Source organism: Bufo bufo, chromosome 3, assembly GCF_905171765.1.
Source record: "Bufo bufo chromosome 3, aBufBuf1.1, whole genome shotgun sequence".
Classification (NCBI taxonomy): Eukaryota; Metazoa; Chordata; class Amphibia; order Anura; family Bufonidae; genus Bufo; species Bufo bufo.
The window spans coordinates 71,962,058-72,250,415 of NC_053391.1; the positions used below are offsets into that span (position 1 = coordinate 71,962,058).

The 288,358-nt window shown below is 44.0% G+C and overlaps 1 protein-coding gene across 3 annotated transcripts; it reads right to left on the reverse strand.

The window, feature by feature from the left end:
- Window positions 1-2,908: 2,908 nt before the first annotated feature.
- GBE1 (1,4-alpha-glucan branching enzyme 1) lies at window positions 2,909-238,388 on the reverse strand. 3 transcript variants are annotated; one of them, XM_040423242.1, is made up of 17 exons: window positions 238,314-238,388; window positions 234,994-235,113; window positions 190,238-190,407; window positions 167,738-167,853; window positions 148,561-148,686; window positions 147,089-147,224; window positions 135,989-136,079; window positions 132,889-133,098; window positions 78,688-78,803; window positions 70,603-70,730; window positions 60,786-60,884; window positions 60,536-60,646; window positions 51,155-51,326; window positions 24,731-24,915; window positions 20,515-20,645; window positions 8,418-8,535; window positions 2,909-3,728 (listed from the first exon to the last, which is right to left on the reverse strand). In XM_040423242.1, the coding sequence occupies exons 2-17, from the start codon at window positions 235,098-235,100 to the stop codon at window positions 3,675-3,677; spliced, it is 2,070 nt and encodes a 689-aa protein (XP_040279176.1). In that variant the 5' UTR covers window positions 235,101-235,113; window positions 238,314-238,388; the 3' UTR covers window positions 2,909-3,674. The 3 variants fall into 3 exon arrangements, with proteins under 3 accessions (XP_040279176.1, XP_040279175.1, XP_040279177.1); XM_040423241.1 differs by having other exon boundaries at window positions 234,994-235,116; window positions 238,314-238,383; XM_040423243.1 differs by lacking the exon at window positions 238,314-238,388 and adding an exon at window positions 238,260-238,282 and having other exon boundaries at window positions 234,994-235,116.
- Between the last annotated feature and the right edge of the window lie 49,970 nt (window positions 238,389-288,358).

The window sequence follows — 288,358 nt, forward strand, 5'->3', positions numbered from 1 at the left end:
AAATAAAGAACCAAAAAATCTTTAAAACCATGAAAAAGCAAAAACCAAGACATCTTGAAAAATATAGGAAACGGAAGTACCAAACTAAAACTATGCAGTTATATATCCCTTTTTCCAAGTATGTACCCTCCAAAAAACATTAAAAAAATTATATTAACTAATATTTTGCTATCGTGTCTAGTGCAGTGTGCCATTCCTCAGAAGCTGGGTGTGCTAAAATAATGTATGTGGGCATTCCTTAGAGGGTTGGCTACCTTCTGATTATTGTTGACCAATGTGTTTGTGAGATGACTATGTGGCACCTACTAATGTAGCATTTGTTGAAATTCTGTAAACAAGGGAGAATATCTTATGAAAACAGTACAGAATTTTAAAAAAAGTCTTCAGTGCTGTCCACACAGAGGTCCTGTCCATGATACCCTGCACCCACCATCTGTACTTGTTCTGTTGGGAGTTTAGTGCAGGGCAGTGTGAATGGAGGAGACCTCACAATGAGGTGATCTGCCTAGTCCCACCAGCGGCCATCTTATGGACAAGACCTCTGTGTGGACAGCACAAAGACTTTGTAAATAATGGGGCATACATTATAAAATATAGAAATGATGCAGAATTTATACAAGGGTAATATCAGTAAGTGCCATATACAATGTAATCCTCTCACAAACACATTGGTCAACAGTAACCAGAAAGTGGCCAACCCCTTTAAGTTCCTTTCCAAACTCAATTTCTTGGGAGGAGCTATTCAATCCCAATGCTCCAACTACTTAGCAAAAGTAGCAACGTGCACAGCAAACTCACATTCCTATCATTTACCAATAGAAGTAAAGGTACTAAAAGGTGACAGTACTGGCTATAGCCAAGTAAAGCAATTTATCCTTGAAAGGACACGTGTCAGCAGATTGGTACCTATGGAACTGTCTGACCTGTTACATGTGCGCTCTGTAGCTGAAGGCATCTGTGTTGGTCCCATGTTCATATGTGCCTGCATTGTTGAGAAAAATGAAGTTTTAACATATGCAAATGAGCCTTTAGGAGCAACGGGCGCGTCGTCATTACACCTAAAGGCTCTACTCTCTCTGCAACTGCCGCGCCCTCTGTACTTGGATTGACAGGACCAGGCAGTGGAAACGTGATCACGCCTGGCCCTGTCAATCAAAGAGGACAGGGTGTGACAGTTGCAGAGAGAGCAGAGCCTCTGGGTGTAATGGCAACACCCCCCATTTCTACTAGATGGTCATTTGCATATATTAAAATCGAACATTCCTGACCCTACTTACCTCTGGAGTGTCGTGACAACCCCATAAATATTAAATAGTTGGCTTTTTTTCTGCTGAATTGGCTATTTTAGTTGACATTCATCTAATGGAAGCATGGCCAACCTGAGGTTCTCCAAAACTACAACTCCCAGCATGCCCAGACTGCCTACAGTGATCAGCCTACAGCAGGGCATGGTGGGAGTTGTAGTTTTACAAGAGAGCCGCAGGTTGGCCATCCCTGATCTAATGTGTACGGCCACTGAAGAAAAATCTCAGACAGACTGGTTACTGTGGACATGCAGTCCGACAACTCTACTTAAAAGGATGCTGCCTTATTAACACTGGCGTGCAAACTCCACCAGTGCAAGCTGTGCCAGACTAACCCAGTGTCAGGCCTGGTGTTGTTTTCTAACTTTTTCTACTTCCATTAAGTGGAAGTCATGAGGCAAGTTCTACATAATAACGTAGTACCCGCAGAAGCTCTATGTCCTTCTATCAAGTATAATGGGAGTAGATCCCTCTTAACTGTGTTGAAGTGCTGAGCGGGCTCCCTGAAGTGGGAGAAAAACATTAGCCTACAAGGAGCACTTGCACCCATTGAATTGGCTGTACTAAATCACATCTCTCATTAAAAGAAGTGCACTAGGGAATATGTAGATCCTTCAATGTGTTGTACAGACGGTGAAGGAGAATCGCTGAAACTGATGCAAAGGAAAAGTGAAGCAGCTGCCCATAGCATGATCCAATGTCAGAAATTTAAGAGGCCCCTTTGAAAATGAAGGAAACAATCTGATTGATTGATATAAGTGATGCATCTATTCTACTTTTCATTGCAAAACTTTTGCTAAAACTGCATTATCTCCTACAACAGTGACTGGCAGAAAAAAATGATTAAGGGTACTTTTATGTAGGTTTTTCAAGATTTTAAATTTTTTTTGCAGGACATAAAATCTTTTTTTTTTTTTACTACTAGGCTTTTGTTTTGATTTCTTATTGCCTTCGTCGTGAGACCCGCCGACCATCTATCCGCCAACAGCAGCTGTCGGGCATATTGGATTTCAACACACCTTTTGTGCTCAAGGAAGATAAGCCACTGACAGAGCATTCGGGAGGAGGCTTAAAGGGGATGTCTCACTTCAGCAAGTGGCATTTATCATGTAGAGAAAGGGGATACAAGGCGCTTACTAATGTATTGTGATTGTCCATATTGCTTCCTTTGCTGGGTTTATTCATTCTTCCATCACATTATACACTTCTCGTTTCCATGGCTACGACCACCCTGCAATCCAGCAGCAGTGGGCATGCCTGCACACTATAAAGAAAAAAATGATGGGACCACGGAAGTGAGCACGGCCACCGATGCTGGATTGCAGGATGGTCGTAACCATGGAAATGAGCAGTCTATAATGTGATGGAAAAAGGAATCAAGCCAGAAATGGAAGCAATATGGACAATCACATTACATTAGTAAGTCTCTTGTATTAACTTTCTCTACACCAGGGATGCTCAACCTGCGGCCCTCCAGTTGTTGTAAAACTACAACTCCCACCATGCCCTTCTGTAGGCTGATAGCTGTAGGCTGTCCGGGAATTATGGGATTTGTAGTTTTGCAAAAGCTGGAGGGCCGCAGGTTGAGCATGCTGGCTCTACACGATACATGGCATTTGCTGAAGTGGGAGAACCCCTTAAGTGCCCCTTTACATGGCACACTGTAGCAAGAGATTGCCGGGAAGGAAGCGTTCCTTCTCAACCATCGCTGGCTTGTCAGTGGAGGTGACCGCTGTGATGCCCTCCACAGTATGGGGAGGAGTGATCGCTAATGCCATCGCCCATGCCCATACTATGCAGAACTCATGCATGTTTGGTTTCTCAGGTAAGGAGGAATAATTGTTGGAAAAAAGGAGTGTTTAAGCTGACATAACTAAGGTGTATGGCCACCCTAAAATCTTGATTATCAAAGAACAGAATAGTAGTGCAGACTGCGCTATTTTTCCAAGTTATACAACACAATAGGTGGTCTAAACTATGACAAAAAAAAATTATATTACTACGGGTCACAATAAATTAACTGTAGTTTGTAGTGCAACCAAATAGAAATGTCACTATTACACACAGATACAGTATAGTAATAGTAGGAAATGTATTGCTTCACAGAAACACAGGCCTAGGATGGAACATTTACAATGTACAGCTAACGCGTTTCATAATACAGTGAATTAGAAATGCGCCAGGCATTTGCTGCCGTCTGGCTCCATCTAGGTGTACATGAGGCGACAGAATGCCGTGTTCAATCTAGTTATCCATTAGACTATTGTGAATAACCTTGAGCACATTCAATAATACTACGCATTGTGTGAATTGTTCTACTTCTAAACAGCCTGCGCTCACACAGAAGAGATAAAGATGCATCTTCAGGCCTTAATGGTTGTCAACATTACGAAGAACAAGCGCCACTCTGCATGGAATGTAAACCTGAAATACAGGAAAACAATTCAGGAGAGAGAAAAAAATAAAATAATAATAATCAAAATCAAAACGTGTTGTCAGAAGAGACTATCCAAATAGTATGAGATCTTCTCTGTGCAGACAAGCCCAGAGCAGCTCGGAGACTGTTACGTGAAGTGGTGAATGTTAACCACTAGAGTGCAGCAAGTCATTTGCAACCAGAAGCCTCTCTTAAAGCGAGTTTTCATCAATAACACTTGAAGGTGCATTCACGTCTATTAGAATTCTTTCGCCGCTGAAACCCGTTTTGGAGCAACAAATGAGTGGAGTGCAATAACATGGGGTCTGAAATGTCTGTTCATTTATAAAGATTACGAAAAACACATTCTTTTCAAAAGTGAATTGTATAAAATGTACTGCAAGTTGTCACGAATCTAAAAACAAAAAATATACTAAAACTTAAATTGTTCTACTGATTTAAAAAAATGGAATGCTTGTGTAAACCAATAACCCTTTCGGCTTAAAGAGAAGCCGGTACTCTCCTGACAGCTCTGTTTTAGTAAATAACTGTATTCCTCATAAAATAATTATTTTGGAGCATCTTTTCTTTAACATTTGTGTTGTGTTACTGGGTTTCACCATCCCCCTGGTAAAAAGCATGTGTCCAGCACGGCCTGCCTGCGAGCACTGGAGGGTATCGTCCATTTGTAAAAGAGTAACAGCACAACGTAAAAATGCTCCTAGGCTGATATTTTTTGGAGAATATAAGTATTTACTAAAACAGACACCTCATGCGAGCACACAGGTCCTCTTTAATCCCTTAGGGCTCATTCAGAAGGCCGTATGCTGTCCGCAAAAATGCGGATCCGTTTTTTTTGCCGACAGTTCTCAACCAGCTACGAAAACCATGAGATGGTACAATCCCTTTAACAATGGTATATATTGTATTATACTTGACTGAAAAATATTAAAAGCAGACAGACATAATATCAGATAAAAGGTGGCAATCATGTACATGAAGAAACTGCATACTGTGGTAATCACAAATGTACATAGTATCACCACTAGGTGCCAGATAACAGCTACTAGAGGATACATGACCATATGAAGCCATATCTACACAAAAGACTACACAGACATAACGATACTGGCAATGGTGGGGATGGAAAAGTACAAAAGATGAATATAGACCACTATGCAGTTTCCATTGTACTGTTCTGTTAGATAAAGTAGACCAGCATATCCCAGGTCATTGGCCATCTTCACATGAAATTGAATTCTCTCGGTGCACAAAAGGCCTGAAAAAAACTGGCCAAAGTCCAATGTGAATAATGTCCAGCACTTCAAGAATTAAAAATCTGGGGGGACATTTATCAAGACCATCTTTTTTTTCGCCAGTTTTGATTCCCCTGTGCCTCCAGAGGATGCGACAAAGTTATGTAGAGGCGCATGGAGCTCATAGTTTTGTCGCATTCTCCTGCTATCCATACAGCAGTCTAAAATCTAGGAGGCTGGTGTAAATTTCTCTCTTTATTCATGCCAGATAAATGTGCCAGGCTTGCTGTGCCACTCACCCCCCCACCATCGCCTCTCCCCCCGTTCTTGCCACTTGTTAAAAGTGTCGAGGAAGAAGAAAAGTTGCAAAAATGGCATACAACAAAATCTGCAACTTTAATACGCCAATAAATCCCTTAATAAATGTCCCCTTAGTCTATATAATCCAAAGGTAGCAGTGAAAATTATATTGTGACTGGAATCTTTAAAGGGGTTTTCTGACTTTTTTATACTGATCGGTCGGGGTCCGACACCTGGGACCCCTGCTAGTCGGCTGTTTGACAAGGCATCGGCGCTTGTGTGAGCACCATGGCTTTGTCGCAGGTCACCAAGCAAAGCTTCATACATTGTATAGTGTCTGTGCTTGGTATCGCGCTCAGCCCCATTCACCTAGGCCATGTGACCAATGATCATGATGTCATTGTCCTAGAAAAAACTGAGAGAAGGCCCCGGCAAGACCCGGGACCCCCACCAATCAGATCCTGAGGATAGGTCATCAGTATAAAAAGCTCAAAAAAAACTTTTAACTTTAGATAATAAATATTGAAGGGCACATTTCTTAAGTCTTACATTTAGACCTTTTTCTACGCCTAGAACAGGCATAGAAAAAGGTAAAGGAGATGGGCCTGCCAGCCGTACCCTTCCCCACCCACACCCACAATCCTAGCACTGGCGTGAGCAGGGAATAGCCGCAGATAGCGGTGCTAACCGTTGTGCCGCCATCTGTGCTTCGGAATAGTAAATGACCCCTGAATTTTTAATAGGAGAAAAAAAAAAGAACTGCTGGATTCGGCACATAACTGAACGGAGTTGAACAGATCCTATTGATTATAATGGGTTCAGTTCGGTTCTCATTTGCTATATATATATATATATTTTTTTTTTTGTAGACAAAAATGTACTGTGTGAAGGTTGGTTTCGCCCACTGTATTTATTATCTAAAGTTAAAAGGGTTTTTTGAGATTTTTATACTGATAACCTATCCTCAGGATCTGATTGGTGGGGGTCCCGTGTCTTGCCGGGGCCTTCTCTGTTTTTTCTAGGACAATGACATCATGATCATTGGTCACATGGCCTAGGTGAATGGGGCCGAGCGCGATACCAAGCACAGACACTATACAATGTATGAAGCTGTGCTTAGTGACCTGCGACAAAGCCATGGTGCTCACACAAGCGCCGATGCCTTGTCAAACAGCCGATTAGCGGGGGTCCCAGGTGTCGGACCTCGACCGATCAGTATAAAAAAAAGTCAGAAAACCTGTTTAAAGACTCCAGTCACAATATAATTTTCACAGCTAGCTTTGGATTATAAAAAGACTAAGGGGACATTTATTAAGGGATTTATTGGCGTATTAAAGTTGCAGATTTTTTTGTATGCCATTTTTGCAACTTTTCTTCTTCCTCTACACTTTTAACAAGTGGCAAGAACGAGGGGAGAAGCGATGGTGGGGAGGGAGTGGCACAGCAAGCCTGGCACATTTATCTGGCATGAATAAAAGAGAGAAATTTACACCAGCCTCCTAGATTTCAGACTGTTGTATGGATAGCAGGAGAATGCGACAAAACTATAAGCTCCATGCGCCTCTACATAACTTTGTCGCATCCTCTGGAGGCACAGGGGAATCAAAACTGGCGGAAAAAAAACATGGTCTTGATAAATGTCCCCCCCAGATTTTTTATTCTTGAAGTGCTGGACATTATTCACAGTTTTTTACAGGCCTTTTGTGCACCGAGAGAAGTCAATTTCATGTGAAGATGGCCAATGACCTGGGATATTCTGGTCTACTTTATCTAACAGAACAGTACAATGGAAACTGCATAGTGGTCTATATTCATCTTTTGTACTTTTCCATCCCCACATTAGCAGTATCGTTATATCTGTGTAGTCTTTTGTGTAGATATGGCTTCATATGGTCATTTATCCTCTAGTAGCTGTTATCTGGCACGTAGTGGCGATACTATGTACATTTGTGATTACCACAGTATGCATGTCACCGCCAGCTCTCTGAGAAGGTCTGACAGACATTCTTCTATACCTCTTGCATGATGTTCTTTGTTTTGGTTTCACTTTGTCATCTCCTTTCCTTCTCCCAGCTGTTACCTATTTACACTAATTGCCTCCCTTTATATTCCCTCCCATACTGCCTCACTTTGCGGTTTATACTACTTTCTGGATTGAAGTGTTCACTGCTGAAGACTTCTGTTACTGCTTGTTCAGATAAGTCCTTTCATGTTTTGTGTTTCCTTGCTGGCTTGATTCTAGGTGACCCTGACTCCCTCCGTATTAAGTGCAGGGAGCCGGTGGTCGTGTCCCCTCACTATTATAGGGTTTTCAGGTGTCACAGTCTAGGTACGAGGGCATGCAATCATCTACCTCTGAGACCCTTGTATGTGCTTAGCAGTTAGGGTGAGCTCTTAGGGTTTTATAGGGGTCACCTTTATGCTCCTTAGTTTGGGATCAAGCCAGTCGGATGTTTATCCATAACTTCCAGCTATCTGCAACATCATCCGTGACATTGCAGTTTCTTCATGTAAATGATTGCCACCTTTTATCTGATATTTTGTCTGTCTGCTTTTAATATTTTTCAGTAAAGTATAATACTATATTATACCATTACACTTGTGGTGTGTGTGTGTGTGTGTGTGACTTGTAGGTGTTAAAGGGATTGTCCCAGCTCATGGTTTCCGTAGCGGGTTGAGACTAAGCTGGGCTTACGGAAACAGCCAAGTGGGCCAACGCTCCAATGTTTCTGTAACTCCTATTGTAGTGAACGATGCTTCTGTAACTCCCAGAGATGGGACAACCGTTTTATTAAAGAATAGATCAGACTCTGTTACCTGCATTCACAAGAGGAGCCGCCTATTGTGTATACAGGCCAATACACGATAGTCCAAGTTTTCATGTAACCCTTACCTCTATTATACGTAAACTTTTTCCTATAATGTGCAAGCATGACCACCGCTGATGGATTACAGGATGGTCATAACCATGGAAACGAGTAGTGTATAATGTCATGGAAAAAAGAATCAAGCCAGCAAAGGAGGCAATATGGACAATAACAATACATTAGTAAGTGCCTTGTATTAACTTTCTCTTCATGATAAATGCCATCTGCTGGAGTGGGACAACCCCTTTAAAACTTTGCTTTAAGTCATACTTACCAAGATAGAATACTGTTGGTTATTATAAGGAAAATTTTCAGTAAAGAATTCTGTCTTGTGATCAATTCTTTGATGTCCTCCATACTCTTCGGAATCAGTGTCCAACACTATCATATACTTGGATTCAATTCATTAAGGAAAATACTTATTTAAAACAATAAAAGTAAAGATGTCAACCATCAACAAAGTTCTCAAAGTTAGAAAAACAAAACAAAAACAAAAAAAACACAGTAACAGGGAATATTACTTTACAGGCGCTGTCAGAAATGGTAATAATACAGAGAAAGGGAATACAAGGGGATTAAAGGGGTTTATTGTACATGATATCTACAAAGCTAACTCTTAAAAAGTTGTGACATTGTATAAAATGTAAATAAGAACAGAAGGAAATATCTCAGACCCATATTTTATTCACATCAGATCATAGAACAGAGATCAGATGTTGAAGCTGAGACATTTTACCATTTCATGGGGAAAAAATTAACTTATTTAGAACTTGATAGCAGCAATGCATCTCAAAAAAGTTGGGACGGAGCCATGTCTACCATCGTGTAGCATACACTAACAGCAGTCTGTAAACATCTGGGAAGTGAGGAGACCAATTGCTCGAATTTTGGGAGAGGAATGTTGCCCCATTCTTGTCTGATGTAGGATTATAGCTGCTCAACAGTCCTAGGTCTTCTTTGCCATATTTTTATTTCACTATAAATGTTTTCTACTATATGAAAGGTCTGAACTGCACGCAGGACAGTTCAGCACCTGGACTTTTCTTCTGAGAACCCATGCTGTTGTGATAGATGCAGTATGTGATTTAGCATTGTCTTACTGAAATATGCAAGGACTTCCCTGAAAGAGACGCTGTTTGGATGGGAGCATATGTTGTATTAAAACCTCTATCAGCATTGATAGTGCCTTTCCAGATGTGTAAGCTGTCTACCCCATAGGCACTAATGCAACCTCCTACCATCAGAGATTAAGGCTTTTTAACTGTGCGCAGATAATAAGCTGGATGGTCTCTCTCCTCGAGTCCACAGGACACAGTGTCCGTGGTTTCCGAAAAGAGCTTCAAATTTTGATCCCAGTAATGTGGACGTATAATACATTTGGGTCACGTATTTGTGTATCCGGCCTAAGCATGTAAACAGGAATGCATTTTGCAAGAATTATGGTTGCAAAGATCTGCCTCTAAACCTTGAAAATTGCCTGCTAGTTGTGCAGCTTTTTTCACCGTTTCAGTTTATTGGTCCTGCACCACAATTATGAACCAAAGACGATCAACTAAAACGAGTCTTAATTAGACAACAAATATTCGTTGAAGTCTTTGGAATGGCTTTGGCCATTATAAAAGGAAAGTTCTCGTTCTTCAGTTTCATTAAGCTTCCAGTTTATTACATCTTCGATGTCTGTCCATCGTACTGTACGGCAGAAATGAAACCATTCTTACCAAACAATAGTAAAGCTGGAAGTGTGGCTTTATCTATAAGGTTAATTACTTATTAAATTACTTTGCCTATAAAGAGATTTAAAACATAAATACCCAAACAAAGTAATGTATAATATGCCATGAATGCATAATGAAACATAAAACTGCACAATAAAGGAATGCAAATGATACTAAACAGATCAATTGGCTTTTTAACTCAATTAAATGAGAACCATGGAATATCCAGAATAGTTTAACGTTTATGTACGATATTAACTGGCCTAGTAAAAATGCAATTTGCTTCTTACAAAAAAAAAAAAGTTTGCAACCTAATGCAGAGAGATTCATCAATGCTCTCTCCATAATAATAGGATAACCTTGCTTGGTTAGTGGAATACCAGACAGTAGTAAAAGCAAATTCAGTTGCATTCTATTAAAGACTAGAAATTTTTACACCTTCACCTCTTACCACATTTATTGTACACATTTTTGAACACATTCTTGATTGTTTTTCTCGAACACAAAAGAAAACGGATCTGGTGCCCATTGACTTACAATGGTTTTGGTGGCGGATCCGTCATGGCTATTTTAGACATAATACAACCGGATCCATTAATAACGGATGCAGCTGGTTGTATTATCCTGACGGAGGCATTTTTGCTGATCCATGATGGATGCAGGAAAAATGCAGGTGTGAAAGTAGACTTATCCTTAAACTAACACTTTTATCTAGAGAAACATTTCCAACTTTCCTACTCCACCCTCAGTGATAAATCTCGAGAGAAACTTTACAAAACTGTAGTGAGTGGTGTAAGGCTCCATTCACACGTCTGCAAATGGGTCCGCATCAGTTCCGCAATTTTGCGGAACGGGTGCGGACCCATTAATTTTCTATAGGGACGGAATGGATGTGGACAGCTCACAGTGTGCTGTCAGCATCAGCATTTGCGGAGCGCGGCTCCGATCTTCAGGTCCGCAGCTCCGCAAAAGATAGAACGTGTCCTATTCTTGTCCGCAGCTTGCGGACAAGAATAGGCATTTATATAGGGGTGCCGGGCGGGTGTGTTGCGGATCCGCAATTTGCGGGTCCGCAACACACCACGGACGTGTGAATGGAGCCTAAGAATGCAAAAAGCCACAAAATTTTGCGCAAGCCAGTGCAAAAAAGTTGCAAAATTTAGTGTGATCATTTAAATTTAGCATCAGTGCAAAAAGTCGCAAAAGCGACTTTATGACGCCAGAATTCTGGAGTAAAGGTATGATAAATCAGGACCTCTGTGTTTATGAAATAAAATTATAAATTGACTTTATAAACACAAATCAAAATCATACTCCATCTCTCTGGTAGCTCCTGCTGCAGTTTTTACAGATTCATTGCTACCTTCAACATTCTTGGAACAGTATCAACTTCTGGCATAAATGACATTAATATTATGCTTATTTGTATCTGCACTTACAGTGGCTCTGTCACCATTACATGTTGTCTTTATATAATTCAAAATAACATGTAATGGTGACAGAGGTGAAAGACATTTATAGAGAGTTGCATCAGAAAGAACATGCCCTCAGAGAAAGGACACACACCGTGAGCTGTGATACAAAGAGAGCTGCAGACGAAAGAGCACAATTGGTGTACTAAATGGGGAGAGAAGGTTCTGGCTCCATGTGAGGTACAGACAAATTGCTGAGATTTTTTTTTTAAATATATGCAAATAAGTGTCTAAGGCTCAGCTCTCTCTGCAACTGCTGTGCCCTTTGATTGACAGGGACAAGCAGTGAAAACATCATCACGGCTGTCTGGCCCTGTCAATCATAGTGCAAAGGCCACAGCAGCTGCAGAGGGAGTGCAAAGCCTCTAGGTTTAATGGTAACGCCACCATTGCTCCTAGAGGCTCATTTTCATGTATTAAAACATCATTTTTCTAAGCAATGCGGACACATGAACTTGGGACTAACACAGATGCCTTCAGCTGCCAAGGGCACATGCAACAGGTCAGCCAATTTCACAAATACAAATCTGCTCAGAGAGGCCCTCTAATGGAGTCCTTTAACATGATGTGGGGAGGATTCATCACTAGACATTTGGAAGTGAAGAAACCTAGAACAGCATATGAGACTTTCCTGGAATGAGGCACATTTTTAGGATTTCAGGTGTGGGAGATTATTATTATATGCAATAGAGAGCGAGAGAGAGAGATAGGGAGATTTTTTTTTGTATATACACTTCTCTCAAAAAGTTAGGGATATTTGGCTTTCGGGTGAAGTTTATGGAAAATGTAAAAAGTTCACGCTACGGTGATATTATAACTAGTGTTGATCGAGCACCAAAGTGCTCGGGTGCTCGAGTAGAACACTTTGGGATGCTCAGGTGCTCTACAAATCACCCGAGCACAATGGAAGATAAAATAGATTTTAGAGGAAAAATTGTTGGGAAACATTATTTCCTGTATATTTACTTGTATATAAAATGCAAATGCTGCCAAAAATTACAAGGAAGAGGCACTCGGATACAACCTGTATATCACATAATGGAGGGCCTCATTCACATTGTGGTACAATTGTTCAGGTAGTGGGACTCCTACACTCAAAGACTATGCACTAAGTGAAAGGGCTGCCAGAAACTACAAGGAACCGGCACTCCAATACATCCTTTATTACACATAAAGGAGGGCATCATACACACCCTTGAAAAATTATGATTGATTGCCTGCTGGTGACCCTCAAAAACATTAGGCGCAAGGGCCTGCTGGTGACCCTTTAAAACATTAGGGGCGAGGACCTTCTGCTGATCTGACCATCTAAAACATTAGCGGTGAGGGTCTGCTGCTGAGCTGACCATCTAAAACTTTATGGGTGAGGGCCTGCTGGTGACCCTCTAAAACATTAGGGGCGAGGGTCTGCAGGTGAGCTGACCCTCTAAAACATTAGGAGCGAGGGCAGCCTAATAAGTATGTTGATATGATGGAAGAGGAGGACGAGAAAAGGAAGATTGAACCATATACCCTTTTTTGTGGTGGAAGGGGTGCATGGGTATACAGTGTATTTAATACACCATAAAAGCCACATTTAAAGTGCCATTATGTTCAGTCGCTTTCATCTGGTGGAATAGAGAAGTCAGGGGCAATCCAGGCCTCGTTCATTTTGATAAGAGTTGACCTGTCAGCATTTTCAGTTGACAGGCGGATGCGCTTATCAGTTATTATGCCCCCAGGAGCACTAAATAGCCGCTCTGACAACAGGGCAAGCCAGCACCTCCAAGGCGTAGAGCGCCAGTTTGTGTCATGTGTCCAGCTTGGACAACCAATAGTTGTCCAATAGACGATGACACGGTCTGCTACATACTCCTTGTGACACTAGGCCGCGCATTAGGGTGAGGGTGCTGTCGGGGTGTCAAGGAACTTCCTCTGTTGGAACTGCTGTGTGTTCCCCTCCTCGGTTGCCCAAGGAACTACGTACTCTTCTGCCAGCGTTGTCAGCTGAAAATTTTTGGAGCAATTTTTCCACAAGGACCTTCTGGCATTGCACCATTTTGCTAGTCCTCTCCACCACAGGAATGAGAGATGAGAAGTTCTCTTTGTAGCGGGGGTTGAGAAGGGTGAACAACCAGTAATCAGTGTTGGCCAAAATGGGCTTAACGCGAGGGTCACGGGAAAGGCAGCACAACATAAAGTCAGCCATGTGTGCCAGAGTCCCAACAGACAAGACTTTGCTGTCCTCATCAGGAGGATGACACTCAATCTCCTCATTCTCTTCTTCCTCTTCGGCCTATCCACGCTAAACAGATGGAATAAACCTGCTATGGGTACTACCCTCTGTAGCGGAGGCAACCGTCTCCAGCTAATCCTCCTCCTCCAATTTGTGCTGAGAAGACGACCTGAGGGTGGTCTGGCTATCACCCTGTGTACTGTCTTCCCCCATTTCCACCTCTTCCACATGCAAAGCGTTCGCCCTCATTGCGAGCAGCAAGCGTTTCAGTAGACACAGAAGTGGGATGTTTACGCTGATAATAGCGGCATCGCCACTCACCAACTGTGTTGATTCCTCAAAGTTGCATAAAACCTCACAGAGGTCAGACATCCATGCCTACTCATCGCTTGTGAAGAGCGGAAGCTAACTGGAAAGGCGATGACCATGTTGCAGCTGGTATTCCACTACTGACCTCTTTTGCTTACAAAGCCTGGCCAACATGTGGAACATGGAGTTCCAGCACGTGCTCACGTCGCACAACAGTCGGTGATCTGGCAATTGCAAGTGCTGCTGCAGCGTTGCCAGACTGGCAGCATCTGTAGATGACTTTCATAAATGGGCACACACGCGGCGCACCTTCACCAGTAGCTCAGGCAAATTGGGGTAGGTTTTGAGATATCGCTGAACCACTGGGCTAGGCATGGTATGTGTCTCAATAACTTGTCATGTGGCCTTGTGCATCAATGACAGCTTGACAACGACGTCTCATGCTGTTCACAAGTCGACTTATTGTCTGCTGGAGCACTCAGGTCATGGTTCTGGGGTACAGAGTTACGAGCCTCTACACGGAGACTCAGCTGATATCATAGGTTTTCAATGGGATTCAGGTCTGAAGAAAGTGTAGGCCACTCCATTTTAGGTTCCCCAGTCTCCAGCAGCCATTGCCTAATAATGTGACCTCGATGAGCTGTCACATTGTCCTCCATGAAGATGAAATTAGGCCTGTGTTGCTCATGCAGAGGCACAATGACTGGATTAATGATGCTATTCAAGTAGTATGGGCTTGTCACTGTACCATTCACAAAGTGTAGGGCAGTTCTGTATTGACTAGACACACCTGCCCACACTAACACCACCAAGACCACTTGATGCATAGAAGTCTATTTGACATCTCCAACATTGTTGGCAGCCATCATTTCTACTGAGCTCAACTTTCATCAGTGAACAGCACTGAGGCCCAGTGCTCCCTGGTCCATGCAAGACGATGCTGGTCTTCTAGCACACAGACCATGCTGATGTAAACGGTTTCAAATGGTCTGACGTAACACTTGGGTGCCTCTCACCTCCCTTAAAAGTGCCTGGAGTTCTGTGGCATTCATCATCCATTCCACAGGGCATTGTTCACAATGAAGCAGTCATCAGTGTGGGATGTGGCCAAAGGATGTCCATTTCTATGCCTTTATGTGACTCTTCCAGTCTCGCTGTATCTCTGTTGCAATCTGCTGATGACACTCAGACACTCTAGGCTCAGTGGCCACTTCTGTCTGAGAACATCCTGTTTGAAACCTCGCAATGGTGAGGTACTGTTGATGTCATCTTGGTCTCATGATGTCAAAAAAGTGAACAGAATGATGAGGAGGATTGTTTAAATACTAATTCTAATTGAACCAGGAAATTTATTGGGCGATTCATGGATCAAACACCTATTGTGAATTTTGCCGTTAACCTCCTTGTTAGAGAAAAGCAAGTTGTGCAAAAAGTACTGAAACACTGAACCGTTGCATTCAAAAGTTTAGACAAGGTCACATTAAGTTCACCTGTAAAGGTTAGAGTGCATTTTAAGTTCATCCTGAAATTTCATCCACAAGCCAAATATCCCTAACTTTTTGTGAGTAGTTTAAATTGTTTATTTATTATTTTAGTATCTAATTCCAACACTGAATTTGGAAGGGTCATGTATTTTGTCAATTATGGGTTTTCTATATGATTAGGTGTTTTCACATCTGATGCATATTACAAAATGTAGTATTAGCACAGTCATGAAATTATGGATTTATTACTTATTATCTTAAGGGCTATGTACACCAATTTTTTTACTGCATTGTACTAACTTTGAGCGAAAATCTTTTTTTAATTGGTCTTTATTAACAATATGGCATTCTTTTTTTGTGTACAGAGCTGACATGCTGTAGCAGAAGCCTGTAGATTTTTTGTCTTTTTTGTCATCTGGGGAGCAGACAGATTTCTTACCTCTGCTCTCTCACATTATAAACACTCATTAAAGCTCGATCTTTATCTTACTGATAAGAATGTGGCTTAAATAAGTGTTTATGACCTCTTAGTAGTTTAGAGATAAGTGTTATTAGATGACGGCACAAAGTGAAAGCAAAGTTAGAAAAACAGGTAAACCTTTGTGACATAATGGCTCAATATTTTTAATAAAGGCCAATTGAAAATATGATTTTTAACCAAAAATGAGTAAAATGTAAACAAACAAAAATTGGCTCCAAAGTTGCACCTAGCCTTTAAGTATTCTGAATTGGGCTATTATTTATAATACATTTTTTAGTCACAAACTCACAGCATAATAATGATTTACAATGCTCTGTGTTCCTGTCTGACCTTGGCTATACTGAACTGTACTGACAGCCAGTGGCATACATAGAGAAGTAAGGGCCCCACAGCAAGGATCAAACCAGGCCCACCACACAGGACAGAAGGGTCTCTGCCTAAATCCTTTTCAATGACCCTTGGGCCATTTTTCCACTGCCTCATTTGCTAAAAGTTGTTCCTTTACAGGGTAAAGTCCTGACCAAGTTTTCACCTCCAGTAGAAGAGGAGATAATCCCAACTAAGAATGGGCCCTTTCTTGCCCTGGGCCCCATAGCATGTTGCATGGTCTGCCACTATGGTAGTTACGCCCCTACTGAGAGCATTACGTGAATCCAATTCATTACAGCCGGGGTCAGGCCGGAATACTATAAATCATTATAATGCATGAGTTTTTGTCACAGGAGCAGCGTTTAGTCCAGGATATACTGCTGACACATGCAGTGTATTTCACAGACTCAATACACTTGTGTGAAATTGGCCTATCACAGATCATCTCCTAGTGACCTTCATTGAAAAACAGACTGCGTTTTGTCGGTAAATTGACATTCAACAAAAAACAAAAACACTGCAAACACAGGGCTCCAGATGGCGACCAAAATGGTCTCCAATGCGACTTAGAATTTACAAATGGCGACAAGACTTTTTAGTCTTGTCGACATTTGCGACTAGTAGGGGGTGTTGGAGGGGATGGGGGGGCGCACTGTGCTACCAATGAAGAGAACTGACCTGGTAATACAAATACAGGAGGCGGGTGCCGGAATCAAATAGCCGGCACCCAACCTCTATGACAGGGAGGTGCGGTACCTGAGGGGTTAACTGCAGCGGATCGCAGCGCCCTGTCAGAGGTCGGGAGCCGGCTATTTGATTCGGGCACCCGCCTCCTGTATTTGTATTAGCAGGTCAATTCTCTTCATTGGTGGTGCAGTGCGCCCCCCAACACCCCAGTATAATAAACATTGGTGGCGCAGTGCGCCCCCCCAGTATAATAAACATTGGTGGCGCAGTGAGCCCCCCCCCAGTATAATAAACATTGGTGGCGCAGTGCCAATGAGGGTTAAATTTTTTTTATAAAAATTAACTCACCTCCTCCAATTGATTGCGTAGCTGCCGGTCTCCTATTCTTTCTTCAAGACCTGCGGTGATGTCACTGAGCTCATCACATGGTCCATTACCATGGTGATGGATCATGTGATGGACCATGTGATGAGCGCAGTGACGTCACCACAGGTCCTTTTCCTCACAGATGAAGACAGAAGAGAAGCCGGGCTGCACGAGTAGAATAAGGCGAGTTAAATTATTATTATTTTTTTTAACCCTCCAGCGCTTTTTTACTTAGCATTCTGTTTTAAGAATGCTATTATTTTCCCTTATAACCATGTTATAAGGGAAAATAATTACATCTACACAACCTTGAACCCAAACCTGAACTTCAGTGAAGAAGTTCGGGTCTGGGTACCACAGTCAGTTTTTTTATCACGTGCGTGCAAAACACATTGCACCCGCGCGATAAAAACTGAGCAACGGAACACAATCGCAGTCAAACCTGACTGCAAATGCGTACCTACCTGCGCGGGTTTGCCGTAATGCACCCGGGACGCAACCGGAGCCTACTTTCACACTTGTGGCAGTGTGATCCGGCAAGCAGTTCCGTCGTCGGAACTGCCCACCGTCTCCGCAGATCTGGATGTGACTGAAAGCATTTGTGAGACGCATCCGGATGTGGAACCATCTCACAAATGCATTGCAAAAACGAATCCGCCTCTCCACTTGTCAGGCGGACAGACGGATCCGTCTTGTATCTTTTTACACATTTTTAACGGTCTGCGCATGCGCAGACCGGAAGGACGGATTCGGTATTTTGAATGCCGGATCTGGCACTAATACATTCCTATGGGGAAAAATGCCGGATCCTGCATGTCTTCAGTTTTTTTCACCGGAGATAAAACCGTAGCATGCTGCGGTTTTCTCTTTTGCTGATCAGTCAAAACGACTGAACTGAAGACATCCTGATGCATCCTGAACGGATTACTCTCCATTCAGAATGCATGGGGATATGCCTGATCAGTTCTTTTCCGGTATAGAGCCCGGGTGACGGAGCTCTATGCCGGAAAAGAAAAACGCTAGTGTGAAAGTACCCTAAAATATTAAGTTTAAATCTCCCCTTTCCCAATTTTACATATAAAATATATAAACAATAAATAAATAAAAACATATTACATTTCTGCGTCCGAAAAGTCAAAACTATTAAATTATTATTAAAAAATATCTCCTATGCGGTGAGGGCCGTAACAGAAATAAATAAATAAAAACCATGCGATTCGCCATTTTTTTGTCATTTTGTCACCCAAAAAAATAGGATAGGACTGTTCTATTATGGGCCGAACGTTTCATAAAATGCTAAATGCACGCAGCTTATTTTGGTGTTTTTTTTTTTTCCCCGTGGTATTGAGTATCTCAATACTTTTTTTATGGTGACGAAAGCGAATCTAAATTTTGGTATCGAAACAACCCTACGCCGATCTGATCGGCGTAGCGTTGTCACGATACAAAAATTTTGATTCGGTTTCGATTAGGCAACTAAAAATTTAGTTTGGCTCCTAAATTTTGTGGTCTGGGCAAGGGGTGGCTAAAATGGCGCATTTCAGTTTAAAAAAGTCGCATTTTAGTGTTATTAGTGTTAAAATGTCATAAATAGAGAGAAATAGGCGGATAATCAAACTTATATTTAAAAAAAGGTCAAATTTTACAAGTGGTGTGTGCCTCTTGATATATGAGGTTAAACAAATCACCACTTTTGATTTGTAGCCTTAGTATTTTTTTGGCCCAAATTACACCATTCTTCATAAATGTCCCCCAAAATGTTACTTGAAAAAAATGTGAAGTTCTAATACAGATACACAACATCTTTCCTTGCCATTATGGTCATTAGGAGCCATATGAATATGCTTCATTGCAGTCCATGGTTGGCTAACTATAATGTAATGACTATATCCTCAGTCCGCACATACCAATGACTCGCTCAGAATGACCTTAAACGCTCATTAGAAGATCCAGGTCTTAGGTTGAGAAATGTCAAGGAGGGCTTCATTTACATTTTAATGTACAGCCTCCAGTGCCATCTGAACAACATGTCTAAAGTTGTGGATAATAAGTACGGAAGCTTAATCTTTCATATACCGTATGTTCGCATTCATTTAGTTCACGCAAATAGCTTTCATTTGCATCAAAGTACTGTATAATTTTACATCTCCTGGCTAATTGACTGTATTTGAACCAGTGCATACTTTCACAAATTGAAAATAAATGAGAATAAAGTGGCCTTGGGGGTAAAGTGAATAACCTAAATCCCTCATCTTAAAATTCTGTATCAGAAGTCAATTTTGCTCAGATATGAAGGTAATTGGGCAGGATAATGTTTTTTTTTTTTCTTGTTTTTAATTCAATGCCATCAAGCATTTTAAGATCAAAAGCCTTGTCATATCGAGTTATTGGCTCTATGACCTAGAAATCACTTTGTAACACAAACTCTCGTATCCTTCGCCGCTATTAATCAACCTCTATGAACGCAAAATTGCCAGTGCTTCTCAATGCTTCTAAGTCTATAGGAAGCTCAAAGTAGATGATACGATTTAGAGGAGTTTTTTAGGATTTAGTAAAACACGGACGCTTTCTTCCAAAACCAGCACCATACTTGTCCAGAGGTTGTGTGTTATACTGCCTCTTATCCTCATTCACTTCCGTTAGGTAGAGCTGCAATACAACAGATCTGGAAGAAGCATGTTCTTCTAAACCTGTACAACCACTTTAAAAGCAAAGCAAGAGGACAGTATCCCCTAAAGAGAGCCTACCCCTAAAGAGAGCCTACCGTTTAGATGTTCTCTAACTAACCACTGACTACTCTAGTACTCTTATAAAAAAAAAAAAAAAAAAAACATAACGAAGAATAATGAAGAGTTATAATCTAAAAATCTTCTTGTCATTACGGAACATTTAGTACTGCCTGTAAGTATAGAAGTATATACTTGAGTTGCCATGTAATGTGATTTTATTCTTATACAGATGTGTCCTTTTAATACTACTTTTGTGCAATGACTTCTCCTGCCGGACTCGAGCATCTCATGGGACCTTTACAAAAAGCTGCATCAATCCACTGATGTACCGATCAGTTTAGAAGGCCCATGTGGACAGGGTGAGGCAGAGGACATGAAAAGCTTCTCGGTAGACACTAGATGACACTGTCCTCTTGCATAGATGCTGCACATGACATTTCTCCTCTGATTGGTTTCTACTCCTCAGCTACATCTTTGCTTATAGAATTTTCTCAGCAACTACATCCTGCAATATTCACAAGAATTGAAAATTCAAAAAGGATATTTTCCAGGTATATTTGCTGCTATTCTGTATCCAGTGAAGCTCTTGGAGGGATGGAAATTAAAGATGAAAAGAAGATTTGCCCGCTCAAATACAATAATTTTATCACCTTCATGCTTTGCGCTGACATAGGCCTAAGTGGAAAAAAAATATCATTACAACATCAAACACAAACCCCAGATCCTCATAAATTTAACAGCCTCAACGAAGTACTAATTAAATCAATACCGTACCATACCTAAGGTATATCTCAATCGCCAGTCTCACAAGAGAGCTTTACTTAGGCGCCATGATGTCTCTATCAAACCATAATCGGTTGTGTAATCAAAAGGGGTTAAAACTCGGTTCGGCGCTACACCTTACACAATGAAACGTGTTAAAAATATGAAGATCTTGACAGCTTAGTGTAATGACAAATGAAAAAAAAAAACAGATCAACAACACTGGTCAATGGACAAATGTAGATGTGTACTCCTATTACAAAGGACCACCTTTTATTTAAAGGAATTCTGTCACCGTGAAAATGCTGTACAATCTGTGCATCATATCATAGAGCAGGAGAAGCTGAGCAGATTGATACATACTGTATTTTTATGGGAAAACATTAAGTATAACTTGTCATTTATGAAATTAAAAGGGTTTTCCGAGACTTATATACTGATGACATATCCTCTGATCAGCTGATCAGTGACCCTGTCGATCAGCTGTTTGAGAAGACATCTGCGCTCCTGTGAGCATCGCAACGTACATTGTATATCGGCTGTGCTTGGTATCTCGCTCAGTCCCATTCACTTGTATCGGGGAGAGCTGCGCCTAGACCACGTGACTAACGAACATGACGTCAAAGGGGAAAGTCATGAGAAGGACGTGGCGCTACTGCGAGCGCCGCTGCCTTCTTGAACAGCTGAACGGCGGGGGTCCTGGGTGTCAGACCCCCACCGGTCAGATACTGATGAGCTATCAAGAAGACAGGTCATCAGTATATACGGTTAGGTCTATAAATATTGGGACATCAACACATTTCTAACATTTTTGGCTCTATACACCACCACAATGGATTTGAAATGAAACAAACAAGATGTGCTTTAACTGCAGACTGTCAGGTGGTGCTCAAGTTTACAGTGTAGAACATTTATGCCTCACTTCAGGCTCCGATTGCACAGCGTGCAAACCACTCGTGTCTTGTCGTCAGCACATTGTCTGAAGAACTGCCACACCAGGGAACTCCTTGGAGCTGGCTTTGGTGTGCTCAGTCCCTGGGTGCGGTGGGCAGTAGCAGACGTACTGGCTAGGGGGCGGTCACTCTGCTTTTGCACACTGCTCCCTCTTTTGCTGTGCGGCTGGCGCTATGTGACCAACACCTTTTCCTCCAAATTGCACACGTCAAACACATGACCTTGATTCCATGTGGGGTCTAGAACCTCATCATCCTCCACATCATCTTGCAACCACTCTTCACCCCTGCCCTCCTTGCCGGACTGCACACTGCAGAAAGCCGCAGCAGTTGGCACCTGTGTTTCGTCATCATCAGAGATGTGCTGCGGTGGTCCTCTCATGTCCTCATCCTGAAACATAAGTGGTTGGGCATCAGTGCACTCAATCTCTTCCACTTATGTGGCACGGCTAGGTGGATGGCCCACAGAAACACCGCCAGCAGAGTCATCAAAAAGCATAAGAGACTGCTGCATGACTTGGGGCTCAGACTGCTTGGCTGATTTGCAAGGGGGTGAGGTGAAAGACAGATGCCCATGGGCTGCAGGTGCCAACTCTGCACTATCAGCAGGTGAACGGGTGGGAGACAATATGATCGAACTGGAGGCACTGTCAGCCACCCAAACCGCCTCTACTTGTTCCGGCTTCACCATTCATACACTGGTATTCGGCCTACAAAATAACGCTGAACATTCTGTCTCCTACGTGCACCTGAGGGAGGTGTTTAATTTGGGCGTGTAGCTGTCACAGATCGACTACATCCTCTCCCTGCAAAAGGAGCTCCACCAACACCAGTAGCACCACAACCAGGGCCATGTCCCTTAAATGGGTATATGTCACCCACCGAACAGACAGATTAACTATTATATTTTTATGTCAGTGGTACAAAGATGGTGCATTGCACTCACAAAAGATCGCTGTAGGTCAGCGGGCCCCAACCGCCAGGCCGCGCCCCAGGACCGGGCCCTGGAAGATTGTTTGCCGGGCCACAGAGGAGAGAGGAGCGTAGACCCCAGGCACATGCGCGCCCGACGCATACATCAGAGTGGCCAGAGTCAGTCGAGAAGGAGGGAATCCCTCCCTCCCATGACGCGGCCGCCGCAGAGCCCAATAAAATGAGCAGACCAACGCTGCCCGCACCACTGCCACCAATGAATGTGTGGCTAATATTAAAGTAGGAGGAGAGTATACCGCTGCGCCGTCTCAGCCAATGTGCTCGGCGAATGGCAGCAGCGGTAGCCTCCTCCTGAGTCTTGTGTTCTCCAGTCCCCAGCCATTAGTGCTCTGAAAAGCAGCCGGCGCAGGTACCCGGCCCACACACTGCAAGATTATTAGCCTGCCTCAACATAAAGGCAGGCAAAAAACATGTATCAGGCAGCCAGCAAGGTTTGGGGTTAAAGTGACTCCGTGATTAACCGCAATGTTGCCAGTAGCCATAATTTGAGAAGATGGGGTCACCCATTATTAATCCGAGGTACATGGTGCTATTACATTAGTACCATGTACCTCACATTAAAAGTAAGTGGCCCCAAGCACCTCATCAAATAATGGGCAACATTGGGTTAACCATTGATGTGAGGTACACATGATGAGGTTACTTACTATTAATGTGAGGCACATGCAGGTCCAAATTGATAAAACAATGTACCTCATATTAACAGCAAGTTACTCCAGCATGTACCTGATGCCATTAACCCCACTGTTATATAGTGTTATATATTTTAATATGCACCTTGTGTTTTGTTATGCGCGTAAATCAGTCACCGGCGACCAGCACCCACCTAAGCCCCTCCCACCCCCTAAGCCCTGCCCCAGAACCCCCACTCGCACCCCGGTCCCTGGGAAAATGGTCTTGCATGACACTGGTCCTTGGTGCAAAAAAGGTTGGGGACCACTGCTCGAAGAAATGCTATCCGAGGGCATTCTCCAATAAATGTATTAATTATATTGTAGAGGGGCTGTACATTAAAATATCAATAATTAAGAGGGCAGTATACAGCTACAGATGGATCCGGATAGATTGGAGGCTTGGGCAGAGAAGTGGCAGATGAGGTTTAACACTGACAAATGTAAGGTTATGCACATGGGTAGGATTAATGCAAGTCACCCGTACATACTAAATGGTAAAACGCTGAGAAACACTGACTTGGAAAAGGACTTAGGAATTTTAGTGGACAGCAAACTAAACTGTAGAAAACAGTGTCAGGCAGCTGCTGCCAAGGCCAATAAGATAATGGGTTCCATCAAAAGCGGCATAGATGCCCGTGATGAGAACATAGTCCTACCACTTTACAAATCACTGGTCAGACCACACATGGAGTACTGTGTACAGCTCTGGGCTCCTGTAAACAAGGCAGCCATAGCAGAGCTGGAGAGGGTTCAAAAGTTGACTGAGGGGAGATCTAATAACCATGTATAAATATATCAGGGGTCAGTACAGAGATCTCTCTCATCATCTATTTATCCCCAGGACTGTGACGAGGGGACATCCTCTGCGTCTGGAGGAAAGAAGGTTTGTACAAAAACATAGAAGAGGATTCTTTACGGTAAGAGCAGTGAGACTATGGAACTCTCTGCCTGAGGAGGTGGTGGGCATAACATTTTCAATAGATGGTTCAGCAAAAACGGAACGGATACGGAAGACATATGGATGCATTTCCGTATGTGTTCCGTTTGGTGGACCCATTGACTTGAATGGAGCCATGGAACGTGATTTGTGGCCAAATATAGGACATGTTCTATCTTTGAACGGAACAGAAAAACGGAAATATGGAAAAGGAATGCTTACGGAACAGATTCCGTTTTTAATGTGGAACCATTGAAATGAATGGTTCCGTATACGGACCGTATAAGGAACACAAAAAAACGGCCCGTACACTCGCAAAGAAAACGTTCGTGTGAACTAGGCCTAAATCAACTTTTAAGGATAATAGGCTGAACTGGATGGATAAATGTATGTCTTTTTTTCAGCCTTACAAACTATGTTACTACTCTGTGCAGTGCTTACCGGAGGTGATGACAGCCAGCCAATCTTCCCCTCTAATCTATTCATGTCTCGGTCAAAAGCATAAAGAAATCTGTAGCGCAAAAACTGATCATCAATCAGATGAAACTGTCTCCTGGCATAATGATAACTTTCATTATTTCCTTTTCTTGGGAAATCCAACCATTCTGGATGACCAAATTCATTACCTACGAATAAAACACAATGAAGATGAATTAATGTAGAAACACAATATAAAATGTGTGGTTTGCAATCAGTACAACCTTCTTATTGTTAACCGGTTTCCCCAGGACTTTGATGCTGAAGACCTCTCCCTAGAATTAGGTTATCATTACCCCACTGACCATTGAAAAGGTTATTGCCATGACAGAAAGTCGTGGCATATCACTATGATATATTATTGCTTTCTGATGGGTGGGGGTCCGAATTGCCAGCACCCTTCACGATCCAGAGATTGAAAAGGGTTGCAGTATTGTACACCCTTCAAAACTGAGTTCCCAGCCAACCGCATTTACAGTGCTCCAGACTAAAAAAAAATACCTAGTAGCCATTGGCTCCTGAACTGAAAAATGTAGGAGCCAAATTAAATTTTTAGTAGCCAAATCGAAACCGAATCAAAATTTTGTTATCGTGACAACGCTACGCCGATCAGATCGGCGTAGGGTTGTTTTAAGACCAAAATTTTGATTCGCTTTTGTCACCATAAAAAAGTGTTGCGATACTCAATACCACACTAAAAAATAATAAGCTGTGTGCATTTCTCATTTTATGAAACTTTCGGCCCATAATAGAACAGTCCTATGCTATTTTTTGGGGTGACAAGGTGACTAAAAAATGGCGAATCGCATGGTTTTTATTTGTTTATTTCTGTTACGGCGCTCACCGCATAGGAGATATTTTTTAATAGTTTGGACTTTTCGGACGCAGCGTTATGTAATATGTTTATTTATTTATTGTTTATATATTTTATATGTAAAATTGGGAAAGGGGGGATTTAAACTTAATATTTTAGGGTACTTTCACACTAGCGTTTTTCTTTTCCAGCATAGAGTTCTGTCACAGGGGCTCTATACCGGAAAAGAACTGATCAGGCATAGCCCCATGCATTCTGAATGGAGAGCATTCCGTTCAGGATGCAGTAGGATGTCCTTAGTTCAGTCATTTTGACTGATCAGGCAAAAGATAAAACCGTAGCATGCTACGGTTTTATCTCCGGCGAAAAAAACGGAAGACTTGCCTGAATGCCGGATCCGGCATTTTTCCCCATAGGAATGTATTAGTGCCAGACCGGTAAAAATGTGTAAAAAGATACAAGACGGATCCGTCTGTCCGCATGACAAGCGGAGAGATGGATTCGTTCTTGCAATGCATTTGTGAGATGGATATGCATCCGGATGCGTCTCACAAATGCTTTCAGTCACATCCAGTCACGACGAAACTACCCGCCGGATTACACTGCTGCAAGTGTGAAAGTAGCCTTAGTGTTTTTATTTTTTTTACTATTAGCCCCCTTAGAGTCTGGTACCCTTGTCCTATTCACCCTTAGGCCCCTTTCACATGGGCAAGATTTCTGCGCGGGTGCAATGCGTGAGGTGAACGCATTGCACCCGCACTGAATCCGGACCCATTCACTTCTATGGGGCTGTGCACATGAGCGGTGATTTTCACGCATCACTTGTGCGTTGCGTGAAAATCGCAGCATGTTGTGCGTTTTTCACGCAACGCAGGCCCCAAGCAAGTGCGGATGCGGTGCGATTTTCACGCATGGTTGCTAGGATGAAAGTCTATTCACTGTGTTATTTTCCCTTATAACATGGTTATAAGGGAAAATAATAGCATTCTTTAATACAGAATGCTTAGTAGAAGGTCAATTGAGGGTTAAAAAAAAAGAAACAAAATTAACTCACCTCCTCCAATTGATCGCGTAGCTGCCAGTCTCCTGTTCTTTCTTCAGGACCTGTCAAAGGACCTGTGGTGACATCACTGTGCTCATCACATGGTACATCACATGATTCATCACCATGGTAACAGACCATGTAATGAGCTCAGTGACGTCACGTCCTTTGACAGGTCCTGAAGAAAGAACAGGAGACCGGCAGCTACGCGATCAATCGGAGGAGGTGAGTTAATTTTTATTTTTTTAACCCTCATTGGCACTGCGCCACCAATGTTTATTATACTGGGGTGTAGGGTGGGGCGCACTGCACCACCAATGTTTATTATACTTGGGTGTTGGGGGGGGGGGGCGCACTGCGCCACCCATGAAGATAACTGACCTGTTAATACAAATACAGGAGGCGGGTGCCGGAATCAAATAGCCGCACCCGACCTCTATGACAGGGAGCAGTTCGATCTATGATCGGCGGCAGTTAACCCCTCAGGTACCGCACCTGAAGGGTTAACTGCCGCTGATTGCAGCTCCCTGTCATAGAGGTCTGGTGCCGGCTATTTGATTTCGGCACCCGCCTCCTGTATTTGTATTAACAGGTCAGTTATCTTCATTGGTGGCGCAGTGGCCACAGCCCCTCCCCTCCTCCTCCCGTCTCTCTTCTTATTGGCGGCGGCGGCAGCACAGGGGGAGGGAGAGACTCCTTCTCCACTGCGCTGCTGAGAAGAACATCGGCGGCGGGGTAGAGATCTATCATCTCCTGTGCCCGTCGTTGTATTCAACCTCAGAGCTGCCGCGGCAGGTCTAGTCGCAAATGGCGACAAGACTAAAAAGTCTTGTCGCCATTTGTCAATTCTAAGTCGCATTGGCGACCATTTTGGTTGCCATCTGGAACACTGATTTAGATTTAAAGGGAATGGTCCATGCTGCCTTCCCTGCACAATGTGTTGAAGAAGTGAAGGGTGTACAATGCTAAAGCAGCACACATCCCCTTAAATCTCTGGATCATGAGGGCCTGTCAGTAGGGCCCTCCCCCATCAGAAAGTGATAGTAACCCTAGTGACAAAAACTACGAGGAGATGTAGCACTAAAGCACCTAGCAATATGTAACATTAGCACTGGAAGAAAAAGAACCAATCCATTTTGTGGAGTGCTAAGTCTGTATGGACATCCTCCATGCTGTTCCTCTCATTAGGACAGTAAAACTCTGGAGACTTGCAGAGCACAGTTGCGGTTTGCCAACAACTGGTGAGCTTGGTTGGGGACATCCACGGTCCACGCACTGAAAACTTCATTTTTATACAATGTCCTAGATTGAGAAATGTATATATATATATATATATATATATATATATATATATATATATTTTTTTTTTTTTATTTTTTTTTTCCAACTCTGATGCAGGAAAAGAACATGCACATTGATGGAAACATACAAATCACTGCTAATGCATACACCGAATCATACCAATGCCAATTTCACACTGCATTTTGCAGTGTCAGTCGGTGATATACTTTGGAAGCATTTCCCGACATATATCTGATGGATGCCACTGTATAGGCATACGGAGTAATCTTTTGCACATAGGTTCACATGTTTTAAAGAAAAAAAAATACCTTAACTTATGCCATATCATTCTTTACTGCATGTTTCATTGAAGCAGACTGGGCTACAGAAAAAAAAAAGAGTGTACTAACGTATACAGTACCAGCCAGATGTGGCAAAAAGGACACATTTGGGGTTTGTTGGGTAAATGACAGCCTATGGATATGTTTGAGGAGTGTGTATCCTGGAACATGCAGAAAATGGATACACCAAAAGCGTGAAAACAGCCTAAGAGACAGAGTTCAAAAGCCGACAACAAGCAGTCAGTAGAGCTTAAGGAGAAGTTGTCCGCTTTTTCATATTTATGATCTATCCTCAGGCAGGCTAGGTAAACAATACCAGATCGGGCAACTCCAGGACCCCCCCACTAATCAGCTGCCTGAAGAGAACATAGCGCTCATGTTTGTCTGTACTTCATGATAGTGGTAAATTTAAGTCAATATTTTTTATTTATTTTTTAAAATCCCAAATTTACCCAAATTTTTTAAAAATACGCAACTTTCAAAATTTTAATTTCTCTGCTTTCAAAACAGATAGCGATACCTCATATAATAGTTATTACTTTACATTTCCCATATGTCTACTTTATGTTTGGATCATTTTGTTAATGCCATTTTATTTTTTGGGGACGTTAGAAGACTTCGAAGTTTAGAAGCAAATTTTTGAGAATATTTCCAAAACCCACTTTATTAAGGACTAGTTCAGTTATGAAGTCACTGTGGGGCTTACATAATAAAAACCACCCATAAATTATCCCATTTTAGAAACTACACCCCTCAAGGTATTCAAAACTGATTTTACAAACTTTGTTAACCCTTTAGGTTTTCCACAAGAATAAAAGGAAAACGTAGATGAAATTTCAGAATTTCACTTTTTTGGCAGATTTTAATCTATTTTTTTCCAGTAACAAAGCAATGGTTAACAGCCAAACAAAACTCTATATTTATTACCCTGATTCTGTAGTTTACAGAATGTGGTCGTGAACTGATGTATGGACACACGGCAGGGCGCAGAAGGAAAGGAACGCCATATGGTTTTTGGTGGGCAGATCTCACTGGAATAATTTTAAGTTGCCATGTCACATTTAAGCGCCCCTAGAGTAGAAACTCCAAAAAAGTGACCTCATTTTGGAAACCTCGATAAGGGGGCAGTTTTGTTGGTACTATTTTAGGGTACATATGATTTTTAGTTGCTCTATATTACACTTTTTGTAAGGCAGGGTAACAAGAAATAGCTGTTTTGGCACTGTTTTATTTTTTGTTTTTTTACAATGTTCATCTGACAGATTAGCTTATGTGCTATTTTTATAGAGCAGGTGGTTACGGACGTGACAACACCAAATATGAAAGTTTTACATAATAAAGCATTTTTGAAAATATTCTGAAAGCCATAGTTTTTATTTTTTTGGGCGACTGTCTTAGGTCGGGACTAATTTTTTTCGGGATGAGATGACCGTTTGATTAGTACTACTGTGGGGTGCGTATGACTTTTTGATCACTTGATATTACACTTTTTGTAATGTAAGGTGACAAAAAATGGCTTTTTTTACAGTTTTTTTTTATTATGGTGTTCAGCTGGGGGGTTAGGTCATGTGATATTTTTATACAGCAGATCGTTACGGACGTGGCAATACCTAATTTGTCTACTTACATTTTTTTCTCTTTTAACACAATAGAAGCATTTTTGAACAAAAAAAATAATCATGTTTTAGTGTCTCCATATTCTGAGAGCCATAGTTTTATTTTTTATTTTTAGGGCGATTGTCTTAGGAGCTCATTTTTTACGGGATGAGATGAGAGTTTGATTGGTACTATTTTGGGGTGCATAGGACTTTTTGATCGCTTGGTATTACACTTTTTGTTATGTAAGGTAACAACAAATAGCTTTTTTGACACCATTTTTATTTTTCTATGGCGTTCAGGTGAGGGGCTGGATCATGTGATATTTTTATAGAGCCGGTGTTATGGATGCAGGCCCTATAGAAGTGAATGGGGCTGAGTGAAAATCGCAAGCATCACGATTTTCACGCATGGTTGCTAAGACTTTTTAGTCCGGCGGCCACTCAACGTGAACTGCCATGCTGCATCGGAGCTCCGCCCCCATTATAGTCAATACTAATAGCGGCAGGACGGATCCGACAGGGTGAACAGCATGTCGGATCCGTCCTGCCTCTAGTGTGAAAGTACCCTAAGGGATTAAAAGAAGTCAGGAAGACAAAAAACAAAACAAAAACACACTACGAAATGACTGCAAAAAAGTACCAAAACATGCAGGTGCAAACAAAACTAAAAATGCAAAATATGCTGACCACACTGCTGTCTCACAGTACATAGGCAGATGAAACTTTTTCCCCTCGAAATATAAGTGTTACCCAGATTTGGAAATTTCAACTTTACTCATACTCCAAGCACATAAGCAATGTAACAATAGGAAAAAATAAATAAAAATGCAAAAGATAATTAAGTAACTCCACAGAGAAATACAAAAGCTTTTATCCTCATACTTCCTCTGTAAACAGCAACATGTGAAGCATGGATAATGTGGAGGTAAGTATGAGGACATACCACTGAGATTTGTGTTCCTGTAATTAATTTTAAGTTCTTTCTTCTAAAACTATAAAATGACAAAGAAACTGTGAGAACAATTAATGGGATTTAAAACAATAGGGTGCTAATGAATAACAAAACAAAAAAAATCTAAAAAGGTATGTCTACTTTATTCTTGCAGGGGATGATGTTTGGCAGGACATTATTGAGTTTCGCCCAAACTTCGCTGCAAAGTTGGGGTTCGGGACCCGAATTTGACCCCGAACCCCATTTAAGTCAATAGGGATCCAAACTTTGGAGCACAAAAATGGCTCTAAAAAAGTTATAGAAAGGGCTAGAGGGCTGCAAAAGGAAGAAAAATAGGAGTAAGATCAGGACAATTGCCCTGCAAACAAATGTGGATAGGGAAATGAATTAAAATAACAGAATAAAAAATAAAAAGATCTTGAACTAGGAGGTGGAGGACGTGGCAATGTAGGTGGAAGCGGTGGTGCAGGAGGAGGCGGCTACCCAACACTATTTTAGCCACCGCCAAAAGTTATTTAAAAGTCTCCATCTCCACCAGACAGAATGACAGCATTTCAAAGGCCAGGAATTTTGAAATGCTGGCATTTAGGGCCATGGATCGCTGGTGGGTAAGGGGGTACTTCCTCCTTCTCTCCAGTGTTTGGGGGATGGACAGCTGAACGCTTCCATGGGACATTGTGGAGATGCTTGGTGACTGTGACAGACGTGGTGGCGATGCTGCCACATCCTCTGTTTGCGGGGTGGCAGGTACCACTGTCACTCCAGAGGGGGAGGAAGAGGCCGAGACTGCAGCAGAAGAGTGACCAGGAGGAGCCTTAGATATTTTGTGGTTTTTGAGGTGTCTACTCCACTGCAGCTCGTGCTTGGCATTTAGATGCCTGGTCATGCAGGTGGTGCTCAAGTTTAGAACATTTATACCTCGCTTCAGGCTCTGATTGCACCGCGTGCAAACCACTCGCGTTTTGTCATCAGCACATTGTCTGAAGAACTGCCACGCCAAGAAACTACTTGGAGATGGCTTTGGTGTGCTCAGTCCCTGGGTGAGGTGGGCAGTAGCGGGCGTACTGGCTAGGGGACTGCCACTCTGCTTTTGCACACTGCTCCCTCTTTTGCTGTGCCGCTAGTGTTGTGTGACCACCATCTCTTCCTCCGAACTGCAAACGTCACTCGCATGACCTTGATTCCATGAGTGGGGTCTAGGACCTAATCATCCTCCACATCATCTACCACATACTCTTCACCCCTGCCATCTTTGCTAGTCTGCACACTGCAGAAAGCCGCAGCAACTGGCACCTGTGTTTCGTCATCATCAGAGATGTGCTGCGGTGGTCCTCCCATGTCCATATCCTGAAACATAAGTGGTTGGGCATCAGTGCACTCAATCTCTTCCACTTCTGGAGCAGGGCTATGTGGACGGCCCTCGGAAACCCCGCCAGCAGAGTCATCAAAAAGCATAAGAGACTGCTGCATGACTTGGTGCTCAGACTGCTTGGCTGATTTACAAGGGGGTGAGGTGAAAGACTGATGGACATCGGCTGCAGGTGCCAATTCTGCGCTTTCAGCAGGGGACCGGGTGGGAGACAATGTGAACAAACTGGAGGCACTGTCAGCCACCCAATCTACTACCGCCTCTACTTGTTCTGGCCTCACCATTCATACACCGGTATTCGGGGCTACAAAATAACGTTGAACGTCCTGTTGCCTATGTGCACCTGAGGAAGATGTTTCATTTGGGTGTGTAGATGGCACAGATCGACCACGTCCTCTCCCTGCAACAGGAGCTCCACCAGCACCAGCCTCACCACGACCATGGCCACGTCCCATATTTGATGCTCTGCTCATTCTTTGAGGTCACCCACTGAACTAACAGACATATTAATTATATTATTTTCCCTGTCATGTATGCAGTGCAGGTGTACTTCACGCAATAAATGGGTATATGACGTGCACCTAATTAACAGACGGATTAACTATTAGATTTGTGTGTCAGGGGTACAAAGTACAATGTTGCATTGCACCCACAAAAAAAAAAAAAAAATCACTGTAGGTCACCCACAGAATTAACAGCCAGATTTATGATTAGCTTTCTGTCAGGGGTGCAAAGATAGTGTATTGCACCCACAAAAAAATAAATAAATAAAAAAAAAATTATATATTGCACTAATACTGTCCCTCACTTCAGCTGCCTGCTTTCTGTCCCTTCACTACTGAGAGCTGATGGTGCTACACGTGATCCAGCTTATATAGAGGCTGGGTCACATGATAGGCAACCTCCGGCACTCCAGCTGTTGTGAAATGAATAGAAATAAATGGAGCATGCTGGGAGTTGTAGTTTCACAACATCTGGAGTGCCTGAGGTTGCTGATCCCTGTTCTAAAAGATCCCTTCCAGATTTTTGTATAACTTACCAGTAAAATCTCTTTCTCGCTCTTCCTTGGGGGACACAGGAAACCTTGGGTATAGCTCAACTCCCTAGGAGGCGTGACACTAAGTGAAAACTGTTAAGCCCCTCCTCCAGCAGCTATACCCTCAGCCTGGAGCGAGAGACTACCAGTTGCGTGTCCAAGTAGTGAAAGAAAGGCAATGACCAACCATGTAAAACCAAACAAGTCAACTACCCGACAGGGGCAACTAAACCGTAACGGTAAACCAGAACAATGGGTGGGTGCTGTGTCCCCCAAGGAAGAGCGAGAAAGAGATTTTACTGGTAAGTTATACAAAAATCTCGTTTTCTCACCCAATTCCTTGGGGGACACAGGAAACCTTGGGAAGTTCAAGAGCAGTCCAAGAGGGGAGGGACTACAGCCCAAGGCGAAGCCCGATGCCTCTGAGACCAAGAGGCACCTACCGCTCTGGTAGAATAAGCGGTAACACCAAAAGGCGTCTCCTTGCCCATGGCGCGATAAGCCTCGGCAATAGCCATCTTGATGAAGCGGGCAATAGACACCCTGGACACCGCCAACCCCTTGCGTGGACCTTCCGGAACCACAAAGAGAGAGTCCGTGCACCGAAAGGGTCCGGTGACTTCCAGGTAAATCTTCAGGGCCCTAACAACATCCAGACGGTGAAGCTCCCGTTCTCGAGGATGAGAAGGAGACAGACAAAGGGAAGGGAGGACGATATATTCATTGAGGTGAAAAGCGGAGACCACCTTCGGAAGGAAGGAAGGAACCGAACGGAGGACCGCATTATCCTGATAGAAGACCAAAAGGGGCTCCGTGCAAGAGAATGCCGCCAATTCAGACAGCCGTCGCAGGGACGTGATGGCCACAAGGAAAATGAGCTTGCAGGACAAAAGGCGAAGCAAAACCCTCCGCAAGGCCTCGAAGGGGGTAGATTGGAGTGCCGCGAGCACAACATTAAGGTCCCAAGATGGAATGGGAGAGCGATACGGGGGAACAGAGTGAGCGACTCCTTGGATAAAGGTTTTGAGAGGGGCCAGAGGGAGCTGGAAGAGGATGGAAAGCGCCGAGACCTGACCCTTTAACGAGCTGAGACCCAGACCCAGGTCCAGACCAGACTGCAAGAAAGACAAGACAGTGGGAAGAGAAAAACGAAGAGGATGAACATCCAGATTTTCGCAAAAACCCAGGTAAGACCGCCAAGTCGGTAGTAAATCCTGGATGAGGCCGGCTTTCGTGCGCGGATCATGGTACGAACCAAATCCGCCGAAAAACCAAGTCGCATTAAAACTGCGGTCTCAATAGCCATGCCGTTAAAACGTAGCGACCCTAAATGCTGGTGGAAGATCGGCCCTTGAGAGAGGAGGTCTTCTCTTAGAGGCAGCGGCCAAGGCGCGTCTCCCAGGAGCAGCATTAGGTCGCCGTAGCCAATCCGGGGCTATCAGAATCGTAGGCATGCCCTCTGCCGCAATTTTTCTGAGAACCCGTGGCAGAAGAGGGAGGGGCGGAACACGTACAGTAGGGAAAATTCCGTCCCGGAAGAACGAGAGCGTCGGCACCGTACGCCCTCGGGTCCTTGGACCTGGATAGGAAGGTGGGGAGCTTGTGGTTGAACCTGGAGGCAATGAGATCCACCTCTGGACGACCCCAATGGAGGCAAATGGACTCAAACACATCGGGATGCAGAGACCACTCGCCCGGGTCGATCGTCGTCCGGCTGAGGAAGTCCGCCGCCCAGTTGTCCACCCCCGGAATGTAAATCGCCGACAGGGCCGGAACATGAGTTTCCGCCCAGTGGAGGATGCGAGACACTTCTCGCATAGCCGCTGTACTGCGAGTGCCCCCTTGATGATTTATATATGCCACAGCCGTGGCGTTGTCCGACTGGACACGGACGGGATGGCCCCGAAGCAGTGGAGTCCAATACCGGAGCGAAAGGAGAATCGCCCTCAGTTCCAGAATGTTTATCGGCAGTTTGGACTCCGATGGAGACCAAGTGCCCTGGACGGACCGGGGAGGAAACACCCCCCCCCAACCCTGCAGACTGGCATCGGTGATAACCACCAACCAGATCATTGGCAGAAAGAATTTTCCCTGGAGGGGGGTCCGTAACCACCAGAGGAGGGAGTCCCGAGCGTGGGGAGGAAGGTGAAAGGGCCGGTCCAGACTCTCCGGAGACTTGTCCCAGGCAGACAGAATTGCCGTCTGGAAGATGCGGGAGTGATACTGCATGAAAGGAATCGCTTCGAAACAGGACACCATCTGTCCCAATACCCGCATGCTGGACCAGAAGGACGGGCGGTGGTGGAGAAGCAGAGTCCGAACCAAACGGTGAAGGAGCTGACGCTTTTCCAGCGGGAGCCGAACCTCTGCTGCTTCTGTATCCAGAAGCATCCCCAGGAAGACGAGTTGTCTGGATGGGATAAGTAAGGACTTGGGAGGTTGATTATCCAACCGAACCAAGGTTTGCAGCATGAGGTTCACGCTGGTGGACGTCTGAGAAAAGGAGGGTGCCTTGATGAGCAGATCGTCCAAGTAGAGGAGTAGAAAAACGCCCCTGGAGCGGAGCAAGGCCAGGACAGGGGCAAGGATCTTGGTGAACACCCGAGGCGACAAATTGATAATGGTCGTTCCCCACTGCGAAGCGAAGGAAACGCTGGTGACAACGAGCGATCGGGACGTGGAGGTAAGCATCCTGGATGTCGATAGATGACAGAAACTCCCCTCTTTCCAGAGAGGCCACCACAGACCTGAGGGACTCCATCCTGAACCGCCGAAGACGGAGAAAACGGATTAACCGCTTGAGGTCCAATATTGGTCTTACCGAACCTTCTTTTTTGGGGACCACAAAAAGGTTCGAGTAGTACCCCTTGAAACGGTCCCTTAGGGGAACGGGAGTGATCACTCCTTTTTCCAGAAGGGTGTGAATGGCTTCAGAGAAGTTGGCCACACACTGGGGGTCCCTCAGGACACGGGAGCGAAAGAAGCGAACCGGAGGGAGTGACGCAAACACGATTTTGTATCCGGAGGATACAACTTCGAGAGCCCAGGCGTCGGAGACGTGCGCCTGCCAGATGTCCCTGAACAGGAGGAGTCGTCCCCCCACCCGGGTGGGTGGGGGTGCACCTTCAGGCGGGGGTCTGCTTGGCCGAGGGAGGATGAGCAGGCTGGGACTTACGCCAGGAGGGTTGAGTCCGAAAAAAGGGCTACTTACGTCTATCCTGGGAAGAATTAGATGACGGACCGGACGCGGATCGAGAACCGGAGACCCTGCAGGAGGACCTATAGCGAGAGAAACCAGGACGGCCTCGGGTGGCGCTCTTGGTCCTAGGCTGGGGAAGATGGGTGCTCTTTTCCCCCCGTGTCTTCAGAAATGATCTCGTCCAGGCGGGTCCCGAATAAGCGGGAGCCCGCGAAGGGAAGACCAGCAAGTGACCGTTTGGAAGCGGCATCCGCCATCCAAACCTTTAGCCATAGTTCTCTCCTAGCTGAAATGGCCAGAGCAGAGGAACGGGCCATGAGGGCACCTGCATCAAGGGAGGCCTCACAAATGAATATTCCTGCCTGAACAATGAGCTGGGCTAAGGCACGGAGGTCCTGAATGGAGACGTCCGAATCAAGTTCCTGATCCAGCTGGGAAGCCCATTCTGAAACCGCTTTACTGGCCCAGGCAGAAGCAAAGACCGGCCTGAGGGCTGAACCGGAGGTGGTAAAAATGGCCTTCGTAAGGGATTCCATGCGTCGGTCCTCAGCGGACTGGAGCGGGCCACGGGAGGGTCAACCTTAGGCGGAGACGCCCAAGTGGAGATGCAATCCGCCGGGAAGGGATAACAGATATCCAACTTCCTAGGAGGGGTAAAACGGGATCAGGGCGAGACCAAGCCTTAGAGACTACCGACGAGAAGTCGGCATGGAGAGGAAATACTGTGGACGCCTGCTTGGGGCGGAAAAAGGACACACCGGCTTTGTCAGAGCTGGGGGGGTCATCCTGAATTTTAAAGGTGTCACGAATGTTGGTAATGAGATGGCCCACAGCAGAGGCCAGCTGGGACGGTAAAGCAGAGTCCATATCCCAATCTGAATCCACTAATTCTCCCTCTGAGGGCATGTCCTGTGAGGAGGAGGGGCCCGACTGAGACCGTACCCTTGGAGGTGACAGGGATGCATCCGAGCATGACATTCACTCCGCCATGGACCGCTTCTGGGGGTGCCGGGCCCTGGAGGCGTTGCTGGGAGCGAGGGACCCAGACGGGTCGGCCGAAGTAGCGGACCCGGAGGGTACGGCAGGGGGTGTATCAAGCTGCGTGGCAGGTTGTGCATTTGCAAGGCGGCCCACGACATTAGTGAGACTTTCCACGGCCTGGGACAGGGATCTTGCCCATTCAGGAGGATCCAAGAGGACAGGGGGCGGCACAGCAAGTGGCGGATCCTGTATTGGGACCTGGCATGCAGCGCAATGCGGGTCTGATTGCCCCCGTGGAAAGGGTGCACCAAAGGCGGTGCAGGCGTGATACCAGGGCCCGGAGGCCCCTGAGGGATCGGACATGTTGGTTTGAATGGTATGGCTGACCAGGCTAGGGGCTGCTGGCACTAGGAAGGGGTTAGCAGTCCTACCAGACCGAAGACCTCAGGGCTGGGAGCAACAGCAGACAGCAGGGACCGGAGCAGGAGTAGAGGCACGAGTACGATCCCCCCTCAGGGAAGGAGCAGCAGCAGATATTGCTGATCTCCTGAAATGACGGGAGGCGGAGATAGAGAGAAGCGGGAAGCAAAGCTCCGCCCCCCGCTAGCTTCAGTCGCGCGAAATTTAAATAAACATAAGGCCGGAAGTGACGGCCTGCGGCGCAGTAATGGCGCCGAAGTGAGCCGATTATTGCCATCCTTCCCCCCTGTATACTTATGGGAAAAGGGGCGGTATGCGGCGCAGTAAAATGGCCGTGCTGAAAAAAACTTCGCCGCAGAGAGGAAACGGCCGTACCGGCACAAGAGCGATGCCGCGATCTCTGTGCGGCCGTCACGCTGCCGGCCGGCAGATAAAGGGTGCTGGCCGTCCGGCGTAGAGGCAGGCTTAGCCTGCCGGTGCTAATTGGGTGTCGCTGCTGCAGTCCCTGCTTCGGCGATAACAAGGGACGCTATTTCCCCTGTGTCCGGCTCTCCATTGTGCGGCTCAGTATTAACCCTTCAGTGGCCGGAGCTCCCCTGTAGAAGAGCCTGGAGAGCGGGCGGCTGAGCGCAGAAGGAATTGTAGCTTCTCCCCATCCACCCTGTATATCGCCCCACTTCAGGGAGTGGAGCTCCCTGTAGCCCCAGAACATCTGCACCCAGCGTCAGTGAAGGAGGCCTTGGGTGCAGGAAGGAGGGGGGGGGGGGGGGGGGGAATAGCAGGGCTGGAACAGCCACTCTCACTATCCTGATGTCTTCACCCTCTGTCCGTTCCAGCAGGGTCGCCCCTTCAGCTACTGGCACCGCAGTGGCAGGAAGCTGGAGAGGGGCTTGGTGAGCGGGCGACCCTTACGCTGGCGGGATGCAGGGGAGCTGGGCTGCCCTGGTCCTCCTTGTCTTCTGTGGGGGGAGGCAGCAGTGCGGATGACCGGCACTGGTGCAGCTCGACCCCGGGAGAAACAGAGGTGCAGGCGTCTCTGTTGTCCCTGTGAAAAATAGAAATAATAAAAATAATTTTTTTTAAATGAAGGAGAAAAAACAGCCCTGCAGAGCAGGGAGTGTCTTGCCTACTTGGACACTAAGCAAAAACTGGTAGTCTCTCGCTCCAGGCTGAGGGTATAGCTGCTGGAGGAGGGGCTTAACAGTTTTCACTTCGTGTCACGCCTCCTAGGGAGATGAGCTATACCCAAGGTTTCCTGTGTCCCCCAAGGAATTGGGCGAGAAACTACAACTCCCAGAATGCTTCATTCACTTCTATGCGAGTGAATGTTTGCATGCTGAGAGTTGTAGTTTCACAGAAGCTGGAGTGCCAGAGGTTGCTGATCCTTGCAATAAAAAGTCCAAGGTCAGGGTGGGCAGCTCAGGGTCAAAACAGAAATTATAGTGAGATCCAGGAAACAGGCAGAAGTCGGTACATGGGTAGAGGAATGTAATCAACACACCTTTGCAGGAAATTAGAAAACTATAACCTATTGCTCAGGAATTTTCGCACAGGGTACGTTGCCTTAAGTACCACAGGATAGCCAGCTATAGGCTGGGAAAGATTAGGGTGGGCAAGATGGCCCTTTAAGAGTCAAAGGAAGTGTGCGTGCCCTAGTGCAGAGATAGGAAGTCCATTTCAAGGCTGCAGTTTGTGGGAACAAGCAGCGTTACCTTGGCAGCTGGGCCTGTAAGGTAGGAGGAGAAATATGCTGACGGATTTAAGACACTGGAATCCAGGAATGGGGTGGGGAGGAAGAGCAGTGGCCAGAACCACCAGGGAGAGCTAAGCGATGGCAGGCATGGTTCGCCACTGTGACAGTATTGCACCACCTGCTATTTCTACTGCACAGCCTGTGTGTGTCCACCGAGGTAAATGTGCCTAGGTGGACACACATGCTCAGCCTTACCTCTCTCTCTTTCTCTGCTCTTTTGGGCATGCTCTGTGACCGCTGGAGTGGTAAGCAGTCTGCTTCTAAAACTTCAGCTTCTTCTTTGCTTCTCGGAGGGGATAATTAGCAAGAGATAAGAGTGTGAGATTGTATTATGGTAACTGCACTTTGCTTGGCACTTCCTCTGAGAAGCAAGAAATAATGCAGATTCAGAAGCAGCCATACATCCCACCATGGATCTCTCTACATACCTATAGCAGCAGAGATTAAGACAAGACTGAACATGTGTTTCCATCTCAGCACATTTCATTAAAGGGGTTGTATCTTCTTAAACATTGGATAAATATTGCTAGGATATGCCACCACCAACAAGACCCTATGGGACAGACAAAGGTTGCTACACACAAACAGCCCGTGGTGCTATTCACACATTAATCCTGGACTATCTGGGGAGAGAATCTATTTTTTAATAAGCCTAAATAAAAAAAACTAAAATTATAATTATGGGCTGGATTTAACTACAGGGTGCCCACGAAAAAGTAGCCCACCTCCAGCGATAGTATGACAAGATGAATGAGCAAGTGGATTACCCACAAGTCACAAAAGAGGTCACAAAAGATGCTAAAAGCGGTCCCCTTTCACGTCTATGCATATTTGAGCACGTCGGATTATGTTGGCCGATACTGCTTGAAGCTCTGCAACAGTGATGCTGTGGATAGTGCTTCCAGGGTATGTAGATTGTTAGTGTACAATTCGCTCCTCCATAAACAGTTCATGAACCAGTGCCAGTGAGTTCCCCGAGGTGTGGCACGTTGCTTCATCTTATTGGACAAAGCAGGACATTTTTTTCTTCTGGTGTTATACCATGACCTGGATAAATGAGAACCTTCACAGACTTCTGGTGTTCGTTTCAATAAAATCATTTGTTTTCCAAAGATGCCCAGGTAAATGGCGGTATTTACAGGGTGCACTATTCATGTTCCTGACCCTGCTCACCAAATGCCAATTTTCTGGTCTTGAAGTGGTGTTTAGTGAGTAAAATGGGGATTTTCAGCGAACCAGTACCTTGTATTCTAGGAATTTACGTGACCTGATAAATTAAACCAAGCTTCGTCCGTCATGAAGTACAGCAATGGGTCCAAATGCCTGTCAGCAAGTCCAGTAATTTACGCTTTTGTCAGACATCTTCAGGTCCTGGTGATACTGGAGGCAGGCTACTGTTTAGTTGGCCACCCTGTATATTTTTCATGTTTAGAAATTTCCCAATGCATTCTATTAAGTAGACAACTCCTATAAGGTTTTGTAAAATTCTGTAAAACTATATAAAATCACATAAAACAGGGAAAAAGCAATTTCCACTTTTCCTATATGACCTCAATAACCAGTTATGTACGTTTATGATGTGTTTTGTGTCTATTAAGAAGCCATGGGGAAAAAAAAAACTGTACTTAGTTATTACTTCTGCATTTTGCACATCTATTTTTTTGTGTTTTCTTTTTTCTTAAATGTTGTCACACCAACCTCATAAGCATTTACCTTTAGGGATCTCTAATCTGCACTTTGGGAAGAAGTAGCCTGCTAGATCACTAACTGGATTAAAAAAACAGGGATTTATCTTTGTTACATGTAAGAAAATTGACTTTTACCAAGAAGGCAAAACATTCCATACGCTTTTTTTTACCCATAAGCAAATATTAAGCCAGTAAAGTAGAACACATTTGTTTTGCCTGCCGCTTGCCACCAGCCACAAGGTCCCCTTTGTTTAATACAGGCAGAGTTTAATAAGAATTTCCACTTGCTGTGTAAAATGTATCATTTATTTTCAGAATAAATAGTTAACATTCAGAACACTTAACGACAACACATATGCAAATTATGACGGAAAAAATAAAGCTGAGAAATTAGCAGTCAGCGCAGCCTTGAAATAAATGCCTGTGGCTATGGACTCGGCATCGGCAATAAAACAACTTCAATAATGTTAGGTACATGTGTCTTACATTTCAAGGTCAGTCTTTCCATGAAAATAATGACAAAATGGAAATACGGTATGGTTTCATTTTACAAACGTGAAGAGCCTTGTTCCGCCAGTTTAAATACAGCATGCTTTGTATTTTCTAGCTATGTCTTGATGTTCGGGTCTTAAAATGGATTTGTCATGGCCCCTGTGTTGGCAAAATACTAGCAGAATTTAATAGTGTGTATGAAACCAATTCACTGCAAAGAAACAAGGTGCCCGTAACTCCTGTAAATCTTATTTACTGCATTCGGAGTCCCATTGCTTGCTATGAGGGTTGTTAGTTTACCATAACTATTCATTGCGAGTCTCCAAAATTTTGTGTTGTCAAAAGCCTCCTTGTGAACATCTTTAGCAGGTTTGCCCCTTAAGGTGCTGCTACATGTTTAGGTTTTTTTTCAGGCTGTTTTGGAAGCCAAAATCAGGAGTGAATGCTCAAAGAAGAGATAGTACTTAAGAGGTTGTGTAGGGGTTTTATATTGATGACCATCCTCAGGATGGGTCATCAATATCTGATCGGTGGGGGTCCGATACCTAGCACCCCCGCCAATCAGCTGTTTGAAGAGAAGACGGCACTCCATACGAGGGCTGCTTCCAATTTATTAGACTGGCCGTCGTCTCGGAAGTGAGTGTAATTACAAGTACTCCCTCAATTAACTTGTAATTACACTATGTGGCAACTACAAGGGAGACAACGCGTAGGTGATCGACGGGGATGCCAGATATTGATGAGCTACCCTGAGGATATCAATATAAAACCGCTGCACAACTCCTTTAAGGCATATATGACTTCTCATTTTTTTTAATCCACTCCTGGTTTTGGATTCCAAAACTGCATAAAAAAAAACTAAACACGTGGCAGCACCCTAAACAGTTCTCCAAAAATAAATAAATTACCAGTACAATTGGAATTTCACATTTAGTCTCTGCTTCCAACAGTGAATGTGACGGGACAAGTCTACAAGCCACACTCCACAGACCGGTGGTGCACACAGAAGAGGGGAGGCTACTTAGAAAAAATTTATGTAATATTGTGATAAGTGGACAACAATTCTCATAACTGTTATTATCTGTGTATGTTTTTATACCCGTTGTGTGATCCTATATATTTTGATGCTATTCTGTGACTGTACGTGCCGTTCCGTCTGGGCCTGCAGGTGGAATACGCATTACCCTTGGAGGAAATCAGTTTATCACCTGAATGTTAAAAAAACTGGTCCTTTGCAAGTGGTAATGAAGATGGTTCCTGGAAATGCAGACACTAAGACAGCATGGAACCTCCCCAGCGGGGGTCCAGCAGCTTTTCAAATACAGTGCCAGAGGATGAAGAAAATATCTCATAAGAGAACTCATCTCTGGAGCAACTCACGTATTAATAATTGTGATCATCGTAGGGGCTCTAAACATCAGATCCCTGACAGCCAGCATTCCCACACATAACCAGTATCTCACCTTCTGGGACATCCACACCGGTCATGTGTGGTATCAAAATGATCAGCCGGATATAATATACATTATTAAAACATGTTGGGTCCCGAATATTCATTAGTGTGGACGGGAAGCCATGTTTTATTAATATTTCATGTCTGCCAGCTGAGTAAGAGAGATGCACAGGTAATAAGGGCCATCCCAGAAGGCTGGGACAGAATAAGAGGGAGACTCCTCTCAGCTCCACCCTCTGCATAATGGGGATAAAAATTAACTATTGGGAACATATCTTTGACACAATTTGGGGATCCGATCAACATTGGGTTGTGTTCCACTTTACTCCTGTCCCCGGAAAAAACAGAATGGACTCTGACTACACAATTTGTTGAGTAAGAACCTTTCTGCTTTTTATCCTTTTATTTTTTATTACTGTTTTGTCCACGTTTATGTATGTCTTATTTCTTGTAACATTTTGTAACTAAGTACTGTACCCTTTTGGTACATTAAAGCACATCTTTAATGGTTTTGCCTTGTGCCTTGAACGAGCCCAGTAACCTCAATTTTTTAAGCGTATGAGTGCGGTTTGCGTTACCATGTATTTGCTATAAGTGTGGCCTGTGCTACTCTAAGCCTGCTTGCGAGTGGGGTGCTGTGGGGTTTTCTATGAGCCCTTAATTAATCGATGTATTAATTTAAATGTCATAAATGGTGGCAGTGTGTTGGGGTGCATGAGAGGCTGTGTCAGGGTGTGATCGAGGCTCAATCTGAGGCCTGTGTGTAGGGGCGTGAGAGATTGAATGCGTGAAATAGACCGACCCTTGGCAGTCGCACCCGGGTCACGTGAGAGGGGGGTTCCCGTACGTGACAAATATCGATGGGCAAATGTGCCGCAGGATACCATACGGAACTGGTATGTCTCTATGTCCAACCGTATCTCATCTTGTATCAAGGCTAGAGGCGGCCCAACAGGGTACTAGAGCCTCCTTTTAATTGTACAATACATATATCCTCTTACTCTAATATTGCAATCATTTACATAATTATTACATTCACAAATATAAAGTTTTATTTGATTCCAAAAATTCATTCTTGGTGCATTATGGTGTCAATGAGTGTATATCCAGAGGTGTCGCTTGCACAGGGCATCAATAGTGCAAGCCCTGTTTTGTTTAGTATTTTAGGCCTGGTGCCAGTTTTAGACAGTGTATATAAGCCTATCATGTGTTAGGCTTAACCCCTTCACAACATCGGCAGGGTCTTTGAAGATGGTGCCCGCTTCAGAGCTGAGCGAGCAACATAGCTAGCGAGTATCTGCTCCCTACAACGCCTGTGCATGCTCCTGATGAGGTGGCGGACGGTCTCCTGAGGGATCTCCTCCCAGACCTGGACTAAAGCATCTGCCAACTCCTGGACAATCTGTGGTGCAACGTCACATCTGGGACATGATGTCCCAGATGTGCTCAATTGGATTCAGGTCTGGGGAACGGGCGGGCCAGTCTATAGCATCAATGCCTTTGTCTTGCAGGAACTGCTGACACACTCCAGCCACATGAGGTCTAGCATTGTCTTGCATTAGGAGGAACCCAGGGCCAACCGCACCAGCATATGGTCTCACAAGGGGTCTGAGGATCTCATCTCGGTACCTAATGGCAGTCAGGCTACCTCTGGCGAGCACATGGAGGGCTGTGCGGCCCTCCAAAGAAATGCCACCCCACAACATTACTGACCCAATGCCAAACCGGTCATGCTGGAGGATGTTGCAGGCAGCAGAACGTTCTCCACGGTGTCTCCAGACTCTGTCACGTCTGTCACACGTGCTCAGTGTGAACCTGCTTTCATCTGTGAAGAGCACAGAGCGCCAGTGGCGAATTTGCCAATCTTGGTGTTCTCTGACAAATGCCAAACGTCCTGCACGGTGTTGGGCTGCAAGCACAACCCCCACCTGTGGACGTCGGGCCCTCATATCACCCTCATGGAGTCTGTTTCTGACCGTTTGACCAGACACATGCACATTTGTGGCCTGCTGGAGGTCATTTTGCAGGGCTCTGGCAGTGCTCCTCCTGTTCCTCCTTGCACAAAGGCGGAGGTAGCGGTCCTGCTGCTGGGTTGTTGCCCTCCTACGGCCTCCTCCACGTCTCCTGATGTACTGGCCTGTCTCCTGGTAGCGCCTCCATGCTCTGGACACTACGCTGACAGACACAGCAAACCTTCTTGCCACAGCTCGCATTGATGTGCCATCCTGGATAAGCTGCACTACCTCAGCCACTTGTGTGGGTTGTAGACTCCGTCTCATGCTACCACTAGAGTGAAAGCACCGCCAGCATTCAAAAGTGACCAAAACATCAGCCAGGAAGCATAGGAACTGAGAAGTGGTCTGTGGTCACCACCTGCAGAACCACTCCTTTATTGGGGGTGTCTTGCTAATTGCCTATAATTTCCACCTGTTGTCTATCCCATTTGCACAACAGCATGTGAAATTGATTGTCACTCAGTGTTGCTTCCTAAGTTGACAGTTTGATTTCACAGAAGTGTGATTGACTTGGAGTTACATTGTGTTGTTTAAGTGTTCCCTTTATTTTTTTGAGCAGTATATATATATACTGATGAAGGTGCGGTAGCACCGAAACGCGTCACTTATTGCCTGTATATGTGACTGAATAAATACAAGATTTATCTACAGCGAGTACCGGTCTTTTCTGCAAATTCTACATTGGGACGCCATCCCATAGACTTCAAACAGCAGTGCCGACCTGTGATTATTATACTAATATATATATATATATATATATATATATATATATATATATAAAAATTCAAATCCCCGCCCTTTCTCCAAAATCAAAATACTTAATAAAAAAATTCAACATCATGGGCATTGCTGTGTGCAAAAATGCCTGTACTATTAAAATATAAAAAAAACTTATCCCATAGGGTGAATGGCGTAAAGGAAAAAAATAAATAAAAATTGCCGATTTACCCTTTAGGAAATAAAAATAAGAATTGAGGGAATAAAAAAATGGTATAAAAAGTGATAAAAAAAAAAGTCATACAAAAACTACTAATCATCCCTCAAAAAATGAGCCCTCACACATCTCTGGAGACATAACTATAAAAATAAGTTATGGGGGTCAGAATATGAAAAGAAAATATTTTTTTCTAAAGTTTTTTTTTTCCCCAAGTATTAAAACGCAAGAAAAAAAAATTAAACATATGTGGTATCGCCATAATCATACTAACCTGGAGAATGAAGAAAAAAAATAATCAGTTTTACCGCATAGTGAATGCTGTAAAAACCAAACCTGTAAAACTATGGTGGAATTGCATTTTTTTTTCAAATTGTACATTGTATGCAATATTAAATGGTGGGATTAAAAAAATTTGCCTGTTTTTCTTTGCAAAATAGCTCAAGCTCAGTCAGATTGAATGGAGAGCATCTCTGAACAGCATTTTTTAAGTCTTTCCACAGATTCTCAATGGGATTTAGGTCTGGACCATTCTAACACATAGATCTAAACCATTCCATTGAAGCTCTGTCTGTATGTTTAGGGTTGTTAGAAGGTGAACCTCCGCCCCAATCTTTTGCAACCTTTACCCAGTTTTCTTCCAGGATTGCCCTGCATTTAGCTTCATCCATCTTCCCATCAACTCTGACCTGCTTCCCTGTCCCTGCTAAAGAAAAGTATCCCCACAACACAGTTCTGCCACCACCATGTGTGCCGTGTCCCCTACATGGCTTGAGGCAAACTGCAAATGGAACTTCTTATTGCTTGCTTTCAAAAATGGCTTTCTTCTCCCCACTCTTCCATAGGCCAGATTTGTGGAGTAGACGACTAATCGTTGTCCTGTGGGTAGATTCTCCTACATGAGCTGTGGATCTCTGCATGTCCTCCAGAGTGACTATGGACCTCTTGGCTCCTTCTCTTATTTGTGCTCTCCTTGCCTGAGCTGTCAATTTAGGTGGATGGCCATGTCTTGGTAGGTTTGCAGTTGTGCCACAATCCTTCCATTTTCGGATAATGGATTGAACAGTGCTCCGTGAGATGTTCAGCGCTTGGGATATTTTTTCTATAATATTTTCAAAAAATCTGTTTATCCCTGACTTTTCTGTTGTGCTCCTTGGTTTTCATGATGCTGTTTGATCACTAATGTTCTTTAACAAATCTCTGAGGCCTTCACAGAACAGCTGTAGTTATACTGAGAATACACTACACCTAGGTGGACTCTTTACTAACTAGATGACTTCTGAGGGCAATTGGCCACACTGGATTTTATTTAGGGGTATCAGAGTACAGGGAGCTAAATATAAATGTATGCTACTCTTTTCAGATTTTAACCCCTTAAGGACACAGCCTTATTTCACCTTAAGGACCAGGCCATTTTTTGCAAATTTGACCAGTGTCACTTTAAGTGGTGATAACTTTAAAACGCTTTGACTTATCCAGGCCATTCTGAGATAGTTTTTTCGTCACATATTGTACTTCATGACACTGGTAAAATGAAGTCCAAAAAAATTATTATTTTTTGCATAAAAAAATACCTAATTTACCAAAAATTTGGAAAAATTAGCAAAAATCTAAGTTTCAGTTTCTCTACTTCTGTAATACATAGTAATACCCCCAAAAATTGTGATGACTTACCATTCCCCATATGTCTACTTCATGTTTGAATTATTTTGGGAATGATATTTTATTTTTTGGGGATGTTACAAGGCTTAGAAGTTTAGAAGCAAATCTTGAAATTTTTCAGAAATTTACAAAAACCCAATTTTTAGGGACCACTACAGCTCTGAAGTCACTTTGCGAGGCTTACATAATAGAAACCACCCAAAAATGACCCCATTTTATAAACTACACCCCTCAAGGTATTCAAAACTGATTTGACAAACTTCGTTAACCCTTTAGGTGTTGCACAAGAGTTATTGGCAAATGGGGATAAAATTTGAGAATTTCATTTTTTTGCCTAATTTTCCATTTTAACCCATTTTTTCCACTAACAAAGCAAGGGTTAACAGCCAAACAAGACTGTATCTTTATTGCCCTGACTCTGCCATTTACAGAAACACCCAATATGTGGCCGTAAACTACTGTACGGCCACACAGCGGGGCGTAGAGTGAAAGGTGCGCCGTTTGATTTTTGGAAGGCAGATTTTGCTGGACTGTTTTTTTGACACCATGTCCCATTTGAAGCCCCCTGATGCACCCCTAGAGTAGAAACTCCATAAAAGTGACCCCATCTAAGAAACTACACCCCTCAAGGTATTCAAAACTGATTTTACAAACGTTGTTAACCCTTTAGGTGTTGCACAAGATTTAATGGAAAATAGAGATACAATTTCAAAATTTCACTTTTTTGGCAGATTTTCCATTTTAACATTTTTTTTCCAGTTACAAAGCAAGGGTTAACAGCCAAACAAAACTCATTATTTATGGCCCTGATTCTGTAGTTTACAGAAACACCCCACATGTGGTTGTAAACTGCTGTACGGGCACACGGCAGGGCGCAGAAGGAAAGGAATGCCATACGGTTTTTGGAAGGCAGATTTTGCTGGACTGGTTTTTTGACACCATGTCCCATTTGAAGCCCCCCTGATGCACCCCTAGAGTAGAAACTCCAGAAAAGTGACCCTATTTTAGAAACTACGGGATAGGGTGGCAGTTTTGTTGGTACTAGTTTAGGGTGCATATGATTTTTGGTTGCTCTATATTACACTTTTTGTGCGGCAAGGTAACAAGAAATAGCTTTTTTTGGCACCGTTTTTTTTTGTTATTTACAACATTCATCTGACAGGTTAGATCATGTGGTAATTTCATAGAGCAGGTTGTCACGGACGCGGCGATACCTAATATGTATTCAATTTTTTTAATTTATGTAAGTTTTACCCAATGATTTCATTTTTAAAACAAAAAAAAGTTTTAGTGTCTCCATAGTCTAAGAGCCATAGTTTTTTCAGTTTTTGGGCGATTATCTTAAGTAGGGTCTCATTTTTTGCGGGATGAGATGACGGTTTGATTTGCACTATTTTGGGGTGCATATGACTTTTTGATCGCTTGCTATTACACTTTTTGTGACGTAAGATGACAAAAAAAGGCTTTTTTTACACGGTTTTTATTTTTATTTTTTTACGGTGGTCACCTGAGGGGTTAGGTCATGTGATATTTTTATAGAGTCGGTCGATACGGACGCGGCGATACCTAATATGTATACTTTTTTTTTTATTTATGTAAGTTTTACACAATGATTTCATTTTTGAAACAAAAAAAATGATGTTTTAGTGTTTCCATAGTCTAAGAGCCATAGTTTTTTCAGTTTTTGGGCGATTATCTTAAGTAGGGTCTCATTTTTTGCGGGATGAGATGATGGTTTGATTGTTACAATTTTGGCGTACATGCGACTTTTTTGATCACTTTTATTACCTTTTTTTGGGAAGTAAGGTGGGCAAAATTTCAATTTCATCATAGTTTTTTATTTTTTATTTTTATGGCGTTCACCGTTCGGGTAAAGTAACATGACCGTTTTATAGATCAGGTCGTTACGGACGCGGCGATACCAAACATGTGTAGGGAATTTAATTTTTTTAATCAGTGATAAATGTGTTTTTTGATTTTAACTTTTTTTTTCACCCAGACCCACTTGGTTCTTGAAGATCCAGTGGGTCTGATGTCTGTATAATACAGTACAGTACAATATATAGGGTACTGCACTGTATTTTACTTACACTGAACAGATCTATGCTTTCAGCACAGACCTGTTCAGCACCATGGACAGCAGGACGCCTGAGACGGCGTCCTGTTGCCATGGGAACCTTCCCCGTCTGCCACAACTTCGCAGACGGGGAAGGGTGAGGACGGGGCTGGCGGGGGGCTGTATCCCTCTCCATCGGGGGGCTGCAAAGGCACAGCAGCCCCCCGATCGGAGAGGGAGCTCCCTCTTACTGTTAACTTTTTCCATACAGCGGTCCGTACGGACCGCTGTATGGAAAGGGTTAAACGGCTGACATCGCATCACCGATGTCAGCCGTTTATACCAGGGTGCCAGCAATGTGCTGGCACCCTGGTATACCCACTGTACACCAACGATTATTCAATGGGAGGCGGGCGGGGGATCGCGATCCCGCCTGCCGCACCGCCCGCCTCCCGCACCGCCCCCACCTCCCGCAACACCCCCCCTGCACCTCCTACCGGGCTAAAATCTTTCAGAGGTGCAGGAGGGGTTGATAAATATATATTTTCGCCACACTAAAGTTTCTGATCGCCGCGGTCAGGGACCGCGGGGATCAGAAATCGCAACAAACCGCAGGTCTGAATTGACCTGCGGCTTGTTGCGATCGCGGACATGGGGGGGTCACGGGACCCCCCCGCGCATTTAGCCGAGGTGCCTGCTCAATGATTTAAGCAGGCACCTTGTTCCGATCACAGCCAGCCGGGCGGCAGTGATCGGAACAACACATGACGTACCGGTACGTCATGTGTCCTTAAGGACTCGGGAAACATGCCGTACCGATACGTCATGTGTCCTTAAGGGGTTAAGTTATAAAAAAAAATTAAAACCATGTATCATTTTGTTTTGACTTCACACATACTTGCTACTTTGGGTTGGTCTATCACATAAAATCCCAATAAAATAAATTTAAGTTTGTGGGTGTAACGTGATAAAATCTGAAAATGTGCAGTATGAATACATTTTCAAGGAACTATAGTTTGTAAGTCTGAAAAAAAGATATAAGTCCATCCTATTCACCATATTATTCTGCAAAGTTGACCCAGTAGAAAGCAAAAAAGAACCCATGAGGTAGAAGTTAGTTTTCCAATTTTTTTTTTTGTGAGAATAATTATTTCCCGCCTCTTATCAGGCAATCAAAATAACTACCTGGATCAACAACCAAGTGATTGGGGTGGGGGCAAAACACATGACTCAGGGCTTGTTCCCTCAATCTTTCTGGCTTTAGCTACTATAACATAAACCCCTTCACATAACTTCACCTACCCATAAAATTGAGGTATCCTTCTCCTCCAAGAGCGTGCGTTATCAGTCGGATCATTTTATGAAGCTGAATTCCACGGTCAATAACAGGAGTTAACGGAGACGCCACGCTCATGTTTGAGTACATCTCAGCATCCATTAACCAGAAAGCCAATGTCTTATCTCCAACTAGTGCCTAGAAAGTCAAATAAGAAATGAATACGGTATTTGCATATAATTCAACGTAATCATGAATCAGTCAGGTTTACTACCATTAAAAGCGTTATTGAAAATGTATCTCCTTACGTGGTGTGTTGCATCTTATATGTCATATGTAAGAAAATCATTTATATTAAAACTGGACAACTCATATCTGTATACTTTACTGGGAATGTAAGCTACTGTAAAGTCCTTTACCGTGATTTAGGACTGAAGCAAGGAGCAGCTATTTTGGTGGAAAGGACTCCACTATGTATAACAATAGAACATTTCTGTGACTGACAACCAGTTCCATTCATCTCAAGGGAGCTTGCAAAAATCATGGTGCTTGCTGCCAAAAGATCCCCTTTCAGATGAATGCAAGTGATTTTCAGTTGCAGAAAGTTTCTGCAACAAAATCTGACATGTGTGAAGGCACTCTAATACTTAAAGGGGTTATCCAACCCCTGAAATGCACCGCCATATGCCCGAGCCATGGGGGCTTCAGAAGTGATGTGGGTGCCAGGGAGCCAGGTAAGTACATTGTGTGTGAGGGGCCCGGGCATATGGGGGGACATTTCAGGGGTCGGATAATGCCCCTAAAATTTCTCCTGAAGAAGCTGCCCACAGCTTCAAACGGTGATAATAACTGGGAGTTTCTGAAGCTGGGCCTGTCGTTTCCCCACTGGGGAATTGTCTGAATTTCATAAAACATTTTACTGGATACCTACTTATATTTTGAAAGACCAGTCACTTCTAAAAAAAAATCTGAACATTTTGTAAGCTGCTTCCTAGAATTCTTTTATGACAGCTGAAAAATTAATTTTTCTTTATTATACCTTATAGCAAGTAATCCCTTACAAAAAGTTAATATCTGCCGTATGAAAAGTCAATGAGGCAAGAAATAGCATGAACAGATCAGTGGACTGGGAGATTGCATCTGCCACATATGCCAGACTTTGCACCATACTCTTGGTAATGGTGGAGTCTATGAGCTGGGACCACATAATCTCCATATCAATGGGCCTTGCTCAAAATATTGAAATAAAGGACCCAAGCATGGTGTATTAGCCCTACTCCCCCATCAAGCTGCTGTGTGCTCTCCACAACAATTCCAGTGATCCTGCCCCTCTAGGCCAGGCTCTGTGCATTATCACTAGATTATCACAGAATATGGCTTCCATTTAGTGAGTTTAACAGCATGCACCCATTCCAATTGGTAAGCACAATTATTATTATAGAGAGAGGTAGAGAGGTGCCAGGCTGTGTTTCTGGTGAAATATGTAGGAGTTAAGACATTAAGCATGGAGGGTATTTTTGTTAGGGTAGGGACTAGGTTCTGTGACCGGATCTAGGGTCACCTTTTTCAGGCGGTTCATTCCACCATCCTCTTGTTTCATGACATAGGCTGGGGCTGCACGGCGATCTTGGCTGCGACACAACCATAGATCATTGTGCAGCAGTTTAGCGCAACTTGCTGCAACCCCAGAATCACAATTTTAGGCTCGTGGTAACTTGCAAGCTGCGATGTGACCCCATTCAGTTCAATGGCTGCATTGCTACAGAGCAGTTTTTAGTCATGTAAAGGGTGTCATGGCCAAGATCACCATGTAGACTCAACACCTCCCAAACTAGAGTAAGCTGTGAATAGTGTAAGTGGTGCAGAGTCTGATGTAATTTTGTTCTTCATACTCACTTGTATTCCTATGCTGTGCTCTGATGAACGAGCAGTAAAATACATTTAGAGCTGGAATGCCCAACTTGCGGCCCTCCAGCTGTTCTAAAACTACAACTCCCGGCGTGCCCGGACAGCCTACAGCTATCAGGTTACAGCAGGGCATGGTGGGAGCTGTAGTTTTTCAACAGCTGGAGGGTCGCAGGTTGAGCATCCCTGATTAAGAGGACTCCTCCTCGAGTCCTCTCCATTATATGTGTGAGCACAGGAGTACTCAATGCATTTTCCTGCTTGTTTATCGGAGAACAGTGGGTAGGGGGCAGTCTCGGGGGCTGCTTTAGCTGCTCATATCATCAGGAGCTTTTAGAAATTGGGTCGGGAGTGAAAGCATTGAAACCTGTTTTTACTTTTTACATTCAGCTGCATTCACTGCCAGCCTGATTTCTAGCAGCTATATATTCCGATGTAGTGGAGATAATGATGTTTCTGGTCTTATTTGAAAGCTTGGAATGTCAGTTTTCAAACAAGACCTATATCTGTAGCTGCTATCAATTATGTGTTAGGAGGGATTAAAGCAGCCCTCCACTCTTCAGTCTGGAAGAGAAAGGGGGAGGGGATTGGAGAGATGACAGCCTGCAGGAGGGGGAAAAAAACATTAAAAAAATTATAAATTTGACATTATCATATTTGTAGTGAATAAAGTTATCATGTTATTTAGACCACACAGTGAACACCGTGAATAAATTCCACAAATTAATATTAAAATTGCCATTTCTCTTTTCTTTCCTCCTAAAAATAATGTTATTTAATACACTATATGTACCCCAAAATGGTTCCTGAAAAAACTACAACTGATCTCACAAAATCAAGAACATTTTTTAGATAATTTTTTTTTAATAGTTATGGCTGCTAAAACACACAGGGGGGAAATGTTACTGGCCCTTAAAGGTGTTCTGCAGCCAGCACAAATTGATGACCTATCCTCAGGATAGGCCATTAATATCTGATCGGTGGAGGTCCGACTGCCAGTGCCGATTAGCGGTTTAAAGAGGAGGTGGCACTCGTGTGAGCTCTATGACCTCTGGATTAGACCATGCATCTCGGAAGTTCTGGCGATGCAGTGTGATCAAAAGTGCTCGTTTCATTCACCTGAAGGGAACAAGCACTTGTAATTACACTGCGCTACCACTGCAAGGGAGACAATGTGCAGTGTAGTCTTGAAGAGGCGTATGACCATCGCGTCCCCTTCAAACATCTGATCGGCTGGGGTGCCAGGAGTCGGATTCCCCGCCAATCTGATATTGATGACCTATTCAGAGTATAGGTCATCAATATGTACTGGCTGCACAACCCCTTTAACGCTAAAATTAGTTATGTTACTAAGGAGTTAAAAATGAAATTGTGTCCCCTGAGGTGTGTGACAACAATATTTACTTCAGACACATTTTTTAAATGTGACTGTTAGGAGGTTAAAATACATTGCAATTAGCCAGGATAGGTCGTTATAGGGTTATTACTGCCAGAGACCCTAACTCTCCAGGAATCATACGTTTAGTCCTGTTTGCCTGGACCCCTAGCCCCAGCATCACCTTTAATATTCCTTTTGTTTACTGTATATCCAGTTAAAATTATATTTTAACTCAGTATCTCACCCTATTAGAATAATTGTGGATTATATCATAGTTGAGTGGATGATAACCTGTATAGGTAGATAATAGAGTCTTATCCATCACTAGTGCTGTGAGTAATCTAATCATCTATGGAATCCAGTCCACCTCGATCGTCACATTAGAGAAGTTTTGCTTTGCTTTGAATTCCACTCGGCCTGTATGTCGGCTCATCCCTCGTTAAATATGCATAGGGTGTAGCAATAAACAAACTTTTAGACAGTGTTCCGTCATTAATTGTTCACTCAGTAGGGGAGGAAAGAACGGAGCTTAAATGGCTCATTATGCAGTTTGATAATTATAAAAGTTTTCCTTCTACACCGTGCACATTGTCATTGCCTGAAAGCCACAGGTTCTTGTAATTAGCACAGCACCAAATATTAGCTGGCAGATAGAATGGGAAGAATGTACAGTATTAATATCTGGACGATAGCCAGCAACTTCCAGACTGGGGAGAAACGGAATTTAATTCAGGAGCTTTATTCAAGGACCTAGATGCAGCTGGAGTGCAGCCAGGAACAGGTTAAAATGGATATGACTTGGAACTTAAGATGCACAACTACTTTAGAATTACCTATCCCATGTGAGCAATTAGATCGCCAAGGACATCACAGAAATTTGTAAGTATGCTTTAAAATGCTTTCTGCGCAAATATGACTGTATTTTACATCATTCCTAAATAAGAAATGCAGGACAGAAAGGAATCAATTATTTAAATGCAAAAGCAATGCCCTGTGAGTTCATCGGTAACAAGAGAAAAGCTGCAATAGCTGAAGTCTGTCGGAGCATTTAAACTAGGGAGACATTTAAAGGGGTATTCCAGTTGTTAAAAGTTATCCTCTATCCACAGGATAGGGGATGACTATTAGGTTGTGGGGGCCCTAACACTGGGATCCCCCACTAATCACGAGAATGTGAAACCTGTATCCTTTGGAGCATTCTGAAATAAACGGACGGGTTGGTCAGGCATGCACATTGGCGCTCAATTCATCTCTATGGGATTTCCGGAAATAGCCGTCCTCAGCTGTCTCCAGAACTCTCCTACACATGAATGGAGGGGCAGGTTGCATGCCCTGCATTCTGCTGCATTGATTTTGAGGGGCTCTGGGGGCACTCGTTTTCGTGATCAGTGGGGGTCCCAGCAGTAGGATCCCTACCGATTAATAGCTAACAATTATTGTGTGTAGGGGATAACTTAAAGGGGTTGTTCGGGTTCAGGGCTGAACCCAGATACAAGCTATTCTTTTACCACATATGAGTGGAGCATCAGAGCATTTCCTTCACAGACTACATCAAGTAGTCGGCATCACAGACTACAACAACTTCTGTGTGGACAACACCGTGCCAGTCATGAAGGTACTGTGTTTTTCTAATGATAAGCCTTGGATTAACCCAGAAATAAAGGCTCTCCTCAAGAAAAAGAAAAGAGCCTTGAATCTGGAAACAAGGAGGAGCTTAAAATTGTGCAGAAGGGGCTGAGAAGGAGAGGGGAAAACCATCTATAGGAAGAAGGTAGAGGACCAGCTGCAGCAGAATAACACACGCAAGGTCTGGAAAAACCTGGAAACCATCTCAGGTCACAAACCGGGTCAAATCCAGACTGAAGGTGACTTGAGGTGGGTTAATGAGTTGAACCTGTTCTTCAATAGGTTTGACCAGATACCCACCCCTCCCCTGACCCAATCCCCCATGCTGCTACAAACACCCCCCCATTTTATTCCCCCACCACTACCATAACTGCCTGTTCACCTCTCAGCAACCTACCACCACTCCCCCGCCTGCTGCCAGTGAAGGATGGCAGCAGGCAAGAGTCCATTACCTGCGCCTAATACTAAAATGGATGGCGCAGGCACGGGATTTGCGGGGCACGGAGGAGACCGATGTCAATGACTGCTGCATCCTAGGTGGATGAAGGAACGTTATCGTAGGTCCTTCCACCCAGCAGCGGTTAGGATTTATAACCACCACTGTTCCCAAAAACCCAGTAGTGATTTTTTAAAGTAAATTCTGTTATGTTTTTCTTGTATTTTTACTATTTTTAATGTGATTGCTGCTGTTATGCCAAAATTTCCCCACTGAGGGACAATAAAGGGATTTTCTTCTTCTTCTTGCTCCCCTTTGCCTGCTTGTTTACTGCTGATGACGTAGTAGGCTTCTCCTCACTATGCTAGGTGGAGACTTGAAGACATGAATGTCTAATCATGCTAAAATGGTTGTCAAAGTTCTATAAATATTGTATTTCTCAATACCTAGTAATCTATTTTTGGTGTGACATATATCAGTATGACACATCATAAGTCACCCCTACTGCCCAGCCACCCTCCGGCGGTATGTTTCTAGAATGCAAGATGATGGTGGTGACTGGCTTTAGTGGTGACGTGTCCACAAGAGACATGTCAAAGCTGAAGCCAGTGGTTGGCTTCAGTGGAGCAGGTGACCATGCCCATGCCGGGGAGGAAATAAGCAAGGCACAGACTGGAAGATGGACATGCAGGAACCAGTGTGCGGGACTCCAGTGATGGGTAGCAGGTAAGTATGACTCTTTCAAAAGTGGAGACGAACTGCGAGCATCGTCTGACACCCGGCACCCCCACAGATCAGCTGTTTGAAGAGAATGCAGGGCTCCTGTGAGTGCTGCATTCCTTTCACTGATTACCTGCTCGCCATCTTGAATGGAAAGGAGTGGAACTACAACAGCTCCTTCCCATTTAAGTCAACGGGACAGCTGAGATGTAAAATGAGCATGCATACAGTGAAGAGAACGCAGAGCTCGCAGGAGCCCTGCGTCTTTTCAAACAGCTGACCAGCAGGGGTGTTAAGTCGGCCCTGCGCTGATCTGACACCGATGACCTATCTTCAGGATAGGTCATCAATATAGGAAACTAGACAACTCCTTTAAGTCTTCATGATGAGTTAAAGGGCTTCTGTCACCCCACTAAAGTCATTATTTTTTTTTTGGGCTAAGTGCGAGCCTCCTCATCTCAGAGCGCCTGCGCCGAATCAACACAGGCGCGCGATTTTTGAAATGCTGACAGGTCCGGCTGGAGGAGGAGATCGCGGCTGGCCCTGTCAATCAACACGACGAGGGGGCGGTTTTTTGCAGCGGCTACCAGCAAGTAGACTCCCTACTTGCTGGTAGAGACCTAATTTACATATTATAAAAGTTTGTTTTTATAAGAAACTGCTGAAGGAAAGTAAGTAAGACCATTATATTTTCATATATCGCAGTATAAGGAATTTAACTAGCCCAAAAAAAAAATATGACTTTAGTGGGGTGACAGAAGCCCTTTAAGTATTCAATTAAATCTTTTCATCAGAGGATTTGGTATTCTGCCAAATATGAGGAAGACAAATAACGTATTGTTTAAAATTACAGTCTGAACTTAATGGTCACAATCTCTGGTCACTGGGTTCGTCAGTTTTATATTTAATCCCAAGAACGTTACACTGAATCCTTGCCTAATGTTAATTTCCTTATTCTTTGTTAGTTTGTTATTGATTTATTAAAAGCAATTAGCGTTTGTATCAGCCACTATCCATTACCCTCTTGTATCATTCATAACACAGCAATGCTTAATAATTCTAAAAACTCTACACCACTGCCTGCCTCTCTGCTTATTGTCTCACCACCCTTTGTCTCCTGAGCCTCACACTACATTCTGATAAAGGAAGATTTTCAAAGCTGGATGCCAAGTTATCAGAAAAAAATACAAAACAAAATATTTCATCTATATTACAGGCAAAATATGTTTTTTGTAGTATAAATTCTATGATGGTTACTCTGCATTATGAGCTTTCAAAGATTACGGAACAGCCACAGATGCCAGCCATGGATACATTAGAACTGATGGGGTATTTCCCCCAAATTTACCACTTTCTTAGCGGTCATGCACACGACCATATTTGTTGTCAGCACGCTATCCATTTTTTAAAATGGATAGTATGCTTACTCAAGCAAGTCAATAGAGCCATGGATACATCTGTTTTTATCATCAACCGGTGTGCAATTTCCACAAAAGTGACTGCAGGTCCTGTTCTTGTCTGGTTTCGTGGATGAGAATAGCTTTTTCTCTCGTCTTCAATTGCCAGCGTTTTCTCTCACGTTGCATGGAAACCGCCCATACGCATTATTCCGTCCTCACTGCACAGAGTGATCAGTAAGGACAGCTGAGTCTCCATGTTGTGTAGGTCTATCTACTGCATTGACTGTGCTTCACTTGGCCGAGCATGCACAGAGGAATAACCACTGGAAGCACCAAATAATGAAGGGGACTGGGAGATACCTGCAGCCAGGAGGAGATGCAAGAACTATAGCTTCCCGGTGGTCCATAGGCTGAGCTGCACGACAGCTCTGTAAAGAAATCTTTGTGAATAGAAGACGAGGATGAAAAAACAAGAGCATGAGGTCACTAGGCTTTGGGCAAAAACAATAAGCTGTGACATAACCCCTGTTTGGGTGGTGATCCCACACAGATTTTTGTGGAAGCTTTTCAGCCAAAGCCAGAAGTCGGTTGGAAGGGAATGAGAAATATAAAAGGAAGGACTTCTACTTCTGCTTCCTGCTGAATCCCCCCTTCTAGCTTTGGCTCAAAACACTGCATAGACAAAAAAAAAAAATCACAGAAAAAACTAAGATAAAAACATCCTGCACGGTGGGATACACAAATCTGCGGATGTCACTGGCCATATTATTGGAGAAAATCACAGAAATAAGATAATAATGCACTTAGTAAAGTAGATGCAAGCATTATATATGGACAAAGTCCTCACTCTGATATGATAACATCTGAGACACTTAGCCAATATATTTTGATCAAAACACATCAGAGTGAGGACTTTCTCCATATATAATGCTTGCATCTACTTTACTAAGTGCATTATTATCTTATTTCTATGATTCTCAAAACACTGCATCAAAAACTGCCAGATAAAGCTGGATGGGAGGCCACCCTAAAGGCGTTGTCAGATGTAGAAAATCTATTTTCAAATACTCTATTAGGGCCTTCTGAGTTAATGGACAATTGTCCTGCAATCAAGACCTTCCCCCTTCAGCATCTCTTCCACTAGAGAACCTGACATATTCGTGCATGTAATGTTGTACTGTGTGATTTATTCTTTGGGGGTGCTGCAGGAAAAAGAAACACTTGCTGTTGGGATCACCTAAAGATTACAGCCGAGGGTCTTGACACAAGGCTACAGGTAGTCTGTTCTCTAGGACATGTTTTCATTAAAATGGTTATGCCGTGGCCAATATAAAAAACGAAAATCAGACAATATATAGTAGATGGTAATCTCTTTGTCAGAAAGCTAGAACCAGACACCAGACCTGTACCTCACACGGATCTAGAGATCTCCCAAATACTCTGCTAGATTTATTTCAAGCTGGCCGTTCAGGCAGTGTGTCCTTTCTGCTGCAGCTCTTCCCCTGTAATTCTTACAGCTTCTAACAGAAGATAGGGCTGGTGGCAGTGGATGGATGGAACAGAGCATGTGTGTCCACCTCAGTAATGTCAATGAGTTGTACGGACAAATAAGGAAAAGAAGAAACAGCAGGTGGCGATAGAGATATATTTTGTTTAATAACTCACGGGCTGTACTAAATTTTTAATTACATTCAGTTACCAATGAATTCAGATCCAGGCGCTGGTTTTAAAAATGTAAACTATTTTTTTATGGCACAACCCCTTTAAATCAAGAGCAGATCTTAAAAGCAGGAAAAGGCAGCGATAAATGATTCAACCAACCTTCAAGTGAATGCAACCTTTACTGCTTGGTAATGTCTGAATAAAAATGCTATGTCATTTTGTATCTAGTTTTTATAACATCTGTATGAAAGGTGACTACATTCAATTACAGATACATTACCTGGTCATGGCTTTCAGCATACGCAATGCACTTTTCGTTATATCTTCTGTTCGTCAGTGTATGAACTATATTCCCTATATTCCATTCTTCGTCCTTGTACTCTTTCAGAATCTGCATTAAATAGAACGTGAACAGATGCTTTTTACAGTAGAAAGCACTCCTTCATATCAATGCTCAATGTTCTAAAACGCGTCAACTGTATAAGAGTTGACTGTTTGGGCCTGGGTAAAGAAATCACATGTTCAATTACCTGAATCCACTTATCGGGCACAGCCATGGCTAGCCGGTAATCAAATCCTCCACCACCTTGTGTTACAGGGCAGCAGAGAGCTGGCATCCCAGAAACATCCTGTTACGGGGGAAAAGAGAACAGACTCATTTAACGTAATAAAATAAAAAATAAAATAAAAAAGACACAAGAGACAAGGAAAGTTTTTCCACACCAAATATTATTCACCTACTTTGAGGTTTGTAAAAAAAGTAACTTTTTATTTCTCATTTTATACAAAACATTTTTGTTTTTTGGCCAAGAAAAATCTAGAATAAATAAATAAAAAAAATCCTTAATGCAGTTTCCCAAGTACTTTTTTTTGTGTACTTATAATCCCTATCATGCCATATTGCCATACATTAGGTTATTAATAATTTTTGTTCAGTAGATTTAGCAAAAAACATACTTTTATGATATGCTAATTACCTTTCTACCAGCAAGTAGGGCGTCTTGCTGGTAGCAGCCGCAGAAAACCGCCCCCTCCTCCTGTTGATTGACAGGGCCAGCCGCGATCTCCTCCTCCGGCCAGCCCTGTCAGCATTTCAAAAATCGCGCGCCTGTGTTGATTCGGCGCAGGCGCTCTGAGATAAGGAGGCTCGCCTCCTCAGCACTCCCTCAGTGCGCCTGCGCCGATGACGTCTTCTCTTTTGGTGACAGGGCTGGCCGGAGGAGGAGATCGCGGCTGGCCCTGTCAATTAACAGAAGGAGGGGGCGGTTTTCTGCGGCTGCTACCAGCAAGTAGACGCCCTACTTGCTGGTAGAAAGGTAATTAGCATATCATAAAAGTAAGTTTTTTGCTAAATATACTGAACGAAAATTATTAATAACATAATGTATGGCAATATGGCAGGATAGGGATTAGAAGTACACAAAAAAAAAAAAAAAAAGAGTTTAGTGGGGTGACAGAAGCCCTTTAAGTAATTGAGTAGACCTTTATATGTGCGACCGTGCCAAGTTGTAAAAGGGTATGTACACCTTTGGGGCCATTTTTATTTATTTATTTATTTATTATTATTGCATTGTACTCCTTTTGAGCTAAAATAATTTTTTTAATTAGTCTGCATTACAAATATGGAGCCCTTTTTTCTGTACAGGGCTGAGATGCTATAATAGAGGGATCTGAATTCTCTCAGCTCTGTCAGCCAGCTATTCTGACCGGCTCCTTATCTCTGCTCTCTGACATTATAAACACTCATTATAGCTCAGTTCTTATCTTACTGATAAGAATGTGGCTTAAATAGGTGTGTATGACCTCTTAGTAAATTGCAAATAAAGGTTATTAGAGGCTCTAAGCGAAAGTCTGATTTACACCGCTAGACAGTTAACTCTTTGTGATAGAATGGCTCAATATTTATGCAATCATAAAAAAAGAAATTCCCTACAAAGACATACATAGCCTGTTGAAAATGTTTGATGCTGTATGTCATGATTGAAGGGGCAAAAGTCCTCCTGTGAACATTGTGAAGGAAAGCAGATTGACGACAGCATCTCCAGAAACGTAATTTATTCAAAGTGGGTCCATATGACACATGTGCAAAGCTCGCAAATAAAGTGCTGCAACGTTTGCCTTTGTCAAGCATACATACAGAGTAAATTACAAGAATATAAATACCATACACAATACCGCCCCTAGGAGGCTTCAACCAATGGTGATCACATATTATAAAGACAAACATCTGTTCCTTAACATCCACCAATAAGGTGTATAATTCATGTGAATGTCCCCTCAATAACCCAATAAAAGAAGATCACTATTGATTACCTAAGTGGAGGTGGTAGCATCCCGAACGCCCGCATCATGCATATCGCCATTAGCTTCCCTCTATTCCAAACGCACATGTCCAAAACTTCCTCTTCTCAGCGTAGTAATACCCAACAGTCACGTGTTCAGTCAGTCATCACCTGACCAGCCGCATCATCAAAGGAGCGATCACCTGACTGGACACATGACCACATCACCTAACTTCTCCGCCCACATGCCTGCAAAGTGTGTCTGACTCACCATGGGGACCAGGTCACGTGTTCTCCACAATCACGTGGCCACAAAAAGCATCTCTATTGCCATGGAAACTAACAAAAATATCAACAAGGGAACTATACCGACATAATCGGTAGATCAACCTTGTATAGTCAAACGCTACAATTAAAGGGCATGTATCTGCAAGTATTTGGTGATATAAAAAAAATAGCGCTATAAAAATCTGCGTTCCAAATTTTTTTTCTGTATGCATGGCGGGCCTTCCGAGTGCTTCTCCTCCAATCTAAAAGAGAAGAAAAATTACAAAACGGTTAAAAACAACCGCCCCGGTAGACCAATTGTCCCGGGGAGGAGGTCGGTATTTAGCACAATTGCTATATTCCTTGATTGCCTACTCCGCGGGTTTCCTATCGCGCCCCGTTCTTACATTAGGGTTACAGGTAATTTTCTGAGTTGAGGGATATCCAATTGCCTAGCCAGTTTTGTTTATTATCCTTTGATGTGGTTTCCCTATATACATCGATTGAGCATGACGATGGACTTAGGTCTGTCGGTGTGGCATTGTCTGGCTCAGGGCTCTCTCCAGAAGGTGCATGGTTTGTTCTCCAACTTTTGGAGGTTGTCCTCAGGATTAATTATTTCCTCTTTGGGGACACCTTCTACCAGCAGAAGCGCAGGACCGTGATGGGGTCCAATGTGGCCCCAACTTATGCTAACATCTATATGGCTGAAGTGGAGGACAGACTTGTGTACCAATCGTCTTTTATGGAGAGGGCCCTGTGCTTGTGGCGTTACATCAACTACAGTCATGTGAAAAAATTAGGACACCCTTTGAAAGCATGTGGTTTTTTGTAACATTTTTAATAAATGGTTATTTCATCTCCGTTTCAACAATACAGAGAGATTAAAGTAATCCGACTAAACAAAGAAAACTGAAGAAAAGTCTTTTCAAGATCTTCTGTAAATGTCATTCTACAAAAATGCCTATTCTAACTGAGGAAAAAGATAGGACACCCTTGCCCCTAATAGCGAGTGTTACCTCCTTTGGCTGAAATAACTGCAGTGAGACGGTTCTTGTAGCCATCTACCAGTCTTCGACATCGGTCTGAGGAAATTTTACCCCACTCCTCAATGCAGAACTTTTTCAGCTGTGAGATGTTTGAGGGGTTTCTTGCACGTACAGCCCTTTTCAAGTCACCCCACAGCATCTCAATGGGATTCAAATCTGGACTTTGACTTGGCCATTCCAGGACTCTCCATTTCTTCTTTTTCAGCCAATCTTTGGTTGATTTACTAGTATGTTTTGGGTCATTGTCATGTTGCATGGTCCAGTTCCGCTTCAGCTTTAATTTTCTAACTGATGGTCTCACATGTTCTTCAAGCACCTCCTGATACACAGTAGAATTCATCGTGGATTCTATGATGGTGAGCTGACCAGGTCCTGCTGCAGCAAAGCAGCCCCAAACCATGACACTTCCACCTCCATGCTTCACAGTTGGTATGAGGTTCTTTTCTTAGAATGCTGTGTTTGGTTTACGCCAAACATGTCCTCTGCTGTTGTGTCCAAATAATTCAATTTTGGACTCATCTGTCCAAAGAACATTATTCCAGAAGTCCTGGTCTTTGTCAACTTTATCGCTGGCAAATGTCAGTCTGGCCTCGATGTTTCTCTTGGAAAGCAAAGGTTTCCTCCTTGCACACCTCCCATGCAAGTTAAACTTGTACAGTCTCTTTCTGATTGTAGAGGCATGTACTTCTACATCAACAGTAGCCAGAGCCTGCTGTAGTTCTCGAGATGACACTTTAGGGTTTTTGGATACCTCTTTTAGCATCTTGCGGTCTGCTCTTGGGGTGAACTTGCTGGGGCGACCAGTCCTGGGCATGTTGGCAGTTGTTTTGAAAGCCCTCCACTTGTAGACTATCTTCCGGACAGTGGAATGGCTGATTTCAAAATCTTTTGAGATCTTTTTAAATCCCTTCCCAGACTCATAGGCTGCTACAATCTTTTTTCTGAAGTCCTCTGACAGCTCTTTTGCTCTCACCATGGTGCTCACTCTCACTTCAACAGTCAGGAGCACACCAAACTAAATGTCTGAGGTTTAAATAGGGCAAGCCTCATTCAACATGCAGAGTAACGATCTACTAATTATGTGCACCTGGTGTGATATACCTGTGTGAGATCTGAGCCAATTTAAGAGGGAATACATGTGAGGGTGTCCTATCTTTTTCCTCAGTTAGAATAGGCATTTTTGTAGAATGACATTTACAGAAGATCTTGAAAAGACTTTTCTTCAGTTTTCTTTGTTTAGTTGGATTACTTTAATCTCTCTGTATTGTTGAAACGGAGATGAAATAACCATTTATTAAAAATGTTACAAAAAACCACATGCTTTCAAAGGGTGTCCTAATTTTTTCACATGACTGTATGTATTTTTGATATGGAGTGGCACACAAGACGAATTAGAGATATTCCATCAACATTTTAATGAGGGTATACCGGGTTTGCAATTCACTAAGACGGCATCGGAAAAAGAGTTGCAATTCTTGGACATGAGAATATATGTGGAGGATGATTGCATCAAGACTGATTTATATCAAAAACCGACAGACAGGAAAAATTTATTGCAGTTTCATAGCAGTCACCCCCGACGTATGGTGGAATCTCTCCTGTTGAGTCAACCTCTTAAGGTAAGGAGAGGGGTTTTGGATGATGAGTTTGACAGCAAAGAGAAAGAAATGTGTGAGAAGTTTACAAACAGAGGATATCCACGTAGATTGCTTCATAGATCTTTAGATAGGGCAAAAGGGGTAGATAGAGAAGACATTTTACAGACAAACCCCAAGAAGAAAAATATAAATAGAATTCCATTTGTGTCCACGTATAGTCAGCATAGTGGCAGAATAGGGATGACACTTAAGAAAGAATGGCATATTTTACAGAAAGGCTTACCCTCCATTACTGAATTTGGAGTTCCTCCATTGATGTCATTTAGGAGGAATAGCAATCTGAGAGATAGACTCGTCAAGACTGACATTGGGAGTGTAGGAGGTGAGGGACAAACGTTTCAAGCTCCGCAAAAAAAGGGCAATTTCCCATGTTTGGGATGCGGTAACTGTGGCAATATGATTAAAGGTAATACTTTTTTACACCCATACATGGATTTGTATACAGAGTTAATGGATACTATACATGAAGATCCAAGGACGTGATCTACATGATACAGTAAGTACATACATGTGGGTCCGCGCTACACTTGAATGAGGAATAATTCACAAACAGAAGGTCTTCCCGGAGATATTACAACTTCACAGATGCATCTCCGATGCACAATCTCGATATCAACCAGCAATTCGATTTTCCTCTAAAAGGAACAGATCATAGTGCAATACCCGAATCTTTTTTTTTTAAGTATAATTTATTTTACTCACAAATAAAAGACTTGATCATAGTATATAAAAATCACTTGCCCGACACTTCGTCTGGGGCTTCACACTCAAATCCACACGAACGCTTATTTAAATAGTCATGATCACATAACCCAAGGGCAACGTATCACTCGCGGCATACAAACGATTCCTCAGTCGCGGATGCTACCACCCCCTCTTAGCTAATCAATAGTGATCTTTTATTGGGTTATTGAGGGGACATGCACATGAATTATACACCTTATTGGAACAGGTGTTTGTCTTTCTAATATGTGATCACCATTGGTTGAAGCCGCCTAGGGGCAGTATTTTTTCTGGTATTTATATTCTTGTGATTTACTCTGTATGTATGCTTGACAAAGGCTACTTGCTAGCCGAAACATTGCCGACTTTATTGGCGATCTTTGCACATGTGTCATATGGACCCACTTTGAATAAATTACGTTTCTGGAGTTGCTGCCATTAATCTGCTTTTCTTCACTGTTCGGATGACCAAAGTGGATCTGAGGTCGTGATGGGCTGATGCATTCCAGTGTATGTCTTCACGGTAGTGAGTGCTGCTCTGAACATTGCCATCACCTGTGAACATTGTGTCCTTTGACTTTCAGTGGCTCTCTCAGTTCTCCTCTGAGAGTCAAGCCTTTGGTCTACGGACCACATATGGAGCTGCATACCTCATGCTTGGCTCTCAGAGGACAGCAGAGCAGAACTCATTTGCATTTTATCTATCTCTGGGGAGGAGTGGTGATGCAGCCGTTACAGCTCCTATATGGGTTTTTACCCAGCTTACCTAGAACTGTGTGGGAAAAAAAATATAAAAACGGTTATGCAGTGGGAGCAGGACGAAATCAAGGTTGGTTGAGGCCCCTTAGTAAAAAAAAAAAAAATGTCATGGAGACTCATCTATAATTGGTGACATTCAGTACTACTCTATTCTTAAAGGGTTTTTTTGAAGATTTTACTACTGACTACCTATCCTCTTGGATAGGTTATCAGGATCTGATCGTGGGGGTCCGACATCCGGGACCTCCACTGATCAGCTGTTTGAGAAGGCACCGGCACTCCCGTGGGCGCTGAGGCCTTCTCCGTGTTTACCAAGTACAGCGTTGTACACTGTACAGTGACGGTGCTTAGCATCGCGCTCAGCCCCATTCACTTCTATGAGGCTGAGCTGAGCATAGGCCACGTGACCGATGAACGGGTCGTCACTGGCCTAGGAAAAGTTGAGAGAAGGCCACGACACTAACAGAAGCACCAGTGCCTTTTCAAACAGCTGATCGGCTGGGGTCCTGGGTGTCAGACAGGTCATACGTATAAAAATTTCAGGATAACCCATTTAAGCTCCATTTCTAGCTCCTAGGCAGCCCCTAGGCAACTGTCCCTTCTTCCCTTGTATAATTCAGCCTGGAGTTTGGTAAGGATCGGAATCAACAAGTTCCGAATGGTCAATCTGACGAGATACGCAGTTCACTGGTCTGTGTAGCAAAAACCCCTGGAGACTGACTACAAGGGATAACATAATGTGTTGCCTTCCTATATCATAGGGTAGACAACCCAGAATAAAATGGTAGTAGCAGTACAGGCCACAATGAGAAGTCCAGCAGGGCTGCCCTGCAGTAAAAGTTACCACTCTGCCTTATCTTGATACCAAATGTGCTTACAGTCCATAGTGATGCATGATACAGCTCTCATACTTAACACAAACATTAAAAACAAATTACTCGGCTCTGTGTGTTGTACAATAATCCCATAATGTAGCCATCATTCATCAATTCTTTGATTGCATTCAGCTTGTGTCTTGGCATAAGAATTCAATAGGAAGCATGCACGGATACATAATTTCCCCCAAAAGACTAGTTTTCAGAAAATTAATATTGCCTGCTTGCACAGCAAGAACATCAAAACACTTTCCTTTTTTTTTCTGTCTTTTGCAAAGCCGTAGCAGTAGGAAACAAGGTTATTTCAATGACCATTGATTTCAGACATTGCATTGTCTCTTACACAGCATGCTAAAATTAAAATATTATGGTCACGAGTAAGAAGGCCGAGCAATATTTTCAAATCTGTGCTTATTGTCTTTCGACGTCAGCCATTTATCAAGGACGGATCCAGAGGGGAAAATAAGTTTCCTACTGGAACAAATATTTCTAAAACATCTTATGCAAGCTTCTAAAGGAATGAAGGGACTAAATGGGGATAAAACAATAATTAAAGGGGTTAGTGATTTGCAAATAGGACTGTAAGAGGATTTCAAGATATGATCTCTTCCTATTATCCCAGTAAATCAGTTTAAGGGCTCATGCACACAAATGTGTATGGCCCGTGCCCGTGGTGTGGACTGCAAAAAGCGGTCAACAATGCATGGGCACCGGCTGTGTGCCCGCCCTTTGCAGATGCAGAGCTATTCACTTGAATGGATCAGTGATACACAAGATTCAGTCCAGACCAACAACATGTTCTATTTTTTGCGGTGTGGAAGCACGGACTGATTTCCCACGGAAAAGCTCCGTAGTGCTTCCATGGGCCTCTGCTCCGTGCATCTACTCCATATCTTGTGGATTATGGACCCATTCAAGTGAATCCATGATACGGAGCGTATGCAGCCGGTGCCCGTATATTTCGGACCCGCTATTTTCGGGCTGCAATACGGGAATGGGCCACACATGTTTGTTTACAGGACTAACCAATGGATCAATGAAATCAGTGGAGGTTTGGCTTCTCCCTCCACCTTGATCAGCAGTGTATCGGAAGTAAACAGTGTATGGAATCGAATTCTAGGTTCTAATCTGACCAAGGACAACATATGAAATTTGTATGTTCTCCATATGTTTGTGTGAGTCTCCTCCAGAGAGTCAGGTTTCCTCCCAGGGCCCAAAAGACATACCGATAGGGAACTTAGATTGTGAGTTCTACTGGGGGACAGCAAGCAATGATAATGTCTGCAAAGCATTGTGGAACAGGTTAGCGCTATATAAGTAAAATAAACATTGATCGTTATGACGGGAATCCACCTGATGGCCAGTCAATGGCATCAATTTCTTTAGCATCCAGTAACTGCCTACACATTTTGGCCAAAGGAGAAGGGTCACTGTCCTGCACCAGGAAGAACCCGTGGCCCACTGCAGCAGCATAAGGTCTGTCAATAGCTCTGAGGATTTCATTCCGATACAGCAGTCAGGGTACCGTTCGCTATCAAGTGGAGGTTTGTAGGACCCTCTAAGGATATGCCTGCTCAGACCCACTGTGAAACAGGTCATGCTTGATGATTTTACAGGCAGTTAAATGTTTTTCATGTCTGTCACATGTTCAGTGTGATCTTGCTCTCATCTGTGAAGACAATGGGACACCTGCCAAATCTAGTGTTCTCTAGTAATGCAATCAAATGCACGGTACTGAGCTGTGAACACAGATCTCGAAAAACAACGTCGGGCCCCATGACATCCTCAAGGAGTCAGTCTGTATGCAGACCAGTAGACCGCTGGAGGTCGTTTTGTAGGGTTCTAGCAGTGCTCCTCCTCGCACAAAGGAGTAGATACTGATCCTGATGCTGGGTTGCTGCCCTTCTGCTCCCCTGTCTAGCTATCCCGATGTGACTGCCCGACTCCTGGTATCATCTTCATACTCTTGAGATTGTGCTGGGAACCACAACAAACCTTCTTGTGATGGCAGATAGATATGCCATGCTGGAGGAGCAAGACTACCTGGTGGTTGTTTTACATTCATGTTTGTTTGGCAATTATTGTTAGGGGTTTAAACAATCATTTTTGAGATTGTTCTTTCAAACCCCAATTCACACAATTACATTGTTCTACGGCAGCATATCCTCTGTTTGCACGGGAAGAAGTGTCGCTGACAATCTGTTTTATGGCGGCATAAAAGATGCAATCACTGACTGCTCGTTTGCCGGGTGATTGCTGAGCATATTTACATGGGGCAATGATGGGAATGGGAATGCTCATTTGGCCATCCATAGTCCTACATAAATGGGTCTTAAAAGCGACTTCTCCATTATATACTTGTATTTCCGGAGTTGCTTTGGTTTTAATTAAAATTCAATTACCAAATACTGTACAATGCCTTCTGAGTTCCAGGTATAATACATCAAAGGCGTGAATGTCACATTTGGGCTCAAACTCAATTATATGTTAAACAATGTAAAATGTCAGATTTGTTTGAGGAAATCCAGCCCTATCTGCCAGTTCTGTGATGGCATTAAACATGTTCTTTTATAGCAAAATGCAATCATTAAAACTGTATTACACAATCCTGTATTGAAATTTGTTTTAGAAGGTTGGCATCTGTACAGGATTATACCAGCACACAACACATCCAAATCAATATTTTCCTCCACAAAACTCTAAAAAAATAAGTGGAAACCACAATGTTAAATACCTCTGCTATTGTAATGCAGTCCGGGTACAGAGAATGGGTCATATGATTTGCTATCATGAGATAGACAAGGGACTCTTCATCCACTTGTAAGCCAAAATATTCATTATAATCGCCAGTAAATCCGCATCCTGAAAAAAATAAAATAAATTTGCAAAAGTAAATCTTATATTCTGGGAATTTCTGGTGACAAGGGAATGTGTCACCAGAAAATGACCTATTGCTTAAAGAGGACCTTTCACTGATTCTTACCCTATGAACTAAGTATACATACATGTGGAGCGGCGCCCGGGGATCTCTCTGCACTTACTATTATCCCCGGGCGCCGCTCCGTTCTCCTGCTATGTCCTCCGGTATCTCCGTTCCCTAAGTTATGGTAGGCGGAGTCTGCCCTAGCGCTGGCCAATCGCATTGCAGAGCTCACAGCCTGGGAGAAAATAACCTCCCAGGCTGTGAGCTCTGCGCTGCGATTGGCCAGCGCTAGGGCAGACTCCGCCTACCATAACTTAGGGACTGGTATCTCCGCCTACTATAACTTAGTGAGCGGAGATACCGGAGGGCATATCAGGAGAACGGAGCGGCGCCCGGGGATAATAGTAAGTGCAGTGAGATCCCCGGGTGCCGCTCCACATGTCTGTATAGTTAGTTCATAGGGTAAGAATCGGTGAAAGGTCCTCTTTAAATCAAGTTTTATGTTAAGCTTTTGTATTTTTTAATTTTCCATGTCACAATCTATATTAAAAAAAAAAAAAACAATGTTACATTTTTCACTTTGGCCACTAAGCATAATATGCTGATAATTCCAGAATTGAACAAATCGCTTTTCAGCAGTCATCTCATTATCATCACAGGTAGGATTATAATGACATGTAACACCTCTGTATAGATAATGGACCCATCGTTCACAATATATGATGGTCACAGTTTATAAACTGCCTCTTCCTGCACAGTGACAACTGTAGCCATTACCGAGCATGCCTAGAAAACTCTAACATAGACATCAATAAATCCGCTCCAGTCTATTGCCCATGTGGCTGCTGTAAAGCATCTCTCTAAATGTTGTTAACAACGGCTGAGGCAAGATGGCTGCCACCGTAGTCTTGCAAAAAATAAAAAATATACAATAAAAAATCAATTTAAAAAAAGTGCGCCATGACTTGGTTTTAATTGGCTGAAACAAATATGGTGACACATTACTTTTAAAGGGCATCTGTCAGCAGATCTGTACCTATGAAATTGGATGAGCTGCTGCATGTGCGCTTTGTAGCTGAAGGCCTTTGTGTTTGTCCCATGTTCATACGTGCCCTCATTGCTGAGAAAATGATGTTTTAATATATGCAAATGAGCCTCTAAAAGCAACTGGGTCGTTGTCCTTACACCTAGAGGCTCAGCTCTCTCTGCAACTGCCGCTCCCTCTCCACTTTGACAGGGCCAAAAAAGTGGGTGACAGAGAGGAGGCTGAGGAAAGTGAGGTAGCTAGCTGGGTAACAGTTAGAAAGCGGGGTAGAGGGAAGAGTGCCAGGGAGGCTAGCCCTGATCTGACACACCCCAACAAGTTTGCACGTTTGGCAGATGAGAGGGATGTCAGTCCAGGGACGGCACTGCCGCAGCCGGACACTTCCTCTGCCAGTCAGGGGAATGTCAGCTCCAGTAAGCAGGGAACCAGGAGAGCAGGGCGGGCCAGACAGGTGCTGGTAGTGGGAGACTCCATTATTAGGGGAACAGATGGGGCAATCTGTCGCAAAGACCGTGATCGCCGAACAGTGTGCCGTCTTCCTGGCGCTAGAGTTCGACACATCACGGATCAGGTTGACAGATTACTGGGAGGGGCTGGAGAAGATCCAGCGGTCATGGTCCATATCGGAACCAATGACAAAGTTAGAGGTAGGTGGAGAGTCCTTAAAAATGATTTCAGGGATTTAGGTCAAAAGCTTAGGGCAAGGACCTCAAAAGGTAGTGTTTTCCGAAATACTGCCTGTACCACGAGCCACACAAGAAAGGCAGCGGGAGATTAGGGAAATTAACAAGTGGCTCAAGAACTGGTGTAGAAAGGAGGGGTTTGGGTTCCTGGAGAACTGGGCCGACATCTCTGTCGGCTACAGGCTCTATCGTAGGGACGGGCTGCACCTCAATGGGGAGGGGGCAGCTGTGCTGGGGAGAAAGATGGCTAGAAGGTTGGAGGAGTGTTTAAACTAGGGACTGGGGGAGGGAAATTACATTATAGGAGGGGAAGATAGTGCAGATAGAGACTAGGGGCAAGGTAGTGGGACTGGGGGAGGAATGGAAGGAGGGACTAGAACAGTTCAGAAGGAAAGGTGTAGGGTAAAAAATATACATAAACCTCTCAAATGTATGTATACTAATGCCAGAAGCCTGACTAATAAAACTGGGGAACTGGAATTAGTGATGTGTGAGGAGGACTATGACATGGGACATGGCTGGATGATAGCTATGACTGGGCAGGTAATGTACAAGGTTACAGTCTGCTTAGAAAGGATCGTCAAAACCGGAGAGGGGGAGGGGTTTGCCTTTATGTAAAGTCCTGTCTAAAGCCCACAGTCCGAGAAGATATAAGTGAGGGACATGAACATGTGGAGTCACTGTGGGTAGAGATACATGGAGCTAAAAACAATAATAAATTACTAATAGTAGTTTACTATAAACCACCTAATATACCAAAGTCCACAGAAAATCCACTACTAAACGAGATAGACGAGGCGGCAAATCATAATGAGGTGGTTATTATGGGGGACTTCAACTACCCAGATATAGACTGGGAAACTGAAACTCGTATATCTCATAAGGGAAACAGGTTCTTGGCAATAACCAAAGACAATTACCTCTCCCAACTGGTTCAGGACCCGACTAGAGGGACGGCCATACTAGACTTAGTATTAACCAATAGGCCTGACAGAACAACAGACATGCAGGTTGGGGGACACCTGGGATATACAGTAGTGACCATAAAGTAATAACCTTCCAATTATCATTCAAAAGAGCATTTCTACAGGGAGGAACAAAAATACCAAACTTCAAAAAAGCAAAATTTAGCCAACTAAGAGAGGCCAAAGGCCTAACCAACTGGGACAAAGTCCTCAAAAATAAAAATACAGCCACAAAATGGGATATCTTTAAAAGCATCCTAAAATCTCATTGTGAGAGGTACATACCGTATGGGGATAAAAGGTTAAGGAACAAAAATAAACCAATGTGGATAAATAGAACTGTAAAGAAAGCAATAAATGACAAAAAGAAAGCATATAAATCACTAAAACAAGAGGGTAGCACGGAAGCACTGAAAAACTATAAGGAAAGAAATCGAATATGTAAAAAACAAATAAAAGCGGCCAAACTAGACACCGAGAGATTAATTGCCAAATAGTGAAACTAACCCTAAAATGTTCTTCAATTATATAAAATGTTAAAAAGTATAAATCTGAAGGTGTCGGTCCTTTAAAGAGTAATGAGGGGGGAGTCGCAGAGAGCGACGAGGAGAAAGCAAAGCTGTTAAATATTTTTTTCTCCAATGTATTCACTGAGGAAAATAAACTGTCAGATGACATGCAGAATGTAAAAATAAATTCCCCATTAAAAGTGTCCTGTCTGACCCAGGAAGAAGTACATCAGCGACTTAAAAAGATTAAAATAGACAAATCGCCAGGACCGGATGGCATACACCCCCGTATCCTAAGGGAATTAAGTAATGTCATAGCCAGACCCTTATTATCCAGAGGAGGGCAACTAAAGTAATAACTGGAATGCGGCAACTACAGTACCCTGAAAGATTATCAAAATTAGGGTTATTCACTTTAGAAAAAAGACTACTGCGGGGAGATCTAATTACTATGTATAAATATATCAGGGGTCAGTACAGAGATCTCTCCCGTCATCTATTTATTCCCAGGACTGTGACTGTGACGAGGGGACATCCTCTGCGTCTGGAGGAAAGAAGGTTTGTACACAAACATAGAAGAGGATTCTTTACGGTAAGAGCAGTGAGACTATGGAGCTCTCTGCCTGAGGAGGTGGTGATGGTGAGTACAATAAAGGAATTCAAGAGGGGCCTGGATGTATTTCTGGAGTGTAATAATATTACAGGCTATAGCTACTAGAGAGGGGTCGTTGATCCAGGGAGTTATTCTGATTGCCTGATTGGAGTCGGGAAGGAATTTTTTATTCCCCTAAAGTGGGGAAAATTGGCTTCTACCTCACAGGTTTTTTTTGCCTTCCTCTGGATCAACTTGTAGGATAACAGGCCGAACTGGATGGACAAATGTCTTTTTTTAGGCCTTATGTACTATGTTACTATGTAAACGTGATCACGGCTGCCTGGCCCTGTCAATCAAAATGCAGAGGGTGCGGCAGATGCAGAGAGAGTAGAGCCTCTAGGTGTAATGACAACACCCCCTTTGCTCCTAGAGGCTCATTTGCATATATTAAAACTTCATTTTTCTCAGCAATGTGGACACATATAAACATGGGACCAACACAGATGCCTTCAGCTGTCAAGTGCACATGTAACAGGTCAGCCAGTGTCATAAGGTGCAAATCTGCTGACAGATGACTTTTAAATGTCTGTTCAGGTTAAATAAATGTGTTTCTTCATGAACAATCTATAGTTATTGGATCCCTTCATCCACAGGTGACATTTTTAAAAACATTAATGAAACCTACAGTCTTTACTTGCCTACCAGGAAGGTGATATGTAGATACCACATATTCTGCCCCTTAGCGGATTACATTATCTTCTGAGATGTTTAGTGTTCCAACCCAACTTTCTATCTGTCCAAAATGTCTATCTAAACATCTGCATCTTGGCCAGCTGACTGGATCCGGACACAGTTCCCAGCACCTATCTGCATGGATATATTCTTGAACAAGGGACAATATCTGGCTCTTCTGGTGTAGTAGTTGCCAGCTGAGGGGTTGACCCACATATAGTGCCAATCAAAACTTTTTTTTTCCCCAAAATGTGCCTTCTCCCCCGCTAACTTATCAAAATCCTATGTATTGCTCTGCTGATAAATTAGTCTGCAGGTGGTCGTAGAATTTGTAGAAACTGATTTTCCCTTGCAGACAGCCTAGAAGTTTCTGACCACTAGTACTAAAGCTGAGATAACGATGTCCATTAATTCATAAAATTAGCACATTTCTTTTTAAGTAATGCTATAATACTTTTCAGCAAAGTAGCAAGAGATTCCTTAAAGGGTTTCTGTCACCCCACAAAACTCATTTTTTTTTTTTTGGATAGTTAGATTCCTTATAGGGCGATATAGGAGAATATAAAATAGTCTTACTTACTTTCATGCGGCCGATTCTTTATAAAACGAAGTTTTATAATATGTAAATGAGGGCTCTACCAGCAAGTAGGGCGTCTACTTGCTGGTAGCTGCTGCAGAAATCCGCCCCCTCGCCGTGTTGATTGACAGGGCCAGCCGTGATCTCCTCCTCCGGCCGGCCCTGTCAGTATTTCAAAAATCGCGCGCCTCTGGTCATTCGGCGCAGGCGCTCTGAGATGAGGAGGCTCGTCTCCTCAGCACTCCCTCAGTGCGCCTGCGCCGATGACGTCTTCTCTTTCGCTGATGTCATCGGCGCAGGCGCACTGAGGGAGTGCTGAGGAGACGAGCTCCTCATCTCAGAGCGCCTGCACCGAATGACCAGAGGCGCGCGATTTTTGAACTACTGACAGGGCCGGCCGGAGGAGGAGATCACGGTTGGCCCTGTCAATCAACACGGGCGAGGGGGCGGATTTCTGCAGCAGCTACCAGCAAGTAGACGCCCTACTTGCTGGTAGAGCCCTCATTTACATATTATAAAACTTCGTTTTATAAAGAATCGGCCGCATGAAAGTAAGTAAGACTATTATATTCTCCTATATCGCCCTATAAGGAATCTAACTATCCAAAAAAAAAAAATGAGTTTTGTGGGGTGACAGAAACCCTTTAAGGACCATCTAATGTAAGATTACAAGTAGAAATCAGAAATGTTAGACATAAGTGGCTACGGGCATTGTAAGTGTTGTACCATTCAGTTAGGAACTATACCTATTTCAAAAGAATATGTGAAAAGAAATGTGAAATGTATGTTAAGTGTTAAACTATTGAAATGGGGCAATCACAATAAACTTTCCAATGCTGGAATGAGTTTTAAAAATATTTTCTTACAGCATGAAGATGTTATCACATTTTAGACCTCATGCACACAGTGGTGTCTGTATATCGATCAGATCCCCAAAATATGGATACCTTCTGTGTGCATTATGCATTTTCCTCAGTCTCAAAAAAAAAAAGCACTATTCTCATCCACAATAAGGACAAGAATAGGACCTGCTCTCAAATTTGCGAAATCGACACGTGGACAAAAATCCGAATGTGTGCATGGCCCCATAAAAGTGAACACACAAGAAAAATATGGTTGTGTGTACGAGCTCTTGGTGCAGGGATGAGTCGGTGCACACATCTTAACTAAGACTGAGCACCTAAGCTCCTAAATAGATATCATAATAGATATCATGTGCTACCACAGGGCATCGGACACCAGCAAGGGAAGTAATACTCCTGCAGGTCTTTGTTTTGGGCACAGGTGGTGAAGGAGGCTATATATTCCTGGATATCTTGAGAAACCGTAGGTCACCAGTAATGTTCGTCAATTAGGCTAGCAGTCTTGCAAAGACCAGAGTGACTTGCGATTTCAGAGTGATGTTCCTAAGCCAGGACCTGCTTTCTCGTGGCCAAAGGGACACAAGTCTAGCCAGACGAAATGTCCTTAAAGGGGTTTTCCAAGACTTTACAACTGATGACCTATCCTCTAGATAGGTCATCAATATCTGATCGGCTGGCTTTTCGACACCCGGAACTCCCGCTGATCAGCTGTTCGAGAAGGCAGCGCAGGCAGGATAGGTCCTCAGTACAAAGCCTTGCAATACCCTTTTAAGCAGAACTCAAGCGACAGAGACAATAATGTTGGTTGAATCGATGATGTGCTGGGGCTTATCTACCCAGCCAGTTGGACTGAACAAATAAGACAGAGGAACTGCCTCTCAACTGTGTGGAAATGCAGAATAAAATCAAACCCAGTAAAAAAAAAAAAAAAAAAAAGCGACCACTGGACCTGGAAAGGGTTGAGACGCTGGCCAGACTGAAGATAGGTCAAGTTCTTGTGGTCTTTGTAAATGATAGGATGGAGGATGCCCTCCAGATGTCTTCAATCTTCAAAAGCCAACTTGATGGCAAGCAATGTTCGAACTTCTGTCCCCACTGGAATAGTGCACTCTGCAGGTGAGATGGACTTGGAAATGAAGCCACAAGTCACCATCTTACTGGAGGAACCCTTTTGGGTGAGGACAGCTCCAGCTCCCACGGAGGACGCATCTTAGCGTCACAAAATGGGAGCTCTTTATTATCCGAAAGCATAAATACAATCAATCAAATGTAACTGTAGCTGCTCCTCCCTCCTCAAGAAACACAGCATGCTCATAACAGTGTCTGCTGTAATTCAAATCAATGTCCCCATAATTTAAATAAAAGGGAATATTAAAGAGGACCTTTCACCTATTCTTACTCTATGAACTAAGTATACAGACATGTGGAGCGGCGCCCGGGGATCTCACTGCACTTACTATTATCCCCAGGCGCCGCTCCGTTCTCCCGCTATGCCCTCCGGTATCTCCGTTCCCTAAGTTATGGTAGGCGGAGTCTGCCCTAGCGCTGGCCAATCGCATTGCAGAGCTCACAGCCTGGGAGAAAATAACCTCACAGGCTGTGAGCTCTGCGCTGCGATTGGCCAGCGCTAGGGCAGACTCCGCCTACCATAACTTAGGGACTGGTATCTCCGCCTACTATAACTTAGGGAACGGAGATACCGGAGGGCATAGCAGGAGAACGGAGCGGCGCCCGGGGATAATAGTAAGTGCAGTGAGATCCCCGGGCGCCGCTCTACATGGCTGTATACTTAGTTCATAGGGTAAGAATAGGTGAAAGGTCCTCTTTAAATACACAAAATGATGAGGAAAAAATGCAGCAGTAAAAAAAGTAAGTGATACATTCTCTTTAATGGGCAACAAAAAACAACACCAAGATAAACACTTACCAATTCCGTGGTGGTGGTAAAGCATAGATGTAACACCATCAAAACGGAAGCCGTCAAAACCATATTCTTCAATCCACCACCGTAAATTAGAGAGCAAAAATCTTAAAACCTCCCAGCTATAAGAAAAAAATATATATTTCATTAGAATATTTGTTTGGAGACACAAAAGCAAGGAAATATAAATTTACCCTATAACAAATATGAATTTCGCACAGAAAATGCAATTTCAAAAACAATCACGCTACAATAGACAATGGGGAATAACAGGAAAAAAAAATGTATCTTCTTGAAAACTAACCTGATTTGCTGTAGGAGAATAATTCTACTCAATATTATTTTTCTCTCTTTGACCCATTTTTCTTTTTTAAGGCCTTGTCCAGCTTTTTGACAGTGTTTTGGGCACCAGTACAATGGCAGACCTGTAGAGGGACACATACCTACCTGCTCCCTGCCGATTGGTTCCGGCTCCTTTGTTCCAACTCTGTGTTCGCTGCGCTCCAGTACCTGCTTGTCGAACTTCCAAAATGTAAGGGGGCCATGTGTGCCACTGCAGCCAATGACTGGACCACAGTGGTGACGTAAGGCAGTGGTACATGTGACCCCCCATATAGTCTGGCAGTTGACAAGTGGGACTGCAGAGCAGCAAACACAGTTCTGGACGAAGGAGAAACCAAGCGGCGGGGAGCAGGTAAGTATGCTTCCCTTCACAGGTCTGGTGGGGTGGGGGGAGGTGTGACCAAAAGACTGTTAAAAAGCGGGGGACAACTTCTTTAAGCCAAAATGGGAACAGAACATGAATAGATCTTGAAGAGGTAAATGGTAATTCAGGCTGCCTAGCATAATTATGGATACAGTATACAGATGTAGCCGAGCTAATATTTACTCTTATAACACATGGCACAGTGTTATCTTGATTATCTCCTGACAAAAGCCATTGAAAAGTTAGGTATTCTTTTCTTGCCATTCTTTACTTAATGGGTTAACCATCAAGTTTAGCTCGGCTGCATCTGTCGGTGATCAGGTATCAGAATACAAGACAGGAAACATCCAATAGTAGAAACACTGCATTGCAGTTTTTTTTTTAAATATATTACTGTTGAAAATTAAAGAAGTGTTCCCACAAAGCTTGTTATCCTCTAAGCTGTTAGAGAGGTACATGATGTAAACTGTAGTGAAGGTAATCTTCCTACCAGCGAGTGTATTTCTGAGTTTTCCCCTCCCTTCTGATCCTCAGCTGTGTCAGGTGACCAGCACCGCACTTTCCAAATAACACAGCATCTTATGTGTGGACAGGAAGTCAGTTTCTCTATGCATTCCTATGGAAGCCTCAATGTCTCATAGGAATAAATAGAGAAGTAACTGACTTCCTGCCCTGTGTCAGTTGAAGGTCAGAGTGTTGGTCATATGACACAGCAGAGGATCAGAAGAGAGGTTATAACTCACAAATACAGTCACTGGTAAGAAGATCACCATTAATACATTAGTGAAAAGGCACAGATTCTATTCTTTTAAAGTGTAGGGTGAAATCCATGGTAAATCCACACCACAATCTGCTTAAAAAAACACATTTCACAAGTGAATTTTGTCACTACAGATGTGTTTTGAAATCCACAGCAGACAAATTCTGCCACATGTTAAAAGGGTTTTCCAAGACTTTAATACTGATGACCTATCGTCTGAATAAAAAAATAATGGCTGCACACACATATAAGCAGTAAAGCTGAGAAATGGGGATCATTCTGAATTCAAGTGGTACTATACCTACTATTGGAATCAATAGAAGCTCTTAGCGCACATTTTGATCAAACTTGTGTCGGGCCCATCCACCACGCGTCAAGGTGGCTTCCTCGGACGGGTCCCTATCACTAATATACCGCCTCTCTTGGACTTATCCAAGTCCACATTATCAGGGCAATGAAGGAACCAGCTTCATTTGTACTTTGCTCAGAAACTCCAGGCAGATGGGCGTGTGCTCAGTCTAAAAGAGGCGCCACCCTCAGATAAATATTACAAGATAAATATTACAAGATAATGTGGACTTGGATAAGTCCAAGAGAGGCGGTATATTAGTGATAGGGACCCGTCCGCGGAAGCCACCTTGACGCGTGGTGGATGGGCCCGACACAAGTTTGATCAAAATGTGCGCTAAGAGCTTCCATTGATTCCAATAGTAGGTATAGTACCACTTGAATTAAGAATGATCCCCATTTCTCAGCTTTACTGCTTATATGTGTGTGCAGCCATTATTTTTATTATTTATTATGTTTGCCTTATGGATGTGCACCCATGACTATGATTATGAATAAGAATATGCCAGTCTAAACTTTCTTGTAATAAGACCTATCCTCTGAATTAGGGCTGCAACGATTACTTAATGTAATCAATGTAATTGACACAAAAAAATCCTCGCTGCAGTTTTCCTGCATCGAGGATTCGTTTTGATCATGTGACGACGGAGCATGAGTGAAGTAAAGCCAGCTATCACTCACCACTCCGTGGCCTCCCGTCGACACTGCGCTGCACTGTCCTGGGCTTGGCGTGCACACATCGTTAGCCTGCGCTGCCTGACGCTGTGTGACGTCAGCTCCCAGTGCATGTAAGACGCTTCCTTCTCCTGCGGACTCCATATTGGTCAGCCGCGCAACCTTACAGGAAAGATAAGTATTACAGAGGGGGGAGGCTGATGGCATGGAGGGGCTGATGGCACTGGGGACATGATGGCATGGAGGGGCTGATGGCATTGGGGGACATGATGGCATGGAGGGGCTGATGGCACTGGGGGACATGATGGCATGGAGGGGCTGATGGCACTGGGAGACATGATGGCATGGAGGGGCTGATGGCACTGGGAGACATGATGGCATGGAGGGGCTGATGGCACTGGGGGACATGATGGCATGGAGGGGCTGATGGCACTGGGGGACATGATGGCATGGAAGGGCTGATGGCACTGGGGGACATGATGGCATGGAGGGGCAGATGGCACTGGGGGACATGATGGCATGGAGGGGCAGATGGCACTGGGGGACATGATGGCATGGAGGGGCAGATGGCACTGGGGGACATGATGGCACTGGGGGACATGATGGCATGGAGGAGCTGATGGCACTGGGGGAGTGGGGGACATGATGGCATGGAGGGGCTTATGGCACAGAGGACTGATGACACTGGAGGGAGCTGATAAAACAGAGAACTGAAGACATGGGGGGCTGATGGCACAGAGGACTGATGGCACTGGGGGGGAGCTGATGGCACAGAGGAATGAATGCACTGGGATGAGCTGAGGGCACAGAGGACTGATGGCACTGGGGGGAGCTGAGGGCATGGAGGGGAGCAGAGGGCATGGAGGGGGCTGATGGCACTGACGGCTGATGGCATAGGGGCCGATGATGGCACGGGGGGGCTGATGAGTTTTTATAAAGGAAAATATTTTTTTAATTAGTTTTTTTTTCTTATTAGAGTACTTGATTAATCTTTAGAAAAATTCATGGAATACTTGATTACTAAAATAATCGATAGCTGCAGCCCTACTCTGAATAGATCATCAGTATCTGATCGGTGGGGGTCCGACATCCGAGAACCCAGTCGATCAGCTGTTTGAAAATGGACCAGCGCTCCTGGGAGCACGTGGCCTTCTCCGTGCTCCCTAAGCAGAGTGCCATACATAGTACAGCAGCTCAGCCCCATTTACATCTATGGAGCTAAACTGCGTCTGTGGCCGATGAACGTGTTGTCAATGACCTAGGGAAAGCAGCAAAAAGACTGGCGTTACTGTGAAAGTCTCTGCCTTTTCTAACAGCTGATCAGCGGGGGTCCCGGGTGTCGGACCCCCACTGATCAGATACTGATGACCATCCAGAGGGCAGGTCATCAGTATTAAAGCCTCAGAAATCCCCTTTAAAGCGAATCTGTAAATATGTTCACGTCTTCATTCAATAGGCTCTCCTATGTAAGGGCTGCATATTACAGGGTCATTTCTTTTTTTCTATTATCCAGAACGGAACAAAAACTATACCATTTGGCTAATTAGAGAGATCAAAGAGGGTTGTTCTCATCCACAAGATATCTATGTATGATTGCTGGAGGCTCCACCACTTGGGACCCCACCAATACTAGAATGGAAAGGCAGCACATATGCTTGACTGCCTTTAATCTCCTCATCACTGAAATTATGCAGTGGTCTTTAGAGAAATGCACAATATGGCTGCCAGTGATAACACTTTATTGTGGAAGAAGCTTGAGAAGAAAGTATCTTCCTGACACTCTTCTTTAAAGGAAATGTGTCACCAAAAAGGTTATCTGCCAGTTAAAACTAGATAATGAGACATATCCTTTTTTTCTAATCTATTTTTATTTTCTGATTGCAGCTTTATTTATCCTATTTCCTGAACAGGATTATGGGGTCATCTTGCCTGAGCTACTTTGAACAGCATTTAGAAAACATTAAAAGGGGTTCCTCAGGAATTAAGAAAATAAAAAAACTTAAATATTACTTTATAATAAATATATTCCCCAATACCTTGTATTAGTTATAATGGCTTGTTTTGGTTAGGGAAAAATCATCAGAGGAAACAAGATGACCGCTGTCCTATTAGCACACACAAAACCAGTCCTAATCACACAGGAGGACAAGTTACGTCACAACACTGAGCTACAGAGCTGTCTCATCCTCCTCAGTACAGTTCAATATGATCTTCAGCTAAATCTCTGTAGGAATGGAGTTCATGAGGAGACATGAAGTACAGAGGAGAATAGGGGTTGTGGCTAATGAGCAGCAGCACTTGTATGCAGTCTCCTTTACCACCGTCTGTCCTTTCCATCCTCTCTGTACTTCATGTCTCCTCATGAGCTCCACTCCTACAGAGATTCGGCTGAAGATCTTATCAGTTGTATTCAGGACCATAATCCCTGACAAGCAGAGCAGAAAGGAGGATGAGGCAGCTCTTTACCTCTGTTCTAAAGTAACTTGTGTGATTAGGACAGGTTTTGTTTGTACTAATAGGACAGCCACCATTTTATTTCCCCTGATGATTGCTCCCCAGACAAAACAAGCCATTATAACTAAAGAAAGTGATTTGGGAATTTATTTAGAATACAGTAATGTTTAAGTATTTTCATTTTTTTAATTCCCAGAGAACCCCTTTAGGAAAATTGATATGCAGGTGAAGCGGTCCAGTCACTTTTTATTTATTTATCCCTACTTCTAACTTCATAGAACTAAATAGCTATATGTCTCTACAGACAGTGGAGGAAATTGAGTGTGTGCATATTGTCTGTGCACATTACACACAATAGCGCTATTTATTAGTGGAATCACTGGGGCAGGTTTCTATGGTGGAGAAGAGCTGGCTGCATGTGACAGAATTGCTGTCCTCCCACAAAAAGAGATAGACAAGAGATGAGACCAAGGATGAAAATTTACAAAAGATAGCAGCATTTTTGTGTATTGACATATATATATATAAAAAAAGATATTTTATTTTTATTTTTTTTAAGGAATACAGCATTAATGGCAGGTTATGCCTCGTATGTCAGAATAGGTGGCCCATAGCAACCACTCATAATTCAAAATGGTCGTTTTGCCAATTGACATCAGGTGGCTGCTATTGCGTGTGGGTTTGACCATCTCAGACACTGATGGCATATCGTTATAATATTCTATAAATATCTCTGGAACAAGGACCCCGAAGTGATACGCTTGTTCAGAATGCTCTGCATTCAATGACATGGGAACTTCGAAAATAGCCAAGCAAGCACACCCAGCTATTTTTGGAAGCGTGCAGTGCGCATGTATGGCCACATCTCCATTCACCGCTATCGGACTGCATGGGCCAGCTCGGAGGATGGCTGTGCCATTTTGGGGGGCCCCATTCTGGAGATAAGTGTGGGTCCTAGAGATGGGAACTGCACCTGACATTGATGGTATATTCTACCGATGTTTTGAGAGGGGAACACCACTTTAAGGCAGTTATGTAGAGGCAAGCAAAGAGATCATCCTGGTCATGAATCTACTTCTTTTCTTTCTTTCTTTTTCAGTCAAAAGCCTCTATGGTAAAGGTAAAAGCCTTGCAGTCAATGAGAAAAATGTCAGCCTTCATCAGCATAATTCTGGAGGAAACAACTATCTACACGTTTATCCTTCTATTTTTTATCCCCCCTTCTTTAAACAGCAAATCTTTGCCTTCCCTCCAGCGACTAACTTCACTTCTCCACTTTGCTCCTATTATTAACCTGAGTTAAATTAATGTTCATTCTGGCATTTCCAACCTTGACAGATTCTCTGAAATTTTTACTTTCATTTCCCAAATGTCATTGTACTTTGTGAGGTGTACTGTGAAACGTGTGGGCATATTGTTGTTTGAAAGACACTTATAAAAAGTAGTGGTTTTATAAGTGTTTCGCCAATCAATGCTGAGCACCATACTGCCATGGGCTTAAAACTAGAGATAACTATTTAAAGTTGGGAAAGTTCAAAGGTAAATCTTTAACAGGCTGTGCGCATAAAAAATATTAAAAAAAAAAAATGAGAAAGGAATATTATGTTTTATACAGTTGATTCTGGTTGCAAAATCTGTTCCCCACCAGCGATCAGCTTCTCTTTCCTAGAATATTAATTAATAAAATGCTAAAAGGCAAGGTGACATTGAGTATAATTGAGCTGCTGTATGCTATAATGTTACAATGCAATGGCTTGTGTTCATAGTGGGGAATATATAATTACCAGCTGACATATTCCTAGCTGTTTACAATGCAGAAATATTGAATGTTATATTAAAACAGAATTCTGGTGCATTGTGATTCTAATCTTATTAGTATGTAGACAGAAATTACACATGTTTTAGATTCATATCATGACTTCAACAAGTCCGTTTTTGAATAGTAACAATTAAAGAGGTTTTCCAGTAGGAATGTGTTCATAGAAAACGTGGTTCCCATGGAAGGATAAATTATGCACTAAAAGGAACACTAAACACAGAAAATGCACAAAAAAAATAAACCCCATCACCTCCTCCATTCTTTTGGTTTTATTCTGTCTCCTACTACAATTAGTGAGAAGAGAAATATATAAAGAAATCTTCTAAAAAGGAAATTCTACCCCCAGAATAGGCTATTAATAGTTGATTGGATGGGGAGGGCAACACCGCCCTCCTCCTCCAGGAGTCGGCATCAAAACTACAAGCTTAGGCTATTTTCACATTTCCGTCGTTGGAACTGCTTGCCGAATCCGCCGATCTGGATGTGACTAAAAGCATTTGTGAGACGCATCCGGATGGATACGTCTCACAAATGCATTGCAAGAACAGAGCCGTCTCTCCGCTTGTCATGCGGACAGATGGATCCGTCTTGTATCTTTTTTCCGAAAATACCGGAAGGACGGATCCGGCATTCCGAATGCACTAATACATTCCTATGGGGAAAAATGCTGTCATTCAGGCAAGCCTTCTGTTTTTTTTCGCCGGAGATAAAACCGTAGCATGCTACGGTTTTATCTTTTGCCTGATCAGTCAAAATGACTGAACTGAAGACATCCTGATGCATCCTGAACGGATTACTCTCCATTCAGAATACATGGGGATATGCCTAATCAGTTATTTTCCGGTATAGAGCCCCTGTGACGGAACTCTATGCCGGAAAAGAAAAACGCTAGTGTGAAAGTACCCTTACACTTTCAGTGCTGCAATAAACAGCTCCGTCCACTATACAATAGATGGAGCTGTTCTGAAATAGATCATTGGAATGGGGGAGGGTGGGGTAATATGTGGAAATTAGATCTTGAGGATAAGGCTACGTCTACACGACGACATTTGTCGCGCGGCATTTGTTATAATGGCAGTCTATGGTGTCGCACTGCAACCTGCAACATGCTGCGATTCGAGATGGATTTTTCTGCGACTGTTGCGTCACAGTCACAGCATGTCGCATGTTGCAGTGCGACACCATAGACTGCCATTATAAAAATTGTCGCGCGACATTGGTGCAACAAAATGTCGCGCGACAAATGTCGTGTAGACGTAGCCTAAGCTATCAATAGTAAAGGAGAGGACAACCCCTTTAATGTGTCTCAGAAGCTCAGCTATCCTCAGGGTCTGACATCCAGCACAACCACCAATCAGCTGTTTGAAGATGAGGCAGTGCTCCATGCAAGCACTGCTTTTGTTTCATTACACTGGCCGTCGTTTTAACTGTGCAGTGTAATGACAAGCACTCGTTGCACATGAGACGATAAGTATGCTGCCTCCTCTTCAAACAGCTGATTGGTGAGGGTGCCGGCCCCCCGCAGATCTGATATTGATGACCTATCCCGACAACAAGTCATCAATATTTATGGCTTGCACAACCCTTTTAAAACTCCCAGCCCCCTGGAGATAGGGATGTCACGATACCAAAATTATTATATTATTGTGATTCTTGATACCACGTGAAAAAAAAAAAAGCTGTGCGCATTCCATATTTTGTGGAACTTCCAGCCCATAATAGAACAATCCAATTTTTTGGAGGGAAAAAGGTGGGGGAAAAAAAGGGCAAATTGCGTGTTTTTTTTTTTTTTCTGTTACGACGTTCCCAGCACAGATATTTTAATATATTTGAATAGTTTGGACTTTTTCGGGCGTGGCGATACCTAATGTGTTAATTTTTTATTGTTTACATATTTTACATGTAAAATAGGTAAAAAGGGTAATTTAAACTTTTAATATTTGGTGTTAGTTTTTTTTTACTTCTTATTTAATAACTATTAGCTACCCTAGGGGGCTAGAACATGGGATTTTTTTATCCCTTGTCCAATTTACCCTAATGGAGCTCTATTAGGGTGAATAGGATTTTACACAGTCGCTTTGTGCACACAGCAGCAGGGAGCTTACCATGGCAGCCAGGAATTGGTTCAGTTGCGCCCTGGCTGCCATGGTAACCGATTGGAGCACCGCGATTTCAATGCTGGGGCTCCGATCGGAAGCTGCCACTGTCACTAATAAATACACTGAAGGTGGGAAGGGTGGGGTGCCAGGTGCCGGCCGTATCAAACAGCTGGCCTCAATGACCGGGCACAGCGCACCTGAGGGGTTACTGTGTTTTCCTGCATATAAGGCCTCATGCACACGACCGTTGTTTTATTCCGTGTCCGTTGTTCCGTTTTCTTTATGATTTTCTGCAGACGCATTGACTTTCAATGGGTCCGTTGAAAACTCGACTAATGCACCGTTTGTCATTCGCGTCCGTGATTCCAGTTAGTCAAAAAAATATAACCTGTCCTATTTTTTTCACGGAAAACGGTTCGCGGACCCATTCAAGTCAATGGGACCGTGAAAAAATGCGGAGATTGTCATCTGCGTCCGCATCCGTTTTTTTCCTATAATTTGCATGGCAAACTTGACTTAGACTTTTTTTTACTTTCCTTCATGTCTGGTGATCCTCCAAAAATAAAGGAAGACACACGGAAACAAAAACGGAAACGGATCACGGAACAACGGAACCCCATTTTGCGGAACGGAACACAACAACAGTCATGTGCATGAGGCCTAAGACTACTTTTTAACACATGAAAATCTTCTCAAAAGTCAGGGGTCGTCTTATACGCCGGGTGTCGTCTTATATGCTGGTATACGGCCTGCTGAAACTTACTTTCTAGTCGGACTGGAGAAGCTGTCCTTGTCCAGCTTCAGGGACAGGCGCCCTCTAGCTGAGCCACCGTGCGCTGCATCCCGGCCAGCCGCTCCTGAAGCAGCCCCCTCTCCCTGTTCTCAGTGGTTTTCTCATGCCGGCAGTATCACATTGTGTACCACCGCTCAGATCGTCTTGAAGACAGGGAGAGCTGACCTACCCAATCCAAGCAGGCTTTGTATGCAGTGTGCACAGAAAATACCGGTACATCGCTTGCCGTGATTGGCTGGTTGTCGTATACTGGGTTGGATTGGCGATTCTGAGGGAAGGCAGGGGGAAGCAGGAGCATCTGCACTTCAGCCAATTCTAATGAAGTTTGGGGTGCATCTTATCTGTGGTGAAAAAACTGAGTCTATCTGGGGAGCAGATACATGTGGTGGTGAATGCAGTACAGCACCAGTATCTGTACTGGTTCATAGAGTACAGCACCAGTACATACAGTACAGTATACAAATGGCTAACAGTCAAGACCTCATCATGTTTCTACCAGCAAGAAGAAAGAAATATGAAGCCAGTTGTAAACTTTGCCATGGAACATAACGTATTTTTCGCCCTATAAGACGCACCGGCCCATAAGACGCACCTAGGTTTTTGGGGAGGAAAATAAGAAAAAAATATATTTTTAACCAAAAGGTGTGCTGTGTGTTTGGTGGGTTCGGAACTAATGGTGGTCTGTGGATGGCACTATTACTGGAGATCTGTGGATGACGGACACTGTTATGGGGGGATCTGTGGTTGACGGACACTTATGGGGGATCTGTGGATGACTGACACTGTTATGGGGGATCTGTGGATGACTGAGACTGTTATGGGGGGGATCTGTGGATGACTGACACTGTTATGGGGGGATCTGTGGATGACTGACACTTATGGGGGATCTGTGGATGACTGACACTGTTATGGGGGGATCTGTGGATGACTGACACTGTTATGGGGGGATCTGTGGATGACTGACACTTATGGGTGGGATCTGTGGCTTGCACTCTTACAGGGGGATCTGTGGATGGCACTGTTACAGGGGGATTTGTGGATGGCACTGTTATATATGTGCCATCCACAGACCCCCCACCCCATAACAGTGCCATCCACAGACCCCCCCAGCCCATAACTGTGCCATCCACAGACCCCCCCCAGCCCATAACTGTGCCATCCACAGACCCCCCCAGCCCATAACTGTGCCATCCACAGGCCCCCCCCAGCCCATAACTGTGCCATCCATAGACCCCCCCAGCCCATAACTGTGCCATCCACAGATGTCCCCCATAAAAATGTCATCCACAGATTTTCCCCCCGCTTCGGTATACTAATATAAGATGTCTTATTCAATTAATAGTTATTAAACATGCCCCCCAACTCCTAATAGTACCTTACATCCTAACAGCTTCTGTACAATGCCGGCAGGCAGGCCGGGCGGCCGGCGCATCCCTCACTGACGTCACTTGCCTGCGCCGCCTGCTTCATTCATAAAGTAGGCGGCGCAGGCACGTGACATCAGGGAGTTACGCTGCCGCCCGCCCGGCCTGCCTGCCTGCATTCTAAATAAGCTGTTAGGATGTAAGGTACTATTAGGAGTGAGGGGGCATGTTTAATAACTATTAATTGAATAAGACATCTTATATTAGTATACCGGAGCGGCGGGGCTGGGCTATACTACACTGACTTCACCGCCCCGCCGCTATTGCCGGCCCCCAGCTCCTCCTCCCAGTCCCTCCCCGAGTCCCCGCTCACTCGTACATCGCAGCTTGCAATGTAAAACTGCAAGCATTTGCCCCATAAGACGCAGGGGCATTTCCCCCCCATTTTGGGGGGAGAAAAAGTGCGTCTTATGGGGCGAAAAATACGGTAATAACTGTGCTGCTGCAAGAGATAATATTGAGTAACAGAAAAGATTGTTCGGGACTGAAAAGCAAATGAAAAAGCATTAAAGAGTATGCCAAGGGGTAAGTGTGCATTAAAGGGGTATTATCATCTCAATGATTAGTCTTAATTTTAATCTTTTGCCCCCATTGAAAACTTTTTCCTCTACATTGCATTAAAAATAACCTGTCATCCTATTTTAAATTTATTTCTTCTATCAGTGTTGTTTATTTGCGCTTCCCATGGATACGGCCACATCTCACCTGCCGCATCCATGGGCCGCGCCTGCGCACTTAATCGTCTGCGATCCTGCGGCCGGCCTCTTCAAGCACTTGTGAACGCGCACGTCTTATCTCTTTCAGGCGGCCGCGCATGCGCAGAATATCCATCGCCTCTGAGATAGAGCCGCGCATGTACGGCCGTCCGAACAGTTCGGGCGAGGCAGCGGAGTGTGCGGACGGACATCGGAGGACCTGGAGAGACTATTTCCTAATAGATAAGTATCATTTCTACTCGCCCCACTAAATCCACCAACGATTACTGAAGATGGAGGCACTTGAGGGGGCAGATGGAGGCACTTTTGGGGCTATATGAGGCATATGGGGGCTGATGGGGGGCTATTTGAGGCAGATGGGGGATATGCTGTATGAGGCAGATGGGGGGCTATGCTGTATGAGGCAGATGGGGGGCTATGCTGTATGAGGCAGATGGGGGGCTATGCTGTATGAGGCAGATGGGGGGCTATGCTGTATGAGGCAGATGGGGGGCTATGCTGTATGAGGCAGATGGGGGGCTATGCTGTATGAGGCAGATGGGGGGCTATGCTGTATGAGGCAGATGGGGGGCTATGCTGTATGAGGCTGATGGGGGGCTATGCTGTATGAGGCTGATGGGGGCTGTACGAGGCTGATGGGGGCTGTACGAGGCTGATGGGGGCTGTACGAGGCTGATGGGGGCTGTACGAGGCTGATGGGGGCTGTACGAGGCTGATGGGAGCTGTACGAGGCTGATGGGAGCTGTACGAGGCTGATGGGAGCTGTACGAGGCTGATGGGGGCTGTACGAGGCTGATGGGGGCTGTACGAGGCTGATGGGGGCTGTTTGATACATATTTGGGGCTGTTTCATGCATATTGGGGCTGTTTGAGGCTTATGGGGACTGTTTGAGGCATATGGGGGGCTGTTTGAGGCATATGGGAGGCTGATGGATGTAGCAGAGCTGAATATGCTGCTGTTCAGCCATAGTTCTAGTGGGGAAGAGAATAGACAGATGTAGCAGAGCTGTATATGTTGCGGGTCAGCATCAATGCTAGGGGAAGAGAGAAACTGATGTAGCAGAGCTGATTATGTTGCGGGTCAGCATCAATGCTAGGGGAAGAGAGTAACTGATGTAGCAGAGCTGTATATGTTGCGGGGCAGCATCAATGCTAGGGGAAGAGAGAAACGGATGTAGCAGAGCTGTATATGTTGCGGGTCAGCATCAATGCTGGTGGAAGAGAGAAAATGATGTAGCAGAGCTGTATATGTTGCGGGTCAGCATCAATGCTAGGGGAAGAGAGAAACTGATGTAGCAGTGCTGTATATGTTGCGGGTCAGCATCAATGCTGGTGGAAGAGAGAAACTGATGTAGCAGAAATGTATATGTTGCGGGTCAGCATCAATGCTGGTGGAAGAGAGAAACTGATGTAGCAGTGCTGTATATGCAGCTGTTCTGACACAGTGTTGAAGAGATAAACAGACAGATGTAGCAGAGCTGTATATGTAACTTTTCAGAGCCAGTACTAGCGGGGGAGTAGAATAAAGATGTAGCAGGGCTGTATAGGAAGCCATTCAGCCAAAGTGATGTTAGGGGACTGGAGAAGACACCTGTAGCTGAGCTGTATATGCATCTATACAGATACATAGTGTAAAGTTTATACACAACTGGAGTACAGCTGTAATGGAAAAATATCTGCATCAGTGCTTGTGAGTGGGGGATGGTCAAGCTTCTGGGCTAATGTATAATATGGAATTATAGTTTTTGATGCATAGAATGGGTTTGTAAAATATCAGACTGAGATTTTGTGTGTAAAACTGCAGAACAGCCACGTGTTACTGTACACTGAGCTCACTTCACATGGCTCTCTGATTCCCCAGCAGGGGGAGGGGCCTCACAGACACTGAAGGCTGCCAGACTGATGAGTCATTCTCTTCACATGAACTAACACAGGACTTAGCTCTAAGTGTGATGTCATAAGGAGGTGTGGCCGACCTTCACTCTAGCTGCCTAAGCCCGCCCAGCCTTAGAGGCAGAAAACCAGGAAGTGAACAGCTAGCTGGCAGCAATTGAGGATGAAGTAGCAAGATGAGAATACCGCTTTAAGAAGAGGCATCCCACATTGGCCAGAACTCGAAAAACATGTAGCAGACATGGTGAATGAGCATCGCCAAAACGTTTGTTTGCACTTCAGTGGGCCAAATCTAACCCAGATCACAGCAACAGATTTAAGTCCACTGTGTCCTGGTGTACTAGATTCTTGGAAAGGCATAATATGGTGCTGAGGCAAAAGACGAAAATTGCACAACAAGTACCTGCAGATCTGGATGCCAAAGAAAATAGCGTTGGAAGAGGGGTAGTCTTATACGGCGAGTATAGCCCAAACCCTATATTTTAACTGGAAAAGTTTTTAACTACGCCAAGTCGTCTTATGTGCCGGAAAATACGGTAATTGGAGTGGTTTGGCACACACCATGTTCACTAAAAGATACTAGTATCGGAAAATAGCAAATTCCGATACTGGATCGATCCAGCCACAAAAGTATTGATTGGGTATCGAAAGTTTCATATCCGATGCAATCCTACCTGGAGATTAACCTATATGTTCACTGCAGGATTTCTACAAGACCCAGTGCTACTGTTCTGTACTTAGTCGGGCTGCACTGGTGAAGTCAGAAATACTACTGCAGCCAATTACTAGCCTTAATGGCCAGTGATTGGCTGCAGCTGTATATGAGACAACACCACTACTCACTGACAGAGGATAGAGCAACAGCACTAGATCTGAAGGGGGTTGGGAAGATGAGATGTTTAACCCCTTCCCGACTTTGACGTACTGTTACGTCATGGGAACCACTGAGTTCCCGCAATTTGACGTAATAGTACGTCATAGTGATCGCGCGGCCACCGGAGCGGTGCGCGCGCGCGATCACTGCAGGGGCCGGCAGTCCGTGGTAGCCGGGCCCCTGCTGTATCCGCGACATAGAAGAGGTTTGTGTCAGGTGAACGATCGCATCGAGTCCCCGCACTGCTGTGGCGGGGACCCGATGCGACACAAGGCAGCCCGATGCCGTGCAGAGGCTGCCCAATGCCTTGCACGGCATCGGAAACTGCCTTCTACGGGAGCCGAGGAGATCCACTCCTAGGCAACCTGTTAGTGTATGACTCAATGTCATACACTAACAGGCAATGCATTACAATACAGATGTATTGTAATGCATTGCAGAGGGGATCAGACCCCCAAAAGTGAATGTCACAAATAAAGTAAAGAAAAAAAGTAAAAAAAAAAGGGGTTTTTAATAAAATTAATAAAGTAATAAAATTAATAAAGTAAAAAAGAAAAAAAAACGCCCATTTCCCCTTATTTGGTAATAAAAAACAGAACCCCCCCCACATATTAGGTATCGCCGCATCCGTAATGACTGCCTCTATAAATATATCACATGATCCACCCTGTCCAATGAACACCATAATTTTTTTTAAAAAACATTGTAAAAAAAAAAGCAATTTTTGTCACCTTACATCACAAAAAGTGCAACACCAAGCGATCAAAAAGGCGTATGCCCCCCAAAATGGTATCAATAAAACAGTCACCTCATCACGTAAAAAATTAGCCCAAAAAATAAAAAACTATAGCTCTCAGAACATGGACACTAAAAGATCATTTTTTTTGTTTCAAAGCTGCTATTATTGTGCTAAAGTTAAATACATTAAAAAAATATACATATTAGGTATCGCCACGTCCGTAACAAACAGCTCCATAAAAATATTACATGACCTAACCACTCAGATGAACACCGTAATAAAAAAATAAAAAAAACCTGTGTAAAAAAAAAGCCATTTTTGTCAGATTACATCACAGAAATTGCAACAGCAAGTGATCAAAAAGGCGTATGCCCCCCAATAGTACCAGTCAGACTGTCACCTCATCCCGCAAAAAATAAGACCCTACCTAAGAGAATCGGTCAAAAAATAAAAAAGTTATGGCTCTCAGACTAGGGAGACACTAAAATATCATTATTTTGGTTTCAAAAATGCTATTATTGTGTAAAACTTAAATAAATAAGAAAAAGTAGACATATTAGGTATTGCCACGTGCATAACAATCTGCTCTATAAAAAAAAGTCACATGACCTAATCCCTCAGGTTAAAGCCTCATGCACACGGCACCTGAAGGGGTTAATTGTGCGTATCATAGCCCCCTGTAAGAGATCAGGTGCTGCCAGGCAGGAGGGGGCAGACCCTCCTCCCACCCCAGTTTGAATATCATTGGTGGCCAGTGTGCCCCCCCCCCCCGGCACCCCCTCCCTCCCTCTATTGTATTATCATTGGTGGCCAGTGTGCGCCCCCCCCGGCCACCCTTCCCTCTATTGTATTATCATTGGTGGCCAGTGTGCGCCCCCCCTCCCTCTATTGTATTATCATTGGTGGCCAGTGTGCGCGCCCCCCCCCCGGCCCCCCCTCCCTCCCTCTATTGTATTATCATTGGTGGCCAGTGTGCGGCCCCCCCAGCCCCCCCTCTATTGTATTAATATCATTGGTGGCCAGTGTGCGGCCTCCCCTCTCCCCCCCGATCATTGGTGGCAGCGGAGAGTTCTGATCAGAGTCCCAGTTTAATCGCTGGGGCTCTGATCGGTAACCATGGCAACCAGGACGCTACTGCAGTTCTGGTTGCCATGGTTACTTAGCAATATTAGAAGCATCATACTTACCTGCTGCACTGTCTGTGACCGGCCGGGAGCTCCTCCTACTGGTAAGTGACAGGTCTGTGCGGTGCATTGCTTAATGATCTGTCACTTACCAGTAGGAGCTCCCGGCCGGTCACAGACAGTGCAGCAGGTAAGCATGATGCTTCTAATATTGCTAAGTAACCATGGCAACCAGGACTGCAGTAGCGTCCTGGTTGCCATGGTTACCGATCAGAGCTCCAGCGATTAAACTGGGACTCCGATCAGAACTCTCCGCTGCCACCAATGATCGGGGGGAGAGGGGAGGCCGCACACTGGCCACCAATGATATTAATACAATAGAGGGGGGCCGGGGGGGCACACTGGCTACCAATGATAATACAATAAAGGGAGGGAGGGGGGCCCGGGGGGGGGCCGCACTGGCCACCAATGATATTAATACAATAGAGGGAGGGGGGGCCGCACTGGCCACCAATGAAATTAAAACTGGGGAGGGAGGGGGGGTCTGCCCCCTGCTGCCTGGCAGCCCCTGATCTCTTACAGGGGGCTATGATACACACAATTAACCCCTTCAGGTGCGGCACCTGAGGGGTTAATTGTGCGGATCACAGCCCCCTGTAAGAGATCGGGTGCTGCCAGGCAGCAGGGAGCAGTCATGTACACAGTTTGTAGTATATTCTAACTAGAAGCGTCCCCATCACCATGGGAACGCCTCTGTGTTAGAATATACTGTCGGATTTGAGTTTTCACGAAGTGAAAACTCAGCTCTGAAAAAGCTTTTATGCAGACGGATCTTCGGATCCGTCTGTATGAAAGTAGCCTACGGACACGGATCACGGACACGGATGCCAATCTTGTGTGCATCCGTGTTTTTTCACGGACCCATTGACTTGAATGGGTCCGTGAACCGTTGTCCGTCCAAAAAATAGGACAGGTCCTATTTTTTTGACGGATAGGAAACAAGGATCATGGCCGCGGATGACAAACGGTGCATTTTCCGAGTTTTCAACGGACCCATTGAAAGTCAATGGGTCCGCAGAAAATCACGGAAAACGGAACGGCCACGGGTGCACACAACGGTCGTGTGCATGAGGCCTAACGCTGTAAAAATAAAAACAGTGCCAAAACATCAATTTTTTTGTTACCTTGCCTCACAAAAAACGTAATATAGAGCAATAAAAAAATCATATGTACCCCAAAATAGTACAAATAAAACTGGCACCTTATCCTGTAGTTTCCAAAATTATCACTTTTTTGAGTTTCTACTTTAGAGGTGCATCAGGGGGGCTTCAAATGGGACATGGTGTCAAAAAAGCAAAATCTGCCTTCCAAAAACCGTATGGCATTCCTTTCCTTCTGTGCCCTGCCGTGTGCCCGTACAGCGGTTTGCGACCACATATGGGGTGTTTCTGTAAACTACAGAATCAGAGCCATAAATATTGAGTTTTGTTTGGCTGTTAACCCTTGCTTTGTAACTGGAAAAAAATTATTAAAATGGAAAATCTGCCAAAAAAGTGAAATTTTTAAATTGTATCTCTATTTTCCATTAATTCTTGTGGAACAGCTAAAGGGTTAACAAAGTTTGTAAAATCAGTTTTAAATACCTTGAGGGGTGTAGTTTCTAGAATGGGGTCATTTTTGGGTGGTTTCTATTATGTAAGCCTCACAAAGTGACTTCAGACCTGAACTGGTCCTTGAAAAGTGGGTTTTTGAAAATTTCTGAAAAATTTCAAGATTTGCTTCTAAACTTCTAAGCCTTGTAACATCCCCCAAAAATAAAATGTCATTCCCAAAATGATCCAAACATGAAGTAGACATATGGGAAATGTAAAGTAATAACTATTTTTGTAGGTATTACTATGTATTATAGCAGTAGAGAAATTGAAACTTGGAAATTTGCCAAAGAATTTTGACTCCATTTTATCAGTCTCATGAAGTACAATATGTGACTAAAAAACAATCTCAGAATGGCCTGGATAAGTCAAAGCGTTTTAAAGTTATCACCACATAAAGAGACATGTCAGATTTGCAAAAAATGGCCTAGGCAAAAAGGTGAAACCAGGCCCGGGGTTGAAGGGGTTAATATTTTATCAGCCTTTCTGCAGTTTGCCCTCCAAAGTTTTCTCTTCATGCATGCTTATATAGGGAAGGCTGCCAATAACTGATTAGGAACACCCAACTGACTTAGAGCAGAGAATGACTAGAGGATTAAATGAATAAAATACAAGTCATACTGAATCTTTTCCCATAAAACTATATATCAATTTGCTCAGTGGCTTCTGATCTACAACATGATGCCAGTAGATCCAGTATATTGGATAGCATTTTTATGGTGACAAGTTCCACTAAAAAAATAACACTAATAATAAATGAAATATATAAGCGTATGTGTACACCTTGTTAATTTAACTCCAGGACCTGTACAAATATGAAGGTACTGGGTCAGACTAGAACACAAGTGGCAATAATTGTGCGAGCAGGACACAGCTACATTTTAAATGGGATGTTCAATAGTGTTGATCACGAATATTCGAATTGCGAATTTTAATTGCGAATATCGGCACTTCGAGAATTCGCGAATATTTAGAATATCGCTAAATATATTCGTAATCACGAATATTCGATTTTTTTTTAAATACCAGTTCATGCGAATTTTTATGCGAAAATTTTATGCGAATTTTATGCGAATTTTCGCAATCGAGAAAATAATGCCTGGAGATCATGAATTCGCGAATTTTCGAATATATGGCGAATATTCGCCCAAATATTCGCGAAATATCGCGAATTCGAATATTGCCCCTGCCGCTCATCACTAATGTTCAATCCCCAAAGCAAATGTAGTGGCGTCATTAATGGTCACATGCTGCTCGGGGACACATCACCCCTGAAACCAGTGAATGGCTGCAGCGGAGTATGTGATGACAGACCGGATGTCACACTTCTATTCCATAAGGCACCAGAGGCTGCGGGGACAGGACCCTGGTTGCTGGAATGGAGTGATGGGGACTAGGTACCATATTTTTTGAACTATAAGACACACTTTTTTAGCAAGCAAAACTCTTGCTAAAAAGTGCTTGGGTCTTACAGTCTGCAGTCACGGTGGTCCTGCAGTGCCAGACCTCCCTGACTGCTTCACTAATGATATGTCCTCATACAGCTCTTTGCCCAATCAATAAAAGAGTTGGGCATCTGCACACTCTCTCCCTCCATGCCAATACCTATCTGTGTGATTAGTGCAGGCAGGAGAGGAGGCTGAACGATCCTCAAGGTCTGCCTGCTGCAGTAAGGCCTCATGCACACGACCGTTGTTGTGTTCCGTTCCGCAAAATGGGGTTCCGTTGTTCCGTGATTCGTTTCCGTGTGTCTTCCTTTATTTTTGGAGGACCACCAGACATAAAGGAAAGTAAAAAAAAAGTCTAAGACAGGTTTTCCATGCAAATGATAGGAAAAAAACAGACGCGGAGGACAATCTTGTGTGCTTCCGTGTTTTTTAGCGGCCCCATTGACTTGAATGGGTCCGCGAACCGTTTTCCGTGAAAAAAATAGGACAGGTTATATTTTTTTGATGGACTGGAACCACGCATCACGGACGCGGATGGCAAACGGTGCATTAGCCGAGTTTTCAACGGACCCATTGAAAGTCAATGGGTCCGCAGAAAATCACGAAAAACGGCACAACGGACACGGAATAAAACAACGGTCGTGTGCATGAGGCCTTAAGGCAGTGCTTCTCAAATAGTGGGGCGCGCCCCCCAGGGGGGGCGCCAGGCTCCGTAAAGGGGGGCTCGTTCAGGGCCGGCCTTTGGGGTGTGCGAATTTCTTCTGTATAATGCCGGCAGGCAGGCCGTGCGGCCGGCGCGTCCCTCAGTGATGTCACGTGCCTGCGCCGCCTGCTTTATGAATGAATATACGGTACTATTAGGAGTGAGGGGGGCATGTTTAATAACTTTAAACGGCGGCGGCGGGCACACGGAATCTGTGGATGGCACAGTTAAGGGGTGGGGGTCTGTGGATGGCACTGTTATGGGCTGGGGGGGCACTGTGGATGGCACTGTTATGGGGTGGGGGGTCTGTGGATGGCACATATATAACAGTGCCAGCCACAGATCCCCCTGTAACAGTGCCAGCCACAGATCCCCCCATAAGTGTCCGTCATCCACAGATCCCCCCATAAGTGTCCGTCATCCACAGATCCCCCCCATAAGTGTCCGTCATCCACAGATCCCCCCATAAGTGTCCGTCATCCACAGATCCCCCCCATAAGTGTCCGTCATCCACAGATCCCCCCCATAAGTGTCCGTCATCCACAGATCCCCCATAAGTGTCCGTCATCAACAGATCCCCCCATAAGTGTCCGTCATCAACAGATCCCCCCATAAGTGTCCGTCATCCACAGATCCCCCCCTAAGTGTCTGTCATCCACAGATTCCCCCCCTAAGTGTCTGTCATCCACAGATTCCCCCCCTAAGTGTCTGTCATCCACAGATTCCCCCCCTAAGTGTCTGTCATCCACAGAATTCCCCCCATAAGTGTCCGTCATCCACAGATCCCCCCATAAGTGTGTGTCCGATCCACATTTCTTTCTTTTTTTATTCTCTTATACGTTAATAAGGATACAGTGTTATGCAGAGGTGTACTTATAACAATTTTATAGACAAATGATACTATTTACAGTCGCGCGGGGGGCATGATAGAAAATAATTGAGAAGCACTGCCTTAAGGAGATGAAAACCCAGGGCTCGACAAATCCCAGGCGCCAGGTCGCCATGGCGACCAGGAATTTGGTCCTGGCGCTTGGGTATTTGTCAGCCCGTTTTGAAAAGGTGCCCGGGCGACGGGTGCGGAGCTCCAGGGGGGGCCGTTCTGTCCAGAGGCAGCACAGGAGTGGAGATGAGCGGAGAGCTGTGTGACGGTGCCTTAGGTTCCATATACGCAGCTGCTCTTTGGACACTCTCCCTGCCCATGGCTGAGCGTACGCCGCGGAAGTCCACTGTGACAGATGTGGTGTGATGAGGAGAAGCTCCGTCCTGCCCCCAGCGAGCTCGGGCCGCCCATCTGCTCTATAAGCGGAATACAGAGTCCGGCCTGGCAGCACGTTAAGCGGCTGCTGTGTCTGATGGGCTGGAGGCCTGAACTGCTGTGCGGGGCCATAGCGCTGAACTGCGCCCTCCTCGTGGCTCTCAGGTTCACCTGCAGGTAACTACCCTCCCCCAGTGCAAATTACTACTACTCTCATCCAAGTGAGGCCTGAGGTGTCAGCACATGTACACTGTATGTCATAGTCCTATATACTGTACATATATCATGGTCCTGTATACTGCATATACCATACTATACAGCACATGTACACTGCATATGTAACATTATACTACAGAGCTGTGTGTATAATGTGCGTGCAGCACAGCTGTGAGTGCAAAAAAGCTATGTGTGTATGTATGCAGCAAAGTTGTGTGTGTGTGTATATTATGCGTATTGCGGGGCTGTGTATACAACGTGCATGCTGTAGAGCTGTTTGCGTGTTTGTATAATGTCATGATCATGGAGAAAAGATAGAAACATACCTAAAAATATAAATAATCTAGCAGAACAAGCATGGCGGGACACTGTAAAGCAATTACAGGAGACATTTACTTGAATACATTTGATGGGGTGACCATATGCACCATTGCTGTTGGTTCCAATGGTCAGCGGATGATACATTAGGGTCAATAGGAGCTGACCAAAACTATTAAAACCCCTCTATTCTAGACCCCCAAGGTAGTAATCTGGACCCTCTCTGCTTTATTAAAACACCAGGGATGGTTTAATAAGTAGAAAATATTTTTTAAATTTTCTTGTCTAATCCTGTGGTGCCTCTTATAGTCAGGTGCGTCCTATAGTCCAAAAATATGGAAAGTGGCTGCCAGGGCTATAAAATGCTAAAAGGGTTGGACAACCCCTTTAATGAAAATGGGTGCACCGTGCATACAAAAATGTTTTTCATCAAGCTGCTAATTTTATGGCCATATTTTTCACTGTTCCATCACTTCAACAGTACACTTGCAAATTGAATTGATAAATATCCTATGGATTTGCTAAAGTAAGATTGCAGGAGGCCATTGCCGATAGTGTGAATTGCAGGTATTTTAATAAACAGAAACACAGCATGTAGAGCACTCCTGCTCTGTCGAGTAGATTACTTTTAAATTCAAGGGGATTAGTGTTTGAGTGAATTCTTATTGTCAGTCCGCTTGCAGATGGGCAAATATAACTGAATGATGTGCTGCACTAATTACATATATAAAGAGAAGGAACGAAAGAAACATAGCTGACTTTCCAGAATGGAAAAATAAAAAAGTAAACCTAGATCATATGGGGTAAATCTCTCATTACACTCATCCTATCATCATCTATCCTGTTTGATTTCACTGAAGAGATAAGGGTCCATTATTTATGCTGAAAGGCATTGATTAAAGGGGGGTCACAACGGGCTCCATGGCACTTTTGCCGAAGAGGTAAAACATACAGTGTGCTCCCTTAGGCTATGTTCCCACTGTCTGTAGTGTATTCCTGAGGTACATGTGAGAAAATACAGCGACTGTATGATTCAAACATATGCCACTGTATGGTATAAAGTAGTATATGACACCTATTGACTCCCGTTATTAAAACAAACAAAAAAAAAACCTGAATACTGTCACTCATATTTTTTCTTATGGGATGCCTCTGTTAAATAGGATAGTTATTAAAAAAAATTAAGAAAAAAAAAAAAAAGGGTATGCCAATGCCAATATTGTTCCCACTTGGCATAGGTTGGGTCATGTAATGTACACTGCAAATATAGCTTAGGGCTCTTTCACACTTGCGTTGTCCGGATCCGTCGTGTACTCCATTTGCCGGAATTACACACCGGACCTGGAAAAACGCGTAAGAACGCATAATTTTTTCTTATCGGATGCATCTTTCCGGCTTTTTTGGTTAGACACTGATCCGGAGATCCTGAAGCCAACATCAAGTGCTGTTTCGATGGAGCCGTCGTACGGATCCATCGAAACAGCGGATTCGTCGTGTACTGATGAGCGGATCCGGTATGTAAATTATTTCTTATCAGAAAATTTCTAGTTTGTTTTACAAAATAAAATATGCAAGAGATAAACACACACAATACTCACCTCCAGGAGCTTCTTTCACGCCCTGTCTTCTCACGCGCGGACTGTCTAGTGGAAGTTTTCGCGCCAGCCAAGCCCTTCCTACTTCCTGGCGCAGACGCAACTTCCGGATCCGTCGTTGCGTCGTAACAACTGAAGATGTTAGGACGGATCCGGACTAATATATTTCAATGGGCTTTTATTCCGGATATGTCGATGCGGAAAGTGTTCAGGATTTTTGACCGGAGCAAAAAGCGCAGCATGCTGCGGTATCTTCTCCGGCCAAAAAACGTTCCGGTCCTGAACTGAAGACATCCTGATGCATCCTGAACGGATTTCTCTCCATTCAGAATGCATGGGGATAATCCTGATCAGGATTTTTTCGGCATAGAGCCCCGACGACGGAACTCTATGCCGGAAAAGAAAAGTGCAAGTGTGAAAGAGCCCTTAACAGGTCCTATTATATACAAGATCTGTGAAACTCCCCAATACCGTAAACTCTTCAAGGGTTTTCTGGGATTACTATAGTTTATAACATATATGCTCATGCTGTTGCTTACCTCATGTACATCTTCCTTCTGCTTTTTTTTTCAATTTGGACTATCTTGACCCATTTTCACAATGTAAGCAAATCACTCAAGTTCGTTTCCATCCTGTATGTAACCCGTCGTATTGCTCTATCCAACCAAACCCATGATGCACTTCTCCTTTCTCTACCTCAATTCCAGCACCTCCCCTAACACCGCCCAGCTAGTTTATAACTCCTCCCACCCAGCTATATACATAGACACTCCCCCATGACCGCCCCTGTGTGAATACAACATCACATGAACTAAGAAAGAGTTGCATGGACAGGTCATGTGACCACAGCCCAGAACGGGAGATAGGCGTAATAAAAGTAAATAAATAAATAATAAAATAAATTACCGTTACCTTCATAAATGATTATTTCAAAGAATGTTGATGACAACAGGAAAACCTTTTTAAAGGGATTCTGTCATGAGATTTTAGCCCTATAAGCTATACATATGCCCATGTCCGTACTAATAACATGAATCCTAAACTGGCCTTATTAAACCTGCTTGTGGCTCTATTAGCCCAAAAAACAGTTGTTTTTTTTTATAACCGGTCAATCGCCTACCTAAGGTGCCCAAGGGGACATCAGTTAATACAGGGTGCCCGGCCGTCTGGTGCCCAGCGCCTCCTTCCCAGTCGGATCTGGCAGAGGGCCGGCCGGATCTGGCGGAGGCGGCGCTAAGGTGAGGAGGGCGGCGATTAAGACTGGGAAGGAGGCGATGGGCACCAGACGGCCGGGCACCCTGTATTAACTGACGTCCCCTTGGGCACCTTAGGTAGGCGATTGACTGGTTATAAAAACCTGTTTTTTGGGCTAATAGAGCCACAAGCAGGTTTAATAAAGCCAGTTTAGGATTCATGTTATTAGTACGGACATGGGCATATGTATAGTTTATAGGGCTAAAATATCATGACAGAATCCCTTTAAAGTTAGTTCTAAGGTGCATATTGTCTTTACAATTGTTCTATATACTAAATGGCAATATGGATAGGACTTGTAACTAGACTGTATAACACATACAGCTCAGCCCTGTGATTACATACATTCATTCAGTGCCAATTACAATACTGCCCGGGTGAGATCCAGACCCCGTTCTGCTTAGCGGAAAACATACAGCTTTGTGGAATTATAAGCAGCTGTCCGCAGAGACAAAGAGTCAGGGAGGGGAGAAAGGGGGCAATCAATATTTTAGCACATTGTAAATGACCTCCGTCCATAGAATTGAGATGATGATCAGCTTGCTATCAGCTATAAAGCCATCACTTATTAATACATAGTAAATCAGAGCACTAATAAGGCGACACAACTTTGATTTTCTGAAACGTATTAAAAGAGCCACTGAAGACATCATGTGGCTATGCTAAAAATCTATAAGCAATTTCTAGGTTCATCTGACTTGCCAATATGAAATTAGTTGAAAGAGATAAAAGGGTGGAGAGAATTCAAGATCTAATACACAATCGCCTCAAGAAGATCACATATTATACTTTGGTGACTTAATTAAATATGCTTTGCAGTGTAGTAGTAGTGGTGTCCGTGGTAAGTCCATTCTATAAATCATGCTTCTTTATGACTGTACATGTTTCCATAGCAAAATTTAAAGGGGTTTTCCAGGGTCCTGGTATTATTTATATCTGATTGGTGGAAGTCTGACACCCCACACCCCCACTGATCAGCTTTTCCCTGTTCCCGTTGCTGGAACTAGCAGGAAGCAGACAGCTCCATTCAAAGTGTAGAGGCCATGCTGGGTTACTGCAGCTCAGTCACCACTAAAGTGAATAGGAGCACAGCTGCAGTCACCCAGAATGGTCTCTATACTTTGAACGAAGCAGTGCTTCTTTTTCCAAAGTGCTAGCTCCAGCAGGGGAGGCTGCAGGAAACACCTGATGTGGGGGCGGAATATGCCAGATCCCCACTGAATATTAATGACCAATCCTGAGGATAGGTAATCAATATCAGGAACCTGGAAAACCTCTTTAAATCAGAATAAATGCAGGGAAATGGACAATAAAGGTGAATTTACATGGCCCAAATATCGGGCATGTAAATGTGCCACCGGTCACTGGATGAACGAGCAAAATGCTAACTCATCGGGTGATCCTGCCATTCGTGCAGACACATCAATTATCATTTCTGGCCATCAGATCGTGCCATCTAAAAAACGATCTGCTGCCCAGAAACCGTGCAGCTGCATGGGGACGAACAATCACAATAGCGATCCCTCGTTCTCATACTGTCAAGGAGATCGCTGCATGGAAACGAGCGAGCAGCTGACTGTCGAGAAGGTACGCTTCCTTCCTAAAAATCGGGTGTACATTGCAGCGTTTAAACCCGCCTTAAATTTATCACTGGTAAAAGAGGATGTCCAGGGCTGGGGACCGGTGGAGAAGATGCTACTGAGGTCAAGTAAATGAGTTATTGACCACAGGATAACTGGACATGCTGAACTTCTGGGGCCAAAAGGGGGGTGCATTGTGAAGCTACTGCTTCAGGCACAAACGGAATTTGTCGCACCCCTACAATGCCTCCTAAAATCACAGTATTAGTGCTAATGATACCAATTTGTATCTTGATAACCTTGTAACTTGAGACACTAACTATAGAGAACTAGTAATCGGCGCCAAAGTAGAGACATTAATGGAGATCAGGGGCCCTTTTACATGGGCCAGACAGGCAGTGATCCGGAGTGATAAAGTTCATCATTTAGCTTCATTTACATACAGCAATCATCATTACTGTATGGGGATGAATGACCGTTCATACGATCATTCATTCCAATACAGTTTCATGGTCTGTCGGCAACACATTCTCTATTTATAGAGTGATGTGGTGTCAACAAACAATTTTAGATGAAGCAAAAGACGTGGGAACACCTGACAGACAAGTGAAAATTTGTCCGGATCCACTTCCCATGTCAAAGCCACTAAGTGGGTTTTCCCATCCTATAAAGTGACCGTATACGCCTGGGTTATGCCATCACTTTAAGAACAGTCAGGGCCTGGCCTGGAGGATCCTTGCACTGATCCTGCAAATGAAAGCTGAATCAATGCTGATGCCCCTTCATGGTTTTTCCCCTGCACATCTTCCCTACCACCTACTGTGCAGGGGAACCGCAGCAGTATTCAAGAGAATGGGGCAGATACAAATCACTGAACAGACGGTGGTCGGAACTTCGACTAATCATAAAGCGATGGCATATCCAAGCAATACGCCATCACTAACCCTGTAAAGAAAAGTAAACCTATAACCTAAATATAAAAAGTTAAACTAATAAGACAAGCCCTTCCTTCCTTGCTGCTCACCTTCTTCAGGGTCCTCTACAGTAGACAATGTACCAGAAAAATAAAACAGTCACATTCACCTGGAGACCAATGAAGAATCTCATCCAGGGGCAGATAACGAGCAGTACAAACATGTAGTCGGGCGTAGCTATAGAGGGTGCAGAGGTAGAAGTCGCTACCGGGCGAAGGAACCTGAGGAGGCCCAAAGACTTTTGTGTCGCATAAGAAGACACAGGTATAATAGAAAGTGCACGCTGGGAGGGCTCTGCCATAGATTTTGCAGCGGGGCCCAAAATCTTCAAGTTATACTTCTGGTTGGAGGGAAGGGGTTAGGTCAAGAATTTGGCATGGGGGTGTGCCGTTTGAATTTTTGGCTCAGGTAGCAGAAAGGCTATGTGCTCCCCTGCCCCTGGCCACAAAGTACTGAGGGAAGGGGGGCCCAAGCTGAACTCTTGCACCAGGGCCCATGAGTCTTTAGCTACGCCCCTGCATGTTGTATAGGATCTGATGTGGGGATTGAACATTTCCATCATACACATACAGCGGGTCTGGCTTAGGGCTCTTTCACACTAGCGTTGTCCGGATCCGGCGTGTACTCCATTTGCCAGAATTACACACCGGATCCGGAAAAACGCAAGTGAACTGAAAGCATTTGAAGACGGATCCGTCTTCAAAATGCGTTCAGTGTTACTATGGCAGCCAGGACGCTATTAAAGTCCTGGCTGCCATAGTAGTAGTGGGGAGCAGGGGAGCAGTATACTTACAGTCCGTGCGGCTCCCGGGGCGCTCCAGAATGACGTCAGAGCGCCCCATGCTCATGGATGACGTGTCCATGCGATCACGAGCGTCCATGAGCGTGGGGCGCCCTGACGTCACTCTGGAGCGCCCGGGAAGCCGCACGGACGGTAAGTATACTGCTCCCCCGCTCCCCACTACACTTTACCATGGCTGCCAGGACTTTGGTTACCATGGCTGCCAAGACGCTATTCAGAAAAAGCTAAACGTCGGATTCGGCAATGCGCCGAAACGACGTTTAGCTTAAGGCCGGATCCGGATTAATGCCTTTCAATGGGCATTAATTCCGGATCGGGCCTGTGTTCCGGATTTTTGGCCGGAGCAAAAAGCGCAGCATGCAGCGGTATTTCGAAAAAACGTTCCGTTCCAGAACTGAAGGCATCCTGATGCATCCTGAACGGATTTCTCTCCATTCAGAATGCATTAGGATAAAACTGATCAGGATTCTTCCGGCATAGAGCCCCGACGACGGAACTCTATGCCGGAAGAAAAGAACGCAAGTGTGAAAGAGCCCTTACTCACGTGGTATACTGCTCCTTCAACTGCTCAGCGCAGGAGACGTACAAAATCGCACTGTTTTACAGTGTATTAAAGTTCAGCGCGTACTGGAGCCTCATGCAATCACCTTATGGATGAGGAGCACAATAAAACGATGGCCTAAATGAAGTTCACGTTGCCTTATACATATTTTATAGCTATACTGCGCTGGGTTTTGTTGGATGGTGCTCCTCCCGCTGATACCGTTTCTGAATGATAATAATGGATTCATCATTTCGAGATCCTTGTGATATAAATCTTCGTATTAATGTTCAGCATCCAAATTAGAGAGTGGAAGTGGTATGTGAAACACGGGAGAAAACACACACATTCGTGGATTATTTATCATCTCACAGTCACTTAACAATGAAAGCCTTAAAAGATTTAGATGGTTTAAATATCTCCAGACGGAACCGAAGCGCCATAAGAGATGATCTCCTTCCCCTTAACGTACTTAACAAGTAATCTCATTACCTGTGCTCTGCTTGACTCAGATGCAATTACTAAAAAACACATTACTGTGTGCAGCTGAACAAAAGGAAACAAACTGTTGACAACTCAGATTCTACAATGAGCTCATTACTTCTGACACATATGGGGAAATGGAATTAAAAGATTGTGCTCATTCATGCCCAATTTAAAAGGATGTTGTCAAATACGTATTTGAACTTTCAGGAAAAAGAACGCTGCAGGTGCTTGCTCTATGCTCGAAGAAAACCTGTCACCACCGAACACGGAGCAGTGTGCAGCTCCTCTCAACCCAAAGGTTTCAACATGCTTTACCAGGTTAATAGAAGTTATGTTTTATTATTACACTGCACCTATTGCAATTAAAGGGTTTGTCCAGCTTTTTATTTATTTCATGCACTTATATAGCGCTGACATATTCCACAGCGCTTTACAGACATTAGCACCAAGCTGTCCGCAATGGGACTCACAATCTAGGTTCCCTATCAGTAAGTCTGTGGAGTGTGGGAGGAAACCGAAGTACCCGTAAACACGAGGAGAACATACAAACGCCATGCAGATGTTGTCCTTGGTCGGATTTGAACCTAGGACCCCAGCGCTGCAAGGCACCAGTACTAACCACTGAGCCACAGTGCTGCCCACCTTGGGCATTGCTTGCCTGTCCCCTTCAGCATGATGTATCTGTAATCCGTTCCGGCTCAGTTACCTTCACTGGTCTTCTAAAAGCCACGACCTGTACTCTTCCCAACAGAATGGGTCACGTGTGGAGCTGCTGTCAATGAATGGCCTCACGTCACTGCTAGGTCACGACACTTGGCAACACGTCACCGCTGAAGGGAGCTAGGTACGTTTTTTTTTTTTTTAAAAAGGTACAAAACGCTGCAGGGGACAGGCAAAAACGCCCAAAAGCATGACTATCACTTTAATGGGGATAAGTGCCACACAGTGTAATAAAAAATAACTGATATCCACATGGTAAATCCCCGGCACTACACCAGACACTGTGTAGTTCCCTGCAACAATGATGTGCCATATATGCGCTTGTCAACCACTGGCCTCAGCAGTGATGCCTTCATGCATAGCATAAGACTGCTGAGGCCAGTAGTTGGCTGCAGTGGTCATGTGCACACATACAGCACTCTATCACTGCATAGTAAGAGATTTTTGGCAGTTCTTAGCCATTCAATTAAAGGGAGTTTGTCATCAAGAAATGCATTGTTAAACCAGGCACAAAGGGGGTTATTTATCATGTATACGCCTAAATTTTGGTGCACATGATGTTTTTACGTCGTCCTTACCACTGGAAAGGAGTGAGGGCCTTGCAGAGGTGGGGACATGGGCCCTGAAAAATTCTCTAACATTTACGCCTGGTTCCAGACAAAAATGACGACTGAAATCTCTTCCAACCAGGGGCTGAAGTAGATTTAACTCTAGGCGCATGGACTGCCAGAGCATGCATCTAATGCAAGACAAGGCCTGCGCCTTAGGATAAATTAGGCGCATGATCTGGCAGTGCAGGGGCTATCAACTTTGGCAAATGACCCCCCACTGTCTTGTAGGACTAGCTCAGCTGAACTGAATTATTCCTTTTACTTGGCGATCCATTGCTTCATTCTTGAGAAAAAGTACTTTTAATCTCTATGCAAATGCATCTTGCCTGACCTTGTCATCTAGAAGGTGAGGGCAGGGCTGGCAGAGGCAGCAGTAGGACCAAAGGTGCACTGCACTGCACTGAGGGCATGCTCAAGCCACTCTGTGCACCTTTGGTCCTACTGCTACCTCTGCCAGCCCTGCCCTCACCTTCTAGATGACAAGGTCAGACAAGATCATTATGCAGGAACCTGTCCCTATCAAAAAGAACTTGGCCCTATTAATCAAGAAGTAGAGGTATCATTACATTTAGCTGAGCTAGCCATACAAGGTTCATGCCTGGTTCAATCATGAATCTCCTGGTGACAAATTCCCTTTAATTACTATGTCAGGACAAACGCATTCCTGAGAGTGAGAGCTCATCGATATGCATGGGGCCCCCTGACAGGTGAGTTAGACAGCACCATAACCAGACTCTCCTATCCCGGGTCTTAGGCAATACAATCTGCATCCTGGCGCAAACGAACATGACATGATTGCGCCGCCCTGAGACCTGGTGTAGGAGGTCATTATATTGTCATTACGACCACCTGTGCTGGAACATAGGCAACTGGGGCTGCAGGCTGGAAGAGGTCTGTGGCCTGCATGACAGATGGTGGCAAGAAGCGGGAGTCATTTAAGTACTTTCTTTTTCAGCATTATTGGGGGCTTTGCGGGGAGGGGGGCTTGTAAATACTGGGGACACTACAGGGACCATTATAATACAGGGGGCACTACTGGTGTACATGATACATACTGGGTGCACAATAATGGTGCCATTATAAATACTGGAAGCACTACAGGGGGCGTAAATACTGGGGTCACATTTGGGATCAACTTTGGAATGGTTTTAAAGGTACTTTCACGTTCCATCATAGGGGCTCAATACCGGAAAATAACTCATCAGTTTCATCCCCATGCATTCTAAATGGAGAGAAATCCGTTCAGGATGCATCAGGATGTCTTCAGTTCAGTCACTGAACGGCATTTTGGACAGAGGAAATACCGCAGCACGCAAGGCCCCATAGAAGTGAATGGGGTTGCGTGAAAATCGCATTCATCCGGAAGCAAGTGCGGATGCGGTGCGATTTTCACGCACGGTTGCTAGGTGACTGTCTATACACTGTATTATTTTCCCTTATAACATGGTTATAAGGGAAAATAATAGCATTCTGAATACAGAATGCTTAGTAGGTGATCAATTGAGGGTTAAAAAATAAAAAAAATTAACTCACCTTGTCCTCTTGTTCGCGTAGTTCTCCCGGTCTTTAGTTCTTTAAAAAGATGAACTATGGGCTAAAGGACCTTTGGTGACGTCAGATCACATGCTCCAATCACAGGGTCCATAACCATGTTATAAGGGAAAATAATAACATCTACACAACACCGAACCCAAACCTGAACTTCAGTGAAGAAGTTCGGGTCTGGGTACCACAGTCGTTTTTTTATCACGCGCGTGCAAAACACATTGCACCCCGCGATAAAAACTGAACATCGGAACGCAATCGCAGTCAAAACTGACTGCAATTGCATTCCTACTCGCGCGGGTTTGCCGCAAAACACACCGGGACGCATCCGGAACTAATCCGGACACGCTCGTGTGAACGCAGCCTTAGTCAAGCCATTCTGAGAATATTTCCTCCTGACACATTGTACTTCATGTTAGTGGAAAATTTTGAGTTGATAATGTTTTACCTTTATTTATAAAAAATCCCAAATTTACAGAAACTAAAAAAAAAAAAAATTGTCATCTTCTACATTTGAATTTCTCTACTTTTAAGACAGATAGTGAGACCTCAAAAATAGTGAACATTTCCCATATGTCTACTTTATGCGGTCATAATTTTCTAAATGCCTTTTTTTTTTTACCACAATTACCGTATTTTTTGCCCTATAAGACGCACTTTTCCCCCCCAAAAGTGGGGGGAAAATAGCAGTGCGTCTTATGGGGCGAATGCTGCTGATTTTGCTGTATTTTTAATGATACACCCGTCGCGATGCCGTGCGGCGGGTGTATCAGCTGTGAGGGAGGAGGGGCTGGGGGCCGGCATCTGCTTTTATAATGACAGCGGGGCCCGTGCAGTGACTGTATTCTACTACACGGGCCCCGCTCACTGTATAATTGTATCTGTAATAGTTAATTATGTATATACCGGTAATCGCATAATCGGCGCTACTTAAAACTACAAGCGCTCGGTAGGTAGCAGAGAGGAGGGAGGAGGCAGGCCGGGAGGACGGGCGGGAGGGCGCGTCACTCACTACGTCATGCGCCTGCGCCGCCCACTTTATGAATGAAGCAGGCAGCGTGGGCGCATGACGTAGTGACTCACGCTGCCAGCGCCCGTCCTCCCGGCCTGCCTCCTCTCTGGTACCTACCGAGCGCTTGTAGTTGTAAGTAGCGCTGATTATGCGATTACCGCCATATACATAATTAACTATTACAGATACGATTATACAGTGAGCGGGGCCCGTGTAGTAGAATACAGTCACTGCACGGGACCCCCATGTCATTATAAAAGCAGATGCGACCCCCGGCCCTTGTATTGAGGGTCATTCACTACAGGGACACTGTTATGGAGGGGATCTGTGGATGACACATAGCATAAGATGCTATATATGTGTCATACACAGATCCCCATAACAGTGCCATCCAGAGACCCCAATAAGAGCCACCCACAGATTCCCCATAAGTGTCACCCACAGATCCCCCATAACAGTGCGTCACCCACAGATCCCCCATAACAGTGCGTCACCCACAGATCCCCCATAACAGTGCGTCACCCACAGATCCCCCATACCAGTGCGTCACCCACAGATCCCCCATAACAGTGCGTCACCCACAGATCCCCCATAACAGTGCGTCACCCACAGATCCCCCATAACAGTGCGTCACCCACAGATCCCCCATAACAGTGCGTCACCCACAGATCCCCCATAACAGTGCGTCACCCACAGATCCCCCATAACAGTGCGTCACCCACAGATCCCCCATAACAGTGCGTCACCCACAGATCCCCCATAACAGTGCGTCCTCAAAAACCTAGGTGCGTCTTATAGGGCGAAAAATACGGTAGAAGTCTAAGTCTTAGGCTACTTTCACACTAGCGTTTTTTCTGGATCCGGCAGGATTCACGCTTCCGTTACTGATAATACAACCATCTGCATCTGTTATGAACGGATCCGGTTGCATTATCTTTAACATACCCAAGAGAGATCAGTCATGAACTCCATTGAAAATCAATGGGGGACGGATCAGTTTTCTATTGTGTCAGATTGTGTCAGAGAAAACGGATCCGTCCCCATTGACTTGCATTGCGGGTTCAAGACGAATACGTCTTGCTCCACATCCCAGGACGGAAAGCAAACCGCAGCATGCACTAATACACTTACAGCCAATGCATTACAATACAGAAGTATTGTAATGCATTGTACAGGGGATCAGACCCCCAAAAGTTGAAATCCCAGAGTAAAGTAAAAAAAAAAAAAAAGAAATTTTTAAAAAATAATAATTTAAGTGTCAATTAAAAAAAAGTGTCCTTTTTCTAAGATAAATAAAAACAAATATTGTAAAAAAAATAGGGAACATATTAGGTATTGCCGTGTCCGTATCAACCGGATCTATAAAAATATCACATGATCCACCCAGTCAGATAAACGCCGTGAAAAAAAAAAAAAAAAAACTGCCAAAAAAGCTATTTTGTGGACACCTTGCCTTACAAAAAGTGTAATACCAAACGATCAAAAAGTCTTATGTATCCCAAAATGGTACCAATCAGTCATTTCATCCCGCAAATAAAGAGCCCCTACCTAAGACAATCGCCCAAAAAAAAAATAATAATAATATGGCTCTCAGAAAATGGCAACACAAAAACAAGATTTTATTCTGTTGAAAAAGGCTTAAAAAAACATAAAATAGCCACATTGGCTGCGTCAGTCACAACCTGCTCTATAAAAATATCACATGAGATGGCCCCTCAGGTGACTGTTGTAAAAAAAATTGCTTCTAAAATTCGAAGCCTTTTAACAATGATGGCAGCTGAGGTGCCATTATGGGTGTTGTATGGGTGCAAAAGTGGGAGAAAAATGGCAGTGCGTCTTATGGGGCGAATGCTGCCATTTAGGCCTCATGCACACGACAGTGTTTTTTCACTGTCAGTGATTTGGCTTCAGTGGTCCGTGTCCGATTTTGCTTCAGTTGTGTTTCCTTGTGTCTTCCTTTTTTTTGGTCTGACAGGGGGAAAAAAGGAAGGTTAATGAAAAGTGGAATTTTATTGCACCAAGGTCTTGCAGAAAAAAAAGGACACGGACGCGGACACGGATGACATACCAGTTGTGCATCCGTTATTATTTTTTGACTGACTGGAATCACGGATCATGGACGCAGAGAAAAAACTGAGGACTATCAGTTTTTTTTCACAGCTCCATAGAAATGAACGGTCGTGTGCATGAGGCCTTACACTGATACACCGCCGACCGCATGCTGCACAGCGCAGCCGGCGTGTGCATCAGCAAGGAGGGAGGAGGGGCTGGGGGACAGCATCTAGTTTTGTAATGGCAGCGGGGTCCGGTGCAGTCACTGTATTCTATTGCATGAGCACCGCTCACTGTACTAATCGTATCTACGGTAACTGCAGGCAATGTTTAACTATATAATATGTTCGATCCAGATGACTGTACTTACGACCATAGCAGGCAGGAGGCTGGGCGGGCGGGGACTAGCAGCGTAACTTCTTAAGTCATGTGCCTGCTCCGCCCACTTTAGGAATGAAGCAGGCGGCGCGGGGATGTGACGTAGTGAGTTACGCTGCCAGTGCCCGCCCGCCCAGCCTCCTATGGTCGTAAGTACAGGCTTCTGGATCGAACATATTCTATAGTTAAAGCGAACCTTTCACCTCATTTTCACCTTATAAACTAGCAACAGTACCTTATAGATTATCTTGAGTGTGTTGTTATCCATGTTAGTGCCGCTTTCCTGGGCTCTTTATACTTCAAAAAATCGTCTTATAAACTTCACATTCTGTGCTCCAACAGTCATGCAACCAGTCAAGGGAGTAGCCCTTCCATCTCCTCTGGCCGTACCGCCCCTGCCCTAACCCCTCCTCTATGCTCCTTAACTGACAGCCGGCTCAGTCGCCGGGACGGCGCTTCTGAAACCTGCGCATGCGCCGTCCTCCTGATTCGCCGCGCGATCCCGTGTTTCTTGCTGACAAAAGCGCGATCATGTAAGAGAATCGCGCATGCGCATTACGCAATGCCGGCCTGTCTGCTCTCCCTCCCTAATGTGCGCGCGCTCCACGTGATCACTGTAGACTTGCCGCACATTAGGGAGGGAGAGCAGACAGGAGAGCAGACAGGCCGGCATTGCGTAATGCGCATGCGCGATTCTCTTACATGATCGCGCTTTTGTCAGCAAGAAACACGGGATCGCGCGGCGAATCAGGAGGACGGCGCATGCGCAGGTTTCAGAAGCGCCGTCCCGGCGACTGAGCCGGCTGTCAGTTAAGGAGCATAGAGGAGGGGTTAGGGCAGGGGCGGTACGGCCAGAGGAGATGGAAGGGCTACCCCCTTGACTGGTTGCATGACTGTTGGAGCACCGAATGTGAAGTTTATAAGACGATTTTTTGAAGTATAAAGAGCCCAGGAAAGCGGCACTAACATGGATAACAACACACTCAAGATAATCTATAAGGTACTGTTGCTAGTTTATAAGGTGAAAATGAGGTGAAAGGTTCGCTTTAAACATTGCCTGTAGTTACCGTAGATACGATTAGTACAGTGAGCGGGGCCCGATGCAATAGAATACAATGACTGCACTGGGCCCCCGCTGCAATTAAAAAACTAGTGTAGTTGCCAGCCCCCACCCCCTGTATTGGGGGTCATTCACAGTGGCTGACACTGTTATGGGGATCTGTGGATAACAAATAGCATAAGATGCTATTTATCTGTCATCCACAGATCCCGCCCCATAGCAGTATCATGCCATCCGCAGATGCCCCCATAACAGTGCCATACAAAGACCCCCATAACAGTGTCAGCCACCGACCCCCATAACAGTGTCAGCCACCGACCCCCATAACAGTGTCAGCCACCGACCCCCATAACAGTGCCAGCCACAGATCCCCCATAACAGTGCCAGCCACAGATCCCCCATAACAGTGCCAGCCACAGATCCCCCATAACAGTGCCAGCCACAGATCCCCCATAACAGTGCCAGCCACAGATCCCCCATAACAGTGCCAGCCACAGATCCCCCATAACAGTGCCAGCCACAGATCCCCCATAACAGTGCCAGCCACAGATCCCCCATAACAGTGCCAGCCACAGATCCCCCATAACAGTGCCAGCCACAGATCCCCCATAACAGTTCCAGCCACAGATCCCCCATAACAGTGCCAGCCACAGATCCCCCATAACAGTGCCAAAAGGAAGGGGGGAAGAGAGAGGCAGCGCCAAATGTGTAGTAAAGTATGAGACGATTACAATGATGAAAAAAGTAATGCGCTTACCAGAGTCTAGTTGTGACGAGCCTTGCTGGAAAATGGACCAGCGGCCAGGGATGCCTTGCTGCAGCCTAGGTTCCAGGGCGCATTTAAAAATTAAATGCGACAGCGAAGTGAGATAAACAAAAAGGAAGAAAAAACTGGAACTGCAAATAGTATTTGCTCCTTGGGCGCTGCTCGGCTGGATATATAACGCAGAAGGTGAATAAAAAAGTATTTATTGGTCTACGCGTTTCGAGGGAATTGGACCCTCTTCCTCAGGACAATCATACCATACAGGACAGTAAACATTTATTTATACACTTGTTTTTGGCGCCTAAACTCGATTTCGGGGGCGGGGCTATGGGCGGAGTTAAGGTGCATATAAACAAACATGAGTTAAAATAATCGTTACTATATAAATAAATAAAAGCAAACTTAGGGACACTTCACAAGGACGTCCGGTAATCGCTGGAGTGGAAAATATGTACCAGTGATGGATGTAAACAGAGAGCAGCAGGGGGAGGTGATGTGTCAGGACGGGTCGCTAGGCCACGCCCACATTTGTGATGCAACACTGAGGGGGAAGTTGGGTTTTACTCAGTAATAAAAACGCTGGGGGGGCGGGGCTATGGGCGGAGTTAATATACATGTAAACGAGCATGAGTTTAAGATAATCCCTACTATATTGGTGAAAACAAACATAGTCACTGGAGTGTGAATTATGCCCCAGTGATGGATATAAATAGAGAGCAGCAGGGGGAGGTGATACGTTAGGACGGGTCACTAGGCCACGCCCACATTTGTGACATGCACTGACGGGGAAGTTGGGTGTTGCTGTTCTACTAAGTAATGGGAGCGCTGGGGGGGCGGGACAGTAGGCGGAGTTAATATACATGTAAACATGAAATAAGACAATCCCTCCTTTATGGGTAAAAACAAACTTAGGGACACTTAATATGGATGTCCAGTGGTAAATAGGGTAAAAAATGTATGCACAAGTGATATATATGAAACAGAGAGCGGCAGGGGGAGGTAATACTTAGGGACGGGTCGCTAGGCCACGCCCACATTGATGACGTAACATTATAGGGGAGGTTGGGTTTTGCTGAGTGATAGAAGTGCTGGGAAGCGCTATAAAATAATATACTACGCAGAGTGGTAGGATACGCCCCCACTACCTTGGCACGTAAGCTGACGGGGCGGGCCCTCGGAGATGTCCTGTATAATAGTGAATAGACGTTATGGGAGCAGAATAACGACTGAATGGTGAAAGAATATAGAGTGCACACAGTAAAAGGAAATTAACATAGCAGGTAAATATAGATAAAAATATTATCATAAAAAGGATATATCATGTATAAAATTCTATAAAACATAGGTAGTAGCATATGTTATTTGATTACAGTACTGTTTCACTCAGTTCATTGAGACCATGGGGTGTTAGCGTATCAAGTTGATATATCCAGAAGACTTCACGTTTTTGTAGGATATCAAACCGATTAAATGGGTTTTCTGGTATGTGTTCTATAGGAGTGATTTTTATTGGGTGTTTTTGTTTTTCTGTAGTTGTCGCACAGTGTCTTGACAAGCTGTGTTTTTGATATAAGCGTCGTATATTGTATGTATGTTGATTAAATCGACAGTGTAACTCCTGTGTTGTGCGCCCCACATACTGCAGGCCGCAACTGCACTCGATTAGGTATATGACGTAAGAGGACTGACACGTCATGTATTGTTTTATGGGGAAGGACGTTTTATTGCGGTTTGATATGAATGTGGTTTGATTATGGGTAATTGTTTTACAGCATAGGCATCGCCTAGACCGGCATTTGTAGCTGCCCGCATTCTGTGCCGTAATTATACTGGATTTCTTTTGTGGTGCATTGTGTTGTCTGGGTTTGCTGGGGGCCAAAATGCTTTTTATCGTAGGGGCTCGTCTATATGTAATGGCTGGTTTATGCGCTAGGTGTTTTGAGAGGTATGGATCTTGGAGTAATATATGCCAGTGTTTGGCTAGAACGTTCTTAATATGCCCATTTGACGTGCTGTACTGGGTGATAAAATTAAGACGATCTTGTGTTTCTTCTTTTTTGGAGGTCTTTGTAAGACATTCCTCCTGGGACACAATGGAACTTTTTTTCAAGGCGTTTTTTATCAGTTTAGGTGGATATTTTTTTGCCGAAAAACGTTTACGGATGGTGTCTGTCTGTTGTATGAAATCTTCTTTATATGTACAGTTACGTCTTATTCGTTTAAATTGGCTATAAGGTATGTTTTGTAGCCATTTTTTGTGATGAAAACTGGAATAATGAATATAACTGTTACTATCTACCGGTTTGAAGTATGTTTTGGTCGATATGGTGCTATTGTGACTCTGAATGATAATATCTAAAAATTCGATTTCCGTTTTATTAAAGTTGAGAGTGAAGGTGATACCCCAATCTGTTTCGTTAAGGGATTGGCAAAAGGTTTTGGCGGAGAGCTCGTCCCCATCCCATATAATGAATATATCATCGATATACCTCCTGAAAAAAATGATTTTGTTTTTATAGGTTGAGTGATTGGTTATGTGTAGTTCTTCGAACTCCCCCATAAATAAATTAGCGAAGGACGGTGCTACACGCGTCCCCATAGCGGTCCCCTTACACTGGTGGTAGATGTTACCATTGTATAAAAAATAATTGTTTTCTAAAATAAACTGTAAGCTTTGTAATAGGAAAGAAATTTGGGAAGATTTTAGGCTAATGTCCCTTTCCAGCACTGATTGGACGCACCGGAGGCCTAGTTCGTGTTTAATGTTGGTATATAGGGATGTGACATCTAAAGTGAGAAACGAATATGATTTTTCCCAATTTATAGTTTTTAATTCACGGATGAGCTGGCTGGAGTCATGTAGATACGTGGGCAGGTTTTTGACATATGGCTGTAAGTGAAGATCCATATATTGAGATAAATTGCTTGTCGCACATTTGGTATTGGAGACGATGGGCCTACCTGGGGGGTTATCTTTATTCTTATGAATTTTTGGAAGGTGATAAAAATAGGGGTTGCACGGGATTTTTGGTAGAAGGAAATTTTTTTCTTTTTTATTTATGTAACCCTTACTGTGGGCCTCTTTCACTAGGTTGGTTAGACTGATATTTACATTTGTGAAGGGGTTATGGTGTATTTTTGAATAATATTCGGTATCGTTTAGAATCCTTTGAGCCTCGTTTTCGTATTCCGTGTAATTCTGAATGACAATTGCCCCCCCTTTGTCGGCAGGGCGGATAACTATATCACGGTTGTTTTTGAGCGTGTTCAAAGCTACTTTTTCAGATTTTGTCAAATTACCATTATGATTGTGAATAACTGGTTTTTTGGTTAAGATCTTAAGGTCAGCAGAAATCAGGTCAAAAAATGTTGGTATGCAGTGCCCTTGACTATATGACGGAAAAAAATTTGATTTTGGACGTACATCAATGTGTCTGTACTCCTGGTCTGGTGAATTGGTGTCATGCTTCTGTGGTATGGGATTTTCCCTTGAGAAGTGTCTTTTTATTGTTAGGATCCTTCTGAATTTTTGAATGTCGATGAAAAGCTCAAAGGGGTTAACCTTATTGTGTGGACAAAAGGAAAGTCCTTTTTGCAATAAGCCAGTCTCTTGCTCATTTAGTTGGTATGTGGATAAATTGAAAATTTTGATGGTTGTGTTTGAAAGCGGTGTAGGGTTCTTCTTTTTGGTTACTTTAATTTTCCTTTTTTGGACTCCTCCTCTCTTACCTCTCCGTCTAATTTTCTTTTTGTTGGTGTTGGTCTGAAATATTTGGTTATTTGTTGGTGGTTTTTTGGAATGGCACCTGTGTTCCTTACTACCCCTAAAAAAGAAGCAGAGTGGGAAACAGAGGAGTGGGAAAGTGGGGGGTTTTTAACTACTGTACTCGGTGATGTGGCAGGGTTTAAAAAAGGTACGAGGCCCCCTTTCTTGGGATCTGTATTGTCAATTATGACATGATTAGTGGGGGTCTCGGTAGTGGGTTCGGGTGATAGATGTAAGGAAAAATTGAGATCGGTCTGTGAAAGGCTAAGCTGTGGATCCTGATCCATATTGAGGTCGATTAGATTGGTGTGGTTATCACTGTGGGTGTGAAATGCTTCCCGTCGGGCCTTAAAATCATGGTATTTTGAACGGAGTGTCCGAAAATTATCCAGGAAATCATCAGTGGAAAAATCTTGCTTCTTGGGGGTGGGCTGAGGGAAATTTGTCGTGAGAGACTCTGTATCTGACTTATGTGTTCTAATTGTGTTAGGTGGGTTGGCATAGGAATCATGAGTGTTACTAACCTGTTGTCTCATCGCAGTTGGCGAGTGATTGTGTGTGGTTTTGGCACTTAGATACCTGGAGTCTTGAGTTAGAGGGTGAGTGTTGCTCGGGGGTAGGGATGGAGGGGCTGGTTTAGATGGGAGACCAATATCAGTGGTATCTTTATTGGGTTTGGGTATCGGAAAGTGGTTAATAATTTGATTAGGGTGCTTTGGTAAATGGTTGGTTGAGGAACGATTTCTGTTTTGGACTACATATGTGGAATATTTTTGTTTTGTGGGAAACCTATTGCTAAATTTGGCATCTCCTATATTTTGGGCGGGGTTATTGTGGTTAGGTACATGGTGAGCTGATTCCATCTCAATTAGCGGTTGAAACTGTTTTTTAGGTATACGGTAGGGGCCCTTTTCTCTATCTCTCCTGTCCCGTTGTAATTTTTGTGATTTTTTGGCTATGAGATCTTGTTCATTTTGATAAATTCTGTTGGTGAGATTGTGATTGATATTTGTGAAATCTCTATGTGAGGAGAAAAATCTAAGGGTTTCTATGTCTTTCTCTATAGCATTTGTGTAAGATTCAATGAGAGTCTGTCTTTTATTGATCGCCATTCTAATAAGACCTGCTGAGCATTGGTCCAAATGGTCATTCCATTCAGAAACTAACAGTTTCTGAATGGAATGACCATTTGGACCATTTGGACCAATGCTCAGCAGGTCTTATTAGAATGGCGATCAATAAAAGACAGACTCTCATTGAATCTTACACAAATGCTATAGAGAAAGACATAGAAACCCTTAGATTTTTCTCCTCACATAGAGATTTCACAAATATCAATCACAATCTCACCAACAGAATTTATCAAAATGAACAAGATCTCATAGCCAAAAAATCACAAAAATTACAACGGGACAGGAGAGATAGAGAAAAGGGCCCCTACCGTATACCTAAAAAACAGTTTCAACCGCTAATTGAGATGGAATCAGCTCACCATGTACCTAACCACAATAACCCCGCCCAAAATATAGGAGATGCCAAATTTAGCAATAGGTTTCCCACAAAACAAAAATATTCCACATATGTAGTCCAAAACAGAAATCGTTCCTCAACCAACCATTTACCAAAGCACCCTAATCAAATTATTAACCACTTTCCGATACCCAAACCCAATAAAGATACCACTGATATTGGTCTCCCATCTAAACCAGCCCCTCCATCCCTACCCCCGAGCAACACTCACCCTCTAACTCAAGACTCCAGGTATCTAAGTGCCAAAACCACACACAATCACTCGCCAACTGCGATGAGACAACAGGTTAGTAACACTCATGATTCCTATGCCAACCCACCTAACACAATTAGAACACATAAGTCAGATACAGAGTCTCTCACGACAAATTTCCCTCAGCCCACCCCCAAGAAGCAAGATTTTTCCACTGATGATTTCCTGGATAATTTTCGGACACTCCGTTCAAAATACCATGATTTTAAGGCCCGACGGGAAGCATTTCACACCCACAGTGATAACCACACCAATCTAATCGACCTCAATATGGATCAGGATCCACAGCTTAGCCTTTCACAGACCGATCTCAATTTTTCCTTACATCTATCACCCGAACCCACTACCGAGACCCCCACTAATCATGTCATAATTGACAATACAGATCCCAAGAAAGGGGGGCCTCGTACCTTTTTTAAACCCTGCCACATCACCGAGTACAGTAGTTAAAAACCCCCCACTTTCCCACTCCTCTGTTTCCCACTCTGCTTCTTTTTTAGGGGTAGTAAGGAACACAGGTGCCATTCCAAAAAACCACCAACAAATAACCAAATATTTCAGACCAACACCAACAAAAAGAAAATTAGACGGAGAGGTAAGAGAGGAGGAGTCCAAAAAAGGAAAATTAAAGTAACCAAAAAGAAGAACCCTACACCGCTTTCAAACACAACCATCAAAATTTTCAATTTATCCACATACCAACTAAATGAGCAAGAGACTGGCTTATTGCAAAAAGGACTTTCCTTTTGTCCACACAATAAGGTTAACCCCTTTGAGCTTTTCATCGACATTCAAAAATTCAGAAGGATCCTAACAATAAAAAGACACTTCTCAAGGGAAAATCCCATACCACAGAAGCATGACACCAATTCACCAGACCAGGAGTACAGACACATTGATGTACGTCCAAAATCAAATTTTTTTCCGTCATATAGTCAAGGGCACTGCATACCAACATTTTTTGACCTGATTTCTGCTGACCTTAAGATCTTAACCAAAAAACCAGTTATTCACAATCATAATGGTAATTTGACAAAATCTGAAAAAGTAGCTTTGAACACGCTCAAAAACAACCGTGATATAGTTATCCGCCCTGCCGACAAAGGGGGGGCAATTGTCATTCAGAATTACACGGAATACGAAAACGAGGCTCAAAGGATTCTAAACGATACCGAATATTATTCAAAAATACACCATAACCCCTTCACAAATGTAAATATCAGTCTAACCAACCTAGTGAAAGAGGCCCACAGTAAGGGTTACATAAATAAAAAAGAAAAAAATTTCCTTCTACCAAAAATCCCGTGCAACCCCTATTTTTATCACCTTCCAAAAATTCATAAGAATAAAGATAACCCCCCAGGTAGGCCCATCGTCTCCAATACCAAATGTGCGACAAGCAATTTATCTCAATATATGGATCTTCACTTACAGCCATATGTCAAAAACCTGCCCACGTATCTACATGACTCCAGCCAGCTCATCCGTGAATTAAAAACTATAAATTGGGAAAAATCATATTCGTTTCTCACTTTAGATGTCACATCCCTATATACCAACATTAAACACGAACTAGGCCTCCGGTGCGTCCAATCAGTGCTGGAAAGGGACATTAGCCTAAAATCTTCCCAAATTTCTTTCCTATTACAAAGCTTACAGTTTATTTTAGAAAACAATTATTTTTTATACAATGGTAACATCTACCACCAGTGTAAGGGGACCGCTATGGGGACGCGTGTAGCACCGTCCTTCGCTAATTTATTTATGGGGGAGTTCGAAGAACTACACATAACCAATCACTCAACCTATAAAAACAAAATCATTTTTTTCAGGAGGTATATCGATGATATATTCATTATATGGGATGGGGACGAGCTCTCCGCCAAAACCTTTTGCCAATCCCTTAACGAAACAGATTGGGGTATCACCTTCACTCTCAACTTTAATAAAACGGAAATCGAATTTTTAGATATTATCATTCAGAGTCACAATAGCACCATATCGACCAAAACATACTTCAAACCGGTAGATAGTAACAGTTATATTCATTATTCCAGTTTTCATCACAAAAAATGGCTACAAAACATACCTTATAGCCAATTTAAACGAATAAGACGTAACTGTACATATAAAGAAGATTTCATACAACAGACAGACACCATCCGTAAACGTTTTTCGGCAAAAAAATATCCACCTAAACTGATAAAAAACGCCTTGAAAAAAAGTTCCATTGTGTCCCAGGAGGAATGTCTTACAAAGACCTCCAAAAAAGAAGAAACACAAGATCGTCTTAATTTTATCACCCAGTACAGCACGTCAAATGGGCATATTAAGAACGTTCTAGCCAAACACTGGCATATATTACTCCAAGATCCATACCTCTCAAAACACCTAGCGCATAAACCAGCCATTACATATAGACGAGCCCCTACGATAAAAAGCATTTTGGCCCCCAGCAAACCCAGACAACACAATGCACCACAAAAGAAATCCAGTATAATTACGGCACAGAATGCGGGCAGCTACAAATGCCGGTCTAGGCGATGCCTATGCTGTAAAACAATTACCCATAATCAAACCACATTCATATCAAACCGCAATAAAACGTCCTTCCCCATAAAACAATACATGACGTGTCAGTCCTCTTACGTCATATACCTAATCGAGTGCAGTTGCGGCCTGCAGTATGTGGGGCGCACAACACAGGAGTTACACTGTCGATTTAATCAACATACATACAATATACGACGCTTATATCAAAAACACAGCTTGTCAAGACACTGTGCGACAACTACAGAAAAACAAAAACACCCAATAAAAATCACTCCTATAGAACACATACCAGAAAACCCATTTAATCGGTTTGATATCCTACAAAAACGTGAAGTCTTCTGGATATATCAACTTGATACGCTAACACCCCATGGTCTCAATGAACTGAGTGAAACAGTACTGTAATCAAATAACATATGCTACTACCTATGTTTTATAGAATTTTATACATGATATATCCTTTTTATGATAATATTTTTATCTATATTTACCTGCTATGTTAATTTCCTTTTACTGTGTGCACTCTATATTCTTTCACCATTCAGTCGTTATTCTGCTCCCATAACGTCTATTCACTATTATACAGGACATCTCCGAGGGCCCGCCCCGTCAGCTTACGTGCCAAGGTAGTGGGGGCGTATCCTACCACTCTGCGTAGTATATTATTTTATAGCGCTTCCCAGCACTTCTATCACTCAGCAAAACCCAACCTCCCCTATAATGTTACGTCATCAATGTGGGCGTGGCCTAGCGACCCGTCCCTAAGTATTACCTCCCCCTGCCGCTCTCTGTTTCATATATATCACTTGTGCATACATTTTTTACCCTATTTACCACTGGACATCCATATTAAGTGTCCCTAAGTTTGTTTTTACCCATAAAGGAGGGATTGTCTTATTTCATGTTTACATGTATATTAACTCCGCCTACTGTCCCGCCCCCCCAGCGCTCCCATTACTTAGTAGAACAGCAACACCCAACTTCCCCGTCAGTGCATGTCACAAATGTGGGCGTGGCCTAGTGACCCGTCCTAACGTATCACCTCCCCCTGCTGCTCTCTATTTATATCCATCACTGGGGCATAATTCACACTCCAGTGACTATGTTTGTTTTCACCAATATAGTAGGGATTATCTTAAACTCATGCTCGTTTACATGTATATTAACTCCGCCCATAGCCCCGCCCCCCCCGCGTTTTTATTACTGAGTAAAACCCAACTTCCCCCTCAGTGTTGCATCACAAATGTGGGCGTGGCCTAGCGACCCGTCCTGACACATCACCTCCCCCTGCTGCTCTCTGTTTACATCCATCACTGGTACATATTTTCCACTCCAGCGATTACCGGACGTCCTTGTGAAGTGTCCCTAAGTTTGCTTTTATTTATTTATATAGTAACGATTATTTTAACTCATGTTTGTTTATATGCACCTTAACTCCGCCCATAGCCCCGCCCCCGAAATCGAGTTTAGGCGCCAAAAACAAGTGTATAAATAAATGTTTACTGTCCTGTATGGTATGATTGTCCTGAGGAAGAGGGTCCAATTCCCTCGAAACGCGTAGACCAATAAATACTTTTTTATTCACCTTCTGCGTTATATATCCAGCCGAGCAGCGCCCAAGGAGCAAATACTATTTGCAGTTCCAGTTTTTTCTTCCTTTTTGTTTATCCCATAACAGTGCCAGCCACAGATCCCCCATAACAGTGCCAGCCACAGATCCCCCATAACAGTGCCAGCCACAGATCCCCCATAACAGTGCCAGCCACAGATCCCCCATAACAGTGCCAGCCACAGATCCCCCATAACAGTGCCAGCCACAGATCCCCCATAACAGTGCCAGCCACAGATCCCCCATAACAGTGCCAGCCACAGATCCCCCATAACAGTGCCAGCCACAGATCCCCATAACAGTGCCAGCCACAGATCCCCCATAACAGTGTGTCATCCACAGATCCCCCATAATAGTGTCATTCACAGGCTACCATCAGTTCAAAGCCCACAAAAAGCACACCTTTTGGTTCAAATATTTTTTTTCTTATTTTCCTCCTCAAAAACCTAGGTGCGTCTTATAGGGTGAAAAATACGGTAGGTGCTGTAGCCACCGTATGGGGCTGAAGTCAGTATCCAGGGCAGTTGTAGAATGTAAATAAGTATCTCTTTATTAACCCTTTCAGGACCAAGCCATTTTTCACCTTTCTGCCCAGGTCATTTTTAGCAAATCTGACATGTGTCACTTTATGTGGTAATAACTTTAAAACGCAGTACTTATGCTACTTTCACACCTGCGTTAGGTGCGGATCCGTCTGGGAGCTGCACAGACGGATCCGCACCTATAATGCAAACGCTTAGATCCATTCAGAACGGATCCGTTTGCATTACCATGAACAAAAAAAAAAAAAATAATAATATTTTTTTTTTGTTCATGATAATGCAAACGAATCCGTTTTGACTTTACATTGAAAGTCAATGGGGACGGATCCGTTTGAAAATTGAGCCATATTGTGTCAACTTCAAACGGATCCGTCCCCATTGACTTACATTGTAAGTCTGGACGGATCCGTTTGCCTCCGCACGGCCAGGCGGACACCCGAACGCTGCAAGCTGCGTTCAGGGGTCCGCCTGCGGAGCGGAGGACAAACGGTGCCAAACTGATGTATTCTGAGCGGATCCGCATCCACTCAGAATGCATTAGGGCTGGACGGATCCGTTCGGGGCCGCTTGTGAGAGCCTTCAAACGGAACTCACAAGCGGAGCCCCGAACGCTAGTGTGAAAGTAGCCTTATCCAGGTCATTCTGAGACTGTTTTTTCGTCACATATTGTACTTCATGACAGTGGAAAAATGGAGTAAAAAAATGTCATTTTTATTTATAAAACAAAATACCAAATTTACCAAAAATTTCCAAATTTACATTTCTCAACTTTTATAATAGATAGTAATAACTCCAAAAATACTTACTACTTTACATTTACCATATGTATACTTCATGTTTTTTGTGAATGCCATTTTATTTTTTGGGGACCAGTTCAGGTCTAAAGTCACTTTGTGAGGCTTACATTCAAAACCATCCAAAAATGACCACATTTTAGAAACTACACCCCTCAAGGTATTCAAAACTGATTTAACAAACTTTGTTAACCCTTTAGCTGTTCCACAAGAATTAATAGAAAATGGAGATGAAATTTCTGAATTTCACTTTGTTGGCAGATTTTCCATTTTAATCATTTTATTTCCACTAACATCCAAACAAAACTCAATATTTATTGCCCTGACTCTGTAGTTTACAGAAACACCCCATATGTGGTCGTAAACTGCTGTACGGGCACACGGCAGGGCGCAGAAGGAAAGGAATGCCATATGGTTTTTGGAAAGCAGATTTCACTGGGATAATTTTAAACTGCCATGTCACATTTGAAGACCCCCTGATGCACCCCTAGAGTAGAAACTCCCAAAAAATTACCCCATTTTGGAAACTACGGGATAAGGTGGCAGTTTTGTTGGTACTATTTTAGGGTACATAGGATTTTTGGTTGCTCTATATTACACTTTTTGTGAAGCAAGATAACAAAAAATAGGTGTTTTGGCACAGTTTTAATTTTTTGTTATTTACAATGTTCATCTGACAGGTTAGGTATTTTTATAGAGCAGGTTGTTACGGACGCGGCAATACCTAATATATACACTTTTTTATTTATGTTTTATACAATAACAGCATTTTTTATAAAAATAAATAAATAAATCATGTTTCAGTGTCTCCATATTCGCCCTAGTTTTTCTATTTTTTGGGCGATTGTCTTAGGGTACTTTCACACTTGCGTGAAACTTTTCCGGTATTGAGTTCCGTCCTAGGGGCTTAATACCGGAAAAAAACGGATCAGTTTTATCCTAATGCATTCTGAATGGGGAGCAATCTGCGGTATTTTCTCCATCCAAAATTCTGGAATACTTGCTGGATTGCCGGCATTATTTTCCATTGAAATGCACTAATGCCGGAACCGGCCCAAAGTGTTCCGGAAAAACAGATCCGGTTTTCCGGTCTGCACATGCGCAGACCTTTAAAAATGTGAAAAAGATAAATACCGGATCTATTTTCCAGATGACAACCGGAGAGACAGATCTGGTATTGCAATGCATTTGTGAGACGGAGACGGATCCGCATCCGGATCCGTCTACAAATGGTATCCGTTTGCATATAGATTGCCGGATCTGGCAGGCAGTTCCAGTGATGGAACTGCCGGCTGGAATCCAACAATGCAAGTGTGAAAGTACCCTTAGGTAGGGTCTCATTTTTTGCGGGGATTAGATTACAGTTTTATTGGTACTATTTTGGGGTGCGTATGACTTTTTGATGGCTTGGTATTACACTTTTTGTGATGTAGGGTGAAAAATAAATGGCTTTTTTTACATAGTTTTTTTTACGGTGTTCACCTGAGGGGTTAGATTGTGTGATCATTTTATAGAGCAGGTCGTTGCGGACGTGGAAATACCTAATATGTATACTTTTTTATTTATTTTTTACATTTAACTTTTTATTTATGTAAGTTTTACACAATATCATTTCTTAAACAAAAACAAATAAAAATCATGTTTTAGTGTCTCCATAGTCAGAGCCATAGTTTTTTCAGTTTTTGGGCGATTGTCTGAGGTAGTTAGGTAGGGTATAATTTTTGCGGTATGAGAGGACGGTTTGATTGGCACTATTTTGGGGGGAATATGACTTTTTGATCACTTGCTATTACACTTTTTGTGATGTAAGGTGACAAAAAATGGCTTTTTTGACACTATTTTTTTTTTTTACGGTGTTCACCCGAGGGGTTAGATCATGTGGTATTTTTATAGAGCAGGTTGTTATGAACGCGGCGATACCTAGTGTGTCTACTTTTTTTTTTACGTTTAACACAATAAAAGCATTTTTGAAACAAAAAAAAAATTATGTTTTAGTGTCTCCATAGTCTGAGTGCTATAGTTTTTTTTTATTTTTTGGGCGATTGTCTTAGGTAGGGGATGATTTTTTGCGGGATGAGGTGATGGTTAGATTGGTACTATTTTGGGGGCATATGCCTTTTTGATCGCTTGTGTTGCACTTTTAGTGATGAAAGTTAACAAAAAAAATGGGTTTTCTTTGACAGTTTTTATTTTATTTTTTCAACGGTGTTCACCTGAGGGGTTAGGTCATGGGATATTTTTATAGAGCCGGTCGATAGGGACACGGCGATACCTAATACATCTACTTTTCTTTTTTTGCATATTTTTTACAATTTTTTTTAACTTTCTTTTGGGAAAAGGACACTTTTTTTTTTTTTCCTCACTTTTCTTTTTGTCCCACTCTGGGACTTTAACTTTTGGGAGTCTGATCCCCTTTACAATGCATTACAATACTTATGTATTGTAATGCATTGGCTGTAAGTGTATTACACAGTGTAATACACTTACAGCCTTCCTGCCTGTGAGATTCAGGGGGGCAGGATCTCACAGGCTCTCCTGGAAGGCAGCCATGTTGCCTAAGGAAGGCATTGGGTTGCCTTCCCTGCCATTTGGTCCCCGTCACAGCAGCGCGAGGACCCGATGGACACCCTGCACACTCCTGAAGCCCACACATGCCGCGGTCGTGCAGGGGTTAATGTGCCAGCATCGGTGATTTCATGATTGGTATCATGATTGCCGGACCCATGCCGCGGATCTGGCAGGCGCAGCTCCTGCACCCACCCGATCAGGGCGCCGTACATATACAGCGCTGGCGTTAAGGGGTTAAAGTGAATAATGGGCTGGAGTGAGCATTCTGACAGCATATGTATTTTGCAGAAAGTAATGAACAGAGGCCAGTGTAAATTGAAAATTGCAAGTTTTCCACAGATATGGCATTTTAGTCTTCAACATGCTGTACAGTTTGTGCAATCTGAGACATCCTTAAATTGTTAGGCCGGTTCTACTAGGTATCAAATTACCATAAATGTGGACGAAAACTGCTGTTTGGGTACAGTACGGAGCATATTTTGATAAACTGGTTTACAGGTGACATGTTTTTGAAGAGTGTCTAGGTACCAGTACGGCTACTTTCTGACAAATATACGTTTTTTTTTTATATTCTTCTCTCAACTTGGCTTTATGAAGTCTTATTTTTTGCAGGATGACTTACCATTATCATTGATACTATTTTGGGGTACACATGACTTTTTAATCGCTTTTTATTTCACTTTTTGGGAACCAGGATAAAGAAAAGGCCAGAATTGCCATAGCTTTTAGAGTTTAGTTATAGCAGCGTATACTGTCTGGGAAAAATGTCAACTTAACTTTTCTCTACTAGCCGGTATGATTACAGAGAAACAAATTTTACATATTTTTTATACAATGAAAGCATTTCTGAAAAAAATAAATAAATCATGTTTTAGAGGTGCTGAGAGCCATATTTGTTTTATTTTTCTGGCAATGGTCTTGTGTGAGGGCACATTTTTCTGTGGGATGAGTTGACGTTTCCATTGGTAAACCAAAATTACTGATTGCTTCCTATTATGTTTTTTGTAAAGTGAGGTGACCAAAAATGGCTGTTCTGACATAGATTTTTTTTTTTTTTTTTTTTATGGCATTCACCTGACAGATTAGATCATGTGATATTTTTATAGAGCAGGTAATTACGGACGCGGCAATACCAAATACCATTCTTGAAAAAAAAAAAAAAAGAACGTTTTTGTGTCTCTATTTTCTAAGAGCCAATTTTTATGGTCTTGTGGGAGGGCTTGTTATTTGCAGGATGATGCGACTCTTCCATTGGTACCATTTTAGGACACAAATGGCTTTTTTATGATTATGGCTTGACATTATGATTTCGGGGGTGGGGCGGAGTGATCAAAATAGCTCCTCTGGCATCATTTTTAAATTATTTTTGTATGGCGTTCACCTGATGTGGTAGATCATGTAATATATTTATAGAGCTGTTTAGTACACACACGGCAATTAGGTATGTCTATTTTTAGGTGTTTTTTTCTATTTTTTACAATAGTAAATGGTTTGATGAGGGGAGGGACTTTATTTTTTTATCTGATTGCTTATTCAATGCAGTAGTATTGGATTGGACTGCATTGATACTGTCAGTTTCACACTGACAGTTGCCTATGGGCCTCATAGACAACTCCTAGGCTCATGATGGGCCCAGAGGCTTATGTAAGGCTTCCAGGTGCCGACAGCTTGAGAAAGGGAGCCCCCTCCCTCTGTAAACCACTTAGATGTGCCATCTAAGTGATAAATCCTCAGGCATCTGAGTTTCGAGCTATGCCAGCAGATACAGCAGGGGCCTGGCTGTCAGTAACAGCCAAGCCCCTGTCCCTGATCAAGCAAGCACAGCATCTGTCAGGAACTCACTTCCTGCTACTCTATAAACTTATGGAGAGGGTCACTTCCTGCTACTCTATAAATGTATGGAGAGGGTCGGATTAAACTTAGCATTCCATATTTTAGATCTTTTTATTTTACTCTCATGTTAATGAAGCAGGAGGAGATTTTTCTAGTGGTTTAAGACATACATTTATTTTAGGTATGAGTCAGAGTTTTCCAAGCTTTGAAGACTCTGTGGGATGGAGTTTGTAGACAGGTTCAGTGATTTCTTTGACCAATCATGTTCACCGTTGTTAAGCAGGGTATGTTAAACGGGGTCTGACAGCAGTTTTGACCATGTTAAACTGTTGACTGCACTAGGTAGGGGCTTTGGGTGAGCAGTACAATGTGAAAGTTATATTAGGAATAGTGCAAATATGAACTTAAAGGCTATGTACACTTTTTTTATTATTATTGTATTTTACTCATTTTGGGCTAAAAATCATCTTTTCAATTTGTCTTTATTAAAAAACAAAAGGGTTAACTGTTTGTCTAGCTGTGTGAATCATACTTTTTTCTTTCACTTTGTGCTGGTCATCCAATAACCCTGATCTCTTAATTACTAAGAGGTCAACACTTATTTGAGCCACACTCTTATCAGTAAGACAAGGATTGAGCTTTAATGAGTGTTGATAATGTGAAAGAGCTGAGATAAGAAACCCCTCAGATTAGCTGGCTGACAGAGCAGAGATTCAGATCCCTCTGTTAGAGCATCTCAGGCCTGTACAGAAAAAAAGGCTCCATATTTAAAATATATATTTTTATCTCAAAATGAGCACAAAGCAATCCTAAAAAATTGCCCCCAAAGGGCTACTAAGCCTTTAAATTCTGCCAGAATCTGCTCTTTTAGTGCAATGGAGGTAGAGATTCACTGTGAAGTGCTCTCTGTATTAAGCTGCTTTACAATCCCTCCCGTTTTCAGTGACAGACATATCATTTAACCAGTAGACCTCTACAGCTGACACTTAGAGCAAAGGGAAGGGCCTGTGAAGGGGAGCAATTAAAAGTGAGCACTGCCTTCACACTGAATGCCGTCAACAAATTAGCAGGGTCAGAACTGCTGACAGATTCCCTTTAAGGCATATCAGAGGACTGTCAGTTGTCATCACATAGCAGGAAGCTGCAAAATTATGTATCCAAAGATGGCTAGACAGTGGCAGGGGAGAGGTGCTCCCTAATGAATATACATAACAAGCCATTTTGATTAAGAAACACAAGACAATTCAGAAAAAGTTAATCATCACAGAAAATCATAATGGAGGCAAAGAGTAAATGGTGTAAAGAAAAAGTGGTAGTTAATAAGAGCAATGTCACAGCGCATTTCAGTACTTAGAACAGAGAACTTACTTTGAGTAGTCAAACAGTCTGCTGTCCCAGAGATCATGGTTTCCTCTAGGTCCATCATGGAAAAAGCATGCATCTGTGCCATCAAATTGGTTAAGACCGTCTTCACTGTTTTTTGATGCATGACTATGTACAACATCAAGTAAAACCTGGATTCCCATAGAATGGGCAACGTCAACAAGTTCCTTTAATTCATCTGGGGTTCCACACCGACTATTGCAAAAAAAAATAAAAAATTATAAGAATAATAATTATTAAATATATATATATATATATATATATATATATATATATATATATATATATATATATACACACACACACACACACTGCTCAAAAAAATAAAGGGAACACTTAAACAACACAATGTAACTCCAAGTCAATCACACTTCTGTGAAATCAAACTGTCCACTTAGGAAGCAACACTGAGTGACAATCAATTTCACATGCTGTTGTGCAAATGGGATAGACAACAGGTGGAAATTATAGGCAATTAGCAAGACACCCCCAATAAAGGAGTGGTTCTGCAGGTGGTAACCACAAACCACTTCTCAGTTCCTATGCTTCCTGGCTGATGTTTTGGTCCCTTTTGAATGCTGGCGGTGCTTTCACTCTAGTGGTAGCATGAGACGGAGTCTACAACCCACACAAGTGGCTCAGGTAGTGCAGCTTATCCAGGATGGCACATCAATGCGAGCTGTGGCAAGAAGGTTTGCTGTGTCTGTCAGCGTAGTGTCCAGAGCAGGGAGGCGCTACCAGGAGACAGGCCAGTACATCAGGAGACGTGGAGGAGGCCGTAGGAGGGCAACAACCCAGCAGCAGGACCGCTATCTCCGCCTTTGTGCAAGGAGGAACAGGAGCAGCACTGCCAGAGCCCTGCAAAATTATCTCCAGCAGGCCACAAATGTGCATGTGTCTGCTCAAACAGTCAGAAACAGACTCCATGAGGGTGATATGAGGGCCCGATGTCCACAGGTGGGGGTTGTGCTTACAGCCCAACACCGTGCAGGACGTTTGGCATTTGCCAAAGAACACCAAGATTGGCAAATTCGCCACTGGCGCCCTGTGCTCTTCACAGATGAAAGCAGGTTCACACTGAGCACATGTGACAGATGTGACAGAGTCTGGAGACGCCGTGGAGAACGTTCTGCTGCCTGCAACATCCTCCAGCATGACTGGTTTGGCATTGGGTCAGTAATGGTGTGGGGTGGCATTTCTTTGGAGGGCCGCACAGCCCTCCATGTGCTCGCCAGAGGTAGCCTGACTGCCATTAGGTACCGAGATGAGATCCTCAGACCACTTGTGAGACCATATGCTGGTGAGGTTGGCCCTGGGTTCCTCCTAATGCAAGACAACGCTAGACCTCATGTGGCTGGAGTGTGTCAGCAGTTCCTGCAAGACGAAGGCATTGATGCTATGGACTGGCCTGCCCATTCCCCAGACCTGAATCCAAATGAGCACATCTGGGACATCATGTCTCGCTCTATCCACCACAGACTGTCCAGGAGTTGGCAGATGCTTTATTCCAGGTCTGGGAAGAGATCCCTCAGGAGACCGTCTGCCACCTCATCAGGAGCATGCACAGGCGTTGCAGGGAGGTCATACAGGCACGTGGAGGCCACACACACTACTGAGCCTCAGTTTGACTTGTTTTAAGGACATTACGTCAAAGTTGGATCAGCCTGTAGTGTGTTTTTCCACTTTAATTTTGAGTGTGATTCCAAATCCAGACCTCCATGGGTAAAAAAAATTTATTTCCATTTTTTTATTTTTGTGTGATTTTGTTGTCAGCACATTCAACTATGTAAAGAACAAAGTATTTCAGAAGAATATTTAATTAATTCAGATCTAGGATGAGTTATTTTTGTGTTCCCTTTATTTTTTTGAGCAGTGTATATATATATATATATATATATATATATATATATATAAATAAATGAAAGTTCAAGGCAGCACTCCTCAGTACTGAATGTTTGGGTGCCAGCGGTGAAAGCACCTTACCAAGGTGTGTAATGTAGAATAAAGAATGACACCGCGGCACATCCGTTTGGTGAAAAAAAGTGGGACCACTCATTCTTATTATATATATATATATATATTATATATATATATATATAGTGAATAAATAATAAAGATTTTGCATGTTACTTGAGGAACAATCATTGTAAGCAAGCTTTTTACTACAATAGTGGATCTGTACAAAAACGAATAAATGTATTTTAGATTGTTTAGTGTAGAAACAGATTCTCTAATAAAATACGCAGAAGAAGAAAATATTTTTTCTTTTTCTTTTTTGGGCGGGTATATTTTTTCTCCCACTGGTGCAATTTAATGTAATAGTTGGAAGGAATCTAATTTGGGAGCCCCTCTATAGGAAGAACAAAAAGTCACTACAAAGAATAGGGCAGATTTACTAATCCTCTCTGACACCAAGATGCGCCAAATTAATCACTTGACTCACACTGTATAATAAATATGTTGTATTTTGCTAGATATGTTCAAGACTTTTGTCTAACTGTACACCACTTATTGCTTGGCTAACTTTGCACCAAGACATTGTCGTAGTTAAACAATGCCCCCTTCCTGCTAAGCCACACCCCTAATCGAAGTCACACCCATTTGTCTCAGCCACACCCCTAATCTAAGTCACACCCATTGATCTCAGTCATGCCTAATCGAAGTCACACTTCGATGGGAATGGGAATCATGTAATGATTCATTCCTTCTGCTGTATCAATTTAGGAGAAACAAATACAAAAGATAAAAATAAAACATTCTGCATGATGTAATAAATGAATATGCAGATGTGCTCTGCTTTCTGGCAGCTTGCAACAGTCTATTCCATTACGTGGTAGTCTACATGTGCTTTCCCCTCTCTGCTTAAGTGGTTAGTGATCTCTTCTCCTGAAATAGACCGAGTTGGATGCTGTCAGATACAATACCCAGATATGGGCCCACGCCAATCTGATACTGATGACCTATCCGGAGCATAAGCCATCAATACTGTCACACTGCACAACCTGTTTAATATCTAATCATGGGGCATCCCCATTAAGCAAATTTATGGAGAATTCACAGTCGACTGAAGAACTTTTTAAAATACCTTGATGCGGCAAAGAAACTGGTGATCTGGTATCCAAAACTAGCGTAGTATGCATGTTCCATCACAGCCATCAACTGAATGCAATTGTAACCTGTTGAATAAAATAAATGATAATACTATAATAAACCCCAATAAAAGAAGAAAATCATGATATAAAACGGATAGAAAATCTCAGTTTTTTAGTTAAGGTCCCCATACATATTGGAGAACTGTTGGTGGGACTGGCCGATAATCCAATGTCTATGGGGAGCTTTTGACTCTGCTCCAACAGAGAAAAGATCGGGAGAGTTAAAATTCAACGTCTGATCTTTATATCCTGCACAAGAGGCGTCTGGCAGTGTCTTTTGTCTATCTGCCCATTCAAAGTAAGGGAGTCTAGAGAGAGAGTAGCCAGGTGTATGGATACCTTTATAGCAGGAGTAATAAATATTCACCGTAATTTCCAGAACAAGAAATTTAGTGTGGACCTAGGCTTAAATATTAATAGTGTGTGTATGCATATGTATCCACTCATTGACAAAAAAACACACCAATAACGAGTTGTAATCAAATGAAACTTTGTGTATTAATGTAATGACGATTACAATATTTGAGATAAAGCAGGCTAAACTGGATGGACGGATGTTTTTTTCCAGTCTTACAAACTGCATTACTATGTAAAGTATAAGTTTATTCGGGAAACTGTACAATTGAAAGGAGGCTCTAGGACCCTGTTGGGCACCTCTAGTCTGGATACAAGATGAAATATGGTTGGACACGGAGCCATACAGGTTCTGTATGGTATATTGTGGCACATTTGCCCACAGATGTTGCAGCTGGGCCTGTAGATCCTGCACACTTGTAGGTTGCCAAAGCTTGCATCCCATAAATGCTCAATTGGTGATAAATCTAGTGACTGGGCAGGCCAAGGAAGTTGTTGCAATCTAGCAGAGACATTCCTGGGAAATCCTTGCTGCGTGCGGGAGAGGATTATACTGCTGAAAAATGCTATGAAAGATAACATGTGGCCACAGGATGTCCTGCACATATCGCTGAGCTGTTAGTGTCATTTGTAATTTAGTACTAGGGATGACCGACTGTCATATGTGATGGCTCCTCAAATTGACACCCCAGCCGATGGGGCAGTGCGTTGCTCCACAGCAAGGGCAGGATTGGAGAGCTATAGGCTCTGGTACCCTGTTGGGCGCCTCTAGACTTGATAAAAGATTAGATTCAGTTGGACATGGATTCCTACAGGTCCGTATGGTATGCTGTGGCGCATTTGCCCACAGATATTGCAACTGGGCCTGTAGATTCTGTACACTTGTTCGTTGTCAAAGCAGTAGTTCCAGCTTGTCGCATAAATGCTCAATTGGTGATAAATCTAGTGACCGAGCAGGCCAAGGAAGTGTTGCAGTCTGGCAGAGATGTTCCTGGGAAACCCTTGCTGTGTGTGGGCGAGTACTATCCTGCCTAAAAATACCAGTTGGAAGAACTGTCATGAGAGAAAACACATGCATGCATGTGTCTTTACAGAGGAAGAGGTTCTAAGTCAGCTGTCTAAAATTAATACAAATAAGTCACAGGGGCCTGATGGGATACACCCAAAGCTATTAAGAGAGCTTAGCGGTGAACTAGCAAAACCATTAACAAATTTATTTAACCAATCACTGGTAACAGAAGTCGTCCCAGAAGATTGGAAATTAGCAAATGTTGTGCCCATTCACAAGAAAGGTAGTAGGGAGGAATGGGGCAACTATAGGCCAGTAAGCCTAAAAACCCAAGAGCAGAATATAAAATCAGTGATACAGTCCTAACCTCAGTATCTGAGGAAAGGGATTTAGAAGTTATTATTTCAGAAGACTTAAAGGTAGGCAGACAATGTCATAGAGCAGCAGGAAATGCTAGCAGAATGCTTGGGTGTATAGGGAGAGGCATTACCAGTAGAAAGAGGGAGGTGCTCATGCCGCTCTACAGAGCACTAGTGAGACCTAATTTGGAGTATTGTGCGCAGTACTGGAGACCATATCTCCAGAAGGATATTAATACTTTGGAGAGAGTTCAGAGCTACTAAACTAGTACATGGATTGCAGGATAAAACTTACCAGGAAAGATTAAAAAGGACCTTAAGGCCTCATGCACACGACCGTATTTTTTTGCGGTCCGCAAAAACGGGTTCCGTTTTGCCGTGATCCGTGACCGTTTTTTCGTCCGTGGGTCTTCCTTGATTTTTGGAGGATCCTGGCCGTGCGGAGCCAAACGGATCCGTCCTGAATTACAATGCAAGTCAATGGGGACGGATCCGTTTGACGTTGACACAATATGGTGCAATTTCAAACGGATCCGTCCCCATTGACTTTCAATGTAAAGTCAGGAGTTAATATACCATAGAGTTTTCTCAAATCCGATGGTATACTTTCAATGTAAAGTCAGGAGTTAATATACCATAGAGTTTTCTCCAATCCGATGGTATATTTTAACTTGAAGCGTCCCCATCACCATGGGAACGCCTCTATGTTAGAATATACCGTCGGATTTGAGTTACATCGTGAAACTCAAATCCGACAGTATATTCTAACACAGAGGCGTTCCCATGGTGATGGGGACGCTTCAGGTTAGAATATACTAAAAGAACTGTGTACATGACTGCCCTGCCCCCTGCTGCCTTGCAGGTGCTGCCAGGCAGCAGCCCCCCCCCCCCTGTAGTTAACACATTGGTGGCCAGTGTGGCCGACCCCCCCACCCTCCCTCCCCTGTAGTTAACTCATTGGTGGCCAGTGGGCCCCCCCCCTCCCCTGTAGTTAACTCATTGTTGGCCAGTGCGGCCGGCCCCCCTCCCTCCCCTGTAGTTAACTCGTTGGTGGCCAGTGGGCCCCCTCCCTCCCCTGTAGTTAACTCGTTGGTGGCCAGTGGGCCCCCTCCCTCCCCTGTAGTTAACTCGTTGGTGGCCAGTGGGCCCCCCCCCCCTCCCTCCCTCCCCTGTAGTTAACTCGTTGGTGGCCAGTGGGCCTTCTCCCCTCCCTCCCCCTCCTAATTAAAATCTCACCCCTATCATTGGTGGCAGCGGAGTGTACCGATCAGAGTCCCAGTTTAATCGCTGGGGCTCCGATCGGTAACCATGGCAACCAGGATGCTACTGCAGTCCCGGTTGCCATGGTTACTTAGCAATTTGTAGAACCATTATACTTACCTGCGAGCTGCGATCTCTGCGTCCGGCCGGGAGCTCCTCCTACTGGTAAGTGGCCAGGGGCTATTCATAGTATTTAGTATATTGGGCTGACTAGGTGGGCCAAATGGTTCTTATCTGCCGACACATTCTATGTAATCTGTTATCTGCCTCAGGATGTCCTGCACATATCACTGAGCTGTTAGTGTCCTTCGTATCACTAGAAGGGGTGACCGACTTATCGTATGTGATGGCTCCCCAAATCATCACACCAGTATTTGGAGCCGTGTGTCACTTCACAGCAAAGGCAGGATTGAAGCGATCACCACAAGGTGGTATTGTTAAAGTATTCAAATCATCTTAAATCCAGCGCTTGTACTACTTACTACTAACTTCTTGGCAGTCAGGAGGCCGGGCGGGCACTCGCAGCATAACTCACTATGTCATTCACCTGCGCGCCTGCTTCATTCATAAAGTGGGCGGAGCAGGCACGTGCTGTAGTGAGCTACGCTGCGAGCACCTGCCCGCCCGGCCTTCCAACTGCAAAGAAGTTAGTAGTAAGTAGTACAGCGCTGGATTTAAGATGATTTGAATACTTTAACAATACCACCTTGTGGTGAGCGCTTCAATCCTGCCTTTGCTGTGAAGTGACACACGGCTCCAAATACTGGTGTGATGATTTGGGGAGCCATCACATACGATAAGTCGTTCACCCCTTCTAGTGATACGAAGGACACTAAGAGCTCAGTGATATGTGCAGGACATCCTGAGGCAGATAACAGATTACATAGAATATGTCGGCAGATAAGAACCATTTGGCCCATCTAGTCTGCCCAATATACTGAATACTATGAATAGCCCTTGGCCCTATCATGTGGGTAAATATTTTTTTTCTCCACTGTATTTACTGAGGAAAATAAACGGTCAGATGAAACGCAGAATGTAAAAGTAAATTCCCCATTAAAAGTGCCCTGTCTATTAAAATATACAAATCGCCAGGACCAGATGGCATAAACCCCTGTATCCTAAAATAATTAAGTAATGTCATAGGAAGACCCTTATTTCTGATATTTAAGGACTCTATACTGACAGCGAGTGTTCCACAGAATTGGCGCATAGCAAATGTGGTGCCAATATTCAAAAAGGGTCCAAAAACAGAGCCCGAAAACGTTAGGCCGATAGGTTAACTGTTTGAAGATTTTCTAAGAGATCCCATCTTGGAGTACCTCAATGAAAATAAGCAAATAACGCCATATCAGCAAGGCTTCATGTGGGATCGGTCATGCCAAACTAATTTAATAAGTATCTATGAGGAGGTAAGTTCTAGACATGATGGCGGCAAATCAATGGATGTCGTATATCTGGACTTCTCCAAAGCATTTGACACTGTACCACATAAAAGGTTAGTATATAAAATGAGAATGCTCGGACTGGGAGAAAATGTCTGTATGTGGGTAAGTAACTGGCTCAGTAATAGAAAGCAGAGGGTGGTTATTAATGGTACACACTAAGATTGGGTCACTGTCACTAGTGGGGTAACTTAGGGGTCAGTATTGGGCCCTATTCTCTTCAATATATTTATTAATGATCTTGTAGAAAGCTTGCACAGTAAAATATACATTTTTGCAGATGACACTAAACTGTGTAAAGTAATTAACAGGACAGTATACTGCTACAGATGGATCTGGATATATTGGAGGCTTGGGCAGAGAAGTGGAAGATGAGATTTAACACTGACAAATGTAAGGTTATGCACATGGGAAGGAATAATACAAGTCATCCGTACATATTAAATCGTAAAACACTGGGTAACACTGACATGGAAAGGACCTAGGAATTTTTGTGAACAGCAAACTAAGCTGTAGAAACCGGTGTCAGGCAGCTGCTGCCAAGGCCAATAAAGTAATGGGTTGCATCAAAAAGGGCATAGATGCCCGTAATGAGAACATAGTCCTACCACTTTACAAATCGCTAGTCAGACCACACATGGAGCACTGTGTACAGTTCTGGGCTCCTGTGAACAAGGCAGACATAGCCGAGCTGGAGAAGGTTTAGAGGAGGGCAACAAAAGTAATAACTAGAATGGGGCGACTACAGTACCCTGACAGATTATCAACATTAGGGTTATTCACTTTAGAAAAAAGATGACTGAGGGGAGATCTAATAACTATGTATAAATATATCAGGGGTCAGTACAGAGATCTATCCCATCATCTATTTATCCCCAGGACTGTGACGAGGGGACATCCTCTGCGTCTGGAGGAAAGAAGGTTTGTACACAAACATAGAAGAGGATTCTTTACGGTAAGAGCAGTGAGACTATGGAACTCTCTGCCTGAGGAGGTGGTGATGGTGAGTTCACTAAAAGAGTTCAGGAAGGGCTTGGATGAATTTCTGGAGTGTAATAATATTACAGGCTATAGCTACTAGAGAGTGGTCATTAATACAGGGAGTTATTCTGATTGGAGTCGGGAAGGAATGTTTTTCCCCATAAGTGGGGAAAATTGGCTTCTACCTCATAGGGTTGTTTTTTTTTGCCTTCCTCTGGATCAACTTGCAGGATAACAGGCCGAACTGGATGGACAGATGTCTTTTTTCGGCCTTATAAAGTATGTTACTCCATCTGGAACCAAGGAGGAAAGAAAATGGTGTGGAGCAGTGTCTTGCCCCTGGCCAGGAAAGAAAGGTTATCCAAGGGGTGTGTGTGTGTGTGTGTGTGCATGTGTGTAAAATACACCAAAAAAAATTTTTTATATATATATATATATATATATATATATATATATATATATATAAATAAAAGTGTCACCCAAGCACACTTCATAAAAAAAAAAAACTGTTCAGGAAGTTCACACATGGCACTTATGTCCCTCTGCACATATCTTCACAAAATGAAGAACACTAAAGAGGCACAAAATCTTCTTTAAAAGGGTTGTATCACTTCAGCAAATGGCATTTATCATGTAGTTAATACAAGGCAATTACTAAATGTATTGGATTGTCCATATTGTCTCTTTTGTTAGCTTGATTAAATTTTTCATCACATTATACACTGCTCGTTTCTAGGGGTCACGACCACCCTGTAACCCAACGCCGTGGTCGTGCTTGCACACTATAGGAAAAGGAGCCTGCCTGTTTGATGGTCTGGACCTCGTATCTGCACTGCAGAGGTGGCCATAACCCCTGGATACGAGCAGTGTATAATGTGATGGAAAAATGAATCTAGCCAGCAACGGAGGCAATAGGGACAATCACAATACATTAGTAAGTGCCTTGTATCAACTTTCTCTACATGATAAATGCCATCTGCTGAAGTGAGACAACCCCTTAAAAAAGCCAACACCATGAAGTGACATTACTGCATTGTGATTGGAAACAGTCTTCAGTGGGTGAATTGCGGAGGATTTTCTTACTATATTCCACAATTCTAACCTTAAAACCCACATACGGTACTTTTGTAGAGCGCTTAATATTCTATGCTGCCATCTTTCCACTTAACTATGATTCAATGATGAATATTTATAAGTTACAAAAAGATAAAAATGAATGAAGAGGGAGGAAAAAAATAACATGATGATAAACATAAAATTATTCTAGAACCAACGAGAGGTAATAGGCATAACTCCCTGCAGTAGATACAGGCGAGAATATTCAACGTAAAAAAATAATAATAATAAAAAATAAAAAAACGTGTATAATCCAAGTTAATTTAAAACTAGCTATGTTTCATTAGAATGTAAATAGCATTGCAGGCTGCTGTCTAAAAATAAAGCCCGGCTTAATATTTTAACGTTAATGACCTTCATGTAAATGATTCAAAGGTCGCTTGGCGATGTCCTAAGGAGCCCAAACGGTAGCATTTTTCTGTTTTAATAAGATGAAAACGAGGAAGATGCAAATCCAAATCCAATTTGACTTGTGAATATTAACTATGCCCATCTGCATGTCCTGAACCTCACGTGCACTTTTGATATTTACAAGGTAGATCATGAAAGGCGGCAGAAGTAATTGATTGTTTTGTACTATACCTTACGCGCGGCCGTGGCTTCTATTCTGTAAATACATTTCAAACACACTGCACTTATATCTTTAATCATTACACATTCCTTATCACATGCAATTTCCTGAAGGAAGCTCTTGAAAAGAACAGGCATAAAAGCCTATTTTTTTTTTTTGCATCACTCTGCGTAAAAGAAACACCTCATGAAAATATGAGGAAAAAAAAATAAAAAACTCCTTTTATTTTTCCCCTTGCTGCATTTGTCGCATAGTTAATACTCCTATTTTGCGATAGGACATGAAGGAAAGCTGAAGAGACAAGGGATAACGGTAAAAGTAATAAATCCACAGAAGTTAGAACAAATCCTTCTTCAGAAAAAACTTTAATGTCTGTAAAGAGATCTTCCTTCAAACGGAGGGGAAATGATTAATATCAGTAAACGAATAACCTTCAGGTTAATAAGAGCAAAGGAAGAAAACTCCATTTTTTTTCTCCTGACTTTTGAACGTTCTGTCATTATGTTCCTGGTGAAGTGTGAACGAATTGTAATTATTCTCAGGGTGTTGATTTCAGCTTGTTTTAATTAAACGTATATATGAATAGATAAAAGAGTGTATATATGCAACTGTAAAAAAATAAAATAAAATAAAAATATATATATATATATAAATACTATAATCTTTGCAGCTATTTGTCTGGCCAGATTAGGGCTGCAGTAAACGATTATTTTAGAAATTGAGTATTCTATCGATTAATCGAGTGATATAATAAGAAAACATGAATTAATAGGACTGTTTTCCTTTATAAAAAACTCATCAGACCCCTGCCATCAGTCCCCAACACCCATCCCCCCCCTGTGCGATCAGCCCAAGTGCATCAGTTCCCGCCAGTGCCATCAGTTCCGTTCCCCCAGTGCTTTCAGCTCTTCCTCACCCCAGTGCCACTAGCTGCTACCCCAGTGCCACCAGCTGCTACCCCAGTGAGACCAGCTGCCACCAGCTTGCCCCCCAGTGTCATCAACTGCACCCAGTGCCACTATCTTGCCACCAGCTTGCCTCCCAGTGCCACCAACTGCCCCCCAGTGCCACCACCTTGCCCCTCAGTGCCACCAGCTTGCGCCCCAACTGCCCTACAGTGCAACCAACTGCCCCCCAGTGCCACCAGCTGGCGCCACCAACTGCCCCCCAGTGCCACTAACTGCCTCCAACTGGAGGTCTCAATAACCAAATGTTTTATTGTTGTCAGAGTTAAATAAAATAAATAAATACTCTCACTTTTTCACCGCTGCTTCTTCCAAAGCTGCGCTCCGGTCTTCCCCGATGCTGAAATCATTTTACTGGCTGCTGCGGTGACATTCCGCGCACACAGATTTCACAGCTGAGGCAAGTGGCTGCACGGTGGCCTGTGTGCATGATACACCACCACTACAGCCAGGGAAGGATCGAGGAAGGGAGAAAAAAGGTAAGTATGGTTTCTTTTTTGTCTGAGTTTTTATTAAACTCGGACAACCTCTAAAGTCATTTTTTCTTTCTTTCTGTTGATCTAACTATATAAAATCTTATTTATTTTTTGGTGGGGGAGGGGGAAGTTGAAAGATTATTTTTTTTCAACTGCACCCGTTTGGGCTACATCTAACCTATTTATTAACTTTTTTTTTTTGCTAAAATAAAAATGAATTAGGCTTCGTTCACATCACCGTTCTGGCTTTCCGTTCTCCTGCTCCGTCTAGGAGCAGGACAACGCAAAGGACGGATAAGGCACATAACTGACGCCAAACGGAGCCCTTTGGACCCCATACATTATAATGGGGTCCGTTATGTTTCCGCTCAGAAGATGATTTTTAAGCGGAGACAAAACTCCTGCATGCAGGACTTTTGTCTCCGCTTAAAAATCATCTTCTGAGCGGAAACATAACGGACCCCATTATAATGTATGGGGTCCAAAGGGCTCCGTTTGACTCAGTTTGGCGTCAGTTATGTGCCTTATCCGTCCTTTCCGTTGTCCTGCTCCTAGACGGAGCAGGAGAACGGAAAGCCAGAACGGTGATGTGAACGAAGCCTAAATCATGTTTCAAATGAAAAAATATTATTTTTCGTTGTCTTTTAGTTGTTGTTTAGTTGTAATTGGTGCCAAAACTAGGCGCGGGTCAAAAACACAGAACAGGCGCAGATCTTTCCCTTATACCTCATCTCTGTGTAGGCTTCACTACAGGTTTTGGGTCACAATAACTGATGTAAATAACTGATCAAATAATTGAAGTGTGAACTCAGCCTTCGCCTTTCACGGCTGAGATCAGAGTAATCATAGTAAGTGCAGGTTGTGCATTGCCGTTTCCATAACTCCCATTGCAGTGAATGGGACCTATACAAACGACATAGCACAGCGAGTTACACCATTTCTGGCTCTGTAGCTCCCAGTCACTGCTATGGGAATTACGGAAACAGTGGTGCGCAGCTGTTCAATAATTTCTGGCTAGTTTCACATCTGTGGCTGTTCTCTGGATCCGTCATTGTTGGATACAGCCGTCGGCCCTCCAGACCCCATTGACTATAATGGGATCCGGCAGATATCTGCCCACTAGCCTGTAAATATGCCGGGAATCAGTCCGACAAAAACCTCTGCATGCAATGGTTTTTGTCCGTCCGATTCCCGGCATTCTATACCGGAACAACCTGTCAGAGAGGACAGCCGCAGATGTGAAACTAGCCTTACTAAGGGTGTAACCCTTTATTCACAAGATCCCTGGTGATCTAGTGCACTGACCACCCTAGGTGCTCCCAGGATAATGCAAACACCTCAATGATTGTCAAAACATCAATATGTAAATTGTTAAAAATTTAATTTTGTGAAGATTCTTTTTGGCACAGTGAGGTCACTGAACTTCGACACTTGCAAGGTCCTCTGGCTTCGGTTGGGGTTCCTCTTTTGAAGAGGGCTTGCAAGACAAATGCATATGAGGGCTTCAGTGCACCAAGGGGAGGGGCATAGCCCTTCGGTGCACCAAGGGGAGGGGCATAGCCCTTCAGTGCACCAAGGGGAGGGGCATAGCCCTTCAGTGCACCAAGGGGAGGGGCATAGCCCTTCAGTGCACCAAGGGGAGGGGCATAGCCCTTCAGTGCACCAAGGGGAGGGGCATAGCCCTTCAGTGCACCTTAGCTGTCTCTGTGCACTGAAGCCACCATTTGCATAAAAAAATAAAAATAGTATTTTGTTCTTGGGAATTCCCCAATCAATTTTTCCCCAAGAAAGAGGTAATTTCAATAAGCAGGCTCAATGCTATCAGGTAGTATGATTGGTTTAATAGGGTTGATCCTGCTTGTGGGTCCAAATTTAAGGCATAAAAACATTCAAATCATATAATTTTCCAGGTTCTAAGGAAAAGTGGAGTAAATTAACAAAAGAACCTATTCTCATTTAAAAAAAAAAATCTGCTGTCACACCCCTGCTGGTCTTCATTTACCTTGCTGTAGAAATAAGATGACCACCCCAGCCAACCACTAGTGTCAGTGGTGTACAGCTCAAAGCTGCTGAGGCCATTGCCTGGCTGCAGGGGCCATGAGGGTAGGTGGGCACATCATCAGTGCGGCAAGATAAACAAAGATCAATGGGGATTTATCAGGAGAGTATAGGTTCTCTAGTTATTTCCTTTATTTAGTAATTTTTCTTCCAATCTCGGAAAATACCTTTAAGGCCAAGACATAAAACAATGTTTACTTTCCCTCTGAAAACTAAAAGGTCTAAATTCCCCGAGGCTGAAGGGACCTAGAATAGAATAGCAGCGGAAGACTGAATGTATCAGTCAACATGAGCCTATAAGGAGTATTTCAGTCCATAAAATGTCTTTCAGGAGGAAATGACACGAGGTGAACATTTATTGCTTTAAAAATGGAACATATATTGATCAGTAGACAATGTGAGGAAGCAGCAGGCACAAACCGTTCTTCCTTCAACTTACCAAGGTCCTTTATCTTTGGTAGCACGTTGTATGTGAAATTTTTATAGGATGCTACTTTTCCTTCTGGTGATGCAATTCCAACATGAGATTCATAAATGCGGATGCTGTTGGACTTCCTTGGCCGCTCATATTTACGCTTAAAAAAATAAATATATTATTGTAATATAACCCCCAAAATAAAGGAAATCACACAAATATATATTTTAATTATTGGTATATTTATTTAAAGGGAATGTGTCATCAGGAAATGAAAAACACATTTTTAGGTTAAGCATATTTTAAAATGTCTCGTAATTTTAAAATTTCTACCTGGTCCCTATCCATTTTTATATTTATAGTTTTCAAACTGACCACTAGGCTTAAAATATGTTAAGGCTATGTTCACATCAGCATTTTAGAATCTATTAGATTGTCCTGGGAGATGAACAGCCTTGCCAGAGTTCACCGTATTGAGGCTAGCCGAATAATGCCAGGAACCCTGTATTCCCATCGACTACAATGGGAACCATCGGGGATCCGGACACTTTTAAACATAATGCAGGCTTTCAGTCAGAAAAAAAAGTGATGCACATCTCAGGGCGCCCTCCACCACTTTCGGGGCTCCATTTAGGAGATAGGTGCGGGTCCCACCACTGGAACCTATAAGGCAATGGGGGCATATCCTAGCCATATGCCCCTATTGTCTCAGATGAGAAAGCCCCTTTAACATAAAAAATACAACAGGTCATTTTCTGATGACATATTCCCTTTAAAGGGATGTCTCATCATAGATTCCACAAATATGGGAAAAACCCTAGAGGTCAGCCGATTTTGTTTGGAGGAGCCATGGACAGCCAGAAACTGCCCCTGTGTCACCAATAGTATCACATGGTAGCCATGAATACAAAAGGGTCAAGTCAAATAAAATGAGAGCTGCTGCTGGTTAGCAACTATCTGCCCTAAAAAGGAGTATGGACAGGTGTTGCCCTCACTGGACAACTGCTTTAAAGGGGTTATTTACCCCTAGGGGCCATTTCTACAGACCCCCCCAGCATGGCCGGAACCGCGGTGGTAATCATATCTACCTGATCCCCACCGCTGGCTTCCGGCTCCGTCGCTGCCCCACCGGCTCTGCTCGCGTCAACATATTGTTTGACGTGGAGTCACGTGACGGCTCCAATCAATGCCAGTCATTGGTTGCAGAGGACACATGACCTGCGTCAAAACAGATGTTGACGCAGGGACAACTGGAACTGGGGCTGTACAAAGGGTACCGTATGCAGGGGTAAAAAACTTTAAGGATCATATATCCATATCACCGATGTGTGCCCCCTGGTTATATCATGTTTGGCAGCGATAATTGAATACAAATATTTCTTAGGTTTCACTAAAACCTCAAAGTTTAGTACAGACGTGCAAAGAAGCAGCCACTTACTGGTGACAAATATACAGTAGTATCGAAGTAATGTTTACATAAAAATAGAAGAACTTACTGTATAAGACTCAGCTGGTTCCCAGTGAACCCAGTCATACACCACACTTTTCTCTTCCTGCAAAACGTACTTTGCCCACGGGGAAATACGGTAGATCACTTCTCCAGACTTGGTTTTGATGGCTACCTTTAAAAAAAAAAAAAGAAGGCAAATATCAGATAGTAATTAATAACTGATGCAACATAAAAAAAATTCATGTTGTTTCAGTCAGGATTTGATATTTTTTTTAAAAAACGGAGACCACAAATAAATCTGACCGCCTTCACTTTTATTCAATATGGTCCTCTGTACGACAATGGCTTCAGTACAACTTCAGAGGATGCACTTATGGCATATATTTATGTTGAGGACAAATCCGTTGCAAAATCTGAATGTCGTACTGTACCTGAGAATCTTGATTTGCCATGGACTTGGTACAGATTCCAACGCTTGCAGTGCAAAAGGTGAAATCTGCAGCAAGTCCACAAGGAAAAAAAAAAAAAAAAAAGTCTGCCATGTTACAGAAAGCGGAACAAGAGGAGCGGCGCCGGAAGCTTGGACCGGGGGAAGGATATTCCATGTGGGGTGCCCGGCACATGGGGGGACATTTTATACTCTTGGAGAACCCCCTTTAACAGCCTTCTATGGGCTCACATTATACCTTTATGTGCCTTTGAGGCAAACAAACGTTTTTTTCTGATGGGTTTCATGGAAATCCATTCGGGAAAAAAAAAAAAGATTATTGCAGACAGCTTTCTAGCATGTTCTAGAGAAGTATAGGGTACGTGACACACACACTATACACAGCAGTAGTAAGTGACTTTAACCACCTCAGCCCCCAGTGCTTAAACACCCTGAAAGACCAGGCCACTTTTTACACTTCTGACCTACACTACTTTCACCGTTTATTGCTCGGTCATGCAACTTACCACCCAAATTAATTTTACCTCCTTTTCTTCTCACTAATAGAGCTTTCATTTGGTGGTATTTCATTGCTGCTGACATTTTTACTTTTTTTGTTATTAATCGAAATTTAACGATTTTTTTGCAAAAAAATGACATTTTTCACTTTCAGTTGTAAAATTTTGCAAAAAAAACGAGATCCATATATAAATTTTGCTCTAAATTTATTGTTCTACATGTCTTTGATAAAAAAAAAAATGTTTGGGTAAAAAAAAAAATGGTTTGGGTAAAAGTTATAGCGTTTACAAACTATGGTACAAAAATGTGAATTTCTGCTTTTTGAAGCAGATCTGACTTTCTGAGCACCTGTCATGTTTCCTGAGGTTCTACAATGGCCAGACAGTACAAACACCCCACAAATGACCCCATTTCGGAAAGTACACACCCTAAGGTATTCGCTGATGGGCATAGTGAGTTCATAGAACTTTTTATTTTTTGTCACAAGTTAGTGGAAAATTATGATTTTTTTTTTTTTTTCTTTTCTTACAAAGTCTCATATTCCACTAACTTGTGACAAAAAATAAAAACTTCTATGAACTCACTATGCCCATCACGAAATACCTTGGGGTCTCTTCTTTCCAAAATGGGGTCACTTGTGGGGTGGTTATACTGCCCTGGCATTCTAGGGGCCCAAATGTGTGGTAAGGAGTTTGAAATCAAATTCTGTAAAAAATGACCTGTGAAATCCGAAAGGTGCTCTTTGGAATATGGGCCCCTTTGCCCACCTAGGCTGCAAAAAAGTGTCACACATCTGGTATCTCCGTACTCAGGAGAAGGTGGGAATGTGTTTTGGGGTGTCATTTTATATATACCCATGCTGGGTGAGAGAAATATCTTGGTCAAATGCCAACTTTGTATAAAAAAATGGGAAAAGTTGTCTTTTGCCAAGATATTTCTCTCACCCAGCATGGGTATATGTAAAATAAGACCCCAAAACACATTCCCCAACTTCTCCTGAGTACGGAGATACCAGATGTGTGACACTTTTTTGCAGCCTAGGTGGGCAAAGGGGCCCATATTCCAAAGAGCACCTTTCGGATTTCACAGGTCATTTTTTACAGAATTTGATTTCAAACTCCTTACCACACATTTGGGCCCCTAGAATGCCAGGGCAGTATAACTACCCCACAAGTGACCCCATTTTGGAAAGAAGACACCCCAAGGTATTCCGTGAGGGGCATGGCAAGTTCCTAGAGATTTTTATTTTTTGTCACAAGTTAGTGGAAAATGATGATTATTTTTTTTTTTCATACAAAGTCTCATATTCCACTAACTTGTGACAAAAAATAAAAACTTCCATGAACTCACTATGCCCATCAGCGAATACCTTGGGGTCTCTTCTTTCCAAAATGGGGTCACTTGTGGGGTAGTTATACTGCCCTGGCATTCTAGGGGCCCAAATGTGTGGTAAGGAGTTTGAAATCAAATTCTGTAAAAAATGACCTGTGAAATCCGAAAGGTGCTCTTTGGAATATGGGCCCCTTTGCCCACCTAGGCTGCAAAAAAGTGTCACACATCTGGTATCTCCGTACTCAGGAGAAGTTGAGGAATGTGTTTTGGGGTGTCTTTTTACATATACCCATGCTGGGTGAGATAAATATCTTGGTCAAATGCCAACTTTGTATAAAAAAATGGGAAAAGTTGTCTTTTGCCAAGATATTTCTCTCACCCAGCATGGGTATATGTAAAATGACACCCCAAAACACATTCCCCAACTTCTCCTGAGTACGGAGATACCAGATGTGTGACACTTTATTGCAGCCTAGGTGGGCAAAGGGGCCCATATTCCAAAGAGCACCTTTCGGATTTCACAGGTCATTTTTTACAGAATTTGATTTCAAACTCCTTACCACACATTTGGGCCCCTAGAATGCCAGGGCAGTATAACTACCCCACAAGTGACCCCATTTTGGAAAGAAGACACCCCAAGGTATTCGCTGATGGGCATAGTGAGTTTATGGAAGTTTTTATTTTTTGTCACAAGTTAGTGGAATATGAGACTTTGTATGAAAAAAAAAAAAAACAGCATTTTCCACTAACTTGTGACAAAAAATAAAAAATTCTAGGAACTCGCCATGCCCCTCACGGAATACCTTGGGGTGTCTTCTTTCCAAAATGGGGTCACTTGTGGGGTAGTTATACTGCCCTGGCATTTTCCAGGGGCCCTAATGTGTGGTAAGTAGGTAAATGACCTGTGAAATCCTAAAGGTGCTCTTTGGAATATGGGCCCCTTTGCCCACCTAGGCTGCAAAAAAGTGTCACACATGTGGTATCGCCGTATTCAGGAGAAGTTGGGGAATGTGTTTTGGGGTGTCATTTTACATATACCCTTGCTGGGTGAGAGAAATATCTTGACAAAAGACAACTTTTCCCATTTTTTTATACAAAGTTGGCATTTGACCAAGATATTTCTCTCACCCAGCATGGGTATATGTAAAATGACACCCCAAAACACATTCCCCAACTTCTTCTGAGTACGGCGATACCAGATGTGTGACACTTTTTTGCAGCCTAGATGCGCAAAGGTGCCCAAATTCCTTTTAGGAGGGCATTTTTAGACATTTGGATACCATACTTCTTCTCACGCTTTGGGGCCCCTAGAATGCCAGGGCAGTATAAATACCCCACATGTGACCCCATTTTGGAAAGAAGACACCCCAAGGTATTCAATGAGGGGCATGGCGAGTTCATAGAATTTTTTTTTTTTTGGCACAAGTTAGCGGAAATTGATATTTTTAATTTTTTTCTCACAAAGTCTCCCGTTCCGCTAACTTGGGACAAAAATTTCAATCTTTCATGGACTCAATATGCCCCTCACGGAATACCTGGGGGTGTCTTCTTTCCGAAATGGGGTCACATGTGGGGTATTTATACTGCCCTGGCATTCTAGGGGCCCTAAAGCGTGAGAAGAAGTCTGGAATATAAATGTCTAAAAAATTTTACGCATTTGGATTCCGTGAGGGGTATGGTGAGTTCATGTGAGATTTTATTTTTTGACACAAGTTAGTGGAATATGAGACTTTGTAAGAAAAAAAATAAATAATTCCGCTAACTTGGGCCAAAAAAATGTCTGAATGGAGCCTTACAGAGGGGTGATCAATGACAGGGGGGGTGATCAATGACAGGGGGGGTGATCAATGACAGGGGGGTGATCAGGGAGTCTATATGGGGTGATAACCACAGTCATTGATCATGCCCCTGTAAGGCTTCATTCAGACGTCCGGATGCGTTTTGCGGATCCGATCCATCTATCAGTGCATCCGTAAAAATCATGCGGACATCTGAATGGAGCTTTACAGGGGGGTAATCAATGACAGGGGGGTGATCAGGGAGTCTATATGGGGTGATAACCACAGTCATTGATCACGCCCGTGTAAGGCTTCATTCAGACGTCCGGATGCGTTTTGCGGATCCGATCCATCTATCAGTGGATCCGTAAAAATCATGCGGACGTCTGAATGGAGCTTTACAGGGGGTTGATCAATGACAGGGGTGTAATCAATGACAGGGGGGTGATCAGGGAGTCTATATGGGGTGATCACCACAGTCATTGATCATGCCCCTGTAAGGCTTCATTCAGACGTCCGGATGCGTTTTGCGGATCCGATCCATCTATCAGTGGATCCGTAAAAATCATGCGGACGTCTGAATGGAGCTTTACAGGGGGGTGATCAATGACAGGGGGGTGATCAATGACAGGGGGGTAATCAATGACAGGGGGGTAATCAATGACAGGGGGGTGATCAGGGAGTCTATATGGGGTGATAAGGGGTGATCAGGGGCTAATAAGGGGTTAATAAGTGACGGGGGGGGGGGGGGTGTAGTGTAGTGTAGTGGTGCTTGGTGCTACTTTACTGAGCTACCTGTGTCCTCTGGTGGTCGATCCAAACAAAGGGGACCACCAGAGGACCAGGTAGCAGGTATATTAGACGCTGTTATCAAAACAGCGTCTAATATACCTGTTAGGGGTTAAAAAAAACACATCTCCAGCCTGCCAGCGAACGATCGCCGCTGGCAGGCTGGAGATCAACTCTCTTACCTTCCGTTCCTGTGAGCGCGCGCGCCTGTGTGCGCGCGTTCACAGGAAATCTCGCGTCTCGCGAGAGGATGCGCCGGCGCGTCCAGGAGGAATGAATCAACCACCTCCAGGACGCGTCTGTGCGTACAGCGGTCCGGAGGTGGTTAATGAGGACTAAAGAGCATCTGTCAGCAAGATCAACCCTATAAAACCAGGCATACATGCGGATAAAAACTGATCCTTATTAGGACCCTCCATGGCCCCATTACTGAGAAAACTGCATTTTTATTACAATGCTGCTCACGCCGCTCCGTTCTCCTGTTATAGCCTCCGGTATCTTCACATGTTAGGCTCCACCCAGGGGAACCTGCCGGGGCTCCTTCTCCCATGCTGTAGCGCTGGCCAATCGCAGCGCTCAGCTCATAGCCGGAGAGAAAAAAAAGCCTCTCAGGCTATGAGCTGAGCGCTGCGATTGGCCAGCGCTACAGCATGGGAGAATGAGACACCTAACTATGAAGATACCGGAGGCTATAACGGGAGAACGGAGAGGCGCCCAGGTATAACAGTAAGTGCAGGGAGATCCCTGGGCGCCGCTCTCCATGTCTGTATAGTTAGTTTAGATGTTTTATTCTAGTGAAAGGTCCTCTTTAACTATTGTTAGGGTGTTCTTTATCCTATAAGCTTCATTGCGCCGTTAGTAAACAAATTGTTGCTTTGCATTGCCAAAAAGCTTGACTTTTGTTTCATCTGTCCACAGAACATTTTCCCAGAAGGATTGTGGTTTGTCAAGGTACTCTTTGGCAAAGATCAGTGGTTCCTTTTTATGTCTTTTCTTCAGCAATGGTTTCTTCCTTGGCCTTCGCCCATAAAGCTCTGCTTGGTTTAATGTGTGGTGTATGGTACTTGTTGAAACCATGACCCCAGGTTGTTCTAGGTTGGCGTCTTTGGATGTTTGACGTGGTGTTTTTTTCTACCATTCGCACCAACCTTCGAAGACATCTCTTGTCAATTTTCCTCTTTTCTCCACATCCAGGGAGGTTCTTGACGGTTCCATTCTTGGCAAACTTCTTAATAATATTGCACACTGTTAAAACTAGGATACCGAGGTCTTTGGAGATGGCCTTATACCCTTTGGGAGACTTGTGTTTGCTAATAGCAGTTCTGATGTCTTCAGACAACTCCTTTGTCTTCACTGTTGTGACAAAGGAACAGGGCCTAAAATGTGGCTTTTTTAAACACTGAAGTTATCATTCATTGGCTAATTCATGTCACATGGGCACCAACAATTTGTGATTTACCACAGGAGAGTCAGTTTCCATACTAATTAAATGTAAAGGGGGCCAATACCAGTGGATTTAACATGAGTGCTCTATACAAAAAAGCTGTTCCACTTGATTCATTTTTTGCAGGCGATATTCCACATTATGTACTTAGACTTCATAGGTGCCAATAATGATGAGCAGGACTGTATATACAAATGACCTAACTGAAGCACCATTTTGTTACAACCCCTTCAGCTTCAGTCCCTCCCCCTTCTCCCTGGATTGACAGGGTTTGTCTTCTAGTGCCTGCTGCCTTCCTAGCACTAAGATAGTCAAGACCTGTATTCTCCTGCCTGCGCTGTATCTTTTGTTCTCGCCACTTACCTGTCATCTAGTGCCTACCCTGTATCTTCCGGTATTGGGAGACACAGTGCAGGCATAAGTTTGAACCTGCACTGCTTGGAACGCAGCAGAAGACACACTGAGCAAGCACCAAGACCAGAAGATACAGCACAGGCAGGAGAATACAAGCCTCGGCAGTAGGAGAGCAGTAGGCACTAGACTAGTCCTGTCAACCCAGAGGAAGCTGAAGGGGTATAACAAACTGGTGCTCTGAGGTCTCTGGCCTGCCCCTTGGTGCTCCAGTTAGGTAATTTGCATGTAAATAACAATGCAGTTTTCTCAGCAAGGGCTCATGCACACGGCCATTGTCTGTTTTGAGGTGTGCAAATTGTGGATCCGCAAAACATGGATACCGGCCGTGTGCATTCCGCATTTTGCGAAACGGAACATCCAGGCCATAACAGAACAGTCCTATCCTTGTCCATTATGTGGAGAAGAATAGGACAAGTTCTATATTTTTGCAGCTGCGCGGAACGGACATATGGATGCAGACAGCACACAGTGTCATGTCCGCATTTTGTGCGGCATTACTTAAGGGAATGGGTCCGCATCTGACCCTCAAAAAATATGTTCATGTGCATGAGCATTAAAGGTATTGTTTTTTTATCAGCATAATAAAACCTAGCCTCTATGCCTGGTTTTAATAGTGCTGTTCATGGTCACAGATGCTCTTTAAGGCACCCATACATATTAGTCAGCCGACAGTCTAATGTGTGCAGGAAGCTCCAGACTCTCCCCAAACATCATCTGATGGATCAGGAGAAGAATCAGGCGAAGTGAATATTTTTGCCTGAACCTTTTGTTTTCCCGGGAGATAAGCCACTGAAAGAGGTGTCTGGCAGAGGGTTTCCCTCCTCTCCCAATTGAATTCACACACACTTTTGTGTATGTGAATGAGGGAGTTGGGATAGGTGGCTGTCGTCCTTACTATAGTTAAGCCAACAGCTATTGAATGTGTAGGGCCACTGTTAGGCACTCTATGAACCAAAGCACAGGAAGGAAGAGGTAAGCCAAACTGATGGGATGAAAATGTTTGTTTTAAAGGCTTAACTTTAAAACGCCTGTTCAAAATTTTGACAAAAATCTTTTAAAAAATGTTGAGATTGTCAGTAACTCCCACAAATAATTTAGGGTGTATAGGGACATCCTACTTGTGTGTCACTTGGAGAACCAAGGATCTACATTTTAACTTAATTGAAAAGTTTATAAACAGCTCATCCCCTAGCACTGTCTAGAGGATGTGTACCCCACTCTACGTTTGAACCTATGGGTCCATTAAATGCTATAGATACATTGGGGCAATTTATTTTTATGACTGAATTTTACTCATTTTGGGCTAAAATCATTTTTTAATTTGTTCAACCATTTTTGAGATACAAAAGGTTACAAATCTGTCTGAAGAGTATCACTTCTCAGTCACGTCAGCTGATTGCTCATGTGAAACCTTATCTCTGATCTCCTGACCTCATAAACACTCAATTAAGCCATATTCTTATCAGTTTGATAAGAGTCTAGCTATAATGAGGTCAGGAAATCAGAGATAAGGCTTCATATATGCCATCAGCTGATGGGACCGAGTAGTGATACTCTGCAAACAGACTGATTTTTAAACTTTGTCTCTCACAACAGCAAAAAATTATTAATAAAGACCAACTGAAAAAAAATTTTTTTAGCCAAAATGAGTACAATGCAACCATAAAAAAGGTGTCCACAGTCATTAAAGCGGATTTAGTAATACACTGCTCAAAAAAATAAAGGGAACACTTAAACAACACAATGTAACTCCAAGTCAATCACACTTCTGTGAAATCAAACTGTCCACTTAGGAAGCAACACTGAGTGACAATCAATTTCACATGCTGTTGTGCAAATGGGATAGACAACAGGTGGAAATTATAGGCAATTAGCAAGACACCCCCAATAAAGGAGTGGTTCTGCACGTGGTAACCACAGACCACTTCTCAGTTCCTATGCTTCCTGGCTGATGTTTTGGTCACTTCTGAATGCTGGCGGTGCTTTTACTCTAGTGGTAGCATGAGACGGAGTCTACAACCCACACAAGTGGCTCAGGTAGTGCAGCCTATCCAGGATGGCACATCAATGCGAGCTGTGGCAAGAAGGTTTGCTGTGTCTGTCAGCGTAGTGTCCAGAGCATGGAGGCGCTACCAGGAGACAGGCCAGTACATCAGGAGACGTGGAGGAGGCCGTAGGAGGGCAACAACCCAGCAGCAGGACCGCTACCTCCGCCTTTGTGCAAGGAGGAACAGGAGGAGCACTGCCAGAGGCCTGCAAAATGACCTACAGCAGGCCACAAATGTGCATGTGTCTGGTCAAACGGTCAGAAACAGACTCCATGAGGGTGATATGAGGGCCCGACGTCCACAGGTGGGGGTTGTGCTTACAGCCCAACACCGTGCAGGACGTTTGGCATTTGCCAGAGAACACCAAGATTGGCAAATTCGCCACTGGCGCCCTGTGCTCTTCACAGATGAAAGCAGGTTCACACTGAGCACATGTGACAGACGTGACAGAGTCTGGAGACGCCGTGGAGAACGTTCTGCTGCCTGCAACATTCTCCAGCATGACCGGTTTGGCATTGGGTCAGTAATGGTGTGGGGTGGCATTTCTTTGGAGGGCCGCACAGCCCTCCATGTGCTCGCCAGAGGTAGCCTGACTGCCATTAGGTACCGAGATGAGATCCTCAGACCCCTTGTGAGACCATATGCTGGTGCGGTTGGCCCTGGGTTCCTCCTAATGCAAGACAATGCTAGACCTCATGTGGCTGAAGTGTGTCAGCAGTTCCTGCAAGACGAAGGCATTGATGCTATGGACTGGCCCGCCCGTTCCCCAGACCTGAATCCAATTGAGCACATCTGGGACATCATATCTCACTCTATCCACCAACGTCACGTTGCACCACAGACTGTCCAGGAGTTGGCAGATGCTTTAGTCCAGGTCTGGGAGGAGATCCCTCAGGAGACCGTCCGCCACCTCATCAGGAGCATGCACAGGCGTTGTAGGGAGGTCATACAGGCACGTGGAGGCCCCACACACTACTGAGCCTCATTTTGACTTGTTTTGAGGACATTACATCAAAGTTGGATCAGCCTGTAGTGTGTTTTTCCACTTTAATTTTGAGTGTGACTCCAAATCCAGACCTCCATGGGTTGAAAAATTTGATTTCCATTTTTCTTATTTTTGTGTGATTTTGTTGTCAGCACATTCAACTATGTAAAGAACAAAGTATTTCAGAAGAATATTTAATTAATTCAGATCTAGGATGTGTTATTTTTGTGTTCCCTTTATTTTTTTGAGCAGTGTATATATATGCTTAATATTATTTTCCAACTTAGAAAGATAAAAAAAAATAATAATATTTAAACTCATGAAAACACTGCTGCAGCCCTCCCTACTCACATTTAATTGTCACTATCAGAGTACACTGAATTTCAGAAAACGTTTCAAATGTCAGTCACTAATGAGAAGTTTTGGTTGGTGAGGGTACGGGTAAAGGATCACTGAAACGGGCAGAAGGCTCTGCTCAACTGATCACACGAGACATGAGCAGAGCAGTGTACTTTCTATAATGCTACTCCAAGAACAGGCGAGAACAGCTGTGCACAAGTACAATGAGCACAGCCCTTTGCTCCTTTATTTTAATGATTGGGAAGGGGGGGGGGGGGGGGAGATTCTGAGCCCCCAGACCATCACCAATGAAAACTTCAGATATGTTAACTTGATATGTCAGATTTTTGAAAACAAGAGGTACGCTTTAAGAATAAACATAATTTCAGGCGGCTACATGTCTTTTTAGTTTATAACAGTGTATTTTTGCCATTTCTAACAATACATTCCGGAATACACTTCCTCCAAAGTACATTCATTGTTTCCTTATGTCGACCGTGCCGTCTGCAAGTGAAGGTCGCCATATATCTGTAGAACTCAATGACAATCCATGTCGGTTCAAGGAGACTCGTAGCCTCGAGCTCCCTATAATCAAGTCTCCAGATTTAGTTTTAGTATTGCAGGATACAGTATGTAAAAAAGTTGCTTTAGATTTAAAGTGTGCCAGTCTATCTGCTGCCTCGAGCAGCCACTTTTATCAGTCTATCACTTTAGAACTGAAGATAAATGCACTGGTCAGTAGAGATTTATAGCTCTTAGCCCTTAGCCTCAAAAACAATTTCAAGGAATAATACAGCATTTTGGAATGCAAAAAAAAAAGGACGCGATTCAAGCTAAATCCTTGAATCTGAAAAGAATCTGATACAAGAGAAAAATAATGACATTCTGAAGAAAAGTTTTATTATGTTTTTTCACAAAGCAAGGTAAGGCGAATTACATTATGGCAATTCTGTCATTAAAACCTTAAAGAGATATTCCAGTATTTCAATAGGATAGGCCGTCAAAATCTGATCAACAGGGAACCAGCACTCCACCCCCCCCCCCCGCCGATCAGCTGTTCCCAAGTAGCCCTGGCACAGTGTAGTGAACGGAGCTACTTACTGCAATGCTGCTGCCACTGAAGTGAATGGGAGCAGTGCTGTGTATTTCCAGGGCCGGAGCTACATCCGAATAGCTGATCGGTGGGGTGCGGGGTGTCAGACTGAGGATAGGCCATCAATAGAAAAATCCCGGATTACCTCTTTAAAGGCACAGTTGACTGGTAGTTATTGGATGTAATCAATTTCATGGTAGATCATATCAGAAAATTGACCGTTTCTCCGTAAAGCCTGCATATCTAATTCCAGAGGTGTCCCGCTCATACAGCAATCTTCCTACCAAAGTTTACACCACAATATGACATGCACACATTAAAAGGCGTTGCCCAGGCTTTGTCATCAATATCAGATCGGCAGGGCTCCGAAACCCAGCACCCCTGCCAATCAGCTGTATGGGGGCGATGGCGCGCACAGTGTGTACGTGCTGTCTCCCTTCTCTCTTCCTGTCCGCTGCTGCTGTTCCACAAACATACAGCTGACAAGAAGAGAGACGGCATACAGCTGACACCCGGCACCCCAGACAACCCCTTTAAGACCCTTTTTCGCCTAACAAATCAAAACTTGGGGAGATAGGTAAGACAGGCAGATAATTGCCCCATGCAGCCTTGTATGTACTACCCACTGCACTAGTAAAGTGCCGTTCACAGCGGGTCTGCTGTGAATGAAACACATAAGTGTTGTACGCAAATAATTATACAACAAAACACTTGGATTTGAGGAAAATTACCGGTACAGAAAAAAAATGGGAAGTTACTAAGCAAAATGCACCAGAATGCTGGCTCCGTTTTTTGAGAAGTATCGAGAAAACGGATTGTGGTTAGAAAGATTCTTAAAGGGAACCGGTCATCGTGAAAATGCAAAATAATCTGGCAGTGATATGTTGTAGAGCAGAAGGAGCTGAGCAGATTGGTATATAGTTATAATGGAAAAATATCCAGTACAACGTATATTTTATTAATTTATATCCGTGCCCATCCTGGGCTTTGAAGTTAAGCAGGCGGTCCCTATAAGTGATTGACAGCTAGCTCTATTTACATAGTTATAGAGGGAAGGCTGTCAATCACTGATAGGACCGCCCCCTGGACTTCAAAGCTCAGATGAGCAGGAATATGAATGACTAAATTATGATTTAAACTGAATATTTTCCAATGACACTATAGATCAATCGGCTTGACTCCTCCTGCTCAATACCATGCTGACTTCAGCTAAGATACTATGTTCAATGGGACAGGTTACCTTTAAAATGCACCACATGTATAAACCCCTTCATGAACAGACCGACTTTCTTCTTCTTGTTTTCGTTTTTTTTCTCCCCACCTTCCAAGAGCCATAACATTTTTAACTTTTCCACTCACACAGCCACAGGAGCGCTTGTTTTTTTGAAGGACATGTTTTTATAATGGCACCATTTAATTTACTACATCTTGTATTGAACATGGGGAAACAATCTTTCAGGGTGAAAATAATGCAAGTAGGATTTTTTTCGAGTTATTTTTACAGTGTCCACTGCACACTAAAAAGGGAGGAGGTATGAGGAGGTAAGTTCTAGACATGACCACGGCAAATCAATGGATGTCGTATATCTGGACTTCTCCAAAGCATTTGACACTGTACTGCATAAAAGGTTAGTATATAAAATGAGAATGCTCGGACTGGGAGAAAATGTCTGTATGTGGGTAAGTAACTGGCTGAGGGATAGAAAACAGAGGGTGGTTATTAATGGTACACACTCAGATTGGGTCACGGTCACTAGTGGGGTACCTCAGGGGTCAGTATTGGGCTCTATTCTCTTCAATATATTTATTAATGATCTTGTAGAAGACTTGCATAGTAAAATAAAAGGATTCGCAGATGACACTAAACTGTGTAAAGTAATTAACACTGAAGAGGACAGTATATTACTACAGAGGGATCTGGATAGATTGGAGGCTTGGGCAGATAAGTTGAAGATGAGATATAACACTGACAAATGTGAGGTTATGCACATGGGAAGGAATAATGTAAGTCACCCGTACATACTAAATGGTAAAACACTGGGTAACACTGACATGGAAAAGGACTTAGGGTACTTTTACACTAGTGTTAAAGTTTGCCGGTATTGAGTTCCGTCACAGGGGCTCAATACCGGAAAAAAAACATTTCAGTTTTATCCTAATGCATTCTGAATGGAAAGCAATCCGTTCAGTATGCATCAGGATGTCTACTGTTCCGTCCCTTTTACGGTATTTGGCTGGAGAAAATACCGCAGCACGCTGCAGTATTTTCTCTGGCCAAAATTCCAGAACACTTGCCTGACTGCCGGATCCAACACTAGTTTCCATTGAAATGTATTAATGCCGCATCCAGTACAAAGTGTTCAGGAAATTGCCGCATTGACGGATCCGGCTTCACAGTCTGCGCATGCGCAGACCTTTAAAAATGTGAAAGAAAGAAATACCGGATCCATTTTTCCGGATGACACGGAGAGACGAGTCCGGTATTTCAATGCATTTGTCAGACGGATCCGGAAACAAATGATCTCTGTTTGCATGCAGATTTTCTGATCCGGCAGGCAGTCCGGGAACGGAACTGCCTGGCGGATTCTTCTAACACTAGTGTGAAAGTACCCTTAGGAGTTTTAATGGACAGCAAACTAAGCTGCAGAAACCAGTGTCAGGCAGCTGCTGCCAAGGCCAATAAGATAATGGGTTGCATCAAAAGGGGCATAGATGCCCGTGATGAGAACATAGTCCTACCACTTTACAAATCACTGGTCAGACCACACATGGAGTACTGTGTACAGTTCTGGGCTCCTGTGAACAAGGCAGACATAGCAGAGCTGGAGAGGACAACTAAAATAATAACTGGAATAGGTGGACTACAGGACCCAGAAAGATCAAAATTAGGGTTATTCACTTTAGAAAAAAGACCACTGAGGGGAGATCCAATTACGCTGTATAAATATATCAGGGGTCAGTACAGAGATCTCTCCCATCATCTATTTATCCCCAGGACTGTGACTGTGACGAGGGGACATCCTCTGCGTCTGGAGGAAAGAAGGTTTGTACACAAACATAGAAGAGGATTCTTTACGGTAAGAGCAGTGGGACTATGGAACTCTCTGCCTGAGGAGGTGGTGATGTTGAGTACAATAAAGGAATTCAAGAGGGGCCTGGACGTATTTCTGGAGTGTAATATTAAAGGCTATAGTTACTAGAGGGGTCGTTGATTTAGGGAGCTATTCTGATTAGAAAATTAGCTTCTATCTCGCAGAGTTTTTTGCCTTCCTCTGGATCAACGTGCAGGATAACAGGCTGAACTGGATGGACAGATGTCTTTTTTCAGCATTATAAACGATGTTAATATGTAAAGAGGACATGGAAACCCTACTCTGTAGACTATTACGATTACAGCAATACCAAATTTATAGTTTTATTACTTTTGAAAAAAATAAAAACCTTATTCTCACACCCATAATTTTTATGTCAGCAGAGATATGTTAGGGGTTATTTTTTTTTATTATTTAATTTTTAGGAACAAGCTCCAGTTTTTATTGTTACCATTATGGGATACATACAACTTTTTGATCACTTTTTAGTCATATTTTTTATACCAAAGACTGCGATACTATGCTACTGCAATCTATGGGAATTCTATGTTTTCCTGCCGCAGAAGATTACCATGGCACATCTGGGAGCCTTGACAAGGCCCCAGTCTGGCATGAAAATCAAATGGTACCCTGCAATTTTATCAAGGGAGTCAACTGAGGGCAAGAGGGACCCTCCCCCTTCTTCTGACTAATCGATCAGATGCCAGGATCGCTTTTTAACATGCCATCTTTAAAACCCACTGTACATGTACGGTGCAGATTGCAAAGAGGTTGAAGAAGGAAACATCTGTGCATTACCAAGAGCATCTCTGTGGAAAGGTTCAGCAAAGTTACAAAAAGGTTGCTTTTTTGGAGAGCCATTTTAAGACTGTTTCCTGACATTTTTTTTTTCCATCTCTTGGAATTTTTCTTTAAATCACAACATACTCCTCACGTAGCATTTTTTCATGCATTTTCCTATAAACTTATTTATAGGGAAAAATGTATGAAAAAGAACACAAGTAAAATGTGTGACAAAAAAAAATGACATTCCAAAAAATTGTGTAAAAAACAAAAATAAAAAATGTCATTGCTTTTTTTTTTTTTTTTCCAATGCAGAGAACAAAACACAATGTGGTGGCACCCTGCTCCAGGAAGGTGATTTCTAGAGTCTGTTAGATACAAATAAGTCTTTACAAACTTTTTTTTAAATTACTTCCATTTCGAAATTGCAAAACTATAAAGCAGAAGACATGTTGTTATGTTGTGTCATCGTTAATATTTGGAATGACTTTTCCCCCATGAAAACAGTGTACATAATTAGGAGAGCGCCGATGAGGAATACATCTCCAGGTTATAATGCAACAATTTGCCAGGATTGTATATGCACTTTGATTTCTAAAGAAAATGTAAAATAGTAGAGATAACTATTTTTTTTCCCCTGCAGGGTAAGCAAGTCATTATACTAAAATGCAATTTTGCCATACAGACATAAGCTATGTAGATACTTTTTGGAAGAGTTCAACTAATCAAGGTAGCGTACTGTGTAACAGGTGTAATTTGTTAGCGCTTAAAAGGATGCAGGTTAAGACCCAACATAAAATCTTCACAAGAAATCCAAAGGATTATAAAAAGCTCTGCAATTGTAAGAATAAGAACAGAATAAAAATCCAAATAATAATACTAGACTGTTTTCTCCAGAGTCAAACAGTTACCAGCAAATAAACTGCAAACGCGCAAAATAAATAGTGAAAAGAACAAATTGTTTACCTGGCTGCATAATCTGCTAAAGTAATATCACAAAAATGAATTGCTCTGTCTATATGAATTTGTATGTGCTTTAGGCTACATGCACACGACCGTTGTGCAGTCCGCAAAACACGGATGGTGTCCGTGTGCATTCCGCAATTTGCGGAACGGCACGGAGAGCCTTTAATATAACTGCCTATTCTTGTCCGCAAAGACAGGCTTTTTGCGGACCACGGAACAGAGCAACGGAGTGCTGTCCGCATCTTTTGCGGCCCCATTGAAGTGAATGGGTCCGCATCCGAGCCGTTAAAACTGCATCTCGGATGCGGACCAAAACAACGGCCGTGTGCATGAGGGCTTATGCACAGCTAAATGACTGGACCGATCTGCACCTTGGAACATAGGTACATCAAGTGTTTGGGAAGGTTTCAGACCGGGTCTCAACTCTCTAGGACACACGGTTCTTGAGATATATAAAAAAAAAAATATGGTACTATGACTCGTATTAGCCAATAGAAGCTTGGAGGTCTTTCACTCATATCTTAACTGCCATACACATGGTCATATGACCCTTATTGGCCAATAGAAGCTTATAGGTCCTTCACTCTGTCACATACACACAGTTTTACACCAGGTTTCCATAACAACCCAGCCATTTTTCTTCACTGCTATAGGTCAACTTTAAAAGTGACGTGGCACTGCGGAGGTCACTGTTAAGGGGGCAGTGTGCTGGGGGAGTCACTGTTAAGGGTTGGGATAATGTAGAAGTCAATGTAAAGGGGGAGGGGTGTTGTGGAGGGCACTGCTAAAGAGGTGGGGTATTGTAGAAGTCACTGTTAAGAGGAAAGGGCTGGACGCTATGGAGGTCACGGTTATGGGGGACACTGTGGATATCTTTTAATAACATGCATAAAGAATAAATTAAATATGTCATCAATTTCATTTAATGTTTGTGTGTGTTGTTAAAAGATATCAACAGTATCCACTATAACAGTGACATCTACAGCACCCCGTCCCCTTAACAGTGACCTCCACAGCCCCAAAACACATTAACACTGATCCCAACAGAGCCCCTTAACCTTAAAATGGGACCTCCACAGCAGCCCACCACCTTAAAGGGAGTCTGTCACCACAATTTGCCCTTATAGACCACTTACATAGCACTATAGCATAACTATAGATCAGTCAAATGGTGCCTTTGTCTTTTTGTTTGGATGTTCACCAGAGGCAAAAACAGAGTTTTATTCATATGTAAATGACGGCTCGCAAGTGCCCAAGGGCGGCGTTCGGGCTGTAAGTGCCCAGGCCACTCTTCCTTCTTCTCACATAACCCCTCCCCAGCCTGTTGCTTGGCCCGCCCTGTATGCCTCTTACGTCATCCAGTGTACTGGCCAATATCCCGCCCGCGCATGCGCACTGCATGGAATGATGCTGCTGCCCACAATGGTCATCACAGAGCGCATGCGCCACGTTGTGATGGCGAAGGCAAAAAAACTCTCCCTTTTTGAACGTCGGGTTGTTGAACTGCATAAGCAGGGTCTCTCACAGCACACCATCACTGCTGAGGTGGGACACAGTAAGACAGTCATTTGGAATTTCTTAAATGATCCTGAGGGTTATGAAACAAAAAAGTCAAGTGGAAGACCCCAAAAAATTTCATCAGCACTGAGCGGGAGGATCCAATTGGCTGTCCGTCAAGACACTGGACGATCCTCGACCCAAATTAAGGCCCTTACTGGTGCTGACTGCAGCCCCATAACCATCAGACGGGATTTGAGACTGAAGGGCTTCAAAAACAAAAAACGTCTTCAAAGACCTCGTCTCCTTGAACGCCACAGAACTGCTCGTTTGGACTTTGCAAGAGAGCATCAAACATGGGTCATTCAAAAGGTGGAAGAAAGTTTTATTCTCTGATGAAAAAAAATTTAAACCTTGATGGTCCTGATGGTTTCCAACGTTACTGGCAGGACAAGCAGATCCCATCTGAGATGTTTTCTACGCGCCACAGTGGAGGGGGCACCATAATGGTCTGGGGTGTTTTTTTCTTCAGTGGAACAATGGAACTTCAGGAAGTTTAGGGGCGTCAAACGGCCGCTGGCTATGTCCAGATGTTGCAGAGAGCATTCCTCATGACTGAGGGCCCTCGTCTGTGTGGTAACGACTGGGTTTTTCAACAGGACAACGCTACAGTACACAATGCTCGCAGGACAAGGGACTTCTTTCAGGAGAATAACATTACTCTTTTGGCCCATCCTGCGTGTTCCCCTGATCTAAATCTAATTGAGAACCTTTGGGGATGGATGGCAAGGGAAGTTTACAAAAATGGACAACAGTTACAGACAGTAGATGGCCTTCGTGCGGCCGTCTTCACCACTTGGAGAAATGTTCCCACTCACCTCATGGAAACGCTTGCATCAAGCATGCCAAAATAAATTTTTGAAGTGATAAACAATAACGGCGGAGCTACTCATTACTGAGTTCATGTTTGGAAGTTGGATTTCTGTTTTGGGGGGGGGTTTCGATTTTTTTTGGAGGTGTGGTCCTAAACTTTTGATCAGCTGAAAAACAGCCTGTTTCAGTTTATTCGTTGTTTTCATTAAATCGAATGCTCAAAAAATGTTTTGTCTCACTCCCATTTCTTCTTGTTGCATGTTGAAGCTCTACTTGGAACCTTGTTAAGATCCACACACACACACACACACACACACGGATACACACACATATATACACATGGTGAGCCAAATGTCTCAGGACACCCTTTTATTTCAGAAATGAAAGGGAAAATTAAATATCTGAATACCCCAGCAAGTAATGGGGAGAGAGGGCCCATCTTTTAGGATATGTCCGGACATGGCCGCCATATTGGATTAAGGGCAAATTTTTCCAATTGAAAGGGGGTCATGTAGCATATCAAAGAATTTTCTCAGAAACCAGTTGTCACAATCAGATTTGCAATATCACCGCAGAAAGTTGCAACAAAGTTACCTCAAAAGTTACAACAAAGGTTTTGAACTTTCTGCGTTGATAACCTTTTGAACCACAACAGATATTGCAAATCTGACAGCGAAAATAGATCAATCGGTTTCTGCGAAAATTCTGGTCTTCTTTCATATGCCACATGATCCTATTCCCATTGGAAAAAATTAGTCCTAGATCCAATTTGACGGCTTTCAAGATAGTGGCCATGTTCTGGGCATGGCCTAAAAGATAGGCCCCCTACATAAAATTCATGTACCTTTATCTTGGAACCATGAAGTAGGACGGGCAATTTATCTTCTCTTGGTGGAATGTATAATTCCCATTTGCCAAAATCCAACTTCTTATATGGATGAGAAAAGGGATTCCAATTATCTAAAATGCATGAGAAATCAAAAGTTACATAATGATTTTGGAGGTACACAAAATTAAGATACTTGTACCTTTGTTAGATCTTAGCACTGGAAAATAAGAGAACGTTTCCCAAAGTTGTGATTTCTGAAGTGGCAAACATCTGTGGATGGAACAGAAGCACCAGTTTCACGAACTGGACATAAGGGAACAGATTTACTAATGTGTCTTTGCTGCAATTTGGCACATCTAGGGTTTCTACACTTTTTCCTGACAGGTTCAGCAGGGGTCGCAGCTTAGCAGAATGTGGGTGTAGCTTTATGGGAAAGCTGGGGCTTAGGATGTGCCATTTTGTTCCAAACTTGCTCTACAACTCAGGCATAAAAAAGTGACTCAAAGTAAGCCAACCAATAGTTAGTTTAGAGTCAGAAAAAATGTCTATCCCTGCACCACATCTATCATCCAGACTGAGCCCCTGTGGTAAATCTGGTAAAAGTCTAAACAGGCCGTCTTTAGGATTAGTAAATCTGGGCCAAGGTGTTTTGGAGACGTAAGGTTTGTTTAGTAGAGCCACAGGGCACACAGCCTTAAATGTGGAGACTAAAATTAAGTAATCATAGTGATTGCCTGAAACCAAACTTCGTTCTACAGTAATGAGACATTAAAGGCAGTCTGTGGCCATGAAATTCACAGTTAAACCAGGCACAATGCCTTGTAGGGTTAGCTCAGCTCAATGTAATGATAACTTTCACTGATCCATTGCTTCAGTCTAGAGAAAATGTACTTTTTTTAAATCCATATCCAAATGAGCAGCTACGTGCACCATGGGTGGGCTGAAGACACTGTGCACCCTCCTGCTTCTTCTGACAGTCCATCCATCTCCTTGATCAAGAGGACCAGGTTCCAGGATAGTTATCTGGCCTGACCCTGTCAATCCAGAAGGAGAATGACAAAAGAAGCAGAAGGAGTCATAGTGCACACAGTGGCTCGACCTGTCCTTGGTGCACTTAAAGAGGAGCTATCATGGGTCCTGACTTTGTTAACTAAGTAGCAGGACATGTAGAGCGGCGCCCAGGGATCTCCCTGCACTTACTATTATACCCAGGCGCCGCTCCGTTCGCCCGCTGTGGCCCCCGGTATATTCTCCCGCGATGTATGCTAATTACTACTATCGGAACACCAGGGAGGAGACATCAGCTTTTCTCCCCGAGCATTCCTTCTCCCTGGCTGTAGCGTTGTTCAAATCGCAGCGCCGTACGTCACAGCCAGGAAGAAGAAAAAAAAAAAAAACTCACCTTGTCTACCGTCTCACTTTGGGCATTTGTATACACATCGGTATAAATTGGTATAGTATAATAAAATGATATGACTTTTGTTAGCTTAAGAATATTCATGCTCTGTGTATTGCATGTTATTTTGCAGCAAAAATAACATTACTACCATATTTACGATGAAAGATTTCTATCAATATTTTTGCTCGAGGCAAGAGACAAACGTACGGGCACTAAAGTTCACTCTGAGATTTAAATTCCTCTGTTCCAGACAAATAGAAAGCTACCCACAGTGAATAGGGGAATGGTACAGGGAACAATAATCTATATGCAATAGGTAGAAAATGTACAAGCAGCATCAATTTTACTGCTGCACCAGCAGGTTTCAGAGTAAATGTGATAGGTTCCCTGCAGGAAACATCTCTGCTGGCCTAGAACGCAGAGATAAAGGGCTGACAGATCAATTTTTTTTTTTTTTTCATTGAAATGAGGAAACTAACTTAAAAAAAAGTATTCTTCATAAGAATGTACTTTGCACATAAAATATAACCACATTAAAAGTGTTGTAAAACTCTATGAAATAAATAAGCAAAATAAAAAAACAGAAGTTCAATATCTGCATACAACAACTTCTCCAAAGCAAGAGGTATATTGTTTGTATCAGTAAATATTCTCCAAATAGAATTGAAAGGAGTGACATACACTTGGGTTTGGGCATTTTACCAATAAACTAAAGAAAAATGTAAAATGTGTTTTCTGATGACAGATCACTAAAGTCTGATTAATAAGTCTTCATACAATGAAATCCCCACTGTTACTTCGGTGATATAAGTTTATTATGCGACTGTAATCAAGTCTGAACTCCTATATTTGATATTTTCTCTGTATCATGGAAAAGTATTTTTTGTTTTATTTGTTTTAAAAAACTTTAATAAAAAGAATTTTACAAGAAATCCCCACTGTTAACGTATTTTTCGCCCACAAGATGCACCTAGGTTTTAGAGGAGGAAAATAAGAAAAAAATATTTTTCATTACACCTCAGGTCAGACCACCAAACAGACCCCCAATATTAATCAGACTTCAGCTCACAGCCTCAATCAGACCCCCAATGTTAATAAGACCCTCAATCAGACCTCAGATCAGAGCCCAATGTTAATAAGATCCCCCATTCAGACTTCAGATGAGACCCCATGCCTCACATCAGCCCCCTGCTATATCTCATAACCTCCAGCCATATTTATTTGCCCTTCGCTATGTTTGATTATCCCCCAGCCAAGTTTCAGCAGCCCCCAGGCAGGTTTCAGCAGCCCCCAGCTTTAGATCACAAAAAAATAAATCACTTACCTCTCCTGCTCCTGGACGCGGCCGTTCCTCACTGCCTGCGCTCTGTCTGACTCCTCCGTCGGCTGTGCTCTGTGAACCGGCACGCAAAGCTTGAGGTCACAAAGTGCCCTCACGCTGTGCACAGCCCTGCACAGCCGACAGCCAAGGACCAGGAAGCAGTGAGTACAAAGCCTTCACCGCTTCCTGGTCCTCCGGTACTAATGAGTGCTTCCATAATCCACTTTGGGGGGAAAAAAAGTGTGGCTTATGGGGCAAAAAATATGGTAAGTCACTATGGATAACACTATACCGGTATATATTATAGAAGGAAGACGACGGTGGTGTAGTCTAGATGACATGTCACCAGGATGGACGACACAATATCATGTACTGAAGGAATTAGGCAATGAGGTCAGAAGGAGTAGCGTGGAAATTAAGAATCATCCATGCAGTGAGACTATTGAAAAGTTTAATTTTTAATTTACCTTTATACAAGGCAATAAAAACCCTTTCAATCTAAGATCGACTCAGACCATCGACTCAGAATGGCCATTAAAATTTGACTGCTGTCGGTCAACAACTACAGTATAAGTAACAAACTGCACCTCATACCACTTCAGCCAGGAAAGAAAGGAGGAAGCTCCTACCGCATTTCCCAAAAACAGAAGAATCAGGCATGCAGAACACCAATCCTACTCTCCCCCAACATGTGCTGTTAGGAGGAGGCCCAACAAACACATGAGATGATCAGCTGGTCGAGATGAAATCAGCAGGTTTAGCTGATCTATGTCGATTGTGTATGGTCAGCTTTATTCTGACGTTAGTGTTGACAGATCCTTCAACTGCAGTGTGAACAGAGGGTCTTAGTTTAATAACGGGTATGATTTAGAAAACCCACTTTCTTGTATATAAAATATTAATATGGCTTAACCACCTCAGCCCCCTTAGCTTAAACACCCTTAATGACCAGGCCACTTTTTACACTTCTGACCTACACTACTTTAACCGTTTATTGCTCGGTCATGCAACTTACCACCCAAATGAATTTTACCTCCTTTTCTTCTCACTAATAGAGCTTTCATTTGGTGGTATTTCATTGCTGCTGACATTTTTACTTTTTTTGTTATTAATCGAAATTTAACGATTTTTTTGCAAAAAAAATGACATTTTTCACTTTCAGTTGTAAAATTTTGCAAAAAAAAACGACATCCATATATACATTTTTCTCTAAATTTATTGTTCTACATGTCTTTGATAAAAAAAAAAAAATGGTTTGGGTAAAAGTTATAGCGTTTACAAATTATGGTACAAAAATGTGAATTTCCGCTTTTTGAAGCAGCTCTGACTTTCTGAGCACCTGTCATGTTTCCTGAGGTTCTACAATGGCCAGACAGTACAAACACCCCACAAATGACCCCATTTCGGAAAGTAGACACCATAAGGTATTTGCTGATGGGCATAGTGAGTTCATAGAACTTTTTATTTTTTGTCACAAGTTAGCGGAAAATGATGATTTTTTTTTTATTTTTTTTTTTCTTACAAACTCTCATATTCCACTAACTTGTGACAAAAAATAAAAACTTCCATGAACTCACTATGCCCATCAGCAAAAACCTTGGGGTGTCTTCTTTCCAAAATGGGGTCACTTGTGGGGTAGTTATACTGCCCTGGGATTCTAGGGGCCCTAATGTGTGGTAAGTAGTTTGAAATCAAAATCTAAAAAATGGCCGGTGAAATCCGAAAGGTGCTCTTTGGAATGTGGACCCCTTTGCCCACCTAGGCTGCAAAAAAGTGTCACACATCTGGTATCCCCGTACTCAGGAGAAGTTGGGCAATGTGTTTTGGGGTGTCATTTTACATATACCCATGCTGGGTGAGATAAATATCTCGGTCAAATGGCAACTTTGTATAAAAAAAATGGGAAAAGTTGTCTTTTGCCAAGATATTTTTCTCACCCAGCATGGGTATATGTAAAAAGACACCCCAAAACACATTGCCCAACTTCTCCTGAGTACGGCGATACCAGATGTGTGACACTTTTTTGCAGCCTAGGTGGGCAAAGGGGCCCACATTCCAAAGAGCACCTTTCGGATTTCACCGGCCATTTTTTACAGATTTTGATTTCAAACCACTTCTCACGCATTCGACCCCTAAAATGCCAGGGCAGTATAACTACCCCACAAGTGACCCCATTTTGGAAAGAAGACACCCCAAGGTATTTCGTGATGGGCATAGTGAGTTCATGGAAGTTTTTATTTTTTGTCACAAGTTAGTGGAATATGAGACTTTGTAAGGAAAAAAAAAATCTAAAAAAAAATCATCATATTCCGCTAACTTGTGACAAAAAATATAAAATTCTAGGAACTCGCCATGCCCCTCACAGAATACCTTGAGGTGTCTTCTTTCCAAAATGGGGTGACTTGTGGGGTAGTTATACTGCCCTGGCATTCTAGGGGCCCTAATGTGTGGTAAGTAGGTAAATGACCTGTGAAATCCGAAAGGTGCTCTTTGGAATGTGGGCCCCTTTGCCCACCTAGGCTGCAAAAAAGTGTCACACATGTGGTATCGCCGTTTTCAGGAGAAGTTGGGCAATGTGTTTTGGGGTGTCTTTTTACATATACTCATGCTGGGTGAGAGAAATATCTCGGCAAAAGACAACTTTTCCCATTTTTTTATACAAAGTTGGCATTTGACCAAGATATTTATCTCACCCAGCATAGGTATATGTAAAATGACACCCCAAAACACATTGCCCAACTTCTCCTGAGTACGGCGATACCAGATGTGTGACACTTTTTTGCAGCCTAGATGCGCAAAGGGGCCCACATTCCTTTTATGAGGGCATTTTTAGACATTTGGATCCCAGACTTCTTCTCACGCTTTAGGGCCCCTAGAATGCCAGGGCAGTATAAATACCCCACATGTGACCCCATTTTGGAAAGAAGACACCCCAAGGTATTCAATGAGGGGCATGGCGAGTTCATAGAATTTTATTTTTTTTTGCCACAAGTTAGCGGAAATTGATATATATTTTTTTTTCTCACAAAGTCTCCCTTTCCGCTAACTTGGGACAAAAATTTCAATCTTTCATGGACTCAATATGCCCCTCACGGAATGTCTTCTTTCCGAAATGGGGTCACATGTGGGGTATTTATACTGCCATGGCATTCTAGGGGCCCTAAAGCGTGAGAAGAAGTCTGGAATATAAATGTCTAAAAATTTTTACGCATTTGGATTCCGTGAGGGGTATGGTGAGTTCATGTGAGATTTTATTTTTTGACACAAGTTAGTGGAATATGAGACTTTGTAAGAAAAAAAAATAATAATTTCCGCTAACTTGGGCCAAAAAAATGTCTGAATGGAGCCTTACAGGGGGGTGATCAATGACAGGGGGGTGATCAATGACAGGGGGGTGATCAGGGAGTCTATATGGGGTGATCACCCCCCTGTCATTGATCACCCCCCTGTAAGGCTGCATTCAGATGTCTGTATGATTTTTACGGATCCACTGATACATGGATCGGATCCGCAAAACACATACGGACATCTGAATGCAGCCTTACAGGGGGGTGATCAATGACAGGGGGGTGACCAGGGAGTCTATATGGGGTGATCACCCCCCTGTCATTGATCACCCCCCTATAAGGCTCCATTCAGATGTCTGTATGTGTTTTGCGGATCCGATCCATGTATCAGTGGATCCGTAAAAATCATACGGACATCTGAATGCAGCCTTACAGGGGGGTGATCAATGACAGGGGGGTGATCAGGGAGTCTATATGGGGTGATAACCCCCCTGTCATTGATGACCCCCCTGTAAGGCTCCATTCAGACGTCCGTATGTGTTTTGCGGATCTGATCCATGTATCCGTGGATGTGTAAAAATCATACGGACATCTGAATGCAGCCTTACAGGGGGGTGATCAGGGAGTCTATATGGGGTGATAACCCCCCTGTCATTGATGAACCCCCTGTAAGGCTCCATTCAGATGTCCGTATGTGTTTTGCGGATCCGAACCATGTATCAGTGGATGTGTAAAAATCATACGGACATCTGAATGTAGCCTGACAGGGGGGTGATCAATGACAGGGGGGTGATCAGGGAGTCTATATGGGGTGATCACCCCCCTGTAAGGCTCCATTCAGATGTCCGTATGTGTTTTGCGGATCCGATCCATGTATCAGTGGATCCGTAAAAATCATACGGACATCTGAATGCAGCCTTACAGGGGGGTGATCAATGACAGGGGGGTGATCAGGGAGTGTATATGGGGTGATCACCTCCGTCATTGATCACTCCCCTGTAAGGCTCCATTCAGACGTCCGTATGTGTTTTGCGGATCCGATCCATCTATCAGTGGATCCGTAAAATTCATACAGACCTCTGAATGGAGCCTTACAGGGGGGTGATCAATGACAGGGGGGTGATCAATGACAGGGGGGTGATCAGGGAGTCTATATGGGGTGATTAGGGGTTCATAAGGCGCCTGTGTGCGCGCGTTCACAGGAAATCTTGCGTCTCGCGAGATGACGCACGGATGCGTCCAGGAGGAATGAATCAACCACCTTCCGGACGCATCCGTGCGTTAGGCGGTCCGGAGATGGTTAAAGAGGACCTTTCACTTGTAAAAACTATGTGAACTAAGTATGCTGCCATGTAGAGCGGCGCCCGGGGATCTCACTGCACTTACTATTATCCCCGGGCGCCGCTCCGTTCTCCCGTTATGCCCTCCGGTACCTTTGCTCCTTAAGTTATAGTAGGCGGGTCTTCCCTTGTCCTGTGGGCGTCTCCTTCTCCTAGGCTGCAGCGCTGGCCAATCGCAGCACACAGCTCACAGCCTGGGAGTTTTTTTTCTCTCAGGCTGTGAGCTGAGATTGGCCAGCGCTACAGCCTAGGAGACGGAGACGCCCACAGGACAAGGGAAGACCCGCCTACTATAACTTAAGGAGCAAAGGTACCAGAGGGCATAACGGGAGAACGGAGCGGCGCCCGTGGATAATAGTAAGTGCAGTGAGATCACCGGGCGCCGCTCTACATGGCAGCATACTTAGTTCACATAGTTTTTACAAGTGAAAGGTCCTCTTTAAGTTAAAGACGTTTTGCAGGATCAATTAATGGATGTACCAGCTATTGCATCTTGGTCTAGACAGAGAGAGATCAATCAACCAAGAAACACTGATCAAGAGAGAGAAATTGATTGAGATTGCCTGATAGACAGACTGTTTCATTTACTTACCAATCTGCACTACTGCAACAAGTCCAGCCTCTCAAATGTGTCAGCACCGGCATTGCTCCATTACCAAAACAACCAGCCCAGTTGACATTTGAGCTGATCAGCCTATTAGAGTGCAGGGACTCAGGGCCAATCAAGCTCAGCACCGGCATTACGTGCTTCCTGTTTGCCTTTTTTTTTGTTTCTGCCATGGTTCCTATGCAGGCCTTGGTAGACCAAATGCACGGTCTCACCCAGCAAGTCCAGGACATTGTGAAAGGGATCCAACGTAAGGAGAGCATTAAGTCTCCACCTCTAGCGATTGTTCCCACAGAGCTCCTAGAACCCCAAATAAAGTTGCCTGATCGCTTTTCGGGTGATAGGAAGCAGTTTTTGACTTTCAGGATGAATTGCAAATTATACTTTCATATCAGACCTCTTGTTCAGGGTCAGAGCTTCAGAAAATGCGGATCATTATTTCTCTCCTGCAAGGGGATCCCAAAGAATGGGCCTTCTCTGTTCCCCTTGACTCTCCTGAGCTATCATTTGTAGATATTTTTTTTTACTGCTCTTAGTTTACTTTATGACGAACATGACAGAATTATATTTGCCGAGTGCAAGATGGTCTCAAATCATCAGGGATGCAGACCTGTCGAGGACTATTTTCAGACTTCTGTAAACAGTGTGTCACCTTTAAATGGAATCTCTGAAATGTTGATTCCGCCAGGGTCTTGCTAACATACTAAAGGACCCATTAGTGAGCTACCCTTTACCTGACTTTCTTGAAAAGACTATGAAATTAGCTGTGCGGTTGAACAGACAACTTTGGTAACGTAGAAGAGAACGTTCATTCACACACGTTCCTACTTCCAGTGCAGATTTGCTATCCAATTTTTCCAAGGTATCTGCTTCCACTGAGGAACCTATGCAGCTGGACGTTACTATGTATCCTCAAGACAGAGGGAGCTTTAGGAAGAAAAAGGGATTATGGGGGTCATTTATGAAACAGAAATACTCCAAAATTAGGCATATTTCTGGTGCAGATTACGGCACAAAGGTTCTTTGTGCCACAATCTGTGACTTCTCCCTGCTCATGCCAGGTCTAAAAACGTGGTCGTGGCGGCAGGCCCGTCTCAATTACAATTTTCCACGCCCGGTTTAGGCGTAGAAAATAGTCTAAATCAGGGATGCCCAACCTGTGACTAAAATGCTGATCTTAATAAATATGCCTTTATATTTCTATTGTGCCAACGCTGATCATCTACTCAAGACTTATCTGAAACAGATGGTGCTGGAAAGACTTCAGTGCCTAGGTAGTTCTCAGGAAAACCACTGAGGTGAGTAGGTATTTTCCAAAGTCTCTAAAAAGGTCTTGTTACCAGTATAGATTTCCTATAATTCCCATAGACAATCTGTAGTTGCTTTCGTAGACTCCGGATCTACCTGCAATCTTATTAATTTGGATTTTGCTGCATCTTTGGGTCTTCCTTTACTTACTCTCTCTGACCCTGTAATGTCACCGATCTAAACACCAAATCTTTGGCCAAAAGTTTTATTGAGTATTGTACCCCCAATATTACTATGCTGATTAGAGCCATCTGTGAGGAATATGGAGTATGATTTCATTCCTGCCATATGCTCTAGGAGTGGGCAGAGGAAATCAAGCTCCACAGTGGGGTACTGCTTCAAAGCCAGCAGAGGACCTATAGCAGTCCACCAGTGTTTACAACTTTTCACACTTTCATTCAGCTAGCCAGGAACCCAGCTAATGAAACAGGAAAAGCGTCCCTGCAGGGGGTCTAAGCCATTCACTACTTTACTCAGATTATCAGACAGGTTGGAACCGGCAGTTCATAAGAAATTATGAATCGCCCGTGCATTACATACATAAACCAGATACACATTTGTGCCCCTGTGGCCATGACGAACAGGCTTGTGATCATAGTCTGTCGGTGGGAGGCCAGGGAAGGGAGATATACATATCTCCCCACATAAACCAAATAACGGTACCATGCTTGGACTCTACTGGTGGCCGTAACCCAGGTGGATCCATTGGTCCCAGAACCACCTCCCTGTGACATTCTAGTCTGGAGTCATGAGCCCTAATCGGTTTTGTGGCTCATGTGCTGCCAGCCCAGCAGAGGGGGGGGGGGGGTTGGGGGGGGGGGGTGGACCTCTCCCAGAGGGGAGGGGCCAGCTACAGGTTAAAAGGCTTGTGCCAGCACAAGCGGGTGTGTCTTTTCTCTGTAAGGAGAGTCACATCGTGACGTGTTTAGAGGGACCTGCAACCTGCTGACATCACTCCCCACCATGTGAATACAGCTAAGAACTCATCAGAACCCAAAAGGACTCATCCATCTGGTAAACTGACTTTTGTTCTGCTTAACCCTGTTTGTACCATACCACCTGTATTTGTAACCTCAGACCACTGTATATATTCCTTGTGTGTATAGTAGGGATCGACCGATATTGATTTTTTAGGGCCGATACCGATAATTTGTGAACTTTCAGGCCGATAGCTGATAATTTATACCGATATTCTGGGAATTTTCATTTTTGAGGAAAAAAAAAATTCCTACACAAATCTGCTGAAAATTAATATGTTTATTGTTAATGTGTATTTTTTTTTGTTTATTGTTAATGTGTATTTTTTTTATTTTTTTTTTATAAATCTTTTTCATTTATACTTAATATTTTTGTGTGTTTTTTTTACTAACTTTTAGCCCCCTTAGGGACTAGAACCCTTGTCCTATTCACCCTGATAGATCTCTATCAGGGTGAATAGGACCTCACACTGTCCCTGCTGCTCTGTGCATAGTGCACACAGCAGCATGGAGCTTACCATAGCAGCCAGGGCTTCAATAGCGTCCTGGCTGCCATGGTAACCGATCGGAGCCCCAGGATTACACTGCTGGGGCTCCGATCGGAGGAGCAGGGGAGAGGGGATCCTGTGGCCACTGCCACCAATGAGTAATACTGGGTGGGGGGGGGGGCGCACTGCGCCACCAATGTTTTTACTATTGGCCGGGATTGGGATGGGGGGGCGCACTGCGCCACCAATGATTAATACTGGGGGGCTTGGGGGGGACGCACTGCGCCACCAATGAAGATAAGTCTCTCAATCATTCATATACAGGAGGTGGGAGCTGGCTGCAGAATCACATAGCCGGCTCCCGACCTCTATGAGCGGTAGCTGCGATCCGCGGCACCTGAGGAGTTAACTACCGCGGATCGCAGCTATCGCTCATAGAGGTCGGGAGCCGGCTATGTGATTCTGCAGCCAGCTCCCGCCTCCTGTATATGAATTAATGAAAGGCTTATCTTCATTGGTGGCGCGGTGGCCACAGCCCCTCCCCTCCTCTTATCTTCTCTCCTGTCATTGGCGGCAGCGGCAGCAGCATCACAGGGGGGAGGAGACACTGCTTCCTTCTCCCCTGTGCTGCGGAGGGAACACAGAGAGCGCTGAGAGCAGCGCGTTCTTTGTTCCCAATATGTTATCGGTATATCGGCAAAATAGATGCCGATACCGATAACGTTCAAAATCCTCAATATCGGCCGATAATATCGGCCAAACCGATAATCGGTCGATCCCTAGTGTATAGTGTATTGTCTAGTGAGCCCTTAAGGTGATTAAATATATAATTTCATCTTGTGCTGTCTTGTATCTCGATCACGAACCCCCACATCCGTGTTTCGGCCTAGTAATACGCTACCGCGGGTTGGCTTCTTACCCTATATAATCCTGTTAGCAGACCAGGCTTATATCAAACAAGAAACTGGTGGCAGTCTTCCCGGGCTGAGAACGCGCTGTTTCACTGGGGCAGTGAAAAGGCTCTCTCAGCTTGTTGCCTCTCTGTGCCCGTGTGGACGGGAGGAGTCTGTGAAAACTGTATCAAGACTGACCTTACCCGCTCCTCCAGGAAAGCGTAACGTCACGCCATGGTAACCAGTGACCATACCGTATCTCGTGAGCTCGACGTAGTTGACGTCCAGCATCAGTCGGGGCACAAGGGGTACGGTATTTGTCACACCATCCATTCCGAGGTCCGTTCTCAGTTTGTAATGGAATAACTGCCAGCTAAAATTTATCTTCGGTATGCCATGACTTCAGCTACATAATCCGGTTATTAACAACTTCTGGTGAGTTGGAGCCGAAATGTTTCAGAACCTGTCTGTCTACTTCTCTTGCTTGTGTTGATGTACAAATGGAACACATCCTTGAGTATATTAGGGACTTTGGTGACATTTTTGCTAAATTCATCTCTGGCTCCCTACCGCCGCATAGGTCATATGATTGTGCCATTGATCAGCTACCTGGGGTTGAGTATCCCAAAGGGAAGATCAATAATCGCACTGGTCCCGAATGCCTGGCCATGAGGTATTATCTTGTAAAAAAAAAAGATGGACTCAGACTTTGCATCGATTATAGAGAGAGTTGAACAAAATTATGGTGAATAAATCAGTATCCATTGCCACCGATTCTGGACATATTTAACCGGAATCGGGGGGCACAATGGTTTGCTGAGCTTGACCTCAGGGGTGCTTATAATCTATTTGAATTAAGTAAAGAGACTAGTGGAAAGCAGTGTTTAATACCCCTGATGGGCGATTTAGAATACCTGTTCATGCCTTTTGGGCTGAGTAATGCCCCTGCAATTTTTCATAGTCTGGTAAATCCTATTTTCAGAGTATATCGGGAGGTTCAATTTGTTCTAAATTTTGAAAGACGTTTTCTTCTAAATTGGGTATTACTCTTTATTTTTCGTCAGCCGTACACCCTGAGATCAACAGTCAGACAGAATGGTTAAATAAGTCTTTAGAATATTTGAGGTGTTATGGGGGGGGGGGGGCGGAGCCAGCGCCGGAAAAGAATGCCTGTGTGCGCCTGAGCTCCATCACACAGACTCCTCTTTACTACAGCTTACACCAGCGATACCGGCAAAAAATGGTGAAGATCGGTCACCCTAGGTCCAGGGACACCTACCTGCAACAGAAAACCCCTGCTGCCAGCGGCGAGATGGACAAATTTATAAAAAAAAAGCGGTGACCATTTGCGCTGCTAAAGATTCCAAGATGGCGCTGGAGGGCCCGACGCTCTGGAGGGAGAAAGTGACACAGAAGATACAGAGAGCCACCAGAATTTCCCGATATCTAGGAAATACCTGAAAATGGCCCTATCAAAAGCCTTGGAGCCGCTGGTGAGTGATCTTCCCTCCGTCAAGACATCAGACATGTGGGAGGCAGGGTGGAAGACTTAGAGACGGCGCACACCGCCATGTTGGAGTTCCAGATCGCAGCTTCAGCTAGTCTGCAAACATTCCAGACACACCTCAACACGGTATATACAACATTAGAAGACCAGGATAACCGCGTTAGGAGAAACAATTTAAGATTCCGTGGTATACCTGAATCTATAACCGCTTTTGAAATTCCTGAAGCAATCCTTGCACTTTGCGAGACTATACTAGGTCCAGACCACCCCACACCTGTCCTGGAGAGGGCCCTGCGTCCACGACCAAAACCAACAGTACCCCCCAGAAATATAATCTGCTGCTTCCTAAACTTCCAGGACAAAGAAGCTATATTGTCGAGTTTTCGCAAGCTAACTGAAGTACTGTTCAGAGACGAGAGAATTCACATATACCAAGACCTGGCCCCCATTACTCTTAAAAAAACGCAAAGCTCTCAAAGCGCTTACGGAATGGCTCAGAAATCAAAAAGTCCTCTACCGCTGGGCCTTCCCCTTTGGCCTCTCCTATTATAATGGCCAACGGAATACCATCCGCACCCACGCCGACCTAGACCAAGCCTTTAAAACTCGTCCCTAACACTGAGACGTCTATCCACAGACACCTTTTGAAGATATACCTCTCCACGCAGCTATCCAGCTGCCATTTCTAAACTTATGGCGAGAATGAGGTTCTGCGACTCTTCACCACATTCTTGAGTATAGGTATAGTTTTTCTTTTTTCTTGACCCCCCCCCTATATTGAGGGGGCTACAAAAGCTTCCCATTCCCTAACCCCTATTCTTCCTCCCCCCTCCCCCTCTCTTCTCCTCCCCCCATCCCTCCCTGCCTACCGCCTATCCTTCCCAACCTCCCCTCTTCACCTCTCCCCCCCCTCCCCCCAGAAACGTATTTCAAGTAATTTACCCCCAGTGACACCCTCTCTAATTTTATACCAGGTTGAGAGTTCTTGATTTACCATGTCCACTCTAAGTCCTTTAGATTTGACTCACCGGAGTTTCCTTTTGGTTTATAGTGCCTTCTTTATGTTGCCGGGGATTTAGATCTGGGGACGGAACTGCTTGGTCCCTGTCTCTAGCTCCAGGTCTAAATCATTTGCTTCCAACAAGTAAAGTTTCAGTCTAACAAGGGTAAAATACCCAACTTCCGCCCACTTTTATGCCTTTGCAGTCATACTGCTTACTATGTTTGTTTCTTCATTACTGTTGTGTTACCTTTTTTTAAAAATAGGTCACCAGTACATCTTCTGGAACGGGTCACGGTTTGCTGGTAAGTCTACGGGACATACCAACACTTGCCTCTGAAGGATGAGTACCTTTATCAAACTATACACATCTTGTTTTTTTGCACACTCCTGGTAGCAGCTAATGTGACTCCTGATGACCCAAATGGCTGACATAAGAATAGCCTCCTACAATGTAAGAGGCTTCAATTCTCCTTCCAAAACGGAGACAGATAATTGAAACATTAAAAAGAGACAGAGCTACGGTATTATTTTTTACAGGAGACGCATTTAAAAATGAACCACTTTCCTAATCTCACATACTCATATTTTTCTCAATGGTACCATACCGGTTCCCCCTCTTCCAACTCCAGAGGAGTCAGCATAGGCTTCCAGAGAAAGGTTCCCGTTCAATTGATAGACCAAATTACAGACACTGAAGGGAGATATATAAATGGTAAAATGGAAGATACATCAGCACCTGTGTACATTCCTAAATGTATACGCCCCAAACAAGCAGCAAATCTCGTTGCTGAAAAACATCTTAGAGATGGCTGGTTCCATCAGAGAGGGAATTACAATACTCAGTGGGGACTTCAACTTGGTAATAAACCCACTACTTGACTCCTCCTCATGTAGATCCGCTCATTCCCAGACTGCTCTTCGCTCCCTAACTTCCAAGCTATGGAGGGCCCATCTTGTAGACGTGTGGCGAACTATGCACCCAGACGCCAAAGATTATACATTCGTTTCATCAGTCCATGGTTCCTACCAGCGCCTGTACTACCTCTTCATCGCTAAGGAGCATCTCCAGCGGTGAACGGAGGCAGACAAAGGTTCTATTCTTCTATCCGATCATTCCCCAATCTACATGTCTTTATCTGCTCCCAGAAAACAACATTCCTTCCTGATTTGGCGTCTAAATGAACAATTGCTGGGGAACCCTGACACCAAATCTCGCCTACTGCAGTTGTTGGAGGATTATTTTTCTCTGAACAAAACCCCAGAAGTTTCTCCACAAACACTTTTGGACGCTCACAAGGCCTTCATCGGCGGTCATTGTATTAGCATAGAAATCCCTCCGGCTCATTAACATTTGACTCTAATCAAATAGCCGCCCAATTTAGGGACTTTTACAAAACATTATATAATCTGGACACCATACAACAGACACAAAATGCAAATGGGATTTCTCCCCCCACCAACCCTTATCTGGAAGGCCTCAACCTCCCTACACTTTCTGATATGGACAAACATCTGTCATCCCCCTTCAGCTCGGAAGAACTCACAGAAGCTATTCAAAACTCTCCAAAAGGAAAGAACCTAGGACCTGACAGCCTACCAATCCCCTATTACTCCTGATTCCAAAACACCCTCATTCCACACTTGCGTCCCATTTATAATCTAGGGAAATTACTAAAGCGCATATAATCCTTATCCAGAAAGAGGGCAAAGACCATACCCCATGTCCAAATTATAGGCCTATTTCCCTTCTCAATATTGACTTAAAAATTCTATCCAGGATGTTGGCGAATCAATTGGCAAAAATCCTTCCATTGCTAATCCACAGGGACCAGACCGGTTTTATTAGGGGGAGAGGGGGGAAATATAATACTGCAAAAGTACTAAATATTCTACATTACGCAAAAAAAAAGAAATCTATGCCCCTAGTCCTTCTCAGCACAGATGCTGAGAAGGCCTTCTACAGAGTTAGGCTACATGCACACGACCGTTGTGCATTTTGCGTAACGGCACTGACAGCCATTGATATAACTGCCTATTCTTGTCCGCAAAACGGACAAGAATAGGACGGGTTATATTTTTTTTTGCGGGGCTAAGGAATGGAGCAACAGATGCGGACAGCACACTGAGTGCTGTCCGCATCTTTTGCGGCCCCATTGAAGTGAATGGGTCCGCATCAGAGCCGCAAAAACTGCGGCTCAGATGTGGACCAAAACAACGGCCGGGTGCATGAGGCCTTAAGTGGTCCTTCATAAAACAGGTCCTCTCAACACAAAAATTCCCAGTCCCTTTCCTTCATGCGATTGATGCCATGTATATTAACGCCTCCGCTTCGATCTCAGTTAACGGCACCCTCTCCAGCCCCTTTCAAATCCAAAATGGCACCAGTCAGGTTTGGAAGGAAAAATATTCTTATGTCATTGGTTTTACCTAAACTGACTTATCTATTGTACTTCCATTCCGGTCCCGACTTCTTACTTTCTCTCCCTAAGGTCACTTTTTCATTTATACAAGTCCATCAGCCATCCTAAGAAAACAGGCGGGATTGCTCTCCCAGACCCCAAACTTTATGGTAAAGCAGTTCTTCTCTCTAGAGCGGTGGACTGGTTGAGAGCCCCACCCCATAAATCCTGGGTCTCCATAGAACAGTCGTTAGTGGAATCCACATTCAGGGCCCTATTACTAGGAAACAGATCCTTCATACCCCTCCCCCTTAGCGCTACTCCTTTAATAAAAGCTACTATAGCAGCCTGGAAATGACTACAGGACACACATTACTCCACACCCCTCCCCGATCCTTGAAGTTAGGTATATACTTTATCTTGCCCCTAAAGCTCTCCTTTGAAGCCTGCCCAGTTAATCCGGCGATTCACCCATCTGGCTGCGAGATCTATTTCAGGACACTCAAATTACATCCTTAAGAGAGTTGAGAAGCAAACTATCAATCCCTCTCTGTCCTTTCTCCGTGCATACTTTGCACAACACATCACTCTGGGAGACTTACACCGACCTCAGGTTTGGTTTAAAAGTCTGATCAGCAATTCTTAAAACCCACCTAAACTTATATCACAATTATTTAACAGACTGAGAACCCCAGCGACCAACATTACCCGGCATATTGAAAGAAAAAAAAGGTTCCGGCACTGTGCTTTTCTGCAAGTACTTCCTCTTTATTTATGTAACAAATAATTGTGTGCAGATAAATCCATAAAACAAGCGGTAGTATTACCCGGCATATATCAGATTATGGTAAAGGGACTTGAACCGCTCTTTCTCCAACACCAAGATAAACACTATCTTAATTTCTCTACACAAGTTGTCCAGATGTGTTAGACTCCAAAAGAATGGCTACAAAATCATCACGAGATGGTATAAGACCCCAGACATCGTATGTTTGTACTCTGGGTCAGTGTACGACACATGCTGGAGGTGCTCAGGGGGAAGAGGTTCCTACCTGCATATTTGGCGGGAGTGTCCCATACTTTTCAAATGGTGGAACCAAATCTTTCAGACTTGCAATCGAATTTGTGGTGCAGCTTTTCGCCCGTCTCCTGAGCTTGCGCTCTTATACCTTTAACCCTCTAATGAACGGGCTACTAATTTGGGTTTATTCAAACACCTAATATGTGCAGCTAGATTTCTTGTCCCAAATACTGGCTCTCAGCCGAAGTCCCTTCATTAGAACAATGGTCGCCTAAAGTAGACCAGATCTTTAGATTTAAAGAAATTCCATCTTAGGAATTGAAGACATATCAGAGCTTCACTAAACTTTAGCATGACTGCAAAATATACAGAGGGTTCGGAAACTGAGCCTGGTTCTCGGCTATTGGAAGGGATACACACTCAACTTATGTAATAGACTTTTAGGTGATAAACCAGATGTAGATATTTCACTTTATTCATACATCCTGGAGACCCCTGCAGCCAACCCGCTTCAGAACAGACCCTAAGGCCCCTTTCACACGGGCGAGTATTCCGCGCGGATGCGGTGCGTGAGTTGAACGCATTGCACCCGCACTGAATCTTGACCCATTCATTTCTATGGGGCTGTTCACATGAGCGGTGATTTTCACGCATCACTTGTGCGTTGGGTGAAAATCGCAGCATGCTCTATATTATATGTTTTTCACGCAACGCAGGCCCCATAGAAGTGAATAGGGTTGCGTGAAAATCGCAAGCATCCGCAAGCAAGTGCGGATGCGGTGCGATTTTCACGCACGGTTGCTAGGAGACTATCGGGATGGAGACCCGATCATTATTATTTTCCCTTATAACATGGTTATAAGGGAAAATAATAGCATTCTGAATACAGAATGCATAGTAAAATAGGGCTAGAGGGGTTAAAAAAATTATAATAATTTAACTCACCTTAGTCCACTTGATCGCGCTGCCGGCTTCTCGTCTGTCTTCTTCTTTGCTGAACAGGACCTGTGGTGACGTCACTCCGGTCATCACATGGTCCATCACATGATCTTTTACCATTGTGATGGATCATGTGACGACCGGAGTGACGTCACCACAGGTCCTGTTCCTGCAATGAATGCTCACCACAGGTCCTGTTCAGCAAAGAAGGAGACAGACGAGAAGCCGGCAGCGTGATCAAGTGGACTAAGGGGAGTTAAATTATTTTTTTTTTTTTTTAACCCCTCCAGCGCTATTTTACTATGCATTCTGTATTCAGAATGCTATTATTTTCCCTTATAACCATGTTATAAAGGAAAATAATACAATCTACACAACCCCGATCCCAAGCCCGAACTTCTGTGAAACATGCGCAACCTTTTCCCGCAGCGCCCGTCTGAAAGAGGCCTAAAGGTTTGGATCATCCTTCGTTCCGATGATGTATTAGTTTCTTTCATAAGGAATATATCTTGTATGTGACCTTGTTACAATGTTTGATATTCTTATTTGGAGACTGTTTTCTCCTCAGCTGTATGTAAACTATTTTTGCTTAATAAAGAAAAATTTAAACAGGAAAAAAAATAAAAAATAAATGAATATTTGAGGTGTTATATTTCAGACCGTCAGTCTGAGTGTGTGTCTCATTTAGCCCTGGCACAATCTGCCAAAAACAACCGTGTTAACAGTTCTATTGATACCTCACCATTCTTTTGTAATTATGTTTTTCATTTGCGCTGTTCTCTCTCGTCATCTTTTTCTGATAATCCAAGAGGTTGCTATCGCCACAAGCAAACTGTGCAGTCTGGGCGCAGGTTTAACTGACCCTGAGAAAATCCCCATGTACACAAAAAAAAAAGGGGACTGTTTAAGAATACACAAAGTTCTGTTTTTGTTGCTGGGGACAAGGTATGGGTCTCTACAAAACCAATCTGCAACTAAAAGTACTGTATCACTCCTCGATTTATTGGTTTGAAGTCATTAATCCTGTCTCCTACCATCTTAGGTTGCCAGATTCATTTAAAATTCATAACGTCTTCCATAGGTCTTTGCTCAAAAGATAAGAGAAGTGACATATTCCTCCTCGTAGACCTCCCAATCCAGTTAAGGTTCAGGGAGAAATGGAGTTAAAGTCTCCAAGATCTTAAGAGTCAAGAAGGGTGCGGTATGCAATGCAATACCTGTTCCATTGGAAAGGTTATGGTCCAGAGGAGAGGTAATGGGTCTCAGCTATCGCTGTGCATGCTGACGAGTTAATTAAAAAAAATTAATGAAACTCATCCTGATAAGCCTGCTCCTTTGCTTAAGGGTCCAGTGGCCACCCAAAGAAAGGTGGGTGCTGTCATGTACTTACCTGTCCGTGCTCCTGCGGCGAGTGGGACTGACCGGCCTATAAGGGAGCAGAGATGCCGAACCAATCAAGCTTGAAGCCGGTGTCATGTGCTTCCTGCCAGCGGGGTATTTAAACAGGTAACTGATGTCCACAGTTGCCTGTTGTTGGTTTTCCTGCCTCACATGCTTTGTTGCATACTCTCTGGATTTTGGATCTCTGACCTGCTACAGGTTTGTGACCTTGCCTTTTCTGACTTTGCGTTTCCTGATTTTGACCCTGAATGTGGTCTCTCCTTTGGTTCTGTGTCGTGACTCTCAGGTTTTGACCCAGTTTGTCCCACTACCCCTTTACCCAGATTAGGGCCTGTGCACTTAGTCATGCTAGGGACTGTTGCCTAGTTGGGGACCGCTTTTTAGGGCGGATTGTCCAGGTAGGTAGGGACAGTGGTATGAGTGGATTTGAGGCTTGCACTGTTCCCTACCTAACAAGGCAAACAGTGAGCAAGAAAGCAATTCTTATCTTAGCCTGATAAAACACTAAATTCTGATAATCTGTTACTCATTTCATTATTTATCCCACTGGTACCACATTCAGTAACACATACTAGGAATTTTAATGACTATTACTATTTAACTAAGACCAAATTTGCAAATTAAAGACAATTAAACCCTGGAGGGTACTTCAAAACACCTACTGCAAGGAAAACTTGTCTATTTTTTTACAGAACCTATTTTTGCCAGTCTACCAAACACAGCCGTGATTCAGAATAAGGATGTTTTTCCTATTAGTATAATTTTCCTGACTTCATTGTCTAACAGATTAGTCTAAAACAATAACTGTACCGCGCATTTTACTTTGATCATAACTCAGTTGAACCGTAATGTAACCTACTGTACACAAAGAAAAATACATTAAATATGGTTCATTTGCTTAATTAGTTTCAGAAATGATCCCAACTTCTGAGTAACATTGAAATTTCACCATTGTGTTACTCATGGAAAGTTCAGTATAATAAATAAATAAGGCAAAATTAAAACAAAAGGCAAAAGACCATGGTAATTTAGATCCATAGGTTTGGAACAAAGTGAACTGAAGAGAATGACACAATATAATGTAACATTAGAAGAAGAAAAAAAACTATTCAAGAAGTGTAGCATCTTGAATTAAATTACTTTGTTTGGATGCGATACATTTCTACACTGGAAAAAGGCCTTCATCAAGCATGAAAAAAATTGTATTATTCTAGTTCAATTTCTCGTTTTAACCCTGTCAGGAACAGGATTAAAGAGGTTTATCAAACTTTTTTTTTTAACTAACTGTAAAATAAATAAAATTATAAAATGGTAAAAAGAGTGTCAGTAATACCAATTTTGCAATCCCCTGTCATTTTCATGCTAATGTTTCCCTGATCCCCTGCCGTCTCTGATTTATCAGGGCCCAATAATGTCATGCTGAGAGAGCATGGAACTGGTTTCAGTGTTTGGGCTCACGCACACAAACTTAGTTTCTTTCCGTGTCTGTTCTGTTATTTTTGTGGACCATATGCGGAAACATTCACTTCAATGGGTCCCCAGAAAAAAATAAAGTTACTCCGTGTGCATTCTGTTTCCATATGTCCGTATTTCCGTTCCGCCCAAAAAAATAGAACATGTCCTATTATTGTCCGCATTATGGACAAGGATAGGACTGTTCTATTGGGGGCCAGCTGTTCCGTTCCGCAAAATATGGAATGCACACGGATGTCATCCGTGCTTTTTGAGGACCGCAAAATACATACGGTCGTGTGCATGAGCCCTTAAAAAGGACGTTTCACCTCTCCTGACATGCCTGTTTTAATAGCTTCATGCATTTCCCATGTAATAACAATTCCGGAACATCTATTCTTATGGCTCTAGGTTGTGCCATTCCTTTATTATTTCTACTAGAAATGAATTGCTAGCAGTCTGCAGTAAGGGTACAGAGGGGAGGTAACCAGTTGGGGGGTGTACCTGCACAGTCTGAAAATGGTAGCTCTTATTGGATAGAGTGAGTCTGTGCAAATAAAGTTTTAATATATGCAAATGAGCCTCTAGGAGCAACAGGGACGTTGGTATTACTTCTAGAGGCTCTGCTCTCTCTGCAACTGGCAGACTCTCTGCACTTTGATTGACAGGGCCAAGTGCTCACACCTGGACTTGACTTCTCCTAAAGTCTGGTACTGCACCATGCGCACCAGTATCTGGCACAGGTGCATTACAGGAAAGAGGCTCACCAGCAACTCTTCTGTGCTGCGAGCAAATTTACACTGCCTTGCCCTGGATCTTGCAAGTGGCGTCGCCATCCACAGCAGGAGAAGTAGGTTCATTTGTTTTATGTCTGATCTCAGGCCTGATGGGAAAATGATAGGTCTGATGGAGAAGGGGGATCTGCTTTGGGGATCTGATCTAAGGTCTGATGAGATTGGGAATGTGATCTGAGGTCTAATGAAGACTGGGGTGTCTGATAAAGATTGAGGGTCTGATTTTGGGGTCTTATGAAGATTTGTGGACTAATTTGAGTCTTATGAAAAACATTTTTTCTTATCTTTCTCCTATAAATCCTAGTTGCATCTTATGGTAGTATAGCTAAAATTGAGCCCAAGAGTGAATTATTTCATTTAACAATAGAGTTAAACTTACTGAAATCTCCAGTAAGGAACACGGCTTCTGCACCCGGGGCCCATTCTTTGCAATAGATCCCACCATCTGGATGGGTATGGATACCAAATGACTGATAACTTCTTGAGAACTTTTCAAGGCCACCTTCACATTCGTCAATTTTCTTTAACAGCTGAACAAACAAAGTATACCTTCAAAGAGAAATATGAAAATATGAATATGAAAATGTGTTGTACCAAGATTGATACTTATACCCTACCCAGGAAATGTTGTAAGTGTCTGAATACTGGGTTCCCACCAGTGGAACCACCACTGTTCAAGATCTGCTGCTACATTCAAATTATGGGACTGACAAAGATAGTGCAGCACTGTACACAGAATGTAATCACAGGCATTAGTTCCCTCTCACATTCCCATTAAAGTCAATTTTAGAGGAAGTCAAAAGGTAAATTTTATTAAAAAGGGAACCACGGGAGATGCCTTTAAAAAAAAATTCTATTAAAACAAAAAAAAAATATATATATATATATATATATATATATATATATATATATAGTGGGGGAAATAATTATTTGACCCCTCACTGATTTTGTAAGTTTGTCCAATGACAAAGAAATGAAAAGTCTCAGAACAGTATCATTTCAATGGTAGGTTTATTGTAACAGTGGCAGATAGCACATCAAAAGGAAAATCGAAAAAATAACTTTAAATAAAAAATAGCAACTGATTTGCATTTCATTGAGTGAAATAAGTATTTGAACCCCTACCAACCATTAAGAGTTCTGGCTCCCACAGAGTGGTTAGACACTTCTACTCAATTAGTCACCCTCATTAAGGACACCTGTCTTAACTAGTCACCTGTATAAAAGACACCTGTCCACAGAATCAATCAATCAAGCAGACTCCAAACTCTCCAACATGGGAAAGACCAAAGAGCTGTCCAAGGATGTCAGAGACAAAATTGTAGACCTGCACAAGGCTGGAATGGGCTACAAAACCATTAGCAAGAAGCTGGGAGAGAAGGTGACAACTGTTGGTGCGATTGTTCGAAAATGGAAGGAGCACAAAATGACCATCAATCGACCTCGCTCTGGGGCTCCACGCAAGATCTCACCTCGTGGGGTGTCAATGGTTCTGAGAAAGGTGAAAAAGCATCCTAGAACTACACGGGAGGAGTTAGTTAATGACCTCAAATTAGCAGGGACCACAGTCACCAAGAAAACCATTGGAAACACATTACACCGCAATGGATTAAAATCCTGCAGGGCTCGCAAGGTCCCCCTGCTCAGGAAGGCACATGTGCAGGCCCGTCTGAAGTTTGCCAATGAACACCTGAATGATTCAGAGAGTGACTGGGAGAAGGTGCTGTGGTCTGATGAGACCAAAATAGAGCTCTTTGGCATTAACTCAACTCGCTGTGTTTGGAGGAAGAAAAATGCTGCCTATGACCCCCAAAACACCGTCCCCACCGTCAAGCATGGGGGTGGAAACATTTTGCTTTGGGGGTGTTTTTCTGCTAAGGGCACAGGACAACTTATTCGCATAAACGGGAAAATGGACGGAGCCATGTATCGTGAAATCCTGAGCGACAACCTCCTTCCCTCTGCCAGGAAACTGAAAATGGGTCGTGGATGGGTGTTCCAGCACGACAATGACCCAAAACATACAGCAAAGGCAACAAAGGAGTGGCTCAAGAAGAAGCACATTAAGGTCATGGAGTGGCCTAGTCAGTCTCCGGACCTTAATCCAATCGAAAACCTATGGAGGGAGCTCTAGCTCAGAGTTGCACAGAGACAGCCTCGAAACCTTAGGGATTTAGAGATGATCTGCAAAGAGGAGTGGACCAACATTCCTCCTAAAATGTGCGCAAACTTGGTCATCAATTACAAGAAACGTTTGACCTCTGTGCTTGCAAACAAGGGTTTTTCCACCAAGTATTAAGTCTTTTTTTGTTAGAGGGTTCAAATACTTATTTCACTCAATGAAATGCAAATCAGTTGCTATCTTTTATTTAAAGTTATTTTTTCGATTTTCCTTTTGATGTGCTATCTGCCACTGTTACAATAAACCTACCATTGAAATGATACTGTTCTGAGACTTTTCATTTCTTTGTCATTGGACAAACTTACAAAATCAGTGAGGGGTCAAATAATTATTTCCCCCACTGTATATATTCTCTCAGTGGCATCTAGACAGTTAAGGGGCTCCCTGTCACCATCAGCCCCCTGCAAATGCGATTGTGGGGTGCCAAAACGTTGCCATGGCGACCAGGGATCTAGAAATAGCCCCGAGGCCTGCCAATTATGGTAGAAGCTAAAATATAGTGGGTAAAAAGAGGTGTGACGTCACTGGCCATTTGTATGGCAGGTAAAGTGGTTTGTTCACCCTGAATACTTCTATATGTTGGAATTATTTTCAGAACGGGAGCGATTACATTTCATAGCACCTATAATCTGTGGGTACATGGACAGAAAGGAGGACCTGAGGGCACATGGGGAGAATAGGAGACCTAGGGGGCACAGAGAGAGAGAAAGGGGGACTTGGGGGAGGGGCATACAAAGAGAATAGAAGGGGGAACCTCCTTTTTCTCACTACATTCTAGCCTGCCCTAGATGGAATATGCTACATTACTAACACCAGAGAGAAGACCTCTTTTTACCCACTCTACTCTGGTCCCAAACAAGTATGTATGTCTATTAGACTGTGCCACACCCTCAGCCTAATAGACAGTCTGACTGTTACAGTGATAGGTTACAATGTATTGGTATACAAGGTGTAGCAGTGCTTTATAAAAAGCCATGTTTTCTAATGGGGATGAAAAAAAATGTCAATAAAAAAATATTAACTAAAGAAAGGTTAATAAAAGTTTCTTAAAAACAAAAAAACCTTTTTTTAATTAAAAAAAGTTAAATTTTAGATTGCCGTGCTCTCCACAACACACAGAATAAAGATATCGTTATTTAAACCACTCTTTGAAACAATGTAAAAAAATATATAATAATCTAAAAATAAAGCAATTTTATTTTTTTGTCCACTGAAAAATTAAGTGTTAATCAATCTGATAATGGCATCAAAGAAAACTACAGTACATACCACAAAGAAAAAAATATAGGGGGTTGAGTCAGCACAACCTGCCTGCAGGTGCACATCACTATGGCGAAATACATACACAAACGGAAAATGCAAATGTGATCGCTCACTACATCCAGCACTCTGCCCTCCATGCTGGATGAGACATTGGTTTATATTTTGGCCAAAGCATAGTAAGCCACTCACCGCGTCAAGGTCGTCTCAATTGAGTGGTCCCTAACTTTTGTTCCCACCTGTTCATGGGCCATGACAGCCACATAAAATCCAGGGAATGCAGGTCAGCATGCAAGCCAAGTACACTTTGCTTGTAACCCCGTCCGGTGCCATTACAGCTTTCATCGGATCCAGGGATGCAAGTACCAACATGCATGCTGAACCCACCATATACTTCTCCTGGAGCCAGATGGCTAATGGTAGGTTCTATACAAGCAGACTCAGTTTTATACTGACTTTAAAACCAGCCTCCAGGACAGATTAACTGGTCAATTGAGACGACCTTGACGCGGTGAGTGGCTTACTATGCTTTGGCCAAAATATAAACCAATGTCTCATCCAGCATGGAGGGCAGAGTGCTGGATGTAGTGTGCGATCACATTTGCATTTTCCGTTACAGTACATACCGTCCCGCAAAAAAACAAGCCCATATAAGACTTCACTGGAGGAAAATTGAATAATTATGGCTCCTGGAATCCGATAACATAAAAAACATTTTTTTGACATGTGTGCTATTATTGTACAAAAAAATATAAGAAATAATCATATTTGGTATTGTGGTGATCGAACTGACCCAAAGAATAAAGGTAACATGTTACTATGTTCATGGTGCCACATAAGTAAGTGCAAAAAACAATGGTGGAAATTTTACCCTATTACCAGTTAATTGATGTTATATGTAACCCAAAATGGTCACTTGAAAAATACAATTCATACCATACAAAACAAACCTTCATATTGATATATATTGTGCCATGATGGATGTAGAAAAAATGAAAATAAGACATCATATAGTACATGACAATACCTTTACCAGCCCATGGATCCAGAGATCTCCCCATTGATTGCTCCAATTGCCCTGCTAGATTCTCTTCATGGGGATATGTCCTTTCTGCTGCAGCTCTCTCAATGTAACTGCCACAGGTTCTAACAGAAAATATGTCTGGTGGCAGTTAAGATTTAAACTGAGCATGTGCGACCACCTCAGTGAGATGGACAAAGAATAAGGAAAAAAAACAAACAGCAGGTGGCGCTATACAGATACAGTTTATTTTATAACTCACTGGCTATACTAAATTTTAATTCCATGCAATTACTAAGGTATTCAAAGCCAGGTGCTGGTTTGAAAAATGTAGACTAAATTGTGAGACAATGTAGTCAAAACGCTCAGCCCTAGCCCCTAGTGTCACCCATGCATCACGTGACCCAGTGACATGACGCATGGGTTACATGTCACCACAGCGGCCATACATTGGCTGCAGCAGGCACATGAACTGTGTCAAACAAGATGTTGGCGTGTGGAGACCAGAGACATGCAGTTCCCAAAGGGGGAATGATGGAGTAGGAACCCAACAGTGTGGATTAGGTAAGTAGGGTTACCACTGTGGGTACGACGACACTGTGGGGCCTGGGGATGAGCAAACTTGTGTTTTTAAGTTCGGCGTACAAGGTTCAGGTTATCTAAGAATTCCGTTATGGATTCCACTACCACGGACGATAACTTATGAAATTCTTAGATAATCCGAACCTTGTATGCCGAACTTGAAAACACAAGTTTGCTCAGCCCTAGTAACAACCTCTTCAATGTTTAGGTATGTGGGTGAGAACGCATCCATGCACTTGACTTGAACCAAGCCCTACAGTGCTGTAAAATTCACAGTGTTACTGTTAACCAAGCTGCCTGGACAAAAACAGGAGCAACCAGCATAAGCAGCATCACGCTTTTATGACGTTTTCCATTTAATAGTGTTCGTACTAAAATAAGTCTGATCAATATGGGCATGGTTTGACTACAGATGGGCATCCTCTAGCTGTCAGAGAGTATCCCTGGCAACAAGTCTGTCAAACACAACCAAGCAGTTCAGATCAATGTTGTCAGTGTGCTAGAAGAAGACATTAAAGGGAACCTGTCATCAACGTTATGCTGACCTCACTGAGGGCAGTATAAAATAGTGACAGACATGCTGATCTCAGCGGTGTGTCACTCAGGAGCTAAAAGTAAGAGGTTGTCGAGAACCAGCATCATAATCATTGCAGCCCAGGCCTGGAAAAGAGTCAAATCTATCTGAGAAGAGTCCTGGTTATTCATAATCTCCTGATGATTGGCAGTTCTCTCCTACAGAGAAAGGGAGAAAACTTGGTAGAAGACGGTCAATCATCAGCAGGTGGGCAGGAATTCATGAATAACCATGGCTCTTCTCAGGTAGATTTGACTCTTTTCAAGGCCTGGGCTGCAATGATTATGATGCTGGTTCTCGGCAACCACTTACTTTTAGCTGATGTGTGACACACCGCTGACATCAGCATGTCTGTCACTACTTTATACTGCCATCAGTACGGTCAGCATAAAGTTGATGACAGGTTCCCTTTAAATAAAGTACACTGACAGCAGCCACAAGCTTGCCTGCTACATGTCAACCTGCATTATTAATAAGATTATTTTTAAAATAAATTTTGCTAAATCAAGCTCTTTAAAAGTAACTAAATTTACAAAAACTTTTGATAGGTCATCCTGACATTTTCTCAATTGGAGTCAGAATGTGAAGACCCCAGCCGACTGCTAAAACGAGACTTTTGAAGAGCTCGCTGCCAAGATGGAACTGAAGACAGCATCAATAGAAAATCTATGAGGTTACTATAACAGAGGTTTCTGTAAAGGGTACGGTAGTTACTCCCTAACCATTTAACCTGTAATTTGCATGCTAAATATCGCCTTGTTCACAACCAAGATCTTGTTCAGTAGAAAATTTCAGCTATTTAATTCATTCCTTTTAGGTAACTTGGCACAGAATCAACCAGGACATTCATGTGGGTGAAAATCAATCTGTACAAAATTACTTGTTCTCATGGTTTCTAATTTGGTTTTGCAATTTTAGCAATAAGAGTTTTGCAATCAGCACAATCGATTTACAAGCAGAACAACTTACAACGAGGTGATACACTTGCATCCTCTATAACCATCAAATCTTCACAGCCAGAAAATTGCCTTTATGGGAAAAGTCTGTTCTTTCAGAAATCTCACTGTAAACAAATTTGCTACCATATGACAAAAACTCATTGCCATTTGCCCTGTCTGGCAGACAAAGGGAGAAAAGATTTAGGATCAATAAAATAAAATAAAGTTTTATCCTACTTTTTTTATACTGTACAGCAAAAGAGTCTCCTGTTCAAGGACTGTGCAGGTGGTAAGTAAATGTTCCTGTCTCATACGTAGCATACTTACTAGTATTTTCACTAAAGCCCTATTCACACTTAGGGCTCATGCACACGACTGTATGTATTTTGCAGTCCGCAAAAACGGATGACGTCCGCGTGCATTCCGTATTTTGCAGAACGGAACAGCTGGCCCCAAATAGAACAGTACTATCCTTGTCCGTAATGCGGACAATAATAGGACAATTTTTTTGAGGAATGGACAAGCGGACACATGGAAACGGAATGCACATGGAGTAACTTCCGTTTTTTTTTTTTTTGTGGAACCATTGAAATGAATGGTTTCGCATACGTTCCGCAAAAAAATGGACGCAGAAAGAAAATACGTTTGTGTGCATGAGCCCTTACAGGGTAACCTAGATATTTTCCAGAGTTTAGCCGGAGGAAATTTATGCATGGATGCAAACATCTGCAAAATTTGTGCTGGACTCTACCCAGACTTTTCCTCCCCAGTGACACTGTACTAAATTTGGGTTTTGTTAGAGTGAGCACATGTGAGAACACAGCAGTGAATGTTCTACAAAATCACAATGGGCTTTTTGAAGTACCAGCCTCATGCCTAGGCACCCAGAACATTTCCTCTGTAGTGAGAACATGGCAGACATGTAGCTATCGGCCTGAAGATGTTCCATGTGTGAAAAAATTTAAATTGAATGCTAAGTTATATGTACCTCATGGTGTCTTAAAGAGGTTATCCTGTAATTTATAGGATAGGTCATCAATATCAGATTAGTGGGGTCCAACACCGGAGACCCCTGCCAATCAGCTGTCAGAAGTGGCCGGTGCTCCGTGAGCGCCGCAGCCTCTTTGTAGGCCATGTGACGTCACCTTACATCGGTGACATGACCTAGTTGCAGCTCAGCCCATAGAAGAGAATTGGGCTGAGCTGCAATACCAAGCACAGACAATATACAATGCATGGCGCTGTCTTGGAGAGATGCTGGGAGACGGCTGTGCTCGCAAGAGCTCCAGTGAGCGCGGCGGCCCCCTAAAACAGATGATCAGTGGGGCTGCCGGGAGTCAGATCCCCGTCGATCTGATAATAATGATGTATCCTAAGGACAAGTCATCATTATCATTTCCAGGATAACCCCTTTAAAAAGACATGGTCTACACTCTCCTATAGTTACCTAGATCAGAAGATAGGGAAGGTGGGGGAGTCAAAGGAGAGGCCAAAAAAAGAAATTTGTTTCAAATAATCCTGAAAGTTTTCAGCTTTATCCACATCCTCTTCGCTGCCTCCGTTTCACAGTAAGGAAGATGACACTTTTTAGGCTATGTTCACATCTGTACTATGGGCTTTGTTGACAGTTGTAGCAGCCAGCATTATTCTTTCTGTCAAAACCATGAAAATCTCAACTGAATCAAGATGGAACCCATTAAAGGGTCTGTCCAGGATTTTGATACTGATAGAATCCCGCTGATCAGATATTGATGGCCTGACACCTGCACCTGTCGATCAGCTGTCCAGAAGTAGCTCAGACACCAGAAGATGGCAGGTACATAGTCCCACCCATTGTGCAGTGGATGGAGCAGGTTACTGCAGCTTTGCCCCCATTCACTTCAACGGGAGAAGCAGTGCAATGAGCAGCTCCATCCACTACACAATGGATAGAGCTTTTAGTTGCAGTGCCGGAGCTACTTCGGAACAGCTGTTCAGAAAACACTTGCCATCAGGCAACTAAGACTGCCAGGCTGCTCTCACTTACCCAGCAATTCTACTTTACTAGCCTTATTGTATTATTCTGCATCATTACATTCCCTAAAACACAGATTTTCCTTAAATCATTTGCTCTCCACAAATTAGACTGTATCTTCTAACTTCATCCTGAAGAAGTCTACCCTAAACATGGATAAAATAAAATGTTTGCTAGGAGTACAAAGATTGGTTTAGACTTCATACATTACTTATTCCCAAACTCATTTTTACAGCAGAACCCAGAACTTCACTCCTTGGGAATACCGGATGCCATTCCTACCCCAAAAAGCTTGGTGTAAACGCAGGTCACATATTCTAAAATTCTTGTCCAGTGCTGTAATTTGACTCATATGTTATAGGGCCACAAAAGACACACCTAGCATAGACATTTTGTGAAACAGTATCGGAAAATATATATTTTTTTTAAGCTGATCATCTAGTGTCTCATCTCATGGTACGCCAAGCCAATGAAGGACAAATCTGTAGGCATTTACATCTAATTCTCTCCATCAGCATTGATCAGATTTGTGCATCCAACTTTTTTGACCTCTTGTCAAAACCATCTCAAGTCTTCTTTATGTTGATCACTAGATTCATCATTTGAAGGAGATCAAACTTTATTTCTTCTTGATTGCTCCAGTCCAAGAAAATTGTTGTCCCTCTCCACACTGCAAATTACAGTCCCATCTATACAATCAGTTTACTTCTAAACTGGAACACTAGTTGTCCTCTTGTCTGGTTAATGTTCTGCTAATTTTCTCTAACTTTTGATTTACACAGCCAAGTCACATTATTATGACCACGTCTTACTTTCAACATCAGCAGTCACATGTGATGAGTTGACTTGATGGGTACATAAGGTGTGCGATAGGCTGTCTGAATGAATATCCCTCGTTATTGTAATTGGTAAAATGGGCGATTTATCAGAGTTGTAAAAAGGGATAATTAATGGCTTTCAGGCCAAGGGTGGCAGTATTTCTGAAACTTCGCCGTTTGTAAACAGTTTGAATGCTGCTGTAGTGAAAGTGTACCGTGAGTGGACAAATGGCACTGCTACGAATAAGTGACATGGAAACTGCAGAGCATCATGTGCTGATGATGTGAGAGGTGAACTTCTGCTACAAAAGGTACACGGGGGCAGACCGACATGCTATAGTGCAGAACCTCACTGTCAAAATGAACCAGGGGGCTACCACACATGTGCCTAAAACAACGGTTCAGCCAACCCTACTGCATATGGGGCTCTGAAGCAGACGGATGGTCATTGCACCCCTCCTAACTAAGTTAGAAGCATCGTCAGAAAGGCTTGCCTTCTCAGATGAGTCTCGTTTTCTGCTGGATGGACATTGGAGTTTCAGGTGAGAAACATCACAGAACAAACACCCTGCAGCCATTGCTGGAAGAACGCAAGCTTGTGGTGTCAACGCTATGTTCTGGGGAACATTTTCATGGCATTCTCTGGGTCCATTCATGCTGATTGTCTTCCCTGGGTAGGATGGGATCCTCCAGCAAGACAATGTGACATGTCACACGGCTAGAAACGTCAGACACTGGTTGGAAGAGTATGACCAAGAATTCCAAGCACTACTCTAGCCCTCTGACTTGAACCCAATTGGGCATCTGCTGGACCATTTTGATCATTGTAGATCCTCTATTGATCCTCCTCCACGCCCCCAGCAACAGTGGGATGCACTGCAGTCAGCATGGCTCAAGATACCTGTGACCACCTACCAGGACCTTACTGAGTCACTCACAGCCCTTCCAGCTGCTGTCCATGCTGCATACGGAGTTACTCTATATTAGCTGCTGGCAGGGGCGGACTGGGAACTTAAAGTGTCCCTGGAAAAAAAAAATAAGGTGGCCCTAATGTTGTAGGTGGGTCCAAATTGACAGAAGGCGGGGCAACACAAGTAGATTGGGCTTGTCAAGTTGTCAGGGTCAGCAATACCGGGGTCAGAAGCTTGTCCCTCTGTGATGGCCACTAATAACTTCCACATTCTGCCCTCCTTCTCCTCCAATTAAGATATAGATATAGATATACCTTTCTCAACTGGTTCAGGACCCGACTAGAGGGACGGCCATACTGGACTTAGTATTAACCAATAGACCTGACAGAACAACAGATAGACACCTGGGAAATATTGACCATAAAGTAATAACCTTCCAATTGTCATTCAAAAGAGTGTTTCTTCAGGGAGGAACAAAAATACCAAACTTCAAAAAAGCTAAATTTAGCCAACTAAGAGAGACCATAGGTCTAACTAACTGGGACAAAGTCCTCAAAAATAAAAATACAGCCACAAAATGGGATATTTTTGAAAGCATCCTAAAATCTAATTGTGAGAGGTACATACCTTATGGGAATAAAAGGTTAAGGACCAATAAAAAACCAATGTGGATAAATAGAAGTGTAAAGAAAGCAATAAATGACAAAAAGAAAGCATTTAAAAATCACTAAAACAGGAGGGTAGCGAGGAAGCACTGAAAAACTATAAAAAATAAAATTATGTAAAAAACAAATAAAAGCAGTCAAACTAGAGACGGAGAGATTAATTGCCAAAGAGAGCAAAACTAACCCTAAAATGTTCTTCAATTATTTAAATGGTAAAAACTATAAATCTGAAGGTGTCGGCCCTTTACAGAGTAATGAGGGAGGAGTTATAGGAGGTCGATGAGGAGAAAGCAAAAGCTATTAAATATTTTTTTCTCCACTGTATTCACTGAGGAAAATAAACTGTCAGAGGAAATGCAGAATGTAAAAGTAATTTCCCCAATAAAAGTGCCCTGTCCAGGGTGGATTTGATTTAAAACAAACTGATTTAAATCACGATTTAAATCACTTATCAGTAAGGCTTGATTTAAATCATAGTTTTCTACATAAAGACTAATTCTTGCTGGTATAATTTATAATATGCAAGTAGATGAAGATTTTTAGAATAACAACTTTTCATATTAGTTTGATTAGGTTGATTCTGTATTCATAGGTTTGTATAAGTTAGGATTAAAGTGGTATTCTCATCTTTGTAATCATGTTTTATTCTCCACCCCCCCCCCCCCCCCCCGAGCCTTTTCCTAAATATAAAGCATTTTCAAAATCTTCTATTTTTTTTTTTATAAAATAGAAAAATCTAAATTGAATTGTTTATAGTCGCTGCCCATGGATACAGCCACCGATCGCAGGCCGCATCCATGGGCCGCGCCTGCGCACCGCTTACCCTGGTAATCCAATGCTGTGAGCGCGCGCGCGTCGGGCGGCCGCGCATGCGCAGATCAACTTTACTTCGTGCCGCCGCTCCAAACAAAGGAATATACTTCTGCGCATGTGCGGGCGCCCGAACACTTCGGTGGAGGAAGAGAAGAGTCGGACGTCGTTGGAACAGTCAGCGGAGGACGTGGGTAAGTATTATTTGTAAATGCCCCACCAATTCCACCAACGATTTACTAATAATATAATCAATCAAGAGCATCATCAATGGGGGCATTATTCTTCTTAGGGGCACTAATGGGGGCATTATTCTTCCTGGGGGCACAACTGGAGGCATTATTCTTACTGGGGGGGCACTAATGGGGGCATTATTTTTCCTGGGGGCACTAATGGGGCAGTATTCTTCTTGGGGGCACTAATGGGTGCATTATTCTTCCTGGGGACACTAATGGGGGCATTATTCTTCTTGGGGGCACTAATGGGGGCATTAATCTTCCTGCTGGGCACAACTGGAGGCATTATTCTTACTGGGGGCACAACTAGAGGCATTTTTCTTACTGGGGGGGCACTAATGGGGGCATTATTTTTCCTGGGGGCAATAACAGGGCAGTATTCTTCTTGGGGGCATTATTCTTCTTAGGGGCACTAATGGGGGCATTATTCTTCCTGGGGACACAACTGGAGGCATTATTCTTACTGGGGGGGGCACTAATGGGGGCATTATTCTTCCTGGGGACACTAATGGGATCATTCTTCTTCTTAGGGGCACTAATGGGGGCATTTTTCCTGGGGGCACAACTGGAGGCATTATTCTTACTGGGGGGGCACTAATGGGGGCATTATTTTTCCTGGGGGCACTAATGGGGCAGTATTCTTCTTGGGGGCACTAATGGGGGCATTATTCTTCCTGGGGGCACAACTGGAGGCAATATTCTTACTGGGGGCACAACTGGAGGCATTATTCTTACTGGGGGCACTATTGGGGGCATTATTTTTCCTGGGGGCACTAATGGGGCAGTATTCTTCTTGGGGGCACTAATTTATGCTTGTTGATTTGAAGTTTATTTTTAAATAAACATGTTAATTATGTTCACAATAAATTTCTTAACTAAATTTGGTTTTTCTGTATATATATATTTTTTTTATGTCATGTGGGTATGCCAACATGTGTGAAATCCATCGCATGCACAGCTCCGTTTTGGACGCAGCACAAAGAAATAAAGATCATCGCCGGGCGGCCGTGCTATTCCTTTGTGCCTTCATCTGCAGGAGCAGAGAGGGGTAGGAACAGAGGACATGAGGCAGGATGGGGTCAGACTCTGGACTGCAGCAATGGAGCTGTGGGGGGATTTATGGCTGCTCCGTTCTGGTTGTGTTCATAGTGGCTGCTGCATTATTGAATGGAGGGACATAGAGGGGGTGACATTCTGAAGTGTAGTGATACAGGGGACACTATAATGGCATCCCCTCTGTGTCCCTCCATTCTATAATGGCATCCCCTCTGTGTCCCTCCATTCTATAATGGCATCCCCTCTGTGTCCCTCCATTCTATAATGGCATCCCCTCTGTGTCCCTCCGTTCTATAATGGCATCCCCTCTGTGTCCCTCCATTCTATAATGGCATCCCCTCTGTGTCCCTCCATTCTATAATGGCATCCCCTCTGTGTCCCTCCATTCTATAATGGCATCCCCTCTGTGTCCCTCCATTCTATAATGGCATCCCCTCTGTGTCCCTCCATTCTATAATGGCATCCCCTCTGTGTCCCTCCATTCTATAATGGCATCCCCTCTGTGTCCCTCCATTCTATAATGGCATCCCCTCTGTGTCCCTCCATTCTATAATGGCATCCCCTCTGTGTCCCTCCATTCTATAATGGCATCCCCTCTGTGTCCCTCCATTCTATAATGGCATCCCCTCTGTGTCCCTCCATTCTATAATGGCATCCCCTCTGTGTCCCTCCATTCTATAATGGCATCCCCTCTGTGTCCCTCCATTCTATAATGGCATCCCCTCTGTGTCCCTCCATTCTATAATGGCATCCCCTCTGTGTCCCTCCATTCTATAATGGCATCCCCTCTGTGTCCCTCCATTCTATAATGGCATCCCCTCTGTGTCCCTCCATTCTATAATGGCATCCCCTCTGTGTCCCTCCATTCTATAATGGCATCCCCTCTGTGTCCCTCCATTCTATAATGGCATCCCCTCTGTGTCCCTCCATTCTATAATGGCATCCCCTCTGTGTCCCTCCATTCTATAATGGCATCCCCTCTGTGTCCCTCCATTCTATAATGGCATCCCCTCTGTGTCCCTCCATTCTATAATGGCGTCCCCTGTGTCCATCCATTTTATAATGGCGTCCCCTGTGTCCCTCCATTCTATAACGTCTTCCCCCTATGTTGCTCCATTCCATAAAGGAGTTCATCCTGAATTCCATTATTGTAATCTAATGTAAAATCGTTGGTGGATTTGGTGGTGCATTTATTCAAATAAAAATGATACTCATCTATTTTGAAGTTGTCCTGGTCCTCAGATACTTCTCCAGCACGCCCTCTTTCTCAAATTCTGTTTGATCTTCATGTACATTGATCATCTTATACAGCTCTGCTACATCTGTCTTCATGTACACTATATTTCATTATAGGTGTCTAATTCATGAAACTAAGTGTCCCTCCATTCCATATTGCCGTCCCCTGTGTCCCTCCATAGGACATTATGAAGTGGAGGTCATGGTAGTGTAGAGGAAGACAGATGTAGAAGGGCTGTATAGGAAGCTTTTCATCTACAATGCTAGTGGTGGAGGGGGAGACAGATGTAGCAGTGCTGTATAAGAAGTTGATCAGCCACAGTGCTAGTGGTGGAGACAGATGTAGCAGAGCTGTATAGGAAGCTTTTCATCCAAAATGCTAGTGGTAGAGGGGAAGACACATGTAGCAAAGCTGTATAAAAAGTTGTTCAGCAACAGTGCAAGTGTGGAATTGACTATATAGATGTAGCAGAGCTGTATAAGCGGATGGTCAGCCTCAGTGATGGTGGAATAAAGAGTTGTAGCAGAGCTTTATATGCGGACAGTCAACCTCAAGGATGGTGGGAGAGTATAATAAAGATGTAGCTGAGCTGTATAGGAAGCCCTTGAGCCAAACTTATGATAGGAGACTGGAGAAGAAACATGTTCCTGAGCTATATATGTTTCTATATTATATATATATATATATATATATATATATATATATATATATATATATATATATATATAGTGTAAGGTTTATACACAATTGTAGTACAGCTGTAATAGAAAGAAATCTGCATCAGTGCTGGGGGGTGGGGGATGGTCATGTTTTATGGGAATCAAATGCACAGATAATAAGTCTACTGGCTGACAATCTTTTGAGCTAATGTATAATATGGAATTATAGTGTTTGCTGCACAGAATGGGTTTGTAAAAGATCAGACTAAGATTGTGTGTAAAACTGTGCAGGACAGCCACATGTTACTGTACACTGAGCTCACTTATCACAGCTCTCTGAGGATTCCACAGCAGGGGGGAGGGGCCTCACACACACTGCAGGCTGCCAGACTGATGACTCATTCTCTTCACATGAACTAGCAGGTAAGAACCCAGTGCTCAGTGTGATGTCATACAGAGGTGTGGCCGGCCTTCACTCAAACTGCCTAAGCCCGCCCAGCCTTAGCTGCAGAAAACCAGGAAGTGAACAACAGAGTGACTGCAGGTGAGGATGAATAAGAAAGATGAGAATACCCCTTTAAAGGTCTTTTTCTCAACTCTGCTCATGTTATAACATTTTTGCTGTGAAGAAGAGGCATGTCATTTCTGCTGAGTTAAATTCGGTTTTGAGAACTGCAAAAGTAAACCAAGCATCTGTGATCATATCTTGTAGGCAGAGAAACTGCCAAATAATCTTACAAAAACCTCTGGAAGAGCATGACATAGTGAATGGACAAAGGGGGAAACTAACTCTCCTTAGGAAGAGAGCACCTTAATCAATGTGAGGAGACTTTTAGGCCATACGTGCTCCTCTGGAATTCTGGGAAGAAATACAAATGAGCTCTTAATAAGCTTTGCCTCTAATGCCACCAGATGTAAGGCAGCTATCCTATAAGTCAATATTCAGCTCTTAAAATAAGCCTTGAGACATGACTTGGATATTAAATAATCCAGCACCTCATCTGCAGACAGCTGTTTCGGACACAGGCCTCCTACCCGGTACTCTCTGCTCTGCACTGATGAGGGGCAATAACCCCAAAACAGCTGTCTGCAGATGAGGTGCTGGCTTATTTAATATCCAAGTCATGTCTCAAGGCTCATTTTAAGAGCTGAATATTGATTTATAGCATAGCTGCCTTACATCTGGTGGCATTAGAGGCACAGCTTGTTAAGAGCTCATTTGCATTTCTCCCCTCCCATTGTGAATGGATTAAAGGGCTTCTGTCACCCCACTAAAGTCATTTTTTTTTTTGGGCTAGTTAAATTACTTATTCTGCGATATATGAAAATATAATGGTGTTACTTTCATTCAGCAGTTTCTTCTAAATACGAACTTTTATAATACACTGCTCAAAAAAATAAAGGGAACACATAAATAACACATCCTAGATCTGAATTAATTTAATATTCTTCTGAAATACTTTGTTCTTTACATAGTTGAATGTGCTGACAACAAAATCACACAAAAATTCAAAAATGGAAATCAAATTTTTTAACCCATGGAGGTCTGGATTTGGCGTCACACTCAAAATTAAAGTGGAAAAACACACTACAGGCTGATCCAACTTTGATGTAATGTCCTTAAAACAAGTCAAAATGAGGCTCAGTAGTGTGTGTGGCCTCCACGTGCCTGTATGACCTCCCTACAACGCCTGTGCATGCTCCTGATGAGGTGGCGGATGGTCTCCTGAGGGATCTCCTCCCAGACCTGGACTAAAGCATCTGCCAACTCCTGGACAGTCTGTGGTGCAACGTGACGTTGGTGAATAGAGCGAGACGTGATGTCCCAGATGTGCCTAATTGGATTCAGGTCTGGGGAACGGGCGGGCCAGTCCATAGCATCAATGCCTTCGTCTTGCAGGAACTGCTGACACACTCCAGCCACATGAGGTCTAGCATTGTCTTGCATTAGGAGGAACCCAGGGCCAACCGCACCAGCATATGGTCTCACAAGGGGTCTGAGGATCTCATCTCGGTACCTAATGGCAGTCAGGCTACCTCTGGCGAGCACATGGAGGGCTGTGCGGCCCTCCAAAGAAATGCCACCCCACACCATTACTGACCTAATGCCAAAACGGTCATGCTGGCATTGCTGGAGGATGTTGCAGGCAGCAGAACGTTCTCCATGGCGTCTCCATACTCTGTCACGTCTGTCACATGTGCTCAGTGTGAACCTGCTTTCATCTGTGAAGAGCACAGGGCGCCAGTGGCGAATTTGCCAATCTTGGTGTTCTCTGGCAAATGCCAAACGTCCTGCACGGTGTCGGGCTGTAAGCACAACCCCCACCTGTGGACGTCAGGCCCTCAAATCACCCTCATGGAGTCTGTTTCTGACCGTTTGAGCAGACACATGCACATTTGTGGCCTGCTGGAGGTCATTTTGCAGGGCTCTGGCAGTGCTCCTCCTGTTCCTCCTTGCACAGAGGCGGAGGTAGCGGTCCTGCTGCTGGGTTGTTGCCCTCCTACGGCCTCCTCCACGTCTCCTGATGTACTGGCCTGTCTCCTGGTAGCGCCTCCATGCTCTGGACACTACGCTGACAGACACAGCAAATCTTCTTGCCACAGCTCGCATTGATGTGCCATCCTGGATAAGCTGCGCTACCCGAGCCACTTGTGTGGGTTGTAGACTCCGTCTCATGCTACCACTAGAGTGAAAGCACCGCCAGCATTCAAAAGTGACCAAAACATCAGCCAGAAAGCATAGGAACTGAGACGTGGTCTGTGGTTACCACCTGCAGAACCATTCCTTTATTGGGGGTGTCTTGCTAATTGCCTATAATTTCCACCTGTTGTCTATCCCATTTGCACAACAGCATGTGAAATTGATTGTCACTCAGTGTTGCTTCCTAAGTGGACAGTTTGATTTCACAGAAGTGTGATTGACTTGGAGTTACATTGTGTTGTTTAAGTGTTCCCTTTATTTTTTTGAGCAGTGTATGTAAATTAGGTCTCTACCAGCAAGTAGGGCGGCTACTTAGTGGTAGCAGCTGCAGAAAACCGCCCCCTCGTCGTGTTGATTGACAGGGCCAGCCAGGATCTCCTCCTCCGGCCAGCCCTGTCGGCATTTTAAAAATCGCGCGCCTGTGTTCATTCTGCGCAGGCGCTCTGAGATGAGGAGGCTCGCCTCCTCAGAACTCCCTCAGTGCGCCTGCGCCGATGACATCACCGAAATAGAAGAAGTCATCGGCGCAGGCGCACTGAGGGAGTTCTGAGGAGGCGAGCCTCCTCATCTCAGAGCGCCTGCGCAGAATGAACACAGGCGCGCGATTTTTAAAATGCTGACAGGGCTGGCCGGAGGAGGAGATCCCGGCTGGCCCTGTCAATCAACATGACGAGGGGGCGGTTTTCTGCAGCTGCTACCAGCAAGTAGACGCCCTACTTGCTGGTAGAGACCTAATTTACATATTATAAAAGTTTGTTTTTAGAAGAAACTGCTGAATGAAAGTAAGTAACACCATTATATTTTCATATATCGCAGGATAAGTAATTTAACTAGCCCAAAAAAAAAAAAATGACTTTAGTGGGGTGACAGAAGCCCTTTAATGGAATTTATTTACCAAAATAATTAAACATATACAGCCTTATTCTACATAATTAAAAAACTAATCTTTATTTCATGATGGAATAACATTTGGATGGTAATATATTTTCTTCAAAAAGCATTTTAAATTAAAAAAAATCAGATTTTTTTTTTTTTTTTAAATCATTGATTTTTATCCACCCAGGCCGTCTGACCCAGGAAGAAGCACAGCGGCGTCTTAAAAAGATTAAAATAGACAAATTGCCAGGACCAGATGGCATACACCCCCATATCCTAAGAGAATTAAGTAATGTCATAGCCACACTCTTATATCTGACATTTAAGGACTCTATACTGACAGGGAGTGTTCTACAGGATTGGCGCTAGGGTTGTTTCGATAACAAAATTTTGATTCGATTTCGATATCATAAAAAAGTATTGCGATACTTGATACCATTCGATACCCCGCGAAAAAAATAAAATGGCAAACAAAGCAGCGTGCATTCCGCATTTTATGGAATGTCCGGCCCATAATCAAATAGTCCTATATCCTATTTTTTGAGGGGAGAAGGTGACTAAAAAAAAAATAAGGTTATGCACATGGGAAGGAATAATGCAAGTCACCCGTACATACTAAATGCTAACACACTGGGTACCACTGACATGGAAAAGGACCTAGGAATTTGGGCGAACAGCAAACTTAGGGTACTTTCATACTAGCGTTAAAGTTTTCCGGTATTGAGTTCCGTCCTAGGGGCTCAATACCAGAAAAATACTTCAGTTTTGTCCTAATGCATTCTGAATGGAAAGCAATCCGTTCAGTATGTCTTCAGTTCAGTCACTTTAACGGTATCTGGCTGGAGAAAATACTGCAGCATGGCCGGCCAAAATTTCCATTGAAATGCATTAATAACGGAACCGGTTTCCCGTTCTGCGCAGATCTTTAAAAATGTGAAAAAAATAAATACAGGATCCGTTTTTCCGGATGACACCAGAGAGACGGATCCGGTATTTCAATGCATTTGTCAGACGGATCCGCACATGGAGCGGATTCTTCTAATGCCAGTATGAAAGTAGCCTAAGCTGTAGAAACCAGTGTCAGGCAGCTGCTGCCAAGGACAATACGATAATGGGTTGCTTTAAAAGGGGTATAGATGCCCGTGATGAGAACATGGTCCTACCACTTTAATAATCAGTAGTCAGACCACACAAGGAGTACTGTGTACAGTTCTGGGCTCCTGTGAACAAGGCAGACATAGCAGAGCTGGAGAGGGTTCAGAGGAGGGTAACTAAAGTATTAACTGGAATGGGGCAACTACAGTACCCAGAAAGATTATCAAAATTGGTTATTCACTTTAGAAAAAAAGACGACTGAGGGGAGATCTAATTACTATGTATAAATATATCAGGGGTCAGTACAGAGATCTCTCCCATCATCTATTTATCCCCAGGACTGTGACAAGGGGACATCCTCTGCATCTGGAGGAAAGAAGGTTTGTACACAAACATAGAAAAGGATTCTTTACGGTAAGAGCAGTGAGACTATGGAACTCTCTGCCTGAGGAGGTGGTGATGGTGAGTACAATAAAAGGAATTCAAGAGGGGCCTGGATGTATTTCTGGAGTGTAATAATATTACAGGCTATAGCTACTAGAGAGGGGTCGTTGATCCAGGGAGTTATTCTGACTGCCTGATTGGAGTTGGGAAGGAATTTTTTTTTCCCTTAAAGTGGGGAAAATTGCCTTCTACCTTTTTTTTTTTTGCCTTCCTCTGGATAAACTTGCAGTATAACAGGTCGAACTGGGTGGAAAAATGTCTTTTTTCGGCCTTATAAACTATGTAAATGGGGGCTTACGAAGAAAGATGTCGGCAACAGCACCAAGCCAGGCCTACTTTTACATGTTGCCTAGACTTCCTCTAATAATGATCCCTATAGTGCCCCCAGTAGTATGTACCTGGCCATTGGCAGTGAGGATGGCTCAGGTGGCCGTGTGGGGCATCGGCCCACCAGTATAATTCCTTGTTGGGTCTATGGCCAGTCCGCCCCTTGGCTTCTGGTCATAATAATGTGACTCAGCTGTGTAAATGCTTTGCATTCAAGGAAACAGCTTTCAAATTTCTAACCACCTGCCAAGATTTTTTTGGCAACCAATTCATTGAGAAAATGCATCTGCCCTGCTTTACAATTCCCTGCTAGGTTATACGCCAATGACTGTATAGTGGACAATAGCAGTTCAAGGTGATAAACATCTGTAATATGACACTAACCAAGCCTAAAGAGGATTATGTACCTGATGCTGCAGATTTGCAGAGACTTTTTTTGTTAAAATACGTAGTCTTTGGGCATATAATATATATATATATATTAGTTAGTATGTTTTAGTACTGCGCCATGACCTCCTATTTTCCTCCTGAGTAGCAGGTATCAGAAGAAGACAGCAACAAAGTACACTATGGCTATACACACTACGGATTGGTATTTACCTTGTCCTGAATTCTTGTCTATTTGCCTGTGTGTCGATGGTGTCTTCTTTCTTTCTGTTCCTGCGTCCAAGGTGAAGGGGATATTTAGGAGGCTGGACCCTATTAAAGTAGTTTTGTGCTGAGCCTGCCCCGGCCGGCGGCAGTGCTCAGTTTCAAACTTGGCTCATTCGCACTCGCGTGACGTCACAGTTGGAGCTACGGATAGCTAGTAGGACCAAAAGGCGATCAAACGCGTTTCGATTAAGACGTTATTCTTCCTCAGGGATACTGGTACGAACTCCTGGTGTTGTTTATAGGTCCATGTCTCCTCCCTCATTTAACCCCTTCATACCCTCTGCACTTTATAGTGAGTTTACTCAAAAGGCAAATAGCTCTATTTCAGAATTTAGACCCGCTGGCGCCAATGTGTTTAAATTGAAAATCCAGCGGGTCTCTGCTCTGGACATTTTTTTGATGAAGTCCCCCCCTTGTTTGTCTTTCTTCACTATCTCTATTCCACTAAATGTGGTGCCATCACTACTGCCCCCATGTTTTTCTTTGTAGTGTCTTGAGAGGGAGTGACCATCATATTTCCTCCTGATGCTATAGATATGCTCTCCTATTCTCTTACTCAAGGTTCTTTTGGTACGACCCACGTATAGTTTCTTGCACGGACATATTATTGCGTATATAACCCCCTGATTTCTACATGTAATGTGATCTTTGATCTTCTGAGTGGCTACCTGTATTTTCCATTGATTGTTTATTTGTGTGTTGAGATGTTTTTTACATGCTCCACATGTGCCGCATGGGAAGAAGCCCGACTGTAGTTTTGTTTTTATGTTCCCAATTTTTGTCTGGCTCTCATTGCTTTTTGCTTTTTTTGCTGCTTATACATTTATTAGTGGGGGCTATTATGCTACCCACATTTCTCGCTTTTCTGTAGATGAATTTTGGGTTCTTTGGAATGAGGTCTCCCAAGATTTTGTCGTCTTTCAATGTTTCCCAATGCCTCTTGATGATGTTCCTCAGTATTCCTGAATTCTGAAATAGAGCTATTTGCCTTTGAGTAAACTCACTATAAAGCGCAGAGGGTCTGAAGGGGTTAAATGAGGGAGGAGACATGGACCTATATAAACAACACCAGGAGTTCGTACCAGTATCCGTGAAGAAGAATAACGTCTTATTCGAAACGCGTTTGATCGCTTTTTGGTCCTCCTAGCTATCCGTAGCTCCAACTGTGACGTCACGCGAGCGCGAGCGAGCCAAGTTTGAAACTGAGCACTGCCGCCGGCCGGGGCAGGCTCAGCACAAAACTACTTTAATAGTGTCCAGCCTCCTAAATATCCCCTTCACCTCGGACGCAGGAACAGAAAGAAAGAAGACACCATCGACACACAGGCAAATAGACAAGAATTCAGGACAAGGTAAATACCAATCCGTAGTGTGTATAGCCATAGTGTACTTTGTTGCTGTCTTCTTCTGATACCTGCGACTCAGGAGGGAAATAGGAGGTCATGGCGCAGTACTAAAACATACAATATACTGGTCACTTGTGAAACAGCAGCGGCGGCGATACCGCTGCAGTACCGCAGCGTTAGTATTTTCATAAAAGTGTAAGTGCGCCTATGTAAAAACAGTAAGAAGTAAAATATATATATATTTAGTGGCATGCTTTTTAAGACTGGATGATCTTCTGAAAAGGAAGACAACAGGGGCTGATAAACCTGTACAGTGCAGAGTAGATTTCCTAAACCACTAATGAATCAGTGGGAGACGACTATTCTCGGCTTTCTTGCAAAACCAATTTGGAACAAATAGAGTAGAATAAATAAAGTACCCTTACTGAAAGCCATATAAAAGGTTTCCTATATGGTCATTTTCATCGTTCTTAAAGGGGCTGTACGAATTAAAGAACATATATTCACAACTTAATCCCCTGCCATATCAGTCCTCACTTCTGATCTGTTTACAGGCTGCAGCAGTGACGTAGTGGTATATGGCAGAAGACCACTGGAACCAATCGTTGGCCTCAGAGGTTTCATGCTGCATACCACTGAGGCCGGTGACTGGCTGCAGCAGTTATATGTCACAGATGCAGTCTGGTAAGGACCAGCGTGACAGCACTGGAAACGGTGGGGGATTAAATGTCGCGTATATGTTCTATTATTTTAACACATTAAAGGGGTTGTTTTGCCATTTATATTCTCTGTGCTCCGAATACCTGTGCCGGCATCAGCCTCAATAACTGAACTATGCATGCTTTTTATTCCTAAAATATAAAAATGCAATAAAAATGCGTAAAGAAAAAAAAATCCCAAGAAAAAATAGCGTCTTATAAAGCGGAAAATATAGTATTTGAAGTTAGATGGTATTTGCAGTTAGGCCCATTGCTAAAAATGAAAAATTGGCCTAGTAAACACTCTGGTAATGAAGCGGTTAACATAAAAATGTGATTTAAACATGTTCAGTATAAGCCCTTATTCACACATCAGTGTTTGGTCAGTGATTTCCATCAGTGATTGTGAACCAAAACCAGGAATGGAGCTACAGAGAGATAAGGTATAAGGAAAAGATCTGCGCCTGTTCTGTGTTTAGAGCCGCACCTGGTTTTGGTACAAAATCACTGACCGGACACTGACCAAACAAACACTGACGTGTGCACCTACACTGAGTGCAGAATTATTAGGCAAATGAGTATTTTGACCACATCATCCTCTTTATGCATGTTGTCTTACTCCAAGCTGTATAGGCTCGAAAGCCTACTACCAATTAAGCATATTAGGTGATGTGCATCTCTGTAATGAGAAGGGATGTGGTCTAATGACATCAACACCCTATATCAGGTGTGCATAATTATTAGGCAACTTCCTTTCCTTTGGCAAAATGGGTCAAAAGAAGGACTTGACAGGCTCAGAAAAGTCAAAAATAGTGAGATATCTTGCAGAGGGATGCAGCACTCTTAAAATTGCAAAGCTTCTGAAGCGTGATTATCGAACAATCAAGCGTTTCATTCAAAATAGTCAACAGGGTCGCAAGAAGCGTGTGGAAAAACCAAGGCGCAAAATAACTGAGAAAAGTCAAGCGTGCAGCTGCCAAGATGCCACTTGCCACCAGTTTGGCCATATTTCAGAGCTGAAACATCACTGGAGTGCCCAAAAGCACAAGGTGTGCAATACTCAGAGACATGGCCAAGGTAAGAAAGGCTGAAAGACGACCACCACTGAACAAGACACACAAGCTGAAACGTCAAGACTGGGCCAAGAAATATCTCAAGACTGATTTTTCTAAGGTTTTATGGACTGATGAAATGAGAGTGAGTCTTGATGGGCCAGGTGGATGGGCCAGATGGATGGGCCCGTGGCTGGATTGGTAAAGGGCAGAGAGCTCCAGTCCGACTCAGATGCCAGCAAGGTGGAGGTGGAGTACTGGTTTGGGCTGGTATCAAAGATGAGCTTGTGGGGCCTTTTCGGGTTGAGGATGGAGGCAAGCTCAACTCCCAGTCCTACTGCCAGTTTCTGGAAGACACCTTCTTCAAGCAGTGGTACAGGAAGAAGTCTGCATCCTTCAAGAAAAACATGATTTTCATGCAGGACAATGCTCCATCACACGTGTCCAAGTACTCCACAGCGTGGCTGGCAAGAAAGGGTATAAAAGAAGAAAATCTAATGACATGGCCTCCTTGTTCACCTGATCTGAACCCCATTGAGAACCTGTGGTCCATCATCAAATGTGAGATTTACAAGGAGGGAAAACAGTACACCTCTCTGAACAGTGTCTGGGAGGCTGTGGTTGCTGCTGCACGCAATGTTGATGGTGAACAGATCAAAACACTGGCAGAATCCATGGATGGCAGGCTTTTGAGTGTCCTTGCAAAGAAAGGTGGCTATATTGGTCACTGATTTGTTTTTGTTTTGTTTTTGAATGTCAGAAATGTATATTTGTGAATGTTGAGATGTTATATTGGTTTCACTGGTAAAAATAAATAATTGAAATGGGTATATATTTGTTTTTTGTTAAGTTGCCTAATAATTATGCACAGTAATAGTCACCTGCACACACAGATATCCCCCTAAAATAGCTAAAACTAAAAACAAACTAAAAACTACTTCCAAAAATATTCAGCTTTGATATTAATGAGTTTTTTGGGTTCATTGAGAACATGGTTGTTGTTCAATAATAAAATTAATCCTCAAAAATACAACTTGCCTAATAATTCTGCACTCCCTGTAGATGGGACAAACCCAGACACTCGGCATGTACAGTCGTGGCCAAAAATTTTGAGAATTACATAAATATTGGAAATTGGAAAAGTTGCTGCTTAAGTTTTTATAATAGCAATTTGTATATACTCCAGAATGTTATGAAGAGTGATCAGATGAATTGCATAGTCCTTCTTTGCCATGAAAATTAACTTAATCCCAAAAAAAAAAACTTTCCACTGCATTTCATTGCTGTCATTAAAGGACCTGCTGAGATCATTTCAGTAATCATCTTGTTAACTCAGGTGAGAATGTTGACGAGCACAAGGCTGGAGATCATTATGTCAGGCTGATTGGGTTAAAATGGCAGACTTGACATGTTAAAAGGAGGGTGATGCTTGAAATCATTGTTCTTCCATTGTTAACCATGGTGACCTGCAAAGAAACGCGTGCAGCCATCATTGCGTTGCATAAAAATGGCTTCACAGGCAAGGATATTGTGGCTACTAATATTGCACCTCAATCAACAATTTATAGGATCATCAAGAACTTCAAGGAAAGAGGTTCAATTCTTGTTAAGAAGGCTTCAGGGCGTCCAAGAAAGTCCAGCAAGCGCCAGGATCGTCTCCTAAAGAAGATTCAGCTGCGGGATCGGAGTGCCACCAGTGCAGAGCTTACTCAGGAATGGCAGCAGGCAGGTGTGAGCGCATCTGCACATACAGTGAGGCGAAGACTTTTGGAAGATGGCCTGGTGTCAAGAAGGGCAGCAAAGAAGCCACTTCTCTCCAAAAAAAAACCATCAGGGACAGATTGATCTTCTGAAGGAAGTATGGTGAATGAACTGCTGAAGACTGGGGCAAAGTCATATTCTCCGATGAAGCCTCTTTCCGATTGTTTGGGGCATCTGGAAAAAGGCTTGTCCGGAGAAGAAAAGGTGAGCGCTACCATCAGTCCTGTGTCATGCCAACAGTAAAGCATCCTGAGACCATTCATGTGTGGGGTTGCTTCTCATCCAAGGGAGTGGGCTCACTCACAATTTTGCCCAAAAACACAGCCATGAATAAAGAATGGTACAAAAAAACACCCTCCAACAATCCAACAACAGTTTGGTGAAGAACAATGCATTTTCCAGCACGATGGAGCACCGTGCCATAAGGCAAAAGTGATAACCAAGTGGCTCGGGGACCAAAACGTTGACATTTTGGGTCCATGGCCTGGAAACTCCCCAGATCTTAATCTCATTGAGAACTTGTGGTCAATCCTCAAGAGGCAGGTGGACAAACAAAAACCCACTAATTCTGACAAACTCCAAGAAGTGATTATGAAAGAATGGGATGCTATCAGTCAGGAATTGGCCCACAAGTTGATTGAGAGCATGCCCAGTCGAATTGCAGAGGTCCTGAAAAAGAAGGGCCAACACTGCAAATACTGACTCTTTGCAAATAATGTCATGTAATTGTCAATAAAAGCCTTTGAAACGTATGAAGTGCGTGTAATTATATTTCACTACATCACAGAAACAACTGAAACAAAGATCTAAAAGAAGTTTAGCAGCAAACTTTGTGAAAACTAATATTTGTGTCATTCTCAAAACTTTTGTCCACGACTGTACACAAATATACCGATGGGGGGAAGCGGACGCAAAACATGTGTCGGGGTCTCTAGGAGGTGCCACTCGCCGCGTCTGTATTGTAAATATGTTGTGAATCATGGTTTTTTATTTAGGTGGGGGAGCCACACGGTTTGATTCGACTGGACGTACAAGACAACCCCCAACTTTTCCATTTAAAATATAGGGTTTGGGCTATACTCACCGTATAAGACTGGGATCTGTGAATGGCATTGTTATGGGAGGGGAATCAGTGGATGGCATTGTTATGACACCGCTATGGGGGGGGGGGTGATCTATGGATGACACTATATAGCATCTTATGCTATATGTGCCATCCACAGATCCCATAACCGTGCCATCCACAGATCCCCCTCCCCATAACCGTGCCATCCACAGATCCCCCTCCCCATAACCGTGCCATCCACAGATCCCCCTCCCCATAACCGTGCCATCCACAGATCCCCCTCCCCATAACCGTGCCATCCACAGATCCCCCTCCCCATAACCGTGCCATCCACAGATCCCCCTCCCCATAACCGTGCCATCCACAGATCCCCCTCCCCATAACCGTGCCATCCACAGATCCCCCTCCCATAACCGTGCCATCCACAGATCCCCCTCCCCATAACCGTGCCATCCACAGATCCCCCTCCCCATAACCGTGCCATCCACAGATCCCCCTCCCCATAACCGTGCCATCCACAGATCCCCCTCCCCATAACCGTGCCATCCACAGATCCCCCCCCCCATAACCGTGCCATCCACAGATCCCCCTCCCCATAACCGTGCCATCCACAGATCCCCCTCCCCATAACCGTGCCATCCACAGATCCCCCTCCCCATAACCGTGCCATCCACAGATCCCCCTCCCCATAACCGTGCCATCCACAGATCCCCCTCCCCATAACCGTGCCATCCACAGATCCCCCTCCCCATAACCGTGCCATCCACAGATCCCCCTCCCCATAACCGTGCCATCCACAGATCCCCCTCCCCATAACCGTGCCATCCACAGATCCCCCTCCCCATAACCGTGCCATCCACAGATCCCCCTCCCCATAACCGTGCCATCCACAGATCCCCCTCCCCATAACCGTGCCATCCACAGATCCCCCTCCCCATAACCGTGCCATCCACAGATCCCCCTCCCCATAACCGTGCCATCCACAAATCCCCCTCCCCATAACCGTGCCATCCACAGATCCCCCTCCCCATAACCGTGCCATCCACAAATCCCCCTCCCCATAACCGTGCCATCCACAGATCCCCCTCCCCATAACCGTGCCATCCACAGATCCCCCTCCCCATAACCGTGCCATCCACAGATCCCCCTCCCCATAACCGTGCCATCCACAGATCCCCCCCCCCCTAACCGTGCCATCCACAGATCCCCCTCCCCATAACCGTGCCATCCACAGATCCCCCTCCCCATAACCGTGCCATCCACAGATCCCCCTCCCCATAACCGTGCCATCCACAGATCCCCCTCCCCATAACCGTGCCATCCACAGATCCCCCTCCCCATAACCGTGCCATCCACAGATGAAAGAGGCTGAAAAATAGACTGAAAAGAATTTTAATTCTGAACAGTGAATTTAGGATTTTAAATGAAAAAAGGAAATGTCGCATTGAGGTTTTGTGAGGACTGTGGTGTCAATGAGATTCAACCCTATAAAGGCTGTTAAATCTGCTGCAAACATTTTGTGTGTTAGAATGAGAAGAGATTACACTTCTGTCAGGGTACTTTCACACTAGCGTTGTTTGTATATGGTTTGCCGTTTTCGGAACTGCCTGCCAGATTCTAATGGATAGCTTTTTTTTTTTCCGGATCCGTCTCATCCAGTATAATCCGGAATAACGGATATTTAAATTTTTACAAAGATCAAAAGCAAAACTGGCTCCTCCTATATCCCGGCACATGCGCAGACCAGAAAACCGGATCCGGCAATGCAGCAATTTCCAGAATACTTGTTACCGGATCCGGCATTAATACATCTCTATGGAAATACCGCAGCTGTGAAATTTTGTCCGGTCAAATACAGTACAAAGGACAGAATGGAAGACATCCTGATGCATACTGAACGGATTTATTTCCATTCGGAATGCATTAGGACAAAACTGATGCGTTTTTTTCCGGTATTGAGACTAGGGCTGCAACGATTAATCGACATTATCGATAATATTCAATAACGGGATTCGTTGTCAACGAATCCCGTTATCGAATAATCGGCCAATTCGTTGTTATGCGGGCGGGAGCGGGCGGTCAGGCACTATGCCTGCGGGTCCTTGAACTTTAAATCACCGCATCTTTATGACCTTACAATGAAGCTCCAGTAACAGCCAGAGCGGGCGGCGGAGTAACGTCACTTACTCACGTGACGCGCAGGCTCCGCCAGCTTCATTCATAAAGTGGGCAGAGCAGGCGCGTCACGTGAGTAAGTGACGTTATGCCGCCGCCCGCTCTGCCTGTTACTGGAGCTTCATTGTAAGGTAATAAAGATGCGGTGATTTAAAGTAAAAGTTACTACCGGTTAAGGAATACTGCTGTGAGCGGCGGGGCCAAGGCTGTTATGGGGAGGGGGATCTGTGGATGGCACTGTTAAGGGGAGGGGGATCTGTGCACTGTTATGGGGAGGGGGATCTGTGGATGACACTGTTATGGTACGGGGACCTGTGGATGACACTTCTACGAGGGAGATCTGTAGATGAGACCTATAGCATAAGATGCTATATAGTGCCATCCACAGATCCCCCCCATAACAGCGCCATCCACAGATCCCCCCCATAACAGCGCCATCCACAGATCCCCCCCAATAACAGTGTCACCCACATTGTTTTTAATATGGCCTTTAAACATAATTTTTCAAGTAAAATCATATAAACCCCTTTTTTTTGTCATTTTGGTGTTTTTTCCCGATTAATCGATTAAATTATCGACAACTAATCGATTATTCAAATAATTGTTAGCTGCAGCCCTAATTGAGACCCTATACCGGATTTCAATACCGGAAAAGAATAACGCTAGTGTGAAAGTACCCTTATACAGACTGAGTGCACACGTATTCACGAGATAAAAGCTGCTTTTATATTTCAGATTTTCTCTTGACCTCTGATTTTAGTCAACAATAAACACATTAAATAAAAAAAATAAAAAAACATTTGAATGTGGGTGAAAAAAAATCTAAATCAGCATATAAAAATAAAAGGTGGTTCATAGAACAAAAAAAAAGAAAAGTCTGAGCATCGAATAAGCCATAAAACCTGAAATGATAGTTATTGAATTGTGTCTCCGACACCAAGGAATTACAGACAGTTTCTATCACATATACTGTAAAACAGATCTTAATTTGAGTGGGGAAAAAGAGGAATATTAAGTGAGAAAATCAGACAACGAGGGCTGTTAGCCCATGTTTCATATTACACAAGAGAAAATAAACCGAAAGGTCATTTGAACAGTTACAGCGTTGCCCTTTTCCAAGATAATCAGCGGAGCATGTAGCACAGACGCGGATGGAAACGTGACTGGAAAGAAAGTTAATAAAGTGCCACGCTAGCGGGAAGGGTGGAAGACGTGAAATGCGGATTTCCCATTTATTTTTACTACCTTCCTAAACAAAAAGGGCTTGACTAAGAAATCTGAATATTTACAGCAAACCAATGTGGGCCTCAATCAAACACACAATTTTGCTGAGGTACGGGCCCCTGCAAAAAATTGACACTTTTTTTTTTTTTGTGTCTTTGTTTATTTTTATTTTTATTGGGGGGGGGGGGGGTGTAAAAACGCTGGAATGATCGGACCCTTTTTTTGGCCACCTGTATTTTTTTGCAAATGTAAATAGGTCTCCCCTGAGGAAGCTCACACGAAACACGTGTCAGGGTGGGTTTCTCCTTTTTTTTTTTTTCTTTTTTTTTTAGGTGCCGATCTGGGTCTTTATTATACTTGCTCTATTTACTGTATATTCCTTTGTCTTTAAGAACCTTTTCAGGGAATACCATATGGTCTTTGTCACTTTTTGTGCATATTTTTCCCTTTATTAGACATTGTATGATACACTATAGTTGACCCATAACGGCCCCCTCGTGGTCGTGGTTTGCAAATGTATATAATTGTTTTTACGCTGTATTTTATAAATCAATAAAGATAATTTTAATACATTTCTACATGTGTTGCAGTGTTTGGTATTAGATATGTTGGGGCAACATGACAAGGTGCCATGGTTGGTGTATAGAGCGCTGTACATCCAATGTAAGGTGTGTAGCAATGTACAGTCTGAGGCTACATGCATACGACCGTATGTGTTTTGCGGTCTGCAAAATAAAAATGATGACATACGTATACCATCTGTTTTTTTTTTTGAGGATCCATTGTAACAACGCGGACAGGAATAGGACATGTTCTATTATTTTTTTCGGGGCTACGGAACGGACATACGGATGCGCATAGCACACTGTGTGCTGTCCGCATTTTTGCGGACCCATTGAAATGAATGGGTCTGCATCCTATCCGCAAAAAAAAAATGGAACGGACAAGGAAACAAAATACGTTCGTGTGCATGAGGCCTGAGTCATATCTACAATTTTCACAACAGCAGCCTGGGACAGGGACTTAAAAGTAAAGAAATAAAAGTAAGAAATAAAGAAATTTTTAATAATGATCACAATAATAGGGATTGCCTTACCAGATTGAAACTGGTTGTTATTGCCATAGGAAGCCACATCCTGACGCACATTCCAAATGGCTGCTTTAGCGTATCTTCTATACAGAACTCTAATGGAGGAATTTTTGTATCACTAAGGCCTCTTTCAGACGGGCGTTGCGGGAAAATGTGCGGGTGCGTTACGGGAACACCCGCGATTTTTTCGCGCGAGTGCAAAACATTGTAATGCGTTTTGCACTCGCGTGAGGAAAATCGCGCGTGTTTGGTACCCAAACCCGAACTTCTTCACAGAAGTTCGGGCTTGGGATCGGTGTTCTGTAGATTGTATTATTTCCCCTTATAACATGGTTATAAGGGAAAATAATAGCATTCTGAATACAGAATGCAAAGTAAAATAGCGCTGGAGGGGTTAAAAATAAATAAAATAATAATTTAACTCACCTTAGTCCACTTGATCAGGATGTCGGCTTCTCTTCTGTCTCCTTTGCTGAACAGGACCTGTGGTGAGCATTCATTACAGGTAAAGGACCTGTGGTGATGTCACTCCGGTCATCACATGATCCATCACCACGGTAAAAGATCATGTGATGACCGGAGTGACATCACCACAGGTCCTTTACCTGTAATGAATGCTCACCACAGGTCCTGTTCAGCAAAGGAGACAGAAGGAGATGCCGGCATCGCGATCAAGTGGACTAAGGTGAGTTAAATAATTTTTATTTATTTTTTTAACCCCTCCAGCGCTATTTTACTATGCATTCTGTATTCAGAATGCTATTATTTTCCCTTATAACTAGGGGTGCACCGAAATTCCGGCGGCCGAAAATGGGCCTAATCCATTTCGGCCGATATTGGTACATATCGGCAGAAAATATGGGGTTTGGGATTTGTGGGATTTGTCACCCGCGCTGGGCGGGCGGTTTACTTTAAGTCACTGCATCTTTATTTTACCTTACAATTGTGACGCTCCAGTAACAACTCTGCAGGCAGAGCGGAGGGCGGCGTAACGTCACTTACTCACGTGACGCGCCTGCTCCGCCTCCTTCATTCATAAAGTGGGCGGAGCAGGTGCGTCACGTGAGTAAGTGACATTACGCTGCCCTCCGCTCTGCCTGCAGAGTTGTTACTGGAGTGTCACGATTGTAAGGTAAAATAAAGATGCAGTGACAAAGTAAACCGCCTGCCCAGCGCGGGTGACAAATCCCACAAATCCCAAAAACACAGAATATAGAGCATGCTGCGATTTTCACGCAACGCACAAGTGATGCGTGAAAATCACCGCTCATGTAAACAGCCCCATAGAAATGAATGGGTCGGTATTCAGTGCGGGTGCAATGCGTTCAACTCACGCATCGCATCCGCGCGGAATACTCGCCCGTGTGAAAGGGGCCTAAGGCTACTTTTACACTTGCGTTTTGGGCGAATCCGTCATGGATCTGCAAAAACTGATCCATTACAATAATACAACCGCATGCATCCGTCATGAACGGATCCGTTTTTATTATCTGTAAACATAGCTAAGACGGATCTGTCATGAACTCCACTGAAAGTCAGTGGGAGACGGATCCGTTTTCTATTGTGCCAGAGAAAACGGATCTGTTTGGCTCAGTTTCGTCAAGCGGACAGCAAAACGCTGCAGGCAGAGTTTTGGTGTCCGCCTCCTGAGCGGAATGGAGAAATAAATAAAAGAAGCAGAAACAGCATTCCCTCCATGATCTGCTTCTAGTGAGGCAGCACAGGGCATTGTGAGTCATGTAGTGCACGCTGACAGCCATGATGCACAGTGCTAGTGATGACCAAATGTTCCAATGCCATGCAAAAAAAAAAAACTTAAAGTAATTCAATATCACTATCCTGAGAATGAAAGGGTTACAGATCTAGCTAAGCGCAGGTTCTTCACACACAGTCGAGCTTTTAGCCATCCATTATACAGAGAACTATGTCCATTCAATTAGATGGCACAGTATTGCAGTTTTCTGCATGGTGGGTGGGTGCAACACTCTGCAAGGGAAAAGCTGAAAGGACTTTGGTGGCTTCAGTCACAGATGGGTGGGTCAGTGGATGGAAGAGGAGTTCTCTTGCTTACAATGGGATGTCCTCTAAGGAGACAACCTTTTAATAATGATGGCATATTACATAACTTAATATACTGCCTCTGGATTAACATCATGTATTATAATATTTTTCGGACTATAAGAGGAAAAGTGGCAATGCGTCTTATAGTCCGAATGCTAATGACCCCATCCATTATGGAAGCGGTCATCAGCATGCAGGAGGCGTGGGGAGCGTTGAGGGAAGCGTTGCACTGGCTGTACTCACCCTCTCTGGTTTTCTTCTGGGCCCCGCTTTGCACTGTGTGCCGACTATGTACCGCCTCAGGACGCAGTGCACGTAAGTGCGCACTATGACCTGACGCTGTGCGACTTTAGGTTGCAGTGCAGCACAGGCCTGGAAAAAGACCAGGGAGCGGTGAGTGAGTGGCAGCACCGTCTGGAGCAAGGAAGGTAAGTTTCTTTTATTTATTTTTTATGTCTGATCTGAGGCTTGATGGGAGGCTGATCTGAGGCCTGATGGAACTTGGGGGTCTGAGGGTCTGATCTGAGGAAGATGGAGCATGAGGGTCTAACCTGAAGTCTCATGGAGCTAGGGGGACTGATTTTGGAGTCTCATCTGCAGTCTGATGAAAAAAATAAACTTTTTTTATTTTTTTCCCCTCCTCTAAATCCTATTACACTCCAACCACCATCATTACACACACATTACACTCCAATGAGGGCTGTAGTGTAATGATGGGGGTTGGAGTGTAATATGTGTACAATGATGGGGTTGGAGTGTAAGTCGTGTGTAATGCTCCCTGCCTCTGATAGCTTCCCTCACTTGCTACTGTGCGGCGATTTCCTGACTTTGGTGGGCGGTGTTAAAGCGAAATAGGAGCGAGGAGGTGGCGGCCGCTGCGGGGACTAACATGTGCCCCCTGTGCTGACAGATACCCGGGGTCCAGAATCAGAGGTCCCCAGTGCTCCCAGCTTTGTCCTCCCAGGCTCTTTGGGAGTTCTATGAACTCCAGGATGTGATGCTGCAGCAGGTACTGGTGTCTGTGGCTGAGAGTGCTGGGATTGTGCGGCTGTGTGATGCACGAACAGTAATGGCGGCGCTCCGGCGTGGAGAGCTCACCTGCGGTGATTAGCTGGCACACAGGTATGGGCGGTGTTATGATTGGTCGGTGCGCCGTGCGGGCTGGTGTGGGCGACGCGGTTGCATGTGGGGCGGTGTGATCGGGCGGCGCGCTGGTGTGGGCGGTGCAGGCATGGTGTGGAGCGCCGTGTGGAGCCACTCTCTGCCCAGCCACTCTCTGCCCAGCCACTCTCTGCCCAGCCACTCTCTGCCCAGTAAGCAGGTGTGGGCGGTGCGTAAGGGTGTCCGGTGAAGGATACGCTGTGGCAGGTGGCGGTTGCAGGGCCCGGATCCTGGGGTGTGATTCGGCTGCACAGGAAGCCGGAGGGGGAGGAGGAGGCACGGTGGAGCTGGGCACAGCGCGCATGCACACTTCTCTAAATCGGCACACAGGCACGGACGCGCACGCACACGCACACGCACACAGGGATTTTATTATGAGGATAAATATCTACTATAATAAAAGCCCTATGTAAATGCTCAGGGCTGCGTGTTCGTGCGTGTGTGCTGATAATTAAACTGCACATGTGCGGCGTTCAGTCTCCACGCGGCGCTCCACACCATGCCTGCACCGCCCACACCAGCGATCCGCCCGATCACACCGCCCCACATGCAACCGCGCCACCCACACCAGCGCACACGGCGCACCGACTAATCATAACACCGCCCATACCTGTGTGCCGGCTAATCACCGCAGGTGAGCTCTCCACGTCATTACTGTTCGTGCATCACACAGCCGCACAATCCCAGCACTCTCAGCCACAGACACCAGTCGCTGCCAAAGCCATTTAACATAGACTGTTCCAACTAATGTTTATGCACTAAATGTTCTAGCCCCCGTTATTGTAACAGGCTTAATGTCTAGGACAATAAAAAAAAATATATATATATATATATATATATATATATAGAGATAGAGTAAATGAGGAAGTGGGACTGCACTCCAGAGTAGTGATAAAAATAAGCAGTAGTTTATTCACCCATAATATGGCAAATCTTGCGACGTTTCCGCTCACAAGAGCCTTCCTCAAGCTTGTGAGCCGAAACGTCACAAGATTTGCCATATTATGGGTGAATAAACTACTGCTTATTTTTATCACTACTCTGGAGTGCAGTCCCACTTCTTTTACTATACCATTGGGGATTGCCGTTACCCTTCGTTGGACCTGCACCCACACTTTGGCTGGTGCTCCCACTGGACTTTACTTTTTATATATATATATATATATATATCACTCCCCCAGGTAGCAATTCATTAGTCTTCCTTATTTGCACATGTGCACTATTACAGTTGATGCATTAATGATGTATTGATGGGTTACAGATGTAACCAATTATATGTCTTATGGTGTTTTTATATGTAACTTGTTGTATCATGGAGATTTACTGTTATGTAATGCACCAGTCACTTTAACAATCATGACCATTATGCGGTTTTTGCACATATCTATATATTGTATACATGTATTATTTTTAAAGTATCAATTATGCTGTTTGATTGAATGTATGTATTGGCACACCTTTATATACTTGCTGTTCACTGTTCACCAATGCTTGAGAAAGGCTCATGCTTGAGCCGAAACGTCGCTTTTGCCACCATATGGGTGAATAAAAACAAACTTCTTTGAAGAAACGCTTGGAGTGCAGTCCGATTTTTTTTAATATATTTTATTTATTTATTTTGCTTCAGAACCCAGAAACATTTCTTTTATAACATTTTACACCATAACCAATCATTCCTTTCCCTTTTAAGCAGAACAATTCAAGCTGCAACTTTAAATACGGGGGAGATTTGGCGTGAAAGCACATCGTTATAGGATACAACAAATCCACAGGTCTAAAGCCGAAAAAGCCATATACTGGAAATAGGATTTAGCCAAGTACTAACGTGCTGGAATATACAACGCCTCAGTGACCTGATAATGTCATGTCCAGTTACAGACTATAGCAATTGCTTTCATTTAACGAGTCAAATGTTTTTTTAATTTTGTTTCTCATCCGATTTTCAAAGCCACCAGCGTCAGGCTATTTACCGAAGCAGACAGCAAGGTCACTTATAAATGGAATTTGTCTGGTCATTCATTCAGACAAGGGTCAACAGCAATTATGAGGGCAGGAAACACAATATTTTTAGAAAGCTTACAGACCTGCTTTGTCATCTAAAAGTCTTACAAGGAGAATGCCATGTAGTAGCCAGGAACATGACCTTTGTCTGATTCTTAAGGCCATTTGATGGGCTTGTAAAGGATCGTGCTCCAGAGCCACAACCTTTAAAATTAACAGGCCTTAAAAATCAATTATGAAACAATGTTATACAAGCGCGAGTGTGCTGATGGTGAATTGCATTATATGGCGATATATGAGGAGCTCATGTTATATACGACACAGACACGCACGGCTTACAAGCCACAGTCACTCAGCTAATGACCTTTACTTCTCCTCTGTAAGACTTCTAAAAAGAATCTTAGCCTTTACTTTGGATCATTTGTTACCGAGATGATAAATAAGAATACCAACAGGGAGACCCCTGACTAACGCCAGGTATGAAGTCAAAAAGCAATATAATAATAACAACCATAAAAGACAATACAGTAATAAATACAGAAAGGATTCTGGAAGGTTTATGGGGGCTGAGCAAAGGGTCTTCAGCAGTGACCTAAGGGAAAGTCTAAATACAGTGGGGTCACACACCTCCGCAACCATTGCAGGGAATTAGGTAAATACATTAGTAGCATCAAATGTAAAATGTAAATTCATTTTATGGAGAAAAGAAAGCACAGCTTATGTTTTAGGGGTATTTCCATCTGGGATATTTATGGCACATCAATAGAATATGCTATAAATGTCCGACAGGTGCAGGTTCGGGTCACACCTCTGGGGCAACCTCTCCTATCTCAAGAACGGGGGCCCTCAAAATGAATGGAGAGCAAGCCACACATGTGCGCCACCCCTGCATTCAATGCTATGCGACTTCTGATAATAGGCGAGCGCTGAAGTCCCAAAGCAGCAGATGGAGAGGACAAAGTGCATGTGTAGTGTGCTATTTAATATACGGTAGAAGGGGTGCCATACCAAGCCCAATACATAAAAACAGCACCAGAACCAAGCCCAATACACAAATACAGCACCAGAACCAAGCCCATCACATAAAAACAGCACCAGAACCAAGCCCAATACACAAATACAGCACCAGAACCAAGCCCATTACATATAAACAGCACCAGAACCAAGCCCATCACATAAATACAGCACCAGAACCCAATACATTTAAAAGGGTTTTCCAGGCTTTTAATATTGAGGACCTATCCTTAGGATAGGTCATCAATGTCAGAACGGCGGGGACAGACATCAGGCACCCCTGCCGATCAGCTGTATGAACAGAAGCCACGCTGGCCATATGTCTTCAGCTTCTCGCTTTAGCAACACATCCACATCCTACAGACTAACATAAAGAGCTCTTAGTGCCACATGCTGTGCCCAGAATAAAACAGAAAAACAAACTGTGCCCCTGAATATAATCACATAACATACTACACCCAGTGAAAATAAAATACCACACACAGTACCCCAGTGGTAGTATCCCTATAGATAGTGCCTCACACTATGTGTGTCCTACATATAGTAATAGGTTCAGTGCCTCTTTACATAGCGCCTCATGCTCTGCGCCCACTATATAGAGTGCCATTAAGTAATTTGCCCAAATGTAATCATTTGCCTCCACTGTCCCTGCAGTAATATGACCTCCCCTGCCCCCCCAAACTTGGCACACACAAAAAATAATAATTAAAGGCTAATACTTACCTGTGTCCGTGATTGTGAGGCAGACGCGCGTACATCAAATGACGCCGAGCTTTTACTACCACATAGGCCTCGGGCCTACTAGGCCTGAAGCCTATGGCGGTGATAGGCGGCGGGGCAGGGGACTATGTGCTCCCGTGCCCCGCTGCAGTATGTGGGCGTCCAGATCGGCGTTGGGCCCCCAGCCATGCTGGGCCCGGGGCTGCCAACCCGAATGTCCCTATAATAATCCACCACTGATTAGGCTAAGGCCACACAGTCACTTTGAGGGCAGTAGTTCTCGCACAGCACTGTGGCTCCTCGCTGCAAGAGACAGACTCATAGGGGATAATTTACTAAGACCAGTGTTATTAAGGCCCTGCTCTGGTAGTGGATCTGCCGAAGTTACGTAGTGTCGCCGGCCTCTACATGACTTCAGCGGATCCACTACCGCTTCTAACTCTACATTAGCCTCTTGCTGGCGTAGATTTAGACCATTTTCTATGCCTAAAATAGGCGTACAAAATGACGACTGAGACCGGCCTGCCTTCAGCAGCGAGGAGACTGCTTCTTCGTTTTAGTGATGGGGGGGGGGGGGGAGTCAGCACTGGAACATCCACTGATCAAACCCTTAAATATAACTACAGATGAGCGAATTTCATATTTTGAGGTTTTTGTGCGGGTTCGCGTTAGCAGGAGCAGGAGAGGACTCCAGCATAACGTAAAGCGGACGGATCCGTTATGCAGGCCACAGATTTCTATTATGATGGAATGAATAACGCAGCGCCTCTAAAGGCATTCTGTTATTCATTCCGTCATGGAATTGCGTTATGGTCCGTGGTAACGGAATTCAGTAAATACCACAACACGAACGAATATATGAAATTCGCTCATCCCTAGATAGGACACTATGTAAGTGTAAACCCTTCCTTCTGCTCCTTTAGTCAGTTCCCTCTGAACAGGTGACGTCTCTGAGGGTATGTCTAGGAGCGGAAGGCTCATAGAGGTCGGAAAGGCATTGCCAGCAGCTGCGGCAAACAGCAGTCAGCGGCCAATTACGGCATAAAAAGTGCGAATAGAATTAAACTACATTGCGGCTGCTGTACGATCCTTTTTTACAAGTTCAATCAGGGAAAAATAATAATTTAGAGAAACATTGCAAGATGCCCTGAGGTCAATGTCACTTGGTTTTGTAACAAGATGTTGTAAAAGGAGTGAAGCAACTTCTATGAAAAACAGCTAAAATATTACAACACTGTCCAGGCCAAACGACTCACTTCACATATTGCGTAATTCTCCAATAATTCATCAAGTCTAGATACATTACAGGGACGGCCTAATACACTTCCCGGACATCAAAAGGACCTTTAAAGTCTTACCAAGCAAAAACGGCAATCGTCTAGTACAATTGAATGTCACTGTTACAAGCAGAAAAGATGAAATAACGGTCCTAGCGACGTGCCCCCATTGTGTGTGATGAGAAACCCCCTTTAAGCCTCTCAGAGCAGCGCTCCTGACACGACTATGAAGTTATCACGGTCCCTTCTTTTTAGTATTCCTGAAGAACAGCACTCACGGCGCCAGTCATGACATGTACTCAGCTCCCGAGGCTGGCACACACTTACCACGGAGTGGCGCTACATGTGGTTCCTTATAAATATTAACACTTGACGTCGCCTTGGCTGAATTAGACACATCGCCTGAACACACTGGGGCAGAACAGCAAGTTTTTTGCATATAGAGTATAAAACAGAAGAGAAAAAATATATAAATCACAATACATGTGCAGCATAACGGTTTATAGGAAATTCCCACTGTGGAAAAACAACAGGTGCAAATATACGGCCCCCGCAAAGAAATCCGGCTCAGAAAGGTAATGTAGTGTTTATCGGTGGTCTCCGAAATCTACAGGACGCAGCGATACACTCCAACGGGGAATACTGAAAAAGCAAGTCATCAACCGAACATATTGTGGGCATCTGGAACAAGGCGTTTGTCTCCGTATTATTACTTTATTTTTTAAATATGGCTGCTTTACTTTAAATTACATATTTATTTATTATATTTTGTGTTACAAAAAAAATCCCAAGCAGATCTTCCAATATGTCCTTATTACTGGCAATATACATATGGAGGAAATGCAGACCACAGCCGTATAAAAAAAAGCCTTTCAAAGATACAAAAACACAATTTTGTAGATGGGATATCCCAATGCCTAAATAAGGGCTCATGCAAACGTCCGTAGTCTATGCCGCAAATTGTGGATCCGCAAAACACAGATATCGGCCGCGTGCCTTCCGCATTTTGCGGAACGGAACGTCCGGCCCCAAATAGAACAGTGCTATCCTTTACTGTAAAGCGGACAATAATAGGACATGTTCTATATTTTTGGGGATTCCACGGAACAGACGTATGGATGCGGACGGTACGCGGTGTTCCATCCGCATCTTTTTGCAGCCCCATTGAAGTGACCGGGTCCGCATCCAACCTGCAAAACAATGCGGATCTGATGTAGCGAAGAAAAATACATTTGTGTACATGAGCCTTAACAGAGGAATAAACAGAGCGGCTCTCCTGTTTTTTAAAGGGGTTGTCCCACTCCAGCAAATAGCATTTATCATGTAGAGAAAGTTAATACAAGCCACTTCCTAATGTATTGTGATTCTCCATATTGCCTCCTTTGCTGGCTGGATTCATTTTTCCATCACATTATACACTGCTCGTATCCAGGGGTTGCAATCCAGCAGTGGTGGTCGTGCTTGCACACTGTAGGCATACATTGGAAAGGCCATTTTCTGAAGTGAGACAACCCCTTTAAGGGTGGGTATAGTGCACAGGAGTCCTCATGTCGGAATATTACCTTGGGAAAAAGAGCCGCATCATATGAACTTACCTGCCCCTGGAGCCCTATACCAAGCCACTTGTGAGCTGTGTATGGCCTCTAGATCATCCACTTAAGTATCACAGCTTTAGGGCTCGTCCACACGAACGTGTCAAGCCCGTGCCTGTGCTGTGGTCCGCAATGCACGGGCAACGTCCGTGGGGCAGGCGCATGGGGAAACGCAGACCCATTCACTTGAATGGGTCCGCGATCCATCCGTTCCGCAAAAAGATAGAACTTGCTCTATCTTTTTGCGGTGCGGAAGCACGGAACGGAATCCCAGAAAGCACTACGTAGTGCTTCCGTAGTGTTCCGTTTCGTTCTTCCGTTCCGGATCTCCGGATTTGCGGACCCATTGAAATGAATGGGTCCGCATCCGTGATGCGGAATGGCCACGGTCCGCAATACGGCAACGAGCAACACACGTTCGTTTGAACGAGCCCTTAAAGAGACTCTTTCACTTTTGAAATCCACCCCCTAAACGACTAATCAGTGAATATAATACATTAATACATTTCTGGTCACTTCACTTCTCTTGACGCGTGCTTGCAAAAAACGCCGTGCGCTGCATGCTGATGTATAGAGAGGACTCGCTCATCAGCATGCAGCGCATGGGTCCTTGGCAGGTTGGTGAATGCAAGTGAGTAAAAAGATCTAAAAATGACAGATTCAGAATCAGCGTCACGGATTACTATAGCTTACAGGGGTGTTCATAAGCAATGACGTCTCCTGAAAGGGAACCTATAATACGTAGAAATCCGCAGCACTCTTCCGTTAATGCAAAATCCAAACTTTGTTTATTTTACATCAGCAGCATAGTGTCAGCGACGTTTCGACCATCGCTGCTTGATAAAGACCAGAGATGGTCGAAACGTCGCTGACACTATGCTGCTGATTTTAAAATAAACAAAGTTTGGATTTTGCATTAACGGAAGAGTGCTGCGGATTTCTACGTATTATTGGTATATGCCGGGACCCTCAGCCAGGATCTCTACCCGCGAGCACCACCTCTCCTATTAATGGTAGATTTTTTTCCAATTGTTGGAATCTGTAGTGCTGCTTATTTCTTGTTCTTTCTCTGAAAGGGAACATGTCACCAGCCCAATTTGCAGGCAGCATGTTATAGAGCAGGAGGAGCTGAGCAGATTGATACGTACAGTAAAACTTGAATTTCATTCCTTTAAATTCCTGCTCATTCTGAGCTTTGAAGTCAAGGAGGCGGTCCTGTCAGTGATTGACAGCCTTTCCTCTATGACTGTGCATACACAATCACTGATGGGACCGCCTCCTTGACTTCAAAGGAATGAATGAAAATTATAGTTTTAATTAATAATGTCATATAAAGCTACACATCAATCTGCTCCGCGCCTCCTGCTCTAGAACATGCTGCCTGTAGCTTGGACACCATATGACATATGGCAGGTTCCCTTTAGAGCAGACTTGTCACCCCTTTAAAGGGATTTTCCGGGCTTTTACTATCGAAGACCTATTCTCAGGATAGGTCATTAATATCAGATCGGCGGGGGTCCGACACCCGGCAACCCTGCCGATCAGCTGTATGAGGAGACGGTGCACGCACTGCACATGTGCCGTCTCCCTTCTCTCTTCCTGTCCACTGCTGCAGTCTATGGTCTTTGCCATAGACATCAGTGGTGAGCAGGAAGAGAGAAGGCACGCGCGCACGGCGCGCCCCATCTAGGTGTCGTCGCCGATCTGATATTGATGACCTACCCTGAGGACAGGTCATTAATAGTAAAAGCCCGGAAAACACCTTTAATTAATGTAAATAGAGCACTTATTCAAAATGCAGCTTAGTTTAGCACTACAACCCCCACCCCTACCCCGTTCCCCAGAAATTGCCGCAGATAGCGCCAGGGCGGCTAGCTAAACTCTCACGCTGTCTGCAGTGACTGGACGGCATCAGAGGGAAGGAAATCCCTCCCACATGAGCGACAACGCCCGGTAGTCGCCCGCTTGGCAAAGCAGCAACAGATTTAGGTATTTGGCGGTAGGACTATTAAGAAGTGTATTAAGGGAACACGGGGGGGGGGGGGCAGAAAAAAATGTAAAGTGCTGAACTCCGCAGAGCAGGACTCTGCTTCCATTTCTATAACGTGGTGACAGGTCTCCATTAAAGATTTGCATTTGAAATATGCGGGGGAAGATCATTCCTTCTAACCACATAATATAAAGAGTCTCTCAGGCTGCAGTTGTACAAGATGTAGTAGTATGCTGGTGAATGATATTAGCACATTCTACATCCTCTGGAAGTCCTTCTTGTAGGGTTTGAGGATGGGGTCCTATACTGCAATTGCATTTTATTCACTGAAATTTCAATGCAAGGGCTTCTTTAAAAAAAAAAAAAAAGTGCCATGTACGTAGGGGGCAGTATGGGAAAGCTTGGTGCATACATCTAGGAAAGGGAACTGTAGAATATGGTGTTCTGCGTATTCGGCCCCACCGGGGACACGAGCATGAGATACGGCATGAATGAACATTTATAACGCTTCCAGGACCAGTCACACTGTTGCTGCGATTCCTGCCAAATATTTAATTACTTGCTACAAGCGGCTCAACCTTTTGCCATTACTCTCATCAGCCCCGGAGACCACAGAACTCATAAAATTCTGAATTCAATTTTACATGAAATGTGTGACTCTTATTGATAATCCTATATCTAGAAATGTTTCAGGCAATAAGAAATCATCCTCACCCTCATCACGGGAACATCTGGGGGGCGCACAGTGAAAGGCGCTCGCCCCGTCATCCAGTAAACTGCACAGCGCAATTGTCACCGACGTGGTCTGGCATCACTTTACAGGGATTGACGGAAAACCACCTGGCTATCTCGACCTTCTCCGTCCCTATTGACTTGTATTGTGCGTCAGGACGGATCCGTTTGGCTCAGTTTCGTCAGACTGACACCAAAAAGCTGCAGGCAGCGTTTTGGTGTCCGCCTCCAAAGAGGAATGGAGACGGAACGGAGGCAAACTGATGAATTCTGAGCGGATCCTTTTCCATTCAGAATGCATTAGGGCAAAACTGATCCGTTTTGGACCGCTTGTGAGAGCCCTGAATGGATCTTACAAACGGAAAGCCGAAACGCCAGTGTGAAAGTAGCCTTATCTGCTCTGGATATTGAGAGATCTCGGATTATTGCGCTCTATTGTATAGGTGTATAGATATATATATATATATATATCTGCTCCGCTCCTCCTGCTCTACACCACGCTGACTGCAGATATAACATGAAGACAAGGAGGCTACCTGAAGTCTCCGCTAGGAGGCACTTAACATACTGTAAGGCCCACGTATAGCGCTACACGGCGACATGTCGGGTGTCGCTGAAAAGATGCATGCCATTTTTTGCAATGAGAGTCGGACGGATGGATTTTTTTTTTTTGGACTGCCGTGTCGCGGTATGCCGCATGTCACATTGTGACACTATTGACCATCGTTACAATAAATGTTGCGCAACCTTTCAGCAACAAGACGGCACGCTGCACGTGTGACCGTATAGCATACGTTATTTAGTGTCAGCAACAGGCTGGAGACTTCTGCCCTGGCGCAATATTTAAAGTGGCTCCTATTTGACCCTCATTTTAACGCAATTTTTCTTAACTTCAGAAATCAACGCATCTTAGAAAGTATTTCACAAGTAAGAAATCAACCGGTAGAGGAATCAATCGCCATAGTCTAGGAATATTAGTGCACGGGATCAGGAAGCCTCTCAGCTAAAGATACCTATAAAAGAACTAACGAAACCGCCACATCACAGTGGGTACACACCGACACATAACGTAAACCTTCTCTAATGAGTTACAGAGCAGGCGGACAGGGCTTTACCTCCTCTGGAAGTCCTTCTTGTAGGGTTTGAGGATGGGGTCCTGTTCCAGCAGCTTGTCCAGTTCTGGAACCGTCACAAATTCTGTGTCGTCCACCTTGTCCTCCATGTCAGCGCTGTTACTGCTGGAACAATCAGAGGCACAGGGGTTTATTTCGGGAGACTGCCACTTGAATAGAAATAACTGAGCAGAGCAGATGCAGGAGCTTGTGTTCGGGCAATGACCCCGCGCCCTGTAGTCACAGCCGGTGACGTGCGTGACCAGTGACAGGAGGACATTCACACCTGTCCCAGAGAGGAAGGTGGAACTATAAGGCTACGTCTACACGACGACATTTGTCGCACTAATGCCGCGCGACAATTTTTATAACGGCAGTCTATGGTGTCGCACTGCAACATGCTGCGACTGCGACGCAACAGTCGCAGAAAATCCATTCGAGATGGATTTTTCTGCGACTGTTGCGTCGCAGTCGCAGCATGTTGCATGTTGCAGTGCGACACCATAGACTGCCATTATAAAAATTGTTGCGCAAAATTAATGCAACAAAATGTTGCGCTACAAATGTTGCAGTGTAGTTGTGCCCAAATGTTGCAGTGTAGACGTAGCCTAATAGTTTACACCAGTGACATATCCCATGGGACTGCCGGCTAACCCCAGCAGTCCTATACAAATGAATGGAGCGGCAGTGGGCATGCCCGACCTATTGTTTATTTTACCGGGACCCTGTGGGGTTACAGTGGGGGTCCATCCAACCAATAGTTAAGCCCTATTCTGTAGATGGGGAATAACGTGAAATAACTGGATTACCCCTGACCAATCAGGGTATGGCGACGCATTGCCAAGGGTGAAATCCGCGGAAGATATCTACCACATAAACCGACAAGCTGCGGATTTATCGTCCACCTGCAGATTCCAGTGAGGACACCCTCCGCAGTGCATGGATAAGAGCTCTTAAAATCGCAGCCACTTTGCTGCCACGGTAAGGCCTCATGCACACGACCGTATGTATTTTGCGGTCCGCAAAAAACAGATCCGCAAAAAATACACATGACGTCCGTGTGCATTCCGTATTTTGCGGAACGGAACAGCTGGCCTCTAATAGAACAGTCCTATCCTTGTCCGTAATGCGTACAATAATAGGACATGTTCTATTTTTCTGTGGAACAGAAATACGGACATGCACACGGAGTAACTTCCGTTTTTTTGGCGGACCCATTGAAATGAATGGTTCCGCAGACGGTCCGAAAAAAAAAAAAAGAACGGAACGGACAGAGAAAGAAAATACGTTCGTGTGCATGAGCCCTGAGGGTATGTTCGCATGTTCTGCAGCATAAATTGGCCTACAGAGCAGATTTGAATTCTGCAGCACGTCGATTTACGCTGCGGATCTCCAGCGCAGAGTTCACCTTTTGCAGTGGAGAGGGTGAAAAATCACAGCTATTTCCGCACCAAAAGAAGCGCGGCATGCATCCGTTGTTTGCTGCAGATCCACAGCAGTCACATGTGAACATACCTTTAAGGCCTCATGCACATGACCGTATGTATTTTGCGGTCCGCAAAAAACAAATCCACAAAAAACACGGATGACGTCCGTGTCTATTCCGTTTTTTGCAGAACGGAACAGCTGGCCCCTAATAGAACAGTACTATCCTTGTCCGTTATGCGGACAATAATAGGACATGTTCTATCTTTGAACGGAACGGAAATACGGAAATGCGGAAACGGAATGCATACGGAGTACCTTCCGTTTTTTTTGCAGATCCATTGAAATGAATGGTTCCGTATACGGAACGCAAAAACGTAACGTAAAGGGAAAAAAAAACAAAAAACGTTTGTGTGCAGAAGGCCTAAGGCTATATTCACGTGACCGCAATTTTGCGGAACGGGTGTGGACCCATTAATTTCAATGGGGCTGCAAAAGATGCGGACAGCACACAGTGTACTGTGGAACGCACATGGGCCGGTACCCGTGTTTTGCGGATCGGCAAAACACCACGGTCGTCTGAATGTAGCCTTAGGACTCTTGCACACAAACGTGTTTTTTGTCCGTTTACGTTCCATTTTTTGTGTTCAGTATATGGAACCATTCATTTCAATGGATACGACAAAAAAAGGGAAGGTACTCCGTGTGCCTTCCGTTTCCATATTTCCTTTCCATTCACAGACAGAACATGTCCTATTATTGTCTGCATTATGGACCAGCAGTTTTGTTCCGCAAAAAAACAGAATTCACACAGATGTCATCCGTATTTTTTGCGGATCCGTTTTTTGTGGACTGCAAAATACTGAAAAAGCCATACGGTTGTGTGCAAGAGGCCTTAGGGCTCGTTCACACGAACGTATTTTGCATTCCGTATACGGAACCATTCATTTCAATGGGGCAGCATAAGATGCGGACAGCACTCTGTGTGCTGTCCGCATCCGTTGCTCCGTTCCGTGGCCCCGCAAAAATTATGAGTCCTGTCCTATTCTTGTCCGTTTTGCGGACAAGAATAGGCATTTCTATAACAGGCCTCCTGTTCCATTCTGCAAATTGTGGAAGGCACACGGGCGCCATCCGTGTTTTGCGGAGTGCAAAAAAACTGCACAGTTGTGTGAACGAGCCCGTATTGCAGACCGCATTCGCGGATCCGCAATACATGGGCACTGTTCCGCAGCCATTCCGCATCACGGAACACTATGGAAGCACTACGGAGTGCTTTCTGGGGTTTCGTTCCGTGCTTCCACACCGCAAAAAGATAGAACTTACTCTATCTTTTTGCAGAACGGAAGGATCGCAGACCCATTCAAGTGAATGGGTCTGCGATACCCATGCGCCTGCCCCACGGACGGTGCCCCTGCATTGCGGACCGCCCTTAGTCTGAAGTTTTGAGCAAAGCGACTTCCGATCTAGGATTTCAATGGGTCCACTAAAAAGAGCGGACAGCACGGGTCGTCATCTATCGCATGCGCATGTCCGCACCGCAAATGATAGAACAGGTCTTGTCCTTATAGTCATTTCTGGTCATGGGAGTGAGACAAACGCAGAAGGTGTACGGTTTTTGTGGATCCGTGGCTTGCAGAGCGCAGTACAGGCAGCGCCGTGTGCATGAGGCCATAGCCATATTGCGATTGTTTTTCCGGGGGGTCTGGGATAATGACGGGTTCTTCTGTACTTTTCCCAATGCTCAGGCTGCAGAAGGTCACAGCTGTCCACAAGGAGGTAATATAATATAGAAGTGTTATCATAGAGCACACAGGGCAGCAGTGCATATACTAATCACATACAGCACATATACACACAGCGACTACTGAGCTGCGTCACTGGTGCGTCTTCCTCACCCGTGTCCGCCTCGTCCTCCGCTGCTGCTGCCTCTCCTGTCACTACTCGCTGCTCCTCCCCTCCCACCTGCTCCCCTCTGCACCATTCACTTCCTGGTGGTGGCACCACGTGACGGCCTCCGTCCAATCAGCGCCCAGAAGTGCAGACAAGCCGGGCTGATGATGCGCGAGTGCCCGGCAGAGCAGAGCTCCCTCCTCCTGTCTCCGCCGGGTCCCGGTGCCGCCGCCTTCTCCTAATCCGCTATGTACCGCCGTCTGCTATTACTATGACATGGCAGTCGGGTATGTTATATGCTGCCTGGTCATTTCTGACCTGCATAGATGATAAAGCACAATAGTGATAAGGGCTCATGTACACAAACGTATTTTTTGTTCACATTCTCTGCAGGTTTGATGAAGACCCAATCACTTCAGGGGGACAAAAGATGTGGAAAGCACACCGTGTGCTGTCCGCATCCGTATGTCCGCTCCGCCGGCCCGTTACACCTAGAGGCTCTGCTCTCTCTACAACTGCTGCACTCTCTGCATTTTGATTGACGGGACCAAGCAGTGTACGTCATCATAAAAGCAAAAACAAACACAATGTAACAGCACACTGCAAACACAAATAATAAAGTAAATACAACAGTGCCATACCAACTATAGGAAATGTACTAATGCTACGTTATAAATGTGAGATTCTTGGCAAATACATTTTCTACAAAATTGTTTGTGCCTGTCCGCCAACAACAAGGCGATCTCTTTAGGACAGGACCCTCTACTAAATACTCCTCAGGTGCCGTACTCAGCATGCATGTGGAACCTGCATTCCCTGTATTTAATGGAGGCTACTATGGCACCAATGGAGGTAGTATTTAGTGTAGGTTCCTGTCCTAAAGAGATTACCTTATTGTTGGCGGACAGGCACAAATAATGTCGTACAAAAGATCCGCTCAATACCGGAAAAAAACGCTTCAGTTTTGTCCCCATTCATTGTCAATGGGGACAAAACTGAATTGAACAGAACGGAATGCTCTAAAATGCATTCCGTTCCGTTTAGGGTACTTTCACACCTGCGTTAGAGGATTCCGGCAGGCAGTTCTGTTGCCGGAACTGCCTGCCGGATCCGAAAATCCGTATGCAACGGATAGCATTTGCTTACGGATCCGGCTGACAAATGCATTGAAATACCGGATCCGTCTCTTTGATGTCATCCGGAAAAACATATCCGGTATTTATTTATTTTTTTTACATTTTTAAAGGTCTGTGCATGCGCAGACCGGGAAACCGGATCCAGTTTTCCGGAACACTTGGTACCGGATCCGGCATTGATTTCAATGGAAATGAATGCCGGATCGGCATTCCGGCAAGTGTTCCAGAATTTTGGCCGGAGAAAATTTTGCAGCATGCTGCAGTATTTTCTCCGGCCAAATACCGTAAGAGGGACTGAACTGAAGACATCCTGATGCATACTGAACGGATTGCTTTCCATTTAGAATGCATTAGGACAAAGCTGAAGCTTTTTTTTTTCTGGTATTGAGCCCCTGTGACGGAACTCAATACCGGAAAACTTTAAAGGGAACCTGTCACCTGGATTTTGGGTATAGAGCTGAGGACATGGGTTGCTAGATGGCCGCTAGCACATCCGCAATACCCAGTCCCCATAGCTCTGTGTGCTTTTATTGTGTAAAAAAACGATTTGATACATATGAAAATTACCCTGAGATGAGTCCTGTACGTGAGATGAGTCAGGTTAAGGCCTCATGCACACGACCGTTGTTTGGGTCTGCATCCGAGCCGCCGTTTTTGCGGCTCGGATGCGGACCCATTCACTTCAATGGGGCCGCAAAAGATGCGGACAGCACTCTGTGTGCTGTCCGCATCCGTTGTTCCGTCCCGAGGCCCCGCTAAAAAAATATAGCATGTCCTATTCTTGTCCGCTTGCGGACAAGAATAGGCATGTCTACAATGCAGAAGGCACACGGGCGGCATCCGTTTTTTGCGGTTCCGCGGTTTGCGGACCACAAAAAACGGACCGGCCGTGTGCATGAGGCCTAATTTGCATATGTATAAAATCGTTTTTTTACACAATAAAAGCACACAGAGCTATGGGGACTGGGTATTGCCGATGTGCTAGTGGCCATCTAGCAACCCATGTCCTCAGCTCTATACCCAAAATCCCGGTGACAGGTTCCCTTTAACGCTAGTGTGAAAGTACCCTTAGTTGTGTTCCCAGATCGGAGAGCAAACCACAACATGTTGTATTTTGCTTTCCGTCCTGGGATGCAGAGCAAGACAGATCCGGCATGATCCCCAATGCAAGTCATTGGAGACGGATCCGTTTTCTCTGACACAAAAGAAAACTGATCCGTCCCCCATTGTATCTGCATTATTATTTGTGTTTGCAGAGTTCTGTTACATTGTGTTAGTTTTTGCTTTAGTGTTTTCAACCATGGCGATGTGCACCTGCGCACTGGGATGTGCTGACTAACCCCCATTCTTTTCTTTGCAAATTGTAATCACACCTGGTCCTGTCAATCAAAGTGGAGAGGGGGACGGCAGTTGCAGAGAGAGCAGAGCCTCTAGGTGTAGAGACAACAGAGTCTCATTTGCATATATTAAAACATCATTTTCCTCAGCAACGCGGGCACATATGAACATGAGACTAAGGCCTCATGCACACGACCGTTGTTGTGTTCCGTTCCGCAAAATGGGGTTCCGTGATCCGTTTCCATTTTTGTTTCCGTGTGTCTTCCTTTATTTTTGGAGGATCACCAGACATGAAGGAAAGTAAAAAAAAATCTAAGACAGGTTTGCCATGCAAATGATAGGAAAAAAACTTGACTTGAATGGGTTCGCAAACCGTTTTCCGTAATAGGACAGGTTATATTTTTTTGACGGACTGGAACCACAGATCACGGACGCGAATGACAAACAGTGCATTAGCCGAGTTTTCAACGGACCCATTGAAAGTCAATGGGTCCGCAAAAAATCACGAAAAACGGCACAACGGACACGGAATAAAACAACGGTCGTGTGCATGAGGCCTAACACAGATGCCTTCGGCTGTCATTATGGAAGCACTCACTAGTCATGGGGAGAGGGGCGCTGCCGGTACTCACCTTTTCCTGCTTGCTCTTCTCTGGATGCAGCGCTGTACTGTCCTGACTGCGGAGAGTGTCAGGACGTAGTTTGTGCACTATGACCTGACACTGCAGAGTACAGCACTGGGCCATGTCCGGCAGTCCCATAGAGTTGAATGATGTGGCAGCGCTCCAGTGTGACCACTGCTCCGTTCACTCCGGAGATTCCGGCACTTTATTCTTGTGATTGGTGGAAGTACCTCCGTTCAGACACCAACCGCTCAGTTACGTACCCCCTCTGACCTACCAGAAGATAGGTCATCAGTTACAAAGAGTCGGATAACCCCTTTAATTTCCAGCTGCTAATAATGGGAGAAAGATCATGAGGGGAACTTTTCAAGTCAGTTTTGCTTTGAGTCTACATTGGCATAATTTACATATCGGGGAGATTTATCAAAACTGGTGCAAAGGCAAGAGAATCTCAATACCAGAAAATAGACATTTCCGTTTAGTTCTCATGCATTCTGAATGGAAAGAGCTGCAAGCTGCGGTTTTGTGTCCGGTCAAAAAAACGGATCTGGCACTGAAAACAAAGTAAGTCAATGGTAACGGATCTGTTTTTTAGGAGCCTGAAAAAACAGATTTGTCACCCATTGACTTTCACACAACCACATCCTAATGGAACGGATGCATCCTGATGTGCAAAATCAAAATGGATCCATAAATTCCGGTATTGAGATCCTCTACCAGATCTTAATACCGGAATTAACAACACAAGTGTGAAAGTAGCCTAAGGCCCCCTGCACACGAACGTGTGCACCCCGTGGTTGTGCTGCGGCCCGCAGAATGCGGGCCGCAATGCACGAACACAGTCCGTGGGGCAGCCGCAGAGGATCGCGGACCCATTCACTTGAATAGGTCTGCGATCCGGCCGTTCCGCAAAAAGATAGGACATGTTCTATCTTTTTACGGAAGTACGGGACGAAACCCCACGGAAGCACTTCTTAGTGCTTCCGTAGGGTTCTGTTCCGTGCTTCCGTTCCATACCATTCTGCATCTCCGGATTTGCGGACCCTTTCAAGTGAATTGGTCCGCATCCGTGATGCAGAATGCCCATGGAACGGCACCCGTGTACTGCGGATCCCCAAATGCGGTACGCAATGCGGCAACGGGAAGCACATGTTTGTGTGCAGGGGGCCTAACACTGCAAAGGTTACCCTGATTCTGCAGTTTACAGAGACACCCCATATGTGGTCATAAACTTATGTTATGGGCACACTGCTCAGAAAGGAAGGCGTTCCATATGGTTTTTGAGGGGTCAAAAATGGTCTTAGGGTGCCATGTGCCATTTGAATAGACCCTAAGGCACCCCTACAGTGGAAAACTTACATTAAAATTTTTCCGATAAAACGTTGCTTTCGTCCCAAATTTTAGATTTTCACAAGGGGTAACAGAAGAAGAACCCCATAATTTGTAATTTTTTTCTTGAATATGGTAACACCCCATATGTGGTCGTACACTGCTGTTTGGGCACACTGCAGGGTTCAGAAGAGAGAGAGCACCATGTGTATTTGAGGCCTAGTTTGGCCATTTATACAGCACTCACCGACAACTGCGGAGGTTCTCAGGTTAAATAAAAGAAGCCCCCAAGAAGTGACCCCCAATTTAGAAATCACACCCCTGAAAGAATTAGCCAAGGAGTGTAATGATCAATTTTGACCCCACATGTGTTTAGTAAAAATTAATTCATAGCACAAAGTGAAAATTAAAATTTTTGCACAGATCTGCCATTACTGCACCCCATTTGGTGCCAATGTGAAAAGCCAGCCCTCTTATTACTATGTTATCCTTTCTGGATTTATAAAAACCCTACATGTGGCCCTAATCTTTTGCCTGAACATACAGCAGGGCTCAGGACTATAAAAGCGCATTAAGGCCTCTTTCACACTTGCGTTGTCCGGATCCGGCGTGTACTCCACTTGCCGGAATTACACTCCGGATCCGGAAAAACGCAAGTGTACTGAAAGCATTTGAAGACGGAACCGTCTTCCAAATGCTTTCAGTGTTACTATGGCACCCAGGACGCTATTAAAGTCCTGGTTGCCATAGTAGGAGCGGGGAGCGGGGGAGCGGTATACTTACAGTCCGTGCGGCTCCCGGGGCGCTCCAGAATGACGTCAGAGCGCCCCATGCGCATGGATGACGTGATCCATGCGATCACGTGATCCATGCGCTTGGGGCGCTCTGACGTCACTCTGGAGCGCCCGGGGAGCCGCACGGACGGTAAGTACACTGCTCCCCCGCTCCCCGCTACACTTACCATGGCTGTCAGGACTTTAGCGTCCCGGCAGCCATGGTAACCACTCTGAAAAAGCTAAATGTCGGCTCCGGCAATGCGCCGAAACGACGTTTAGCTTAAGGCCGGATCCGGATCAATGCCTTCCAATGGGCATTAATTCCGGATCCGGCCTTGCGGCAAGTGTTCCGGATTTTTGGCCCGAGCAAAAAGCGCAGCATGCTGCGGTATTTTCTCCGGCCAACAAACGTTCCGTACCGGAACTGAAGACATCCTGATGCATCCTGAACGGATTACTCTCCATTCAGAATGCATTAGGATAATCCTGATCAGGATTCTTCCGGCATAGAGCCCCGACGACGGAACTCTATGCCGGAAGACAAGAACGCAGGTGTGAAAGAGCCCTTACATTTGAGGCCCAATGTCACCACAACTTTAGAGTCTCTGCGGTAAAATAATAAAAAAAAAACAAAGGAGAGACACATTTTTGAAACTACACCCCTCAAGGAATTTATTAAGCAGTCTAGTAAGCATTTTCACCCCACAGGTATTCAGTAAAAATGTATGCAAAGCAGATGCCTTACATGTCGCCCTGTTTTTTTTGCCTGAACACATGAGAGGGCTCTGAAGTATAAAAGCACCATGCATATTTTGAGGCTCAATGTGGTGATTGTACGGCTTGTAGTGACAACTGTAGAGGCTTAATGGATCCCACGTGAACCTATTTTTGAAACTCCTCCCCTCCAAGTATTCAGGGGTGGAGTGAGTATTTTGATGCCACAGGTAGGGCTGCTACCAAAAACCAAAAAATAAAATCTTGATTTGTTTTATGCCTTATGGACAATTTTTTTTTTTTATCTTAGTGTTCTTATTTTTATTAATTAAGCTGAAAGGAATATAGACTGGCAGTGGAGGGCTTATTACATGTATATTATATGTATATATAGGCTGTCAGTGCGGGGGTTACTACATATATACTGTACATATATAAATTGGCAGTGCAGCAGTTACTGTACACACATATACATAGGCATGGTTTATTACATGTAATATATATATATATAGTGACACTGTGTCTGGCAAGGCAGGTATTTTCCTCCCAGCTTGTGCCGTGCTGAAGGGCTAAGTGCCACACGCTGGGAAAACAGGCCCCCTAAAGCCTGCTGTGGACTACTGGAAGCAGAACTGCCAGCAAGGTGACTTGTGTTATATGAACTTTCCATTGTGTGTGAATTACCGTATTTTTCGCTTTATAAGACGCACCTGATGATAAGACGCACCTAGATTTTTGAGGAGGAAAATAAGAAAAAAAAAATTTGAACCAAAAGGTGTGCTTTTGGAGGGGTTTTGAACTAATGGTGTGCTTTTGGAGGGGTTTTGAACTAATGGTGGTCTGTGGATGACACACTGTTATGGGGGGACCTGTGGGTGACGCACTGTTATGGGGGGACCTGTGGGTGACGCACTGTTATGGGGGGACCTGTGGGTGACGCACTGTTATGGGGGGACCTGTGGGTGACGCACTGTTATGGGGGGACCTGTGGGTGACGCACTATTATGGGGGGACCTGTGGGTGACGCACTGTTATGGGGGGACCTGTGGGTGACGCACTGTTATGGGGGGACCTGTGGGTGACGCACTGTTATGGGGGGACCTGTGGGTGACGCACTGTTATGGGGGGACCTGTGGGTGACGCACTGTTATGGGGGGACCTGTGGGTGACGCACTGTTATGGGGGGACCTGTGGGTGACGCACTGTTATGGGGGGACCTGTGGGTGACGCACTATTATGGGGGGACCTGTGGGTGACGCACTGTTATGGGGGGACCTGTGGGTGACGCACTGTTATGGGGGGACCTGTGGGTGACGCACTGTTATCGGGGGACCTGTGGGTGACGCACTGTTATGGGGGGACCTGTGGGTGACGCACTGTTATGGGGGACCTTTGGGTGACGCACTACTACGGGGGATGTAGCATCATATATAGCATCTTATGTAATGGGGGTCACTATTCACACAGGGACAATATACTGTGACACATATGATACTGTGACCAGCATAAGATGATCTTATGCTGGTCACAGTATCATGTGTCACAGTATATTGTCCCTGTGTGAATAGTGACCCCCATTACACCACAGGGCACACAGTAGACTTTATATGTAAATTCTTTTAATGGCTCTGCTTTCTTCTATACCAGTACTCACTATGAAAGCAGCAGTCCGGCCAGCATGTGACGTCACTCAGTCAGTCACGCTCCTGCCAGCTTCATTAATGAAGTGGGAGGAGCATGACCGAGTGAGTGACGTCACGCGCCGGCTGGACCGCTGCTTTCATAGTGAGTACTGGTATAGAAGAAAGCAGAGTGTAATGAAGCCGTTTTCATATGTAAAGTCTATAATCTTCAAGCAGTGTCTCTGCTTTAAACTAGGGCAATCCTCTGTAGTGCAACTCACTATGAAAGCGGCAGGCAGGGCGGCAGCGTAACCTCGCGATTCTCACTCATTAATGCTCCTCCCACTTCCTTCCCATGAATGAGTGAGAATCGCGAGGTTACGCTGCCGCCCTGCCTGCCGCTTTCATAGTGAGTTGCACTACAGAGGATTGCCCTAGTTTAAAGCAGAGACACTGCTTGAAGATTATAGACTTTACATGTGATAATTACCGTGAGCGGGGTCCGATGTATTACAGTACAGTGACTGCATCGGGCCCCGCCGCGAGTGTTGCCAGCCTCCGTCCCCTCCTCCCACCCCTCTGATACATTGCGGCTTGCGATGTATCAGCGTCAGCAAAGTAAACATGGCAGTGTTCGCTTTATAAGACGCACTGCCATTTTCCCCCCACTATTGGGGGGGGGGGGAAAGTGCGTCTTATAAAGCGAAAAATACGATAACACCAAGACTGCAAAGTTACATGCTGTTTTGTGCAATTGCCTCAAGTGTGAATAAACACTGACGTTTTGAGTTAAGAACTTGTATTTTGACTCTGTACTGTGCCCGTTTACCCTATCTACCAGAGCAAAACCCCACAATATATACATTGGCAATGCAAGGGTTACTGCACATATATATATCAGCAGTGCAGTAAAAGATGTAAGTGACACGGTGGGTGGGCTTACTGACGTGTCGTGTGGACCAAATCTATTTGATGATTCTGTAAATAGCCTGGCTTGTCAATGTCCTCAAGGGTGAATTAATCGAAATAAGTTGATTAATCGGCCATCCTGGAGCGAACCATATTGTAAATTCAATGTGGGGAGCCATGATGTCATGGCACCTAACATTGAATTTAACGGTTTAATAAATATTAATTACTTACCTGCTTAGGAAATGGTTTAATCCTGAAGCTGTAGATGCTCGTGTAGTTTTGAGAAGTGTTGATTGGAGAACTCAGTAACTGAATCTTCTTGAACCTATAAAAGAGCAGAAAATAACGGTTACAGCGCATTCACGTAAGTATATCTCAAGATACATACCTGCAGTCTTCATCGCGATGGAGGATCTTCTAAAGCAACTTATACTCAAAGCGGAGAGTCAAGGAGGGGAAGCATGGTTGAAGAAATGCTTACAAAGTGCTCCGGTACAGCAAGATGATCTTCTTCTATCCACAGATCCCGTCTGCTGCGTAGGACCTGGCGCGAGCTCCGATCTCATCGATTCTTCTTACGTTACTGGCGCGCGCATGCGCAGTAACACAAAGTCTTTATCTCCAGCCGGAAAACGACAGAGGAAGGACAAGAGGGCATATTCTCCTTCTCAATATGCGCCTCCTCCTAAAAACAAAAAGATTCTTTCATTAGATAACCGAGTGGGCAGAAATTTCAAGCGTCGTCATCTTCAAGCAACTGTCACACAAGATTCATCTCATGCCACAGCTCCAACTGCCGATCATCCTCAGGCAAGATCCGTTTCTGGTGAGCTAAATTCATTAAAAAATTTAAGTGACTGCAATCCGCAGGGCACTATCATTCAGGATACCAATTCTTTTAGCATCGATTCTTCACATCCGAAGATTCGCTTGTTTAATGAATTTTTATTATATTTATCAAAACAGGAAGAATCTCCTTCTAATGTCTGGTCTGATGTCATTAATGTCAGCCAATTTAATACAATTAATAGTGTAACTGAAGATAATTCAAACAGTCAACCTTCATTTAATATGTGTAAAGTATCTAATTTGAACCCGGATGCGTCAGTTGTTCCTGAACTTGATTTTAGTTCAGGAATAAAGGAGACATCTGTGAAGGAAGCTCTCACTTGTCAAATTTCTCCTTTAGGATTTCATTTGCCTTTAAGTTTGAAGGAAAAAATATGGAGAAAAGAATATATAGACATATTTTCTTTGCTTCCTTCTTCAAACGAAAACGTAAAAAATGAATCAAAGGACAAAAAATCAGATTCTGAAAATGAAAAAAGAAAAATTTATCAAAAATCTTTTTTCAACTGGCTGCAGGCATTTGGTATATACGCAGCAGTTTTAGGTGAAAAGCACCCTAATTTATGTACTGGTTTATTTTACCATCTCGACTGTATTTTAGAAGCTTATAAAAATTTTGGCGGTATGGGATGGTGTAATTATGATGAATCTTTTCGTCAGAAGCTTGCTGTTTATCCAAATCTTACTTGGGGCAGCAAGGACGTTGGACTTTGGTTAAACCTCATGCTTCCTAACAAAAATCATAATTTTCGTCAATCCAATTCCCATACCGTCAAAAAAGGTATTTGTTTCGCATTCAATGAATCAACATGTAAATGGCAACATAATTGCAAATACCGACATGAATGTTCTTTCTGTTCCGGTGCTCACTCAGCCACCAAATGTTTTAAGAAACAGGGAATACATTTCCCAAATTCCAACAAAGAACTTCAATCATTTAAGCAAGGTGACACCTCTGAATTTATCAAGACTAATTCAGTGGCTAGGTCATTATCCAAACAAAATGATGGCTAACCTATTATCTGACAGTTTTTCAAATGGTTTTTTCATACCTGAATTTGCTGGTCCGGGTTGTATTTTAGTTGACAATGCATTATCTGTAAAACTTAATATTGATATTGTTAAAGAAAAAATTTTATCTGAAATTTCAGCAGGTAGAATAGCGGGTCCCTTTAAATTTCCACCATTTGAAAATTTCCGTATTTCTCCTTTGGCATTAGTCCCCAAAAAAGAACCAAATTCTTTTCGTCTTATTCACAACTTATCTTACCCTAAATATAGTTCTTTAAACGATGAAATTGATAAAAATAAAGCAAGCGTGAAATATTCATCTTTTGACCATGCTTTGTCATTTCTACATAAAGCAGGACAAAATTCTTTTCTAGCTAAAGCTGATATCAAATCAGCTTTTAGGCTATTACCCTTAAATCCTATTGGTTATAATTCACTAGGTTTTTATTTTCTGGATAGATTCTTTTATGATATGGCCCTTCCCATGGGATTCACTCTATCATGCTTTTATTTTGAGGCATTTTCTACTTTTCTGCACTGGGTTGTAGATATTCATTCAGGTAGTGGATTCATGATACACTACTTAGATGATTTTTTATTTATTGGTCGTAAAGACTCTGATGATTGTTTGAATCTTTTGAATAGATTCATTAGTATCACTAATTATTTCAACATTCCATTAGCCTTAGATAAGACTGTTTATCCAACTACAAGTCTGAAATTTCTGGGCATAATCATAAACACCGTAACGATGGAATTTAGTATACCAATGGAAAAAATTCAACAAACAACTCATCAATTAAACTGCATACTCAAAAAAGAAAAAATTACGCTAAAACAACTCCAGTCACTTTTGGGTTCTTTAAATTTTATCTCTCGGGTGATTCCAATGGGAAGGGTCTTTTCTAAAAGACTTTATGCTGCCACTTCAGGTAAGTCCACTCCAAAATCTCATATTAGGATCACAAAACCACTAAAAGACGACATTTATGTTTGGTCGCAATTTCTATGTGAATTTAATGGTCATACCATTTGGCAAAAAGAATTTGTTGGTTCTGACACTTTATCTCTATATACCGACGCATCTGGTGCTATAGGTTATGGAGCTTATTTTAATAATCTTTGGTCCGCAGAACGTTGGCCAAAAAATTGGATCATTAATTCAAAATATTCAAAAAATTTAGTTTTCCTAGAATTATTCCCTGTTTTAGTTTCTTTAACAATTTGGTCCAAAGATTTCCAAAATAAGAGAATTCTTTTAAGATCTGATAACATGGGAGTAGTTTTTTCTATAAATTGTTTATCTTCCAAATCTCCATTAGTTTCATCTTTATTACGCAAGTTAGTTTTACTATGCTTACAAATGAATATTTGGATAAAAGCTAAATTCATTCCTGGTAAAGCTAATTATCTTGCTGATTATTTGTCCCGACAGCGCTTCAAGGAGTTCTTCTCAATGGCACCGAGAGCTTCCCGATTGGGAATTCCATGTCCCACTCAGCTTTGGGAGATAACAGACGATTAATTGATGAACTAATTTCGAGTTCATTAGCCAAAAATACATGGGCAGCTTATACTGCCGCATGGCTTGAATGGAAGTTTTTCTGTTTATCTCAAAAAATTTCCTTTATTGAATTTAATCCTGATAATTTCATCAAATTTATTCTTAATCTTTATAAAAATGGTTTACAGGCTGATTCTATTTCTAAAAAATTGTCAGGCATTTCTTTTTTCTTCAAACTAAATGGTCACAATTCTATTTTAAATAATTTCATGATTAAACAAGTTATTAAAGGAATTAAAAGAAATTCAGTTCCCAAGGAAAAAATTAGACCTTTATCTATCGAATTACTACAAAAAGTTTTAAGTAAGTTAGTGTCTGTTTGTTCTTCTGAATACGAAGTCTTTTTGTTTTCAGCAGCTTTTTCGTTAGCTTTTTTCGCTGCGCTAAGGATAAGCGAGATTGCTGCTGACAATAAAAATTCAAATCCTCCAATTTTGCAGACAGACATAAAAATAGAAAATAATATTTTGAAACTTCTTATTAAAAAATCCAAAACTGACCAATTTAACAAAGGAATTTGTTTAATTTTAAAAAGTTATCCTATTAATTCAATCTGTCCGGTTAAAAATATTTTAAAATGGCTCCAGGTAAGAAAACCTGATTCCAATTCTTTATTTAACCACATTGATGGCTCACATTTGTCTAAATACCAATTTAATTTTATTTTTCATAAATGTCTCAAAGATTTAGGTTATAAAAATCTTAAAATTTCTGCACACTCATTTCGAATTGGTGCAGCTACATTTGCAGATCAATTAGGTTTAGATAGTTCTATTATTAAACGTATAGGTAGATGGAGGTCCAATTGTTATAAACATTATATTCGGCCTAACCTTGTTATTCATTAATTTTAGGATCTTCAAAAGTTATATGGATCTTTGGGGACGAATTGATTCAATTGGCTGAGAGAAGATCTTCTTTTAGACTTTCTACGGTTAATTTAGGTTTCCCCAAGGACTTTTCTATAATTTGGTTTTCTTTCCCAGGCATAAAGATTTCTAATACTTATGAGAAAATCAACATGTATTCAAAAATGTCTAAACCTGATCTAATTATTTTACACATTGGTACTTCTGATTTGGGCAAATGTAAAACTCACTTATTAATTTATGAATTAAAAGATTTGTTAGGTAATATTAGTCAGTTACTTAATGACACTGTCATTATATTTTCGGATATCATCCCCAAGTTTTCTTGGTCAAAAAAGGAATTATCGTTTTTAGAAACAATTAGAAAAAGAATTAATAAAAAAATGGAGATTTATTTGAAAGAATTAGGACATAGTTCCTACAGACATGTTGAACTCGAAGGTTTTATTAGAGGAATTTACCATGATAAATATGATCAATTATCCGATATTGGATGTGATATATTTATTTCGGATTTACAGAACATGATTGATTTTGGTATTAATTAAAGGCTTGCAATGTTTATTGGGCCACTTGGTGTTTGATGTGGCGATGTGGGGGTTAAGTCACTCTTGTGAGTGGACTTTGTTGATATGGAGACTGGTTTAAATATTTATGATTATAATTGATGATTAAAAGTTTTATTATTTAACCAGTAATTATTTAATTAGTAAAGTAATAAGCATTGCGGCCTTTAAATACCCAACAATTAAATAAAGATACTTGTTTAATTCTAAATTGAGTAATGGCTTCTTTTATTCATTGGTTATATTAATGGGGCATATGACATCATGGAGCGAACCATATTGTAAATTCAATGTGGGGAGCCATGATGTCATGGCACCTAACATTGAATTTAACGGTTTAATAAATATTAATTACTTACCTGCTTAGGAAATGGTTTAATCCTGAAGCTGTAGATGCTCGTGTAGTTTTGAGAAGTGTTGATTGGAGAACTCAGTAACTGAATCTTCTTGAACCTATAAAAGAGCAGAAAATAACGGTTACAGCGCATTCACGTAAGTATATCTCAAGATCCCTCCCTCCCTTCCCTAATTTTCTGTCGCTCTGCTTATTGACGGGGGTTAAGTCACTCTTGTGAGTGGACTTTGTTGATATGGAGACTGGTTTAAATATTTATGATTATAATTGATGATTAAAAGTTTTATTATTTAACCAGTAATTATTTAATTAGTAAAGTAATAAGCATTGCGGCCTTTAAATACCCAACAATTAAATAAAGATACTTGTTTAATTCTAAATTGAGTAATGGCTTCTTTTATTCATTGGTTATATTAATGGGGCATATGACATCATTAGCCACGGGTGTTATGCAGAAATGAATGCACAGCAGACCATGCAAAATGATAATTGCAATTTTTTGAAAGATTTGGTATTTCAGTGCTAATATGCTGTGCCCAGCTGGTGCCATCTGAGACACACTACACCCCTTAAATTATTAGGTGGGTCTACTAGGTGCGGAAATGACATAAATGTGGAGGTACATTGCTGTTTGGTAACACTGTGAGGTTCAGAAGGTAAAGACCACCTTTTGGCTTTTGCATCGCAGATTTTGCTGGATTGGTTTACAGCAGTGGTGCCCAACCATTTTTCGTCTGAAGGCCGCACTAGACATGGTATAAATTTTGCGGGCCAGAACTAGGTAGCTTTGCCAGAAAGAAATGCAAACATTGTGAGAGGGCACGTGTGAGCATTACTACTGTGAAGGGGCAAATATCTGGGCATTTTTACTGTAAATGGGTGGCAATCTTGTCATTTTTACCGTGAAGGGGGCACATGTGAGCATTACAACTGTGAAGAGGGCACATGTGAGTATTACTACTGTGAAGGGGGCACATGTGAGCATTATTACTGTGAAGGGGGCACATATCTTCACATAGCAAGACTAAGGAATGGAATGCATTATGAGTTCTCTCTCCCTCATTAATATTACTAAGCTAGTGAGGAGCAAGCCAGACAGCCCACACGGGCACCAGACTTAGTAAAAGACACTTCCCACCACTACCACACCTCGCCAGTCACATCTTCCATAGAACTCCTGCTCCCTTCTGACTTGTCCTCACCTTCTCCGATGTGCTCGAATGCCTGGCTGAGAGTCCAGATGAAAAATTGTACTGCGACACTGCAGTGGCCCAGGCGTGTCCCTTCTTCAACTGAGCAGAAGATCTGCCTCTGGTCACTGCGCAGGCCGAATGACTGTGAAGGGGGCACATGTGAGCCTTACTACTGTGAAGGGGGCACATGTGAGCCATAGCTACTGTGAAGGGGGCACATGTGAGCCATAGCTACTGTGAAGGGGGCACATGTGAGCATTACTACTGTGAAGGGGGCACATGTGAGCAGTACTACTGTGAAGACGGCACATGTGAGCATTACTACTGTGAAGGGGGCACATGTGAGCAGTACTACTGTGAAGGGGGCACATGTGAGCAGTACTACTGTGAAGGGGGCACATGTGAGCATTACTACTGTGAAGGGGGCACATGTGAGCATTACTACTGTAAAGGGGGCACATGTGAGCAGTACTACTGTGAAGACGGCACATGTGAGCATTACTACTGTGAAGGGGGCACATGTGAGCAGTACTACTGTGAAGGGGGCACATGTGAGCAGTACTACTGTGAAGGGGGCACATGTGAGCCTTACTACTGTGAAGGGGGCACATGTGAGCCTTACTACTGTGAAGGGGGAACATGTGAGCCATAGCTACTGTGAAGGGGGCACATGTGAGCCATAGCTACTGTGAAGGGGGCACATGTGAGCATTACTACTGTGAAGGGGGCACATGTGAGCAGTACTACTGTGAAGACGGCACATGTGAGCATTACTACTGTGAAGGGGGCACATGTGAGCAGTACTACTGTGAAGGGGGCACATGTGAGCAGTACTACTGTGAAGGGGGCACATGTGAGCATTACTACTGTGAAGGGGGCACATGTGAGCATTACTACTGTAAAGGGGCACATGTGAGCAGTACTACTGTGAAGACGGCACATGTGAGCATTACTACTGTGAAGGGGGCACATGTGAGCAGTACTACTGTGAAGGGGGCACATGTGAGCAGTACTACTGTGAAGGGGGCACATGTGAGCAGTACTACTGTGAAGGGGGCACATGTGAGCAGTACTACTGTGAAGGGGGCACATGTGAGCATTACTACTGTGAAGGGGGCACATGGGAGCATTATTACTGTGAAGGGGCCACTCTCTCTACTACCAGCCACAGCGCAGACCACCGCTACCAGTGTCACAATTCTAACCAAGACCAATGAACACCATTCTAATTGGACCAATTTTGGCATGAAGCCATGGGGCATAGATAGGACATCGTGCACTGCCCAGCATTAAATTATGCTGTGACCAACTCATCTGCCTGCTGCACACCATATTCTCCAGCTGCAGATCAGTGACAGGTTTTACAAGGGGCACAGATTTGGTCCTGATATCCAGCCTGTAAGGAGAGGACCTGCTATCCCCTTATGGGTGTCATCATGGTTACAAGCCAGTCACTGGGATACATGGAGTTTATTTTGGGGCAGATCAGAGTGTAACCCTCTCAGAAACCTGTATGTACATGGCAAGTTGCAGTGCGGATATGGGACGGAGGCTATCGTGCCGTTAGCGGCATCCAGGCCTGCTCCAGTGTAGGGCTGTGTGGCCGAGGCTTTTTTCTACTTACTCTGTACTGCGCTGGGGTCGCTTCCTCGGAGTACACGTAGCGTGGTCAGGATCTGATGGCTCTCGTCTGTGCAGTGTTCCCAGTGGGGAGGGGGTTGGTAGAATGAGTCGTGGCCTGAGTCCGCCAGCCTACTTCCCACTGAAGGCAATAAACCTTCACTGCTGTGCATCCGGGCACAGGCAGGGGCGTAGGTGATCGTGTCAGTACTGCGCTACTGTAGCCGCCCAGGCGTGTCCCTTTATCTTCCACTATGCGCAAGCTCCGTCACTGTAAGTTCGGGATCACTGGTTTACAGGCACCGTGTTGCTTTCGAACAGTACAGCCATTTTCTGAGAAGTATACTTTTTTATTTATCCTTTGACAGAGCTGTGCAAGGGCTTATTTTTTGTGGGATGAGTTGCCATTATCATTGCAACTTTTTTTGGGGTACAAAAAATTTTTGATTGCATTTTATTTAACTTTTTGAGGAGCAGGATAAACAAAAGGCTGCAATTTTGCCACTGCTTTTAATTTCTTTTTTAAAGGAACGCTTATTCAAAGAAACTATATGTAGAAGTAAATTCAGTACACAAAGCAAGTACAAAACATAGCCATGGCAGATATACATTTCCAGACATTAGGACAATTGGCCATCAATGGTAAAGACATATTTCCTTAGACTTTTCTTCATCTCAAATACATATATACATGAACTAAACATTATACGATTGGGCTTTAGAGCAATAGCATCAGTAGACGGTTGCTTGCGTGTGATCTAGGTCAACAAACAGCCCAATCGCCACCAACAGTAGCCTTGATTTTTATTCCCCCTAATAACAGTAATAACAAACCAACAAAAAAGTAGAGTAGTGGAGAAAAAAAGGGGGTGGAGCGCGACCATCTAAAAAAAGTAAAAGCTAAGGAGCGGATTTTTATTTTTACGTACTGTACTGTGCAGGAAAAATGATGTTATCTTTATTCTGCAGATCAGTACGATTTCAAAGATATCAATTTTTTATACGGTAGTTGTGATGTCACAGGGGATTATATAACTTAAAAAACGATTTGTGATGCTACAGCAGCTCTGCCGACTGAAACCAACATGTGATGTCACAATAGCATACCTGACTAAAACTCACTTGTGACCTCACAGTAACTTACTGTACCTAGGTAAAAACGTATTTGTGATGTCACAGCAGCTCAACTGACTGAAACTCACTTGTGATGTTGCAGCAGTTGCCTCACTGCAGCCAACTTATGATGTCATAGTAGCATTCCAGGCTGGGGCTTGGTTATGATGTCAGCGTAGCTCACTGACTGATAGTCAGGAATGATGTCACAGTATTTACCTGATTGAAACACAGTTGTGATGTCACAAAAGCTTACCTGACTGCCACCCACTTGTGAATTCACAATAGCTTTACTATCTTAAAGAGAACCTGTCACTTGCACTATGCTGCCCTCACTGATGTCACAGGTCTATCACTTCCCTGATGGCAGTCAGTATTTGCATTGTACTTTGGTGGATTTTGACAGTGGTGATTTCTGCCGCAGTTGTTCACTTTGAATGCCACAGACCCACTCATATCTTACCACCATTCAAAGTAGCTAAACCACAAGCAGACACCAGCTGCAACGTCCATCCGAAATCCGCTCCAAGAAGAGACATGTCCCTTCTTGGTGCATTTGCAGCTTTAAACTGGCCCTCAAACTTCAGCACTGTCTCCCATTGAAACAAATGGGAAGCAGACACCAAGTAGCCACTTGTGGAATTTTGGTGCCAAAATTCAGACAGCAGATTCTGGCACATGAATGGGCCAGTAGACTAGTGACATGAAAGTAGAGCACTGACTGCAGGGACATGAGTCTGACGATGCTTACTGTCCCTGTCCCCTACCCCCGCCTTCTGATGATGAGAGACTGTTTTCTTTCCTGTTATGTGTAGAAAATAAACCAGTCACTCATCATCAGGAGGTGGGGGCAGCGAGCCTTATTGGACTTGTCTGTTGCACCGCAGGGTTCGGCAGGTCAGTACTTTAACCCCGTCAACCACTGTGATGTACCCGTGACGTTGAGGCTGGTTCAAGTAATGTATGGAGTGAGTGCAGTGAGCCCACTCCATCATCGGCGGGTGGCGACTGTATCATACAGCAGGTATCTGGCCGCAATGACTGGGAACAGCGTCACGCCGAACCCCATCATTTATCCCATCATTTAACCTTCCGCAAACACCTGTGAGGAAAGACAGAGGGACGCGGCTGCCTCTGTCTCTCGATCGGAGCCCACGCAGTGAAATCGCGGGGCTCCAATTAGTTACTATGGCAGCTTTGAGGCTTCTGAAGCCTTCCAGGCCTGCCAAGGTAAGCTTCCTGCTGCGTTGTGCACAAAGTACAGGGCAGCAGGGAGCATATAAAAATCCTATTTATGCTGTAACGGGGGAAAAAAAAAGTCAGTTCAGGGAGAGCACGGCTGCAGCCGGACACTTTCTCTGCCAGTCAGGGGAATGTCAGCTCCAGCTCCAGTAAGCAGAGAACCAGCAGAGCAGGGCAGGCCAGTGCTGGTAGTGAGAGACTCAATTATTAGGGGTACAGATAGGGCGATCTGTCACAAAGACCGGGATCGTCGAACGGTGTGTTGTCTTCCTGGCGCTCGAGTTCGACACATCGCGGATAGGGTTGACAGATTACTGGGAGGGGCTGGAGAAGATCCAGCAGTCATGGTCCATATTGGAACGAATGACAAAGTTAGGGGTAGGTGGAGCGTCCTTAAAAATTATTTAAGGGATTTAGGTCAAAAGCTTAGGGCAAGGACCTCACAGATAGTGTTTTCCGAAATACTACCTGTACCACGAGCCGCACAAGAAAGGCAGCGGGAGATTAGGGAGGTTAACAAGTGGCTCAAGAACTGGTGTAGGAAGGAGAGGTTTGGAGAACTGGGCCGACTTCTCTGTTGGGTACAGTCTCTATCGTAGGGGGGCTGCACCTCAATGGGGAAGAGCAGCTGTGTTGGGGGAGAAGATGACTAGAAGGTTGGAGGAGTGTTTAAACTAAGGACTGGGGAGGGTAATTATGTTACAGAATGGGAAGTGCAGATAGAGACCGGGGGCGAAGTAATGGGACTGGGAGAGGAATGGAAGGAGGGACTAGAATAGTTCAGAAGGAAAGGTGTAGGGTAAAATATATACATAATCTTCTTAATTGTGTGTATACTAATGCCAGAAGCCTGACTAATAAAACTGGGGAACTGGAATTAGTGATGTGTGAGGAGGACTATGACATAGTGGGAATAACTGAGACATGGCTGGATGATAGCTATAACTGGGCAGTTAATGTACAAGGTTACAGTCTTTAGAAAGGATCGCCAAAACCGGAGAGGGGGAGGGGCCTGCCTTTATGTAAAGTCCTGTCTAAAGCCCACAGTTCGAGAAGATATAAGTGAGGGACATGAACATGTGGAGTCACTGTGGGTAGTGTAGGAAGGAGCAAGGGGCCGTTATTGATGGTCGGTATGTGTCACCGAGGTTCTCAAGTGTCATTATTGCAGATTGCAGTCTGACACTTCAGCTGTTTAGTATGGCTGTAAAGCTGATCTGGGACGGCATTTACTGGGAGTAGTCAAAAGTGCTGGTTGGGTGGCTGCTCCCCACGTTCCAGGCTGGGTCTTGGCAGGCTTATAAAGCAGTCAGCACTATCAGGTGGTGTGGATCTACCTCCATCTGACAGTGAAGCTGTGGAGTCCTCTGTGTTGAAGGCTGAAGACTGCAAACAGGCGTGCTGGAAGCCTGCCAGTGAACTTTTATGTGGCTGAGCATTCAGCCGGGTGTGAACTGACACCTCGGATTCCAGGTGAACATTGTTTTGTTTTGCTGTGTATGAACAAGCACCAAGACTGTTATGTTTTTCTGAGTGTGAATAAAACACTGAAGTTTGATTTACAACCTGGTTCCTTGCCTCTATACTGCATCTGCTAACCTGCCTACCAGAGCAAATCACCACATTTGGTGGAGGATGCAGGATTTTCTGCAGTGAGGCTGGCCTGAAGGCCGAAAAGTTTTAGTTTTCTCCTGGTTCGGGTGTATGTCCTATATCAAGCCGGCAAGGTTACGACCCATGTCCCCTGACAAAATAGAGGCGGTCGTGAAAGCCCTCATGGAGGATAACTTGCAGCAGCAAGAGGCTAACAAGCAGCAGCAGGAAACCAACCAGCTGCTATTACAGCACGTCCACGATGCCCGGAAAGCTGTCCGTGAGGCGATACCTAAGATGACCCCCTCGGTGTCACGCCTTGCCCTGTGAATGTGTGGAGGTCTGTCAGACTGGCTGCACATGTCTGACTTCTCTGTTTGTTTTGATTTGGGTTTGAGCTGGATCCACCTTCCCTCAGGTGTACTGGGTTTCATTGTTAGTGAGGCTATTTATCCCTCCTTCCCCCAGTGGCCTGTGAGGGTTATAGTTCTTTCCTGGGAGATCTTGATGTGTGGTGGATTGTCTGCTCCAGCTCTGCTCAAGATAAGTCCTCTCTGTTATTTCCCTTTGTGTGTTTTATCTAGGCCTCTAGGGAGACGCTTGCTTCCTCCTGGTTTGAAGAAGCAGGTTGCCTCTTCCATTTTCCCTGCTGCTTAGGGTTTGCCCAGGGTGTTTAGGTTTAGGCAAGAGGGCATGTGCATATCCACCATAAGGGTATGCATATGGGCACAGCAGTTTAGGGAAAGCTTTTAGGGATCGCTAGGAGGTGACCCTTTTCTCCCTAGCTTTTGGGCCTAGTCATTTGTTCTGTTTGTTTTGCTGTGTTTGGTTATTTCCCCACTTACCTACCTATCGTGACATTATAACCCGCCCAAAAAACTGTCATATCCCTGCTGTTTGAAAAATGGAGGCTATGGATGCCTTGGTTGATTGCATGCAGGGATTATCGCTGGAGGTTGCTGATCTCTGCAGTTCTGTTGCACGGTGTCAGAATGCTCTGGCGTCTGGCGCCGTTGGAGGAAATCAGGTCTGCTTAGAGCCTAAAGTCGCTCTCCCTGATGGGTTCTCAGGGGGTGGGGATGACTTTATTTGGTTCAGAGAGTCCTGCAGGTTGTATTTTCGTCTGCGGCCGATGTCATCTGGTGACGAGAATCAAAGAGTGGGGATCATTATATCTCTGCTCATAGGGGACGTGCAGTCCTGGGCTTTTTCTCTGCCGATCGGTTCACCATCCCTCTGGTCGGTGGATGAATTTTTTAGAGCCTTGGGCTTGATTTATGATGACCCAGATTGGGTCTCTATGGCTGAATCTAAGCTGCACAGTTTGTTACAGGGAGAACGTACTGCAGAGTTGTATTGTGCAGAATTTAGAAGATGGGCAACTGACTCGGGGTGGAATGATCCTGCACTCCGGAGTCAGTTTTGTCAAGGGCTATCTGAGAGGTTGAAAGATGCCTAGTCGTTTGTTCTGTTTGTTTTCCTGTGTTTGGTTATTTCCCCGCTTACCTACCTATTGTGACATTCGGACGACGTCGAGACCTATCTGGCAGTATTCAGAAAAGTGGCCGTGAGGGAGAAGTTACCCCGAGACCAATGGGCTGAGGTCGTCTCTCTGTTTTTGGTGTCTGGACCCCAGCAGGTGTTTTTCGACTTACCAGATGTTCAAGCGGCCGTCTACCCGACCATAAAGGGTGAGATTCTGGCAAGACTGGGGGTGAATGTATTGGACCGGCCCAGCGGGTGCGTCAGTGGGAATTTAACTTGGCTGAACCCGCCAGACTGCAGCATTGTGATCTGCTACACCGGTTGCAAAAATGGCTGCAGCCTGACGTACTGAGTCCCACTGCTATGCTGGACCGTCTGTTGGCTGATGTGTTCTGGAGGGCTTTGCCGTACCCTCTCCAGCACTGGATCGGCCAGGTGTCCCCTGGTAATGCCCTAGAGATGGTCAACCTGGTGGAGCACTATAAGACCACCAGAAATCTCCAGGGGGGTTCTTTTGGGAGGGGGCCAGTTAAACCCCGGAAATCTCCACCCTCGACCAGGCAGCTAGTGCCAGCAAAACCCACTTGGGATATACTCCCTACAAACCCAGCTCCAATGGTCTGTTGGCTGTGTCAAGAGCCTGGTCACATAAGGGATGACTGTCCCAATCGTGGGGAACCCATGGACACTATCTATGGCTACCGCTCCTCAATGTATGCCAGGAGGCTGTGTGCAACCGGTACCCCCGAGACAATAGACAATAGTCACCTGTGCCAGGTACAAGTTTGAGATACCCTGGCGGTGGTGCTGCTGGATTCAGGGAGACTGGTGTCCCTGGTAAGAGCTGCCCTGGTGCGGCCCGCCGAGTATACTGGTGAAAAGTCAGCGTTGTGTAGATCCATGGAGACTTAAAGGACTATCCCACCGCCCTGGTGTCTCTATCCACGGTGGCCGGCAGCTGGACTCATAAGGTGGCCATCGCCACAAAGTTACATTAATTGTGGCATCCCCAAAGCCAGGTACATGGCTGGACAGGAGGGTGCGTGGCAATTTTAGATGTTCAAGATGTGTGGCATGTAAATACATGCAATGTAGCAAAACATTTGTAAGCAACAATACGGGGTGAAAATATGAGATCAGGTATTTCCTCAATTGTAGGTCTAAAGGGGTCATTTACAAAATAAATTGTTCATGTAGCAAAGAATATGTTGGGAGTTTAGGCGGCGAGTAGGGGAGCATCTGGGTGATGTAGCAAATTCAAGGGACACTACAGTCGCACGGCATTGAGCTGATTAAAAAAAACAATGAGAGGAGGCAATTGGGATCAGAAAATCCTCCAATGTGAGGCCAAGTGGATTTATTATCATAAAGGGAACCTGTCACCAAAAAAACGCTTACTAAGGGCTCTTTCACACTTGCGTTGTCCGGATCCGTCGTGCACTCCATTTGCCGGCGCAGCCCGGAAAAACGCAAGTGAACTGAAAGCATTTGAAGACGGATCCGTCTTCAAAATGCGTTCAGTGTTACTATGGCAGCCAGGACGCTATTAAAGTCCTGGCTGCCATAGTAGTAGTGGGGAGCGGGGGAGCCGTATACTTACCGTCCGTGCGGCTCCCGGGGCGCTCCAGAATGACGTCAGGGCGCCCCATGCGCATGGATGACGTGATCCATGTGATCACGTCACCCATGTGCGTGGGGTGCCCTGACGTCACTCTGGAGCGCCCGGGGAGCCGCACGGACGGTAAGTATACTGCTCCCCCGCTCCCCACTACACTTTACCATGGCTGCCAGGACTTTAGCGTCCTTGCAGCCATGGTAACCATTCAGAAAAGGCTAAACGTCGGATCCGGCGACGTTTTGCTTAAGGCCGGATCCGGATTAATGCCTTTCAATGGGCATTAATTCCGGATCCGGCCTTGCGGCAAGTGTTCAGGATTTTTGGCCGGAGCAAAAAGCGCAGCATGCTGCAGTATTTTCTCCGGCCAAAAAACGTTCCGGTCCGGAACTGAAGACATCCTGATGCATCCTGAACGGATTTCTCTCCATTCAGAATGCATTAGGATAAAACTGATCAGGATTCTTCCGGCATAGAGCCCCGACGACGGAACTCTATGCCGGAAGAAAAGAACGCAAGTGTGAAAGAGCCCTAAGCTGTTAATAGTACCTTATAGTGCTGCATAGTAGTTTCCTAATGCCAAGGCCAATAAGATAATGGGTTGTATCAGAAGGGGCATAGATGCCCGTGATAAGAACATAGTCCTACCACTTTACAAATCGCTAGTCAGACCACACATGGAGTACTGTGTATAACTATGGGCTCCTGTAAACAAGGCAGACATAGCAGAGCTGGAGAGGGTCCAGAGGAGGGCAACTAAAGTAATAACTGGAATGGGGCAACTACAGTACCCTGAAAGATTATCAAAATTAGGGTTATTCACTTTAGAAAAAAGACGACTGAGGGGAGATCTAATTAATATGTATAAATATATCAGGGGTCAGTATAGAGATCTATACCATCTATTTATCCCCAGGACTGTGACTGTGACGAGGGGACATCCTCTGCGTCTGGAGGAAAGAAGGTTTGTACACAAACATAGAAAAGTATTCTTTACGGTAAGAGCAGTGAGACTATGGAACTCTCTGCCTGAGGAGGTGGTGATGGTGAGTACAATAAAGGAATTCAAGAGGGGCCTGGATGTATTTCTGGAGCGTAATAATATTATAGGCTATGGCTACTAGAGAGGGGTCGTTGATCCAGGGAGTTATTCTGATTGGAGTCGGGAAGGAATTTTTTATTCCCCTAAAGTGGGGAAAATTGGCTTCTACCTCACAGGTTTTTTTTTTTGCCTTCCTCTGGATCAACTTGCAGGATAACAGGCCGAACTGGATGGACAAATGTCTTTTTTCGACCTTATGTATGTACTATGTTACTTTTTCATCGTTTAGCCGCATCTAGCCTCCTTGAGAAATCAATGTTTTATTCAGCCGCTGCCCCCTGCTTCAAGGTCAGGTTTGAAGTCAAGGGGGCAGCGGCCTAGGCGTCTCTAATGCTGCTCTCCCCGCCTCCCGCCGCCTTTATTGACTCGACAGATCTCAGTGCCGGGACCGCGCTCCCAGCCCGCATGCGCAGTAAAGGGCTGCTGTAGCGCGATCCCGGCTCCGGCTCGTACACTTAGCCGGCTTCAGTTTCGCTACTGCGCATGCGCCCGCCAGCCTTACATACTAGCGCAGTTACAGAAGATGCCGGGCGCATGCGCAGTAGCGAAACTGAAGCCGGCTGAGTGTACGAGCCGGAGCCGGGATCGCGCTACAGCAGCCCTTTACTGCGCATGCGGGCTGGGAGCGCGGTCCCGGCACTGAGATCCGGCGTGTCAATAAAGACGGCGGGAGGCGGGGAGAGCAGTATTGGAGACGCCTAGGCCGCTGCCCCCTTGACTTCAAACCTGACTTGAAGCAGGGGGCAGCAGCTGAATAAAACAACGATTTCTCAAGGAGGCTAAATGAAGAAAAAGTGCATTAGGAAACTACTATGCAGCACTATAAGGTACTATTAACAGCTTAGTAAGCGTTTTTTTTGGTGACAGGTTCCCTTTAAGACTGTACTGCCTAACGGACTGAATGAGCAGCAGAATTTTAGCTGCTTTATTTATGGCTGGTTCCAGTGACCATCGTCCGTTTAAAATTGTCCCGGATAAAAACCTCCCCTCCCTCCCCCCTAAACAACTTCCCCCTTCCCCCAATGGGCTGTTCCTCTAGTTGATCCATCTGGTGTGTAATGTGGATAGTTGGGTTGCACACTGAGTGTTTCCAGATGATTGTCTAAATTAATTACTGGTATCCCAAAAACATAATTGGGATGCAGATTTGAATTACCCCTATTAGAATTTTAGATACATAAATTTACCCCCCTAAAGTACATCTCTAAAAAAAAAAGGGGGAGCGGGGCGGTATTATTAAATTGAATTTGTCTGTGCTAGGAAGCCGACCAAATGAATCTGTTTATGAGTCTTGTTCAGGACACAATATGTAGGTAAAATTGCTGTCCATTATCCGTCGCAGCGGGTAGGCATGAAACGACGACCCTGTGCTTACCTAGCAACGGGGCACGCCGAATTCGTGCGATGCCATGTGACCCGCAGCCCCAGCATCACGTGATCCCCGACTTCCGGTCTGTGGAACGCCGAGCGTTCCACGGACTCACTACAGGAAGTAGTGGAGGGGCTAAATAGCGAGGCACATTTAATAAAAGGGATGAGACGCAGGTAAGCGCTCTCCTCACTCGGCTACATCAACGGTGAGGCAGCATGATGTATGGGACACTTCTCTGCATCTAAACACAGCAGGGCCACTGTCGCACTGTGACTCCTCCGGATTAGGAGTTCATTTGATACTTCATTAGTAAGTAAGAGGTTGCTTAATGGGCACTATGTGTATGGTGTTGATTGACTGAACCCTGTGAAGAATGGAGTACTGGTAGTTATTATGTTTGTTTTTCTCTTGTGTTTTTCAGTTGAACTTCACTAATAAATTCCCCTGATGAGTCCTGTGATGAGGACAAAACGTGGCATGTAGGGATCTAGTGAGGGCAAGCATAGGGAATAGGCCCCTAACTAGGAACAGGTTCCGTATGGGGTCGCCCCTGCCGGGCCGGGTGCTCTGTCTGCTAGGCAGTTAATAAACTTGTCCCCCTCCTTGGTATTACTGTGAGGGAACCTCTAATCAGGGTCACTAGTTATTGCTGCCTATCATATGTGCAAACAAAGCAACCGTCCTCAATATCCTTGGCCACTGCATTGAAGGATACTTTTCTAGTACACACCGTACATTCATCTGCAATCTACACGTCTGGAGACGGTAGGACTGTATTTTACCTTTGTTCTATCCTCAGGCAACTAGACTGAATATTAATGAGTGGATGTGTTGGTAGTGGTTCAGTCTTTTGATTTGCTCACTGTCTTTTGGTGTTTTTAACTCTTGAATTATTTTTTGGCATATCTAGTAAAAGTTATATATTTAGGAAATAAGTATACCCGGTCAACATAGGAATTTCTGATTTATTTGGGAGTGTGACTATACACCTCGACACGTTTAAAGAGGACCTTTCACTAGTTTAAAAACTAACTATATCAGTGGGCAGAGCGGCGCCCAGGGATCCTCCTGCACTTACTAGTATGTCTGGGCGCCGCTCCGTTCACCCAGTATAAGCTCCGGTGTGTGCAGCTCCCTCTGTTGTACGGGGCAGAGTTTTTGTATTAGGGTTGTCCCTTGCTGCAGCGCTGGCCAATCATAGTGCACAGCTCATAGCCTGGGACTCCCACTGCCCACTGATATAGTTAGTTTTTAGTTTGTAAACTCGTGAAAGGTCCTCTTTAAGTGCACTTAGGTGTTGGATTAGCAAAAGTCATGAGGGAACTCAGTAAACTACTACAGATCAAACAGTTGCAGACGTCCGTCTATCACCCGCAAATGGATGGCCTGGTAGAGAGGTTTAATCAAACCTTGAAAAACATGTTAAAGCGGGTGGTGTCTAAAGATGGGAGGGATTGGGATCTTCTACTGCCCTATCTCATGTTCGCAGTGCGAAAGGTGCCCCAGGACTCTACTGGTTCCCGCCCTTCGAACTGCTGTATGGCCGATATCCGCGTGGTCTGTTGGACATAGCCAAAGAGGCGTGGGAACAACAACACACACCACATAAAAGTGTGATTGAGTATGTCACTCGGATGCAAGAGCGGATGGAGACAGTGTTGCCGCTAGTTAGGGATTATATGGAGGTAGCCCAGCGAGCCCAGAGTAGGGTCTATAATCGCCAGGCTCTGAATTTTGACCCGAGATCGGGTTTTGGTTCTGGTGCCGAAGGTGGACAGTAAGTTTCTGGCTAGGTGGCAGGGTCCGTACGAAGTACTCGAAAAAGTTGTGGAGGTAACCTACAAGGTACTCCAGCCCGGGCAGAGAAAGCCAGCGCAGGTTTACCATGAAAACGTACTGAAACCGTGGAAAGATAGGGGGACCAGTACGGACAACAGCCCCCAGCTGGGTATTCTGGGGGTAGAGTTTCCAGTCCCACGGTCTGATACGAGGGAAGCAGTTGCCACAGTAAATATTGCTGACAACCTTTCCTCTAAACAGACTTAGGAGGCCAGGGAGTTCATCAGCAGGAACACGGATGTGTTTTTGGACCTCCCTGGACGCACTTCTATCATCCAACATCACATTGTCACTGAGCCTCAGGCCAGAATCCGGTTGAAACCATACTGGATACCTGAGTAGCGGCGACAAGCCATCTCGGAAGAAGTGCAGCTGATGTTACAGCTAGGTGTCATCGAGGAGTGAAAAAGTGAATGGGCCAGTCCGATAGTCTTAATACCCAAGCCGGACAGGACATTACGATTCTGTAACGAGTTCCGCAAACTTAATGAGGTTTCCAAGTTTGACGTATATTCCATGCCCCGAGTGGATGAGCTTATTGAGAAGTTAGACCAAGCCCGGTATTTTTCTGTTTTGGACCTCACCAAAGGGTACTGGCCGGTACCCTTGATGGAGGCTGCCAAGGAGAAAACGGCTTTCATCACACCAGAGGGTCTTTATCAGTACAAGGTATTACCCTTTGGTCTACAGCCACGTTTCAAAGGCTAATGCACATTGTACTCCATCCACATCATCGGTACACTTCGGCGTACCTGGACGATATCGATTCCCACAGTACCGACTGGGAAAGTCACCTACCTAAAGTACAGGCTGTAGTGGACTCCCTTAGGAAGGCTGGCTTAACCGCTAACTCAAAAAAGTACGCAATAGGGTTAGAAGAGACCAAGTACCTGGGGTATGTAAGTGGGCGCGGAGTTATCAAACCTCAGGTAAACAAAATTGAGGCAATTAGGAATTGGCCCCGACCTGTCACTATTAGGCAAGTAAAGTCGTTCCTGGGAATAGTGGTATACTATATGAGGTTTGTCCCCCACTTTGCTACAGTGGCCGCACCATTGACAGGCCTTTTGAAAGGACGCAAGTCAGTGATCGTCCACTGGAATGAGCAGCCAGAAAAGGCTTTCTCCGCTTTGAAGTCGGCCCTGTGTGGTTCACCGGTTTTGGTGACGCCCTACTTCAAAAGGGAGTTTATAGTACAGACCGATGCCTCCGAAGTAGGTCTTGGTGCTGTACTGTCTCAGTAAGTCAACAGGGAGGAGCATCCCATTGTCTTCCTCAGCCGGAAGCTTACCCCATCCGAGATCAGGTATAGTATAGTGGACAGTGAATGCCTGGCTATCAAGTGGGCACTGGAGTCTCTTTGCTATTATTTGTTGGGGAGAAAGTTTTATCGGGTGACTGACCACTCCCCTCTCAAATGTGTGAGCCAGGCCAAGGACAGAAATGTCCGGGTCACCCAGTGGTTTCTGTCTTTACAAAATTTTAAAATTTCGGTGGAACACAGGGCAGGCCGGTTACTAGGAAACGCGGATGCCCTGTCCCGGGTACACTGTTTAATGTGTGTTCACCCCTTCAGGGTTGAACAAAGGGGGAGGTATGTAGGAAGGAACAAGGGGCCGTCATTGATGGTCGGTATGTGTCACTGAGATTCCTGGCCTCGGTGAAGTAAGAGACAGTTTTTCTCAAGTGTAATTATTGCAGATTGCAATCTGACACTTCAGTTGTTTAGTATGGCTGTAAAGCTGATCCGGGACGGCTTTTACTGGGAGTAGTCAAAGGTGCTGCGTGAGTGGCTCCTCCCCACGTTCCAGGCTGGGTCTTGGCAGGCTTATAAAGCAGTCAGCACTATCAGGTGGTGTGGATCTACCTCCATCTGACAATGAAGCTGTGGAGTCCGCTGTGCTGAAGGCTGAACACTGCAAACAGGCGTGCAGGCCGCCTGAAAGCCTGCCAGTGAACTTTTCTGTGGCTGAGCATTCAGCCGGGTGTGAACTGACAGCTAGGATTAGGTAAACATTTTTTTGTTTTGCTGTGTATGAACAAGCACCTAGACTGTTATGTTTTGCTGAGTGTGAATAAAACACTGAAGTTTGATTTACAACCTGGTTCCTTGTCTCTATACTGTATCCACTAACCTGTCTACCAGAGAAAATCCCCACAGTAGAAATATATGGAAGCAAAAACAGTAATAAAATACTAATAGGAGTTTATTATAAACCACCTAATATACCAGAGTCCACAGAAAATCTACTACTAAACGAGATAGACGAGGCGGCAGATCATAATGAGGTGGTTATTATGGGGGACTTCAACTACCCAGATATAGACTGGGAAACTGAAACCTGTACATCTCATAAAGGAAACAGCTTCTTGGCAATAACCAAAGACAATTACCTTTCCCAACTGGTTCAGGACCCGACTAGAGGGACGGCCATACTGGACTTAGTATTAACCAATAGACCTGACAGAACAACAGATGTGCAGGTCGGGGGACATCTGGGAAATAGTGACCATAAAGTAATAACCTTCCAATTGTCATTAAAAAGAGTCTTTCTTCAGGGAGGAGCAAAAATACCAAACTTCAAAAAAGCTAAATTTAGCCAGCTAAGAGAGGCCACAGGCCAAACTAACTGGGACAAAATCCAGCCACAAAAGGGGATATTTTTAAAAACTTCCTAAAATCTAATTGTGAGAGGTACATACCTTATGGGAATAAAAGATTAAGGAACAAGAAAAAAAACAATGTGGATAGATAGAAATGTAAAGAAAGCAATAAATGACAAATAGAAAGCATTTAAATCACTAAAACAGGAGGGTAGTGAGGAAGCACTGAAAAACTATAAGGAAAATAATAAAATATGTAAAAAACAAATAAAAGCAGCCAAACTAGAGACCGAAAGATTAATTGCCAAAGAGAGCAAAACTAACTGTCACACACACAGAGGGTGGGGAAGTGACCACTGAACTCCACCCGCACCCCTGTCCCTGCCTACTTGCCTTGCAATTTCTAGCGACAAGGGACAACTGGTCGACAAACCCTTTGCTAGGAAAGTGCAGGGAAGACCAATAACACATGCAACAGGGAAGTCAAACAAGCCGCGTCAATAACCAAGAGAGCAGAAAGGTACCGGAGGAGCAAGCAGAGGATCATCAGGAGAAGCCGAAGTCAAAACCAGGAGGGAACGCAAAGACCAAAGGATGAGACGGACGGGAAATTAGGAGTCAAACAGGAACAACAAACCAGATAAGTAAATCGCAGGAAGGACCTCAATAATAGGCAATCTGTGGCCAGCAGATTGCCTGTTTAAACAGGGCGCTAGTGGAGTCATGTGACGTGGCCAGCGTCACATGACTCCTGAGTTCCAATACAGCCGAGCGCCGAGTGATCAGCTCGGCACTCAGCCCCAGTGTGGTTCCCACGGGAACGGGCGACACCGGGTGCGCTGATGATGCAAGCGCCTCGGCCATCCCCGCCTCCTGGAACCACGCACAGAGCGCATCGTGACAGTACCACCCCCTCCACATGAGGCCACCGGACCCAAGGCCCCAGGCGACAGCTTCTCAGGATGTTCCACATTCAATTTTTTGAGAAAAAAGCGGCATGAACATCCTTAGCTAGTACCCAGGACCTTTCCTCCGGTCCATAGCCTTTCCAGTGCACCAGGTACTGTAAGGAGTTACGGACTTATGGACTCTCCTAACATCCAATATTTTGGAAACTGCAAACTCCTCAGAATCATTAACCAGTACCACCGGCAGAGCGGACTGTGAAGGAACAACAGGAGTAATATGTTTTTTTCAGCAGAGATTTGTGGAAGACGTCATGGATGTGGAAAGATTCAGGCAACTTCAATCTAAAAGACACTGGATTAATTACCTCCGTAATCTCGTACGGACCTATAAAGCGAGGTGCAAACTTTTCGGAGGCCACCTTAAGAGGCACATTTTTAGAAGATAGCCACACCTTATCCCCAACCTGAAAATCTATCCCCTTAGAACGTTTCTTATTAGCTTTGATTTTTTGGCTATTTTGAGCTTTTTCTAGGTTCGACTGAACCCGAGCCCAAACTGTGCACAGTTCTGACGAGACCTTATCCATCTCAGGGTTAGACGAGGAGACAGATGACCCAGAATGAAAACGAGGATAGAAACCGTAATTACAAAAGAATAGGGAGACACCAGCGGAGGAATTAACATGGTTGTTTATCGCGAATTCTGCCAAAGGAAGGTACGGTAATTAACCCATAACTGCATAACTGTTGATCATCAGAGACATATGACCTGAGAAACTGTTCTACAGACTGATTAAGTCGTTCCGTCTGCCCGTTACTCTCAGGATGATAGGCAGATGAAAAGGACAATGAGATTTGGCACCTCTGACAGAAGGCTCTCCAAAATCTAGACACGAACTGGACACCCCTATCAGACACAATGTTCTCGGGGACACCGTGCAAATGTACAATTTGTTCCACAAATACAGAGGCCAGAGTCTTAGCATTAGGAAGTTTAGCAAGGGGAACAAAATGTACCATCTTACTGAACCTGTCGACCACTACCCAAACCACAGTCTTACCCTCAGCAGGTGGCAGGTCCATGATGAAATCCATAGAAATATGAGACCAGGGTCTACTGGGAATGGGTAGGGGTCGCAGCTCACCAGCAGGGCAAGTTCTAGGGGTTTTAGACTTGGCACATACCTCGCAGGCCAACACATAGGATTTGACATCCTTGAATAGGATGGGCCACCAGTAAGACCTTGGTACCAGCTCTTTAGTACTCTTGATATCAGGATGTCCACACAAAACAGACTCATGACACTCATCCAACAGCCGGAGATGGAATTGTTCAGGAACAACTGTTGGTGTGGGTCCGGGGCCAGATGTTGTTCTGCCTTAATAAGAGCCGTAAGATCTTGGGACATGGTTGTTAAAAAGACATTAGCTGGCAATATAGTTTCAGGCGGTGCGTCTGTTGGCTGAAGTGCACAGAAACTCAGAGATAGAGCATCTGCCTTCACGTTCTTACTTCCTGGCCTGAAAGTGATGGAGAAATTAAGACATGTAAAAAACAATGCCCATCTGGCTTGACGGGGATTCAACCTCTTAGCAGACTCAAGAAACATCAGATTTTTGTGATCAGTAACAACGGTAACACAATGTTTAGCCCCCTCAAGAAAATATCTCCACTCCTAAAATGCCCATTTAATGGCCAGCAATTCACCATTCCCACGTCATAATTTCTCTCGGTTGGAGAAAATTTTCTGGAAAAGAAGGCACAAGGCCTTAAATTGGTAAGACTAGCAGAACCTTAAGAGAGGACCGCCCCTACTCCGTCCTCAGAGGCATCCACCTCCACAATGAAAGGTCTCTCTTGATCCGGCTGAATCAAAACAGGGGCACAACTGAAAGCCTTCTTGTAATGGTCACGTACACACACACACAGGGGGGAGGATAGTGACCACTGCGCTCCACCCTCACCCCTGGCCCTGCCTACTTGCCTCACAAGTCCTGATGACAGGGGACAACTGGACGGCAGTCCCTAACTTAAGATACGTGTGGGAAGGACAGACAAGACAAATAACGGGTAGTGAACGGACCGGGTCAAAACCAAGAGGACAACGCAGTACAGAGGGATAAGCAAAGAATGGTCAGGAGAAGCCGGGGTCATAAATACCAGGAGAGTCGAGAAGTACCAAAGGAGTCCGCAAAGAATAGTCAGGTGGAAGCTGAGGTCAAAATACCAGGAGGGATACGCAGTACAGGAGGAGCAGGCAAAGGATCATCAGGGAACAGGATCAGGTAAGTATACAGGTATCCAACAAATGCCAGGAACCTAAATTAACAGGCAACCTGTGGCCAGCAGGCTGCCTGTATTTATAGTGGGGAGTGAGGGTCATGTGACGTGGCCAGCGTCACATGACCGACCAGTCGAGCACCGAGTGATCAGCTCGGCGCTCAAGGCAGACCTAGGAGCAGGGAGCCTCCCAGCTAGCAAAGCCGCCCTGGGAATGAGGTCAAACACAGATTCTCGCTCCCGAAGCTAAGCAGCAGGTCTGCGGCTAATGGGAGACCGAGTGCGCCTTCAGCACCCCGTTACACTTCTTAAGAGTTTCAAATGCTTCAATAGCTTCAACAGACCAGTTCTCCAGGTCCACCCCTTTTTTGGTGAGGTCGGTCAAGGGCCTAGCAATTACCGAAAAATTCTTTATAAATCTACGGTAATAATTAGCAAATCCTAAAAAACTTAAGGCCTTTAAGGACGATGGACAGCCAATTGATTCTTCCTCAAAACCTCCAACACTTGTTTAACATGAGACACATGACTCAAAATCGGGAGAAAAAATCAAAACATCATTAAGGTAGACAATTACGAATTTACCCAAGAATTCTCAAAAAATATTGTCCATAAAGTTTTGAAACACAGCTGGCGCATTACTGAGTCCAAAAGGCATTACAAGATATTCGAAGTGTCCAGCTGGAGTGTTGAAAGCTGTCTTCCACTCGTCTCCTTCCTTAATTAGAATTAAGTTATATGCCCCCTTCAAATCAATTTTGGAGAACCAGGAAGCCCCCATTACTTGATTAAACATATCAAGAATCAACGGGAGGGAGTATTGATGCTTGATCGTAATCTTATTTAACTCCCGATAATCTATACAAGGTCTGAGGCCTCCATCTTTCTTTTTGACAAAGAAAAATCCCGCCCCTTTAGGAGATACAGAAGGCTTAGTGTGTCCCTTACCGAGACTCTCTTTAACATAATCCTCTATGGCCTTGCGTTCAGGTCTAGAAAGATTATAGATACGTCCCTTGGGAAACCTGGCACCCTCTACAAATTCAATGGCGCAATCATAAGATCTATGGGGCAGTAGCAACTCGTTATGCACAAAATTACTTTTTCCAGCCTCTTATTGCTACTTGTCCCAACTTTTTTGGGATTTGTTGACACCGTGAAAATTGGAATCAACGTATTTTTCCTTTAAAATGATACATTTACTCGGATTAAACGTTTGATCTGTCATCTACGTTCTATTACAAATAAAATATTGACATTTGCCATCTCCACATCATTGCATTCAGTTTTTATTCACAATTTGTTTAGTGTCCCAACTTTTTTGGAATCCGGTTTGTACCTCTAATCCCAGATGTGCAGTATATCAGAGTTTTTTTTTTTTTTAACCCCAGTAAGCAAAAGCACCCTATAATCATAGATGTGCAGTATATAAAACACAGTGTTTTTTCCACCCCGGTATGCGAAAGCCATATTTCTGTCCTAAAATGAACAGTCCCTTATGCACCTATAATCCTAGATGTGCACTATATGAAACAGAGGGGTTTGTTTCACCCAGAATGCCAAAGCCGTATTTCTAGCCTAAATGTGACACTCACTTATGCACCTATAATCCTAGATGTGCACTATATGAAACAGATGTTTTTTTTTCACCCCAGTATGCCCCAGAATGAGAGACGTATTTCTGGGCTAAATTGAACAGTCACTTATGCAGCGATAATCCTAGATGTGCACTATATGAAACAGAGGGTTTTTTTTAACCCCAGTGTCTCAAAGCAGTATTTCTGGACTTGCAGACATGCAGATATCCTGTGCTGGTGCACTATCGTTGCATAAAATGGCTGCCGATTATGTATTGACTAACTGAAGGGAAAAAAGTTCATTTTCAGTAGTAGTTGGCTCAGGGCAGGCTTAAAACAATTGTGCACTGCACCCACAAAACACATTTGCTGTAGATCGCTGAGTAAAGAAGCAGTTCTTCATAAGATTACTCCCTGATCTCTCCCTCACAGCAGCTGCAGCCTATCCCTACACTAATCCGAGCAGAGTGACGGGCGGCGCTACGTGACTCCAGCTTAAATAGAGGCTGGGTCACATGCTGCAGTTGGCCAATCACAGCCATGCCAATAGTAGGCATGGCTGTGATGGCCTCTTGGGGCAGGTAGTATGACGCTTGTTGATTGGCTGCTTTGCAGCCTATTAAAAAGCGCCATAAAAAACACCGAACCCAAACCCAAACTTTTACGTAAATGTTCGGGTCCGTGTGCGGAAGAACCTAAAGTTCGGTACGAACCCGAACTTTACAGTTCGGGTTCTCTCAACTCTACTCATTAACACAAGCTTCCCAAGGTTTGACGACTGTCCAGAGAGCTACAGTGCCTGGAGATCAACCTTCAAGACTTCTATTGCCGATCTCAATCTTACTGCTAAGGACGAACTTGATTCTTGTTGCTGCATGGGCAAGACTTGAGCAAGCCTATAGTAGTTCTGAAGCCATAGAAAGCGCTCTATTCAAGAGACTGCAAAACTTCCCAAAAATAGGGAACAAAGACTATTGCATGCTCCAAGATCTAAGTGACCTCCTCATGGAGCTAGAGTTGGCAAAGACTGACCCACATTTGCCTGGACTAAGCTTCCTGGACACCGCTCATGGTGTCAACCCAGTGGTGTCTAAACTGCCATACGGCCTACAAGAGAAATGGGCACAACAAGGCTCAAGAAACAAAAGAGACTATAATGTATCCTTTCCTTCATTCTCATACTTCTACAGGTTCATTAGTGATCAAGCCTGGATGAGAAACGATTTCAGCTTCAGTGAACCTAACCAGCCTGCTTCATCCTCACCATCATCAAGGTATGATAATACAGAAGCTAAACATAGAGACTAAAATAGAGCAATATCTGTTAAAAGGACAGACATCTCACCCATCGCAACCTCATCTACTCATCAGGGCGTTGTGGATGACAGAGATAAAGACCCTAATCGTCAGTGTCCTATTTACAAGAAGCCTCACCCTCTTAAGAAATGTTGTGGGCATAGGGCAAAGCTTTTACAAGAGTGCAGGGAGATTCTCCGGAAACTTGGCATATGCTACAAGTGCTGTGATTCTTATAGCCATTTTGCTAAAGACTGTAAAGTTGTCATCAAGTGCACAGAATGCAGTAGCGACAGACATGTTACAGCCATGCATCCTACTCCACTTCCAGACAACCCACAGCAGCTTCCCACCTCCACTCCTGTCTCAAATCATGGCGGGGAGCAACAAGGTCATGCTCCAACCAAAGATAATGTCTCTTCTTCATGTACAGAAGTCTGTGGAGAAGGCAAGGACCACAAATGCTGTGCCATGATATGCCTAGTCAAGATATACCCAAAGAGTCATCCTGAGAAAGCTGCTAGGATGTATGCCATAATAGATGAACAGAGCAACAGATCCCTGGTTAAGCCTAAATTCTTTGAAATATTTGGCATAGAGGATCACGCAACACCATATACTCTAAGAACCTGTTCTAGTCGTGTAGAGACCTTCGGCAGAAGGGTTGATGGGTTCATGGTCTATCATATCAACTAGGGAGAGGGCATACCCCTACCAACGTTAGTCGAGTGCGACCAGATACCAGACCAGGAAGAGATTCCCACTCCAGAAGCTGCGTATCAACATCCTCATTTAAGGCACCTTGTTGATGAAATTCCTGCAATGGACAAGAGTGCTGAAATCTTAGTCCTGTTAGGAAGGGACATTCTCAGAGTACATAAAGTACGCAATCAGTGTGATGGGCCTGACAACGCCCCTTATGCACAAAGACTTGACCTTGTCTGGGTAATAGTGGGCGATGTATGCCTGGACAGGATGTGTATGCCATCTGAGATCCACTCCTTCAAGACTTGCGTGTTGGGAAACGGACGTGCAGCTCCAAACAGTGCCCTCACCATTATGAAGTAAAGGAGAAGCTTCTTGACATCATCCAAGGTACCACAGTGTTTTGTACTACAAGTGAGGACAACAAAATAGCCTTGTCAGTTGAAGACAGAGAATTCATCAAAATAATGGAATTCTTTCAGGATGAGTCTAACAGTTGGGTTGCACCATTACCTTATCGTACTACAAGGGCCAAATTCCCAACCAATCGTTAACAGGCTTTATCCAGATTCAACTCACTTCAACAAACACTATAGAACAGGCCTGAAATTAAGAATCATTTCATCGCCTTTAAAAAAAGAATCTTTGACAATGATCACGCCGAACCAGCGCCACCATGTCAAAGACACGATGAGTGCTGATATCTGTCTGTCTTCGGAGTGTATCATCCACATAAGCCAAAACAAATCAGGATAGTATTTGACTCCAGTGCCAAGCATCAAGGTGTATCCCTAAAAGATGCTCTTCTCACTGGCACTAATCTAACCAACAACCTTGTAGGTGTACTTATGAGATTTAGAAGAGAAACAGTTGTGGCATTGTAACAACAACATGGACAATGAGATTATTGAATACCGCATGAAAGTACATGTTTTCGGAAATAATCCCTCACCCGCTGTTGCAACATAGGTTTACGAAGGACTGCGATTGATGGAGAAAAGGAGTATAGCGCGGATGCTCGACACTTCATTGAGAGAGACTTTTATGTTGACGATGGACTTAAGTCTTTACCTACAGACAAAGAAGCCATAGACCTGCTCCAAAGGACACAAGGACAAGGTATGCTTTCTGAGGCTAACCTCAGACCACACAAAATTGCCTTAAATAGTGTTGCTGTTTTGAAAGCCTTTCAACCTGGCGATCATGCCACAGGGTTTAAGGACTTAAATCTGGGAAATGGACATGCCACCTATACAGAGAAGTCTGGGCCTATGGTGGAACTTATTAAAGGACACTTTCAGCTTTCAAGTCAGCTCTACAGACAAGCCATTTACCAAGCGTGGTGTTCTGTCAGTGGTAAACAGCCTATACGATCCAATGGGATTTGTGGCGCCCATCACCATACAAGGTAAAGCCTTACTTAGACAGCTCTCAGAGTCTATTAAAGATTGGGATGCTCCACTGCCATCTGACAAGCTTTCAAAGTGGGAGTCCTGGAAGCAATCTCTACACGCCTTGCTACGAGCCGGAGGAAGAGCTTCACATCTTCTCAGACGCATCTACTGAGGCCATAGTGGCTGTTGCCTACCTCAAGGTGAGAGACTCTTCTAATCAAACCCACATAGGGTTTCTGTTTGGGAAAGCTAAGTTAGCACTTAAGCCTGAGCACACAATTCCTAGGCTTGAGCTTTGTGGGACTGTGCTAGCTGTAGAAATCGCAGATTTTATATTACGGGAGCTAGACATTCAGATAGATAACACCAAATTCTTCACAGACAGTAAGGTTGTACTGGGCTACATATACAACCAGACTAAACATCATCTAAACCTGAACAATGGCATTATGTCCCATCTGAAATTAATCCTGCAAATCATGCTACTAGGCCAGTGTCTGCAAGTGTATTTGCAAATTCTTCCTGGTTAACAGGTCCTGAATTCCTGCTGGATCACACAGAAGAGACCACGGCTGATGTCTTCGGTCTTTTAGAACCTAGCAAGGATCCAGAGATTCGTCCTGAAGTTGCAACCCTCGTCACCAGAACTGAGCAAAGACTCGTCTTGGGCTGTCAATGCTTTGAACGTTTTTCCAAGTGGATAAGGCTTGTACGCACCATCGCAAGGTTAGGCCATATCGTACACTGCTTTCACACACAGCCCATGGATGTTCAGTGTCAAGGTTGGCATGCGTGTCAAAAGCCTCTTTCTGCAAAGTACATTGCTAAAGGTGAAATTATCATAATACGCAATGTAGGCTCTGAAATTAAATGTATCCGTGACAAGAGGGAGATTCCAAAAAACAGTCCAATTGCTAACCTGAACCCATTCATTGACAATGATGACATGTTAAGAGGTGGTGGACGTTTAAACAAGGCTGAATTAGGAGAACAAGAACAGAATCCTCTCATAATACCTGCTCGCCACCATATCACAACTCTCCTCATACGGCACTACCATGAAAGGGTTAAGCACCAAGTTCAGTGCCGTAAATGAAGAGGTAAACATCAGCAACAGCTAATGTCAGATTTGCCAGCTGACAGATTAAGTACTGACCCACCTTTCTCTCATGTTGGATTGGATGTCTTTGGGCCATGGATGGTAACAGCCTGCAGAACTCGAGGTGGCCAAGCAAATACTAAACGATGGGCAGTGCTGTTCACTTGCATGAGTGTGCGTGCAGTACACATTGAAGTGATAGACTCTATGGATGCCTCAAACTTCATCAACGCTCTAAGACGATTTCCTGCTATCAGGGGACCAGACAAGACACTGAGGTCTGACTGTGGAACTTATTTCGTTGGAGCCTGTAGAGAGTTACAACTCAACTAGGCCAATCCAAGAAATTTTAGCTGAAAAGGGCTGTACATGGATTTTCAATCCTCCCCATTCTTCCCACATGGGCGGCTCATGGGAGAGAAGGATAGGCATCACACGAAAAATACTGGACTCTATATTTATTGACTTGAACTCCACAAGACTTACCCACAAGATTCTAACCACCTTCTTGGCAGAAGCATCTGCCATAATCAACTCAAGACCACTTGTTCCAGTGTCTACAGATCCAGAGAACCCAACTATCCTTACCACAGCTACCCTGCTTACCCAGAAGCTTGGGTCCATTCCTGTTCCACCTGGAAACTTTAAAGACGGAAATCTTTGATCAATGGAAGCGAGTACAAAACCTTGCCAACCGCCTCTGGAATCGTTGGAAGATGGAGTATCTTTCCACTCTGCAAGGACGCAGGAAATGGCAATGACAGTGCCCTAACATACAAGTTGGAGATCTCGTTCTGCTCAAGGACCAGCAAGCCGAAAGAATCGAGTGGCCTATGGGACTTATTGTGAAGAGCGTTCCTAGTGATGACGGTAAGGTACGCAAGGTGGAGGTGAAAGTTGCAAGACAAGGGACTGTAAAGACTTTCATCAGGCCTATCACGGAACTTATTCTGCTCTTGCCTTTTGGAGAATGAACTTATTGCCTATGCTGCTGAATCCTGCCTGAAACTTCAAGCAAGAAGTGTTTGAACTTTACTTGATACACTTGAAGCCTTACATTTTAGTTGTTGCATTATATGCCTGTTCTCTTTATGTTTTTCAGGTCCTCGGACATCAAGCAAATTGCACTGTTGTTTATTTGCAATTATATAACTACCGTTATGGTTTAAATAGTGACATTTTAAATGCCAGGTGGGGAGTGTGCTGCTACGCAGTTACATTTATATAGTTTAATTAGTTGAACTATTCATATGATATTCTATATTTGGTTATATGCTCCCATGCAGTGTCCGTTTTTGGTAATGCACTTATTTTTCTTGTTCGTGATATCTATGATTAATTTCCTTGCTCCACCCCTTCTTCTGTGTACCTCACTTCCTGTATCTTCATACTGCTCCAGCATATTTACAGGTACACATGTATTCTCATGTACACTTATGAAAGCATCATCTTTTGACCGCACAATACCGGAATCCATCTGTTCTGCTGTACTCTGTTATCTGGCTTACAGAATAAAGCAACTTACACGGATAAAATCGGTGTTGGTGAGTTCAAGCTATCTGATAAGGATTTTCCGCAGTGATTATATCTGCTTATACAGGCCAGGCATAGAGGTCTCACTAGGGATAAATTGCTAATACAACAATCGGAGTCAGAATACCCGTGGAGACAGTAATAGGTACTAGTAACTTACTCTTGACCACATTAGGAAATACCTGGTTCTTAAGCTCCCCAATCTTGGTAGATTTACTGGAAGAAGTTCTCTTGGAGCACTGGTTAATCCAAAAGTCTGACTCGCCACAATAGAAACAAGCCCCTTGTCGGCGACGCTGATCACTACAAGTCATCCCGACCTGCATGGGTTTCTCAGAAGATAAATCGGCTCTCCTCATAGGACAGACCTCTGACTGGACCACCTCCTTGGAAGAAAGCAAACGTTCCTGCCGTCTCTCCCTAACACGTCTGTCTAGTCGAACAGCGAGTGTCATAGTCTCCTCTAATGTCTCCGGAAGCTGGTAGTTCACTAATAGGTCTTTAAGATTTTCAGACAAACCTGACCTGAACTGGCTTTTAAGGGCTGGTTCATTCTAGCCAGAGGGAACACACCATCTTCTGAACTGGGTACAATACTCTTCGGCAGGTTGGTCTCCCTGTACCAAAGCCTTAAGAGCGGTCTCAGCTACCATGGCCCTGTCTGGTTAATCATACAAGGTTCCAAGGGCCTGGAAGAACCCCTCGACAGAACTGAGACAACCAGTGTCAGAAGGCAAGGAAAAAGCCCAATCCTAGGGGTCTCCCTGTAGACGGGAGATTACTATGCCCACGCGCTGGCTCTCAGAACCGGATGACAAGGGGCGTAATCTGGAATAAAGCTTACAATTCTCTTTGAAAGAAAGAAACCTGTTATGGTCACCAGAAAATGGTTCAGGAAGTTTAATCTGAGGCTCCATAAGATGGCTAGATGAATGCGGGATAGAGACACTCTGTCCTGACTCATATAAATGGAGTTTCTCCCCCAATTCATGAACCATCTGAGTCAAATTAGAAACATGCTCCGTCATGGTAACAAAAGGATTCATGGTAACAGTGGTAATTTGGGCTTGTCATTCTGTCACACACACCACTGAACTCCACCCGCACCCCTGTCCCTGCCTACTTGCCTCCCAAGTCCTAGCGACAAGGGACAACTGGTCAACAAACCCTTAGCTAGGAAAGTGGAGGGAAGACAAACAACACATGCAACAGGGAAGTCAAACAAGCCGCGTCAATAACCAAGAGAGCAGAAAGGTACCGGAGGAGCAAGCAGAGGATCGTCAGGAGAAGCCGAAGTCAAAACCAGGAGGGAACGCCAAGACTAAAGGATGAGACGGACGGGAAATTGGAAGCCAAGCAAGAACAACAAACCAGGTAAGTAAATCGCAGGAAAGACCTCAATAACAGGCAATCTGTAGCCAGCAGATTGCCTGTTTAAATAGGGCGCTAGTGAAGTCATGTGACGTGGCCAGCGTCACATGACTCCTGAGTACCAATACAGCCTATACAGCCAGCGATCAGTTCGGCACTCAGCCCCAATGTGGTTCCCACGGAAACAGGCGATGCCGGGTGCGCTGATGACGCGAGCGCTCCTCGGCCATCCCCGCCTCATGGAACGACGCACAGAGCGCATCGTGACTCTAACCCTAAAATGTTCTTCAATTATATAAATGGTAAAAAGTATAAATCTGAAGAGGTCGGCCCTTTGCAGAGTAATGAGGGGGGAGTTGCAGAGAGCGATGAGGAGAAAGCAAAGCTATTAAATATTTTTTTTTTCTCCACTGTATTCACTAAGGAAAATAAAATGTCAGATGAAATACAGAATGTAAAAGTAAATTCCTCAATAAAAGTGCCCTGTTCAGGAAGAAGTACAGCGGCATCTTAAAAAGATTAAAATAGACAAATCGCCAGGATAGGATGGCATACACCCCGTATCCTAAGACAATTAAGTAATGCCATAGCCAGACCCTTATTTCTGATATTAAAGGACTCTATACTGACAGGGAGTGTTCCACAGGATTGGCGTATATAGCAAATGTGCCAATATTCAAAAAGGGTCCAAAAACAGAGCCCGGAAACTATAGGCCGGTAAGTTTAACATCTGTCGTTGGTAAACTGTTTGAAGGTTTTCTAAGAGATGCTATCTTCAAGTACCTCAATGAAAATAAGAAAATAACGCCATATCAGCATGGCTTTATGTGGGATCGGTCATGTCAAACTAGTTTAATCAGTTTCTATGAGGAGGTAAGTTCTAAACTTTACAGCGGCGAATCAATGGATGTCGTATATTTGGCCTTCTCCAAAGCATTTGACACTGTACCACATAAAAGGTTAGTATATAAAATGATAAAGCTTGGACTGGGAGAAAATGTCTGTATATGGGTAAGTAACTGGTAAATAGAAAACTGGGTGGTTATTAACAGTACACACTGAGATTGGGCCCTATTCCCTTCAATATATTTATTAATGATCTCGTAGAAGGCTTGCATAGTAAAATATAAATTTTTGCAGATGACACTAAACTGTGTAAATTAACAAGGAAGCGGACAGTATACTGTTACAGATGGATCTGGATAGATTGGAGGCTTGGGCAGAGAAGTGGAAGATGAGGTTTAACACTGACAAATGTAAGGTTATGCATATGGGAATATAACAAAACAATAACAAACACAGGTGCACTCTGCAGAATCACTAAATCCTCAAACTGATTTTAAAATTGAGAGATTAGTCAACATGTCCTACGGTGTAGAACATGTCTAAGCCCGGACACCACGACAAGGTTTCTCAAGTAGCCCGGGACCCTACACTCTCCTACCTGAGCCGTATGGGCAATACCAGGAGCCAGTGGGCAAATTACAGGAGCATAAGGCCGACTCACAAACAACTCACCAGTTACCTCCAGCATGTGGCCATGCTTGCAATGGGAGGAGGGAGGAGTCTGTGAGTCCCACTCAAGACTTGCTGATATGTCCCAGGCCTCACAGGTGCACCTAAATGTGGCCTGTAGATGGAAAACAGGCACATTTAAATAGGAGTTTATACACCTCCAGAAATCTATATATACAAACTAAGAAGACAGGTTGGCATTAGCAGGAGGTGCTTCAAACCCACATGCAGTTGTGCATATATATAGGGGAGCAAATCCTGCACTTGTGGCCCTTTGCTAATGGCAATCCCCAGCAAAATGCATACAATGGAGGATGCCCGCGGCGAACCACAAGTACCACAATAGACATCCTACACAAGGTAACAAGTGCGGATGTAATAATTAATATAACAATATAACAAAACAATAACAAACACAGGTGCACTCTGCAGAATCACTAAATCCTCAAACTGATTTTAAAATTGAGAGATTAGTCAACATGTCCTACGGTGTAGAACATGTCTAAGCCCGGACACCACGACAAGGTTTCTCAAGTATATTGCTATATTGATTATCACATCCACATAATTGCTATCTTGTGTAGGATGTCTTTTGTGGTACTTGTGGTTCGCCGCGGGCATCCTCCATTGTATGCATTTTGCTGGGGATTGCCATTAGCAACGGGCCACAAGTGCAGGATTTGCTCCCCTATATATATGCACAACTGCATGTGGGTTTGAAGCACCTCCTGCTAATGCCAACCTGTCTTCTTAGTTTGTATATGCATATGGGAAGGAATAATGCAGGTCACCAGTACATACTAAATGGTAAAACACTGGGTAACACTCACATGGAAAAGGACCTAGGAATTTTGGTGAACAGCAAACTAAGCTGTAGAAACCAGTGTCAGGCAACTGCTGCCAAGGCCAATACGATAATGGGTTGCATCAAAAGGGGCATAGATGCCCATGATAAGAACATAGTGCTACCACTCTACAAATCATTAGTTAGACCACACATGGAGTACTGTGTACAGTTCTGGGCTCCTGTGAACAAGGCAGATGTAACGGTTGCGTACACACACACACACAGGGGGGAGGGAAGTGACAACTGCGCTCCACCCTTACCCCTGGCCCTGACTACTTGCCTCGCGAGTCCTAATGACAGGGGACAACTGGACGGCAATCCCTAACTTGGAATAAGTGCAGGGATGACAGACAGACAAACAACAGGACGTGAACGGACCGAGTCAATACCAGGAAAGCTGAAAAGTACAAATGGAGCAAGCAGAGAATTGTCAGGAGAAGCCGGGGTCATAAATACCAGGAGAGCAGAGAAGTACAAGAGGATTCCTAAGAGAGTAGTCAGGTGGGAGCCGAGGTCACAATACCAGGACGGAAGCGCAGTACAGGAGGAGCAGGCAAAAGGATGGTCAGGGAACAGGATCAGGTAAGTATTCAGCAGTCCAACAAATAGCCAGGAACCTAGAAATTAACAGGCAACCTGTAGCCAGCAGGCTGCCTGTATTTATAGTGGGGAGTGAGGGTCACGTGACGTGGCCAGCGTCACATGACCGACAGACCAACCAGTCGAGCACCGAGTGATCAGCTCGGCGCTCAAGGCAGACTAGGAGCAGGGAGCCACCCAGCTAGTAAAGCCGCCCTGGGAATGAGGTCAAACACAGAACCTCATTCCAAAAGCAAAGCAACAGGTCTGCGGGCAATGGGGGACCGAGTGCACCTTCGGAACCCTGTGACAGCAGACAGCAGAGCTGGAGAGGGTTTAGAGGAGGGCAACTAAAGTAATAACTGGAATGGGGGGACTACAGTACCCTGAAAGATTATCAAAATTGGGGTTATTCACTTTAGAAAAAAGACGACTGAGAGGAGATCTAATAACTATGTATAAATACACTGCTCAAAAAAATAAAGGGAACACTTAAACAACACAATGTAACTCCAAGTCAATCACACTTCTGTGAAATCAAACTGTCCACTTAGGAAGCAACACTGAGTGACAATCAATTTCACATGCTGTTGTGTAAATGGGATAGACAACAGGTGGAAATTATAGGCAATTAGCAAGACACCCCCAATAAAGGAGTGGTTCTGCAGGTGGTGACCACAGACCACTTCTCAGTTCCTATGCTTCCTGGCTGATATTTTGGTCACTTTTGAATGCTGGCGGTGCTTTCACTCTAGTGGTAGCATGAGACGGAGTCTACAACCCACACAAGTGGCTCAGGTAGTGCAGCTTATCCAGGATGGCACATCAATGCGAGCTGTGGCAAGAAGGTTTGCTGTGTCTGTCAGCGTAGTGTCCAGAGCATGGAGGCGCTACCAGGAGACAGGCCAGTACATCAGGAGACGTGGAGAAGGCCGTAGGAGGGCAACAACTCAGCAGCAGGACTGCTACCTCCGCCTTTGTGCAAGGAGGAACAGGAGGAGCACTGCCAGAGCCCTGCAAAATGACCTCCAGCAGGCCACAAATGTGCATGTGTCTGCTCAAACGGTCAGAAACAGACTCTATGAGGGCCCGACGTCCACAGGTGGGGGTTGTGCTTACAGCCCAACACCGTGCAGGACGTTTGGCATTTGCCAGAGAACACCAAGATTGGCAAATTTGCCACTGGCGCCCTGTGCTCTTCACAGATGAAAGCAGGTTCACACTGAGCACATGTGACAGACGTGACAGAGTCTGGAGACGCCGTGGAGAACGTTCTGCTGTCTGCAACATCCTCCAGCAATTAGCAAGACACCCCCAATAAAGGAGTGGTTCTGCAGGTGGTAACCACAGACCACTTCTCAGTTCCTATGCTTCTTGGCTGATGTTTTGGTCACTTTTGAATGCTGGCGGTGCTTTCACTCTAGTGGTAGCATGAGACGGAGTCTTCAACCCACACAAGTGGCTCAGGTAGTGCAGCTTATCCAGGATGGCACATCAATGTAAGCTGTGGCAAGAAGGTTTGCTGTGTCTGTCAGCGTAGTGTCCAGAGCATGAAGGCGCTACCAGGAGACAGGCCAGTACATCAGGAGACGTGGAGAAGGCCGTAGGAGGGCAACAACCCAGCAGCAGGCCCGCTACCTCCGCATTTGTGCAAGGAAGAACACTGCCAGAGCCCTGCAAAATGACCTCCAGCAGGCCACAAATGTGCATGTGTCTGCTCAAACGGTCAGAAGCAGACTCCATGAGGGTGATATGAGGGCCCGACGTCCACAGGTGGAGGTTGTGCTTACAGCCCAACACCGTGCAGGACGTTTGGCATTTGCCAGAGAACACCAAGATTGGCAAATTCGCCACTGGCGCCCTGTGCTCTTCACAGATGAAAGCAGGTTCACACTGAGCACATGTGACAGACGTGACAGAGTCTGGAGACGCTGTGGAGAACGTTCTGCTGTCTGCAACATCCTCCAGCATGACCGGTTTGGCATTGGGTCAGTAATGGTGTGGGGTGGCATTTCTTTGGAGGGCCGCACAGCCCACCATGTGCTCACCAGAGGTAGCCTGACTGCCATTAGGTACGGAGATGAGATCCTCAGACCCCTTGTGAGACCATATGCTGGTGCGGTTGGCCCTGGGTTCCTCCTAATGCAAGACAATGCTAGACCTCATGTGGCTGGAGTGTGTCAGCAGTTCCTGCAAGACGAAGGCATTGATGCTATGGACTGGCCCGTCCGTTCCCCAGACCTGAATCCAATTGAGCACATCTGGGACATCATGTCTCGCTCTATCCACCAACGTCACGTTGCACCACAGACTGTCCAGGAGTTGGCAGATGCTTTAGTCCAGGTCTGGGAGGAGATCCCTCAGGAGACCGTCCGCCACCTCATCAGGAGCATGCACAGGCGTTGTAGGGAGGTCATACAGGCACGTGGAGGCCACACACACTACTGAGCCTCATTTTGACTTGTTTTAAGGACATTACATCAAAGTTGGATCAGCCTGTAGTGTGTTTTTCCACTTTAATTTTGAGTGTGACTCCAAATCCAGACCTCCATGGGTTAAAAAAATTGATTTCCATTTTTTTATTTTTGTGTGATTTTGTTGTCAGCACATTAAACTATGTAAAGAACAAAGTATTTCAGAAGAATATTTAATTAATTCAGATCTAGGATGTGTTATTTTAGTGTTCCCTTTATTTTTTTGAGCAGTGTATATCAGGGGTCAGTACAGAGATCTCCCCCATCATCTATTTATCCCCAGGACTGTGACTGTGACAAGGGGACTGCGTCTGGAGGAAAGAAGGTTTGTACAAAAACATAGAAGAGGATTATTTATGGTAAGAGCAGTGAGACTATGGAACTCTCTGCCTTAGGAGGTGGTGATGGTGAGTACAATAAAAAGAGTTCTGGAGGGGCCTGGATGTATTTTTGGAGTGTAATAATATTACAGGCTATAGCTACTAGAGATGGGTTGTTGATCCAGGGAGGTATTCAGATTGGCGTCAGGAAGGATTTTTTCCCCCTTAAAGCCTAATGCAGACGTCCGTGGAACACGGTCCATGAGATACCGGACTGGCATTGCAGGAGTGCACGGCGTCATAGCAACTAATGACGCTGTGCGCTTCTGCAATGCCAGTCCGGTATCTCACGGACCGTGTTCCACGGTTAGCTTCTACCTCACAGGGTTTATTTTGCCTTCCTCTGGATCAACTTGCAGGATTAGGCCTCATGCACACAACCGTTGCATTTTTTGCAGTCCGCAAATTGCGGATCCGCAAAACATGGAAGCCGCCCGTATGCCTTCCGCAATTTGCGGAACGGACCAGGCGGCCCATTGTAGAAATGCCTATTCTTGTCCGCAAAACAGACAAGAATAGGACATGTTGTATTTTTTTTGCAGGGCCACAGAACGGTGCAACTGGTGCAAAAAGATGCGGACCAGAACAACGGTGGTGTGCATGAGGTCTAACAGGCTGAATTGGATGGACAGATGTCTTTTTTCAGCCTTATAAACTATGTTCCCCCCCCCCAAAAAAAAAAAATTATAATAGAATAATAGGGATCAAAAAGTCGTACATACCACAGAAATTGTACCAATAAAAACTACAATTTTCCCTGCAAAAAACAAGCCCCCTTACAGCTCAGTGGATGGAAATATAAAAAAATTATGGCTGTCAGAAAATGGCGATCCAAAAAAAATGTAGATTTTTTTCAAAAGTTTATATTTAAAAAAAAAAGTAAAACAAAAAAACCTATACATTTTGGTATCGCTGTATTTGTATTGCGCCGCAGAATAAGACCATTATGTCATTTTTAGCACACAGTGAATGCCATGATGTCAAAAACCTTGGAGGAATTGTGTTTGTTTGTTTTTAACAAAAAGATTTTTTTTTCCTGTTTTCTAATAACAGACATCATAAATTAAAAAATACAACTAAGGCTACTTTCACACTTGCGTTCGGGGTTCCGCTTGTGAGTTCCGTTTGAAGGCTCTCCCAAGCGGCCCCGAACGCATCCGTACAGCCCCAATGCATTCTGAGTGGATGCGGATCCGCTCAGAATGCCTCAGTCTGGCTCCGCTTGGCCTCCGTTCCGCTCAGCAGGCGGACACCCGAAACGCAGCTTGCAGCGTTCAGGTGTCCGCCTGGCCGTGTGGAGCCAAACGGATCCGTCCAGACTTACAATGTAAGTCAATGGGGACGGATCCGTTTGAAGTTGACACAATATGGATCACACTTAGATTTTTTGGATCACACTTAGATTTTTTTCTGAAATATAATGCAGACGGATCCGTTCTGAACAGATACCATTGTTTGCATTATAGGAGCGGATCCGTCTGTGCAGACACCAGACGGATCCGCTCCGAACGCAAGTGTGAAAGTAGCCTAAGCCCTCATATGGCTATATGAACAGAAAATTTTTAAAGTTATGGATTTTGGAACATAGGAAGGAAAAATGGAAATGCAAAACCATAAATGGACCCTGTTAAAAAGCGTTAAAAGTACTG

Coding starts and splice junctions, on each gene's coding strand:
- GBE1 (XM_040423242.1), bottom strand. CDS start 235,100: ATGGAGGACAAGGTGGACGACACAGAATTTGTGACGGTTCCAGAACTG. Junction 8,536..20,514: donor GCAGCAAATATACCTGGAAA/ATATCCTTTTTG, acceptor AATTGAATCCAA/GTATATGATAGTGTTGGACA. Junction 3,729..8,417: donor ACCAACAGTATTCTATCTTG/GTAAGTATGACT, acceptor CCTGTATTTCAG/GTTTACATTCCATGCAGAGT.